The following is a 283,935-nucleotide window of genomic DNA, read 5'->3' as shown; positions in this document are numbered from 1 at the left end:
AGGAGGAAAGTTACTTCTCCCATTGCTGTGTCCCCAGAGCTACCTTGCAAGCGATGACAGTAAAATCTTCCTCTTTAAAAGGGTCATTTGGCAAAGCATTACAAAGAGCCTGCTGGTCACATTATTGGTATTTAAAAGCAGTTATGCCTGGTACTAAATGGGGCTTCGTAAGCAAGAAGCAGGTCCCTGCAGCAAGGAGCTTCCAGTATATCAATCATTTTCACTGCTGTGGGAGGCAACAGAGGAAGGAAAGGGAGAGGTGATCCCAGTCTCTCCTGTCCCCTCCAGTTTCTGAGCAAGGAACCCACCAAGGAAACCATGAAGACCCGAACTGAGCTGTGGGGACCCCAAGGGCTCTGGAACACCCAAAGGCACACTTTTAAAAGAGGGCCTGAAATATAGCAAGGCAACAATTATCCCGAAACTCTCAGGACTCTTCCCGGTGGTAACAGTGACACTGAATAACCAGGGCGATACTCTACCGGGGTAAAGCGAATTCAGCAAATTCAGGTGGCAAGAGTTATTACGGATGACGAATATTCATAGAGCAAGTTAGATTGCGCAGGCTAGCTAACAACCACGGAAGCAGCCCAGTCGAAGGTGGGGAGCTGCCTGCCAGTTTAAGGGTTAAACAAGCCTTTTAAAAACCAGCAGGAAGGAGATTGCGGGGCCCAGAAAGAAGGCTTTATAAACACAGAACCTTGAAAGGAAACGGTGGGGTGGGAGAGGTGTGTGTGTGGGGGGGAAGGTCTGCCGACCCATTAGCACAATCCAGCTTTTTAAAGCACACCCTTGTGCCCCCCCCCCGCCCTAAAACATGTGCGTGTTCCGACTGGGAGACAGAAAGCAACACAGGCATAGAGAAGGCAGTGGGTGTCTCCCCACCCCCCGCTTTGCTCACCCCACCATCCCTTTGCTGGGGGGGGGGCTGGCTCTTCCTAATCTCCCCCCACCCCCAAGCAGGGCAACCCCTCTAGAGAGGGCAACCCCCACCCACAAAACACGACTGCAGCAACCAGGAGAGAGGAAGGGCTGCGTCGTGTGTGGGGGGGGGCGGCAGAAGGAGAGAGGAGGAAGAGGCGAGCCCGCCCCCCCTGCCCCCCCCCGTGCTGCAGGTTGCCAGACGGGGGGGGATGACACGGCACGGCTCGCCCCTGCAGCAGAGGCGCGGGGGGGGGGCGAGAGGCTCCTCGCCGCCGCCTTCCAACCCAGGCACCCCCCCCGGCGCCCCCCCCAACCCACAGACTACACCGGGGGGGGCGTCACAGCTGCAGCCCCCTCCTCACCCCTCCCAGCCCCACGGAAGAATTTTTTTGGGGGGGGGTTAGTCTGTGCCCTTCCTGTTCCCTCCCCCTCCCCTGACCTTTGACCCCTCCCTGCCCCCCCCGCTCACCCTGAGGGCGGAGAGGTCGATGTCGTCGAGGCTGCGGGCGGGGGCCGGGTCGGCCATGGCGGGCGGCGGCTGCTGGTCCCCCCCCCCCGCTCAGTGCTGCTGCTGCTGCCGCGGCCCCATCTTCTTCTTCCTCTTCCTCTTCCTCGCTCTCGCTCTTCCCCCTCACAGAGCGACGGACGGACTGACAGGCGCCAGGGAGGGAAAAGCAGCGCCGCACTGCGCAGGCGCGGGGGGCCGAGTGGGCGGAGGCTCTCCCGCTCCGCGCAGGCGCGCTGAGGGCGGCGGCCCGCGCGAGGCGAGGCGCAGGCGCGGCGGCGGGGAGAGGCGGCTCCCGCGCAGGCGCCTGGAGGGCGCGGAAGAGGCGGGGAGCGGCGGAAGTCACGACGCGGAGAGGGCCTGGGCGGCGCAGGCGCGGAAGGCGAAGGGTGGCGGAAGGGACGTGCGAGCACGTACGGGAGGCGGGGACTTGCACGTGGTCGAATACTGTGTAGTGTATGCTGGAGGGAAGTGTGGCGGAAGTCGGAGGGGCGACGCTAGTGCTCCGAGGCGCATGCTCCGTGGAGCGGCGCGGGGAGCCGGCTTTTCCCGCCTTTTTCTGACGGCGGTTTTCCGTGAGGTGAAAAAAGCCCCACAGATTCGTCGTGTGAGGAAACTCGAGGGCCAAAAACACCTCATGTGCTCAGACATTGTCCCTGTCGAGATCTCCGTTTCCACAGAAAACACCTTCTAACGCTGCCTAAAACAATTAAAGCTGCCGCTCTCGTTTTAATGCATCATTACTTCGTGTAATCTTAACCCTCCCGCTTCACGGGCAGCTTCAGAAATAACCACACGCCGTCGCAAACAACACGGCCCAAAAGAAAGATTGTATTTACTGTGATTTTGCTTCGTAAAATGAATACGCCGCTTTGTTACTGCTATTTATTAAATTGGATTGTTTTTTCAAAAACAAACCCGAAAGAGGTTTGCCAAGAGGACAATAAAATCATTAATCAAAATAAAAAAGGTGCAGCAGCATTTTGGATATCTTGTTTAAACTTTAAATAAAGATGGGCCCCTGTTACTGCTCTGAGGGAGACGGAGCAGATTCAGCGCCTGGACATATTTATGTTTTAAATATCCGACCGTTTGTCCATGCTTTTGAATCTAGAGAGCCAAACGAAGACCTGGAAGAGATCAGGGTTCGAATCCCCCCATGAAGGACCCATGAAGCTCCTCTCAGGTCTGAGAGCGGCAACAGGACGTTGTGTTGTGTTGTTTAGAGGCAAAATTTGCTACAGATCTTCTCCCTCCTCAAACGTAGGCGATGCAAATGATCCGGATCAGCCCCATCATCGGTCTTAGAGGGTTGCCATATTTTGAAGAGCAAAGACGACGACGCGACGGCAGCCGTTCCAAGCAAATAAATGCAATTTGTCTCCGATTTTACCCCTGAAAATGAGGACCCGTCCTGGGAAAAGAGGACACATGGCCACCCTGCCACTGGACTATGGGGCGAAGAGCCCCCCATCTGCCTTGTTATCATAGGAACGGCCAGATCCATTTCCCCTCCTTCCCCCTAATATGATTTTTTATTTGATTTCCAATTTTTTTTACAAACAACTTCCAGTTCAACAGTTCCACCTCCACCGTGTTTCCCTTCCAAGCTGCGTTATATGCCAATTTCTCGCCTTTACTGAGCACAGTTGCACCAGATTTGAAACGGGCCAAGATGTTGGCAGCCGTCTCCGGATCCCACTGGGAGAAATGGCGACAGAAAGTCTCAGGACTAATGGAATCTTTATTATTGCTTTAAAATGGAGTTTCTTCTTAAGGCACCGAGGAAGCAGCATTGTTCGTTTCTTGCTGCAACGGAGTAATGTTTTGCACAGTTCCTGCTGTTTCCGCTGCAGCCGAACCGGTTTCACAACCAATTTATGGTGCTGGATTTAAACGGAAAGTGGTTCCGAAACAAGGGAGGTTGAGAGAAACTATGGGGTGCAAAAACTGGTGGGGTGCTCCGTTCCAACCTCCTGGAAGCTTTAGGATTTTTGGGAAATGAGACAGGACCTTCCTCACTTAGGAATACAAAATTAGTGCCGGTGGAAGAGAAGTGTTTTGTGGCTTTAAACCAGGTTGGCGAAAGCCCTTAAACTAATTCGCAATGGCGGAAGTTACCCCAGAGGGTGGTGTCCCGTCACCCAGCTCTGGCCAAAGACAAGAGTCGTTCCTTGCTGAAAATTCCAGACAAGCCGGAGCTGCAAATGGGGGAGAGAGGCTCACGGGTCGCGTGCAGAGTGTAAATGCTCTCTGCGTGCCTCCTCCTGTTTTCCCCTCGGGGCTCCCCCTGCCTGCTGCGTCAAGTCCACACCTCCACGGGGATCATGCCCTCCTTGCTGTTGCGAGGGGGCAGGAGATACTCCTCGGCCAGGAACTCCAGAGGAAACTGGACCAGGTGGCCTTTCACCTTCTGAAGGTGGTCCCGGGCCAGGATGGGGCTCTCGGAGGCCAGGCTCTTCTTGCTGATGTGATCTTGCAGGTCCCTCCGGGACTTGACGGTGTCGGTGGGGAGGCAGGAGAAGACCTGGCGGAGAGGAGGAATTGCGGGGAGAAAGAGAACAAAATGCCCAACATTAATAATAATAATAATTTTTTATTTATACTCTGCCCTTTCCGGTTCAGAAAACCGGGCTCAGGGCAGCTAACAACAAATTTAAAACACTTAATTGATGCAACAGAAAAACAGCATAAAATACAGTATAAAACGTGAATAACAATTCAGAATTCAAAAATCAATTTAGGGGTTGGGGAATCCATCCAATAAACATTAGATGATCACCAGGGCTAGCTGGCTGAATGAGTCCTGTTTGGGCCAGCGAGGAGACCAGGGGAGAATTAGCTGTGGGATCCCAAAGCGGGTAATCTTCATAAAAAGGGGAGAGGGAGGGAAGGAAGAGGAATAAAAGATCAGGCAGAGTAGCTCTGTCTTACAGGCCCTGCGGAAGGAGGTTAAATCCTGCAGGGCCCTGGTCTCATGGGACAGAGCATTCCACCAGGTCGGAGCCACCACTGAGAAGGCCCTGGCCCTGGTGGAGGATAATCTGACTTCCTTAGGGCCCGGGACCTCTAAACTATGCTTATTCGTGGACCTTAAGCTCCTCTGCGGGGCAGACCAGGAGAGGCAGTAAATAAGAGGACCCTAAGCCATTAAGGCGCAGTCCCTGTTGTTGAAGGAGGTACAAACACCTGTTGGAGTCGGGGTGCTGTCCCCAAGCAAGATCCTGCTCCAAGGGAAAGCTATGGGGCAGCAATGGGGAACCTAAGACCCTCCTTCCCGGCAGGATTTTAAGCAGAGGTCGGGTGGGTGGCTGCCTCTTCAGGGCGCTTCCGTCGCGATTCCCACACTGCAGCGGGCTGGGCTGGATGACCCCTGGGGGTCCGCTACACACCTTGTCGTAGATGCTGGTGTTGGACGAAGCTGTGGCTTGCCAGACGTCCCAGAAGAAGCGGTCGCTGAGCGGGTCTTGAATGTCCAGGTCAGAAGCCACCCCCAAAACGCACCTGCCGGCAGGGTAGGAAAAAGAGGGTTTGCCCAGGTCAGCGACGCACAAAGCCGCTTCAGCCCCAGGCAGACTATTTGTTCTGGAGGGTTTAATTTAGAGAAGAGGCGACACGACAGCAGCCGATAAAGAGAGGCAAGGCAGGGAGAAACTGGAGATAGGAGAGTTTTGCTCCCTCTGTCAAAATAGCAGCGGACGTTGTGGGCAACTAAAGAGGGTGGACGTTGGGAGATGCAGAAAGATAAAGGCCTTCTTCACACAGCCCCTCGTTGAACTGTGGAACTCACCGCCGTAGGAGGCAGCAAAGGCCACTGACCAGGCTGGCTTTCAAAGAAGATGGGGACCCCAAGTTCCTTCTCACCTGCACTGCTGAGACTCCCACAGTGGGGTGGGGGGGGGGTCTCTAGGCCCCATGATCCCTGACTCGGTTCCTCCCTTACCCCTAGAAGACAACCCTGTGCTAAAGAGCATATGAAAAAACGGAGTAAGCCTATCGGTATGTAATGAACGATGCTTTGCAGGGTTAAAGAAAGAGAAAAATGGTGTGAAAAGTATAAAGACAATGTACGTTAGACACAACAACTTTGAAAGAGTAAAAATTTTGAGGTCTTAGAACAAAGGAAGGAAGGCAATATGTATGTATGTATGTAATGACTAGATTAGAATGATGATATGGTTTTATTTGTAGATTTTTGTTGTTGTTGTTTGTTTTTTCTCTTGTTTGCACTGTTTTATTTTGGATTTAATGTTTCTAATTTTTGTTGTAATTTTGCATTGAAAATAAAAAAGAAGAAGACGAAGACAACCCTGCTGGCACCCACCTGAAGCAGTCGAGTCGCAGGCTCAGGGCAAACTTCCCCGCCTGGTACTCCTGCCCACCCATGATGGACGGCACCAGATCCGTGTCCTCAACCAGGACGGCCAGCTCACTATCCCTCTTCCCCAGGAGACTCCGGTCGTTGATGTTGGCTGAGCCTTGGGGCAGGAGACAGCAAGGAAGCCATTAAGGGAAATTGGGGGGGGCAGCCCACGCTGGATGCTACAAGTGGCCTCCTGCGGGGAGAGGCGTTCCCAGGGCCCCCCCCCTCACCGATGATGACGCGCCGGTCGTCCGCAATGAGCATCTTGCTGTGGATGTAGACCAGCTCCGTCAGGAGTTTCTCCCGCAGCTCCCCGTGGGTCCTCAGCCCGCAGAAGGAGATGTAGCTCTTCCAGTCGTCCCCCACTTTTCGAGGAAAGAGGGAGAGAGGTGGGGGTTAGCGGGATAGCGTTGCGCCCGGCCTGTGGGGGCTTCCCTTTCCGGTTCCAGGGGGTAAACTCTGGAGCTTGCTAAGAGCGTGGAAACAGGGGCACTTTAGAGCATGTGTAAAGTGCCTTTCCCCTCTGTAGGAGTGCAGATATCCACAGTGTGGGGCTCAGGTGGGATTGCTGTGAGGAATTATGAAATACAGTGGTACCTCGGGTTACATAACCTTCAGGTTACAGACTCTGCTAACCCAGAAATAGTACTTCAGGTTAAGAACTTTGCTGAGAACAGAAATCACGCGGCGGCAGAGGGAGGCCCCATTAACTAAAGTGGTGTTTCAGGTTAAGAACGGACCTCCGGAACGAATTAAGTACTTAACCCGAGGCACCACTGTAGTTAAAAGAATTTCTTCTTATTTGACTTTGTCCCATGTGGGTTTTTTTGAAATCCTCAGAGGAAATCTGATTGGTTCTTACGAACACAATGTAAAAAGTTCTTTTGTGAATAAAACGACCTGGGCCGAGGGGTGGAGAGGAAATTATGATTGGCACCTCCTCCCTGAGCCTCGTGTGTATTCTATTAATCAGAGTCCAATCCTTCCTTGCTTTGGGAACGCTACACCCCTCGGCACTGTGGAAGCTGGTTCTTGAATTGCACGGGGTCGGAATAGATGGCCCTCGGGTGCCACCACAATTCTATGACTTAGCCCCGACAGTACCTGGGATTGTAGGAGAGGGATTTTTAGCTAGGGGCAGCATGGCACAGCGCCACAGCAGAACCACAAGGAGTCCTTCTTCTGACTAGGGTTGGCAGAGAGACACCCTGCCCCATGCAGTCTCAGACGAAGAGTTCTGAGGTTTTCCCAGTATGTTTGGGGCTGGGAGGGGGCACACACCCTCTCCCCACTTACTGACACTCCCCATACCTTGCCACACACCCCTCCCCACTTACTGACTGCCTTGAGCCGGCTGACGATGGATGCCTCCCCGCGGCAGAGTGTCCTGGGAAAGAGGATGGGGGGGGAATTAGACAGTGGAGTCACTTAGGGTGTCCCCCCCATGCACCTCCTTCCCCACCACCCTGTTGCCCCCCCCCCCAGCTCTAGATATCAGCCCAAAGCACCCTGCTGAGAATGGGGGATGTGGACAGACCCTCCCAGCCTGTCTTGGGGACCCTCCTTGACACCTTGAGATAGGGTGGGGTGCAAAGCAAAAACCTTGTGAAACAACAACTTAGGGGAATGGCAGAGGCGGGGGGGGGATAATCTAAAATGCAATCGCATCTTGCACAGGGGTTTCCTTCCAAGGATTCCGAAAATCCTGGACACCCACATCCTTGGAGCTGCCCCATGGCTAGGGGGTGAGAGAGGTTTGTGGGGGACCAGAGAGGTTTGTGGGGGACCCGATACTCTCCCAACCTAGTGTTGAGCTAGCCTTGCCCCCAAGCAAGGTGGAGAGAGAGCTGAAAAAAAAAAGAGTTCTTAAGCTCTCTTCCTTTCTTGGGGGGGGGGCAGTGTGCTGGGTCTGGGAAGCTCTGAAAGATCTGGTGGGGATCTGTGATGCTTGCACGAAATCTCTTGGGAATCTGAGAAGATGGTGTGAGATCCCACAGGGGTCCGGGAAGCTTGCACAAGATTCGGGGGGGATCTTGCTCCTTGAGGAAAACTGACAGCTTAAAGACGCTTTGTGTGCCAGGCACCCCCAAAGGGATGTGGTCCCAAAGTGCTTTTTCAAGCCCTCCGCCTTGCTCTGGTTTATAGAGGGTGCAAAAATGCGGTTGTCAAAAAAGCACACAACGCAAAACTGGTAAATGATCACGTGATCCTGCACCCCTCGCAGCCAGCCTCCCTGCCTTTGCCCCCAGCCCCATTGCTGTGTCCTGCACCTGCTCCCACCCCCCCAGCCCCACTTTCCAAACTCACCTGTAGGTAAAGTGCAGAATGGCCTGGATGGAGTTTCCTCCGCCCTGGGCGATGTCTCCCTCAAACCCAGGCAGCAGCGGGAGCAGGACAAAGACCCGGAAGGGCTTCTTCTCGCTGCAAGTGCGGGGAAAACCCCACCGTGGTTAGTGGCTGTGGCCCCCGGAAGTACTTCCTGGCCCCCGAAGTCCCCTGCCTCTGGAATTGCTTGGTTTCCCCCATTTTTAAAATTGTTCCCCCCCCATACCAAAACTGTTGTTACAGAAGTAAATATCAATTAGAGAAAAAGAGGAAACCAGCAAGAACAGTCCTTTTACAAACACCAATAAAACCAGCAATACTTTGAAACATGTAAAGGTTCAAGTACTGAATGCTGGTTAAAATTCACACTGGTTTTCTAAGCATCCAGGACAGGTTTGTTGAAGCAAGAATGTTTTTAAATTCAGTATACAGCTGAAGGCTGACATCAATCGGCAGGGAGTTCCAGAGTGTAGGGGCTGCCACACTATAAGCACAAATTACCGTATTTTTCGCCCTATAGGACGCACCGGCACATAGGACGCACCTAGTTTTTTTTTGGGGGGGGGGAAATCAAGGGAAAAATTTTTATTCCCCCACCCCCTAGGTTTGCACAGCCATCCCCAAGCTAGGAGAGGGAGACGGAGCGCTCCGTCTCCCTCTTCTGCCTTCAGGGACAGCCTCTCTAGCCCCCGCGGGGCAGCGGCTTGCCCCGCTGTCCCCCGAGTTTGTGGGGCTGGCGGGGGAGAGAAGCAAGCTTGCTTCTCCCCCCCCCCCCGTCAGCCTCCAGATCAGGTCAGGGAATAGCGGGGTGGCGGCGCTGCACCTCCCCGCTGTCCCTCGAGCTTTTGGGCTGCAGGCTGCTGCCCGCAAGCCTTGCGAGCCCGCGGGACCTCCCGCGGGCTCCCCAGGCTTGTGGATAGCTTCCTGAAGCCTGGAGAGCGAGAGATGTTGGTGCCCACCGACCCCTCTCGCTCTCCAGGCTTCAGCGAAAGCCTGCATTCGCCCCATAGGACGCACACACAGTGGTACCTTTGTTCTCAAACACCTTCGTTCGCAAACACCGAAAACCCGGAAGTAAGTGTTCCGGTTTTCGAACATTTTTCCGAAGCCGAAGTCCGATGCGGGTGTCGGCTGCTGTTTCCGGCAAGCCTGCACCAATCAGAAGCTGCGCCCTGGTTTTTGAACATTTCGGAAATCAAACTGACTTCCGGAATGGATTAAGTTTGGTGCTTTTATTTTTGCTATTTATTTTGCGTTTTTTGAGGCTTTTTCAGTTAATTTGTTTTTGTGACTGTGTGGAATTTGTTTTTGTGATTGTGTTCACAAAAACTGTGTTCAGCTACTGATTGATTGACTGATTGTGTGACTGTGGAGATTGGTAAAAGCCCCCCACCCAAACAATGACTATCATCACTGCAGATATGAAGAAAAATTCTATTTAATTTTTATCATCTACAATGCTGTCTTATTTATTTTATAGTACAGTACGTTGATTATTGCTTTCATTTTATGGATAAATGGTCTTGTTAGATAGTAAAATTCATGTTCAATTGCTGTTTTAGGGGTTGTTTTTAAAAGTCTGGAACAGATTAACCTGTTTTGCATTGCTTTCTATGGGAACGCACGTCTTGTTTTCGAATGGACTTCCGGAAAGGATTAAGTTTAAGAGCCAAGGTGCCACTGTAATCAAAACAAAGGGCTCCAATAATTAGATCCACTTCATTTTTCTTAATTCATTTAACCCTTCTCCAGCTGATCCTATTTTTCCTTTTTTAAAAAAAGCCAAACAATGTTATAGCTAGTTGGAACCGATCTATCAGATCTCTAGCCATTTATAAAAGGAATAATGAATGCACATGTTTTTTTTGCCAGGCTGGCATTCGTGTTTTGATTTTATGGGAGCGGCCCTGAGCCGAGTTAGGGAAGGGGGCAAGTTGAACCCGGAGGCCTGGAGTGTGCAATGCAGCCCTGGAAAGGGAAGAGTTGTGTCCCACTGAGCATGCGCAGAGTGCTTACCCCACCCCCTGCTAATGAGGCATTGCAGCCAATCTCAGTTTGGGCCAAAACAGTGGCTGATGGGACAGACCTGTGGGCAAGCAGCACTCGGTCAACAATGGCGTCTCCCACGGTGTTGATCACCGAACGCCCATCTGCGCAGCTTATGAAGAACTGGTTCTAGAGCAGGAAGAAAAGAGGGTGCATTGGTGAGGGAGCAGAGAGAGAGAGAGAGAGAGAGAGAGAGAGAGAGAGAGGTCTCTATGCTGCAAAAGACAAACAGAAACCCCCTGCCTTTCCCTCCCCAAACCGGGGCTCCTCTTAGCTGCCTGGGGACATGTGTTGCATTAAAAAAAAGCTGCACTCTGCCCTTCCTCAGAGACCCGCTTGCTCATCAGTTATGTACAGGGGGATACTGTAGATAGTTTCCACTCAGGTCCACATATGCAAATGAGGAATTGAAAGTGACGTTCAGTGATTGGGTAGTTACAGAAAATGGTTCCTGTTGCATTGTAGTTGAGCTCTATATAAGCAGGTTGGCTGAACCCTTCAGCCCAGTTCTGTTCTGGGCCTGTGAATAAACAAGAGCTGTTTGAAGAATCGCTGTGGCGTCTGATATGTTCACCCACAACTTAACAGCATCTCTATGGTTCCAAGGTGGGTTGCCACCTTCAAAGCAGTTCAAAGCGGAGAGAGTTCCTGGGTTGCATGTAGAATGAATAAGGCAAGGCGATGTGCATGTCAAAATCACATCTCAGAAAGCAATGTGGTGTTGAGAAGCTTCCCAAGAAGCTGTTTTAAAATCTGTAAACGCTGGTTGAGAGTGTGTAGGCAACGCTTGCTGAAGGTTTAGCAGCTTCTGGAGAACCAGCTAAGAAGAATTTCTAGGAGCTAAAAGCATGACTTCCTTTGCCCTGCAAAGTGCCAACAAATATACAAAACAGCCCACATGGTGCAAAATATGTGAAAATTAGCAAATCCGCACAATTTGGATTCGTCAGAGAATTCTACTTTTCTGGGCTTCCCACTATTTAGCGGGAAGAAATTCCAATGGAAATCCTCGTTATTACATATTTTTGCATGGCAGTTTATTTGTATATATTTTATATATGGATGTTTTATGATGGCCCATATTTGTAATGCCTGATAAAGGTTTGCCAAAGTAAAATAAAATATGATAAAATAAAAGCAGCTCAAAGCAACTTACAATCACGGAAATAATGACACACTCCTCTACTGCCCCACCCACAAATTTGACTTTTCCCCCTGACTTCCATTTCCCCCATCCTTCTCCTTTGGGCCCAAAGGAAGAGGAAGATGAAGAGGTCTCAGTCTCTCCCCCCTCCCTCTCACCTGTCCCGAGACCTACCTCAATGTACAGGTAATGCTGGCTCTCCTTGATGACGCTCAGGTAGGCGTTGTAGATCGAGTGTTCGTGGAGGCCGGCCGACCAGCGGTCCACAGAGCGCAACACCTGCAGGAAATGGAGGGAGGCCAAAAAAAGCTCTTTTTTTACCATTTCCTCTCCTACAGCCACAGAACAACAGCCCTGCGAAGCAGGAGAAGGTGAAAGAGAGCCTGGCCCGGCTGGCCTGGGGCCCTTCCTGTTTGCCCTCACCTTTCCACGCACCCCTCGCAATTCCCAGACATTCTGTGTCTGAAAACCCAAAACAGGTCTTGCCCGGGTTGGACTAAATGACCTGGAGGATCCCTTCCAACTCTATGAAAAACCAAGCTCAAAATCCTATAGGGCTGCGAGAATATCTTGCTGGAGCATGTCAAAGGGGCGCCCATCTGAGCATCCTGTCCCTGCGGTTGCCAGGAAATGGGCAGGTGTGGGGGACTCCCTGGTCCTGAATGGGGCAACTGTGCCCCTGAAGGACCAGGTGCGCAGCCTGGGAGTCGTTCTGGACTCGCTGTCCATGGAGGCACAGGTCAAATCTGTGTCCAGGGCAGCTGTCTGCCAGCTCCATCTGGTACACAGGCTGAGACCCCACCTGCCTGCGGACTGTCTGGCCAGAGTGGTGCATGCTCTAGTTATCTCCCGCTTGGACTACTGCAATGCGCTCTACGCGGGGCTACCTTTGAAGGTGACCTGGAAACTACAACTAATCCAGAATGCGGCAGCTAGACTGGGGACTGGGAGACCACATAACACCAGTCCTGAAAGACCTACATTGGCTTCCAGTACGTTTCCGAGCACAATTCAAAGTGTTGGTACTGAACTTTAAAGCCCTAAACGGCCTTGGTCCAGAATTCCTGAAGGAGCGTCTCCACCCCCATCGTTCTGCTCGGACACTGAGGTCCAGCTCTGAGGGCCTTCTGGCGGTTCCCTCCCTGCGAAAAGTGAGGTTACAGGGAACCAGGCAGAGGGCCTTCTCGGTGGTGGCACCCGCCCTGTGGAACGCCCTCCCACCAGATGTCAAGGAGAACAACAACTACCAGACTTTTAGAAGACATCTGAAGGCAGCCCTGTTCAGGGAAGCTTTTAATGTTTAATAGGTTATTGTATTTTAGTGTTGTTTATTATTATTATTATTATTATTGCCAACCAGGTGCCCATGATGGTGGGAAATCTGCCCACACAGAGAGCGCCACCCAGCCTCTCACCTGAACGTTGGCGGTCTGAGCCCCAGGCACGACGAACGGGACCTGCAGGGGTGTTGCTCGATGGGACTTGGGGAGCAGGTGGGGGTAGTCTGGCCCTTTGTACTTGGGCTTCACGGTCTGGAGGGGGAGAAAAGCAGAAGGAGGGTTTGCCACAACAGCTGCGAGAAAATTACGAGCGAAGAATTGTAAGAAACAAGATCTACCAACTATCAAAGAATGGCAGATGAAGATGACGGACTATATGGAACTTGCCGAACTGACCATGAGACTCCTAGACCAGAGAGAAGAGACGGTGGAAGAAGAAGTTTAAAGAATATTTTTTAAAAATATGTTAATATTTAAATCTTAGAATAGCTTTGGAAGCGGATATACGCTGTAGGGTTAAAAGTAGAAGACAGTGTATTTTAAAAGTGTATTATTTGTAAGTGATATAATGTGAAGATCTTTATGGTAAAAGTAAGCGGGATAAAAAATATGGTTAAAAATTATGATATATGTAAACTGCTAAAGATGAGGTGAAAATTAGATAGGGGGGACTTGGGAAGCCCACCTAACAATGTTTAGAAAAAATAAGGATAAGACAAGAATTGGTTTGTATTGTTTGTTTTTTTCTGTTTGTGTTGCTTAGTTGTGTTATAAAATGAATAAAAAAAATTGAAAAAAGAAAGGAAAAGAAAGGAAAATCAGGAGGGGGGGGGACACCCCCAGAAGCATCTTTGCCCAGCAGAGGTGGCCGTGGAGTCCCAGATCTGCTGCACTCAGACAGTCTTAACCCTGGAATTGTATTTATTTGCAAGGGGGGGTTATTGGCTGGGGGGGGGGCAGAAGAGATATTTGTTGTCTCTGCTGGCAGATCTGGGGGTGGGGGTGCTGTTCAGCCCCACCATCTCTACACCCCCTTCCCCTCAACATGCACCACTGAAGGGCTGCCCCACGGAAGACGGAGCAAGCTACCGTATTTTTCGCTCCATAAGACACACTTTTTTCCTCCTAAAAAGGACGGGGAGACGTCTGTGTGTCTTATGGAGCAAATGTGTGGTCAGTCGCTGGCTCCCTTTCCGCCCCCTTGCCCAGGCCTCCATTGTTGAATGTTCTGCAGACAGAGGCTGTTTGTTTCCCCAGTGATATGTGACTTATTATCTGTCTGGAAACTGTAGAAACAGCTCCCTTTTCTTTCCTAAAGAAGCTGCAGAACTGTGAGTTGAACCCCATAAAAACAGGATTTTTTCCCTTTGCAAAAGAAGCTGCACAACTGTGAGCTGATCCTCAAAAACTGGGGCTTTCCCCCTTTCCTCCTCTGAAAACTAGGTGCCTCTTATGGTCAGGTGCGTCTTATGAAGCGAAAAATACGGTAGTTTCGGAGGGCAGGAGCCAAACTGCAAGAAGGGAGATTCCAACTGAGCCGCAGGGGGGAATTTCGGAGAGGAAGAGTTGCTGCGCAGCGGAATGGGCTCCCTTGGACGGGGAAGATGGACTCTCCTTCCTTGGAGGTTTCCCAATGGACGAGGGACGTTCACCTGCCAGGAATTCTTACATCGCAATGTGGTTGGGCTGGATGACCCTGGGGGCAGGTTGTGGGGGTCAGGTGGGATTGCTATGAGGAATTACGAAAATTTGGAGCAAGCCATTGCGTCCACGATGAAAAAATGGCGTTGACTGGTCTTGATTCATTGACAATAATTCCTGATCGAATCCCACAAGCCTCTGCATCTCTGCCCATCTTCTCTACTGTCCATTTTCTTTCTGTCTGCCTGACCGTCACGTAGAGCATTTGACACAGGCCAGTTGCTTCACCAAGCATTTTGGGCCATAAGGATAGAAGACAGCTTTGATGTAGCTTTTGTTGACATCACCTTGCCGACAAAGGTCCGTATAGTTAAAGCTCTGGTTTTCCCAGTAGTGATGTATGGAAGTGAGAGCTGGACCATCAAGAAGGCTGATCGCCGAAGAATGGATGCTTTTGAATTCTGGTGCTGGAGGAGACTCTGGAGAGTCCCATGGACTGCAAGAAGATCCAACCTCTCCATTCTGAAGGAAATCAGCCCTGAGTGCTCACTGGAAGGACAGATCCTGAAGCTGAGGCTCCAAGACTTTGGCCACCTCCTGAGAAGAGAAGACTCCCTGGAGAAGACCCTGATGTTGGGAAAGATGGAGGGCACAAGGAGAAGGGGATGACAGAGGACGAGATGGTGGGACAGTGTTCTCGAAGCTACAAACATGAGTTTGACCAAACGGCGGGAGGCAGTGGAAGACAGGAGGGCCTGGCGTGCTCTGCTCCAGGGGGTCACGAAGAGGCGGACATGACTAAACAACAACAGCTTTTGTTAGTTTTGTTAATCTTTAGGTAGATCTTAAGGGCCAGGAAAAGAATTCACAAGGAGATGGTAAATACCACCTGTCCGTCCTTTCCTGTTTATGACCTCCGGGATTTGCTAAATGCATTCCGCATTCCTCCTTGATTCCTATTTTATTTACTCTGAACTATGCATGCATGCTCAAGTAGGAAATAGTTTCTTTGTAGGTAAAAGGATTTCTCTGATCTAACTTTGTCCCATGTTTTTGAAATGACTGGTTCTTACAAGAGCTGTGTTATATGTTCTTTTGTGAATAAAACGACCTGGGCCGAGGGGTGGAGAGGAATTATTATTCGCACCTCCTCCCAGAGTCTTTCTGGCCAAGCCTCCTGTGTATTTTATTAATCAGGGTCCAATCCTTCCTTTGCCTTTGGAATGCAACAGGGAGTCATAGCTGTCAACTTACAGATTTGAAAATAAGGGACCAGTAGCCTTGAAAATAAAGGATCAGCAGCCAAAATAAGGAATTTTCAAAGCATGGGTATGTTCAACTTCTGAGCCCCTCCAAGCCAAAGGCAGAAAGCCCGGCCAGCAGCCAAACGAAGCCTCAAGCGGTGGTTCCCACAGCGCAGCAACCCGGCAAAGGGGATGCAGCAAGGAAAACCACCGTCCCCTCTCTGCTGGGAAGCGCTGAGCAAAGGCGAGTCCCCAGGCGACGCAGCCAATTTGATTGGCACAAGGCATGCAAGCTCCACCCCCCAGTCGTTCTCAGACTCCTTATTGGGTGAGCAACGCAGCCAAGCAACACAGTTGGAGCCTCCCGCCTCCCTGGCCGGCAGGGAGGGAGGGAGGGAGGGAGAGGAGCTGCTTCCTTTGAAACCCGGGAAATTTAAGGGACATCATCAATAAGGGACAGCAGAGGGACACGGCGCTAGGATAAGGGACTGTCCCGCCAAATAAGGGACAGTTGACAGCTATGCAGGGTGTCCCTCCCCGCCCGACAATTCTGTGATTCTCTGCCGTTCTGCGATTCTGCGACTCACCTTGGTGAAGTTCCATCGCTGGATGAAGTGCCGTGCAACGTCCCGCGCGGCCAGGCCATGAACGGCCACGCCAACGTCCCTCCATGGCATCCGTGGAGTCTGGCACCTGTCAATGAAATCTGACCCACACCTGCTGTTAGCCCCCAGGCAGCAGGATCAGGGAGGGGTTGGGACCCTGGAAGCCCCCACCATCAGGCCCCTTTGGGCCCGATCCAGCAGCCAGGCTTAAGGGGCATTGCAAAGCGGAGACATTGCAGAGGCTGGCAGAATCGCCTCCTCCATCCTTACACCTGGGGGCTTCCCCACACACCAGACCCAGTGATGGACCATCGGGCTTTGTTTTGGGGGAACGGGAATATGCACGGCGTAGTAGGATAGAGACAAAGTTTTCTTCCCTCTCTCCTAACACTGTCCTTGAGTTTGTTTAAAATCATTTCAGGTTTATGATTTCTCTATTTCCTTCTGAGGAAGCTGAACAGTTCAGTGAAACGAGGTTTGTAGCAGGCATCCCGTTAAGGCTTGGTTCGATTCTAGGTTTTCCTTAAACTTTTATTTGGTTTAATTCTATACGATAATATTTCCAGCCGATTCCTTCTCGTTTTGGGGATTTCCCACGGTATTTCATTTGTTTTGTGTAAGTTCTCGGTTCTGCGACTGTCTTTTTTCTACTGCAATGGACCCCCGTGGCAGCTCCCAGTTTGGTGTGGGGCGGGAAGGGAAACGTGGTTTTGGGGCACCCCCGCTTTACCCGGGTTTGACCCCCTCCCCACCAGCCCCTCACCCACCTTCGAAGGGCCTGTCCAGCTGCACCCAGTCCTTGGCAATGAGGTTGCTGTAGTCCTTGCCGAGCCAGAGGCGCTGGTTGCTGGCCAGGTCAACGGGGGCTTCGTCCCCCCCTGGAAGGGCAGCCCCTCCGCCCTGAGAGAGAGAGGGGGTCAGCGGGAGGAGCAGGCGGCTACCAGTGTCCCTGTGGGGAGGGAGGGGGAGAAAGAGGGAGAGGGAAAGCAAGAGGAGGAGGAGGAGAAGAGGAGGAACGGAGTCAGAAACAGATGAGAAGGAGAAAGAGGAAAGCAAAAAGAGGGTGTTCCTGGGCTTGGCGGCCACTAGGTGGCGCCCATGTGCCTGCTCTGAACCCACTTGCCTGCCAGCCATTGGCCGAGCGTGGCTGTGATGTCACGGAATGTAGACGAATCAGAACAGAATTGCAGAGGGAAAAGAGTGGCGGAACTCGAAAGAGGAAAGCAAAAAGAGGGCGATGGAAGCGTTCCTGGGCTTGGCGACCACTAGGTGGTGCCCATTCGCGTGCTCTGAACACGCTTGCCAGCCAGCCATTGGCCAAGCATGGCTGTGACGTCACGGAATGCAGACGAATCAGAACAGGAGTTCAGAGGAAAGCAAGAGGGAAAAGAGCGTAAGATAAAAGCAAAAAGAGGGGGATGGAAGCGTTCCTGGGCTTGGCAGCCACTAGGTGGCGCCCATGTGCCTGCTCTGAAACAGCTTGCAGCCATTGGCTGAGCGTGGCTGTGATGTCACAGAATGCAGACGAATCAGAACATCAGTTGCAGAGGAAAAAAAGCGGTGGAACTCAAAGGAGGAAAGCAAAAGAGGGAGATGGAAGCGTTCCTGGGCTTGTTGGCCACTAGATGGCGCCCATGTGCCTGCTCTGAACCCGCTTGCCAGCCATTGGCCGAGCATGGCTGTGATGTCACGGAATGTAGACGAATCGGAACAGCAGTTGCAGAGGAAAAAGAGCGGCGGAACTCGCACCCAGCTCATGAGCCAAGGGGATAATCCTTATGGCACACAGGGAAGACTGCAGACAATTTGGTGCTGGGCCAACGCGTTTGGGGGCTCAGAGAGACCCAAGAGAGGAGAGGAAGTCATTGAGAGGGGGGAAACGAGACTGGGTGTGTGCGGAAAAAGGGGGCAGCAAGGAGAGGGACCCCCCAACCCCCCAATGCTACCTTGGGGGCCGGGCAGTCGTTGCCCTCCAGGTCCGCCAGGCGGTACTCGTGGGTGTCCCAGCGCCCGTAGGCCAGATCCAGGCCGCCCAGGAAGGCCACGGTCTGGTCCACCACCACCAGTTTCTCATGGTGGGCCCACAGGAAGATGATGGAGGAGACGTGGTCCGGGTGGCGCATCACCTGCGGTGGGGGGCAGAGAGACATTTTGGGGTGGCTCAGTCCTGTGTGGGGGTCTGGGATGCCCACCCAGCCACCCTCTTGCCCCCAGGCAGTGTGGTGTAGTGGTTAGAGGGTTGGACCTGGGAGACACCAGGGTTCAAATCCCACCCCCTCAGCCACGAAGCTTTCTGGGGGAGGCCAGTCCCTGCCCCTCAAACTTCACAGGGTTAGAATAATAGAATAATTTGGTAACATATAGACAGATTTAAGGATCTTTACAATTTTATAATATGCGGAGAATAACATGTGCTGAAAAACCAGGGAGAGGAGCTGAGGGGAGTCTGGGAGGGGGTGGGAGGGTGGGCTTTTCTTGGGGAGGGGGAGAGGGAAAAATAGGGGGTGGGGGAATGAGGATGATATAATAATAATAATAATAATAATAATAATAATAATAATAATAATAATATATTATTTATACCCCGCCCATCTGGCTGAGTTTCCCCAACCACTCTTTGATATGTCTTTGATAAATTGCTATGCTGAAATTCTTAATAAAAGAATTAATCAAAATAAATAAATAAACATCCATAAAATTAACTCTTAAGTTACAAACTGAATGATCCCTGCTGTTGCAATTAAAAGATTTCCCATTGTGGTGTCATGCAAAAATAAAAAGAATAATAGAATAATAGAATTGTAGAGTTGGAGGGGACTCCAGGGGTCATCTAGTCCAACCCCCTGCCATGCAGGAATCTCAGCCAGACTTCTGCTTAAAAATCTCCAAGTTGTAACTTGAAGCCATGGGTTCAAGTCCTGCCCTCTGGAGCAGCTTGCTCCATCTTCCATGCCCTTGAGATACCTGAAGATGGCTCTCATATCTGAAGATATCTGAAGGCAGCCCTCTTTAGGGAAGCTTTTAATATTTGATACATTACTGTATTTTAATATTTTGTTGGAAGCTGCCCAGAGTGCCTGGGGAAGCCCAGCCAGATGGGTGGGGGTATAAATAATTTTATTATTATTATTATTATTATTATTATTATTACTCCTCTCAGTCTCCTCTTCTCCAGGCTAAACATCCCCAGCTCCTTCAACCGTTCCTCATCAGGCTTGGTTCCCAGATCATCTTCACTGCTGTGTTGAGGACTAGGAACTTGCAGCGACCAGGGTTCAAGTCTGACCTTGGAGGCCTGCCAGTTTGGCACGAATGGGTCTGTGGGGCTACGTCCATTTGGGAGACACAGAGAGAGAACAGCGGGAAGAGGGCAGAAACCCCGGTGCGAATTTGCACGGGCCGGTTGTGCAAAAGTGTGTGTGGGGGGGGCTCCCCTTACCTTGATGTTGGGGTGCAGCAGCATGAGGGCCCGTTTGCTGTAGTCGCTGTTGATGCCCAAGGCCAAGCCCACCTCCTTGAAGAGCAGCACACAGATGCGCACCCCCTGCTCCTGAAAGGACGGCAGAAGTTGAAAGGGGGACACCCAGCGGTCATCCAGCCCAACCCCGCGGCGTAGCAAGGAAGAACAGCTCAAGAGGGAAGGGGAAAAGATGGAGGGGTGCAGGAAGACATCAGGCAGTCGCGATGCGGGGGGGGGGAGAAGGAAGGAATAAAGGTGCCCCACCCAACCCCAAACCTCAGGTAGCGGGGGGGGGGGCTGCTCACCGCTTTGTGTTTCAAAAGGAGGTCCAGCCTCCACTCGTCCGACTGGGCCGGGCGCTTCATGTAGATCTCCGGGCTGAGCCTGCGAATCACAGAATAATCGTGGCCTTGGAAGGGACCCCCGGAGCTCATCTAGTCCAGCCTGCTGCAACGCAGGGAGCAGAAAGAGTGGGGCTGGGGGCTCCGTCCCGCATTTAGCATGGCCGCACTGGCTGCATTTAAGAGCAAGAGGCCCCACTCCACCCCGGATCATTTGAACTGATTTTATAACGAATTGCTTTTAGAATGCTGTTATTGTTTTACTGTTGTTAGCCGCTCTGAGCCCGGCTTCGGCTGGGGAGGGCGGGATATAAATCTATTATTATTATTATTATTATTATTATTATTATTATTATTATTTGCCCCCGTTGCCTATTCAATTGGGATTAGCATCGAAGCTGCGTTGTGAGTTGTCCTGTGAGCTGAAGGGTGGAATATAGATTTAATAAATAATAATATTAGATGCTGCCCTCTGGCTGGGCACAGAAACCTCACACCCAGGTCTCCCGCAGGCCGGCCTTGCGGAGAGGAGAGCAGGGAGGGGATCACGGCGTCCATTTCTGCCCCCCCCCCTATTATGGGACCAGGAATATCTTTTTTTCCAAAAAAAGGGGAGAACATATTTATTACGATGATTAATTACATTTGTATACCACCCATAGATCTCCGTTGGCGGGCAGTTCCACCACTTCAAAAATACGGAGATTGAGGGGGGGACACTTTGGGAAGCTAGGCACCACCCCACTTCTGAGGCCAGGCGGCCCCAAACCCAAGAACCCCCCCCCGGCACTGACCACCAGTCCGTGATGAAGATCTCCTCTTTCGCCTGCGTCACGGCGTCAGCCACTGCCGCGAAATACCCGGCACCGTTCACAAACCTAAAAGTGGAGAAAAAGAGAAAAGAGAGGGTGTTGAAAAGCTTCTGGGAAATGATATATAATGAGATGAAAAAAAATGTTGAAATATACATTCTTAAAGAAACCAGAAGCATTTTTACTGGGCATGGTAGGTAGGAAGCGATATAAACAGAAAAGAATGTAAGCTGTTTTTATATGCAACGACGGCAGCAAGAATATTATTAGCCCAAAAATGGAAGCAAGAAGAATTACCGACGAAAGAAGAATGGAGGATGAAATTGATGGGACTATGCAGAATTAGATAAACTAACAGGAAGTATTTGAAATCTGCGGGACCAGAAATTCACAGAAGACTGGTGTAAATTTACAGACTATTTGAAAAGTAATAGTGATGATCAAACTAGGTTTGTAGGTTTGCAAGAAGTTTTGTGAGGTGAATTATTGCAAAAATGGATAAATGGGAGGATGATTAGTTAAGATAAATAAAGGCAATATGAATTTAAGAAATGCATAAGAAGTGGTCAAAACGGGGAATCATCAGAGGTGCTGATGGGAGTCCATAAAAAGATTGTATAAGTGGTGAAGTTTTGGGGTATGTATTATAATTCATATGTTAAAATTAATAAAAATTATTATTTAAAAGAAAGAGAAAGAGAGGGTGAGGGGGGGAGAGAGAGAGACCTTGGGGGCTGAGGACCCACCCGCCCAGCCCAGGACCTCCAGGGCTCACCAGCGGGCAGGGGTCTCCTTGCGAGGGGGCACAAAGCCCTGGTGGCGATGGAGCCGCAGGAAATCTCTGCCCTTGCCCTCGGCCAGTTCGGTGATCTCCTGGCACCACCAGCAGGCCTGGCGGTAGCTGCTGCACTTCAGGATGAGAGACCTGGGTTGGGGAGAAAAAGTATCATAATATAATATTTATACCCAGCCCACCTGGCTGGGTTTCCCCAACCGCTCTGGCGAGAGCAGCGTATGAGTCCGGCGGCCGGTCAGGACCCAGGAAGACCAGCATCCGGTCCCCACGGGGACCCCTGATCTCCGAATCGAGATAGACTATCTCTGGACCTGGAGGTTCCATAAGAGGAGACTGGGAGAGATAGGAGAGCCATCTTCAAAGGGCTTAAGGGCTGCCACATGGAAGACGGAGCAAGCAAGGTAGGACTCGAACCCACGGCTTCAAGTTGTGAGAAAGGTGATCCCGGCTAAATATTATAAAGAACTTTCTGACAGTAAGAGCTGCGCAACTGTGGAACAGACTCCCTCAAAAGGTGATAAGACTTTTTAAATGAGTTTTTAAAGCGGAGGTTGGGTGGCAGTCTGTCATGGATGCTTTAGCTAATATATTATTATTATTATTATTATTATTATTATTATTATTATTATTATTATTATTATAAAAGTTTTTATTGTTAAAATAATTCAGCATTAATACACACATATTACGAATATACACACATACAAACATACATTTCATACAATCCTTAAGAATATTCAAACATACCTACATTCAGTCCCACAGATAATTCCTTTTCCCATCGCCATCCACCACCCCTCACCCCACCTTTGTGTTAGACTTCCAACTCAATTGCAAAGCTAAGATATTATTATTATTATTATTCTGTTGGGAGCCACCCAGAGTGGCTGGGGAAAGCCAGCCGGATTGAACTTGAAATTGAAATACTTTATTGTCACTTGTACAACTTGTATACAGTGAGATTACACACAAAAACCCTATTTTTCTTGCGAGCCCGATGTTTACCAGTTTTGTGTGTGGGTAGGTAAAGTATTGGGAGCTTAGAGCCATAGCGTATGAACGTGCCGCCATCTTGTAACGGGGCATATATAATAATAATAATAATAATAATAATAATAATAATAATAATTCTGTTGGGAGCCACCCAGAGTGGCTGGGGAAACACACCCAGATGGGCAGGGTATATAAAATATAAAATATATTATTATCATTATTCCTGCATTGCAGGGGGTTGGGCTAGATGACCCATGGGGTCCCTTCAAACTATGATCCTGAGATTCTCCCATTCTCCTTCTGCTCATTCCTGGGAGGGGCAGGGCAGAAAACGCTCTTCTCCCTGGAGACTCTTGAGCCGAGAGGCAGGTAAACAGCCAAGCCCTTCTGCTCCCTTGAGCGATTTCTTCATCTTGGCTCGGATCCTGCCTCTCTCGGACGGGACTCCCGCCCTCCCCGATCTGCCCCGGCCGCGGGACCCAGGCGTCCTGACCTGCAGGTGTTGTCGATGCGCACGCCGTGCTTGGTCTCGGTGGGCTTCTTGCCCACCTGGATGTTGAAGCCGGTGTCGAAGAGGAGCACGAAGGAGATGACGCCCGACTCGGGCTTCAGGTAGAGCAGAAAGGAGTCTTTCACCACCAACCACCTGGAACGAGAGAGAGAAATTAATAATAATAATAATAATAATAATAATAATAATAATAATAATAAATTATTTGTACCCTGCCCATCTGGCTGGGTTTCCCCAGCCACTCTGGGAGGCTTCCAACAAAGATTAAAAATACACACCCTTGGAAGACTCACCTCTTTGACCAGCGATAGCAGAACTGATGGCGCCCAGCGCAGTTGAGGCCCTGCAAGCGGTGGCCCCCAGACCGTTTCAGGATCATGCCCTCCCTGGAGAAAGAGAGGGAGGGGACGCAGAGAGAGTTACAGAGCAGGCATTTGTCCACAGACAGATTTCCAGGTCAGGTGACCAGCATGACCAAACCACTGCTGGTGCGCGGAGACCGTGGTGAGTGCCAGAGCGCATGGAAACACCATTTACCTTCCCGCTGCAGTGGTACCTATTTATCTACTCGTACTGGTGTGCTTTCGAACTGCTAGGTTGGCAGGAGCAGGGAACAAGGGATGTGAGCTCACTGCGTCGCAGGGATTCAAACTGCCGACCTTCTGATCAGCAAGTCTAAGAGGCTCAGTGGTTTAGACCAGGGGTCAGCAGGGGGCCAGTCTATTGTCCCTGAGACTTTGTGGGGGGCCAGACTATATTTTTTTGGGGGGGGGGAATGAACAAATTCTTATGCCCCACAAATAACCCAGAGATGCATTTTAAATAAAAGGACATATTCTACTCATGTAAAAACACGCTGATTCCCAGACCATCCACAGGCTGGATTTAGAAGGTGATTGGGCCGGATCCAGCCCATGGGCCTTAGGCTGCCTACCCATGGTTTGACCACAGCGCCACCCGCTCACAAACAGCTGGGATGAACGCCAGAGGTGCCCCCAAACCTCCTTCAGTGTCCTTGCAGGCACTAAAGGAAAGCTCTCTTCCTCCTCGCAGGATCATGCCCAGGGGACAGGCAGCAACACACACAGACCCATAACCAGGACCCCACTTCACTCACAGGCCTTTCGGTCCCAGGTCCGGGATGAAGGAGAGCGAACTCACATCCAGGAACTCTGCCTGCCCGAGAGAAGGAAATTGAAAAAAGCCTCTGTCAGCGCCAGGACTCACATTTCAGGGGGTTGGGCTGGATGACCAGCAGGACCCTTCCGCCTGCGTATCGGGTGAATGTGCAGCTCCGGGAGCCGAGCAGAGGGAAAGGGAGAGCCCAGGGGAAGGGCCCCTCTGCCCCCCAGGAGAAAAGAGGGCACCCTCCCTTCTGGCACGGGCGGGTGGCAGAGAAAAGGGGCATCACCATGGCATGGTAGTCGCGGTAGACGCTCATCTCCAGCAAAGTGTTGAGGTAATTCTCCAGCTGCTTCTGCAAGGGACAAGCAAGAAAACACATTGCCTTGGGTTGTTTGGGATATCGCAACCCCAGCTCACCCCCTTAGCAGCCACGGCGGCGCTTTCCTCCTCTTCCTTCCCGCTGTTTGCAAACTAAGGGCCTTGGAGTTAATTGGAAAGCTCTCAAGTGCACTGAAGGGCATTGTGCAGCGAATCCCGGAGCTGGCAAGCAGGTGGCGCTGCTGCTTTGCTTTCCTGCTCCACTGAACATACTTCTTTCTCTCCGCTCCTCCTTCGATACGATATGATACGATACTCTTTATTGTCATTGTCCCATACAGAACAACGAAATTGAAAAAAATCTACATCAGACATTCAAAAACCAACAAGCCTGCTATCCCAGCCTGGTTAGCCCCCTAAAAACTCTGATACCCCATAATTAAATACAATATACTCCTATAGAGACTACCTTAAAAGTAAAGGGACCCCTGACTGTTAGGTCCAGTCGCGGACGACTCTGGGGTTGCGGCGCTCATTTTGCTTTACTGGCCGAGGGAGCGGGCGTACAGCTTCCGGGTTATGTGGCCAGCATGACTAAGCCGCCTCTGGCGAACCAGAGCAGCGCACGGAAATGCCATTTACCTTCCCGCCGGAGTGATACCTATTTATCTACTTGCACTTTGATGTGCTTTCGAACTGCTAGGTTGACAGGGGCAGGGACCGAGTAAGGGGAGCTCACCCCGTTGTGGGAATTCGAACCGCTGACCTTCTGATCGGCAAGTCCTGGGCTCAGTGGTTTAACCCACAGGCCATCCGCGTCCAGAGAGTACCTTACACTGCGTTTAAAACCAGAATCGCATTTGGGTAGAAACTGTTTCTCAGGCGGCTAGTCCTGGTCTTTATAACCCTGGACCTTCTTCCAGAAGGCAGAAGCTGAAAGAGATCGTTTCCGGGGTGCGCACTATCCTGCGCTATCTCTGCAGCTTTCTTATGGCACCCGGAAGCATAGATTTCATCCAAGGTGGGAAGAGGGCACCCAGTTATTCTCTCCGCAGTCTTTACAACCCTGGACAGCATTGCTTTTCCCCTGGCCGTGCAGCTCCCAAACCACACACACAGACCATAAGTTAATACAGTGGTGCCTCGCAAGACGAAATTAATTCGTTCCGCAAGTTTTTTCGTCTTGCGAGTTTTTCGTCTTGCGAAGCACGGTTTCCCATAGGAATGCATTAAAAATCAATTAATGCGTTCCTATGGAGACCACTTGCCAGGCTGGCGGTGCGGAGAAGGGCTTTTCTCCCCACCGCAAGCCTTCAGCACAGGTCCGAGAACAGAGGGGAAGGCGCGCAGCGCTTCTCCTCTGTTCCCGGGACTTGCGGTGGGAGGAGGGTTTTTCCTCCCCACCGCCAACTTTCAGAACAGCATTCTGAATGTTGGCGGTGGGGAGGAAAGCCCTCCTCCCACCGCAAGCCTTCGGAGGAGGCTGGCGATGGGGCGGAGAGCTCTCCGCCCCATCGCCAGGCTTCGGAGGAGGTCCGAGGACAGTGGGGAAGACGCGCTGCACTTCCCCGCTGTCCCTGGAGATTTCCCTATGGGCTTTCGTCTTGCGAAGGAAGCCCATAGGGAAATTCGTTTTGCGAAGCGCCTCCAAAACGGAAAACCCTTTCGTCTAGCGGGTTTTTCGTCTTGCGAGGCGTTCGTCTTGCGGGGCACCACTGTACACTCTCAGCAGTACAATGGTAAAATGCCATCAACAGGTCCTTTGAGAGATTGTGCTCTCTTCATCAGGTCTTTGCTGTTTTCTCCCCAGGTTAGGTCATCTCTCAACTCCATTCCCAGAAATCGAAACACCGAGACCTGTTCCACGCACTTCCCCTCAATAATAAGTAGCTGAATATTCAATTTACGTTTCCTAAAGTCCACAATAATCTCTTTTGTTTTCTTTAGGTTAAGGAGTAAGTTGTTTTTAATGCACCACTCCCCCCGCAACTGCTCAACTTCCTTCCTATAGGCCGCCTCCCCCTCTCCAGCCCCACATGCACCCAGACCCACGGCGTGGCCACAAACCTGCTTGCTGGACGGGCGCCGGGACACTTCCCCGCCGTGGGGCAGAGAGGGCAGCCCCAGGACGGTTCCGTCGGACCGAGAACCCAGGGCGGCAAACCTGGGCAAGAGAGAGAGAGAGGAGACAAATGTGGGAAACCGGTAATCAGGATTCGAACACAAGACCTGCTCTCCAGCAGTTGGGATTCAGCAAGATTTGCAGCTGTGGCAGAGCGTAGCCCCGGGGGATGGCAGCCATTGCTAGCCTTCTCCTCCTCCTCCTCCCGGAATCTGCCTCAAATCTTGGAAGCCATCCAAGTTGGAGACCTTCCTGTGGCAGGGAGTTCCACAGTCTAACTCAGCTCAACCTTCTCCGCTGGCTGACAAAGGACTCTGGGGCTGCCGGAGGGAGGTGGCCACTGCTCAGCATCCCCTCGGGTCTCCTTGGAAGAAGGAAAGCCCCTCTGGCAAGGGGGAATTTTGCTTATCGTAGAATAATAATAATAATTAATAATGATTTATTATTTATACCCTGCCCAACTGGCTGGGTTTCCCCAGCCACTCTGGGCGGCTTCCAACTGACTATTAAAAACAATGCAGCGTCAGACATTAAAAACTTCCCTAAACGGGGCCGCCTTCAGGTGTCTTTTAAAAGTAAATAATAATAATAATAATAATAGTAATAGTAGTAGTAGTAATAATAATAATAATAATAATAATAATAATAATAATAAGGTCCAGTCCTTTTTGAAAGCCATCCTGTTTGAGGGCCAACTCTGCCTCCTGCACGATTCCTTCCTTCCTTCCTTCCTTCCTTCCTTCCTTCCTTCCTTCCTTCCTTCCTGTTATGTTTGCACTTTGGTTTGCAAATTAATAGCAGTAATAAAAATTTATGCGTGCAATTAAACAACCACAACTGTGGAATCCACCGCAGGTTAAAACCGTTTTGACACGCCCATCACCCGAGACAAATCCTGAGCTCGAGTCTCTCACATCCTTTTCCTGCGACTGAATAGCTTTGCTGAAAAAACACCTGTGACCTGGCTACTCAGAAAGATCACTAGGCTACCAAGTCCAGCCACAACAGACTTGGACACACAAACAGAGACAGCAGATCCACTAAGCCTGTTACCAACTGCGGTTACTGGACAGGGAAAGCTCGGTTCCTAAAATCCAAACTTTGTAGAGTTAAGGAACCCAAGGGTCATCTAGTCCAACTTCCTGAAATGTGTTGGTGACTTCAAGGCTGCACTACTGCAATGCACTCTCTGTGGGGCTTCCCTTGCTCTTGCTGACCCCACCGGTCAGAATTGGCACTATATAAATTCAATAAATAAATATACAGGTGCCACACAATACCCGTTCCGCCTTTCTAAGAACCTGTGTGGCAGCGCCTGAGCTTTGGAACTCCCTGCCACTTGAGACCCAGCCCTGTTCTGTTTCCCCCGCGCCTGCTAAAAACATCCCTTGTTGACACAACGCCTGCCCAGACACGCAGGCTGCCAGGGTACATTTTAATCTGCTTTTTCCTTTATTGCTGATTTTATCTTTTGAATGCTGCTGTTACTGATAACATTATCGTTTTGTAAACTGTTCCGATGGTTTGGGGCGGGGAACAACGAGCGAGCGAGCGAGCGCAGTGTGTGATTTATGGAATAAGTAGATAAATGAAATTAAAAACCCCTCGACTGTGCAGGTTCTCTCCTCACCGTGTCAGAGGCAGGAAACTCATCAGGATCCGGTGCCTCATGAGATCCCTGTGTAATTCCTGGAAGTGCTTGAATTTTTTCTTCATTGTCCAGGTGAACTCGCCGTGCGTCAGGCGCAAGGAGTACACGGTGTTTGGCCGCACCTGCCCAGGTGAGAGAAGCCAACAGAAAGAAGACACTCACGGAACTGAGAAATTGCACAAAATAAACGAAATACCATGAAAATCCCTGAAACGAGAAGGAATCGACTAGAAATATTACCTTGTGGAAATCAACTACTGTATTTTTCGTCCCATAGGATGCTCCGTCCCATAGGACGCACCTACTTTTTTTGGGGGGAAATAAAGGGGGGGAAAATCCCTTTATTTCCCCCCCAAAACCAGGTCGGGAAACAGTGGGATGGCGGCGCCGCGCCTCCCCGCTGTCCCCCGAGCTTGTGGGGCTGGCCGATGTCTGCCCGGCGCTAGGGGCGCTCTGCTTCAGGGCACCCCGCGCGCCGGGCGGCAGGCTGCTATCCGCAGTGTGGGGAGCCCTGCAGGGAACTCCTGCAGGGCTCCCCACGCTGCGGATGTCTGTCCGGCGTGCGCGGCGCTCTGCTTCAGGGCGCCCCGCCCACTGGGCGGCAGGCTGCGGACACCTGCGCCAAACATGGGGCGTCCTCCGGAGGGCGCCCCGTGCTCCGCGCTGCAGTCTGCCGCCCGCAAGCCTTGCACGCCCAGGGGGAGTTCCCCCTGGTGCGCAAGGCTTGCCGACACCTGCGCGAAAGGGCGCCCCGTGCTCTGCGCTGCCGGCTGCCGCCCGCAAGCTGTGCGCGCCCGGGGGTTCCCCGGGCATGCAAGGCTTGCGGATAGCTTCCTGGAGCCTGGAGAGCGAGAGATGTCGGTGCCCACCGACCCCTCTCGCTCTCCAGGCTTCAGCGAAAGCCTGCATTCGCCCCATAGGACGCACACACATTTCCCCTTCATTTTTGGAGGGGGAAAAGTGCGTCCTATAGGGCAAAAAATACAGTAAATCATAAAAATCAAAAAACTTAAGGAAAAGAATTAGAAAAACCTAAAATAGAACAAAGACTTAACAGGATGCTGGCTACAAACCTCGTTTCACTGAACTATTCAGTTTCCTCAGAAAGAAATAGAAAAATCATAAACTTTAAAATTCAAACAAGGGTAGAACCCTAAAAATTCTGACGTATTACAATCCTAGCTCGACCGAGGTAAAGCAAAGTTTTAAAACTTGTTATTTAGGTTTCCAAAACTTTTTTTTGCAAATTCAGTATTTTTGAGTCCTCAATCCTTTTTTACTGCACTTTGCTTTGTGCAGTTTTTCAGGAGAGAGAAGCCGGCCGCTGAAATCACCACAATGATCTCTTTGCGGGGGCCAGAAAAACTCTTCTCCCCCCCCTCCAACCCTGCATTGAAGGGAGTTGGACTAGATGGCCGCTGGAGGGCCCGTTCCAACTCTGGGCAATTGTGATATGAAAGTCCCCCTTTGCAGGGCAGCTGTGAATCCGATATCAGGTGCAAAGCTGTCTTGGAAAAGGCACAAGATATAGGACATAACATTATGTTGGAAGATTGGGAAAGGTTAGGGAAAATTGATTTAAAATTTACAGATTGTTCTTTGCTGAAAGAATTTTTTTTTTAAAAAGATATTTATTGAAGTTTCCAAAAAGTTATATAAAAATTAAAAAAAACAAAAATACAAACAAAACACATACCACAACAAGTATAATTTCAATCCCTTATTTTATTATACCTTACTTTCCCGACCTCCCCATACCTCCCCTTTCTGTATTCCAGTTTCTAATTAATTAATCTCAGCAAATCCCTCCCATAATTTCTATTGATTTTCAACTTTTCTTTTCTTCTTTATATAATCATTACAGCTAGAAACCACTTAATTTCTAAACCAACATCGTTCTAACATTCATTTATTTTGCAGTATTTCTTAAGATAGTCTTTAAATTTCTTCCAATCTTCTTCCGCTGTCTCTCTCCCCTGGTCTCGGATTCTGCCAGTCATTTTTGCCAGTCCCATGTAGTCTATCACCTTCATCTGCCATTCTTCCAAGGTGGGAAGATCTTGTGTCTTCCAATACTTTGCGATGAGTATTCTTGCTGCTGTTGTGGCGTACATTAAAAAAGTTCTATCCTTTGGCACCAATTGGCCGACTATGCCCAGGAGAAAGGCCTCTGGTTTCTTCAGGAAGGTATATTTAAATACCTTTTTCAGTTCATTATAAATCATTTCCCAGAACGCCTTAATCTTTGGGCACGTCCACCAAAGATGAAAGAACGTACCTTCATTTCCTTTACATTTCCAACATTTATTATCAGTGGTAAATTTTAGCAAGCTTGACTGGGGTCATGTACCACCTATAAATCATTTTCATAATATTCTCTCTTAGGGCATTACATGCCGTAAATCTCATACCGGTGGTCCACAACTTTTCCCAGTCAGCAAACATAATGTTATGACCAATATCTTGTGCCCACTTGATCATAGCTGATTTGACCGTTTCATCCTGTGTATTCCATTTCAACAGCAAGTTATACATTTTTGACAAATTTTTTGTATTGGGTTCAAGCAATTCTGTTTCCAGTTTTGATCTTTCCACCTGGAAGCCAATTTTCCTGTCTATCTTGTAAATCTCCATTATTTGATAATAATGGAGCCAATCTCGCACTTTATCTTTTAATTTCTTATAACTCTGCAATTTCAGTTTATCCCCTTCTTGTTCCAAAATTTCCCAGTATCTCGGCCATTTTGATTCCATATTAAGTTTTTTTTACAGCCTTTTTTGCTGATGGAAGAACGAGGAAACGCCGACTAAAGAACTGTGGCAAGAGAAATCGATGGACTATGCAGAACTGGCAGAATTGACACATAAACTATGGGACAAGGATAACTGTGATTTTAAAGATGAATGGGAACCTTTTACAAAGTACTTAAAGAAACAACAAAGTGAATTGGACTCCTTGGCAGGTTTTGAATAAACACTCACAAACTCTTTATTGACAATAAACAGATAAATTAAGGATCTATACAGTTTTGTAATATGCAGAGAATAGCATTTGTAGAGAAACCAGAGATTGGAACTGAGGGAAGTCGGGGGGGCAGGGAGGGGGGTTATTTTATGGGGAGGGGGGGAAATGGGGGCAGGAATCAAGGATGATATGTTTTAAGATAATATGTTTCATTTAAATTCTTAATAACAAATATTTTTTAAAAAAGGAAAAGGAACAGACTGGAAGAAAATGTTTAAAATGACATTTGTAAAAAAACAACAACACCATAAGCAACAAAGAAAGATGTTAAGTGACTAAGTTAATTTTATGAGAAAATTGGTTTGGGAAAACTGTTAGAATGATATACACTGAAATTCAGCCAGGGGGATTTGAGGAAGTCATTTAACAATGTTACTAAGATTGGATCAAGTACAATTAAGATGCATGTATGTATGTTTGTTTAAATTTTTTGGAAAATCAATTAAAAAAATTTGAAAGAAAAAAAAGAGAGAGAGAATGATGGGTGGCTGCTGTAAGGTTACGGAGGAATTGCAAAACGCCAGAGAGGATGTCTTGGCCACCGGGCTCAGGGCACCTTGAGAAAAAGCGGATATTGAGCTGCAAGACTTCTTATGAAATCGGGGGATTACAGTCTTCAGAGAAAAGACTGGGAGGGACACAGAAAAGGTGCTCAGCGAGACTAAGAGTAAAAAGAAAAAGAGAAAGTGCCAAAGAAAATGGCAATTCTCTCTCAAGAACCATCACCCAATGAAGCTGAACAGCGGGAGATTCGGGACATGCAAAAATAAAACCCTTCTCTCGGATAACCTGTGGAACTCCCTGCCACAGGAGGCCAACTTGGGGAGCTTGAGAAATGTATGGGAGAAATGGATGGAGGAGGAAAGGGCTCTCCGCAGACGGAGGCAGCGATGCTTCTGAATGCTGGGTTGCAGGAAACCACAGGAAGGGAGAGCCATCCTCTCGCACTCAGGTCCCGGGATGGCCATCTGGCTGGCCCCCGTGAGAACAGCAGGCGGCTGGACTAGGGGGGTCCCCATTGGCCTCCTGGGGGCTTCGCTGGGGGCAAAAAACTGGCCAGCCCACCCCCCAACTATGCCACTTGGGACCCTTCCCGTTTGCCGTCCCCTTTCCACGCCTCCCCCCATTTCCGAGACGGTCTGTGTTCGGAAACCAAAAACAGGTTGCAGTGATGGGGTTGGACTAAATGACCTTTGGAGGGCCCCTCTGGCGCCACGATTCTACGAAAAACCAAGCTTGAAGGTGTATGAGAATATCTTGCTGGATCCGGCCATGGAGGTGAACCTGCAAGCGGGACACAAGCCCCATAGCCGCTCTCCCCTCAAATCTGCACGGAGCAGAAAGGGGGCTTCCTTCTCACCCACCCCCACCCCTAAAAAGGTTCAGTTTCTCCTTCCCCTTCCCCTTGCAATCCTCTTTTATTTCGTGGTGCATTCAGAGCCGGCCGGTTTGTTGTCTGCAAAACAAGCTGCCTCTGCTCAGTGTCAAGAGGAGCCAGAAAAGGAGGAAGAGGAAGAGGTTTTAAATTAAGTGTTTTAAATTTGTTGTTAGCCGCCCTGAGCCCGGTTTTCTGAACCGGGAAGGGTGGGGTATAAATAAATTTTTTTTTTATTATTATTATTATTATTATTATTATTATTATTAGAGACCTCCCTCGCCCTCCTCAAAGGGGACCCAGCGGCCTGGCGGAGAGGCAGAGCCCGCTTGCAAAGGGCACCCGCGGAACTCCCTGCCACTTGAGGAGCCGGAGAGCAGCTTGAGCTTAGGAAGGGAGAAGCAAAAGCGATCGATATCAGGGTTTACATACAGTAATTCAAACATATGTGATATGAGACAGCTAAGAAAAAAGGAGGAAACAAACAAATATCAGGAAAGGGTGGGTGGGAGGGCCAGAAGAAACTATGTATAGAGTATATATTTTATATACTGTATATATAAAACCCTGTGTGTGTGTGTGTGTGTGTGTGTATAAATTTATTTATTTATATCTCGCCCTCCCCAGCCAAGGCCGGGCTCAGGGCGGCTAACAGCAGGTATAGAAACAATTGATCGAAATACAACTTAAAAACAAGATGAAAACACAACATTAAAATGCAGCCTCATTTCGGTAGATACGATGACAAACACAATAAAAATCACATTTTGAAAAATAATAATGGGAGAAGCAACGGCTGGTGGCAGCAGGAGCAGAAGGGGAGGCGTTGGGGAAAAGGTCTGGGTGCAGGATCAGGCCAGAGATCTGGGCAAAGCGCCCCACAATGGCCCAGATCCACAGCAGGCAAAGGATTTTGACATGGTAGGGTTTTGGGGGACTCTTTCTGTTTTGCTGAGAGACAACTGATCTGCAAGCATCGGAAGAGCCTTGCAGGATCCGGCCCCGTGGCCCCTCTTGGCCAGCGCTCTCACAGGGGCCAGCCAAGGGCCCATAGTGGGGAACCGGCAAGCAGACCTGGGGTTCCCAGAAAGTGGCGTTGAGAAGCCTCTCTGCCTCCAGTGGGAGAGAGTTCCACAGTCTAACTGCACACCGAAGAAGTCCTTTAATTTCTCCCTCTGCCCCGAATCCCTCCAACATTCAACTGAGTCTCTCGGTGTTGACTGATTAAGAAATCCGTGCAGCGCTTTCGGTTTTGTTGAGAAACAGCTTGTCAACAAAAGCCACACCTCATTTGCGTAACGGACGTGGAGGGGGGAACCTATTTGCATACTATTTGCATACTGTTGCCAGCCAAAAGGAGATGCCCAGGCTCAGCCTGGCAGAGGCAAATTCTGCCCTCCAGATGTTCTGGGACTACAACTCCCATCATCCCTGACCGCTGGACCTGTTAGCTAGGGATGATGGGAGTTGTAGTCCCAAAACATCTGGAGGGCTGGAGTTTGCCTATGCCAGGCTCAGCCACACAACACCTGCTTTGGAAACATAGCATTGTAGAGTTGACAGGGACCCCCAGAGGTCATCCATACCAACCCCTGCGACAAAGGAATCTCAGCTAAAGCATCCATGACTGAGGATCACCCAAACTCTGCTTAAAAACCTCCAAGGAAGGGGAGTTTTCTGCCACCGTTTACACAGAGGGGAGTGTAATTTGAGGACCTGGGAGAGAGCCGGGTTCAGATCCCGCGACTTGACCACAAAGCTCTCACTGGACTCACCGCTCAGCCTGGCCCACCTCGCAGGGCTGTTGCTGGGATTCCTTGAGGACTAGGACCTTGGAGTGAGGTCCCACCGGGTGTGAGCTTGGGGGCCAGTCCCTGTCTCTCAGCCTAAGCTAACTGGGAGTTAAATTAGCTCCTAGGATTCCTAAAAAGGATTGGGGGCTGGAGCAACAGTGTGGGGTAGTGGTTAGAGTGTCGGACGAGTTCCTGGGAGAGAACAGGGTTCGAATCCCTGCACTCAGCCACGAAGCCTCCTGGGTCCCCATATCCCTGGGTATAGACCACCATGAGCTCCGGGTAGGAAAATTTGGGATATCAATACCATAAGCAAGCAAAGAGATAAAATAAAGGCACATGGCTCAGTGGCCAGGGAACATTTCACAGAACCGTATAAATGTAGAGTTGGACCAGGGACCCCAAGGGGTCATCCATACCAACGCAAGAATACTGTTTGCGCTTGAATCCTGTTCACGGGTTTCACGGGGTGAGGGGCTAGCTGGGCACCCCACCCTTGGGCCTGATTCTGCTGCTGCTGCTGCTCTCTCACTGCTTGAGAAAGGTCTCTCTTTTTTGCTAACTGAATTTGCAAAGAGAGCTTCTTCCCTCCCTCTCCGTGTTCTCTTTGTCTCTTTGTAACCTGAGACTCTGAGGACACCAAAGCCCGGCTCTGACTTGCCTGCTCAAAGCTGCAGGATCCTCCCCGGAGCAGAACCGAGAGGGGGAGGGGAGGCAGCGGCGCGCCCCCCCTTCCCTAAAAGCAAAGGTTGCCCGGCTGGCAAAACCCCTACCTACTGTCCTGTTTTTCATTCCCAAGGGAAAAAATTAAAATAAAAGGTCTATGCAACTCTGATGCGCTGAATGAGGAAGTCCAACTTGCCTTCGGAAAATAATATCTATCATTTGACTCTGTGGATTTAATTGCTGTGGTTCCCGCATCGCTTGGGGGCGGGCTAGATGCGCCTTGGGTGCCCCTTCGATTTCCGCCCCCCAAGCACCACCCCACTTCTCCCTTAGGCGCCCCCTTACCTTGGAACCGCTGGCATATCTCTCTGCGCTCTCCACGCGCGCAGTGACGGGGACCCCCCTAAGGAAAAGGGGTCCCTGAGACCGGAGGGGCTTCCGCTCGTAGACGGCCAGGAAGGGGCTGAGGTCACCTGGGGAGGGAGAGAGGCAGGACCGGTTAGGGGACCCCCAACTCCTGCCCCTAATTAACCCACAACCCACAAAAAGGTGGGGTGTCCCTGCGTCAACTGACCTGGCGCCTCGTCCCGGCGGAGACCATCTCTCTCGTCCTCCGCTTCCAGGTCCGAGTCGTCCGGGGTCTCCCCGCCGGGGTGGGGTCTCTCCAAGCTCAGCATGGGGCCGTCCTGCTGGGGTGCGGGAGGAGGAGGAGGAGCAAAAAGAACCCAGGAGTCCGAGCCCGCATGCCAGGGCCGGAGAGCTCCAAAAACTTCGGCACAGGAAATTCTTTCTCTCTCTCTTTCCCCGATTCCGCTGGAAATTTTTACGCACAGGCAGCAGCCGGTCTCTCCAGGCAGCCAGTTCCTGCCCCACCCTGCCTGGTCCGCCTGACTCACGCGCCGGGAAAGGGGGGGCATCCCTCCCTCCAACCCCCCCCCCCGCTGGTCCCAGGCGGGTCTGGATGCCGGACAGACGTGTTGGGCAGGAAGGGCAAGCTGGCCTCGCCCAGGGCGTCCGAGGATCCCCGCGGGGCGAGGCCAAAGGGGGTCTCCAGCTCTTGGTCCAGCCCCCCCCCCAGCGGGTAATGTCCCCAAGGACCTAGCGAGCGAGGTAGACTCTCTCTGCGCCAGGAGGCTCGATTAAGGACGCCAGAAGGGTGGGCAAGAGGTGTGGGACATAATATAATGTTTGAAGATTGGGAGAGACTGAGGGGAAAAGGGGTCAAGTTCACCGCATGTACGGTTTTAAAGGAAAATATTATGAAAATGATGTCTAGGTGGGACGCGGGTGGCGCTGCGGGTTAAACCACGGAGCCTAGGACTTGCCGATAGGAAGGTCGGCGGTTTGAATCCCCGCAATGACGGGGTGAGCTCCCGTTGCTCAGTCCCTGCTCCTGCCCACCTAGCAGTTCGAAAGCACGTCCAAGTGCAAGTAGATAAAGAGGTACCGCTCCAGCAGGAAGGTAAACGGCGTTTCTGTGCGCTGCTCTGGTTCACCAGAAGCGGCTCAGCCATGCTGGCCACATGACCTGGAAGCTGTACGCCGGCTCCCTCGGCCAATAAAGCGAGATGAGCGCCACAACCCCAGAGTCGGCCATGACTGGACCTAATGGTCAGGGGTCCCTTGACCTTTACTAACCCCAGTAAAATTCGCAAAGATTTATCACAACAGTGATAATCTATGCTGGAAATGCAAAGAAATAGAAGGTACCTTTTATCATATGTGGTGGACCTGCCCCAAGGTGAAAGACCTCTGGGAGAAGATTTAGAATGAATTGGAAAAAATGTTGAAATATAGATTTATTAAGAAACCAGAGGCCTTTCTTCTTGGAATAACAGGTTTGGAATTGCCCCCAAAAGATGTTAAATTATTTTTGTATGCTACAAATTATTTTTGTATGCTAGAATTCTTATTAGCTAAGAATTAGAAAACACAAGAAGTACCAACAGTGGAAGACTGGCAGATGAAGATGATGGACTTTTCAGAGCTAGACGAAGCTTACCGGAAGAGTCCGCGACCAGAAGGAGGAGGAGTACCAGGAGGAATGGAAGACATTCAAAGACGGTTTAGTTAAATATGTTAAATTAAATTAATTGGACTGCCTGCAAGTACCAGATAGGCTTAGGATTTAAATGTGTCATGTGATGAATTAATATGTTCAAAGTTGACATGTAAAGAAAGAAAGATGTTAAGTGAGTAAGTCAATTTTTAAAGAACTTCGGTTTTGGAAAACCGTTAAAATGATATACAGTGAAATCTAACCAGAGGAATGCGAGGAAGTCACTTAACAATGCTATGAAGTTTGGTTTAAATACGGTTGAGATGTATGTATGTCTGTTTGTCTTTATGTTTGTTTGTTTAATTTATTTATTTTTGAAAACTAATAATTTTTTTTGAAGAAATAAAAAAGGACAGCGGAAGGGGCGTGCCGCTGGAAGAGGCCAAAGGGGGTCCTCAACTTAGCCCGGCATCGTGGAATACGCCCAAGGGAAGCCCCCCCCCGGCAGAATCCGGGTGCAAGAGGAATGCTCTCCCCTCTGGCGTTCAGTAGCATTCCCTGCTTCCCCCTCCAGGAATTTCTCCCGTCCTCTTTTAAAGCGATCCAGGTGAGTGGCTGGGAGTTCCGCAGGTTAACTCAGCGCCGTGCCAGGGACCCCGGAGCGCTGCTACCTGCCTGTGCAGACATTATGGGGCGAAATGGGCCAGAGGACTCTGCAAATCAGTGGGTGGGATACTTCCTCTAGCATCCCACCCACCGATTTGCTGAGTCCTCTCACATCTGAGAGAGCCGCCTTGTTGCACCGTATCTGCGTAATATTTGGACAGCCTTTGCTCTGTGGGGCTGGAGGAGGGGCACATGTGGGGCTGCCTTGGAGCAGTGGGGGGTGAGCTCCAGCGGTTTGCCAGCTCCTAGACAAGGTTCACCAAGTCATGTCCTGCTAACCTTCTGGCTAGACTACTGCAAGGCACTGTGCATGGGGCTACCCTTGAAGATGGTCCCGTGAGAGTGCAAGGAAATCGAACACCAGTCTTTCAGGATTCGCACTGGCTGCCTAAGACAAGGTGCTGGTGTGAGTGCATAAACCTCTATATGACAGAGGCAGAGCGGTGTAGTGGTTAGTGTCAGGCTAGGACCGGGGAGAGACGAGGGTTCAAATCCCCCCACTGGGCAGCGATGAAGCTCCCTAGCTGTGAGTTTGGGGGCGAGGCCCTGTTGTAGGGGGGCTGTTGTAGGGGGTCACCGGAGATGGGGGGTGGAGAAGGAAGGTGGGATAATGCAATTAAATGAATGAATGAAGACTAGGGACCCAAATCTACAATCTCCCAATGATCAGCCCACTTGGCCCCCCAAAATCCTCTTGGAAAAGGCCAAGTAATATGCCCCAAATCCTTTCGCTGCAGTAAAGTGGTTTGCTTTAAGAGCAACCTAACAGTTTGGGTCTTTTGCAGGAAGATTTTGGGGTTTGGTTTTGCTAAACTCCCACTGCCCAGGAATTCTATGGGGTGAAGGGCAGCCGGGAGGGGCAGCCCTCAGAGGGGGAAAGAGGAAGGCCAGGGGAGAGGGTCTCAACTCTGCATGGCGTCTGCTCTCACCCTCTCTATAAGGGTCACAGAATTTTGCATTGGGACCCCGCAGGGTCATCCAGTCCAACCCCCTTTAATGCATTGAACCTAGATTGATCTTCTGGCCCTCTCCACCCCCAAATTGGGAGCTCAGCCGGGCAACCTCAGGAGAATGCAAGCCCAGCCGGAACACCACTTGCCTGCACCCTTAGTCGGCACTGCGCCCTCCAAGCGCCACTTCCCCACACCGGAAGGTCAAAAGAGGATTTCCCCCCTCCTGACCAGAACTGAAACTGGGAATCCCAGAATTACAGCAGCCCCAGGCAGGGCTTCCTCTTTTGCAGGGGTCAGCAAACTTTTCCACCAGGGGGCCGGTCCACTGTCCCTCAGACCTTGTGGGGGCCGGACTATATTTTGAAGAAGAAAATAAATGAACCAATTCCTATGCCCCACAAATAACCCAGAGATGCATTTTAAATAAAAGGGCACATTCTACTCATGTAAAAACATGCTGATTCCTGGACCACCCGAAGGCTGGATTGAGAAGGCGATTGGGCTGGATCCGGCCCCCGGGCCTTAGTTTGCCTACCCTTGCTCTTTTGTCTCCGGGCCTTGCTTGGAGGATGTGGGTCTCTTCCAGGCCCAGAGAAGGGGGGAACTGGAGATTCCTGCATTTCAGGGAGGGTTGGACTAGATGACCGCTAGGGGTCCCCCTTCCAGCTCTACCATTCGAAGACTCGGAAGGGGATGGGCTTTCTTTTTCGTTGGAGGTTTTTAAAGAGAGTTCAGGTGGGATTCTTTTGCTGAGATCGTCCAGTGATCTATTGGTAGATCACTGGATGCTGTGGTAGATCACTGGTAGATCACTGCCCTCCAAAGAAGCTCACCAAGTTTGGCTCCCCCCCAATTTTTGTCCTGCACCCCCAAAAATGTGATTTCCCCCCTAAAAACCCCCCACACTCAATAACTTTGACCTGAACCCAAAAAAAAGGGGAGTAGATCACTGCAGTTTTTAACTCTGTGAGTAGATCACAGTCTCTTGGGAGTTGGCCAACCCTAGATGAACCCTGGGAGTCCCTGCCAGAGAGTGCAAAGCCACCTGCCTCTCCCCAAAACTTGAACCACTCTGGATCGTAGGCCCCCAAATGCAGGAAACCGAAAGGGATCTCTTAGGCTCGTTGGGGGATCCCCAAGCCCCGACTCTGCAAGTCCAGCTGTGAAACTTCATTAAGGTCCAACAGAACTGCTGAAAGCCCAAAAGGAGCCCAGGACTTCCTAAACCTCAGCTGTTTCTATCCTATTTGCAGGCGGGTTGGGCTAGATGACCGCTGGAGGGTCCCTTCTCTCTCTACAGTTCTACGATTCCTGCAATAATGACTCAGAGCGATGCTCTCGGTCTACTCGGAAGTAGGCAGCGAGGGTGGTCTGCTTCTAGCTCCAAGAGCAGCTCAGGTAGCCGCCCTGGGGCTCCGACTAGAGAGGCAGCGTGGTGCAGTGGTTAGAGCTAGCCTCTGAGAGAGTCCAGGGCACCAATCCCCACTTGGCAGCCATGATGCTCCGGGGGGGGGGGTGTTTGGGGGCCACTCCCTGCCTCTTTCAATCTAACCTTCCTTGCACGAGGGGAGGGGGCAAAATGGGCAAGAGATCAGCGGTCAGCAAACTTTTTCAGCAGGGGGCCGGTCCACCCTCCCTCAGACCTTGTGGGGGCCGGACTATATTTTTTTGGGGGGAATGAACAAATTCCTATGCCCAGAGATGCATTTTAAATACAAAGCACACATTCTACTCATGTGAAAACACGCTGATTCCTGGGCCGTCCGCGGGCCGGATGGAGAAGGCGATTGGGACGCATCCGGCCCCTGGGTCCTTAGGTTGCTGACCCCCGCAAGAGATCAATAAATGACTAGCACTTTCCGGAGCTACCAGAGACTCCAGCCCAGGAGTCCAGGGATGGATCAAAAGACTCAGGAACCCCCCCCCCGAAAAAAGCAGCCCCCAGTTAGACACGTGTCTCTGAGCGGCGTGGGGACGCCCCAAAGCCCTGCAAAGGGGGCCAAACCAGACCCGTCCCGTCCCTTCCTCCCCCGGCCCCTATCCGCTCGCCCACATTCCTGGGGCGCAGAGAGAGAGAGAGGTGAGACGCCCCCACCTCGCTCCTCCCCAGAAAAAGAACCCAGGCGTCCGGGCCCCTGCCCCACCATGCACGGTGCTCCCCCCCCCCCAAACCCGGCCCCAGTTTCAGAGGAGGAGGAGAAGGAAGTACCGCCCCCCCCCCCAGCTTGCCAAATTCCTCTCCGAGTAGCGGAGATTTTGAGTCATAAGGACGGGGGGGGGGCAAGAGAAAGGGGCGGGACCTCGGGATTTTCCTGGGTGGGGAAGGGGGGTCTTTCCGAAGCTGGAGCCCTTCTGATCTGCAAGGGGGGGGGGCGATCCTGGGATTTTCCGTGGGGAGGGAAGGAGGAGCGCAGGACCTGGTGGAAATTTACAGATGGGGAGGGAGGCCAGTTTTGGGGGGGGGGTCTCACCTGCAGGGTCCGGGGGGGGCGAGCAGGGCGCCGTCGCTGCTGCTGCAGCTGCTGGAGAACCGGCGGAGGGGGGGGGGAAGGAAGGAGGGCCGTCCCAGCCCCGCCCAGAGGGCCCCGAGCCATGTGCAGAGCGCCGCCGGCGCCGCCCCTGCCCTTCCGCCCAATCCCCGGGCCAGGCAGGATGAGGCCCCCCCCACTTCCCTCGCCCCAAAAAGGGGTGCTGGCGCCGAGGCATCTCTCGAGCATGCACAGAGCGCCTTGGCTTCCCGGGGCGCGCTTTTCTGCTCTGGGGACCCCGCAGGGTCATCTAGCGCAACCCCGGCCAGCGGGGGGGGGGGGGTTCAAGGGGCCACTTTTGATTTTGGAATCCCACCCACCCCCATCAAAAAAGGGGGGCCCGATTTGTTTTAGGCGCTTACCACCCCCACGCCTGTTCCTCCCCGAGTTTGGGGCAGAACTGGAGAGTTGGAAGGGCCCCCCCGAGGCCATCCAGCCCGACCCCGCGCAATGCAACGGGCGGCGTCCCACGTTTTGCCCAGATGCTGGATCCTTTGCCCCCCGGAAAACAGTGCACAGAGGGGGGTGTCTCGCGCCTTTGGGGGGCTCCCAGGTGCCTGGGGGTGCTGGAGACGAGCAGGTATATTTGGGGTGCTTTCCCCCCCCCCGCAGGTTCCCGCTGGCCGGAGGGAGGGAGGGAGTTGGGGAGGCGGCGCCGGGCGCTGTTTGCCAGAGGAGGCGGGAGGGGGGCGTCTCCCCTGGCCTGGCCCACCCAGGGCGTGGGGGGGGGCGGGGAACTCCCCGTCTTGACACTCCGGGAGCCCCGGGAGACGGAGAGAGGCGCGGGCAGGTGAGCAGCGACCCAGGGCAGACCCCACTCCGGGGCCAAAGGGAAGGAAACGCGGGGGGGGTCTCTACTTTGGGGTGGGGGAGTGGGGAGAAGCAGGCTAGCGGGGGGGGGGGCAGAGCCCTGAAGGCAGAACCCCGCCCTTTGCAAATGTGAAAGGGGTTTTTTTTGGGGGGGGAGACAAGAGATCAGCCATGCTTTGAGGTTCTCTGGGCTCCCCCGGCCAAGCCCCCTACCTGATTCTCCTCTGTTTGCAGGGGGGTGACAATGGGGGGCAGGGAGAGACCCCCCATTCCACATGTCCCCCCTTCACATCTCTCTTTCTGCCTCAGGATCTGACAAGATGGGGTCAAAGTTTCCCAGCTGCTTCCCCCGGGGAAGGCGCTCCCGGCGCCACAGCAAGACGGAGCAGAAGGAGCCCCCCGCAGGTAAGGAGAGCCCCCAAGTCCCTCGCACTCCCCTTGGGCGACTTCTCCCTGCCCTAGATGCAGCCCACCCCCCAGGGCAGGGGCATGGGGATCCCTTGCCCTTTTGCCAGAGAGCTGACCCGGCCCCTCCATGCCAGGTTCCCTCCCTTGGGTGCCTTTTGGGAGAATCACCACATTGTAGAGTTGGGACCCCAGGCGGTCATCCAGACCAACCCCCTGGAGAGCTGGGGTTGCAAACACTTTTTGAGCCTCTCCTCTTCCTCCTCCACCTGCAGCAGCCGCTTCCTCCTCTTCCTCGGACGCCCCCGAAGCCGCAGCGCCGCGGACACGCTCCACGCCGTCCACCAGCAGCGAGACGGACTCCCAGAGTGGAAGGGCCTACTTCAGCGGAAAGGCCAGGGTCTCCTTCCGCCACCAGCTGGACTCCGAGAGGGAAGTGACTAGCTGAGCTCCCCCAGAGGAACACTCTCCCCCCCCCCAGCAGGTGCCCCTGGAGCAGGAAGACTGAGCTTGGGCCCCACAGGAGACTCCCGGCAATATAGGGTGGGGGGGTCAGTGCAAGCCCCCCACTCCCCCCCCAGCAAACTCGTTGACAGCGAGCGCAGCCTGCGTGTTGGAAAGCTACTGGGATGAGAAGAGGGGCGTGGCTGCTTCCCAGCCCCCCCCCAATGATCCGAGGTCAAATAAGCGAGGGGTCAGACCCAAGCAGAGCCGTGTGAAAAGCCAGGATTTGGGCAGCGACCCCAAACTGGAGCGGACTAGTTGTGGGGCTCAGACGGGCAGATAAGTTTGCAGGCTTGGGTCCCGAGCAGCGGATATGGAGCAATAAAAGGTGTTACTCCCCCCATCCTCATTTCAGATGTGTGTTTTTTTGAGTCGGGGTTGGGCTGGATGACCTTTGGTGGGCCCTTCCAAGGCCCCAGCCGCTTCGGAAACCAGGCCCAGCGCACAAGGGGCAGGTGGGTCTCCAAAGAGAGGGGAGGGGGGCCGGCCCCAATCCTTTTTGCCACGTTGAGCTGCTGGGCGGGGGGCCCGGCCAGTGTTGTGAGCTGCTTGCGTGTCAACGCCTCTCCGCTGGCGCTGGGCCTGGCCCGCCCGGTCCAAGCAGAAGGCAGGCTGGAGCAGGAAAGAGGGAAGGGCCGAGTGCGAAACCAAACACCCCACCCACCAAAACAGGCAGGCGGAGGAGAAGAAAACACGTCGGGCCGTTAAAAGTGAAAATTAAAGGACGGCGGGCCCAGAAATTGTGGTTTGAGGGTCCTTGTTTTCTGCATGGCGCCTCCTCCGCCCCCCCAAAAGTGGAGTTTTGGGAGAGGGTGGCCAGGGCAGGCCTGCGGGGGCACCTTCTTCCTCCTCCTCCTTGGCTGGGCGTAACCCCTTATCTCACCAGGGTAATCACAGCCTGGGAACAATTGCGGCAGGATGGAGAAACCTCAATCGGGATTAGAGGGAGGCAGAAATGCGGAGTCAGCCCCCCCCTCGCAGGGGACAGGAGGCACCAGCGCCCCCTGCTGGCACCTGGGGGCACAGGGAGAAGAGCAAGGCGCTGGGCTCTTAAGCAGTTCCTGGTCCAGGAGCCTCAAAGGGACAGAGAAGGGTCACACCCCTCCCTTTCCAGGAAGCCGTGAGACAGGGATCAGGCCCATCGAGTCCAACACCCTGTTCTCACAGAGCCGTCCTGTGGGAGGGAGTTCCGCAGTGTCCCGCAATACCTAGCCAGGGCAGATCAAACCTGAGAGTCAGTGTGGTGCGGAAGGGAGGGCTGGACAAGGTCCAGGGTTCATATCCGGCACCCCAGTCAGATGGATGGGGCATAAATAATAAAATTATTATTAATCCTCCCCACGGGACCCTGAAGTGCCTGGGTCACAAGGCCTCTCAGCCCTACCTACCTCTCAGGCTCGTCGTGGGGGTGGTTATATATTCCTTGCTACCCTGCCTTTCCCCCTGACAAGACTCGAGGCGGCTTGCAGAGGAAAACGCTGAAAATACAGAAGACGTGTGAGTTACTGAAGGAGCAGAGAGAGAACCGCATACGGTACCTTGAAATAACACAAAACAAATGAAATACCGTGAAAATCCCTGAAACGAGAAGGAATCGACTAGAAATATTACCTTGTGGAAATAAACTAAATAATAAAAATCAAAAAGCTTAAGGAAAATAATTAGAAAAACCTAAAATAGAACAAGGCCTTAACGGGATGCTGGCTACAAACCTGCTGTCACTGAACTATTCAGTTTCCTCAGAAGGAAATAAAATCATAAATCTTAAATGACCAAAATTCAAAAAAGGGGGGTAAAACCCCCCCAAAATTCTGAAGTATTGTAATCCTCCACCTAGGTCGGGCTATAAAACTTTTTGATTTTTATTATTTAGTTTATTTCTATAAGATAATATTTCTAGTTGATTACTTCTTGTTCCAGGGATTTTCACGGTATTTCATTTGTTTTGTGTAATTTCTCGGTTCCGTGACTGTCTTTTTTCTACTGTGTTCGCTACCTTGAGCTCCTTGCAGGGAAAAAGGGGGATATAAACGCAATGGTAATTCTGCCCCCCCCCCCATTCCGTCCCAACAAAACCCGGGCGTTTGAGAGGAACCGTCAAAGGCGCTTTGTTTCCGACTCCCACATTTTAATGCAGCATCAAACCTATCTGACAGCAGAACAAAAATACGGACTCCCCGAACCCCTCCGCTTCCTGCCCGAGGGCCCCCCCAACCCGCCGCTTTTCAGAGGGTGGAGAAGCGGGGCAGGTCGTTTCCCAGGATGACCTTGCGCTCCACCCCGTCCTTGGTGATGGCCGCCAGGCGGATGACCCCCCCGCTGGAGCCGTCACGGTCCATGGCCAGGGCGAGGGCTGGAAGAGAGGAGGGGAGTGAATGAGATGAAAAAAATGTTGAAAATATACATTTATAAAGAAACCAGAAGCATTTTTACTGGGCATTGTTGGGAGTGATATAAACAGAAAGGAATGTAAGCTCTTTTTATACGCAATAACAGCAGCAAGAATATGACTGGCCCAAAAATGGAAGGAAGAAGAATTACCGACGACTGAAGAATGGAGGATGAAGTTAATGGACTATGCAGAACTAGATAAACTAACAGGAAGGATTCGAAACCGGCGGGACCGGAAATTCACAGAAGACTGGAGTAAATTTACAGACTATTTGAAAAGTATTTGTGAAGATCAGACGTTTGTAGGTTTCCAAGAAGTTTTGTGAGGAGTATTATTGGAATTATTGCAAAAATGGACAAGGGGGAGGAAGATTTGTTAAGAGATGTAAAGGCAATATAAAGTTAAGAAATGCCTAAGAAGTGGTTAAAACGGTGGATCATCAGAGGTGCTGATGGAAGTCTAAAAAGACTGTATAAGTGATATGTTTTGAGGTACATTTTATAATTTATATGTTAAAATCAATAAAAAATATTTTTTTAAAAAAAGGAAGAGAGGAGAGTGAGGCAGGACACCCCCAGGAGGACTGGGAGACAGCCCCACCCCAATTTGAGGGGGCCCCATTCTGCATCCTTACCGTTGGCCGCGAAGCTGAGACACTCCTCCTTGCTCATCCCCGGCTTGTACGTGGCGTCAACGAAGCCGTAGATGTAGGAGCTGCCGGAGCCCCCGATGGAGAAGGGCTGGCGGACCATCATGCCCCCCATGGGGACAGAGTACACCTGGGAAGGGGGGGGGGAGACACAGTTATGAGCCAGTCCAGAGGATATACAGCCCCTGCCCTGCATCAGCGCTCAGAGAGTCAAGCATGGGGTGCCCGTGCTGGGGATCCAGGTCTGGCCCTGTGGGTGGGTAGGTGCCCGGCCAGCCTGCTTTGTTTTGGGGGCAGCCCCCCATCTCACCTGTCCCCCTTTGCGCTTGTCCCAGCCGGCCACGAGGATCCCAGCCGTGAGGTCCTCTCGGTAGCGGTAGCACATCTCCTTGAAGAGGCTGGCGGCTGTGTGCACCAATGGGCGCTCGTCCAGTTCAATGCTGCACAGTATTTTTTGGGTAGGGGGGGAGAGAAGAGAAACGGGTCACACACAGAGCAAGCAGGGGGGAGACTGGCAGCCACAGGGGGCTGTGGACATCCACGCAGGACCCACACCACCAACTCTAGAGTTCCCCAGAAATCTTTCTCGTATCTACGGGACTGCCTCTCCTGGTCTGCCCCGCAGAGGACCTTAAGGTCCATGAAGAACCATAGTTTAGAGGTCCCAGGCCCCAAGGAAGTCAAATTATCCTCCGCCAGGGCCTTCTCAGTGATGGCTCCGACCTGGTGGAATGCTCTGTCCCATGAGACCAGGGCCCTGCAGGATTTAACTTCCTTCTGCAGGGCCTGTAAGACAGAGCTATTCCGCCTGGCTTTCAACTTGAGCTTAGCCTGATCTTAGCCCTCCCACTCCCCTTTTTATGAAGATCACCCGCTCTGGGATCCCACAGCTAATTCTCCCCTGGTCTCCTCGCTGGCCCAAATACGACTAATTTAGACAGCTAGCCCTGGTAATCATCTAATGTTTATTGGATGGATTTCCCCCCCTAAATTGATTTTTTTAATTCTGAATTTATTGTTGTTCATGTTTTATACTGTATTTTATGCTGTTTTGTTGTTGCAATAATTCAGTGTTTTAAATTTGTTGTTAGCTGCCCTGAGCCCGGTCTTCTGAACCGGGAAGGGTGGAGTATAAATAAAAATGTATTATTATTATTATTCTCCTGCAGCCTTCGTGCATAAGCACAGCCCTTCCAGTGACACCTGCGTAGCAGGGGGCTGGACTAGATGGCCCTTGGGGGCCCCTTCCCGCTCTACGGTTCTATGATTCGCCAAAGTTAAAGCATTAGATCCATGTCTCTGGATTCTTCAAGCCCTGCCCCATGTGAACTCCTGACTTGGCAGAATCTCCAGCTGGGAAGAACATTCCCCAAGAACAGCAAGGGAATACGTTAACAGGCCTCTCCTTCTTCCAGAGCTGAGTTCTGTCACCAGGTGGAAAAGAGGGTGGTTCTGTGGAGCCCCAGCAGGTCTGCAGGCTCGGGGGGGGGGGGCAGAAATGCACCCCCCACCTACCTCCCCTGCCCCCAGCGCCCCCACCCTCCATACCTGTGGAAGCCCAGCTGGTACGTAACGGCGTCCGCAATGGCCTGGGTGTCGGCAGCGGAGCCCGAACGGCAGCAGAAAATGTGGTCGTGGATCTGTGTCAGCTTGTCTGTGACGCGGTTGGCGATGTACGAACTGCAAGAGGGAGGCGGGGGGGGGGGACATCAGCATTGGGAGTTCACGGCCCACAAAGGATTTCAGGGCGGCTGTGTCCGAGGGGCCCAGAAGCCGCCCATAACCTCCCAAACCGGAAGAGGAAGTCACACATTTTTACGAAGTTGGAAGCTGCCTTATTACAGTGTCTCGCGCCCCTCCTCATGACCCACCTCACTCAGCCAGCGTCCCCCCTGACCTGGCTCTTAAGGGTCTCAAGCAAGGGGTCTCCCTCCCAGCCCTGCATGCAATGAAGGGGCTCTGATGCCCCCTCCCTCCAATTCAGAGCAAGATTCCGGTCCTCGTGGCTCTGGAGAAAGGGCAGAAGCGAAAAGGGCTCAAGGAAGCAGCTTCACGTTAACTCAGACCTCACTGGCCGGCACCAATGGCTCACTGCATTGCTGATTTGTTTAAGAGCAATGAGCTGCTTTGTATCTTGCAGTGTTTATTATGTAACTAGGCTAAGGCTAAAAGGGATGCAGGTGGTGCTGTGGGTTAAACCCCAGAGCCTAGGACTTGCTGATCGGAAGGTCGACGGTTTGAATCCCTGCGATGGGGTGAGCTCCCGTTGCTCGGTCTCTGCTGCTGCCAACCTAGCAGTTCGAAAGCACCTCAAAGTGCAAGTAGATCAATAGGTACCGCTCTGGTGGGAAGGTAAACGGTGTTTCCGTGCGCTGCTCTGGTTCGCCAGACCCGGAAGCTGTACGCCGGCTCCCTTGGCCAATAAAGCGAGATGAGTGCTGCAACCCCAGAGTCGGCCACGACTGGACCCAATGGTCAGGGGTCCCTTTACCTTTAGGCTAAAGGATGCTTGCAGTAAAGCTTTGAAACTCTCTTTTTTTATTTAAGCAATGGATTTCCAGGGTTTCAGGCAAGGTGACATTCCCAGCCCTACCCATGAAGCTAAGGCCTTCTACATGCAGGACAGGTGCTCGACTGCTGAGCTACGGCCCTTCACAAAATAGCGCCAGCTTCCTGCTCTTGCAGTTCCTCTTATTATTCTTCCCGGGATGACATTCTGCTCCAAGCCACCTGAGAATAGAGGGGAATGCCTCCCAGGAAAAGCAATGTGGAGTTGGGTCTCTGAGAGGGTGTTGGGAGTCCCCCTTCCCCACTCACCCCGTGGTGGTCCTGGAGTCAGCACCGATGACGACTCCACCGTCAAACTCCACAGCCATGATGGTCGTCTGAGGAAGGGGAGGAAGAGGGTGAGGAACAAGCAAGGACCGTGGGGCCAAGCCCAGATCTCAAGGGCTTTCTGGAATCATAGATTTGCAGAGCTGCAGGGGCTCCAGAGGGTCATCTAGCCCAACCTCCTGCAATGCAGGAAGGGAGGAGGAAATCCCACCAGCTGCAGCTTCTTCCATTGCTGCCGCCTGGGTTGGGAAAAGAAAGGGCGACGTCACGCATAGCTTTAAAAAAGGATTGGGTGAATTAATGGTGGAAAAGAGGGCTCTTGAGGTTGGAGGCATCAATATTGTGAATAACAGAGTTATTGTGCTCAGATTCTGCCTGCTGGTTTCCAAGAGGCTGGGGTTTTTTATGTGGCAGAGTGCAAAGCTCTGATTATTATTTTCACAGTGTGATTTATTTTATTTTGCTTTACACATCTTGCTTTGTGATGGCTTCGGGTATACACAAACCAACCAAGACTATTCTCGCCCTCCCCTTTTAATTGTGACAGCATTTAGTTGCAAATAGGTTCGGCTGTTAAGCTGCTTTGGGCTGCTCTGGGCAAGGAAAAGGGGCTAAGAAATTCAACAGGTAAACGATGACAGCCACAGGGGCAGTGATGGAGCAGGGCCTCTGGGAGAGACCAGGGTTCGACTCCTGCACCCTGCCATGAATCTCACTTGTGGGTCTCTCTCTCTCTCTCAGCCCAACCTACACAGCAAAACTGTTGTGATGATAAAATAGAAAACGGCAGCAGTGAGAACCATGTGCATGTGCTGCTTTGAGGTCTTTGGAGAAAAAAAGGGCAGGATATAGAACGCAGCGAAGGGGCCTTCTTTACATACCTTTAGGGCAGGCACCCCCAAACTTGGTCCTCCAGCTTGGAGGGCCGAGTTTGGGGATGCCTGCTTTAGGGGGTGAAAACATTCCTCTTCAACCAGGCCTTGGGCTGACTACCATCCTATGTACTTTTAAATGTGTTTTTTGGGGAGAGCATTGTTTTGTTCTGTTCTTATTTTTATTATGTATTTTACATTTTCATCTTGTACACACATGCAGCATACAAATTTAATAAATAACAATAAGACAGTAATATAAATAACCGATAAGTTGCCCTCTGTGTGTGCCTACCAGGGAGCAAGCCTGCCTGTGTGGGGTGGAGAGAGAGGGCTGCCACCTTTGTTCTGGCAAAATACAGTGGGTGGGTGTGCTTTTTATTCTGAATCTAGTTCTGAAGGGACTTCAAAGCAATCCATTACAATCTACTGCAGCCTCTGGGATCTGTCTCCCTCTATCGCACACGCAGGCACAAGAATTTGTGAATCTGGCTACGCAGAGCTCAGACACGGGCATTGGGGGGGGGGTGTCCCTAAATGGCCATCGAGAGGGAGATTAGAGACCGGGAAATGCGGGACGAAGCTGCTCCAAGGTAGCATGACGAAGCCTTTTAATAATAATAATACAGTGGTACCTCAGGTTAAGTACTTAATTCGTTCCGGAGGTCCGTTCTTAAACTGAAACTGTTCTTAACCTGAAGCACCACTTTAGCTAATGGCCGCTGTGCCGCCAGAGCACGATTTCTGTTCTTATCCTGAAGCAAAGTTCTCAACCCGAGGTAATATTTATGGGTTAGCGGAGTCTGTAACCTGAAGCGTATGTAACCCGAGGTACCACTGTAATAAATTTTACCCGTCCTCCCCGGGCTCAGGGCGGCTAACACCAGTAAAATTACAGTAAAAACATGATTTGGGGGGGGGGGGAATAATTTAAAATACAGGTTAAAATGCACTTTATTTTAGCCTCGTTTTAAAAGTAGCCCACAGATCCAAACCATAAGGGGGGGGGGAGAAACATGAGGGTCAGAGTGAGTCCAAACCAAAGGCCTCTTCTGCATCGAAAGGGGGGGGGGATTATCCTGGATTACACAGGGCAGGGGGCCACCCTGGTGGGGGGGGGGCACACGAGGATCTGACTCCCAGGCCAGCACAGAGGGGGGGCAGCCTCTTCGGGGCAGGGACCTGAGCCCCCTGACCCCCTCCTTCTGCCCCCCCCCACGAGAAAGGGAGGTAGGACCTCCTTCCCCCCCCCCGCCCCCAGGCCTGGGCCTCCCTGGCGGGGTTGTTGTGGGGCGGGGGCGGCGGAGGCGAGCCCCCCTGTCTCCCCCCCAGTTCCCCCCCCTCCCTGGCTCACCCCGGTGGTGACGGCCTGCTGGGTCCAGTCCGGACACCGCGCCTCCATCCCGACGCTCGGCCTCAGCATCGCCGGCGCCGCCATCTTGGATCTGAGCCACGACACTGTCGCGAAACTGCCTCGCCACGGCGCGCGGCGCGCTTTGCGGCGCAGGAGGGGGAGCCGAGCACGTAGAGCTGCGAGCGGCAGAAGAGGAGAGGCGGCATCTGCGGCCAGTTTCCGGGTCCCGGAGGATGGGGAGTTGTCGCGCTGCAGAGCTACAAATAGTAGAAGGGAGGCCTGCGCCGGTTTCCCGGGTTTCGTTTCTTCTCCCGCTTTATTTTAATTTTTACAAAAAGTTTCCAATGAGCATCACATTTTCTTATCTTATACAATATTTTGGGCTTCCATCAACCACATCTGAAGACCACGGTCCTGAAAGACCTCCATTGGCTCCCAGGAAGTTTCCGAGCACAATTCAAAGTGTTGGTGCTGACCTTGAAAGCCCTAAATGGCCTCAAAGGCCCAGTAGACCTGGAGGAATGTCTCCACCCCGGACACTGAGGTCCAGCTCCAAGGGCCTTCTGGCAGTTCCCTCCCTGCAAGAAGCCAAGCTACAGGGAACCAGGCAGAGGGCCTTCTCGGTGGTGGCACCCGCCCTGTGGAACACCCTGCCACCAGATTTCAAAGAGAAAAATAACTACCTGACATTCAGAAGACATCTTAAGGCAGCCCTGTTCAGGGAAGCTTTTAATGTGTGACATTTTAGTGTGTTTTTGTGTGGAAGCTGCCCAGAGTGGCTGGGGAAACCCAGCCAGATGGGCGGGGTACAAATAATAAATTATATTATTATTATTATTATTATTATTATTATTATATCTTTAACACTTAATCTGCATTTCATTAATTTCACTATTGCTTTTAACAGTCCTTCACTAATAATTCCCTTTATTCTTTTCTCTGCCATATTTCACATAGTCCTCAGGAACTGCGTACTATGGCCAGGCTCCCCAGGGTATCCAATCAAGTGAGCATTAACAGGTAACCTGCCAGACAGGAGATAAACAACGCATTCAGATTTCTGCTGTAGACCGCCCTTTCTGCGATGTAGGCATGATGTTTCTGGGGGTGGTCCTGGACTCCAGGGCGGCCAATTTAAAATGTCTATATAAAGACGGGCACACCTTGGTTCGGGGTCCTCCTCCTTTTCTGCGTGTCAAGGGGGCACCCTGTTGCAACAGTTCAATAAAGATCAGGCTTACTAGCTGCTTTGCTTCTCAATATTCTCTGTTCTTTTTCTCCTCCCGATGGAGAACCTGCAAAGGACTCTCTAAGGGCTCTTGTGTCCCCCAAAGGGGAAGAAGGGCAGATTTTCGTTTATTACACTGCTTAGCTCTGCAAATGTGCCAGCAGTTTTATTGCTCTATTGGGGGTGGAGGTGCAGGACCATTAAGCCTTTGATTTTAAACCCTGCTTTAAAATGGAGGGGTGGGATTCATCCCTCCACCCCTGTCCCTTACCCTTTTCGCCAGGGGCTGTAGACCCTCCAACATCCTGGGGACCAAAATCCCCTGAGTTTTTGTGTGAAGGGGGGGGGGGAGATGCTCGTTTTTCCGGCGCTCTGAAGCAACCCACCAAACTCCCGCCAGAGCACTAGACTGAAAAAGGAGCGTGTTTCGGTCCAGCGTTCTGGCATAAGCCAGAGTGCCAGACCAAGAACGCTGGACGTTCTGACATCGCTTGAGAAGCCGGGTTTGGCTTCTGTAATTCCAGAATGTCCCACTTAAAACGGGGCAGTTGAGTGGTAGTCAGAATCTCCTTCCTTGCAATTTGAAGCCATGTGAGTCCTGCCCTCCAGAGCAGGGAAAACAAGCCTGTTCCTGTAGTGATCAGGTGGGATTACTTAGAGCAGGGGTCTGCAACCAACCCGTGGCTCCGGAGCCGCATGTGGCTCTTTTACAGTGCTGTACTGGCTGTGACGTCGCATGGGGTCAGTGCGTGCGTTAGTCATGCACCGTCCCGACGTCACCTTCCCGCCCGCTACATTGTAAGGGGCATGTACGCTGCTCACTGTTTTGAAGGGGAGTGAAGAACACACACACACACAAAGGTAACTTGTTAATTTAACGTTTTATTTCTATGCGGAGGAGTAATTCTGAGGGGTCAAACAAATAAATAATAAAAAAGTGACATAAAAGTTATTTTTATAATGACGAGTTTTGAGGCTCCCAGTTTTTTTTTTCTCTTCGGAAACAGGTCCAAGTGGCTCTTTTTGTCTTAAAGGTTGCAGACCCCTGACTTAGAGGAATTATGAAAATATGGAGCAAGCCATTTGTGTCAGCAATGAAAGCATTGTGCTGACTGGGTTTGATTCATTGACCATCATTTCTGATCAAATCCCACCATCCTCTGCCCCTCTGCCATTTGCTCTTTCTCTGCCTGACAGGCAAGGATCAGCATTCTGAAACACAGGCCACTTGTCCACCAGGCATCCTGGACCATAAGGATCTCTGATGTACCTTGGTTTTGTTAATCTTAGGGCCAGGAAATAGGTATCTTTATCACCTCCTATGTGAAACTATCTTTCCTTGCCATCCTTCCTCTCATGTTTACCTGCTTGTTTATGACCTCCAGGGTTGCTGAATGCATTCCTCCTTTTAGTCCTGTTTTATTTACCCCAGAATGTATGCATGCTCAAATCAGCTCTTTGTAGTATTCATTCAGTTTGTACAAACTTCACACACACTCACACTCACACACTACATACGCTGCGCTTCTGTTATAAATTCATAGAAAATCAACCATACATCGGATTTGCACTGTTCCACTTTTACTTCATGAAGGAAGGACTACAAAATGGGGAAGGTTTGATACAGGGCAGCCATAATCCCTTGAGCATACCAGTACATACACAGGAGCCCTGCCCAGTTGCTATGCCAACCCTGATGGTCCCAGACAGAAGACCATCAAGATCACAAAGAACTTGCATATGGGAGTGGATTCAGCATGGACTGGAACAAAGGACAATGATCAGATCTTCCCTCTGGGGGCAGGAAACTGCAAACTCCCCTTCGTCTCCTGGAAGTGACTCATGGGGAGGGGGAAAGGGGGAACCAGCCAGGTGACAAGACACTCAGGTTACCACCACAACTCCTCCCTCAAGCCCTCCTTTCTGTGATGTATGTATCTGAGGGGTGGTCTTAGGTTACACCCCTTCTGTGATGTATGTATGATGTTTCTGGGGGTGGGCCTGACCTAGAGGAGGGGAATTTCAAAAGTTTTTATAAGACCTTGCACACTATTCTTCTGGGTCTTTCCTCTCTCCTGCAAGTGAGGGGAGCACCCTGTTGCAAGAGTTCAATAAAGGCCAAGCCTACAGGCTGCTGTTTTGCTCCAAGTTATCCTGGTTGGTGTCTTTGTTTTTGTCCAAGGGAGCCCTCGGATTTTTCCGGTAACAAGTCCAACCCCGCTCCCCTCCCCAAACCAGGTGCACATGAACATAAGTTCAACCCCCTATACATAGACAGGCGCATTCACAACATTGTGCCAAAATAAGGCGAGAAACCTTCATTTCCCTTGTAACCTGAAAACTGACCAATCAGGCGCCACTTCGTTTGACAGCCGCCCAATCAGAAACAGCGCTGGCAGCCCATTAAACTTCAAATCCCCTTAATGGACAATGGCCTTTATAAGAAGAGCTGCGTAAACAGCAGGCAAACCCTCTGCAAAGAGCAGGTCAACATCTCACCCATCAAACAGCAGGGCTTAAAACGGAACCATGAAATCATAGAACTGTAGATGTGGAGGGGACCACGAGGGTCATCTAATAATAATAATAATAATAATAATAATAATAATAATAATAATTTATTATTTATACCCCGCCCATCTGGCTGGGCCTCCCCAGCGACTCTGGGCGGCTTCCATAAAAACCAAAAATACAGTAAAATATCAGACGTTAAAAACTTCCCTGAACAGGACTGCCTTAAGATGTCTTCTGAATGTCAGGTAGTTGTTCTAGCTTTGACATCTGGTGGGAGGGCGTTCCGCAGGGTGGGCGCCACTACCGAGAAGGCCCTCTGCCTAGTTCCCTGTAGCTTTGCTTCTCGCAATGAGGGAACCGCCAGAAGGCCCTCGGAGCTGGACCTCAGCGTCCGGGCAGAATGGTGGGGGTGGAGACGCTCCTTCAGGTATATTGGACTGAGGCCGTTTAGGGCTTTAAAGGTCAGCACCAACACTTTGATTTGTGCTCGGAAACATACTGGGAGCCAATGTAGGTCTTTCAAGACCGGTGTTATATGGTCTCGGTGGCCGCTCCCAGTCACCAGTCTAGCTGCCGCATTCTGGATTAGTTGTAGTTTCCGAGTCACCTTCAAAGGTAGCCCCACGTAGAGTGCATTGGGTCTCAGCTGGTACACAGGTACACATAGGGTCTCAGCTGGTACACAGCTGCCCTGGACACAGATTTGACCTGTGCCTCCATGGACAGCTGTGAGTCCAAAATGACTCCCAGGCTGCGCACCTGGTCCTTCAGGGGCACAGTTACCCCATTCAGGACCAGGGAATCCTCCACACCTGCCCGCCTCCTGTCCCCCAGAAACAGTACTTCTGTCTTGTCAGGATTCAACCTCAATCTGTTAGCCACCATCCATCCTCCAACCGCCTCCAGACAATCACACAGGACCTTCACCGCCTTCACTGGTTCTGATTTAAAAGAGAGGTAGAGCTGGGTATCATCTGCATACTGATGAACACCCAGCCCAAACCTCCTGATGATCTCTCCCAGTGGCTGCATGTAGATGTTGAAAAGCATGGGGGAGAGGACAGAACCCTGAGGCACCCCACAAGTGAGAGCCCAGGGGTCTGAACACTCATCCCCCCCACCACTTTCTGAACACGGCCCAGGAGGAAGGAGCAGAACCACTGTAGGACAGTGCCCCCAGCTCCCAGTCCCTCAAGACGGTCCAGAAGGATGTTATGGTCGATGGTATCAAATGCCGCTGAGAGATCCAGCAGAACTAGGAAACAGCTCTCACCTTTGTCCCTAGCCCGCCGGAGATCATCAACCAGTGCGACCAAGGCAGTTTCAGTCCAGTGTTCTTCAACCTTGGCTTCCTAGAAGCAGTTGGACTACAACTCCCATCATCCCCAGCCAGCTTAGCCAATGGCTACAGGTGATGGGAGTTGTAGTCCAGAATCATCTGGGAGCCTAAGGTTGAAAAATGCTGATCTAGTCCAACCCGGTGCAACACGGGAATCTTTTGGTTTACAGAAAAGCTCAAGATACACGTTAATCTACCCACACTGAGTTGTTAGCTCTGAGAAACGTAGAAAATAACAGGATATATTTACATGAATTCTTCAAACTTAGGCGACCCTTTAAAAATTAGCTGATGAAGGTGAATACATTGAAAGAGGGTCCTGTCCTGGTCTCTGATCCATAATTGTCTTCTGACTTCTGCTCAGTGATTGAAACTAAGATCTTCACGTCAAATCTGACTATGGACTAACGTGAACCTTTCTCTACTCATGAACTCTTATCTCTAATACTGTAACGAATCGTTGTATTATACATATCCTTATGAATTTGTAATCTTTGTTTCAGTTTGTAATCTCTATTTGAGTTTGTAGTCCTTCTCAGAATACTTACTTTTGTTTTTTTTTTTAATATAATTTTTATTAAGATTTTCCAAATTAAAAACAAATTAGATCCAATTCATACACTTTCTTCCAAAACCAAAGCCAGGACTTCCCCTTCCCGCCCCCAATTGCGTTCCAAATCTTCCGAATAAGCAATTAAATTCAACAAGTTTTTATCCCATGACTCACTTAACATCAATAACCCAATTTTTCCAAATTCCCATCCCCTAAGATCGATTTTTTCCCTTCCACGAGTTCGCCCTTTCAAAATTTTATAAAAAAAGAAAAAAAGATATAAAGATAAAAAAATAATTTTACAACCTTTGGATTCCAAATTTCCCTCCCCCCTTTCTCTGTTGTGTTCCTTCTATCCCTTCATCCTAATGTCTTCCTGAAGTTCCTACCCGCTTAATCCATGTCCCTCTAGTAGTTTGCCAGCCATATTTAATTACAAATGTCCAATCTTGGAAGGAGTCTGTCTCAAAAAGGGGCCCATTTTTTCTATCCAGATTTTTATATCCAGGAGTAAAAAACTCCCATTTAATTTCCATAAGCTTGTCAAATCTGGATGTCCCAAATGTTCCCAATTCTGTCCAGTTCATGATGTTTCCATATTCTTGTCATTCTCTCTCCTCCTTCTGTTTCCCTGTTTTCCCGCAAAAATGTTCTTTTTCCATGACCTTCTTATTTTCTGCAGAGGCTTGTTATTCAGAAGCAAAACATTATGTCATGTCCCTTTCGTTTTCCAACTAAAGAATCCATTGTTTCCTGTAGTTTGTAGCCCTCTGTAGACAAAACAATGTTCCATTTCTGCAGTTCCCAAGAGATTAAAAGTTACAACTGTTCAGGTTTCCTGAGAAAAACACATGCAATGTCGCTCAGCTCCTCTAGGTGGATCGCAGTAACTATGTTCCCTTCCAGATCGAATCCATTAGTCCAAATAGTTTGTAAATCCTTATTTGAAACAATTTGTATACAATTTAAAACAAATGTAACCGGCAAAGTCCTCAAAGCAACGTCCCTGCTTTATTCTTCCGTTTTGACAGCCTTTGACAGCTGTCAAAACTCCCGATGCTCTTCCCCAGGTAGTTTCGCGGATCACTCCAGGGATTCCGGGGGGGGGGGGTTGTTTTTTTAATACAAATTCCACTTTTCTCCTCCAGCACAGTCTTATAATTTTCCCTCGCGAAGTTGCTAATTCATGAAGATAGAGATACGCTCGATCTTAGTCGTTAAGTCCTTTGTTTTGGCCCTTCTACAATTAAGGGGTAGGCTGACTTCCTTTTTTCCACCTCCCCCGTTCGCTCCAGATTTTAAAAATTTATCCCTCTTTTTTAATCCATAGTCCAATTACTCACGGGTTCTTCTTTTAGGTCCAAATTTTCAATAGAAGAAGTCAGCGCTCTCCGCCGGATGGCATGCGGCTGCGCTCGGCAGGGATAGCAGAGAACTCAAAGCACCACGCTTCTCCCCGGCGCCCGATCCGTAGCCTTTAAAAAGGCTCCTTCACGAGCCGGGAGGGCGCTAACGGTGCCAGCCGAGTCTCCATGTCCACGGCCTCACTCTGGCCGTGGTTTTTGAGGGTCCCCGCATCGCCGGTGCGGTAGGACCCAGCCCCTGCCGAGCAGGCTCCCTCCGGAGCTCGGAGGGAGCCCGCCATTCGGCGATGGCGCCGACCCGGAAGTCTCAGAATACTTACTTTTGAATGGATTTAGTTTTTGTTACAATTGACTATTGATTTGCGAGTAGGGACCACTCTCACTACTGAAACTTATACTGGCCAGAGTTCTTGGTGTGTTTTTTTCTTGGTATATTTAATAACAAGGACTCCAACTTATTTAACGTCGTTCTCTACTGACTGAGTCTTCCCAAGTTTGTGGAAATCATTACTTAAGTCAATAAAACCCTGTTGTATGAATGGAAAGCAATGGAAAAACACTGTAAATATCCAAACAAACTGTTTTATTTTGTACAGGAGGGTAAAACAAGAAATACATGAGCATAAATAAAGTGTTTCTGAGCCGCAGTGCTGGGCAGAGCAGGGGTGGCCATGATCCCAGAAGCAGAAGAGCACCAAGTCGGACCTTTCCCCCTCAGTTGTCAGTGGGCCACCTGACCTGATAAAGGACAGACAGAAAAATAATACTGTATACTCACCAGATGTTAGGAAATCATTTAGCCTAGTCAGAGGAATGTGCCACTCTCCAGGCACCCGGCTGATTTCCTTGTTGACCTCCCCGTCTGCGACTCCCGGCAGGATACAGGCGAGGTCCTCCTCAAACGTGAGAAGAACACACCACTCCTCCCTCCCCCCTGCCTTTCCCAGGGAGGGGAAAGAGACAGACAGAAATGTATTTACATGCTTTTATTTCTGTCTTTGCAGCAGTACAGAGAAACACGTCTGCACTCTCCATACACCAACAGCAGAGAGAGAGACTCCACCCCTGTACTTCCAGTACAGGTCAGATGTCACTCTGAGCTAACATCCCGTGCTCAGTACAGTGAATAGACTGCCCCTTCGTTCCCACGGTACAGTCCCAAACATCAACATCCTGTTTGGCTTTCCACCAGCTGCAGCTCGCTGCTGCCTTGCTCCTTTTTCGTAACATACTCCCCCAAAAGAATCAATGCGTGTTGTGAGCGAAGCGTGATCCAGAGAAGAAAACAAACAGTTGTTACACATATAACATTCCCCTGTTGTTTCAGTTCCACCCTCGGAACTCCCCGCCACTGGTTTCCCCAGTGTACCTCTCTGGTTGTGTGGCTTCCAAGGAATGAGTGCATCTGCATAAACTTGGCTAGCTACTCTCTGTTGTGCCTTTGTCTCTGACTTGGACACAGCTTCAACCTGTCCTCGGTTGTGTACAACAGCAACACATGCAACAGCTAAGTTGGCAAACTCTTTTGAATACCTCTTGGGTGGTACACCCTTTGTAACTCTCTCAGACCTACGTATGAGGTGCTGATCCTCTCTGCTCACTGGTTCTGCCTCCGGACTCTTTGGAGCACCAGTACCAATGGTAAACAGTGGTTCGTCCTCCGCCTGTGAGGGTCTAGCCATTATGTGAGATTTCCTCTCAATGACTGTGTCAACTGAGCTCCCTGAGCTACTACTGTCATCATCAGTACCACTGTAATCAGTAAAATCATCTTCATCATCTGAATTGTCCTCAATGGGAAATGTGTGAACAACCACTCTCTAGATATTTTGTGAGAATCACCTGACCAGATTCAGACAAAATTACTCTGTAGAGACCCTTTTCATTTCCCACAAAAATGCCTCTGGCATTCTTTACTCCACCTGGAGCTTCTGTCCTCACATGAGACCCAAAAACCTTGAAATGGGCAACAGAAGGTTTTCTATGGAACAGTTTCTCAAAAGGAGAACTTCCCAACTCTTTTGAAACCTTTCTCAACCACGTGTAACAATACGACATTAACGACTCCGCCCAGAACTCATGTGGCAGATGTGAACTAAGCAATTGCGCTAGCATCCCCTTTTGCAATTCTTTGTTCACCCGTACACAGACACCCCTGTTCCACGCTTCCGCTGAAACAGCAACCTTGTGCTTTATCCCTTTCTTCTGCAGGAACTCCTGAAAATCCTGTAAAAGAAAAATTGGCTTCTCATCTGTGAAAAGACAATCAATATTAGCATCATGCACATTTTTAACCTTGTCACAAAACTCTTTAAACCTTTCTAAGGCTTCTTGTGGTTTCTCTAACACAAAAACCCAGACATAATGAGAGAAACAATCCACACACACAAGGTAAAATCTTGCATTGCCTCTAGATGGTTCTAGAGCAGTGTTTCCCAACCTTGTGCCTCCAGCTGTTTTTGAACTACAACTCCCATCATCCCTGACTAGCAAGACCAGTGGCAAGGGATGATGGGAAATGTAGTCCAAAAACAGCTGGAGGCACAAGGTTGGGAAACACTGTTCTAGAGGACCAATCACATCAGCATACACCCGCTGAAATGCTTTGTCGACTCTGGTGGTCTTCCGGACCTCCTTCCTGGCGTCCTTTGCCACACCTGTGAGAGAAATCATGTTAGAATCAGATGAATTATATTGCATGTAATCACTTTGATCAAAAGTCAAAAAAGTCTCTCTGGCAGAAAGATACAACTCTCCAGTGAAAAGACTGCCCCTTCGTTCCCACGGTACAGTCCCAAACATCAACATCGTTTGGCTTTCCAGCCAGCTGCAGCCGCTGCTGCATTGCTCCTTTTTCGTAACACCATATTGGCACAAGAGACTGGATGAGCAGAACTGAGCTGACATAACTGTAATGCCAAAAGGAACGTAAAATATTTGCTCTGAGAGGAAAAGGCAGGCAATACACTGACAGCTTGACTGACAGCTGACAGGTCATGGATTCAAAGGTCTGTCTGTCACTCCACCTGTTTTATGGCAGGGCATGAAGTTTGAATGATGCTTCTCTGAAATGAATTGTGGAGGGGAAATGTAACTTCTAAAAGGAGTTACATGCCTTTGTTTGGGGCTTATTATTTCCTGGCTTAGAGGTTGAAAGCTTATCGCAAGAATAAAGACAAGGCTTAATAGCTGCTACTCGCTTTCCTATACCTGGCTGCGGTCTCTTGATTTATCCTGACTGGGGAAAGGACCTCGCGGGGTGCACTGCAACCAGGGGTACCCAGATTTCAAGTCACCTTGGCAACCAGGAAAGGACGATGGGGCTGAACAGCTGCTTTTTGCTGACATTTATTTCTCTGACCTGCACGAGGACCTCGGGGGATAACTTGTCCACTGCAACCAGCAATGCCCAGATTTCCATTCCAATAGGAATCAAAGCTATTCTTCAGCAGGGTGCAAGCTGGGGGTTGCTTTGGGGCATGCACAGAGTGCACACGATGGGTGGGCAAAGGGGAATGGTGAACCGCAGGCACTCTCTCCCATCCCCCTTTGGCCTGAGACTCCTGGCACCCCCTGCCCTGCCTCCACCCAACCCAGGCATGTCCTGAGTTGCTCCGGCAGTCAGAAAAGGGTCCTCGAGCCCCTTGGGAAAACTGATCCCCAAGCCCAGCTTAAAGGTAAAGGGACCCCTGATCCTTAGGTCCAGTTGTGGCCGATTCTGGGGTTGCGGCGCTCATCTCGCTTTACTGGCCGAGGGAGCCGACGTACAGCTTCCGGGTCATGTGGCCAGCAGGACTAAGCCGCTTCTGGTGAACCAGAGCAGCGCACAGAAACGCCATTTACCTTCCCACCAGAGTGGTACCTATTTATCTACTTGCACTTTGACGTGCTTTCGAACTGCTAGGTTGGCAGTAAGCCCAGCTTACCCTCCCTCTTTTTCCTGGCCAAAGAGCAGGGCCCCTGTTAAGGAAAAATCTGGGTGCGAGGCTGCTCAGTCCCCCAGCTGGTCGGGCAGAGCCCGCGGGTCCCTGCGGAATAAAGGAAGGAGTCCAACCAACCGGAGCAAATAGCTGTAGACCAAAGTTTATTGCGCAGTAGGTTCAAAGATCAAATTTTGAACCCCGAGGATGGGGTGACAAAGACTTTAAAAACTTTCCCACCATATCCCAGAATACAGTTCGTACAGCACCACTGACATGTCACCAAAGGGGAGGGGTTAGCCTTGGCAAAGATGTCCAGACAAGTCCTTGGTACAAGATTAGCATAAGCAGACATTGTCAGCATCGCCCTTGAGCCAGTGTACCAACTGGACTCATGCACTACAGCCCCGACTGGGCTAGGCGAGCTGGGTAGCACTGCCAGAGACCTCCTTTCCCACAGGAACTGGTCACAGTGCTGTGGACTCACAGCTTGGAGCTGAGAGCACCGGATTCACTGTCTCAATAATGCAGTCGTTGCGCAGCAGCGTTTTGCAGAGCCTTGCAGAGTATAAACCACTCGGAGAGCAGCTCTGTAAAGTATCTTCTTTTATTCTATAACTACAGCTATAATACAAACTATATACAGAGCTGAATATTCTGAGCATACATCAATGCTACTCTGAGTGCCTGCAGCTGCTCTTAGCAGCAATCTTATCTCTAAATACTATCTCTTGCACTCACTCTCCGACAAACTGACTGACTCTCTCTCTCACACACAGAGTCTCACTCACTTGACTAATTAAGTAGAGAGCAGTACATTGCTCCTCCTCTCTGTAGAGTCAGCAGAGACCTCAGGAGATGATCAGGAGATTCTTGGGTATGGGAGGGGTGAAATCTCCTCATCCTCCCCCATTTCATCCGACCATTCAAGAATCTTTAACATAACTGCAATTTGCACACACATTCCAAAAGTTGTTTTCTGCTTACAACCTTGGTAACATATCTGCAGGTATCTCTCTCCCCCCTTATCTAAGACACTTTATCACATCATTAAACAGTTACTACAATCTTTCTGTGTCTATTAGGAAAGAGTTAAAACATAAACCTCAACCTGTAGTATACACAAAATACACATTGTGAATACACAAATGAATAAGCAGCTTCTGGAAAAATCTTCGCACACATTTCTTCCTTTCAAATACAAATTGACATTTCTAATTAGGCAGATTTGAACAAACCATTTTAAACACATGCTTTCTCCTTCAATCCTGATCCTTCAAATGTCAGGTAAGGAAATAAATGCAGCGTTTTGTGCCACTACTCTCAGCATACTTCATGCTAGGTTTAAAAACCCCACCAGAGTTGCATGTGACCGCAGCCTTTGCAAACTCTTCAGAAAACCTTTTCGGTGGTATCCCCTTGGTTGTTCTCTTGGATCTGCGCAAAACTCTTTGATCCTCTTGTTCTGGTGCTTCCTCCTCTTCGGGAGAATGGGGAGCTAAAGTATATGAAGCTGCTAAGTCTGAATCAGCGTCAGACTCATCTGAGGCTTTTGGGCTCTGATAATCTGTGCCATCATCTGGATCTACATTGGCATCAGAATTATCAATCACATCAGAACTTGCCTCCCTTTTAACTTTCTTCGCCCCTTTTGCACCATCATCACAAATGGGATGGCACTGAAAAACGCCAACTTTGTCCCATTGTGGATTGTTGTCAATGCTCCTGGTCAGCCTTATGGTTTTCGTGTCTGTGATCAGGACACGATAAGACCCTTTCTCATATCCTAGGAAAATACCATGTTCTCCACGCTTACTCAGTTTGTCACCCTGTGAGGTGTGCACCCAAACTTCCGAACCAAAAATTTTAAAGTGCTTCACACATGGCTTCCTTCCATGAAGCATCTCATATGGGGTGCAATTTACACTAGACTGGTACCTCCTGTTATACACGTAACAGAAAAATGAAAGAGCTTCTGCCCAAAAAGGATTGGGCAGCCCCGAATCATGTAACAGTGTTCTGATTCCTTGCTGCAGGGTCTGGTTCAATCTCTCACATAAACCATTCTGCCAGGGCGATCTGGGCGTGGCGGTCCTATGCTCAATGCCCTGTTCAGAAAGAAAAGCCTCAAACTCTTCTGAACAAAACTCTCCACCCCTGTCAGTGAAAAGACAATGTACATTCTCATTATGTACATTCCTGAGCCATTTACAAAACTGACGAAACTTAGTAAAGGCTTCAGACTTTTTCTGCAGCACATAGACCCATGCATATTTAGAGTAGGAGTCTATCAAAACCATGAAAAACCTTGAATTGCCTCTAGAGAGCGCTAGAGGCCCCACTAAGTCTGCATGAATGACTTCGTATGGTTTCTTGGCCTCTCTCCCAGACTCTGTACCTTTGGGAGCTTGCCTTGCCTTACTCTCAGCACAAGAAACACATTTCATGTGGTAGGGACATTCTTTCAGCTTCATACCCTGAACCATATCAGGCATTTTTGCCACAGCCTGGAAATTCAAATGACCATAAACACGGTGGTAATAATGAATACATTGGTCATGCATCTTCTCATTCTTATCAACAGACAAATTGCAACACTCTTTCTCAGTTGCTTCTGCAGTTCCTGTACCTGAAACAAAAGGCAATTGATACAGACCATTTACACATTTTGCATATAGAATGAGCTTGCCATCTCGACGAATTTCACAGCGAGATTTAGCAAACACCACCTTAAAACCCTGATGATCAAGCTGGGAAACGCTCAACAAATTGTCCTGAATATGAGGCGCATACAGGACATTCTTAATTGTTGCATTCAGGCTCTTTAAGAACACAGTTCCCTTAGCCTCACTCGTGAGAACTGTCCCATCTGCTTGATGAATTTCTTTCTCTTGCTTCTCAAGCTGAACAAAGAGATCATTATCTTTGGCTACGTGGTTGGTACAGCCAGAGTCGATCACGAAGAAACTCCGCCCACGTTGATTGCAGCAGCGAGAGAGCAAAACCTTTGAAGTAGCAGGTGCTTGGGGATTTCGTCCTCCTCCCCCTCTGCCTCTGAAGTTTCCCTTCTTCTTTGAAGATTTCTTGCAGCACTGAAAACTCAAATGGCCTTGTGCTCCACATGAAAAGCACCGCTTCAACTTTAGTGCTTTAACAGCAGCAGTTTCACTTTCACTTTCCCCTGCTGAAGACTCAGGCACATTTTCAGGCACATTTTTAACAGCACCACTGTCCCGGCTTTCTCTAACAGCCTGTCTGCGATCCCACTCATTCAGGAGCACGCTAGACACATAATCTTCTGTTAGCCGGTCAGAAGGCAGTGTAGAAATCTGGGCAGCTACTCCATCATAAGACTCATCTAGGCTATTTATCATCAGCATTGCAAACACGGCCTCTGAAATAGCCAGGTCTCGCTGAACAAGGTCCTGTCTGAGACGCTTTAACTGAGATAGATGGCTAGGCAAATCACCACCTTTCTGCAACTGCAACCTGCACAGCTTCTTGAAGAAAATCACACTGGAACCAGCATTTTGTCTCAGATGCATATCTCTCAACTTATGCCAAACAGCTTGTGCAGTCTCTTGACCCTCTAAGTTCACCAGCAAGTGGTCTGAAACACTCAAAACAATTGTCCCTCGGGCTTTCATATCTGCAGCATGCCACTCAGCCCAATCATCATCATCTTTATCTGGAGGGTCATCTTCTATGGTGTGAAATAGCTTTTCCCTCTGTAAAAGCGCTTTCATCTTAACTTGCCAAACTGCGTAGTTTTCAGGCGTGAGGAGGGGAAAGGACATAGCCATCTGGCCAGAATGTGCACAGGCCATGTCTGCTATTACTTAGAGCAAGACACTTCCCTCGTGCAAACACAGATAAAGCCTTGGGCTTCTTCAGCCACTCTCTTTCCCACTCAGAGCGCAATTAACAGGCAAACAGGGATGCTATCTTCTTTCTTTGGCAGTCAGCAACATACCTCAAGCAGCAGCAACAGCAACAGCGGCAGCTTGAGCACTCTGCTCCAACACAGCTCTGCTTCTAGGCACCACAAATCAGTCCAGCATGCAGCCTCCGTTCCGCCGTCCAGCGATCAGCAACAGACACCTCTGGCGACTGGGATGACTGGGATGACTGGAACAACGACTGGTCAAACGACTGGGCCCATAACCGATGTCAGCATCGCCCTTGAGCCAGTGTACCAACTGGACTCATGCACTACAGCCCCGACTGGGCTAGGCGAGCTGGGTAGCACTGCCGGAGACCTCCTTTCCCACAGGAACTGGTCACAGTGCTGTGGACTCACAGCTTGGAGCTGAGAGCACCGGATTCACTGTCTCAATAATGCAGTCGTTGCGCAGCAGCGTTTTGCAGAGCCTTGCAGAGTATAAACCACTCGGAGAGCAGCTCTGTAAAGTATATTCTTTTATTCTATAACTACAGCTATAATACAAACTATATACAGAGCTGAATATTCTGAGCATACATCAATGCTACTCTGAGTGCCTGCAGCTGCTCTTAGCAGCAATCTTATCTCTAAATACTATCTCTTGCACTCACTCTCCGACAAACTGACTGACTCTCTCTCTCACACACAGAGACTCACTCACTTGACTAATTAAGTAGAGAGCAGTACATTGCTCCTCCTCTCTGTAGAGTCAGCAGAGACCTCAGGAGATGATCAGGAGATTCTTGGGTATGGGAGGGGTGAAATCTCCTCATCCTCCCCCATTTCATCCGACCATTCAAGAATCTTTAACATAACTGCAATTTGCACACACATTCCAAAAGTTGTTTTCTGCTTACAACCTTGGTAACATATCTGCAGGTTTCTCTCTCCCCCCTTATCTAAGACACTTTATCACATCATTAAACAGTTACTACAACCTTTCAAGAAAACAAGACAATATTGAAATATAAGATAACGGAACAGGAGATTGAAGGTGCCATCCAGAACATGCAATTGGGCAAGTCTCCAGGGCCGGATGGGTTAACCTCCAAGTATTATAAGACTTTGAAAGACTATTTAATTCAACCATTAAAGGAGGTGTGCAACGAGATTATGGAGGGGAAGAAGGCACCGGAGTCGTGGAAAGAAGCTTTCATCACACTTATACCAAAATCTGAAGTCAAAAAGACACAACTTAAGAACTACCGTCCCATATCCCTCTTAAATGTGGATTACAAAATTTTTGCAGATATCTTAGCTAATAGATTAAAAAGAGTGTTAAATGAAGTGATACATAAAGATCAGGCAGGCTTTCTTCCAGGCAGACATTTGTCTGACAACACAAGGAACATTATCGACATTTTGGAGTTATTGCAAATGAACACTAATACAAAAGCAGTTTTAATTTTTATTGATGCGGAGAAGGCCTTTGATAATATTTCTTGGAATTTTATGAAGAAAAATCTTAAGGGAATGGGAGTGGGACGGGGATTTGAAAATAGCATAGAAGCAATCTACTCAGAACAAAAGGCAAAATTGATAGGTAACAATGTGGTGTCAGAAGAGTTTAAAATTGAAAAGGGAACACGACAGGGTTGCCCTATCTCTCCATTGCTATTTATCTCGGTCCTGGAGGTGCTCTTGAACATGATTAGGAGGGACCAGTTGATTAAAGGAATTCAGGTCGGAGCTAAACAATATAAACTTAAGGCTTTTGCAGATGACCTGGTTTTGACACTACAGGAGCCAGAATCTAGTATGAAAAGAGTTTTAGAACTGATTCAGGAATTTGGTCAAGTGGCAGGATTTAAATTAAATAAGCAAAAAACTAAGGTTTTGGAGAAAAATTTGACAATAATGGAAAAAGAAAGGTTTCAGAAGGAGACAGATTTAAATGTGGTGAAGAAAGTGAAATACCTAGGGATAAATATGACAGCCAAAAATTTGAATTTATGTAAAGATAATTATGAAAAATGTTGGTCAGAGGTTAAAAAAGATTTAGAAATCTGGTCAAAATTGAAGCTCTCCTTGCTGGGTCGAATTGCTGCTATAAAGATGAATGTATTGCCAAAAATGTTGTTTTTGTTTCAAACTTTGCAGATTGTGGACAGGATGGACTGTTTCAAGAGGTGGCAGAGAGACATTTCTAAGTTTGTCTGGCAGGGCAAAAAGCCCAGAATAAAATTTAAAATATTGACTGATGCTAAAGAAAGAGGGGGGTTTGCCCTGCCAGACATGAAGCTATATTATGAATCAGCAGCATTCTGCTGGATGAAAGACTGGCTACTTCTTGAGAACACTGACATTTTAGATTTGGAAGGGTTTAACAATGCGTTTGGGTGGCATGCATATTTGTGGTACGACAAGGTTAGAGCTCATAAAGCATTTAAGAACCATATTGTCAGGAAAGCAGTATTTAATGCCTGGACAAGATACAAAGATTTATTAGAAAACAAGACCCCAATGTGGTTGTCACCTATGGAAGCTAAGGCTCTGAAAAGACTCAATATGGAAGCCAAATGGCCGAAATATTGGGAGATATTAGAACAAAACGGAGACACATGGAGATTGCAGAGTTTTGAGAAACTAAAAGATAAAGTGCGAGACTGGTTACATTATTATCAAATTAGAGAGGTTTTTAATATGAATAAAAAAATAGGTTTCCAGGTGGAAAAATCGAAATTAGAAACAGAATTGTTAGAACCTAAAACTAAGGTACTTTCAAGAATGTACAACTTGCTGTTAAGGTGGAATACTCAGGATGAAATGGTCAAATCAGCTATGATTAAGTGGGCACAAGACATTGGTCATAATATTATGTTCGCTGACTGGGAATGGTTATGGACCACTGGTGTAAAATTCACGGCATGTAATGCCTTAAAAGAAAATATTATGAAAATGATATATAGGTGGTACATGACACCAGTCAAGCTTGCAAAAATATATCATTTGCCTGATAATAAAGGTTGGAAATGTAAGGAAACTGAGGGAACATTCTTTCACCTGTGGTGGACGTGCCCAAAGGTCAAGGCTTTCTGGGAAATGATCTATAATGAACTGAAAAAGGTATTTAAATATACCTTTCTGAAGAAACCAGAGGCCTTTCTCCTGGGCATGGTCGGCCAATTGGTGCCAAAGAAGGATAGAACTTTCTTTATGTACGCAACAACAGCAGCAAGAATACTCATCGCAAAGTACTGGAAGACACAAGATTTGCCCACTCTGGAAGAATGGCAGATGCAACTGATAGACTACATGGAATTGGCAGAAATGACTGGCAGAATCCGAGACTTGGGAGAAGAGCAAACGGAAGAGGATTGGAAGAAATTTAAGGACTATCTACAAAAACATTGCAAAATATTTGAATGTTAAAGTGATGCAGGATATAAGGACAATATGGCATTAGTGACATAGTTGAAGGGAATATGTAAAAATGTTTTATGAGAAATAAGGTTGAAAAGTTAGAATATCATTATGTCAAACTTAAGTAAGAGGTTATAAGGGGAAAAATTGGAGACATAATAGATGAAAGGTACAATACAGAATAAGATCTAAAAAAAGGTTAGGCATTGCTGAATATGATTGTGTAAAAAGGGAACACAGAAAAAGGAGATGTGAGGAAGTCAGGAAAGAAGGATATGAAAATAATGGGTAAGAAACTGGATATATATGAATTTTTTTTAGCTCTATTTTTCCCATTTTTTATGTTTCGTGTTGCATTTTTCTGTTTTTGCTTGATTGACTGATTGTGATGGTGTTTCCCCCCCTTTATTTTAGTCCTTTTTTAATTTTGGCTTTGAGTGTGAGGTTTGTTGTATTGTTTGAAAATCGTAATAAATATCTTTAAAAAAACAACAACAACAAACATACACCGTCGTGTAAAAGACAACAATCCCATGACGGCAGTCATGGAGCAGGTATTCTAACAGGGCCACGGCCTGCTTCTCTGGCTGCCGGGCCCTGCAGACCTCGTCTTAATAATGCACGTGTGAATGAGACAACCAGCGTTGGGCTCCGCAGGCGAGCACAAAAAGGGGGGTTCGGACACCAAGGACCCAAGATCAGACATCAGGCATGGCGCCTTTTATTGGAAATGGTGTGTACAGACAGGGATGGGAGGAACAAAGTCTCCCGCGTGTCTCCCCCCATCACAACCCTGTGTCCCCTGATGCTGCTTCGGGTCAAGTCTGGGTCCCTCTAGGTGACGAGGAGCTGCTGGGAGGCCGGAAGGCCGCAGGATTCTTTATGGGCGTCAAAGAGCTCCTTCAGGGCCTCGACGTAGAGAGCGTGGAAGCTGTTCACCTCATCCTCAGTGGGGCGCGGGCGGAGCGGGACCGGGATAGGCTTCCCCACTGCAGGAAGGAGAAGAAGCATGGGTGGTTGGGGGGTCTGCTCTGCCCCTCGCCCCCACCCCATGGCAGCCAGGGCCTCCCCACCCTGGCAGCTTTGCACCCTGGCCTTGGGTTTCAGGGGTGGCTTAAGTGCAGGAATGGATGGGACCCCAAGGGTCATTTAGCCCAACCCCTTGATTAATGGCCAACCAACCTCTGCTTAGAAACCTCCAAGGAAGGGGAGAAGGAAGTCGGTGTGTGTGTGCACGCACACACGCAATCGCAGCTCCCTCCATAGCAAGCTCCAGAAAACGAGGCGGCTCGTTTGATTTCTGCATTGCAGAGGGGTTGGGCTAGATGACCCTTGGGGGTCCCATTCAACTCCACAGGTCTCCGATTCAGTTCGAAGAGAGGGCGAAATGGAGATGCACCAGAACTTGCTGTTTTGTACGATGCTGAAGAGTTTATGTCTCTTTGCAAGCAGGTTGGTGAGTTGGGGGGGATTTTGGGGTGCAGGGCGAAGGCTAAGGAAGGAACGAGGAGCCTTGTGGGTCCTTACCCACCACCGTGAGGGGGGCAGCCATGGGCTGGATCCCCCAGGAGCTGCTGGAGAAGAGGCCCCTCCCGCTGAAGAGACAAGGGGCGAAGCCGATCAGCTGCTTGAAACCGAGCTGGAGGCGGCGAACGAAGCTGCCCTCGGGGAACCGGATCTGTCGGTAAATGTCATTCTCCCCAAAGGTGTAAACGGGCACCAGGTCAGCCCTGCGAGGAGGAAGAGGAGGAAGAATTTACTTTCTGTTTTGAGAGAGGGAGAGACAGAATGTCGCTGCACTCTCCCGGGTCGTTGATTTATTTTGGTGCTGTACAATAAATCGCTTCTTAGATTAGAACGAGCTGTGTATGAGGGTTTCTCTGCATGCCTCTGATTCCTACACACACACTTGCTATCTGTTATGCTCTGCTGAAGCCAGGAGGAGCAGAGCGGCGTATCGGAAGAGTGCTGGATGCCAAAGCACTTCAGCTGTTCACAGTCTAAACAGACATTCAACAGAAAAAGTTATGGCTCATAACTCACAGGTTATGGAGTCAGCCGCCCAGGTGATTTGGCAGGCTCTTGAGAGGGTCCATCACAGAACCACAGCAGGAGCCAAGATCCGTGTCCCCAAAAGTTTGTTTATAAAACAAGGAGGTCTGTAATGAAATTTTGGAGGGGAAAAAAGCGCCAGAGTCGTGGAAGCTTATACCGAAAAATGAGTCTGAAAAGACACAACTTAAGAAGTACCGCCCCATATCCCTGCTCAACGTGGATTACAAAATATTTGCTGATATTTTGGCTAACAGATTAAAAAAAGTATTAGTGGATGAGATACATAAAGACCAAGCTGGCTTTCTCCCAGGTAGACACTTGTCTGATAATACAAGGAATAAAATTAACATTTTGGAGAAGTTGCAAGTGAACATCAATACTAAAGCAGTTCTAATTTTCGTGGATGCGGAGAAAGCCTTTGACAACATTTCTTGGAATTTTATGAAGAAAAATCTTCAGGGGATGGGAGTTGGTCAAGGGTTTGAAAATGGTATAAGTGCAATCTATTCAGAACAAAAGGCTAAATTGATAGTTAATAATGTGGTGACAGAGGAATTTGAGATAGAGAAAGGGACACGACAAGGCTGCCCAATTTCCCCATTGCTTTTTATTTCGGTCCTGGAGGTTTTGCTGAACATGATTAGAAGGGACCGTTTGATTAAAGGTATACAGGTCGGAGCCAAACAATACAAATTGAAAGCCTTTGTAGATGACTTAGTTTTGACGTTACAGGAGCCAGAATCTAGTACGAAAAGAGTATTAAAACTGATTCAAGAATTTGGTCATGTGGCTGGATTTAAGTTGAACAAGTCAAAAACTAAAGTTCTTGAGAAAAATTTAACACCGATTGAGAAAGAGAGGTTTCAGAAGGAGACAGGCTTAACATTAGTTAAGAAAGTGAAATATCTGGGTGTCAGGGAACTGACATCAGAGCGAGAGGTGGAGGCAAGGCTCCAAAGCGATGCAGGAGAGGGGACCAGCAGGGGGGAAGGAATTCAGCGTAACACCAGTAGAGAAGGGAGATGGAGGATTCGGAGAGAGGTCTCCAAGACTCTTCACCCGAGACAAGTGGAGAGAGCACGGGCATGCCTCTCCGCGCAGGGAGAGTAGGAGGAAACTTGGCATCAAACAGCTCTTATGCTGGAAGAGGTTCAAGAAATGCCCACTGACGGATTCTGCAAGCGACTGAACGGCCACGGAGTGAGGGCTGTCAGCCAAGGCATGGTTAGCCAGGCACTCTAGCCAAAAGTAACGGCAACTTACGCACAAGTAACCCCTTATAACCATTACACTGGGGGTTAATATGACTGCTAAGAACTTAGATCTATTTAAAGATAACTATGAGAAATGTTGGACAGATGTGAAAAAAGACTTAGAAATATGGTCAAATTTGAAGCTTTCCTTGTTGGGTCGAATTGCAGCTATAAAGATGAATGTATTGCCAAGAATGTTATTTTTGTTTCAATCACTGCAAATTCTGGACAAAATGGACTGTTTCAAGAAGTGGCAGAGAGACATTTCTAGATTTGTCTGGCAGGGCAAGAAGCCCAGAATAAAATTTAAAATATTAACTGACGCAAAGGAAAGAGCCGGATTTGCCCTGCCAGACCTAAAACTTTATTATGAGTCAGCAGCATTCTGCTGGCTGAAGGATTGGCTGCTCCTTGAGAAAACAGACATTTTGGACTTAGAAGGTTTCAATAATGTATTTGGGTGGCATGCATATTTGTGGTACGACAAGGTTAAAGCACATAAAGCATTTAAAAACCATATTGTCAGGAAAGCATTGTTTAATGTCTGGATAAGATATAAAGACCTACTTGAAAATAAAACTCCAAGGTGGTTGTCACCAATGGAGGCAAAGGCTCAGAAAAAGCTCAATATGGAGGCCAAATGGCCGAAATATTGGGAAATTTTGGAACAAGAAGGAGACAAATTGAAATTGCAGAGTTTTGAGAAATTAAAAGACAAAGTGTGAGACTGGCTTCACTATTATCAAATAAGAGAGGCCTATAATTTGGACAAAAAAATTGGCTTCCAGGTGGAAAAATCAAAATTGGAAACAGAATTGTTAGATCCCAAAACTAAGATACTTTCAAGAATGTATAACTTGCTGTTAAAATGGAATACGCAGGATGAAACGGTTAAATCAGCTATGATTAAATGGGCACAAGATTTTGGATATAACATTATGTTTGCCGACTGGGAACAGTTGTGGACCACCGGTATGAAATTTACGGCATGCAATGCCCTAAGAGAGAATATTATGAAAATAATATACATGTGGTACATGACACCAGTCAAGCTTGCAAAAATATATTATCTGCCCGACAATAAATGTTGGAAATGTAAAGAAAATGAAGGTACATTTTTTCACCTTTGGTGGATGTGCCCAAAGATTAAGGCTTTCTGGGAAATGATCTATAATGAAATGAAAAAGGTATTTAAATATACCTTTCTGAAGAAACCAGAGGCCTTTCTCCTGGGCATAGTCGGCCAATTGGTGTCAAAGAAGGATAGAACTTTCTTTATGTATGCAACAACAGCAGCAAGAATACTTATCGCGAAGTATTGGAAGACACAAGATTTACCCACCCTGGAAGAGTGGCAGATGAAGGTGATGGACTATATGGAATTAGCGGAAATGACTGGCAGAATACGAGACCTGGGAGAAGAGCTGGTGGAAGAAGATTGGAATAAATTTAAAGGCTATCTGCAGAAATATTGTAAAATTAATATCTGTTAGAAGGATGTTGGAATAATATTATATGATTTTAGCAGGAATAATATAAAGGATTTGGGAATAACTGACTGTTAATTGGTGAAAGGAGGAAAAGTAAAGTTATATTAATGAATGTTAAAATGATGTTGGATTGAAAATAAGTGGCATTAGCAACAAAGTTAACAAGAATACGCAAAAATGGATTGATAACATATGAAAATATATAATAATATGTTAAGATTTAGAGTTAAGATAAATGAAAGAGGGCAAGGATTTGCTGATTTGATTATGTAAATGGGAATACAAAAAGGGGAGGTGTGAGGAGGTCAACGAAACAAGCAAATGAGTTCAAAGATGCTTAAAAATGGATTTCTTTTTAATTTTTAATTTTTCTTTTTATCTTGTAATCTTTATTTCTTAATTTTTGCATTTTTCTTTTTCTTATTTTTTCTTTCTTACATGCTTTTTTTATTTCATTCTGTAAACTTTTGTTTTTTGTAAAATCTCAATAAATATTTTAAAAAACAAAACAAAAGTTTGTTTGAGCTGAGGCTACGTTTGGGGGACAGCATCAGAGAACATGTGACAAAAATGGTGGCTGTGTTATACTGACTGAGACAGTTAAACGTGAATTTTCCAGAAGATTTGAATTTTCCAGAAGATTCTGAGCTTACTAGACAAGAGTTATGACAATTTGTGCCAAACTCTAGAAGCCATGCTAACATTGCAGTTTGTCTCGGGTCGCCTATCCGATGAGGAGGAACATCAGCAGAGAGAGGGGCACGCGCTGGCCCAGGCAGTCCTGCTTCCAAGAGTGGGGGGGGGGGCAGTGAAAGAGGACACCGTAAAGGCTTTTGCTACAACACGTTATCGTTGGGCTCAGAAACCTAACTGCGTAAACAGTCCCAAGGAAGCTGCACAGAATGCCTCCAAGGCCATTGCCCCAGGCAACCAGATTAGGGGAACGGCCCGGCATGGGAACGCAAGGAAAGGTCCCAGGGGAACTGAGAGAGATGCAACGTCATGTCATTTGGCAGTTTCCATAGCAACAGTGAAGGACAGCGACCAGAGCAACGTACAGCACTGGGTAATTGACAGCGGAGCCAGACATCATCTGCTGCCATCTGGTGGCCAAATGCAGAACTGCAGAGCTGTTTCAAAAGGAAAAACAGTCACGCTTGCCGATGGTTCCAAGAGACAGCTGACAACTGTTGGCTCTGCTTTTGTTCCTTTTTTGCAGGCTGAACTGGAAGCATTTGTGGTCCCAGGGATGAAATGCTGTCTAATGTCTGTGTCTTCTTTAGTTAGAGATGGGTTTAAGGTTTGCTTTGAGAATAATGCATGCTCTATTTCCAGGGGCGGGACTGGAACACTGAACAACATTCAGTGTTGAATGTCAGGCTATTCTGGAAACATCTCAAGCAGGTAAGGGTAATACTGGGTCAGAACAGGCACAGTGTGCAAATGTTCCCACTCACTATATGTGTCATTATTTGTGGCACAGGAGGATGTCCCACTGCAATTGGGGATATGTGAGAAAAATACCAGGGTGCACTGAGGGGTGCAAAATGAAGTCATGTGCTAAGTTCCTGGATTGCAGAGCATGCAAGAAGGCAAAGGTAAAAACGTGCAGTTACCCTAGGTCTGACAGGGTAACCAAGAAACCTTTTGAGTTGATTCATGCAGATATTTTGGCCTTATGCCTTTTTGCAAGTCTGGGTGCGGCTAAATAGGTTTTAACCTTGACAGATGATTACTCCAGAAACAGCTGGGTGATACCTCTGAAGGACAAGGGTGAAGCTGCCACCATGCTGAGGGAGTGGGTCACTGCAGTGGAACTCCAATTCTCACTGAGGGTTTCCAGTTTCCAATCAGACCACAGTGGGGCGTTCACTGCGTTGCAGAATTACTTTCGCCAGAAAGGGATACGTCACAGGTTGATGGTTCTGCACCCACCACAGGAAAACGGGGTGGCAGAAAGGCGGAACAGAACGCTCCAGGAAGCGGTGGAAGCGATGCTTTTTGACTCAGGCTTACCACAACGCTTCTGGGCAGAAGCTTTCACTCTGAATTGTTCCTACAACTCTGTTGTAAGGGGGGGGGCGCACCCTATTTTCTCTTGCATAGTAAGACACCAAAGGTACATTTCTTTCGTGTGTTTGGGTGTGAGGCTTTGGTTCTTGTGCCAAAAGCTAATGCAGGAAGGGTGGCCCCAGGTCCCAGAAAATGATCTTTTGTGGGAATGAGCCAGGGACAAAGGGGTGGAGATTCGCTTATCCAGAGGGCAACCAGTCACAGGTTCTCGTCAGCAGGAGTGCTGAGTTTTGTGAGCAAAGTGGGTGGACAGGCATCCATGGGAATCCTGACATTCTCTCAGAGTTTGCTTGACTCTGCTGAAGAGGGAGAGTTAGTAACTGAACCTGCTGAGGATCAGGTCTCTGACCAGGAGCAGGAGAGGAATGGCCATCTCCAGTTCCTACCAGTCCAGCTAAGTTCAGAAGATGCAGTAAGTCAGAGGGGGAGTCTGCTGAGGACAAGGACACACATGCTGGTCCCAGTACCTCAGGGTGAGAGGGGGCATCTGACGTAGTGCCAAGGTGTTCTACACACACTATGAAAGGGAAGCCGCCCAAAAGGTTCTCAGTCACTAGCGTGTGGGTTGGTTTGGCTCAATGTGAACCAGAAAGTTTTGAGGAAGTGTAACAGTTGCCTCAGGCAGAAGCCAGGAAATGGCATGAGGCAATGGAGAACGAGTTGAACTCAATGAAGTCTCAAGGTGTGTTCTCCACCACAACGCTGCCAGCAGGTAAACAGGCCATGCCATGCGCTGTCATTGGGTTTACAGAATTAAACCCATAGCGACAGGAGCACCACAGTACAAAGCTAGGCTAGTAGCTAGAGGTTTCATTAAGAGAAAAGGGCTGCATTACACTGAAGTGTATGCTCCAACTTCTAGGAGTGAAACTCTGTGCTTGCTACTAGCAGTTGCTGCCCAGAGGGGTTGCCAGGTACATCATTTTGATGTGGATGTTGCTTATTTGAACTCGGATCTGAAGGAGGATCTGTACATGCTACCTCCTCCAGGGTTTGAGGGCAATAAGCCAGATGTAGTGCAGAAGTTACACAAATTCATCTATGGCCTCAAGCAATCGGCCAGAAACTGGAATTTGTGTCTGAATGAAACTTTGGAAAGTATGAGTTTCCGGAAGAGTCTTGCAGATAGCTGCCTGTACCTGAAGGGGTATTGGGAGAAAAGCAATAACAAACCTAGACAGCATCTTAAGAAGCAGAGACATCACCTTGCCAACAAAGGTCCGTATTGTTAAAGCTATTATTTTCCCAGTAGTGATGTATGGAAGTGAGAGCTGGACCATAAAGAAGGCTGATGGCCAAAGAATTGATGCTTTTGAAGTATGGTGCTGGAGGAGACTCTTGAGAGTCCCATGGACTGCAAGCAGATCAAACATCTCCATTCTGAAGGAAATCAGCCCTGAGTGCTCACTGGAAGAACAGATCCTGAAGCTGAGGCTCCAAGACCTTGGCCACCTCAGGAGAAGAGAAGACTCCCTGGAAAAGACCCTGATGTTGGGAAAGATGGAGGGCACAAGGAGAAGGGGACGACCGAGGACGAGATGGTGGGACAGTGTTCTGGAAGCTACCAGCATGAGTTTGACCAAACTGCGGGAGGCAGTGGAAGACAGGAGTGCCTGGCGTGCTCTGGTCCAGGGGGTCACAAAGAGTCGGACACGACTAAACGACTAAACAACAACAACAACCTGAAGGGTTCAGGAGAGACAGAGGAGCTAGTGTTGGTGTTTCTTGATGACACCATACATGTGGCTAAGACTGGTAAACAGGTGCAAGGTTTTGCCAAAGAACTTGAAAAGCATTTTAAACTCAAGAACCTAGGGCCGGTAAAGGTGTACCTAGGCGTCCAGGTAGATAGAACCGAGCACGAAAGTTTCTTTCTCAGTCAGAAACGCAAGATTGAGCAGTTGCTTGAGAAGTTCAAGATGGCTGAGTGTGCAGGGGTCAGAACACTCATGGAAATGAGCTACGTCAAAGACAGCTCGGGGAACGTTCTGAGTTCAAGAACGCTGAGATCTTTCAGTCAGCTCTAGGGAGTTTCCCAATGGAGCAGACCAGACATAGCATTTGCTACAAATCTGCTCAGCAGGGAAGCTACAAAGCCAGTGTGACTGCCTGGAATGGCATCAAGAGAGTGCTGTGGTATCTGCAGGATGCCAAAGATTTCTGCCTCAAACTGTCAGCTGAGGGTGACACACAGCTCACATGCTGAACTGACAGTGATTGGGCAAATCTTGGGGACAGGAAATCAGGGTCTCGGTTGGTAGTGAAGTTTGGAGAACCTCTAGTTGGGTGGAAGTCCCGAAAGCAAAGTCTCATTGCGCTTTCCTCTACAGAAGCTGAATTCAGCGTGTTGTCAGAGCTTTGTAGGGAACTGCAGCTCTACAAGTGTTTGGTCCAAGAGATCTGTGGGGAGTGTTGCTTGCCCATCACCGTTTGGTAAGACGATCAACCCTGTTTGACGTTGGCAGAGTCTGGACAGTTCAAGTCCAGAACTAAACATTTAGACATACATTTCCAAAATGTATGTCAGAGTGTCCAGACAGGCTTAGTAAAGCTGAAAATGGAGGGAAAATGTAATAAAAAATTACACAGCAAGGAAGGGCAGGGATCTTCAGTCCTCGCAATTGCTCATTGGGGCAAAATCCACTGGGAAGCACAGCCATGCTCACGAGGCCCAAGATATTGCTGACCTGCACCCAACACGCCCCCCAGACCCCCGCTTGCCCCCTTGGTGCCCCTACCCGTGTTGCAATGCCAGGCGCACGAAGCCCTTCCTCCCGTGTAGGAGGACGCACTGCTCTCCGGGGGCGGTGTCCAGCATCTCGGACGTGCCCCCCACCACAATGACCACCGCGTGCCCGGGGGGGCCACTCAGCAGGAAGTCCAGGGACCTTTTGTTGACTGGGACAATCCCTGGAAGTGGGAGAAAGCAAAGGTGCTTGTGGGTGTGAAACATCTCCAAGGGTTCCCTGCTTTGCAGAGGGTTGGACTAGAGGACCCTCGCGATTCTCCTCCAACTCTGAAATTCTGCGAGTCTATTCAAGGACAAAAGGGTCACTGGCAAAGGATCAGCGTGTCTGGAAGTGGTTGGAGGAGAGATGGTGGCTAACCGATTGAGGTTGAATCCTGACAAGACAGAAATACTGTTTCGGGGGACGGGAGACGGGCGGGTGTGGGGGACTCCCTGGTCCTGAATGGGACAACTGTGGCCCCGAAGGACCAGGTGCGCAACCTGGGAGCCATTCTGGACTCACAGCTGTCCATGGAGGCGCAGGTCGGTTCTGTGTATTATTTGCGCAACCAAACGCCCCTTTTCATTTGCACAGGAGCAAAGAATGGCAGGAAAAACAGACATTCTTGCTGGGGAATTCTATTCCCAGGGGCGCTAGAAGGGCATTCCTGAGAGTGGGGTGGTTCCTCCATTGGATGGGCCAGGCAGGGTTCTTGAAGATGGTCCTTAGGTGAGGGGCCACCCCACTCCCCCCCGCAACCATTCCTCTCTCTGTTGGCCTCACCAAAGCTCATCAGGTAGTCCCGGAAGACGGGTATGTGGAACAGCCCTGCAAGGGCAGCCAGGCTGGGGCGGAGGCCAGGGAAGGTGCGGGAAAAGCCCGTGGCCTCGGTGCCGAAGGCGGAAAAGGCCCCCGCGCAGCCGATCCCATGGGGGTGGGAGCCCAGGATGTAGTTCCGCGTTGGGGGCAGCTCGGCCGTCTTCACCAGCTGCAAGGCAAGAGGGGCGAAGCCTTTGGCATTTGGACCCCCACCCGAATGTCAGTGCCCAGATTCCATGGCCAGCAGCCTTTGAGGGCCGCCACCTCCTCCTTCTCCGTGATCTGGTCTCCGGGGGTTCCAGAGACCCTGCCAGCCCCCTTCTCATACCTTGATGGGGAAATAATCCCGGTGGAGCTCCCAGACTCTCCAGCGCCTCACCCAGTCACTGCGGCGCCCACCTGCGAAGGGAAGGGTTCAGGCAGGGGACGGAGTCAGAGAACTGTGGGGTTGGAAGGAGACCCCCAGGGGTCATCCAGACCAACCCCCTGCATTGCAGGAATCACAACTGAGGAATCCCTTGCAGGTGACCACCCGACCTCTGCTTAAAAATTCATATAATTAGTTATGACTCACTGATGCTTAATTTTAGTGTTTATTATTGAATTCCAATGGATTATTGCATATTGCTTTACTTGGTGTAAGTTATTTCAAAGTTATTGTGACTTTTTATGTAGGATCTGATTGTTACTATTAATACTTGATGTTTTATTATTAGTGTGTGTGTGTGTGTGTGTGTGTGTGTGTGTGTGTGTGTGTGTGTGTGTTGGAAACCGCCCAGAGTGGCTGGGGCAGCCCAGCCAGATGGGCAGGGTATAAATAAAATTATAATCAATCAATCAATCAATCAATCAATCAATCAATAATGAGGAGCAAGATGCTCCTTGGGGTCCCTTCCAACTCTGATTCCATGTTATTATTATTTTTGGGGGGGTCTTTTGATTCCTGTCAATTACAGGATTTTGTGTGTGTTTTTATAGCAATATTTAATAAATAATGATAAATACATAAATAAATGCAGCTGATTTTTCTGCCCTCCATACAGAGAGAGAGAGAGAGAGAGAGAAATGAAATGCCTTCTGCCGTTGTGTCATTTATTGGAAGCTGTTTTGGAAAATAGACAACAGTCAATAGCAGTGAGGAAAACAGGTTTGGGATGGTCGCACGCTGCCCCAGGGGAAGGGGGTGAGCTGGAGGAGGAGGGGCAGGGCGAGGCAGCAGCTCCAGCTGTGTGGGTCTGGGTGTGGGGCTCAGCACCCTTCTCAGACAAGGAGAGGCACCTTTTACCTGACCTCCGGGTGGGGTTGGGGGCAGTGCCGGATTTACCTATAAGCTAAACATTCTATAGTTTAGGGCCCCACAAAAATTTAAAGGAAGAAAACCTGGATCTACATTTCCGAAATATAAGATAAAAAACAAATAAAATAAAACCTACCTACAGGAACAGTGTTTTGTGTTGTTTAGGCTCCTGTGATGTAAGTCATGGGCCCCGCCTGCTAGCCTGTTCCCTTAATTTTCCCTGGTTTGCTCATTTCTATATATAGGGTACCTACGATCTGCATCTGGGACGCGGGTGGCGCTGGGGGTTAAACCACAGAGCCTAGGACTTGCCGATCAGAAGGTCAGTGGTTCGAATCCCTGCGACGGGGTAAGCTCCCGTTGCTCAGTACCTGCTCCTGCCCACCTAGCAGTTCGAAAGCACGTCAAAGGGCAAGTAGATAAATAGGTACCACTCTGGCGGGAAGGTAAACGGCATTTCTGTGCGCTTCTCTGGTTCGCCAGAAGTGGCTTAGTTCTGCTGGGCACATGACCCAGAAGCTGTATGCCGGCTCCCTCGGACAATAAAGCGAGATGAGCGCCGCAACCCCAGAGTCGGCCACGACTGGACCTAAGGATCAGGGGTCCCTTGACCTTTACCTTACGATCTGCATGGACCGGTTGCATGGCTTGAGATACCTATGAGGTCCATCAATTACGTTATAGCATATATTCAACACAAAAAACAGCAACAATTTGTTGTGGACAAAGGAGAGCTGGACATATAAAGGGCCCCATCACCTCCAGTAGCTTAGGGCCTCATCAAACCCCAATCCGGCCCTGGTTGGGGAGAATCGAACTCACCTCTCTGTGGCGTATACCAGTCGTAGACCCACCAGGCGAAATACAGAACGCTGATAGGCCAGAAGGAGGTGAAGGGCAGGTAGACCAGGAGAACGGAGAAGAAGGCACCTGGGGGGGGGGAGGAGATTCTGTGGAATCTTGTTTTTATGTTGTATGCTGCATATGTGATTGCCAAATTCTGATTTGAAAAACCAAATAAATAAATATGAAACCAATATCACAATGTGGACATAAAACTGGTTGTGGATGATATATCAATATATCGCCCAACACTACCCACAAGCAGCGCTGGGATTCAGAGCCCTGCCTGGGACCCCAACCCCAATTTCACGGGACCCGCGAGAATGTGATCTGAAGCCCCCCCCAAACCCAGAAGAACATTTTAGGTTGGAAGGGGCACCCCAGGGTCATCTAGCCCAACCCCCTGCGGTGCTGACTCCCGTCCAGACTCACCTGGCCCAAATCTGCTTTGGAAAGAAGAGGGGGTTTGGCTTTTGGGGGAGGGGGGTGAAATAAAAAATTTAAGGTGTTTTATATATATAATACATGTTCATAAATGTACCAAGCAAACACGTACATAAATATATAAACCACATGTCTGAAGCAGCACAGGAAAACAGCCCTGAAACCATTTTGACCCCCAAACTGACCAAATGATTTCTCTGCAAGTTCAACGGAAAATGGAAAAGCCTCCCCATTCTCTTTTCCTTCACAAATCCTGTGTTAAGGGTATGTCTGTGTGTGAATAGGGTGAGCCTGTGGCCTGGCTCAGGAACTAAGTATTTATCATTACGAAAGACTGGCCAGGCTCCCCAGGGTATCCAATCAAGTGAGAGTTAACAGGTATCCTGCCAGACAGGAGGTAAACAACGCACTCAGATTTCTGCTGTAGACCGCCCTTTCTGCGATGTGGGCATGATGTATCTGGGGGGTGGTCTTGAGCTACACCCCTTCTGTGATGTAGGTATGAAGTTTCTGGGGGTGGTCTTGGACTCCAGGGCGGCCAATTTAAAATGTCTATATAAAGACGGGCACACCTTGGTTCGGGGCCCTCCTCCTTTCCTGTGTGTGAGGGGAGCACCTTGTTGCAACAGTTCAATAAAGATCAGACTAGCTGCTTTGCTTCTCAATATTCTCTGCTTGGCCTCTGTTCTTTTCTCCTCCCGATGGAGAACCTGCAAAGGACTCTCTAAGGGCTCTTGTGTCCCCCATAAGGGAATAAGGGCAGATTTCCTTTTATTACAGGGGCCTGGCCTGCCAGAGGACCTCCCAAGGGCCAAGCTGCCCCTCTTCCCTGAGCACCCCCTGCCCCTCCCTCCCTCCCACCCAGCTCCCAACTTACCAAAGAAGAGGAAGGTGAGGACCAACTGGAAGACGCTAAGAGCCTCCAGGTGCTTCTGCAGAGCCATCTTCTGACCCTGGGTCTCAGGAAGAGATCCTGGGGAGAAAATCCACACGAGGGGGGGAGTTGGGGGGGATGTGCAGCAGGACTCCAGCCAGGAGGGGCCCCTGCCTTGGCAGAAGGGAGAGCGTGAAGACGCAGGTGTGTTCAGCACAGGTGGCCTCTGACCTGCATCCCAAAGCCCAGCTGCTCCCCTTCAGCCGTGCCCTCAGGAAGGGGGCAGCATGTGGGGCAGGAGGAGGAGGAGGAGGAAAGAGGCTCACTTGTCCAGAAGAATATGTTGTCTTGCCCGTGGCTGCAATGCACCCGTCTGTCTCTCTGCCACCTGCACTTTGGTAGCCAGGTGAGTTGGCAATAGGGATGCCGCTGTCACCCAGGTGAGGCAAAGGGGACCTGGCTGAGCTCTCCTCCTCCTCTGAAAGGAGACAAGGCATGTCAGATTCGTTTCTTTTGACTCCCAGCCCTGCCTGGCACCTGCCTTGCTGGCCCTCGGCTCCCTCCCCTTGGCCCTCATCCCAGGGCCGCCCCGCCCTCTTGGCCCACAAGACAAAGGTTGGGTTGCCAGGATCCATTGCCCCATCTGCCTGCCTCCCTTCTCCAAACCACAAAGAATGGAGGAAGCTGCTCTCGAGGAGATAATGATAATAATAATCAAATTTTATTTATATCCCGCCCTCCCCAGCCAAAGCTGGGCTCAGAGCAGCATAAAATGCAATAAAAAGCAGGGAAGAACCGTTTTCAAAACAACAGATGCGTTTCAAAATCAGTGGGACTTACGGCAGAACCATAAAGCGGTATAGTTGGAAGGGACCCTCAGGGGTCATCCAGCCCAACCCCTTGCAAGGCAGGAATCGCAGCTTTGGTGGCACTGTAGCTCTAGGGAAGAAAGAGTGCCTCTGAGCAGGTGCAGAGTGCTCTGAGGATCCGCAGCTGCAGCTGCCTCCCTTTCAAAGGGACCAAGCACAGCTCCTCCTGATGGCCTTTAGGTGCCCCTGGAAGAAAGACAGGGTGAGGAGTCCCCAGGGTTTCTGAAGTGGGTGGGGGTGTTCAAAGGTTGCCCCCTCCTCCGTCTCCTGCCAGGCAGGGCAGTGAGGTCCAAGCTGACCTGACCCTGGGGGGGGGGGGGAGGTGGAAATTACGCAAACCTTTCTTGGCAAGGACATTGCTTCCTGCCTCAGGGCAGGGCAGCCTCTCTGCAAATTAGCATTTATATATCCCAATACTTTCCTCCAGAAATCTGTAAGCATCAGACATTGCATAAGGAGACGCTTCAAAGAGGCTTATTCTTGTTTTGGCACCTCCAGCAACACGTCCTTGTAGATCATCCCTTTCTATACTGATGTATGGGAGCCCAATGTTATTTTTCGTTGTATAAGTCGTAGTTTATAATCTAATGGCACATTAGCCACAGAAGGTAAAACACTGGTTCACAAAATATATATATCAAAAAATCAAAACAATCCTATGAAAACATGAACACCCACAATTAAAATTCACAAATAAACATCAGAAGCCTGGAGGGCCTTCGGAATTCTGGGACTGTCCCTGGAAAATCAGGACACTTGGAGGGTATGGCAGGAAACTCTTAATCTCAAGGTCGCGGGTTCGAGCCCATGCTGGGCCAAAGGTTCCTCTTTTTCATTTTCAATTTTACAAAGAATCAAAATACAAACATCATATTTCTTTGACTCCCCCCCCTTTGTGGATCCTTAGGTTACAATTTTTGTTCTGCATCTCCTCCCTGACTCCAGTTATTATAAGTCCTTACTCCAATCCATGATTCGAATTTTTACTACACGTTTTCTGTCAAACTTACAAAGGATTGTAGTTGTTTACAATAATTTTTTTCCAAATGCATTTTAAACTCTCCCCATTCTTTATTGAAATTTGATTCTTCCTGGCTCCTGATTCTTCCGACGAATCCTGCATTGTGGGGGGGGGGTTGGACTAGATGACCCCCCGGGTTCCCTTCCAGCTCTACAATCCTATCAGTGTTTTTAAGTTGCCCATATATACAATAATAGAATAGCAGAGCTGGAAGGGGAGGGTCGTTGGTCTACCCCCCCCGTGAAATGCAGGAATATTTGGCCCAGCGTGGGGCCGAACCCATAACCCAGGAATGGGGAGGTGGGTTGGCTGGGGGTGGGGAGAGAGAGAGGAAAGAGACCCAGCCAGGAAGAGCAGGGTTTTTAAGGAAGAGGGAGGAAGAGGTGAGGGGGGAGACTGATTTGCACTTACCGTATTTTTCGCTCCATAAGACACACTTTTTTCTTCCTAAAAAGTAAGGGGAAATGTCTGTGCGTCTTACGGAGCGAATGCGTCGTCCCTGGAGCCGAATTGCCCAGGGGATAAAGCAGATCATGCTTCTTTTTTTGAAAGAGGGAAGGGGGTGTTGAAACAAATCTGCTGATCGGCAAGCGATCGGGAGCGAGATAAGGGAGGCTAGATATAAAGGAGGCTGCCTGGGAGGGGGGGAGGTAAAAGCCCATGGATCCTCAGGAATTTTACATTGGCTCACCCCAAATTCACCACCAGATCACACAGCATGTCCATGGCTACAGCCTGCACCAAACAAATCACGCACCCACTGTTTTGTGGGGCCGCAATGCGGCAAAAACCTGGTTACAAAGCACAGTTCCACATGGATCCTCAGGATTTTTGCATTGGGTTGTAGCCTTTGAGGCCTTTCCCACGGGTCGGGTGTGCATTGATCCCGTCAGCGAGCCAAGAAAGTTGCGAGAAGGCTGATCAGCTGGATGCGCTGCTGGCGGCTAGGTCATCTTTTCCTGAGAAGAGGAGAAAGCTTTGTTCCTTTCAGCTACTTTGTGTTATGCTTTGTGTTATACAGCAGAGCTAATGCATTTTAGGTTTGCATCCCCAGAGAAAGAATTTGGGAAGTCTTGAGGCCTAGTTGGGGTGACTGCACACTAATTGGGGTGACCACACAGTCAGGATTTGGGTATCCTGTCCCTTCATTCCCCCCCTCGTCCAGCTCGTCCCAAGGAGGCACTGGCTGATATTCTTGGGCTAGTGCTATAGTCTGGGGCCGAACCATTCGTGACACCATTTTATGCATCATATTTTGCAAGCACTGCAATAAGCAAGGTACACAGGGGCAGAAAAGAAGCAAAATTATCAATGGGCCTAGTGACATCATCAAAAGTCCTCTAGGTTTGGAAGCCAATCAGTCCACCAGGACATGTCCCATCCGTTCCAAGTAGGGACAGGGACATGGGCCACTTGTTCAATTTCTGCTGCCAAATTTCGAATAGCTTCGCCATGGTCAGAGATGTTAAAGCAACAGGCCCCTCCCTCCTGTCACATTTAACGCAACATAAAACCCGCCCTGTCGTGCCAGGAGAAAGTCCAGCCCTAAGCGGAGCTGAAGGACTGGGTGGCGTCTGCTGGCTGAAGGATTGGCTGCTCCTTGAGAACACAGACATTTTGGACTTAGAAGGTTTTAACAATGCTTTTGGATGGCATGCATATTTATGGTATGACATAAAGCATTTAAAAATCATATTGTCAGGAAAGCATTGTTTAATGTTTGGATAAGATATAGGGACTTGTTGGAAAATAAAACCCCAAGGTGGTTGTCACCAATGGAAGCAAAAGCTCAGAAAAAGCTCAATATGGAGGCCAAATGGCCGAAATATTGGGAAATTTTGGAACAAGGAGGAGATAGATTGAAACTGCAGTTTTGAGAAATTAAAAAACAAAGTGCGAGATTGGCTTCATTATTACCAGATAATGGAGGCATATAATTTGGACAAGAAAATTGGCTTCCAGGTGGAAAAATCAAAATTAGAAACAGAGCTGTTAGAACCTAGAACTAAGATTTTGTCAAAGATGTATAACTTGCTGTTGAAATGGAACACCCAGGATGAAATGGTGAAATCTGCTATGATCAAATGGGCACAAGATGTTGGACATAACATTATGTTTGCTGACTGGGAACAGTTATGGACCACAGGTATGAAATTCACGGCATGTAATGCCTTAAGAGAGAATATTATGAAAATGATTTACAGGTGGTACATGACCCCAGTCAAGCTGGCAAAAATTTATCATCTGCCCGATAATAAATGTCGGAAATGCAAAGAAAATGAAGGTACATTCTTTCACCTTTGGTGGACGTTCCCAAGGATTAAGGCTTTCTGGGAAATGATTTACAATGAAATGAAAAAGGTATTTAAATATACCTTCCTGAAAAAAACAGAGGCCTTTCTCCTGGGCATGGTCGGCCAACTAGTGCCAAAGAAGGATAGAACTTTCTTTATGTATTCATTGCAAAGTACTGGAAGACACAGGAGTTACCCACTCTGGAAGAATGGCAGATGAAGGTGATAGACTATAAGGGATTGGCGAAAATGACTGGCAGAATCTGAGACCAGGGAGAAGAGTCAGCGGAGGAAGATTGGAATAAATTTAAAGACTATTTACAGAAATATTGCAAAATTAATGAATGTTAGAACGATTTCGGATAGAAATTAAGTGGTTTCCCGCTGTAATGTTTTAAGACAATATAGGGGGAAAAAAGGTTTAGAAGCAGGTTAAAATTTATTGACAAGGATTTGCTGAACTAATAATTTGAATTGGAATACACAAAAGGGAGGTATGAGGAGGTCTGGGAAATAAGTTAATGGAAAATAAGTAATGGAAACTGTGTGTGTTTTTAATTATTTTTATTCTTGTATTTTTGTTATTTTTTCTTTTTCCTTTTTGATTTTTATTGTATTAATACTGAAAACTTTAATAAATATCTTATAAAAAAATAATAATGAAGGACTGGGTGGCGATTAACTGGAGGGCTGTGGCCGTGGCATTGGCGACAATCTCTACTACCGCTTGGAGTCTTATTATGCGGTTTAGATTATAAATTGGCCCCCTTGCCCCTGTGATTTTTTCTTCCTGATTCCATGAGGCCGGATCGTAATGGGCCACTATCCTTTCTGGAGGCCACTGATCCTTGCCCCAATTTTGGGAGCTGCCTCCTGCAACTGCTACTAGGTCAACCGAGCGTCTCCTCCGACGGGGTGCAGTGGCAATCGGCTCATAAATCCACATGGGAGGAATTAAAGAGGCTGGGAAGCACACTCCATACCATCTGTTTGGGAGGATATGATAAGCCATCTTTCCACACACCCAATACACATCATGTCCTTGAGCAGAGACACCACCTCCCCCTTGCCAAGTGTGTTAGGCACCTAGTTAGATTACAGCCAGAAAGAGTTCCTAGTGTGGACTCAGTCACGGTTGTCTGGGCTGGGAAGGTGCGATTACAACGGGAGGCCCCCACATATGTCAGATTGTTACTGGCGCCCTCAGACTGGTTCACACAGAGCCATCCAGTAATCCGGTGAACCTGGAAAGGGATAGAATGGTTCCATCAAAAAGAATTGTTTCCCAGAGGGCGGAAGCCAAAAATTGGGGCCGTAACTGAGGACTCATTCCAAGGCACAGGGAGGAGGGGCATTCCTTCCAAAGCATTTGTAGGTCCCAGAGTGCAGACCGTGCAATTGGTTCGGTTTGCAGAATAAGCCCCCATTTCAGCCATTTGCAGCCGTTTATTATTCGTGTTGTGGGCACCCCACTCCCGCATTAGCTGCTTGGTCACCCCAAGGGGTGTGGGCACGCTGACGGCCAGAGGCAGTAAAAATACCACCATGGCCAAAGCCATGGTCACCCACAGCCCTATCCTCACCACCTGGGCTCAGGGATCTATTTATCTATTACCTAGTAGGTTCTTTGGGCCAGGGGGAGGCTTTAAGTAATTCCTGGAGACTCCGGGTGGAGCTCTACCAGGTGGCAAGATGAGGAATCGGGCTGGGGCGTAATTCCCTGATTGAATGTCCCACACAAATACCCTCCCCTGAAAGAGTGGCGCAAGTCTCGTTCTTGCAGGAGCAACTGGGTGTTCCATTGTGTGGCAAGGTTTCAAAATCTCATGTTGGAGCAGCTTTTTGATGTGAGCTTGCCGCGTCCCTTCCAGAGTGAAACAGCACCTGGAAAAAAACCCTTTGACAAAGTTCCCAGGAAACTTGCTTTTTTTTAAGAAGTTACTCTTGAGGTCCTTGCTTAGAGCAGGGGGAGGGTAAACTTTGGCCTTCTGGGTTTATGTTGTTGGGCTGTAGCTCCTAATTAGCCCCAGGCAGTATGACCAGCAGTTCAGGAAGATGACATAGCAGCCAAGAGATAAGCATGCAAAACTGATGTCCTACTACTTGCATGAATCTGTATTGCCCTTAGATACAAGCCACGCTGTGCTGTTGCTGCAGCAGCCTTTAACAAGAACAAATGAGAATGAATCATTTGTAGAACAACCATTGAACAACCATTGTTGGATCAGGGCCATAGTCTTCCCACACAAAATTATTACTTGAGACAAAGTATTGCCAACCATTCAGCAAAGGATTATCCAGTTTCTGGGGCAGTGGGGGTACACTGTGTTTGTTTGTTAACTGATACGGAAAGGGGGGGTGCCTCCCTTCCTTTACCCTTCCACCGGTCACCAGAGGGTCCGAGGCGATGACCTCAAGGGCACCCAGCCCTACCTAGACCCCTCAGCCCCCACACCGTTGCATAAACACCACACTATACCCAAGCCCCATAAATAAAGTGCCTTTCCCTTTCTCTATACGGGCGAAATAAGCCCCTCTTTTCCTTAAGCCCCCTCTCGCTCCATCTTTACTGTGGGTTGACCGTATCAAGCTGTATCCTCCATTCACTACAATGGCTGCGTTCTACCCAATCAGAACCATGCATTCGCTTTGCAGAGCTAGCTCAGCGAGCTCCTGCACGCCTCATTTGATCTCTTGACAAGCTGCTGATGGTTCCCCGCTGGGAGAACAATGGAACCGAAACTCGTGAACCCATAAAAGTGTCAAATCTCGCAACAATGTATCTATTTTATTTCCGACTTCAATTATCAATATAAGAGTGGACTGAAACGGACTAAAACCTTCTAAAATTCGTATAAAATCAACAGCAACTCCGATTTCCGTGATCTTGGTGTCGATCGACTCAGTTTCTTCAGGACTTCATGACACCTCCTCTGTCTCCGTACTCAGGAAGACCCTAATCAGGTCAAATCACTCTGCCCAACCTTTCCTCCGGGCAATACCAGGTGCCAGACTTTACATATTTGGACTATTGTCCTCTCATCACCGATACTCAGGAAGCGCTTATCCGCGCATTTCTCCAGCTCTGCATATTCCCCCCTCCCTCCTTGGTATGTTAATCTCTGTAACCCAACCTCTCTTTAATGTATTCATGATGTAACCATGATGTATTTTGCACTGTATTCTGGGACATGGAGGGAGGTTTCAAAAACTCATGTCACCCCTTTCTCGCTGTTCAATCTCGCCTTGAACCTGTTGCACAATAAAATTGGATCTTCTGCAGCTTGCTCCTGTCTCCGGCTGAGCTCATTTTCCTCCACAGGGACCCGCGGACTTAGTCCGACGAACTGGGTGGCAGAGCAGCCTCGCACCCAGATTTTACCGTAACATTAACGAATGGGAAAGCAAAGAAGAATCTGGAAGTTTGTCCCTGAGTTCCAAAGTGCTTGCTCCAGGATTCTTCATTGAAAGGTACTGACTCTCCTGCCTTCTTCAGCCGCCGCACGAAATTCTCTGCTGAGATAAGACTTAGGGCGTTGGAAGCGCACTGGACGTTTACTTAACATTAAATTAATTAAAGTTTAATGGACAGGTTATGGGAGTTTGTACGTCAAGAAGGAGATAAGGAGTGCAGTTCAGAGCGATTTATGAAAGGACTGGAGTGAAGACAGAAGCGGTTCCGACAATGAAAGCCTTCAAAGCAGCTTGAGTCCTGCAAAGTGCCTAGAAAAAGTTTTAAACAGGCACTGCACAGTTTGTACTCGCTGGAAGACATCTTATTTCTCAAGGAGCCAACTCAGATGCTGGGAGACGGTCTACAGGTGTGTGAGTATTGTTCCTAAGCCCCAGGGAGGATGGCAGAGTCCCAGGAAAGTTTTGCTGTCCCGTTTACGCGACTCAATGGGAAAAATTGGCAAGATTGGAAGGCTAGAGTAAGGGTATGGTTACAAGCAAAAGAGTTGTGGAGTTGCACTGAAGCACCGCCTTTACAGGCAGCTGCAGACACGTCTGCAGAAGACAAAGCAGCAACAGCAGCTTCACAGCAACGCGACAAGAAAGCCCAAGGTCTATTAGTTTTGGCAGTGGGACCAGAGCAAATGCCTTACGTTTCTGAGTTAAAGAACACGCATGAGGTCTGGACGGTTCTGCAGCGGCTTGCAGATGAACAGGATAAAAGGCAAAGAGAAAGAGGTTTGTCATCAAAGGGGAGTTGCGCTGTGCCTAAGAGTGGGGATGCTGAGTTTGAGAAAACAGTAAATGCTTTTGCAGCTAGACACTGTTTTCCTCTTCCCACTGTGGTTCCTCTTCCCATTTAATCAGGAACTGCACACGTGAACCTGGTCAAGACAGCACCAAGGCCGTTACCCCGTTACCCCTCTATCTGTTGATGGACGGCCACCCGGACTCGGCCCCAGACACACTGATCAGATGCTTGGAGGCTGTGGCTGGATGGTTTCATGGGAGCCGGTTGAAGTTAAATCCTTCGAAGACAGAGGTCCTCTGGCTGGGACGGGACGACTTGGGACTGAGGGGGCAACTCCCATCTCTTGCGGGGGTGCAATTAGTGCCAGCACCGTCCGTTAAGAGTTTGGGTGTAATCTTCGATACCTCCCTCTCTATGGAGGCGCAGATTGCAGCTATAACAAAGGCGGCATTTTTTCATCTCCGCCAAGCTAAGCAGTTGGCTCCTTACCTCTCTCGCCCTGACCTAGCCACTGTGATCCACGCGACGGTCACCTCCAGACTGGATTATTGTAACTCGCTCTACGTGGGGCTGCCCTTGAGACTGACCCAGAAACTCCAGCGGGTGCAGGATGCCGCAGCGAGACTCCTTACGGGGTCTTCGCTTAGAGATCACATTCATCCGGTGCTATACAAGCTGCACTGGCTCCCGGTGGAGTACAGGATCAGGTTTAAGGTGCTGGTTTTAACCTTCAAAGCCCTATACGGCCTAGGGCCCTCGTACCTACGGGACCGCCTCTCCTGGTATGCCCCACAGAGGAACTTACGGTCTTCAAATAAAAACACCTTGAAGGTCCCAAGCCACAGAGAGGTTAGGCTGGCCTCAACCAGAGCCAGGGCTTTTTCGGCTGCGGCTCCAACCTGGTGGAACGCTCTGTCACAAGAGACAAGGGCCCTGCAGGACTTGACATCTTTCCGCAGGGCCTGCAAGACAGAGCTGTTCCACCTGGCCTTTGGTCAGGGCGCAGCCTGACTCCCTCCTTTGGCAATCTTTACAAGACTTTAGTTTATGGTTGCCATTAATCTTGATTTTAACTCATTTTTATAATGTTTTATAATGTTGTATTGTTTTAGTGTTGTTAGCCGCCCTGAGCCCGGCTTCGGCTGGGGAGGGCGGGATATAAATAAAATTTATTATTATTATTATTATTACCAGACAAGGAGTTCCAGGGGACGTCAGAGAAGAGGAGGAGGTCGTGGCTACTCACACAGCACATGGCTTCAGCAATGGCGTTGATGCAAGGGCGTGGCCAAGGCAGCAATCTACGCTGGTTGATCGACAGTGGTGCATCTCACCACCTGGTACTAAAGGGTTAAGAGGTAACAAGTCGCTCTAATCACTGAGCAGCTGGAAGTCATTAAGCATCCAGGAATGTGAGTTAGTTTGTATAAAGAGTCAGTTCACCCGTGTTTCTCTCTCTTCTTCCCCCCTTGACCTGACTCGCAGACTCAGTTTGTGGCCATGGGCATGTTTGCTGATATGAGTTCAGTTTAGAGTAAAGTTTTCTTTATGCCGGAGATAAAAGCATGTGTGCTTTATCGCCAGGGTTTTTCTTTTGTGAGTAAAGTTTTTCCCTGAGTTCCAAAGTGCTTGCTCCAGGATTCTTCATTGAAAGGTACTGACTCTCCTGCCTTCTTCAGCCGCCGCACGAAATTCTCTGCTGAGATAAGACTTATGGCGTTGGAAGCGCACTGGACGTTTACTTAACATTAAACTAATTAAAGTTTAATGGACAGGTTATGGGAGTTTGTACGTCAAGAAGGAGATAAGGAGTGCAGTTCAGAGCGATTTATGAAAGGACTGGAGCGGTTGCCGACAACGAAAGCCTTCAAAGCAGCTTGAGTCCTGCAACGTGCCTAGAAAAAGTTTTAAACAGGCACTGCACAGTTTGTAGTCGCTGGAAGACGTCTTATTTCTCAAGGAGCCAACTCAGATGCTGGGAGACGGTCTACAGGTGTGTGAGTATTGTTCCTAAGCCCCAGGGAGGATGGCAGAGTCCCAGGAAAGTTTTGCTGTCCCGTTTACGCGACTCAATGGGAAAAATTGGCAAGATTGGAAGGCTAGAGTAAGGGTATGGTTACAAGCAAAAGAGTTGTGGAGTTGCACTGAAGCACCGCCTTTACAGGCAGCTGCAAACGCGTCTGCAGAAGACAAAGCAGCAACAGCAGCTTCACAGCAACGCGACAGGAAAGCCCAAGGTCTATTAGTTTTGGCAGTGGGACCAGAGCAAATGCCTTACGTTTCTGAGTTAAAGAACACGCATGAGGTCTGGACGGTTCTGCAGCGGCTTGCAGATGAACAGGATAAAAGGCAAAGAGAAAGAGGTTTGTCATCAAAGGGGAGTTGCGCTGTGCCTAAGAGTGGGGATGCTGAGTTTGAGAAAACAGTAAATGCTTTTGCAGCTAGACACTGTTTTCCTCTTCCCACTGTGGTTCCTCTTCCCATTTAATCAGGAAATGCACACGTGAACCTGGTCAAGACAGCACCAAGGCCGTTACCCCTAGTTACCAGACAAGGAGTTCCAGGGGACGTCAGAGAAGAGGAGGAGGTCGTGGCTACTCACACAGCACACAGCACATGGCTTCAGCAATGGCGTTGATGCAAGGGCGTGGCCAAGGCAGCAATCTACGCTGGTTGATCGACAGTGGTGCATCTCACCACCTGGTGGCGCCATCTAGTGTCCGTTTGCAGAATTGCAGGCATTTGCAAACCCTTAAAGTTGTGACATTTGCAAACCCTTAAAGTGGTGCTTCAGGTTAAGAACAGTTTCAGGTTAAGAACGGACCTCTGGAACAAATTAAGTACTTAACCCGAGGTACCAATGTACACTGAATAGCAACAGCTGTCTGGTTGTATTTCCTAAACATAAAACATAAAACAAGCATTTCATTAATAAATGAAGTGGTCTGTTGTGAATTACTCATACCAAAAAGTAGCTTAGAGCATCTAATATAGGATTTCAATCAGTGGGCTCCCTTTATGGAATTTTGCTGGCAAGCTCTGCATTTCGCTGGGGAAAGAGAAGGGCCCTGAGCAAAATGCTCTCTGCATGTATTGAAAAGTTTTACAAAGCAGAGTCCCTCTCAGCACGCCCAGAGGCCTTTGCCACACGCCCTGAGAGGAGCGAAGTCAAAGACCTAAAGCCAAACTGACCCTGTTTATGTGTAATCGGGCTCAATCTCAAGGACCGGCTCCATCTGGGACGCAGGATGAGACCCTCCCTGCTTGGACTACTGCAATGCGCTGTACGTGGGGCTACCTTTGAAGGTGACCCGGAAACTACAACTAATGCAGAAAGCGGCAGCTGGACTAATGACTGGGAGACCACATAACACCGGTCCTGAAAGACCTCCATTGGCTCCCAGGACATTTCCGAGCATGTTGGTTCCAACCATGAAAGCCCTAAATGGCCTGAAAGGTCCAGTAGACTTGGAGGAGCATCTTCACCCCCATCGTCCAGCCCAGACACTGAGGCCTTCTGGTGGTTCCCTCATTGCGAGAAGCAAAGCTACAGGGAAGCAGGCAGAGGGCCTTCTCGGTGGTGGTGCCCGCGCTGTGGAACGCCCTCCCAGCAGATGTCAAGGAAACAAACAGCTGCCTAATTTTTAGAAGACATCTGAAGGCAGCCCTGCTTAGGGAAGCTTTTAATGGTTAATAGATTATTGTATTTTAATATTTTGTTGGAGACCACCCAGAGTGGCTGGGGAGGCCCAGCCAGATCGGCGGGGTACAAATAAATAATAATTTATTATTATTATTATTACTACTACTGCTACTACTATTACTACTACTACACAAGATCCAGTGTAACCAGTAGTTCTATAACATCACATAGCAACTTGTTTGCCCCGTCTATACCTAAGCTATTTCGTTTTCTTGATTTAGGAGGGTCGAGGGCAAAGAAACTCAAGGCACAGTTTGGTGTGTTTCCTGCACATCTGCAGGAACTGAAGCCCTTCATCCTCTGTGGCCCAGGCAGGGAATCTGCCTAAATCACCAAATAAACAGAAAATGACAACATGTGATCCTTAACCCTTCCAGGTGTTGTGCAGCGGGGGAGCGGAATCTAACCCGCAGCATCCCCACGTGCATCTTGCCGCGCTCCTCTGCCCTGCTAGCTCTAGGGTCCAGCAACCCTTTGAATGACAGCAGCGCCAAGAGGAAGGAAGGGGGGAGAAGCACAGTTGGTACATTCCACGTCCTCCTGTTCGACAAGGGACCCGAGTGCGCCTTCGGTATCTATGCCAGGCCTTTGAAGCCTGTCTGGGGGGCTACGACGGTTTCCTGAAGAAATCAAGGAATGGCGCGGTCTGGCCTGGTCTTCTCTCTTTCTCTCTCCCTCTCCCCCCCCCCGCTCCAGCAAGCAATGGTTTGGCCCGGAGCGGAGGCCTATAAGAAGCGGCCGGAAGCGGAAGGACGTGTCCCTTTTATCCGCGCGCGAGGGAAGTGGGTTGAGGTAGACGCTGAGGGCAGAAAAGCGCGGGAAGAGCGGCGGGGGCTGGAGCGAACCAAGTGAGTAATTCTGGGGGGGGGGGGGAGAGAGAGATGGGGCTGATATGTGAGGCGGTTGGCCGGGGAGGCGGGAAGCAGAAGGCCGAGGGGAGGCGCGGGCCTGGAGGGGCAGCGAAGGGAGCCGGAGTCCCTCTCCCTCGGAAGAATCCCGGGCTTTATCCCCCCCTCCCGCGGAGATGGTATGTCCCGGCTTTTAAAGGCCCCGCTGAGGGGGGGGGAGAGAAAAAGCGCTTCCTTCGAAGGCCTCTGCCGGCGGGAGGGGCGGAGGCTCCGCGCGGCTCAGCGCAGTCACGCCGAGGGATGGGGAATGGCGAAGCCCGGCGGGGGGGAGAAGTCCAGGCCCCGCCGCGCGCCGCCCTTGTCACTGAGCCCGGCGGGCGCGTGAGAGGCCGGAGCCCGAACTCTCGCGAGAACGGGCCTCTTTTTCCCGCCTGGTCCCGGCAGTGGCAGCGCAGCCCCACCAGGGGGCGCTGTGGGCTGGGCTGCACCGGGAAGGCAGGCGGGGGGGGGGGGATGTTCTGCAACAGGGCGCAGGAGCTCTTCTCCCCCTTCTTTTCCCCCCTAGAGAGGGAAGGGTAATAATAATAATAATAATAATAATAATAATAATAATAATAATAATAATAATAATAATAATAATTTATTATTTATAGCCCGCCCATCTGGCTGGGTTTCCCCAGCCACTCTGGGCGGCTTTCAACAGAACACTAAAACACAATAACCAATTAAACATTAAAAAGCTTCCCTGAACTGGGCTGCCTTCAGAGGTCTTCTAAAAGTCAGATAGTTGTTTATTTCCTTGACATCTGATGGGAGGGCGCCACCACCGAGAAGGCCCTCTGCCTGCTTCTCTGTCACTTGGCTTCTCGCAGGGAGGGAACCCCCAGAAGGCCCTCGGAGCTGGACCTCCGTGTCCGGGCAGAAGGATGGGGGTGGAGACGCTCCTTCAGGTATTCAGTGGTACCTCAGATTAAGTTCCGGAGGTCCGTTCTTAACCTGAAACTGTTCTATATATATATATATATGCAGGTTTTGGTGTCCTCGGGTGTCTTCCCGTGTAAAAGTTGGGGTGTCTAGGCGACGTTTCGACGAGGTCTCACTCGTCATCTTCAGGCTGGTGCTTTCGGCTTCTTGTTACTGGAACAGAGCAGGATCTCAGTGTTTGAGTTCCTATAAATACTGTTGAGGGGGTGTGGTGTATAGCCTCCAATGTTCTGGGCAGAGAGGAAGTTCCCAGGCTAGTGTGCCTTTTCTTCTTTTGTTCCTTAATTACTTGAGGGATATCTTGAGTGATTTCTTGAGTGATATCCTGAGTACCACTTAGGTGGGTCATTAGGTGTGGATTAGTTGCTAAAGTCTTTGTGTCTTGACCTCTTGAACTTTGTGAAGAGTTTTTCTGAGAAGATGGCTGTACTGCACTTAGTTGTGCTCTGGCTTGGCTTCGTGTATAGGGGCGAGCTGTGGTTTTGTGGCCTGTGTCAGCCAGATCTGTGTAGGGATTGCAGGGGGGTGCAGCATCCGGAGGTGCCACCATGGTTTGGCTACTGGATGGTGTCTGTAATTTATCTGTGGAGAGGGTCTGGGTTTGGGTCTGGTGTGGTTGATTGGTGATGGCGTTCTGTGTGCCTCTGGATCTGGTGTCAGTTTTTGTGGGGAGGGCTAATTTCCAGATGTCTGGCAAGCGGGATGTGTCGTCACGCTTGTTCATGTTGTGAGGGTGTTTCTCTATCTCGATGGCTTCCATGATTATTCTCTTGTGGTGATGTTCCATGTTAAAGAGCAATTTGGAATCTGCAAAATTAATTTCGTGTCCTGTTTCTTTCATGTGTTGGAAAAGAGAGGAAGTTTTTTCTTCTTTTTTGACGGCATTCTTGTGTTCTGCGATACGTGCATTTATTCGTCTGTTTGTTTGTCCAATGTACGTGGCTGGGCAGACTTTGCAGGGTATTTCATAGACCCCTTGGTTTTCCAACTGGATTTTATCCTTGGGGTTTCTGAGGATATTGGCTATTTTTTGGTTGGTGCAAAAGGCTGTTTTGATATTGTGTTTATGGAGGATTTTGCTAATTTTATCTGTAGTGCCCTTGATATAAGGAAGGAGGGCCATGCCATTGTTTTCTTCTGTGTCTTGGTTTTTGGGGGGTGTTTCTTTTTGGATTAGCTTCGTAACCCTGTTTTGCTGGTATCCATTGGCAATTAACACCTAGACACCCCAACTTTTACACGGGAAGACACCCGAGGACACCAAAACCTGCATTCCTGTACCCGTGAAAATCTACGAAAGCAAATATATATATATATATATATGTGATCTCTTGTTCCTACGCAACTGCCGAACAAAAGAAGAAAAGGCACACTAGCCTGGGAACTTCCTCTCTGCCCAGAACATTGGAGGCTATACACCACACCCCCTCAACAGTATTTATAGGAACTCAAACACTGAGATCCTGCTCTGTTCCAGTAACAAGAAGCCGAAAGCACCAGCCTGAAGATGACGAGTGAGACCTCGTCGAAACGTCGCCTAGACACCCCAACTTTTACACGGGAAGACACCCGAGGACACCAAAACCTGCATTCCTGTACCCGTGAAAATCTACGAAAGCAAATATCTCACCTCTACGGGGAGGAAACCTTCCAGCTGACAAGAACCTACGAGAAACTAGAAGTCCGAAGAGCCACCATCTTATGTGATCTCTTGTTCCTACGCAACTGCCGAACAAAAGAAGAAAAGGCACACTAGCCTGGGAACTTCCTCTCTGCCCAGAACATTGGAGGCTATACACCACACCCCCTCAACAGTATTTATAGGAACTCAAACACTGAGATCCTGCTCTGTTCCAGTAACAAGAAGCCGAAAGCACCAGCCTGAAGATGACGAGTGAGACCTCGTCGAAACGTCGCCTAGACACCCCAACTTTTACACGGGAAGACACCCGAGGACACCAAAACCTGCATTCCTGTACCCGTGAAAATCTACGAAAGCAAATATCTCACCTCTACGGGGAGGAAACCTTCCAGCTGACAAGAACCTACGAGAAACTAGAAGTCCGAAGAGCCACCATCTTATGTGATCTCTTGTTCCTACGCAACTGCCGAACAAAAGAAGAAAAGGCACACTAGCCTGGGAACTTCCTCTCTGCCCAGAACATTGGAGGCTATACACCACACCCCCTCAACAGTATTTATAGGAACTCAAACACTGAGATCCTGCTCTGTTCCAGTAACAAGAAGCCGAAAGCACCAGCCTGAAGATGACGAGTGAGACCTCGTCGAAACGTCGCCTAGACACCCCAACTTTTACACGGGAAGACACCCGAGGACACCAAAACCTGCATTCCTGTACCCGTGAAAATCTACGAAAGCATATATATATATATATATATTATTTTTCAATACAATTATACAATCTTCCCAAAATTTTCACAAAATTTCAGCTGTTGGCTGGGCTGGTCCGGGCAGGCGGGGAGCGGGGATGCTTGTTAAATGTTCCTAAGTGTACCAACCAAGCACGTACATAGATCAGCACAGGAAGACCGACCTGGAACCATTAAGATTCCTCAAACTGAGCAAATGTTTTCTCTGCAAGGTCAAAGTGGGAAACCTCCCCATTGTCTTTTTCCTTCACAAATCCTGTCTTAAGGGTATGTCTGTGTATGAATAGGGTGTGAGCCTGTGACCTGGCTCAGGAACTAAGTATTTATCATTACAAAAGACTGGCCAGGCTCCCCGGGGTATCCAATCAAGTGACCATTAAACAGGTAACCTGGCAGACAGGAGGTCAACAAGGCACTCAGATTTCTGCTGTAGACCGTCCTTTCTGTGATGTGCCTGGGGTGATGGTCTTGAGCTACGCCCCTTCTGTGATGTATTATGATATTTCCCGGGGTGGTCTTGATCTACAGGGTGGCAATTTCAAAAGTCTTTATAAGGGTTTGCGCGTCATTGTTCGGGGTTCCTCCTCCCTCCTGCGTGTGGGGAGTGAGGACCCTGTTGCAACAGATCAATAAGGATCAGGCTTACTAGCTGCTTTGCTTCTCAATATTCTCTGCTTGGCCTCTGTTATTCTCTCCTACCAATAAGGAGCCTATGTAAGGACACTATATGGGCTCTTGGATACCCCATAAGGGAAAACGGTGATTTTTGTTTACAACAGTAGAAGAAGATGATGACGATGATGATAATGATAATAATTTGTTATTTATACCCCACTCATCTGGCTAGGTTTCCCCAGCCACTCTGGGTGACTCGCAATTGAGTGTTAAAAACAATACAGCATTAAATATTAAAAACTTCCCTAAACAGGGCTGCCTTCAGATGTCTTTTAAAGATAAGGACGTCAGCGAGCTGGTGGAGGAGCACGACCAGGAGCTGGTCGAACTGCAGGCAGAGGCTGCGCAGGAGCAGGCCTTGCTGGAAGAGGAACGGCTGTCCTCCAAAGAACTGAGGGACATTTGCCAGAAGTGGAAAGATGTGCAGGCTTTTGCACAGCGGCACCACCCTGACAAGGACCTGACACGTGACCTTGCGAACACTTTTGATACGAGGGTCATGTCGCCTTTCAGGGAGGTGCTGAAAAGGCGGATGAAGCAGCAGACCATGGACAGGTTCTTCAGCAAGAAGCAAAGAGTGGAAGAGGAACCTTCTTTGAGTTGTCCCCCAGAGTCTTAGAAAATGTACTGTACACTTTGTTGATTTTTAAATGTTTTTCTGTCATGTTTAGAAACTTAATTTATTGTTCCTTCAATTTTTGAAATGCTCTTTACAGTATGTGTGACTTTAAAGAGCACTTAATAAACCCTTTTTGTACCAAATTTGGCTTTGTTTGGACTTTTTTTGACCATAGGAACGCATTAATTGATTTTCAATGCATTCCTATGGGAATCCGTGCTTCGCAAGACGAAAAAATCGCAAGACGAAAAAACTCGCGGAACGAATTAATTTCGTCTTGCACCTCGCAAGGCGAAAATAATTCGTTCCGCAAGTTTTTTCGTCTTGCGATTTTTTTGTCTTGCGAAGCACGGCCATTAGCGGCTTAGCACTATTAGCGGCTATTAACAGCTTAGCGACTTAGAAAAGGGGGGGAGGGGGAAAAAGTCGGAAAAACTAGCCCATAGGCCCATAGGGAAATTCGTCTTGCGAAGCACCTCCAAAATGGAAAACCCTTTCGTCTAGTGGGTTTTTCGTCTTGCAAGGCATTCGTCTTGCGGGGCACCACTGTAATTGATTTTTACCCCTCCCATCTGGCTGACCTTCCCCAGCCACTCTGGGCGGCTTCTAACAAAATATTAAAATACAGTAATGGATCAAACATTAACAGCTTCCCTAAACAGGGCTGCCTTCAGAGGTCTTCCAAAAGTCTGGTAGTTGTTGTTCTCTTTGACATCTGGTGGGAGGGTGTTCCACAGGGCGGGTGCCACCACCGAGAAGGCCCTCTGCCTGGTTCCCTGTCACTTGACTTCTCGCAGGGAGGGAACCGCCAGAAGGCCCTCAGCGCTGGACCTCTGTGTCCAGGCAGAATGATGGGGGTGGAGATGCTCCTTCAGGTATTCAGTGGTACCTCAGGTTAAGTACTTAATTCGTTCCGGTGGTCCGTTCTTAACCTGAAACTGTTCTTACCCTGAAGCACCACTTTAGCTAATGGGGCCTCCTGCTGCTGCCGCACCGCTGGAGCACGATTTCTGTTCTCATCCTGAATCAAAGTTCTTAACCTGAAGCACTGTTTCTGGGTTAATAGAGTCTGTAACCTGAAGCGTATGTAACCCGAGGTACCACTGTACGGGATGAGGTATGGCGAGAAAGAAGCCATAGAGCAGGCCCCTTACAAACAGCCAGGCTTATTAAAATGCAGTACGCTGAGCTGCAGGAAATGCTAGTTCCTGTGGGGTCTGGGTAAAAGGCGGATCTACACAGATCCTCATGGATCCTCCACTTTTTTATAAATAACTCCAATAAATGCAGTGTCAAATCACACCTGGAAGGCACGCCTATAAAAAACATGGATCCAACACTTTGCCGCGCTGCAGCACCACAAAAACATGGATCCGGGGTATGGATCCTCATGAATTCATATGATTTTTATATTGAAACAAAATAAAAACACCATGATACTGTAGACCACTTCTTAGTCTGTAGGCAGAACCAACAAAATCACTGTTTTGTGGTGATGCAGTGGCGCAAAAACATGGTTAAAAAACACGGATCCTCATGATTTTTGCACTAGATCAGCCCAAAGTCACCATTAGATCAAATATCATGGCCATGGGCACAGTTTCCCCAGCCACTCTGGGTGGCTTCCAAAAAAAAAATGAAATAAAAAAAATAAAAAAGCCACACATTAAAAACGTCCCTAAACATGGCTGCCTTCAGATGTCTTCTAAATGTCAGGTAGTTGTTTATCTCTTTGACATCTGATGGGAGGACATTGCACCGGGCAGGCGCCACTACCGAGAAGGCCCTCTGCCTGGTTCCCTGTAGCTTTGCTTCTCGCAATGAGGGAACCGCCAGAAGGCCCTCGGCGCTGGACCTCAGTGTCCAGGCAGAACGATGGAGGTGGAGACGCTCCTTCAGGTCTACTGGGCCTTTGAGGCCGTTTAGGGCTTTCAAGGTCAGCACCAACACTTTGAATTGTGCTCAAAAACGTATTGGGAGCCAATGTAGGTCTTTCAGGACATGTGTTATATAGTCTCGGTGGCCACTCCTAGTCACCAGTCTAGCTGCCGCAATCTGGATTAGTTGTAGTTTCCTTTTAAAAACAATAAATAAATAATATTTATTAAAGTTTTGAAAGTTACAGAAAGAAAAAAGAAAAAGAATTAAACATAACAAAACCATACAATACAACCCAAAAACAAAAATATTACATATACATAACAAAAATAAAACAAAAACAGTTAAAAAAGAAGAAAAAAGAAGCACAACCAATACTTTCAATGTTATTAACTTTCTTTTGCTTGTTTCAGCGACCTCCTCACACCTCCCTTTTTTGTATTCCACTTCGATTATTTGTTTCAGCAAATCCTTTCCATCTTCCTCAAACTTCTGTCCTATCATTTAACTTAACAAATTCTAACATTATTTTTCCCTTTAATCCAACTACAATCTATTATACTTAATTCTTTATAACATTTCTGGTAAAGCCATGTAAATTCATTCCAACATCTTTCTAACATTCCTTAATTTTACAATATTTCTGTAAATAATCTTTAAATTTCTTCCAATCTTCTTCCACTAACTCTTCTCCCTGGTCTTGGATTCTGCCAGTCATTTCCGCCAGTTCCATGTAGTCCATCACCTTCATCTGCCATTCTTCCCGGGTGGGTAAATCTTGTGTCTTCCAGTACTTTGCAATAAGTATTCTTGCTGCTGTTGTTGCATACATAAAGAAAGTTCTATCCTTCTTTGGCACCGATTGGCCGACCATGCCCAGGAGAAAGGCCTCTGGTTTCTTCAAAAAAGTATATTTAAATACCTTTTTCATTTCAGGCAGTTTCAGTCCCATGATGATGCCTGAATCCCGACTGGAAGGGATCCAAATGGTTTGCTTCTTCCAGGCGTGCCTGGAGTTGTTCAGCAACCACCCGCTCAATCACCTTGCCCAAGAATGGAAGATTTGAGGCTGGGCGATAGTTGGCCATACTGGCCGGGTCTAAAGATGTTTTTTTAATGACCGCCTCTTTCAGCAGGTCTGGGAATGCCCCCTCACCACCCAGCAGAGCCCATCGCCCAGCCCTTCCCGGCTTGCTTTTATAAGCCAGGATGGGCAAGGATCAGGGAGACAGGTGGTTGGTTTCACGCGTCCAAGCAGCCTGTCCACATCCTCGGGGGTAACGGATTGAAATTCGTTCCATGCAACTTGACCAGACAGGGCTCTAGCACTCTCCTGCCCCGACCCTGCTACCTCCTTCCGAATATTAGCAACTTTATCTGCATAGAAATTTGAAAAATCGTTGCAGGAGATCTTGGGGTCTTTACAAGGCCCCAGTGGTAAAGGTGGTTCCGTTAAATTGCAAACCACCTGAAAGAGTCTCCTGCTACTATTTTCTACAGATGCAATAGAGGCAGTGAAGAAAGTCTTCGCCGTCGCTATCGCTACTTGGTAGGCTCAACGTTGAGCTCTAACCTGTGTCCGGTCAGATTCGGAGTGAGTTTTCTGCCACCGATACTCTAGCCGTCTCAGCGATTGAAAACCACGGGGCTGTCCGGGCTCCATGCAATCGGAGATGGCGCTTCGGAGCCAAACAGTCAATAGCCCTGGGTAACTCCACATTCCAGCGGGCCACCAGGGAATCAGCTGAAAGGCCATCAACATGGGATAAAGCATCCCCTACTACTCTCTGGAAACCATTTGGATCCATTAAGTGGCGGGGGCGGACCATCTGAATTGGTCCCACCTCCCTGCAGAGGGGAAGGGTCACGGAGAAGTCCAGTTGCACCAGGAAGTGATCTGACCATGGCACTTCTTTTGTTTCACTTTTACTTAGTGTCAGATCACCCACGTCACTAGAGGGGAACACCAGGTCTAAGGCACGTCCGTGACTATGAGTTGGGCCAGACTTATTCAGGGACAGCCCCATGGAGGCCATGCTTTGCACGAAGTCCCAAGCGGCCCTTGTAAGGTCGTATTGGCATGGATGTTAAAATCCCCTAGAACAACCAAACTAGGTGTCTCCAGGAGAACATCCGCCATGATCTGAAGCAGCTTGGGCAAGGAATCCTTGGTGCAGCGGGGAGGTCAGTACATCAAAAGGAATCCTGTACTGCCCCTATTCCCCAACTTCCAGAACATGCACTCAGAGAACTGGGTCTTCCCAGTAGGACGCCTGATGCAAGCTAGTGACTTCCTAAAAATCACTGCAACCCCCCGCCCACATGACCTGGGTTGCTGTGTGTAAGAGAAACCGGGTGGACAAGCAGCAGCTAGGACAGGACCATCTGCTTCATCCAACCAAGTCTCTGTTACACATGCCAGGTCAAGTCCTTCATCCACGATCAAGTCATGGATGGCAGTGGTCTTATGAATCATTGACCTAGCATTGCACAGCAACACCTTCAGGTCATGTGGGTTTCCCTTGTTGAGTGGAAATATAACATTGAATCACAATGGTACAAAATAACTCAGCAAGCTGACATTTATCAAGACTTAAACAAAGGTTAGTGTACTAAATATTATTTCCAATTCTAGGTAGTTTGCTATTGGAGAAATACCATATATGATTATGAAAATCTAAAGCAAGAATTGACTATGGGGAGCCCAAATGTGAAAAGAGTGAGGATCCGTGCTTTGAAACCACATTTTTGGGCCATTGAGTGGCCAGATAACCGTGGATCCGTGATTTTTGTGGTGCAGGTTGTGCTGGCTATGACGCGTGATGTGACAGTGAGTTTGGGGTGGCCCAATGCAAAAAGCGTGTGTATCCATGAGGATCTGTGCTTTGAAACCATGTTTTTGGGCCACGGTATGGCAAGGAAGCCATGGATCCGAGTTTTTTGTGGTGTAGGCTGTGCCTATGATGTGTGATTTGACGGTGACTTTGGACTGATCTAGTGCAAAAATCATGAGGATCCATTCTTCAAAAATACGTTTTTGGGACACAGGGTCGCCAGGAAGCTGTGGATCCGAGTTTTTTGTGGTGCAGGCTGTGCCCCTGGCTATGATGTGTGATTTGACAGTGACTTTGGGCTGATCTAATGCAAAAAGCATGAGGATCCGTGCTTCAAAACCATGTTTTTGGGCCACGGTATGGCCAGGCAGGCGTGGATCCAAGTTTTTTGTGGTGCAGGCTGTGCCCCTGGCCATCATGATTGATCTGATGGTGACTTTGGGCTGATTAAGTGCAAAAATCATGAGGATCCGTGCTTCGAAACCACGTTTTTGGGCCACGGTATGGCCAGGCAGGAGTGGATCCGAGTTTTTTGTGGTGCAGGCTGTGCCCCTGGACATGATGTGTGATTTGACGGTGAGTTTTGGTTGGCCCAATGCGAAAAGCGTGAGGATCCATGAGGATCTGTGGTTTGGAACCACGTTTTTCGGCCATGGTATGACCAGGAAGCCGTGGATCTGAGTTTTTTTGCGGTGCAGGCTGTGCCCCTGGCTATGATGTGTGATTTGACAGTGACTGTGGGCTGATTTAGTGCAAAAAGTGTGAGGATCCATGAGGATCCATGCTTCGAAACCACGTTTCTGGACCACGGTATGGCCAGGAAGCCATGGACCCATGATTTTTGTGGTGGATGTTGTGCCCCTGGACATGATGTGTAATTTGACGGTGAGTTTGGGCTGATCTAATGCAAAAATCATGAGGATCCATGAGGATCCGTGATTTTTAACCATGTTTTTGCGCCATTGCAGCACCACAAAACAGTGATTTTTTTGGTTCTGCCTACAGACTAAGAAGTGGTCTACAGTATCATGGTGTTTTTATTTTGTTTCAATATAAAAAGCATATGAATTCATGAGGATCCATGCCTCGGATCCATGTTTTTGTGGTGCTGCAACGTGGCAAAGTGTTGGATCCACGTTTTTTATAGTCCAGTTTGTAGGCGTGCCTTCCAGGTGTGATTTGACACTGCATTTGTTGGAGTTATTTATAAAAAAGTGGAGGATCCATGAGGATCCGTGTAGATCTGCCTTTTACCCAGACCAGATTGGTCTCAACTAGGGCCAGGGCCTTTTCAGTACTGATCCCGATCTGGTGGAACGCTCTGCACAAGAGACCAGGGCCCTGCAGGACTTGACATCTTTCCGCAGGGCCTGCAAGAGGGAGCTGTTCCACCAGGCCTTTGGCCAAGGCACAGTCTGGCCCTTATGTTTTCCCTCCCCTTATGGTTTTGATCTATGAGCTGCTTTTAAAATGAGACTGCATCTTAAATTGCATTTTAACCTGGGTTTTAAATTGGTTTCCCCTACCCTGTTATGTTTTTACTGTAATTTTACTGGTGTTAGCCGCCCTGAGCCTGGCTCTGGCTGGGGAGGTGGGGTATAAATAAAATTTATTCTTATTGTTATTATTAAGGTGCAAGCTCGGAAGGTGATTGCTTCGGGGCATGCACAGAGTGCACACGACGTGCATGGATGGGTAAAATGAACCACAGACCGGCTTCACCATGTCCTTTCGGCTCCTGGCACACTCCTCACCCCGTTGCCCACCCATATTTACATCCCCACCAACGCAGAGCTTTTTCCCTTGCAAGACTTGACCTCACGCCACCCGTGACCCTGCAAAGAATATTCCCACAAACTCCACACCCGGAAAGGCTTTGTTTTAGTTGTGGCACAAAGGCAGGTGGAAACCAGGGTTCCATGTGCTTTATTACCCTACACCTTTCACACGGCAAATATCTAAACCCCGCGCAGAAAGGAAAAGGACAAATTGCTCTGACTTCTCCGGGGTTTCCTTTCTACGGAACAGCCTTAGGTGAAAGTATAAAGGTAGCAGAATTTCTGAGAGATGCTATGAAACTACCTACGTCGCTATAAAGACACTGTTTAACCTTATTGCCTTAGAATATCGTTTTATAAGCAGACTCCAGTTTTATGCCTTGACTTATATACTTTTGTGGACTCTCTGCATGCCAGTTAAGTAGATTGATTGATTGATTATTGGAAATGGTGTGTACAGACAGGGATGGGGGGAACAAAGACTCCCGCGTGTCACCCCCCAACCACAACCTTGCGTCTCCTGATGCTGCTTCGGTCAAGTCTGGGTCCCTCTAGGTGACTGGGAGGCCGGGAGGCCACAGGATTCTTTATGGGCGTCAAAGAGCTCCTTCAGGGCTTCGACGTAGAGAGCATGGAAGCTGTTCACCTCGTCCTCAGTGGGGCGCGGGCGGAGCGGGACCGGGATAGGCTTCCCCACTACAAGAGGGAGAAGCATGGACGGTTGGGGGGGCCTGCTCTGCCCCTCGCCCCCACCCCATGGCAGCCAGGGCCTCCCCACCCCAGCAGCTGTGCACCCTGGCTTGGGATTCAGGGGTGGGTTAAGTGCAGGAACCCAAGGGACCCCTGAGGGTCATCCAGCCCAACCCTCTGTAATGCAGGAATCCCTGAATGGTGGCTAACCAACCTTTGCTTAGAAACCTCCAAGGATGAGGAGAAGGAAGTGTGTGTGTGTGTGTGTGTGTGTGCAATCTCTGCTCCCTCCATAGCAAGCCTCATAAAACGAGCCTGCTCATTTGATTCCTGCAGAGGGGTTGGGCTCAATGACTCTTGGGGTTCCCATTCAACTCCACAGGTCTCTGATTCAGTTCTAGGAGGGGGCGAAAGCACCACAACCTGCCGTTTTGTACGATGCAGAAGAGTTTGTGGCTCTTTGCAAGCAGGTTGGTGAGTTGGGATTTTGGGGTGCAGGGAGAAAGCTAAGGAAGGGATGGGGAGCCTGCTTGGTCCTTACCCACCACCGTGAGGGGGGCAGCGATGGGCAGGAGCCCCCAAGAGTGGCTGGAGAAGAGGCCCCTCCCGCTGAAGAGGCAAGGGACCAAGCGGGTCAGCTGCTTGAAACCGAGCTGGAAGCGGCGAGCGAAGCTGCCCTCGGGGAACCGGATCTGTTGGAAAATGTCATTCTCCCCGGAGGTGTAAACGGGCACCAGGTCAGCCCTGCAAGGAGGAAGAGAAGGAAGAAGGTGTGAGGAGACCCAGAGCTTATAGGGTTAATAGTGTGGGAAGTTAAGTCCTATCACTAGGGGGGTGTTCAAATACGGGGTTTACACTTTGTTAAGTGAGCTGATTTACTTTCTGTTTTGAGACAGGGAGAGACAGCATGTCACCGTGCTATCCGGGGCGTTGATTAATTTTGCTGCTGTACAGTAAATCGCTTCTTAGATTAGAACGAGCTGTGTATGAGGGTTTCTCTGCATGCCTCTGATTCCTACACACACACTTGCTATCTGTTATGCTCTGCTGAAACCAGGAGGAGCAGAGCGACGTATCAGAAGAGTGCTGGACGCCAAAGCACTTCAGCTGTTCACAGTCTAAACAGACATTCAACAGAAAAAGTTATGGCTCATAACTCACAGGTTATGGAGTCAGCCGCCCAGGTGATTTGGCAGGCTCTTGAGAGGGTCCATCACAGAACCACAGCATGAGCCAAAATCAATGTCGCCAGAAGTTTGTTTGAGCTGAGGCTACATCCAGGGGACAGCATCAGAGAACACGTGACAAAAATGGTGGCTGTGTTTAACTGACTGAGACAGTTAAATGTGAATTTTCCAGAAGATTTGAATGTTCACATTCTTCTGAGCTCACTAGACAAGAGTTATGACAATTTGTGCCTAAATCTAGAAGCCATGCCCCCTGCCGACCTAACATTGCAGTTTGTCTCGGGTCGCCTATGTGATGAGGAGGAACATCGGCAGAGAGAGGGGCATGCGCTGGCCCAGGCAGTCCTGCTTCCAAGAGTGGGGGGGGGGGCAGTGAAAGAGTACACTGTGAAGGCTTTTGCTACGAGACGTTATCGTTGGGCTCAGAAACCCACCTGCGTAAACAGTCCCAAGGAAGCTGCACAGAATGCCTCCAAGGCCATTGCCCTGGGCAACCAGATTAGGGGAATGGCCCGGTGTGGGAACGCAAGGAAAGGTCCCAGAGGAACTGACAGAGACGCAACGTCACATCATTTGGCAGTTTCCATAGCAACAGTGAAGGACAGCGACCAGAGCAATGTACAGCGCTGGGTAATTGACAGCGGAGCCAGTCATTATCTGCTGCCATCTGGTGGCCAAATGCGGAACTGCAGAGCTGTTTCTGAAGGAAAAACAGTCACGTTTGTTGATGGTTCCAAGAGACAGCTGACAACTATTGACTCTGTTTTTGTTCCTTTTTTCAGGCTGAACTGGAAGCATTTGTGGTCCCAGGGATGAAATGCTGTCTATGCTCTGTGTCTTCTTTAGTTAGAGATGGGTTTAAGGTTTGCTTTGAGAATAATGCATGCTCTATTTCCAGGGGCAGGACTGGAACACTGAACAACATTCAGTGTTGAATGTCAGGCTATTCTGGAAACATCTCAAGCAGGTAAGGGTAACACTGGGTCAGCACAGGCACAGGGTGCAAATGTTCCCACTCACTAGATGTGTCATTATTTGTCCCACTGCAATTGGGGATATGTGAGAAAAATACCAGGGTGCACTGAGGGATGCAAAATGAAGTCATGTGCCAAGTTCCTGGATTGCAGAGCAAGCAAGAAGGCAAAGGTAAAAACGTGCAGTTATCCTAGGTCTGACAGGGTAACCAAGAAACTGTCAGGGAACTGACATTGGAGCGAGAGGTGGAGGCAAGGCTCCAGAGTGATGCAGGAGAGGGGACCAGCAGAGGGGAAGGAATTCAGCGCAACACCAGTAGAGAAGAGGGAGGGAGATGGAGGATTCGGAGAGGGGTCTCCAAGACTCTTTGCCCGAAAGTAGTGGAGAGAGCACGGGCACGCCTCTGCCCACTCCTTCCCTGCGCAGAAGGGTTCAGCGGAGGGAGAGTAGGCGGAGACTGGGCGTCAAACAGCTTCTTTGCTGGAAGAGGTTCAAGAAACGCCCACTGACGGATTCTGCAAGCGACTGAACGGCCACGGAGTGAAGGGCTGTCAGCCAAGGCATGGTTAGCCAAGCAATGTAGCGGCAACTTACGCACAAGTAACCCCTTATAACCATTACAGCAATCCGTCAGTCACTGATGTTACTTGTGCACAGGCAGGAGACCATGAGTCAGACTGGAGGTGCCAGCGGCGCAGAGCAAGCTGCTGGAGTGCAAAATCTGGTGGAGAGGAACTGAGATTTGGAACAGCGTGTGGCTCTGCTGACGGCGCGGCTGGATGAAAGGCGAGCTCAGGATGTGCAGGTCAGACCCACCCCCGTGGCAAGGAAGGTGCCAGGACTGGTACACAAGTTTGGGGGGAAGCCCCAGGACTATAACGCGTTCCGAACGGAAATAGAGTACGCTTTGGATGCGGAGAGGGTGGCATATATCGTGGGGCATCTGCAGGATGGGGCGCGTGAATGGGTCAGGCCCCTAATGGCTACGCAGAATGCTGCCTTGAAGGACCTTCGGAAGTTCTTTCAGGCTTTGGACGCAATGTATTCCAGCCAAGTGGAACAGAGTGTGACCAGACGGGAACTGATGGGGTGCAAGCAGGGGAACCTATCAGTTAGAGACTATTGGTCCCGCTTTGCGATGTTAATACACCGGCTGGAGTGGGACCTAGATTCTCCACCCATACAAATGCTGTTTGAGGAGGGGTTGTCCCCAACCGTGAAGGACGAGCTTTCCCGCGCGCCCTGCCCGCAATTGATGGACGAATTGACGAAAGTTCTGCTTGCGATAGGAGTGAGACAGGAAGCGCATGCTTTGGAGAAGCGGGAGGGGAGAGGAGAGCGTTGCCTTGACTACCGCATTCCTGAGATGCCAAGGCAGACTTCCCAGCCCGTTGAGCCAATGGTAATCAATGGAGCACGCGCGCGAGAGGTTTCAAACTCCAGTGAAGGACGCAAGAGGGAGGGAAAGGATTGGAAAGGCACCAAGAAGTGTTTCCTCTGCCAACGGCCAGGACACTTTGCCAGGGCTTGTCCACAAAGAAAGGCTTGGCAAGGGATGGTGGGAGCCGCAGGTGGTGAGGAGGAGGGAGCAGAGGAGAAGGTGCAGGGAAACGCCAACGCTTGGCTGCCCATCGGGGAGCACAGCAGCCAGGCCAGCAACTAATGGAAGTGCCCCAGCCAGACCCCCCCAAGGCGTCAATAGCCATAGAGGTGGTGCTAGAACTCCCAAATTGACACCCAGTCAGGGTGAAGGGACTGCTGGATTCAGGCAGCTCCTGCAATTTCTTCAGCGAGGACTTCGCTCTAGAGCACCAACTCCACCTACTGCCCCTTGATTTCCCCCTCCAAGTGACAATGATAGATGGCAGGGAACTGCTGGGAGGGGAGGTGACGCATCAGACCCCACCAATGAGAATGAGGGTTTCCAGGCACACGGAAACCATTGCCTTTCATGTGGCCACACTGGCGGGACCCCCAATAATATTAGGCATGAGCTGGCTAGCACTACATGATCCAGTAGTGGCTTGGCATGAGCGGATGCTCACTGTTTGGAACACTGTCTGGGGGGGGGGGAGCCAAGGATGACGGTGGCCAGGGTGGCAGGGATGACGGTGGAGCCGAGAGGAGAGGTGCCACCACAGTATGCTGACCTGCAGGAGGTCTTCAGCGAGAAGGAGGCGGACAGGCTGCCACCACATAGGCCCTTTGACTGCCAAATCAACTTACTCCCAGGGGCTCAGCTGCCGGTGGGTAAGCTGTATGCCATGTCGGACAGGGAGATGCAGGAGTTGCGGGACTTTATCGACAAGAACCTGAAAAGAGATTTCATAAGAGAATCAAAGGCTGTGGGGGGCAGTCCGGTGTTCTTTGTGGACAAAAAGAACACTAATAAGCCCAGATTGGTCGTAGATTATAGGGCGTTGAACCTTGTATCAGAACCCGTGACCTTCCCAATGCCCAGAATTGACGACATTTTAACACGGGTGAGGAAGGGGAAAATCTTCACCAAGCTGGACCTCAGACCCTAACCCTCAGAGGAGCGTACAATTTGATTAGGATGAGGGAGGGGGACGAATGGAAAACCACCATGTTCACCCCCCTGGGGGCCTTTGAGTACATAGTTATGCCATTTGGATTACAGTCAGGCTCCGCCTGTTTTCAAGCCTTCATGCACCACGAGTTGGGTTCCCTGCTGTACAAGAACTGCGTAGCATTTCTGGACGACGTCCTAATCTATTCTGACAATGAGAAACAGCATGTCAAGGATGTCAGGGAAGTGCTAAAGAGACTGCAGAAGCACCAGTTGTGGGTCAAGCTGGAGAAGTGCCAATTTCACGCCAAAGAAGTTGAATTTCTGGTGTACAAGTTGTCAGACAGGGGCCTAGCTATGGACCTCAGCAAGGTGCAGGCGGTGCTGGAATGGAAGACCCCCAAAACATGGAAGGATGTGCAGAGGTTCCTCGGGTTCAGCAACTTCTACCGGAAGTTCATCAAAAACCGAGCCCACTTGACCGCACCCATCACGGATTGTCTCAGTAGCAAAAGGAAGTTTGTCTGGACAGAAAGTGCCCAACAATCCTTCGAAAGACTGAAGAAGGCGTTCGCGTCGGAGGAGCAACTCCTGCACGTGGATCTGCAGAAGCCAATGAGGCTGGAGACTGATGCATCAGATCGGGCCATCAGAGCAGTGTTGTTGCAGCCAGGGGGGGTCCAGCAAAGCTGGAGACCGTGCGCCTTTTTTCCGCGGAAGCTGAATAAGTCGGAACAAAACTACACGGTGTATGATCGCGAACTGCTTGCAATTTATGCAGCCTTTCGGCAATGGAGACATCTGCTAATAGGGGCCCAGCACAAGATCCAGGTGTGCACGGATCACAAGAACTTGGAATACTGGCGAACAGCTCGAGTTCTCAACCAGAGACAGATTCGATGGGCACAGGAGTTCTCCAAGTTCTTTGAGATCCGGTACGTGCCAGGAGAGGAGAACGTAAGAGCAGACGCGCTGTCCTGGAAGCCGGAGTACACGGAAGGAGAGGGACCGCCGGAAGTCAGACACATATTCCCAGAGGAACGATGAGTGTGTGGGGGAGCGTTGGTTGGGAAACTAGAACTAACTGAGCTGATTCGCCACGACGAATTCGCTCAAACTAGAATCAGGGAACTCCGGGAAGCGAGGGAAAACCAGGGAGGCTTTGAGGAAAGGGAAGGGCTACTGTACTACAAGGGGGCGATATACGTACCAGGGGAGACCTTGAGGGAAAGGGTGCTCAAACAGCTTCATGACAACCCAACGGTGGGGCACTTTGGTCAACACAAAACCATGTTTCTGGTTACCAGGCAGTTCAGGTGGCCAAGGGTAAGGGAAGATGTACGAGAGTATGTACGTGGGTGCGACCGCTGCCAATGGGCTAAAGGGGAGAGGGCTGCCCCCGCAGGGTTGCTGGAACCCTTACCTACGCCGGGAAGACCCTGGGAGGTGGTATCCATCGATTTTATGACAGATTTGCCCAAGTCTAGAGAGAAGACAGCAGTCATGGTAGTAGTGGATCTGTTAAGCAAAATGTGCCATTTCATAGCTTGCTCGCATGAAGTAACGGCGGAGGAAACAGCCAGGTTGTTTGTAGATCACATCTTCTGGCTGCATGGGACTCCCTTCAGGGTCATCTCGGATCGCGGGAAACAATTTACCTCGCGGTTCTGGAGGAAGCTCATGAACTTGTTGCAGGTGGAGGTGGGGTTCTCGACGGCGAGACACCTGGAAACCAATGGGCAAGCAGAGAGAGCGAACAGTATTTTACAGCAATACCTACGCTGCTACGTCAACGAGAGACAGAACGATTGGGTAGAGAGACTAGCGCTGGCTGAATTTGCGTACAATTACGCTGAGCATGTGTCCACGGGAATGAGCCCGTTCATGGCCAATTATGGGTGTCACCCCAGGGCCTTCCCGGGGAGGGGGGAGGAAGGGTGGAGCGTGCCTGCGGCAGAACAGTTTGTGGAAGAAATGGAGGCCCTGCACCAGCAACTTAAGATGAACTTGGAAAGGGCCAAGGAAATTTACAAGAGGCAAGCAGACAAGCGCCGCCGGGAAGGAGAGACCATAAGGGTGGGAGACCGGGTGTGGTTGTCCACCCAAGGGCTACCCTTTAAGGGAGGGTGCAAGAAGCTAAGGCCAAAGTGGCTGGGATATTTGAGGTAACACAGCAAGTGAACCCTGTGGCATTCAGGCTCAAGTTGCCAGACAGCATGAAAATCCACCCGGCGTTTCATAGGTCCCTACTCTCACCATACAGGGGGGAACGGGAGTTCCGGGGGGGAGAGGGAGAAGTCACCACACACCCGCAGGTAGAGGAGAGGGAATACCACAACCAAGCGATGGAAATCCTAGATTTACGATGGCGGGGGCGGCAGGTGGAGTACCTGGTAGCTTGGGAGGGAGAACCCGAGTCAGAAAACATGTGGGTTCCCGCGGGGGCAATCGATGATGGATATCTTGTGGAGGAGTTCCATGACAGGTATCCGAGTAAACCCAAACCAATAGAGAGATTCTGGGAGGAGCAATTTGGGACCACAGACGAGGAAGAGGATTTTGTGGGTTTTCCTGCTTCTGAAGAGGAAGGGGGAGAAGCGTCAGAGGAGGAGGAATCGGACTGGGAAGCCCGTCCCGCATGAAGAGATCGGAGCGGGTGGGAAGCGGTGTTTGAGTCCTCGGGGGACGACGGCAGCTCCTTCTGGGGATTCCCTGCATCGTCGTCTGAAGAGGGAGATGAAGTTACGTCACAGGGTCGGGCTGGGGGTGGAGGGGGTCCTGGGAGGGAGGTGGATGTCAGGGAACTGACATCGGAGCGAGAGGTGGAGGCAAGGCTCCAGAGCGATGCAGGAGAGGGAACCAGCAGAGGGGAAGGAATTCAGCGCAACACCAGTAGAGAAGGGAGGGAGATGGAGGATTCGGAGAGGGGTCTCCAAGACTCTTTGCCCGAAACTAGTGGAGAGAGCACGGGCACGCCTCTGCCCACTCCTTCCCTGCGCCGAAGGGTTCAGCGGAGGGAGAGTAGGCGGAGACTGGGCGTAAAACAGCTTCTTTGCTGGAAGAGGTTCAAGAAACGCCCACTGACGGATTCTGCAAGTGACTGAAAGGCCACGGAGTGAAGGGCTGTCAGCCAAGGCATGGTTAGCCAAGCAATGTAGCGGCAACTTACGCACAAGTAACCCCTTATAACCATTACAGCAATCCGTCAGTCACTGATGTTACTTGTGCACAGGCAGGAGACCATGAGAAACCTTTTGAGTTGGTTCATGCAGATATTTTGGCCTTATGCCTTTTTGCAAGTCTGGGTGCGGCTAAATAGGTTTTAACCTTGACGGATGATTACTCCAGAAACAGCTGGACGATACCTCTGAAGGACAAGGGTGAAGTTGCCACCATGCTGAGGGAGTGGGTCACTGCAGTGGAACTCCAATTCTCACTGAGGGTTTCCAGTTTCCAATCAGACCACAGTGGGGAGTTCACTGCGTTGCAGAATTACTTTCGCCAGAAAGGGATACGTCACAGTTTGACGGTTCTGCACCCACCACAGGAAAACGGGGTGGCAGAAAGGCGGAACAGAACGCTCCAGGAAGCGGCGGAAGTGATGCTTTTTGACTCCGGCTTACCACAACGCTTCTGGGCGGAAGCTTGGGAAATGGCAAATTTCACTCTGAATCGTTCCTACAACTGTTTCCTACACACACGCTATCTGTTATAGTCTGCTGAAGCCGGGAGGAGCAGAGTGGCACATCAGAAGAGTGCCGGATGCCAAAGCACTCAGCTGTTCACAGTCGAAACAGACGTTCAGCAGAACAGGTTCTGGCTCATAACTCACAGAAGGAATGTCAGGTCAGGGAGAGCACTTAATCCAACCAAGAACCTTGCAAGGTAGGCTAGGCTGTGGGAAGTCAGGGACCTTAGCATATGGAATTCATGGCCTGTTATACATTAAGAGAAAACTTAATTGGGAAAAAGCGAAGGTCCCAGCGAAGGAGGAGTGGCTTTTGAAAGACGTGGACTAGGCAGAAATAGCAAAGCTCACAGCAAAATTAAGAGATCAGAATGATTAACTTTTTACAGAAGGGTGGAGGCCATTTGTGGATTACTTAAAAAATATTACAGTCAAATGAAATCAGGGACAGAATTCAAGATAAAAGCAGCAGAAGAAAAATGACAAAATAATTGTACTAATTTTTTTGTAATAGATGAAGATACAGCACAGCAGAAAAGGTTTGAGTAAAAACACGGTGTAGGTGGGAAGTCCACTTATGGAACAGTGGAATTATTTGTTAGGAAGGTTATTGTGAAAACGTAAAAAAAATGTAATAAAAAGTTATACAACAAGGAAGGGCAGGGACCTTCCGTTCTCGCAATTGCCTCATTGGGGCAAAATCCACCAGGAAGCACAGCCATGCTCACACAGCCCAAGATATTGCTGACCTGCACCCAACACGCCCCCGGACCCCCGCTTGCCCCCTTGGTGCCCCTACCCGTGTTGCAGCGTCAGGCGCACGAAGCCCTTCCTCCCGTGAAGGCGGATGCGATGCTCTCCGGGGACACTGTCCAGCGACTCGGACGCGCCCCCCACCACGATGGCCACCGCGTGCCCGGGGGGGGGGCCACTCAGGAGGAAATCCAGGGAACTTTTGTTGACCGGGACCATCCCTGGAAGTGGGAGAAAGCAAAGGTGCTTGTGGATGTGAAACATCTCCAGGGGTTCCCTGCTTTGCAGAGGGTTGGACTAGAGGACCCTCGCGATTCTCCTCCAACTCTGAAATTCTGCGAGTCTATTCAAGGGCAAAAGGGTCACTGGCAAAGGATCAGCGTGTCTGGAAGTGGTTGGAGGAGAGACGGTGGCCAACAGATTGAGATTGAATCATGACAAGACGGAAGTATTGCTTTGGGGGGCAAAGGGGGTGGGCAGGTGTGGTCCTGAATGGGACAACTGTGGCCCCGAAGGACCAGGTGCACAACCTGGGAGTCATTTTGGACTCACAGCTGTCCCTGGAGGCGCAGGTCAATTCTGTGTCCAGGGCGGCTTTCTACCAGCTCCATCTGGGATGCAGGATGAGACCCTCCCTGCCCCTGGACTGTCTGGCCAGAGTGGTGCATGCTTTGTTTATCTCCCGCTTGGACTACTGCAATGTGCTCTGTGTGGGGCTACCTTTGAAAGTGACCTGGAAACGACAACTAATGCAGAATGCGGCAGCTGGACTAATGACTGGGAGACCACATAAAACTGATCCTGAAAGACCTACATTGGCTCCCAGTATTTTTCTGAGCACAATTCAAAGTGTTGGTGCTGACCTTGAAAGCCCTAAACGGCCTCAAAGGCCCAGGAGACCTGAAGGAGCGTCTCCACCCCCATCGTTCAGCCTGGATACTGAGGTCAAGAGCCAAGGGCCTTCTGGCGGTTCCCTCCCTACGAGAAGTGAAGCTACAGGGCAAAAGGCCTTCTCAGTAGTGGTGCCCGCCCTGTGGAACGACCTCCCATCAGATGTCAAAGAGGAAAACAATTACTGTAGATTACGGTGTATTAGGCGACTGGGCAGCTGCCAATTCGGGGGGTTGACTTATAGGCCCCGTCTTATACGGGGCAGCTTTGCTGAGCAGCAACAGTGGGCGGTGGGCTCCACTCCACACCAGGAGGAAGCCCCCCAGCAAAGCCGGCTTAGCATCGCTGGGCAGCTTCCTCCCGGCGTAGAGCCTGCCACCCACTGCCTCTGCCCAGCGAACCCATACCCAGCGTATAAGACGACCTCTGACTTTTTAGAGACTTTTCTGGTGTTAAAAAGTCATCTTATATGCCAGAATCTACGGTATCTGATTTTAGGAGACATCTGAAGGTTTAGGGAAGTTTTTCATAGAATCATAGAATCATAGAGTTGGAAGAGACCACAAGGGCCATCGAGTCCAACCCCCTGCCAAGCAGGAAACACCATCAGAGCACTCCTGACATTTTTAATGTTTGGTGTTTTATCATGTTTTTAATATTCTGTTGGAAGCCACCCAAAGTGGCTGGGAAAACTCAGCCAGATCGGCGGGTATAAATAAGAATAATTATCATTATCATTTGCACAAACAAATGCCCCTTTTCATTTGCACAGGAGCAAAGAATGGCAGGAAAAACAGGAATTCTTGCTGGGGAATTCTATTCCCAGAGACTCTGGGAGGGCATTCCTGAGAGTGGGGTGGTTCCTCCATTGGATGGGCCAGGCAGGGTTCTTGAAGATGGTCCTTAGGTGACGGGCCACTCCACTTCCCCACCCCCACCATTCCTTGCCCTGTTGGCCTTACCTGAGCTCATCAGGTAGTCCCGGTAGACGGGTATGCGGAACACCCCTGCGAGGGCGGCCAGGCTGGGGCGGAGGCCAGGGAAGGTGCGGGAAAAGCCGGTGGCCTCGGTGCAGAAGGCGGAAAAGGCCCCCGCGCAGAGGATTCCATGGGGGTGGGAGCCCAGGACGTAGTTCCGCGTTGGGGGCAGCTCGGCCGTCTTCACCAGCTGCAAGGCAAGAGGGGCGAGGCATTGGCATTTGGACCCCCACCCGAATGTCAGTGCCCAGATTCCATGGCCAGCAGCCTTTGACGGCCGCCACCTCCTCCTTCTCTGTGATCTGGTCTCCGGGGGTTCCAGAGACCCTGGGCATCCTTTGGAGGAGGCAGATCCTCCGTCGCCCTGCCAGCCCCCTTCTCACACCTGAATGTCACATTCAGAGGCGTGCCCCGCTTTCCATTGGTGGGCATGCACAGATTCCATGGCCAGCAGCCTTTGACGGCCGCCACCTCCTCCTCTGTGATCTGGTCTCCAGGGGTTCCAGAGACCCTGCCAGCCCCCTCCTCATACCTTGATGGGGAAATAATCCCGGTGGAGCTCCCAGACTCTCCAGCGCCTCACCCAGTCGCTGCGGCGCCCACCTGCGAAGACAAGGGTTCAGGCAGGGGACGGAGTCAGAGAACTGTGAGGTTGGAAGGGGACCCCCAGTGATCATCCAGCCCAACCCCCTGCAATGCAGGAATCACAGCTGAGGAATCCCTGGCAGATGACCACCCGACCTCTGATGGGAAGTTTTGCTTCTGCACACAACTGGCAAACCGCTCTAAGCTGAAGCGTTCCTTCCTCACCAATCCGAGAATGTTTAGTTCACATTGAGTTCATGAAAGATCGTACCCTGACCTGTTCTCAATGCATGGTTAACCACGTCTACGGAATGCGATAGTTATGTTCTTTTAAGTCTTGCTATATCAATCACTAGTAATAGTTTAATAAGGAGGTTTTCATGCCTGTCCAATTCTGTGTTCCCTTTCCAGCCTTTGGTCTATTGATGATTAATGCCTACATGCAACCCTTGCATTGTATTTGTGTTAACCAATCAGCAACGAGCACATATGAGGCAATGCTGTAATATTCAATAAAAGGAACTCCCCGAGACATGCTCGAGAGATGCCTCCCATATGACACTTGTCATTCGTTTGTTGTTTATTTCAACCCAACAGACCTCTGCTTAAAAATTCATTTAATTATGACGTGCTGATGTTTAATTTTAGTGTTTATTATTGGATTCCAATGGATTATTGCATATTGCTTTACTTGGTATAAATTATTTTAAAATTATTGTGACTTTTTATGTAGGATCTGATTGTTACTATTAATACTTGATGTTTTATTATTAGTGTGTGTGTGTGTGTGTGTGTGTGTGTGTGTGTGTGTGTGTGTTGGAAGCCGCCCAGAGTGGCTGGGGCAGCCCAGCCAGATGGGCAGGGTATAAATAAAATTATAATCAATCAATCAATCAATCAATCAATCAATCAATAATGAGGAGCAAGATGATCCTTGGGGTCCCTTCCAGCTCTGATTCTATGTTATATTTTTTTGGGGGGGGGTCTTTTGATTTGTGTCAATTGCAGGATTTTGTGTGTATTTTTATAGCAAAATTTAATAAATAATGATAAATACATAAATAAATGCGGCTGATTTTTCTGCCCTCCATACAGAGAGAGATATGAAATGCCTTCTGCCGTTGTGTCATTTATTGGAAGCTGTCTTGGAAAATAGATAACAGTAAATAGCAGAGACGGAAACAGGTTTGGGATGGTCGCACGCTGCCCCAGGGGAAGGGGGTGAGCTGGAGGAGGAGGGGCAGGGCGAGGCAGCAGCTCCAGCTGTGTGGGTCTGGGTGTGGGGCTCAGCACCCTTCTCAGACAAGGAGAGGCGCCTTTCACCTGACCTCCAGGTAGGGTTGGGGGCAGTGCCGGATTTACCTATAAGCTAAACAGGCTATAGTTTAGGGCCCCAGTCCCTTGGGGGCTCCAAAAAAATTTAAAGGGAAAAAACCTGGATGTACATTTCTGAAATATAAGATAAAAAATAATAAAATAAAACCTACCTACAGCAACAGTGTTTTGTGTTGTGTAGGCTCCTGTGATGTAAGTCATGGGCCCCGCCTGCTAACCTGTTCCCTTAATTATCCCTGGTTTGCTCATTTCTATATATAGGGTACCTACGATCTGCATCTGGGACGCGGGTGGCGCTGGGGGTTAAACCACAGAGCCTAGGACTTGCCGATCAGAAGGTCGGCGGTTTGAATCCCTGTGACGGGTTGAGCTCCCGTTGCTCGGTCCCTGCTCCTGCCAACCTAGCAGTTCGAAAGCACGTCAAAGGGCAAGTAGATAAATACGTAGGTGCCGCTCCAGCGGGAAGGTAAATGGCGTTTCTGTGAGCTGCTCTGGTTCGCCAGAAGCGGCTTAGTCCTGCTGGCCACATGACCCGGTAGCTGCACGCCGGCTCCCTCGGCCAGTAAAGCGAGATGAGCGCCGCAACCCCAGGGTCGGCCACGACTGGACCTAAAGGTCAGGGGTCCCTTTACCCTACGATCTGCATGGACTGGTTGCATGGCATGAGATACCTATGAGGTCCATCAATTACCTTATAGCATATATTCAACTCAAAAAACAGCAACAATTTGTTGTGGACAAAGGACAGCTGGACATATAAAGGGCCCCATCACCTTCAGTAGCTTAGGGCCTCATCAAACCCCAATCCGGCCCTGGTTGGGGAGAATCGAACTCACCTCTCTGTGGCGAATCCCAGTCGTAGATCCACCAGGCGAAATACAGGACGCTGATAGGCCAGAAGGAGGTGAAGAGCAGGTAGACCAGGAGAACGAAGAAGAAGGCACCTGAGGGGGGGGGAGATTCTGTGGAATCTTGTTTTTATGTTGTATGCTGGATATGTGATTGCCAAATTCTGATTTGAAAAACCAAATTATTTTTTTTAAACAAAAAATGTGAAACCAATATCTCAATGTGGACATCAAACTGGTTTTGGATGATATATCAATATCTTGTGTCCCCCATAAGGGAATAAGGGCAGATTTCCTTTTATTACAGGGGCCTGGCCTGCCAGAGGACCTCCCAAGGGCCGTGGCCCCAGGAAGAGGGGGAGGCCAAGCTGCCCCTCTTCCCTGAGCACCCCCTGCCCCTCCCTCCCACCCACCCAGCTCCCAACTTACCAAAGAAGAAGAAGGTGAGGACCCACTGGAAGACGCTAAGAGCCTCCAGGTGCTTCTGCAGAGCCATCTTCTGACCCTGGGTCTCAGAAAGAGATCCTGGGGAGAAAATCCACAAGGGGGGGAATTGGGGGGGATCTGCAGCAGGACTCTAGCCAGGAGGGGCCCCTGCCTTGGCAGAAGGGAGAGCGTGAAGACGCAGGTGTGTTCAGCACAGGTGGCCTCTGACCTGCATCCCAAAGCCCAGCTGCTCCCCTTCAGCCGTGCCCTCAGGAAGGGGGCAGCATGTGGGGCAGGAGGAGGAGGAGGAAAGAGGCTCACTTGTCCAGGAGAAGATGTTGTCTTGCCCGTGGCTGCAATGCACAAGTCTCTCTCTCTCTGCCACCTGCACTTTGGTAGGCAGGTGAGTTGGCAATAGGGATGCCGCTGTCACCCAGGTGAGGCAAAGGGGACCTGGCTGAGCTCTCCTCCTGCGAAAGGAGACAAGGCATGTCAGATTTGTTTCTTTTGACTCCCAGCCCTGCCTGGCACCTGCCTTGCTGGCCCTCGGCTCCCTCCCCTTGGCCCTCATCCCAGGGCCGCCCCGCCCTCTTGGCCCACAAGACAAAGGTTGGGTTGCCAGGATCCATTGCCCCATCTGCCTGCCTCCCTTCTCCAAACCACAAAGAATGGAGGAAGCTGCTCTCGAGGAGATAATGATAATAATAATCAAATTTTATTTATATCCCGCCCTCCCCAGCCAAAGCTGGGCTCAGAGCAGCATAAAATGCAATAAAAAGCAGGGAAGAACCGTTTTCAAAACAACAGATGCGTTTCAAAATCAGTGGGACTTACGGCAGAACCATAAAGCGGTATAGTTGGAAGGGACCCTCAGGGGTCATCCAGCCCAACCCCTTGCAAGGCAGGAATCGCAGCTTTGGTGGCACTGTAGCTCTAGGGAAGAAAGAGTGCCTCTGAGCAGGTGCAGAGTGCTCTGAGGATCCGCAGCTGCAGCTGCCTCCCTTTCAAAGGGACCAAGCACAGCTCCTCCTGATGGCCTTTAGGTGCCCCTGGAAGAAAGACAGGGTGAGGAGTCACCAGGGTTTCTGAAGTGGGTGGGGGTGTTCAAAGGTTGCCCCCTCCTCCGTCTCCTGCCAGGCAGGGCAGTGAGGTCCAAGCTGACCTGACCCTGGGGGGGGGGGGAGGTGGAAATTACGCAAACCTTTCCTGGCAAGGACATTGCTTCCTGCCTCAGGGCAGGGCAGCCTCTCTGCAAATTAGCATTTATATATCCCAATACTTTCCTCCAGAAATCTGTAAGCATCAGACATTGCATAAGGAGACGCTTCAAAGAGGCGTATTCTCGTTTTGGCACCTCCAGCAACACGTCCTTGTAGATCATCCCTTTCTATACTGATGTATTGGAGCCCAATATTATTTTTCGTTGTATAAGTCGTAGTTTATAATCTAATGGCACATTAGCCACAGAAGGTAAAACACTGGTTCACAAAATATATATATCAAAAAATCAAAACAATCCTATGAAAACATGAACACCCACAATTAAAATTCACAAATAAACATCAGAAGCCTGGAGGGCCTTCGGAATTCTGGGACTGTCCCTGGAAAATCAGGACACTTGGAGGGTATGGCAGGAAACTCTTAATCTCAAGGTCGCGGGTTCGAGCCCATGCTGGGCCAAAGGTTCCTCTTTTTCATTTTCAATTTTACAAAGAATCAAAATACAAACATCATATTTCTTTGACTCCCCACCCCCTTTGTGGATCCTTAGGTTACAATTTTTGTTCTGCATCTCCTCCCTGACTCCAGTTATTATAAGTCCTTACTCCAATCCATGATTCGAATTTTTACTACACGTTTTCTGTCAAACCTACAAAGGATTGTAGTTGTTTACAATAATTTTTTTCCAAATGCATTTTAAACTCTCCCCATTCTTTATTGAAATTTGATTCTTCCTGGCTCCTGATTCTTCCGACGAATCCTGCATTGTGGGGGGGGGGGGTTTGGACTAGATGACCCCCCGGGTTCCCTTCCAGCTCTACAATCCTATCAGTGTTTTTAAGTTGCCCATATATACAATAATAGAATAGCAGAGCTGGAAGGGGAGGGTCGTTGGTCTACCCCCCCCCCCCGTGAAATGCAGGAATATTTGGCCCAGCGTGGGGCCGAACCCATAACCCAGGAATGGGGAGGTGGGTTGGCTGGGGGTGGGGAGAGAGAGAGGAAAGAGACCCAGCCAGGAAGAGCAGGGTTTTTAAGGAAGAGGGAGGAAGAGGTGAGGGGGGAGACTGATTTGCACTTACCGTATTTTTCGCTCCATAAGACACACTTTTTTCTTCCTAAAAAGTAAGGGGAAATGTCTGTGCGTCTTACGGAGCGAATGCGTCGTCCCTGGAGCCGAATTGCCCAGGGGATAAAGCAGATCATGCTTCTTTTTTTGAAAGAGGGAAGGGGGTGTTGAAACAAATCTGCTGATCGGCAAGCGATCGGGAGCGAGATAAGGGAGGCTAGATATAAAGGAGGCTGCCTGGGAGGGGGGGAGGTAAAAGCCCATGGATCCTCAGGAATTTTACATTGGCTCACCCCAAATTCACCACCAGATCACACAGCATGTCCATGGCTACAGCCTGCACCAAACAAATCACGCACCCACTGTTTTGTGGGGCCGCAATGCGGCAAAAACCTGGTTACAAAGCACAGTTCCACATGGATCCTCAGGATTTTTGCATTGGGTTGTAGCCTTTGAGGCCTTTCCCACGGGTCGGGTGTGCATTGATCCCGTCAGCGAGCCAAGAAAGTTGCGAGAAGGCTGATCAGCTGGATGCGCTGCTGGCGGCTAGGTCATCTTTTCCTGAGAAGAGGAGAAAGCTTTGTTCCTTTCAGCTACTTTGTGTTATGCTTTGTGTTATACAGCAGAGCTAATGCATTTTAGGTTTGCATCCCCAGAGAAAGAATTTGGGAAGTCTTGAGGCCTAGTTGGGGTGACTGCACACTAATTGGGGTGACCACACAGTCAGGATTTGGGTATCCTGTCCCTTCATTCCCCCCCTCGTCCAGCTCGTCCCAAGGAGGCACTGGCTGATATTCTTGGGCTAGTGCTATAGTCTGGGGCCGAACCATTCGTGACACCATTTTATGCATCATATTTTGCAAGCACTGCAATAAGCAAGGTACACAGGGGCAGAAAAGAAGCAAAATTATCAATGGGCCTAGTGACATCATCAAAAGTCCTCTAGGTTTGGAAGCCAATCAGTCCACCAGGACATGTCCCATCCGTTCCAAGTAGGGACAGGGACATGGGCCACTTGTTCAATTTCTGCTGCCAAATTTCGAATAGCTTCGCCATGGTCAGAGATGTTAAAGCAACAGGCCCCTCCCTCCTGTCACATTTAACGCAACATAAAACCCGCCCTGTCGTGCCAGGAGAAAGTCCAGCCCTAAGCGGAGCTGAAGGACTGGGTGGCGTCTGCTGGCTGAAGGATTGGCTGCTCCTTGAGAACACAGACATTTTGGACTTAGAAGGTTTTAACAATGCTTTTGGATGGCATGCATATTTATGGTATGACATAAAGCATTTAAAAATCATATTGTCAGGAAAGCATTGTTTAATGTTTGGATAAGATATAGGGACTTGTTGGAAAATAAAACCCCAAGGTGGTTGTCACCAATGGAAGCAAAAGCTCAGAAAAAGCTCAATATGGAGGCCAAATGGCCGAAATATTGGGAAATTTTGGAACAAGGAGGAGATAGATTGAAACTGCAGTTTTGAGAAATTAAAAAACAAAGTGCGAGATTGGCTTCATTATTACCAGATAATGGAGGCATATAATTTGGACAAGAAAATTGGCTTCCAGGTGGAAAAATCAAAATTAGAAACAGAGCTGTTAGAACCTAGAACTAAGATTTTGTCAAAGATGTATAACTTGCTGTTGAAATGGAACACCCAGGATGAAATGGTGAAATCTGCTATGATCAAATGGGCACAAGATGTTGGACATAACATTATGTTTGCTGACTGGGAACAGTTATGGACCACAGGTATGAAATTCACGGCATGTAATGCCTTAAGAGAGAATATTATGAAAATGATTTACAGGTGGTACATGACCCCAGTCAAGCTGGCAAAAATTTATCATCTGCCCGATAATAAATGTCGGAAATGCAAAGAAAATGAAGGTACATTCTTTCACCTTTGGTGGACGTTCCCAAGGATTAAGGCTTTCTGGGAAATGATTTACAATGAAATGAAAAAGGTATTTAAATATACCTTCCTGAAAAAAACAGAGGCCTTTCTCCTGGGCATGGTCGGCCAACTAGTGCCAAAGAAGAATAGAACTTTCTTTATGTATTCATTGCAAAGTACTGGAAGACACAGGAGTTACCCACTCTGGAAGAATGGCAGATGAAGGTGATAGACTATAAGGGATTGGCGAAAATGACTGGCAGAATCTGAGACCAGGGAGAAGAGTCAGCGGAGGAAGATTGGAATAAATTTAAAGACTATTTACAGAAATATTGCAAAATTAATGAATGTTAGAACGATTTCGGATAGAAATTAAGTGGTTTCCCGCTGTAATGTTTTAAGACAATATAGGGGGGAAAAAGGTTTAGAAGCAGGTTAAAATTTATTGACAAGGATTTGCTGAACTAATAATTTGAATTGGAATACACAAAAGGGAGGTATGAGGAGGTCTGGGAAATAAGTTAATGGAAAATAAGTAATGGAAACTGTGTGTGTTTTTAATTATTTTTATTCTTGTATTTTTGTTATTTTTTCTTTTTCCTTTTTGATTTTTATTGTATTAATACTGAAAACTTTAATAAATATCTTATAAAAAAATAATAATGAAGGACTGGGTGGCGATTAACTGGAGGGCTGTGGCCGTGGCATTGGCGACAATCTCTACTACCGCTTGGAGTCTTATTATGCGGTTTAGATTATAAATTGGCCCCCTTGCCCCTGTGATTTTTTCTTCCTGATTCCATGAGGCCGGATCGTAATGGGCCACTATCCTTTCTGGAGGCCACTGATCCTTGCCCCAATTTTGGGAGCTGCCTCCTGCAACTGCTACTAGGTCAACCGAGCGTCTCCTCTGACGGGGTGCAGTGGCAATCGGCTCATAAATCCACATGGGAGGAATTAAAGAGGCTGGGAAGCACACTCCATACCATCTGTTTGGGAGGATATGATAAGCCATCTTTCCACACACCCAATACACATCATGTCCTTGAGCAGAGACACCACCTCCCCCTTGCCAAGTGTGTTAGGCATGCAGTTAGATTACAGCCAGAAAGAGTTCCTAGTGTGGACTCAGTCACGGTTGTCTGGGCTGGGAAGGTGCGATTACAACGGGAGGCCCCCACATATGTCAGATTGTTACTGGCGCCCTCAGACTGGTTCACACAGAGCCATCCAGTAATCCGGTGAACCTGGAAAGGGATAGAATGGTTCCATCAAAAAGAATTGTTTCCCAGAGGGCGGAAGCCAAAAATTGGGGCCGTAACTGAGGACTCATTCCAAGGCACAGGGAGGAGGGGCATTCCTTCCAAAGCATTTGTAGGTCCCAGAGTGCAGACCGTGCAATTGGTTCGGTTTGCAGAATAAGCCCCCATTTCAGCCATTTGCAGCCGTTTATTATTCGTGTTGTGGGCACCCCACTCCCGCATTAGCTGCTTGGTCACCCCAAGGGGTGTGGGCACGCTGACGGCCAGAGGCAGTAAAAATACCACCCTGGCCAAAGCCATGGTCACCCACAGCCCTATCCTCACCACCTGGGCTCAGGGATCTATTTATCTATTACCTAGTAGGTTCTTTGGGCCAGGGGGAGGCTTTAAGTAATTCCTGGAGACTCCGGGTGGAGCTCTACCAGGTGGCAAGATGAGGAATCGGGCTGGGGCGTAATTCCCTGATTGAATGTCCCACACAAATACCCTCCCCTGAAAGAGTGGCGCAAGTCTCGTTCTTGCAGGAGCAACTGGGTGTTCCATTGTGTGGCAAGGTTTCAAAATCTCATGTTGGAGCAGCTTTTTGATGTGAGCTTGCCGCGTCCCTTCCAGAGTGAAACAGCACCTGGAAAAAAACCCTTTGACAAAGTTCCCAGGAAACTTGCTTTTTTTTAAGAAGTTACTCTTGAGGTCCTTGCTTAGAGCAGGGGGAGGGTAAACTTTGGCCTTCTGGGTTTATGTTGTTGGGCTGTAGCTCCTAATTAGCCCCAGGCAGTATGACCAGCAGTTCAGGAAGATGACATAGCAGCCAAGAGATAAGCATGCAAAACTGATGTCCTACTACTTGCATGAATCTGTATTGCCCTTAGATACAAGCCACGCTGTGCTGTTGCTGCAGCAGCCTTTAACAAGAACAAATGAGAATGAATCATTTGTAGAACAACCATTGAACAACCATTGTTGGATCAGGGCCATAGTCTTCCCACACAAAATTATTACTTGAGACAAAGTATTGCCAACCATTCAGCAAAGGATTATCCAGTTTCTGGGGCAGTGGGGGTACACTGTGTTTGTTTGTTAACTGATACGGAAAGGGGGGGTGCCTCCCTTCCTTTACCCTTCCACCGGTCACCAGAGGGTCCGAGGCGATGACCTCAAGGGCACCCAGCCCTACCTAGACCCCTCAGCCCCCACACCGTTGCATAAACACCACACTATACCCAAGCCCCATAAATAAAGTGCCTTTCCCTTTCTCTATACGGGCGAAATAAGCCCCTCTTTTCCTTAAGCCCCCTCTCGCTCCATCTTTACTGTGGGTTGACCGTATCAAGCTGTATCCTCCATTCACTACAATGGCTGCGTTCTACCCAATCAGAACCATGCATTCGCTTTGCAGAGCTAGCTCAGCGAGCTCCTGCACGCCTCATTTGATCTCTTGACAAGCTGCTGATGGTTCCCCGCTGGGAGAACAATGGAACCGAAACTCGTGAACCCATAAAAGTGTCAAATCTCGCAACAATGTATCTATTTTATTTCCGACTTCAATTATCAATATAAGAGTGGACTGAAACGGACTAAAACCTTCTAAAATTCGTATAAAATCAACAGCAACTCCGATTTCCGTGATCTTGGTGTCGATCGACTCAGTTTCTTCAGGACTTCATGACACCTCCTCTGTCTCCGTACTCAGGAAGACCCTAATCAGGTCAAATCACTCTGCCCAACCTTTCCTCCGGGCAATACCAGGTGCCAGACTTTACATATTTGGACTATTGTCCTCTCATCACCGATACTCAGGAAGCGCTTATCCGCGCATTTCTCCAGCTCTGCATATTCCCCCCTCCCTCCTTGGTATGTTAATCTCTGTAACCCAACCTCTCTTTAATGTATTCATGATGTAACCATGATGTATTTTGCACTGTATTCTGGGACATGGAGGGAGGTTTCAAAAACTCATGTCACCCCTTTCTCGCTGTTCAATCTCGCCTTGAACCTGTTGCACAATAAAATTGGATCTTCTGCAGCTTGCTCCTGTCTCCGGCTGAGCTCATTTTCCTCCACAGGGACCCGCGGACTTAGTCCGACGAACTGGGTGGCAGAGCAGCCTCGCACCCAGATTTTACCGTAACATTAACGAATGGGAAAGCAAAGAAGAATCTGGAAGTTTGTCCCTGAGTTCCAAAGTGCTTGCTCCAGGATTCTTCATTGAAAGGTACTGACTCTCCTGCCTTCTTCAGCCGCCGCACGAAATTCTCTGCTGAGATAAGACTTAGGGCGTTGGAAGCGCACTGGACGTTTACTTAACATTAAATTAATTAAAGTTTAATGGACAGGTTATGGGAGTTTGTACGTCAAGAAGGAGATAAGGAGTGCAGTTCAGAGCGATTTATGAAAGGACTGGAGTGAAGACAGAAGCGGTTCCGACAATGAAAGCCTTCAAAGCAGCTTGAGTCCTGCAACGTGCCTAGAAAAAGTTTTAAACAGGCACTGCACAGTTTGTACTCGCTGGAAGACATCTTATTTCTCAAGGAGCCAACTCAGATGCTGGGAGACGGTCTACAGGTGTGTGAGTATTGTTCCTAAGCCCCAGGGAGGATGGCAGAGTCCCAGGAAAGTTTTGCTGTCCCGTTTACGCGACTCAATGGGAAAAATTGGCAAGATTGGAAGGCTAGAGTAAGGGTATGGTTACAAGCAAAAGAGTTGTGGAGTTGCACTGAAGCACCGCCTTTACAGGCAGCTGCAGACACGTCTGCAGAAGACAAAGCAGCAACAGCAGCTTCACAGCAACGCGACAAGAAAGCCCAAGGTCTATTAGTTTTGGCAGTGGGACCAGAGCAAATGCCTTACGTTTCTGAGTTAAAGAACACGCATGAGGTCTGGACGGTTCTGCAGCGGCTTGCAGATGAACAGGATAAAAGGCAAAGAGAAAGAGGTTTGTCATCAAAGGGGAGTTGCGCTGTGCCTAAGAGTGGGGATGCTGAGTTTGAGAAAACAGTAAATGCTTTTGCAGCTAGACACTGTTTTCCTCTTCCCACTGTGGTTCCTCTTCCCATTTAATCAGGAACTGCACACGTGAACCTGGTCAAGACAGCACCAAGGCCGTTACCCCGTTACCCCTCTATCTGTTGATGGACGGCCACCCGGACTCGGCCCCAGACACACTGATCAGATGCTTGGAGGCTGTGGCTGGATGGTTTCATGGGAGCCGGTTGAAGTTAAATCCTTCGAAGACAGAGGTCCTCTGGCTGGGACGGGACGACTTGGGACTGAGGGGGCAACTCCCATCTCTTGCGGGGGTGCAATTAGTGCCAGCACCGTCCGTTAAGAGTTTGGGTGTAATCTTCGATACCTCCCTCTCTATGGAGGCGCAGATTGCAGCTATAACAAAGGCGGCATTTTTTCATCTCCGCCAAGCTAAGCAGTTGGCTCCTTACCTCTCTCGCCCTGACCTAGCCACTGTGATCCACGCGACGGTCACCTCCAGACTGGATTATTGTAACTCGCTCTACGTGGGGCTGCCCTTGAGACTGACCCAGAAACTCCAGCGGGTGCAGGATGCCGCAGCGAGACTCCTTACGGGGTCTTCGCTTAGAGATCACATTCATCCGGTGCTATACAAGCTGCACTGGCTCCCGGTGGAGTACAGGATCAGGTTTAAGGTGCTGGTTTTAACCTTCAAAGCCCTATACGGCCTAGGGCCCTCGTACCTACGGGACCGCCTCTCCTGGTATGCCCCACAGAGGAACTTACGGTCTTCAAATAAAAACACCTTGAAGGTCCCAAGCCACAGAGAGGTTAGGCTGGCCTCAACCAGAGCCAGGGCTTTTTCGGCTGCGGCTCCAACCTGGTGGAACGCTCTGTCACAAGAGACAAGGGCCCTGCAGGACTTGACATCTTTCCGCAGGGCCTGCAAGACAGAGCTGTTCCACCTGGCCTTTGGTCAGGGCGCAGCCTGACTCCCTCCTTTGGCAATCTTTACAAGACTTTAGTTTATGGTTGCCATTAATCTTGATTTTAACTCATTTTTATAATGTTTTATAATGTTGTATTGTTTTAGTGTTGTTAGCCGCCCTGAGCCCGGCTTCGGCTGGGGAGGGCGGGATATAAATAAAATTTATTATTATTATTATTATTACCAGACAAGGAGTTCCAGGGGACGTCAGAGAAGAGGAGGAGGTCGTGGCTACTCACACAGCACATGGCTTCAGCAATGGCGTTGATGCAAGGGCGTGGCCAAGGCAGCAATCTACGCTGGTTGATCGACAGTGGTGCATCTCACCACCTGGTACTAAAGGGTTAAGAGGTAACAAGTCGCTCTAATCACTGAGCAGCTGGAAGTCATTAAGCATCCAGGAATGTGAGTTAGTTTGTATAAAGAGTCAGTTCACCCGTGTTTCTCTCTCTTCTTCCCCCCTTGACCTGACTCGCAGACTCAGTTTGTGGCCATGGGCATGTTTGCTGATATGAGTTCAGTTTAGAGTAAAGTTTTCTTTATGCCGGAGATAAAAGCATGTGTGCTTTATCGCCAGGGTTTTTCTTTTGTGAGTAAAGTTTTTCCCTGAGTTCCAAAGTGCTTGCTCCAGGATTCTTCATTGAAAGGTACTGACTCTCCTGCCTTCTTCAGCCGCCGCACGAAATTCTCTGCTGAGATAAGACTTATGGCGTTGGAAGCGCACTGGACGTTTACTTAACATTAAACTAATTAAAGTTTAATGGACAGGTTATGGGAGTTTGTACGTCAAGAAGGAGATAAGGAGTGCAGTTCAGAGCGATTTATGAAAGGACTGGAGCGGTTGCCGACAACGAAAGCCTTCAAAGCAGCTTGAGTCCTGCAACGTGCCTAGAAAAAGTTTTAAACAGGCACTGCACAGTTTGTAGTCGCTGGAAGACGTCTTATTTCTCAAGGAGCCAACTCAGATGCTGGGAGACGGTCTACAGGTGTGTGAGTATTGTTCCTAAGCCCCAGGGAGGATGGCAGAGTCCCAGGAAAGTTTTGCTGTCCCGTTTACGCGACTCAATGGGAAAAATTGGCAAGATTGGAAGGCTAGAGTAAGGGTATGGTTACAAGCAAAAGAGTTGTGGAGTTGCACTGAAGCACCGCCTTTACAGGCAGCTGCAAACGCGTCTGCAGAAGACAAAGCAGCAACAGCAGCTTCACAGCAACGCGACAGGAAAGCCCAAGGTCTATTAGTTTTGGCAGTGGGACCAGAGCAAATGCCTTACGTTTCTGAGTTAAAGAACACGCATGAGGTCTGGACGGTTCTGCAGCGGCTTGCAGATGAACAGGATAAAAGGCAAAGAGAAAGAGGTTTGTCATCAAAGGGGAGTTGCGCTGTGCCTAAGAGTGGGGATGCTGAGTTTGAGAAAACAGTAAATGCTTTTGCAGCTAGACACTGTTTTCCTCTTCCCACTGTGGTTCCTCTTCCCATTTAATCAGGAAATGCACACGTGAACCTGGTCAAGACAGCACCAAGGCCGTTACCCCTAGTTACCAGACAAGGAGTTCCAGGGGACGTCAGAGAAGAGGAGGAGGTCGTGGCTACTCACACAGCACACAGCACATGGCTTCAGCAATGGCGTTGATGCAAGGGCGTGGCCAAGGCAGCAATCTACGCTGGTTGATCGACAGTGGTGCATCTCACCACCTGGTGGCGCCATCTAGTGTCCGTTTGCAGAATTGCAGGCATTTGCAAACCCTTAAAGTTGTGACATTTGCAAACCCTTAAAGTGGTGCTTCAGGTTAAGAACAGTTTCAGGTTAAGAACGGACCTCTGGAACAAATTAAGTACTTAACCCGAGGTACCAATGTACACTGAATAGCAACAGCTGTCTGGTTGTATTTCCTAAACATAAAACATAAAACAAGCATTTCATTAATAAATGAAGTGGTCTGTTGTGAATTACTCATACCAAAAAGTAGCTTAGAGCATCTAATATAGGATTTCAATCAGTGGGCTCCCTTTATGGAATTTTGCTGGCAAGCTCTGCATTTCGCTGGGGAAAGAGAAGGGCCCTGAGCAAAATGCTCTCTGCATGTATTGAAAAGTTTTACAAAGCAGAGTCCCTCTCAGCACGCCCAGAGGCCTTTGCCACACGCCCTGAGAGGAGCGAAGTCAAAGACCTAAAGCCAAACTGACCCTGTTTATGTGTAATCGGGCTCAATCTCAAGGACCGGCTCCATCTGGGACGCAGGATGAGACCCTCCCTGCTTGGACTACTGCAATGCGCTGTACGTGGGGCTACCTTTGAAGGTGACCCGGAAACTACAACTAATGCAGAAAGCGGCAGCTGGACTAATGACTGGGAGACCACATAACACCGGTCCTGAAAGACCTCCATTGGCTCCCAGGACATTTCCGAGCATGTTGGTTCCAACCATGAAAGCCCTAAATGGCCTGAAAGGTCCAGTAGACTTGGAGGAGCATCTTCACCCCCATCGTCCAGCCCAGACACTGAGGCCTTCTGGTGGTTCCCTCATTGCGAGAAGCAAAGCTACAGGGAAGCAGGCAGAGGGCCTTCTCGGTGGTGGTGCCCGCGCTGTGGAACGCCCTCCCAGCAGATGTCAAGGAAACAAACAGCTGCCTAATTTTTAGAAGACATCTGAAGGCAGCCCTGCTTAGGGAAGCTTTTAATGGTTAATAGATTATTGTATTTTAATATTTTGTTGGAGACCACCCAGAGTGGCTGGGGAGGCCCAGCCAGATCGGCGGGGTACAAATAAATAATAATTTATTATTATTATTATTACTACTACTGCTACTACTATTACTACTACTACACAAGATCCAGTGTAACCAGTAGTTCTATAACATCACATAGCAACTTGTTTGCCCCGTCTATACCTAAGCTATTTCGTTTTCTTGATTTAGGAGGGTCGAGGGCAAAGAAACTCAAGGCACAGTTTGGTGTGTTTCCTGCACATCTGCGGGAACTGAAGCCCTTCATCCTCTGTGGCCCAGGCAGGGAATCTGCCTAAATCACCAAATAAACAGAAACTGACAACATGTGATCCTTAACCCTTCCAGGTGTTGTGCAGCGGGGGAGCGGAATCTAACCCGCAGCATCCCCACGTGCATCTCGCCGCGCTCCTCTGCCCTGCTAGCTCTAGGGTCCAGCAACCCTTTGAATGAGAGCAGCGCGAAGAGGAAGGAAGGGGGGAGAAGCACAGTTGGTACATTCCGCGTCCTCCTGTTTCGACAAGGGACCCGAGTGCGCCTTCGGTATCTATGCCAGGCCTCTGAAGCCTGTCTGGGGGGCTACGACGGTTTCCTGAAGAAATCAAGGAATGGCGCGGTCTGGCCTGGTCTTCTCTCTTTCTCTCTCCCTCTCCCCCCCCCGCTCCAGCAAGCAATGGTTTGGCCCGGAGCGGAGGCCTATAAGAAGCGGCCGGAAGCGGAAGGACGTCACTTTTATCCGCTCTCGGCGGTTGAGAGGCTGAGGGCCGAAAAGCGCGGGAAGAGCGGCGGGGGCTGGAGCGAACCAAGTGAGTAATTCTGGGGGGGGGGAGAGAGAGATGGGGCTGATATGTGAGGCGGTTGGCCGGGGAGGCGGGAAGCAGAAGGCCGAGGGGAGGCGCGGGCCTGGAGGGGCAGCGAAGGGAGCCGGAGTCCCTCTCCCTCGGAAGAATCCCGGGCTTTATCCCCCCCTCCCGCGGAGATGGTATGTCCCGGCTTTTAAAGGCCCCGCTGAGGGGGGGGGGGGAGAGAAAAAGCGCTTCCTTCGAAGGCCTCTGCCGGCGGGAGGGGCGGAGGCTCCGCGCGGCTCAGCGCAGTCACGCCGAGGGATGGGGAATGGCGAAGCCCGGCGGGGGGGAGAAGTCCAGGCCCCGCCGCGCGCCGCCCTTGTCACTGAGCCCGGCGGGCGCGTGAGAGGCCGGAGCCCGAACTCTCGCGAGAACGGGCCTCTTTTTCCCGCCTGGTCCCGGCAGTGGCAGCGCAGCCCCACCAGGGGGCGCTGTGGGCTGGGCTGCACCGGGAAGGCAGGCGGGGGGGGGGGGGAATGTTCTGCAACAGGACGCAGGAGCTCTTCTCCCCCTTCTTTTCCCCCCTAGAGAGGGAAGGGTAATAATAATAATAATAATAATAATAATAATAATAATAATAATAATAATAATTTATTATTTATAGCCCGCCCATCTGGCTGGGTTTCCCCAGCCACTCTGGGCGGCTTTCAACAGAACACTAAAACACAATAACCAATTAAACATTAAAAAGCTTCCCTGAACTGGGCTGCCTTCAGAGGTCTTCTAAAAGTCAGATAGTTGTTTATTTCCTTGACATCTGATGGGAGGGCGCCACCACCGAGAAGGCCCTCTGCCTGCTTCTCTGTCACTTGGCTTCTCGCAGGGAGGGAACCCCCAGAAGGCCCTCGGAGCTGGACCTCCGTGTCCGGGCAGAAGGATGGGGGTGGAGACGCTCCTTCAGGTATTCAGTGGTACCTCAGATTAAGTTCCGGAGGTCCGTTCTTAACCTGAAACTGTTCTATATATATATATATATGCAGGTTTTGGTGTCCTCGGGTGTCTTCCCGTGTAAAAGTTGGGGTGTCTAGGCGACGTTTCGACGAGGTCTCACTCGTCATCTTCAGGCTGGTGCTTTCGGCTTCTTGTTACTGGAACAGAGCAGGATCTCAGTGTTTGAGTTCCTATAAATACTGTTGAGGGGGTGTGGTGTATAGCCTCCAATGTTCTGGGCAGAGAGGAAGTTCCCAGGCTAGTGTGCCTTTTCTTCTTTTGTTCCTTAATTACTTGAGGGATATCTTGAGTGATTTCTTGAGTGATATCCTGAGTACCATTTAGGTGGGTCATTAGGTGTGGATTAGTTGCTAAAGTCTTTGTGTCTTGACCTCTTGAACTTTGTGAAGAGTTTTTCTGAGAAGATGGCTGTACTGCACTTAGTTGTGCTCTGGCTTGGCTTCGTGTATAGGGGCGAGCTGTGGTTTTGTGGCCTGTGTCAGCCAGATCTGTGTAGGGATTGCAGGGGGGTGCAGCATCCGGAGGTGCCACCATGGTTTGGCTACTGGATGGTGTCTGTAATTTATCTGTGGAGAGGGTCTGGGTTTGGGTCTGGTGTGGTAATGACCCACCTAAGTGGTACTGGCTCTGTTCCAGTAACAAGAAGCCGAAAGCACCAGCCTGAAGATGACGAGTGAGACCTCGTCGAAACGTCGCCTAGACACCCCAACTTTTACACGGGAAGACACCCGAGGACACCAAAACATATATATATATATATATATATTATTATTTTTCAATACAATTATACAATCTTCCCAAAATTTTCACAAAATTTCAGCTGTTGGCTGGGCTGGTCCGGGCAGGCGGGGAGCGGGGATGCTTGTTAAATGTTCCTAAGTGTACCAACCAAGCACGTACATAGATCAGCACAGGAAGACCGACCTGGAACCATTAAGATTCCTCAAACTGAGCAAATGTTTTCTCTGCAAGGTCAAAGTGGGAAACCTCCCCATTGTCTTTTTCCTTCACAAATCCTGTCTTAAGGGTATGTCTGTGTATGAATAGGGTGTGAGCCTGTGACCTGGCTCAGGAACTAAGTATTTATCATTACAAAAGACTGGCCAGGCTCCCCGGGGTATCCAATCAAGTGACCATTAAACAGGTAACCTGCCAGACAGGAGGTAAACAAGGCACTCAGATTTCTGCTGTAGACCGTCCTTTCTGTGATGTGCCTGGGGTGGTGGTCTTGAGCTACGCCCCTTCTGTGATGTATTATGATATTTCCCGGGGTGGTCTTGATCTACAGGGTGGCAATTTCAAAAGTCTTTATAAGGCTTTGCGCGTCATTGTTCGGGGTTCCTCCTCCCTCCTGCGTGTGGGGAGTGAGGACCCTGTTGCAACAGATCAATAAGGATCAGGCTTACTAGCTGCTTTGCTTCTCAATATTCTCTGCTTGGCCTCTGTTATTCTCTCCTACCAATAAGGAGCCTATGTAAGGACACTATATGGGCTCTTGGATACCCCATAAGGGAAAACGGTGATTTTTGTTTACAACAGTAGAAGAAGAAGATGATGATGATGATAATGATAATAATTTGTTATTTATACCCCACTCATCTGGCTAGGTTTCCCCAGCCACTCTGGGTGACTCGCAATTGAGTGTTAAAAACAATACAGCATTAAATATTAAAAACTTCCCTAAACAGGGCTGCCTTCAGATGTCTTTTAAAGATAAGGACGTCAGCGAGCTGGTGGAGGAGCACGACCAGGAGCTGGTCGAACTGCAGGCAGAGGCTGCGCAGGAGCAGGCCTTGCTGGAAGAGGAACGGCTGTCCTCCAAAGAACTGAGGGACATTTGCCAGAAGTGGAAAGATGTGCAGGCTTTTGCACAGCGGCACCACCCTGACAAGGACCTGACACGTGACCTTGCGAACACTTTTGATACGAGGGTCATGTCGCCTTTCAGGGAGGTGCTGAAAAGGCGGATGAAGCAGCAGACCATGGACAGGTTCTTCAGCAAGAAGCAAAGAGTGGAAGAGGAACCTTCTTTGAGTTGTCCCCCAGAGTCTTAGAAAATGTACTGTACACTTTGTTGATTTTTAAATGTTTTTCTGTCATGTTTAGAAACTTAATTTATTGTTCCTTCAATTTTTGAAATGCTCTTTACAGTATGTGTGACTTTAAAGAGCACTTAATAAACCCTTTTTGTACCAAATTTGGCTTTGTTTGGACTTTTTTTGACCATAGGAACGCATTAATTGATTTTCAATGCATTCCTATGGGAATCCGTGCTTCGCAAGACGAAAAAATCGCAAGACGAAAAAACTCGCGGAACGAATTAATTTCGTCTTGCACCTCGCAAGGCGAAAATAATTCGTTCCGCAAGTTTTTTCGTCTTGCGATTTTTTTGTCTTGCGAAGCACGGCCATTAGCGGCTTAGCACTATTAGCGGCTATTAACAGCTTAGCGACTTAGAAAAGGGGGGGAGGGGGAAAAAGTCGGAAAAACTAGCCCATAGGCCCATAGGGAAATTCGTCTTGCGAAGCACCTCCAAAATGGAAAACCCTTTCGTCTAGTGGGTTTTTCGTCTTGCAAGGCATTCGTCTTGCGGGGCACCACTGTAATTGATTTTTACCCCTCCCATCTGGCTGACCTTCCCCAGCCACTCTGGGCGGCTTCTAACAAAATATTAAAATACAGTAATGGATCAAACATTAACAGCTTCCCTAAACAGGGCTGCCTTCAGAGGTCTTCCAAAAGTCTGGTAGTTGTTGTTCTCTTTGACATCTGGTGGGAGGGTGTTCCACAGGGCGGGTGCCACCACCGAGAAGGCCCTCTGCCTGGTTCCCTGTCACTTGACTTCTCGCAGGGAGGGAACCGCCAGAAGGCCCTCAGCGCTGGACCTCTGTGTCCAGGCAGAATGATGGGGGTGGAGATGCTCCTTCAGGTATTCAGTGGTACCTCAGGTTAAGTACTTAATTCGTTCCGGTGGTCCGTTCTTAACCTGAAACTGTTCTTACCCTGAAGCACCACTTTAGCTAATGGGGCCTCCTGCTGCTGCCGCACCGCTGGAGCACGATTTCTGTTCTCATCCTGAATCAAAGTTCTTAACCTGAAGCACTGTTTCTGGGTTAATAGAGTCTGTAACCTGAAGCGTATGTAACCCGAGGTACCACTGTACGGGATGAGGTATGGCGAGAAAGAAGCCATAGAGCAGGCCCCTTACAAACAGCCAGGCTTATTAAAATGCAGTACGCTGAGCTGCAGGAAATGCTAGTTCCTGTGGGGTCTGGGTAAAAGGCGGATCTACACAGATCCTCATGGATCCTCCACTTTTTTATAAATAACTCCAATAAATGCAGTGTCAAATCACACCTGGACGCACGCCTATAAAAAACATGGATCCAACACTTTGCCGCGCTGCAGCACCACAAAAACATGGATCCGGGGTATGGATCCTCATGAATTCATATGATTTTTATATTGAAACAAAATAAAAACACCATGATACTGTAGACCACTTCTTAGTCTGTAGGCAGAACCAACAAAATCACTGTTTTGTGGTGATGCAGTGGCGCAAAAACATGGTTAAAAAACACGGATCCTCATGATTTTTGCACTAGATCAGCCCAAAGTCACCATTAGATCAAATATCATGGCCATGGGCACAGTTTCCCCAGCCACTCTGGGTGGCTTCCAAAAAAAAAATGAAATAAAAAAAATAAAAAAGCCACACATTAAAAACGTCCCTAAACATGGCTGCCTTCAGATGTCTTCTAAATGTCAGGTAGTTGTTTATCTCTTTGACATCTGATGGGAGGACATTGCACCGGGCAGGCGCCACTACCGAGAAGGCCCTCTGCCTGGTTCCCTGTAGCTTTGCTTCTCGCAATGAGGGAACCGCCAGAAGGCCCTCGGCGCTGGACCTCAGTGTCCAGGCAGAACGATGGAGGTGGAGACGCTCCTTCAGGTCTACTGGGCCTTTGAGGCCGTTTAGGGCTTTCAAGGTCAGCACCAACACTTTGAATTGTGCTCAAAAACGTATTGGGAGCCAATGTAGGTCTTTCAGGACATGTGTTATATAGTCTCGGTGGCCACTCCTAGTCACCAGTCTAGCTGCCGCAATCTGGATTAGTTGTAGTTTCCTTTTAAAAACAATAAATAAATAATATTTATTAAAGTTTTGAAAGTTACAGAAAGAAAAAAGAAAAAGAATTAAACATAACAAAACCATACAATACAACCCAAAAACAAAAATATTACATATACATAACAAAAATAAAACAAAAACAGTTAAAAAAGAAGAAAAAAGAAGCACAACCAATACTTTCAATGTTATTAACTTTCTTTTGCTTGTTTCAGCGACCTCCTCACACCTCCCTTTTTTGTATTCCACTTCGATTATTTGTTTCAGCAAATCCTTTCCATCTTCCTCAAACTTCTGTCCTATCATTTAACTTAACAAATTCTAACATTATTTTTCCCTTTAATCCAACTACAATCTATTATACTTAATTCTTTATAACATTTCTGGTAAAGCCATGTAAATTCATTCCAACATCTTTCTAACATTCCTTAATTTTACAATATTTCTGTAAATAATCTTTAAATTTCTTCCAATCTTCTTCCACTAACTCTTCTCCCTGGTCTTGGATTCTGCCAGTCATTTCCGCCAGTTCCATGTAGTCCATCACCTTCATCTGCCATTCTTCCCGGGTGGGTAAATCTTGTGTCTTCCAGTACTTTGCAATAAGTATTCTTGCTGCTGTTGTTGCATACATAAAGAAAGTTCTATCCTTCTTTGGCACCGATTGGCCGACCATGCCCAGGAGAAAGGCCTCTGGTTTCTTCAAAAAAGTATATTTAAATACCTTTTTCATTTCAGGCAGTTTCAGTCCCATGATGATGCCTGAATCCCGACTGGAAGGGATCCAAATGGTTTGCTTCTTCCAGGCGTGCCTGGAGTTGTTCAGCAACCACCCGCTCAATCACCTTGCCCAAGAATGGAAGATTTGAGGCTGGGCGATAGTTGGCCATACTGGCCGGGTCTAAAGATGTTTTTTTAATGACCGCCTCTTTCAGCAGGTCTGGGAATGCCCCCTCACCACCCAGCAGAGCCCATCGCCCAGCCCTTCCCGGCTTGCTTTTATAAGCCAGGATGGGCAAGGATCAGGGAGACAGGTGGTTGGTTTCACGCGTCCAAGCAGCCTGTCCACATCCTCGGGGGTAACGGATTGAAATTCGTTCCATGCAACTTGACCAGACAGGGCTCTAGCACTCTCCTGCCCCGACCCTGCTACCTCCTTCCGAATATTAGCAACTTTATCTGCATAGAAATTTGAAAAATCGTTGCAGGAGATCTTGGGGTCTTTACAAGGCCCCAGTGGTAAAGGTGGTTCCGTTAAATTGCAAACCACCTGAAAGAGTCTCCTGCTACTATTTTCTACAGATGCAATAGAGGCAGTGAAGAAAGTCTTCGCCGTCGCTATCGCTACTTGGTAGGCTCAACGTTGAGCTCTAACCTGTGTCCGGTCAGATTCGGAGTGAGTTTTCTGCCACCGATACTCTAGCCGTCTCAGCGATTGAAAACCACGGGGCTGTCCGGGCTCCATGCAATCGGAGATGGCGCTTCGGAGCCAAACAGTCAATAGCCCTGGGTAACTCCGCATTCCAGCGGGCCACCAGGGAATCAGCTGAAAGGCCATCAACATGGGATAAAGCATCCCCTACTACTCTCTGGAAACCATTTGGATCCATTAAGTGGCGGGGGCGGACCATCTGAATTGGTCCCACCTCCCTGCAGAGGGGAAGGGTCACGGAGAAGTCCAGTTGCACCAGGAAGTGATCTGACCATGGCACTTCTTTTGTTTCACTTTTACTTAGTGTCAGATCACCCACGTCACTAGAGGGGAACACCAGGTCTAAGGCACGTCCGTGACTATGAGTTGGGCCAGACTTATTCAGGGACAGCCCCATGGAGGCCATGCTTTGCACGAAGTCCCAAGCGGCCCTTGTAAGGTCGTATTGGCATGGATGTTAAAATCCCCTAGAACAACCAAACTAGGTGTCTCCAGGAGAACATCCGCCATGATCTGAAGCAGCTTGGGCAAGGAATCCTTGGTGCAGCGGGGAGGTCAGTACATCAAAAGGAATCCTGTACTGCCCCTATTCCCCAACTTCCAGAACATGCACTCAGAGAACTGGGTCTTCCCAGTAGGACGCCTGATGCAAGCTAGTGACTTCCTAAAAATCACTGCAACCCCCCGCCCACATGACCTGGGTTGCTGTGTGTAAGAGAAACCGGGTGGACAAGCAGCAGCTAGGACAGGACCATCTGCTTCATCCAACCAAGTCTCTGTTACACATGCCAGGTCAAGTCCTTCATCCACGATCAAGTCATGGATGGCAGTGGTCTTATGAATCATTGACCTAGCATTGCACAGCAACACCTTCAGGTCATGTGGGTTTCCCTTGTTGAGTGGAAATATAACATTGAATCACAATGGTACAAAATAACTCAGCAAGCTGACATTTATCAAGACTTAAACAAAGGTTAGTGTACTAAATATTATTTCCAATTCTAGGTAGTTTGCTATTGGAGAAATACCATATATGATTATGAAAATCTAAAGCAAGAATTGACTATGGGGAGCCCAAATGTGAAAAGAGTGAGGATCCGTGCTTTGAAACCACATTTTTGGGCCATTGAGTGGCCAGATAACCGTGGATCCGTGATTTTTGTGGTGCAGGTTGTGCTGGCTATGACGCGTGATGTGACAGTGAGTTTGGGGTGGCCCAATGCAAAAAGCGTGTGTATCCATGAGGATCTGTGCTTTGAAACCATGTTTTTGGGCCACGGTATGGCAAGGAAGCCATGGATCCGAGTTTTTTGTGGTGTAGGCTGTGCCTATGATGTGTGATTTGACGGTGACTTTGGACTGATCTAGTGCAAAAATCATGAGGATCCATTCTTCAAAAATACGTTTTTGGGACACAGGGTCGCCAGGAAGCTGTGGATCCGAGTTTTTTGTGGTGCAGGCTGTGCCCCTGGCTATGATGTGTGATTTGACAGTGACTTTGGGCTGATCTAATGCAAAAAGCATGAGGATCCGTGCTTCAAAACCATGTTTTTGGGCCACGGTATGGCCAGGCAGGCGTGGATCCAAGTTTTTTGTGGTGCAGGCTGTGCCCCTGGCCATCATGATTGATCTGATGGTGACTTTGGGCTGATTAAGTGCAAAAATCATGAGGATCCGTGCTTCGAAACCACGTTTTTGGGCCACGGTATGGCCAGGCAGGAGTGGATCCGAGTTTTTTGTGGTGCAGGCTGTGCCCCTGGACATGATGTGTGATTTGACGGTGAGTTTTGGTTGGCCCAATGCGAAAAGCGTGAGGATCCATGAGGATCTGTGGTTTGGAACCACGTTTTTCGGCCATGGTATGACCAGGAAGCCGTGGATCTGAGTTTTTTTGCGGTGCAGGCTGTGCCCCTGGCTATGATGTGTGATTTGACAGTGACTGTGGGCTGATTTAGTGCAAAAAGTGTGAGGATCCATGAGGATCCATGCTTCGAAACCACGTTTCTGGACCACGGTATGGCCAGGAAGCCATGGACCCATGATTTTTGTGGTGGATGTTGTGCCCCTGGACATGATGTGTAATTTGACGGTGAGTTTGGGCTGATCTAATGCAAAAATCATGAGGATCCATGAGGATCCGTGATTTTTAACCATGTTTTTGCGCCATTGCAGCACCACAAAACAGTGATTTTTTTGGTTCTGCCTACAGACTAAGAAGTGGTCTACAGTATCATGGTGTTTTTATTTTGTTTCAATATAAAAAGCATATGAATTCATGAGGATCCATGCCTCGGATCCATGTTTTTGTGGTGCTGCAACGTGGCAAAGTGTTGGATCCACGTTTTTTATAGTCCAGTTTGTAGGCGTGCCTTCCAGGTGTGATTTGACACTGCATTTGTTGGAGTTATTTATAAAAAAGTGGAGGATCCATGAGGATCCGTGTAGATCTGCCTTTTACCCAGACCAGATTGGTCTCAACTAGGGCCAGGGCCTTTTCAGTACTGATCCCGATCTGGTGGAACGCTCTGCACAAGAGACCAGGGCCCTGCAGGACTTGACATCTTTCCGCAGGGCCTGCAAGAGGGAGCTGTTCCACCAGGCCTTTGGCCAAGGCACAGTCTGGCCCTTATGTTTTCCCTCCCCTTATGGTTTTGATCTATGAGCTGCTTTTAAAATGAGACTGCATCTTAAATTGCATTTTAACCTGGGTTTTAAATTGGTTTCCCCTACCCTGTTATGTTTTTACTGTAATTTTACTGGTGTTAGCCGCCCTGAGCCTGGCTCTGGCTGGGGAGGTGGGGTATAAATAAAATTTATTCTTATTGTTATTATTAAGGTGCAAGCTCGGAAGGTGATTGCTTCGGGGCATGCACAGAGTGCACACGACGTGCATGGATGGGTAAAATGAACCACAGACCGGCTTCACCATGTCCTTTCGGCTCCTGGCACACTCCTCACCCCGTTGCCCACCCATATTTACATCCCCACCAACGCAGAGCTTTTTCCCTTGCAAGACTTGACCTCACGCCACCCGTGACCCTGCAAAGAATATTCCCACAAACTCCACACCCGGAAAGGCTTTGTTTTAGTTGTGGCACAAAGGCAGGTGGAAACCAGGGTTCCATGTGCTTTATTACCCTACACCTTTCACACGGCAAATATCTAAACCCCGCGCAGAAAGGAAAAGGACAAATTGCTCTGACTTCTCCGGGGTTTCCTTTCTACGGAACAGCCTTAGGTGAAAGTATAAAGGTAGCAGAATTTCTGAGAGATGCTATGAAACTACCTACGTCGCTATAAAGACACTGTTTAACCTTATTGCCTTAGAATATCGTTTTATAAGCAGACTCCAGTTTTATGCCTTGACTTATATACTTTTGTGGACTCTCTGCATGCCAGTTAAGTAGATTGATTGATTGATTATTGGAAATGGTGTGTACAGACAGGGATGGGGGGAACAAAGACTCCCGCGTGTCACCCCCCAACCACAACCTTGCGTCTCCTGATGCTGCTTCGGTCAAGTCTGGGTCCCTCTAGGTGACTGGGAGGCCGGGAGGCCGCAGGATTCTTTATGGGCGTCAAAGAGCTCCTTCAGGGCTTCGACGTAGAGAGCATGGAAGCTGTTCACCTCGTCCTCAGTGGGGCGCGGGCGGAGCGGGACCGGGATAGGCTTCCCCACTACAAGAGGGAGAAGCATGGACGGTTGGGGGGGCCTGCTCTGCCCCTCGCCCCCACCCCATGGCAGCCAGGGCCTCCCCACCCCAGCAGCTGTGCACCCTGGCTTGGGATTCAGGGGTGGGTTAAGTGCAGGAACCCAAGGGACCCCTGAGGGTCATCCAGCCCAACCCTCTGTAATGCAGGAATCCCTGAATGGTGGCTAACCAACCTTTGCTTAGAAACCTCCAAGGATGAGGAGAAGGAAGTGTGTGTGTGTGTGTGTGTGTGTGTGTGTGTGTGCAATCTCTGCTCCCTCCATAGCAAGCCTCATAAAACGAGCCTGCTCATTTGATTCCTGCAGAGGGGTTGGGCTCAATGACTCTTGGGGTTCCCATTCAACTCCACAGGTCTCTGATTCAGTTCTAGGAGGGGGCGAAAGCACCACAACCTGCCGTTTTGTACGATGCAGAAGAGTTTGTGGCTCTTTGCAAGCAGGTTGGTGAGTTGGGATTTTGGGGTGCAGGGAGAAAGCTAAGGAAGGGATGGGGAGCCTGCTTGGTCCTTACCCACCACCGTGAGGGGGGCAGCGATGGGCAGGAGCCCCCAAGAGTGGCTGGAGAAGAGGCCCCTCCCGCTGAAGAGGCAAGGGACCAAGCGGGTCAGCTGCTTGAAACCGAGCTGGAAGCGGCGAGCGAAGCTGCCCTCGGGGAACCGGATCTGTTGGAAAATGTCATTCTCCCCGGAGGTGTAAACGGGCACCAGGTCAGCCCTGCAAGGAGGAAGAGAAGGAAGAAGGTGTGAGGAGACCCAGAGCTTATAGGGTTAATAGTGTGGGAAGTTAAGTCCTATCACTAGGGGGGTGTTCAAATACGGGGTTTACACTTTGTTAAGTGAGCTGATTTACTTTCTGTTTTGAGACAGGGAGAGACAGCATGTCACCGTGCTATCCGGGGCGTTGATTAATTTTGCTGCTGTACAGTAAATCGCTTCTTAGATTAGAACGAGCTGTGTATGAGGGTTTCTCTGCATGCCTCTGATTCCTACACACACACTTGCTATCTGTTATGCTCTGCTGAAACCAGGAGGAGCAGAGCGACGTATCAGAAGAGTGCTGGACGCCAAAGCACTTCAGCTGTTCACAGTCTAAACAGACATTCAACAGAAAAAGTTATGGCTCATAACTCACAGGTTATGGAGTCAGCCGCCCAGGTGATTTGGCAGGCTCTTGAGAGGGTCCATCACAGAACCACAGCATGAGCCAAAATCAATGTCGCCAGAAGTTTGTTTGAGCTGAGGCTACATCCAGGGGACAGCATCAGAGAACATGTGACAAAAATGGTGGCTGTGTTTAACTGACTGAGACAGTTAAATGTGAATTTTCCAGAAGATTTGAATGTTCACATTCTTCTGAGCTCACTAGACAAGAGTTATGACAATTTGTGCCTAAATCTAGAAGCCATGCCCCCTGCCGACCTAACATTGCAGTTTGTCTCGGGTCGCCTATGTGATGAGGAGGAACATCGGCAGAGAGAGGGGCATGCGCTGGCCCAGGCAGTCCTGCTTCCAAGAGTGGGGGGGGGGCAGTGAAAGAGTACACTGTGAAGGCTTTTGCTACGAGACGTTATCGTTGGGCTCAGAAACCCACCTGCGTAAACAGTCCCAAGGAAGCTGCACAGAATGCCTCCAAGGCCATTGCCCTGGGCAACCAGATTAGGGGAATGGCCCGGTGTGGGAACGCAAGGAAAGGTCCCAGAGGAACTGACAGAGACGCAACGTCACATCATTTGGCAGTTTCCATAGCAACAGTGAAGGACAGCGACCAGAGCAATGTACAGCGCTGGGTAATTGACAGCGGAGCCAGTCATTATCTGCTGCCATCTGGTGGCCAAATGCGGAACTGCAGAGCTGTTTCTGAAGGAAAAACAGTCACGTTTGTTGATGGTTCCAAGAGACAGCTGACAACTATTGACTCTGTTTTTGTTCCTTTTTTCAGGCTGAACTGGAAGCATTTGTGGTCCCAGGGATGAAAAGCTGTCTATGCTCTGTGTCTTCTTTAGTTAGAGATGGGTTTAAGGTTTGCTTTGAGAATAATGCATGCTCTATTTCCAGGGGCAGGACTGGAACACTGAACAACATTCAGTGTTGAATGTCAGGCTATTCTGGAAACATCTCAAGCAGGTAAGGGTAACACTGGGTCAGCACAGGCACAGGGTGCAAATGTTCCCACTCACTAGATGTGTCATTATTTGTCCCACTGCAATTGGGGATATGTGAGAAAAATACCAGGGTGCACTGAGGGATGCAAAATGAAGTCATGTGCCAAGTTCCTGGATTGCAGAGCAAGCAAGAAGGCAAAGGTAAAAACGTGCAGTTATCCTAGGTCTGACAGGGTAACCAAGAAACTGTCAGGGAACTGACATTGGAGCGAGAGGTGGAGGCAAGGCTCCAGAGTGATGCAGGAGAGGGGACCAGCAGAGGGGAAGGAATTCAGCGCAACACCAGTAGAGAAGAGGGAGGGAGATGGAGGATTCGGAGAGGGGTCTCCAAGACTCTTTGCCCGAAAGTAGTGGAGAGAGCACGGGCACGCCTCTGCCCACTCCTTCCCTGCGCAGAAGGGTTCAGCGGAGGGAGAGTAGGCGGAGACTGGGCGTCAAACAGCTTCTTTGCTGGAAGAGGTTCAAGAAACGCCCACTGACGGATTCTGCAAGCGACTGAACGGCCACGGAGTGAAGGGCTGTCAGCCAAGGCATGGTTAGCCAAGCAATGTAGCGGCAACTTACGCACAAGTAACCCCTTATAACCATTACAGCAATCCGTCAGTCACTGATGTTACTTGTGCACAGGCAGGAGACCATGAGTCAGACTGGAGGTGCCAGCGGCGCAGAGCAAGCTGCTGGAGTGCAAAATCTGGTGGAGAGGAACTGAGATTTGGAACAGCGTGTGGCTCTGCTGACGGCGCGGCTGGATGAAAGGCGAGCTCAGGATGTGCAGGTCAGACCCACCCCCGTGGCAAGGAAGGTGCCAGGACTGGTACACAAGTTTGGGGGGAAGCCCCAGGACTATAACGCGTTCCGAACGGAAATAGAGTACGCTTTGGATGCGGAGAGGGTGGCATATATCGTGGGGCATCTGCAGGATGGGGCGCGTGAATGGGTCAGGCCCCTAATGGCTACGCAGAATGCTGCCTTGAAGGACCTTCGGAAGTTCTTTCAGGCTTTGGACGCAATGTATTCCAGCCAAGTGGAACAGAGTGTGACCAGACGGGAACTGATGGGGTGCAAGCAGGGGAACCTATCAGTTAGAGACTATTGGTCCCGCTTTGCGATGTTAATACACCGGCTGGAGTGGGACCTAGATTCTCCACCCATACAAATGCTGTTTGAGGAGGGGTTGTCCCCAACCGTGAAGGACGAGCTTTCCCGCGCGCCCTGCCCGCAATTGATGGACGAATTGACGAAAGTTCTGCTTGCGATAGGAGTGAGACAGGAAGCGCATGCTTTGGAGAAGCGGGAGGGGAGAGGAGAGCGTTGCCTTGACTACCGCATTCCTGAGATGCCAAGGCAGACTTCCCAGCCCGTTGAGCCAATGGTAATCGATGGAGCACGCGCGCGAGAGGTTTCAAACTCCAGTGAAGGACGCAAGAGGGAGGGAAAGGATTGGAAAGGCACCAAGAAGTGTTTCCTCTGCCAACGGCCAGGACACTTTGCCAGGGCTTGTCCACAAAGAAAGGCTTGGCAAGGGATGGTGGGAGCCGCAGGTGGTGAGGAGGAGGGAGCAGAGGAGAAGGTGCATGGAAACGCCAACGCTTGGCTGCCCATCGGGGAGCACAGCAGCCAGGCCAGCAACTAATGGAAGTGCCCCAGCCAGACCCCCCCAAGGCGTCAATAGCCATAGAGGTGGTGCTAGAACTCCCAAATTGACACCCAGTCAGGGTGAAGGGACTGCTGGATTCAGGCAGCTCCTGCAATTTCTTCAGCGAGGACTTCGCTCTAGAGCACCAACTCCACCTACTGCCCCTTGATTTCCCCCTCCAAGTGACAATGATAGATGGCAGGGAACTGCTGGGAGGGGAGGTGACGCATCAGACCCCACCAATGAGAATGAGGGTTTCCAGGCACACGGAAACCATTGCCTTTCATGTGGCCACACTGGCGGGACCCCCAATAATATTAGGCATGAGCTGGCTAGCACTACATGATCCAGTAGTGGCTTGGCATGAGCGGATGCTCACTGTTTGGAACACTGTCTGGGGGGGGGGAGCCAAGGATGACGGTGGCCAGGGTGGCAGGGATGACGGTGGAGCCGAGAGGAGAGGTGCCACCACAGTATGCTGACCTGCAGGAGGTCTTCAGCGAGAAGGAGGCGGACAGGCTGCCACCACATAGGCCCTTTGACTGCCAAATCAACTTACTCCCAGGGGCTCAGCTGCCGGTGGGTAAGCTGTATGCCATGTCGGACAGGGAGATGCAGGAGTTGCGGGACTTTATCGACAAGAACCTGAAAAGAGATTTCATAAGAGAATCAAAGGCTGTGGGGGGCAGCCCGGTGTTCTTTGTGGACAAAAAGAACACTAATCAGCCCAGATTGGTCGTAGATTATAGGGCGTTGAACCTTGTATCAGAACCCGTGACCTTCCCAATGCCCAGAATTGACGACATTTTAACACGGGTGAGGAAGGGGAAAATCTTCACCAAGCTGGACCTCAGACCCTAACCCTCAGAGGAGCGTACAATTTGATTAGGATGAGGGAGGGGGACGAATGGAAAACCACCATGTTCACCCCCCTGGGGGCCTTTGAGTACATAGTTATGCCATTTGGATTACAGTCAGGCTCCGCCTGTTTTCAAGCCTTCATGCACCACGAGTTGGGTTCCCTGCTGTACAAGAACTGCGTAGCATTTCTGGACGACGTCCTAATCTATTCTGACAATGAGAAACAGCATGTCAAGGATGTCAGGGAAGTGCTAAAGAGACTGCAGAAGCACCAGTTGTGGGTCAAGCTGGAGAAGTGCCAATTTCACGCCAAAGAAGTTGAATTTCTGGTGTACAAGTTGTCAGACAGGGGCCTAGCTATGGACCTCAGCAAGGTGCAGGCGGTGCTGGAATGGAAGACCCCCAAAACATGGAAGGATGTGCAGAGGTTCCTCGGGTTCAGCAACTTCTACCGGAAGTTCATCAAAAACCGAGCCCACTTGACCGCACCCATCACGGATTGTCTCAGTAGCAAAAGGAAGTTTGTCTGGACAGAAAGTGCCCAACAATCCTTCGAAAGACTGAAGAAGGCGTTCGCGTCGGAGGAGCAACTCCTGCACGTGGATCTGCAGAAGCCAATGAGGCTGGAGACTGATGCATCAGATCGGGCCATCAGAGCAGTGTTGTTGCAGCCAGGGGGGGTCCAGCAAAGCTGGAGACCGTGCGCCTTTTTTCCGCGGAAGCTGAATAAGTCGGAACAAAACTACACGGTGTATGATCGCGAACTGCTTGCAATTTATGCAGCCTTTCGGCAATGGAGACATCTGCTAATAGGGGCCCAGCACAAGATCCAGGTGTGCACGGATCACAAGAACTTGGAATACTGGCGAACAGCTCGAGTTCTCAACCAGAGACAGATTCGATGGGCACAGGAGTTTTCCAAGTTCTTTGAGATCCGGTACGTGCCAGGAGAGGAGAACGTAAGAGCAGACGCGCTGTCCTGGAAGCCGGAGTACACGGAAGGAGAGGGACCGCCGGAAGTCAGACACATATTCCCAGAGGAACGATGAGTGTGTGGGGGAGCGTTGGTTGGGAAACTAGAACTAACTGAGCTGATTCGCCACGACGAATTCGCTCAAACTAGAATCAGGGAACTCCGGGAAGCGAGGGAAAACCAGGGAGGCTTTGAGGAAAGGGAAGGGCTACTGTACTACAAGGGGGCGATATACGTACCAGGGGAGACCTTGAGGGAAAGGGTGCTCAAACAGCTTCATGACAACCCAACGGTGGGGCACTTTGGTCAACACAAAACCATGTTTCTGGTTACCAGGCAGTTCAGGTGGCCAAGGGTAAGGGAAGATGTACGAGAGTATGTACGTGGGTGCGACCGCTGCCAATGGGCTAAAGGGGAGAGGGCTGCCCCCGCAGGGTTGCTGGAACCCTTACCTACGCCGGGAAGACCCTGGGAGGTGGTATCCATCGATTTTATGACAGATTTGCCCAAGTCTAGAGAGAAGACAGCAGTCATGGTAGTAGTGGATCTGTTAAGCAAAATGTGCCATTTCATAGCTTGCTCGCATGAAGTAACGGCGGAGGAAACAGCCAGGTTGTTTGTAGATCACATCTTCTGGCTGCATAGGACTCCCTTCAGGGTCATCTCGGATCGCGGGAAACAATTTACCTCGCGGTTCTGGAGGAAGCTCATGAACTTGTTGCAGGTGGAGGTGGGGTTCTCGACGGCGAGACACCTGGAAACCAATGGGCAAGCAGAGAGAGCGAACAGTATTTTACAGCAATACCTACGCTGCTACGTCAACGAGAGACAGAACGATTGGGTAGAGAGACTAGCGCTGGCTGAATTTGCGTACAATTACGCTGAGCATGTGTCCACGGGAATGAGCCCGTTCATGGCCAATTATGGGTGTCACCCCAGGGCCTTCCCGGGGAGGGGGGAGGAAGGGTGGAGCGTGCCTGCGGCAGAACAGTTTGTGGAAGAAATGGAGGCCCTGCACCAGCAACTTAAGATGAACTTGGAAAGGGCCAAGGAAATTTACAAGAGGCAAGCAGACAAGCGCCGCCGGGAAGGAGAGACCATAAGGGTGGGAGACCGGGTGTGGTTGTCCACCCAAGGGCTACCCTTTAAGGGAGGGTGCAAGAAGCTAAGGCCAAAGTGGCTGGGACCCTTTGAGGTAACACAGCAAGTGAACCCTGTGGCATTCAGGCTCAAGTTGCCAGACAGCATGAAAATCCACCCGGCGTTTCATAGGTCCCTACTCTCACCATACAGGGGGGAACGGGAGTTCCGGGGGGGAGAGGGAGAAGTCACCACACACCCGCAGGTAGAGGAGAGGGAATACCACAACCAAGCGATGGAAATCCTAGATTTACGATGGCGGGGGCGGCAGGTGGAGTACCTGGTAGCTTGGGAGGGAGAACCCGAGTCAGAAAACATGTGGGTTCCCGCGGGGGCAATCGATGATGGATATCTTGTGGAGGAGTTCCATGACAGGTATCCGAGTAAACCCAAACCAATAGAGAGATTCTGGGAGGAGCAATTTGGGACCACAGACGAGGAAGAGGATTTTGTGGGTTTTCCTGCTTCTGAAGAGGAAGGGGGAGAAGCGTCAGAGGAGGAGGAATCGGACTGGGAAGCCCGTCCCGCATGAAGAGATCGGAGCGGGTGGGAAGCGGTGTTTGAGTCCTCGGGGGACGACGGCAGCTCCTTCTGGGGATTCCCTGCATCGTCGTCTGAAGAGGGAGATGAAGTTACGTCACAGGGTCGGGCTGGGGGTGGAGGGGGTCCTGGGAGGGAGGTGGATGTCAGGGAACTGACATCGGAGCGAGAGGTGGAGGCAAGGCTCCAGAGCGATGCAGGAGAGGGAACCAGCAGAGGGGAAGGAATTCAGCGCAACACCAGTAGAGAAGGGAGGGAGATGGAGGATTCGGAGAGGGGTCTCCAAGACTCTTTGCCCGAAACTAGTGGAGAGAGCACGGGCACGCCTCTGCCCACTCCTTCCCTGCGCCGAAGGGTTCAGCGGAGGGAGAGTAGGCGGAGACTGGGCGTAAAACAGCTTCTTTGCTGGAAGAGGTTCAAGAAACGCCCACTGACGGATTCTGCAAGTGACTGAAAGGCCACGGAGTGAAGGGCTGTCAGCCAAGGCATGGTTAGCCAAGCAATGTAGCGGCAACTTACGCACAAGTAACCCCTTATAACCATTACAGCAATCCGTCAGTCACTGATGTTACTTGTGCACAGGCAGGAGACCATGAGAAACCTTTTGAGTTGGTTCATGCAGATATTTTGGCCTTATGCCTTTTTGCAAGTCTGGGTGCGGCTAAATAGGTTTTAACCTTGACGGATGATTACTCCAGAAACAGCTGGACGATACCTCTGAAGGACAAGGGTGAAGTTGCCACCATGCTGAGGGAGTGGGTCACTGCAGTGGAACTCCAATTCTCACTGAGGGTTTCCAGTTTCCAATCAGACCACAGTGGGGCGTTCACTGCGTTGCAGAATTACTTTCGCCAGAAAGGGATACGTCACAGTTTGATGGTTCTGCACTCACCACAGGAAAACGGGGTGGCAGAAAGGCGGAACAGAACGCTCCAGGAAGCGGTGGAAGCAATGCTTTTTGACTCAGGCTTACCACAACGCTTCTGGGCGGAAGCTTGGGAAATGGCAAATTTCACTCTGAATCGTTCCTACAACTGTTTCCTACACACACGCTATCTGTTATAGTCTGCTGAAGCCGGGAGGAGCAGAGTGGCACATCAGAAGAGTGCCGGATGCCAAAGCACTCAGCTGTTCACAGTCGAAACAAACGTTCAGCAGAACAGGTTCTGGCTCATAACTCACAGAAGGAATGTCAGGTCAGGGAGAGCACTTAATCCAACCAAGAACCTTGCAAGATAGGCTAGGCTGTGGGAAGTCAGGGACCTTAGCATATGGAATTCACGGCCTGTTATACATTAAGAGAAAACTTAATTGGGAAAAAGCGAAGGTCCCAACGAAGGAGGAGTGGCTTTTGAAAGACGTGGACAAGGCAGAAATAGCAAAGCTCACAGCAAAATTAAGAGATCAGAATGATTAACTTTTTACAGAAGGGTGGAGGTCATTTGTGGATTACTTAAAAAATATTACAGTCAAATGAAATCAGGGACAGAATTCAAGATAAAAGCAGCAGAAGAAAAATGACAAAATAATTGTACTAATTTTTTTGTAATAGATGAAGATACAGCACAGCAGAAAAGGTTTGAGTAAAAACACGGTGTAGGTGGGAAGTCCACTTATGGAACAGTGGAATTATTTGTTAGGAAGGTTATTGTGAAAACGTAAAAAAAATGTAATAAAAAGTTATACAACAAGGAAGGGCAGGGACCTTCCGTTCTCGCAATTGCCTCATTGGGGCAAAATCCACCAGGAAGCACAGCCATGCTCACACAGCCCAAGATATTGCTGACCTGCACCCAACACGCCCCCGGACCCCCGCTTGCCCCCTTGGTGCCCCTACCCGTGTTGCAGCGTCAGGCGCACGAAGCCCTTCCTCCCGTGAAGGCGGATGCGATGCTCTCCGGGGGCGCTGTCCAGCGACTCGGACGCGCCCCCCACCACGATGGCCACCGCGTGCCCGGGGGGGGGGCACTCAGGAGGAAATCCAGGGAACTTTTGTTGACCGGGACCATCCCTGGAAGTGGGAGAAAGCAAAGGTGCTTGTGGATGTGAAACATCTCCAGGGGTTCCCTGCTTTGCAGAGGGTTGGACTAGAGGACCCTCGCGATTCTCCTCCAACTCTGAAATTCTGCGAGTCTATTCAAGGGCAAAAGGGTCACTGGCAAAGGATCAGCGTGTCTGGAAGTGGTTGGAGGAGAGGCGGTGGCTAACAGATTGACGTTGAATCATGACAAGACGGAAGTATTGCTTTGGGGGGAAAAGGGGACGGGCAGGTGTGGTCCTGAATGGGACAACTGTGGCCCCGAAGGACCAGGTGCACAACCTGGGAGTCATTTTGGACTCACAGCTGTCCCTGGAGGCGCAGGTCAATTCTGTGTCCAGGGCGGCTTTCTACCAGCTCCATCTGGGATGCAGGATGAGACCCTCCCTGCCCCTGGACTGTCTGGCCAGAGTGGTGCATGCTTTGTTTATCTCCCGCTTGGACTACTGCAATGTGCTCTGTGTGGGGCTACCTTTGAAAGTGACCTGGAAACGACAACTAATGCAGAATGCGGCAGCTGGACTAATGACTGGGAGACCACATAAAACTGATCCTGAAAGACCTACATTGGCTCCCAGTATTTTTCTGAGCACAATTCAAAGTGTTGGTGCTGACCTTGAAAGCCCTAAACGGCCTCAAAGGCCCAGGAGACCTGAAGGAGCGTCTCCACCCCCATCGTTCAGCCTGGATACTGAGGTCAAGAGCCAAGGGCCTTCTGGCAGTTCCCTCCCTACGAGAAGTGAAGCTACAGGGCAAAAGGCCTTCTCAGTAGTGGTGCCCGCCCTGTGGAACGACCTCCCATCAGATGTCAAAGAGGAAAACAATTACTGTAGATTACGGTGTATTAGGCGACTGGGCAGCTGCCAATTCGGGGGGTTGACTTATAGGCCCCGTCTTATACGGGGCAGCTTTGCTGAGCAGCAACAGTGGGCGGTGGGCTCCACTCCACACCAGGAGGAAGCCCCCCAGCAAAGCCGGCTTAGCATCGCTGGGCAGCTTCCTCCCGGCGTAGAGCCTGCCACCCACTGCCTCTGCCCAGCGAACCCATACCCAGCGTATAAGACGACCTTTTTAGAGACTTTTCTGGTGTTAAAAAGTCATCTTATATGCCAGAATCTACGGTATCTGATTTTAGGAGACATCTGAAGGTTTAGGGAAGTTTTTCATAGAATCATAGAATCATAGAGTTGGAAGAGACCACAAGGGCCATCGAGTCCAACCCCCTGCCAAGCAGGAAACACCATCAGAGCACTCCTGACATTTTTAATGTTTGGTGTTTTATCATGTTTTTAATATTCTGTTGGAAGCCACCCAAAGTGGCTGGGAAAACTCAGCCAGATCGGCGGGTATAAATAAGAATAATTATCATTATCATTTGCACAAACAAATGCCCCTTTTCATTTGCACAGGAGCAAAGAATGGCAGGAAAAACAGGAATTCTTGCTGGGGAATTCTATTCCCAGAGACTCTGGGAGGGCATTCCTGAGAGTGGGGTGGTTCCTCCATTGGATGGGCCAGGCAGGGTTCTTGAAGATGGTCCTTAGGTGACGGGCCACTCCACTTCCCCACCCCCACCATTCCTTGCCCTGTTGGCCTTACCTGAGCTCATCAGGTAGTCCCGGTAGACGGGTATGCGGAACACCCCTGCGAGGGCGGCCAGGCTGGGGCGGAGGCCAGGGAAGGTGCGGGAAAAGCCGGTGGCCTCGGTGCAGAAGGCGGAAAAGGCCCCCGCGCAGAGGATTCCATGGGGGTGGGAGCCCAGGACGTAGTTCCGCGTTGGGGGCAGCTCGGCCGTCTTCACCAGCTGCAAGGCAAGAGGGGCGAGGCATTGGCATTTGGACCCCCACCCGAATGTCAGTGCCCAGATTCCATGGCCAGCAGCCTTTGACGGCCGCCACCTCCTCCTTCTCTGTGATCTGGTCTCCGGGGGTTCCAGAGACCCTGGGCATCCTTTGGAGGAGGCAGATCCTCCGTCGCCCTGCCAGCCCCCTTCTCACACCTGAATGTCACATTCAGAGGCGTGCCCCGCTTTCCATTGGTGGGCATGCACAGATTCCATGGCCAGCAGCCTTTGACGGCCGCCACCTCCTCCTCTGTGATCTGGTCTCCGGGGGTTCCAGAGACCCTGCCAGCCCCCTCCTCATACCTTGATGGGGAAATAATCCCGGTGGAGCTCCCAGACTCTCCAGCGCCTCACCCAGTCGCTGCGGCGCCCACCTGCGAAGACAAGGGTTCAGGCAGGGGACGGAGTCAGAGAACTGTGAGGTTGGAAGGGGACCCCCAGTGATCATCCAGCCCAACCCCCTGCAATGCAGGAATCACAGCTGAGGAATCCCTGGCAGATGACCACCCGACCTCTGATGGGAAGTTTTGCTTCTGCACACGACTGGCAAACCGCTCTAAGCTGAAGCGTTCCTTCCTCACCAATCCGAGAATGTTTAGTTCACATTGAGTTCATGAAAGATCGTACCCTGACCTGTTCTCAATGCATGGTTAACCACGTCTACGGAATGCGATAGTTATGTTCTTTTAAGTCTTGCTATATCAATCACTAGTAATAGTTTAATAAGGAGGTTTTCATGCCTGTCCAATTCTGTGTTCCCTTTCCAGCCTTTGGTCTATTGATGATTAATGCCTATATGCAACCCTTGCATTGTATTTGTGTTAACCAATCAGCAACGAGCACATATGAGGCAATGCTGTAATATTCAATAAAAGGAACTCCCCGAGACATGCTCGAGAGATGCCTCCCATATGACACTTGTCATTCGTTTGTTGTTTATTTCAACCCAACAGACCTCTGCTTAAAAATTCATTTAATTATGACGTGCTGATGTTTAATTTTAGTGTTTATTATTGGATTCCAATGGATTATTGCATATTGCTTTACTTGGTATAAATTATTTTAAAATTATTGTGACTTTTTATGTAGGATCTGATTGTTACTATTAATACTTGATGTTTTATTATTAGTGTGTGTGTGTGTGTGTGTGTGTGTGTGTGTGTGTGTGTTGGAAGCCGCCCAGAGTGGCTGGGGCAGCCCAGCCAGATGGGCAGGGTATAAATAAAATTATAATCAATCAATCAATCAATCAATCAATCAATCAATCAATCAATCAATAATGAGGAGCAAGATGATCCTTGGGGTCCCTTCCAGCTCTGATTCTATGTTATATTTTTTTTGGGGGGGGGTCTTTTGATTTGTGTCAATTGCAGGATTTTGTGTGTATTTTTATAGCAAAATTTAATAAATAATGATAAATACATAAATAAATGCGGCTGATTTTTCTGCCCTCCATACAGAGAGAGATATGAAATGCCTTCTGCCGTTGTGTCATTTATTGGAAGCTGTCTTGGAAAATAGATAACAGTAAATAGCAGAGACGGAAACAGGTTTGGGATGGTCGCACGCTGCCCCAGGGGAAGGGGGTGAGCTGGAGGAGGAGGGGCAGGGCGAGGCAGCAGCTCCAGCTGTGTGGGTCTGGGTGTGGGGCTCAGCACCCTTCTCAGACAAGGAGAGGCGCCTTTCACCTGACCTCCAGGTAGGGTTGGGGGCAGTGCCGGATTTACCTATAAGCTAAACAGGCTATAGTTTAGGGCCCCAGTCCCTTGGGGGCTCCAAAAAAATTTAAAGGGAAAAAACCTGGATGTACATTTCTGAAATATAAGATAAAAAATAATAAAATAAAACCTACCTACAGCAACAGTGTTTTGTGTTGTGTAGGCTCCTGTGATGTAAGTCATGGGCCCCGCCTGCTAACCTGTTCCCTTAATTATCCCTGGTTTGCTCATTTCTATATATAGGGTACCTACGATCTGCATCTGGGACGCGGGTGGCGCTGGGGGTTAAACCACAGAGCCTAGGACTTGCCGATCAGAAGGTCGGCGGTTTGAATCCCTGTGACGGGTTGAGCTCCCGTTGCTCGGTCCCTGCTCCTGCCAACCTAGCAGTTCGAAAGCACGTCAAAGGGCAAGTAGATAAATACGTAGGTGCCGCTCCAGCGGGAAGGTAAATGGCGTTTCTGTGAGCTGCTCTGGTTCGCCAGAAGCGGCTTAGTCCTGCTGGCCACATGACCCGGTAGCTGCACGCCGGCTCCCTCGGCCAGTAAAGCGAGATGAGCGCCGCAACCCCAGGGTCGGCCACGACTGGACCTAAAGGTCAGGGGTCCCTTTACCCTACGATCTGCATGGACTGGTTGCATGGCATGAGATACCTATGAGGTCCATCAATTACCTTATAGCATATATTCAACTCAAAAAACAGCAACAATTTGTTGTGGACAAAGGAGAGCTGGACATATAAAGGGCCCCATCACCTTCAGTAGCTTAGGGCCTCATCAAACCCCAATCCGGCCCTGGTTGGGGAGAATCGAACTCACCTCTCTGTGGCGAATCCCAGTCGTAGATCCACCAGGCGAAATACAGGACGCTGATAGGCCAGAAGGAGGTGAAGAGCAGGTAGACCAGGAGAACGAAGAAGAAGGCACCTGAGGGGGGGGGAGATTCTGTGGAATCTTGTTTTTATGTTGTATGCTGGATATGTGATTGCCAAATTCTGATTTGAAAAACCAAATTATTTTTTTTAAACAAAAAATGTGAAACCAATATCTCAATGTGGACATCAAACTGGTTTTGGATGATATATCAATATCTTGTGTCCCCCATAATGGGAAAAGGGCAGATTTCCTTTTATTGCAGGGGCCTGGCCTGCCAGAGGACCTCCCAAGGGCCATGGCCCCAGGAAGAGGGGGAGGCCAAGCTGCCCCTCTTCCCTGAGCACCCCCTGCCCCTCCCTCCCACCCACCCAGCTCCCAACTTACCAAAGAAGAGGAAGGTGAGGACCCACTGGAAGACGCTAAGAGCCTCCAGGTGCTTCTGCAGAGCCATCTTCTGACCCTGGGTCGCAGGAAGAGATCCTGGGGAGAAAATCCACAAGGGGGGGAATTGGGGGGGATCTGCAGCAGGACTCTAGCCAGGAGGGGCCCCTGCCTTGGCAGAAGGGAGAGCGTGAAGACGCAGGTGTGTTCAGCACAGGTGGCCTCTGACCTGCATCCCAAAGCCCAGCTGCTCCCCTTCAGCCGTGCCCTCAGGAAGGGGGCAGCATGTGGGGCAGGAGGAGGAGGAGGAAAGAGGCTCACTTGTCCAGGAGAAGATGTTGTCTTGCCCGTGGCTGCAATGCACAAGTCTCTCTCTCTCTGCCACCTGCACTTTGGTAGCCAGGTGAGTTGGCAATAGGGATGCCGCTGTCACCCAGGTGAGGCAAAGGGGACCTGGCTGAGCTCTCCTCCTCCTCCGAAAGGAGACAAGGCGTGTCAGATTCTTTTATTTTGACACCCGGCCGCCCCGCCCTCTTGGCCCACAAGACAAAGGTTGGGTTGCCAGGATCGATTGCCCCATCTGCCTGCCTCTCTTCTCCAAACCTCGAAGAATGGAGGAAGCTGCTCTCGAGGAGTAATAATAATAATAATAATAATAATAATAATAAAAAAAATTATATTTATATTCCACCCTCCCCAGCCAAAGCCGGGCTCAGAGCAGCATAAAATGCAATAAAAAGCAGGGAACATTTCAAAAACAGTGGGACTTATGGTGGAACCATAAAGCGGTATAGTTGGAAGGGACCCCCAGGGGTCATCCAGCCCAACCCTTTGCAAGGCAGGAATTGCAGCTTTGGTGGCACTGTAGCTCTAGGGAAGAAAGAGTGCCTCTGAGCAGGTGAAGAGTGCTCTGAGGATCCGCAGCTGCAGCTGCCTCCCTTTCAAAGGGACCAAGCACAGCTCCTCCTGATGGCCTTTAGGTGCCCCTGGAAGAAAGACAGGGTGAGGAGTCACCAGGGTTTCTGAAGTGGTTGGGGGTGTCTCCTGCCAGGCAGGGCAGTGAGGTCCAAGCTGACCTGACCCGGGGGGGGGGGGGGAAGGTGGAAATTACGCAAACCTTTCCTGGTAATGACATTGCTTCCTGCCTCAGGGCAGGGCAGCCTCTCTGCAAATTAGCATTTATATATCCCAATACTTTCCTCCATAAATCTGTAAGCATCAGATATTGCATAAGGAGACGCTTCAAAGAGGCTTATTATCAAATAAACATCAGAAGCCTGGAGGGCCTTCGAAATTCTGGGACTGTCCCTGGAAAATCAGGACACTTGGAGGGTATGGCAGGAAACTCTTAATCTCAAGGTCGCGGGTTCGAGCCCATGCTGGGCCAAAGGTTCCTCTTTTTCATTTTCAATTTTACAAAGAATCAAAATACAAACATCATATTTCTTTGACTCCCCCCCCCTTGTGGATCCTTAGGTTACAATTTTTGTTCTGCATCTCCTCCCTGACTCCAGTTATTATAAGTCCTCACTCCAATCCATGATTCGAATTTTTACTACACGTTTTCTGTCAAACCTACGAGGGATTTACAATAATTTTTTCCAAATGCATTTTAAATTCTCCCCATTCTTTATTGAAATTTGATTCTTCCTGGCTCCCGATTCTTCCGACGAATCCTGCATTGCGGGGGGTGGGTGGGGGGTGGACTAGATGACCCCCTGGGTTCCCTTCCAGCTCTACAATCCTATCAGTGTTTTTAAGTTGCCCATATATACAATAATAGAATAGCAGAGCTGGAAGGGGAGGGTCACAAGTCTAACCCCCCCCCCCCGTGCAATGCAGGAATATTTGGCCCAGCGTGGGGCCGAACCCATAACCCAGGAATGGGGAGGTGGGTTGGCTGGGGGTGGGGAGAGAGAGGAAAGAGACCCAGCCAGGAAGAGCAGGGTTTTTAAGGAAGAGGGAGGAGGAGGAGAGGGGGAAGACTGAATTCCACTTACCGCATTTTTCGCTCCATAAGACACACTTTTTTCTTCCTAAAAAGTAAGGGGAAATGTCTGTGCGTCTTACGGAGCGAATGTGTGGTCCCTGGAGCCGAATTGCCCAGGGGAAAAAGCAGATCATGCTTCTTTTTTTGAAAGAGGGAAGGGGGTGTTGAAACAAAGCCGCTGATTGGCAAGTGATCGGAAGCGAGATAAGGGACGCTAGCAGAGGCTGCCTGGGAGGGGGGGGGAGGTAAAAGCCCATGGATAATCAGGAATTTTACATTGGGTCACCCCAAATTCACCACCAGATCACATAGCATGTCCATGGCTACAGCCTGCACCCAAAAAATCACGCACCCACGGTTTATTATTCATGTTGTGGGCATTAGCTGCTTGGTCACCTGAAGGGGTGTGGGCACGCTGACGGCCAGAGGCAGTAAAAATACCACCCTGGCCAAAGCCATAGTCACCCACAGCCCTATCTGCACCACTTGGGCTCAGGGATCTATTTATTGATTACCTAGTAGCTTCTTACCTAGCAGGTGCTTAAGCAGTATGTGGACCAAGAACTCCCAGAAGTGCAAGCTGGATTTCGAAGGGGCAGAGGAACCAGAGACCAAATTGCAAACATGTGCTGGATTATGGAGAAAGCTAGAGAGTTCCAGAAAGACATCTACTTCTGCTTCATTGACTATGCAAAAGCCTTTGACTGTGTCGACCACAGCAAACTATGGCAAGTTCTTAAAGAAATGGGAGTGCCTGGACAGGGTGGACTGTTTCAAGAAGTGGCAGAGAGATATTTCTAGATTTGTCTGGCAGGGCAAGAAGCCTCGAATTAAATTTAAGATTTTAACTGATGCTAAAGAAAGAGGGGGATTCGCCCTGCCAGACCTTAAACTTTATTATGAATCAGCCGCATTTTGCTGGCTGAAAGAATGGCTGCTTCTGGAAAACACAGATATTTTGGATTTAGAAGGTTTCAATAATGTATTTGGGTGGCATGCATATCTGTGGTATGACAAGGTCAAAGCACACAAAGCGTTTAAAAACCATATTGTCAGGAAAGCACTGTTTAATGTTTGGATAAGATATAAGGACTTGCTTGAAAATAAAACGCCAAGGTGGCTGGCACCAATGGAAGCCAAGGCTCTGAAAAAACCTAATATGGAGGCAAATTGGCCGAAATATTGGGAAATTTTGGAACAAGAAGGAGATAGATTAAAACTGCAGAGTTTTGATAAATTAAAAAACAAAGTATGAGACTGGCTTCATTATTATCAAATTAGGGAGACTTATAATTTGGATAAGAAAATTGGCTTTCAGGTAGAAAAATCAAAATTGGAAACAGAACTTTTACATCCTAAAACTAAGAATTTGTCAAGAATGTATAACTTGCTGTTGAAATGGAATACACAGGATGAAATGGTTAAATCTGTTATGATTAAATGGGCACAAGATGTTGGACATAACATTATGATGGCTGACTGGGAACAGTTATGGACCACAGGTATGAAGTTTACGGCATGTAATGCCTTAAGAGAGAATATAATGAAAATGATTTACAGGTGGTACGTGACACCAGCAAAAATTTATCATTTGCCTGACAATAAATGTTGGAAATGTAATGAGGTTGAAGGTACATTCTTTCACCTTTGGTGGACATGCCCAAAGATTAAGACCTTTTGGGAGATGATATATAATGAAATGAAAAAGGTATTTAAATATACCTTCCTAAATCTCAACACAGGAACAAACTTAGAAGTAGTATGGGACACCAGTAAGGCGGTTCTAAGAGGTTTCTTCATCCAACAAAATAGGTACAAGAAAAAAATAAGACAGCAAAAGAAAGAGGAAATACTCATACAGTTAAATGAGCTTGAAAAAAAATTAACAGAGAACCCAAAAGATGAACAAAGTATACAAACAATAAAAATATTACAAACACAATTCTCGATGTTAACGGACCAGGAAGTTGAATGGAAAATCAAGTTAATGAGGCAAATATATTTCGAGTCAGCAAATAAAACTGGAAAATTATTGGCTTGGCAAATGAGGAAAAGACAAAAGCAAAATGTGATAAACAAAATAAAAGTGGAGGAAGAATTGATAGAAGACCCAAAAGAGATACAAAAAAATTTTCTCAAGTTTTACGAGAAGTTATATAAAAAAGGAGAGGAAGATCCAACCCAAATAGAAAGATACCTTGAGAATTGTAAAGGTAAGACGGTAACCGAAGAAGAAAGAATTCAATTAAATAGACCTATAAGAATAGAGGAGATCCAGAATGCAATTAAAAGAATGAAACCGGGGAAGGCTCCAGGACCGGATGGTTTGTCCGCGAAATATTATAAAGTCCTGGGAAACCAACTAGCACCAGTACTTTGTGAGACCATGAATAACATTCTAAGAGGAGGAAAAATACCGGAGTCCTGGAGGGAGGCATCCATAACGTTAATTCCAAAATTGGATACAGATAAAATGAACATTAAGAATTATAGGCCAATATCCCTACTTAATAACGATTATAAAATATACGCAGATATTATGGCAAATAGATTGAAAAAATGTTTAATGAGTCTAATCCACAAAGACCAGGCGGGTTTTCTGCCGAACAGGTTTTTAAAAGATAATGTGAGACATGTCATAAATATAATTGAATATTTGGAGATTAATAATGATGTACCGGCGGTACTGATGTTTATAGATGCCGAAAAGGCATTTGATAATGTCTTGTGGTTGTTCTTAATAAAATCTATGGAGAAGGTAGGGATAGAGGGCGAATTTTTGAAAGGCATACAGGCAATATACTCAGCACAATCTGCAAAACTGGTAATAAACAATAATCTCACAAAGATATTTAAAATAGAGAAAGGAACAAGGCAGGGATGCCCCCTCTCCCCGCTCCTATTTATCATGGTACTAGAAGTATTGATGAATAAATTAAGATCGACACCAGAAATACAAGGAATCAAAATAGGTCTGAAGGAGTACAAACTGAAAGCCTACGCGGACGACCTGATGTTGTCTCTGGAAGAGCCGCAAGGGAGTATTGGTAAAGCGCTGGAGATCCTAGAAGAATATGGTAAACTATCCGGTTTTAAATTGAATAAATTGAAGACAAAAATGTTGACAAAAAACCTGGGAAATGATGAAAAAGAAAAATTAGAGAGAAGATATGGAATAAAGGTGGCAAAAAAAGTGAAATATTTAGGAATATGGCTCACATCAAAAAACATAAATTTAATTGAAGATAACTACTCGGCAACATGGAAAGAAATTAAAAAAGATTTGGACGTTTGGAATAGGATCAATCTCTCATGGATGGGCAGGATGGAGGCAATAAAGATGAATGTTCTTCCAAGGATGTTGTTTCTATTCCAGAATATTCCGGTAATTAGGGGGTCTAAACTATTCAAAGAATGGCAGAAAATTCTTGCAAGATTCATATGGCAGGGAAGGAGGCCAAGGATCAAATTTAAATTGCTCACGGACCGAAAGGAGAGAGGGGGATTTGCAGTCCCTAATCTAAAACTATATTACGAGGCCTCCTGCCTTTGCTGGGTTAAAGACTGGATAACCTTGGAAAATACTGACCTATTGGATTTGGAAGGGGCAGACAACAGGTTTGGCTGGCACGCCTACCTGTGGTCAAATAAAGAGAAAGCCCATAAAGGTTTTTCAAGTCACATCATTAGGGGCCCCCTGTATGAAGCCTGGGAAAAAAACAAAAAACTGCTGGAATGGAGAACACCCTGGTGGCTATCCCCAACAAACATCTTAACAACTAAAAAAATAAATATGGAGGAGCAAAAATTGACATATGAAGATTTATTGATAAGATCGGAGGACCGTTGGAATCTAAGACCATATGAGGAGCTGAAGGGAAAGTTGACAAGTTGGCTACAGTACCATCAAATTAACGCACTATGGTTGGAGGATAAAAAAATTGGAATGAATGAAAAGAAATCGAAATACCAGATTGAAATAATTGAAAGTAAATCTAAATTATTATCTAAAATGTACAATATATTATTGGAGTGGGACACAAAAGACGAAGAAATTAAGGAAGTCATGGTTAAATGGGCGGTAGATCTGGGGCACAATATAGAATATGAAAAATGGTCAAAACTGTGGAATGAGGGAATAAAGTTCACGGCGAGTGTTGCAATTAGAGAAAACCTAGAAAAGATGATAAATAGATGGTACATAACACCAGAAAAACTAAACAGAATGTATAAGACTGGAAATAAGGCCTGCTGGAAATGTAAAACAAAAGAAGGTAATTTCATACATATGTGGTGGGCATGTGAGGAAATTAAAAAATTTTGGGACATAATATATAATGAATTAAAAAAAATATTTAGATACACATTCCCCAAAAGACCAGAGGCCTTTCTATTAGGCATTATCGGAGAAGAAATTAAGAAAGAAGATAGAACTTTGTTCCAATATTCAACAGCAGCGGCCAGAATGCTAATTGCCCAAAATTGGAAAAGCACAAATATACCAACGGTGAGGGAATGGCAAACGAAAGTATACGACTTCGTTGAATTGGCAAAAATGACTCAGAGAATTAGGAACCAAAAGAATACAAGGTTAAGGGATGACTGGACCAAATTCATGGTATATATTGAAGGAAACTATGGAAACCTACCAACTATAGCAGGTTTGTTATAAAACTTACGATGTATAAATCAATAACCAATAACAGCTGGAAAAATGGAATTTTTAAAATTAGGAGTCTGAAATCAGGAGGGAAGGAAGTCAGATTGTGGCATCTGAATATAGACTGCATTTTTAATCAAGACTTATATTGGCTTATATCTTGATCAGGTTCCTAAATTAAATGGGCTTAGATTTTCAAAGGTTTCATGCCAGGCAGAAAAAAACCTTGGCAAGAGGTTTTCTCCTAAGACAAGAGGGCCCCATTGATTTATAGTAGAAAAACAATTCTCAAAGTTATATAAAAAAAAGGGGAAATTACATATGCTGCCCCAAGGCTGAAAAAACACTATTAAGAATGGGTAAATAGTAAAATAATACCAATGTGCCTCCCAGTAAAATGAGCCATATCTTCTTCCTAAGGTTGAAAGGCCAAGAGCAGTGAAAAAGACAACTGACTTGGCTGGAGAAGAAGCTTCTTTTTACTTTATTTTTAGGCTGGAAAGGGGGGTGAAAGGAGGAGTGTAAACTAAAGAGGCTTCTTTTAAAAGCTGTTTTTTACTGAGTTCCTTCCTTTTTACTTTGAGAAGCTTTATTCTTTTAAAAGGCTACCTATGATAATGTATGAAATATAATAGCTTAAATATATTGGCTTAAATGTAATTATGCAAAGGATTTAAGAAATGCTAGATTCATAGAGTCATATTGCAATAGGAGACCAGAGGGGCAAATGAGCCTAGCCCCCCCTTGCCAGACAGGAGACGCCATCGAACACTTCTGATATATAGTTGTCAGGCATTTGTTTAAAAGACCCTCAAATGAAGGAGATCTTTCAATGATGATTAACTCAAGATCCTTGAAGATAAAAATGTAAGATTAACCATTTGTTTTAGAAGGCAATAGGGCAAGAGGTGAGCTGGTAATTAAGATTCCATGTAAGATATATTATTACTTATATGTCATATATATAGCTCTTTGTCTCCCTTATAAGGATAGAAGGAAATGGGTGTATCTTTTTGTGATTAGTTATAGCAATCAGCCAATAGGAAATCCAACCAGGCTGATTGAACAGAGGCAGCCCAAGGAGGAGCAAAGGGGGCTGGATTAAGGGAATATAAGTGCTGGCCATAATGGCAGGAGGCAGGCCAGAGCTTGGTAACCATATACCACTGAGCCTCTCATTTATTTGTCTGACAAATAAATTATTATTTTAATTTCTCTGTTGCTGCGTTGAATATTTCATTCCAGCTAAGCGTTAACCACAAGCAGGGTGCTACATTTTATGGTGCCTGCGACTCGGATAAGTGGTCTGCTGGAACGCAGCCCCTTCGCCCTATTGGACAGGGTACAAGAGAGAGGATCTCTAAACTGCTTCCCAGCGCGCACTGGTAAATTTTTCCAGGGGGAACGCAGAAGTCTCGTCTGTCTGATACCCTGCCCACTGACGGCGACGGACCGGGGGGGACCAGAGAAATAAACAGGCAACCAGCTAAGGGTAAGTGCACTAAGGGGTTTTGGCCCTCCAATTAATTGGGAGGAAGAGAAGTCCTGATCAAACTTCTGCGTCTCAGTAAAGGGGAACTGAGTACGCTAGGTGGCTGGGTACATCAGATGGTGATCTGGTGTAGGGCAAAGGGAAGATTGGGAGGTAGAGTGTGGTTGAAGTATCTAGTGCATTGCATGTGTGAGAAAGTACAATGTGTAGCTGACCTAAGTGTGGAGTGAGTACTACTTCGTTTCCCAGTAAGGCGTGTGTGTGAGTGACTGAGTGGATACTTCACAGGGCCATACAATGGGAGTTGGGGGTTCAAAGGGGGAAATACACCTCTTGAATGTATGTTAAATAATTTTAAGAAAGCCTTCTCAGGGGCATATGGAGTCAAAATGACGCCAGAGCGCTTGAGAACGTTATGTGAATTAGGGTAGCCAAAACAAAGTACTGGATGGCCATCCCAGGGAACCTTTGATATAAATTTAGTAAGCAAACTTTGGTCTAACATCACCAAAGAAACTGGAGGGTGCCCAGAACAATTTTCATATATAGATTCCTGGCTGAGCACATTAAATAAAAAAAAATAATCCTCCATGGATAAGGGAATGCAAAGTCCAACGATGCAAATTATTGGCTGTAAAAGCCGAAGCTAGGAAAGGAATCTTGCCAAATAAACTTAAACCCATTTTTGAGGGACCAGAGGAAGAGGTGCTTCCACCTCCCCCCTATGCTCCACATCGAAGGGAGCCTAATCCAAACACTCCACCAGTTGTAACCCCAAGGCAAGAAACTGGAATGAATAATGGGAGTGGAGTCACAGAGCTTGATTCCTTGATAGATTATGATAAATATCTTCAGGAGGCATTGGAGTCCTATAATGAAGCCCAAGCAGAAGTGGTTATTCCACCTGTGAGTCCCAGTAGAACTCCATCTACAGTCTCTTTTAGTGGAACAACTGATTGCCTACCCCAAACCCCTGTACATCCAAGTCCTAGAGAATTATTACAGAAGTTACAGGGAGACCTTAATCGGTCAGCAAGCAATACAGCCAGGCGTATAAAGCTGCTAAAAGAACGCCTTGGGACAAATACCATCCCCTATGATTTGAGGCCCCTAGAGCAAAGTGAAGAAAAAGGTCACGTAGTAGCCCCTCTTAGAAGAGTATTTGATGCACTTGAGGAGCCTGTGCTGGTTAATGGGCAACCTGGACCACGGCCACCTCGAACTTCGACCCTGCAATGTATTCCATTCACAACTACAGATCTGATGAATTGGAAAACACCCCATCTTTCGCAGAAAAACCTCAGGCTATGATGGACTTGGTGACCTCAATAGTAATAGTCCTATTTGGACAGATTGTCACCAGCTCCTGAATACTCTTTTTCACCACTGAGGAAAGGAGAGACATAATTGAAAAGGCACAGATATATTTGCGTGAGCAGGCCAGAGTGGGAAATATTTATAATATTGACCATCATCTCCAGGACAACTTTCCCTTGGAAGATCCTAATTGGGATCCAAACAATGCAATTCACCTGGCCAGGCTTACTACCTACCGCCAGACGCTTGTGCAAGGCATCTGCAGGGCATGCCAGAAGCCCACTAATATGTCTAAAGCAGGGGTGTCAAACTCAAATTCATCGGGGGGCCGCATCAACAGTTTGGTCACCCTCAAAGGGTCGGTTGTATCTGTAGGACTATGTGTCCACTCTTTATTTGTATGGTGCATGTATGGGGACATATTTATACTACTGCTGGCATTATATCACTCCGTTTCTCCTCTCTTCTACAATGGGAATAACCATGGCCTACCTCCTAGGATTGTTGTGAGATCACATTAAGTGTGTGCAGTCGGGTACTGCTGCTGCAAGGCTGAAAACAAGAAACCAGCTCCCTAAAATACAAGCTGGCAATAGCCCATTATGTGGGTCAGAGGCGGCTCTGGTGCAAGTTCAGCTTTTCTGCGGAGCTCAGAGAGGCATTTGCCACCCTAACCCACCACGCTCCGTTGGCCCCAGTGTCTGTTGCGTGTGCCCCCGGGGGGGGGGGATGATTGCCACGAGGCTTCCGGCAGGTGCTTCACCCAGGAGGGAGAGGGCCCAGCCTGCCTCCATCTCTTACGGCCCTGCACCCCAGGGACCAGGCCGGGCTGTGTCAAGCCTGCAAAGGAAAAGCACAGGCTGCTTTAATATCCCCATGTGCTTGCTGACCCATAACACTGTTTCGTGTTCGGTGCGCACCCACAAAAAGACTTAAGTTGTCACCTTTTGAGCTCCTGTATGGGAGGCCGCCCTCCTTTGTTCAGGATATTCCAACTGACCTCAAACAAATAGGAGACCATGTGACACAGGGACAAGTGCAATCTCTCCCGTGTTTTTGTCTCTCTCCCGTGTTTGTTTGTTTTTTTTTTATCTTAACAGGTGGGCCCTCAAGCACACGCCGTGCAGCATTGCCAAGCCGATTCATCAGCTCCAGGCTGGCATAGCATATGGGTGAAAGAGTGGAAACGTGATCCACTTGCACCTAAGTGGCGTGGACCTTACACCGTCCTGCTCTCTATTCTAACAGCGGTGAAGGTAGCTGAGGTGACCCCCTGGATTCATCACTCTCGTTTGAAAGAAGTCTGAAGGCAGTTGGACATGCAAAGGTGACCCCTCTAATCCTTTAAAACTGACTCTCTCCAAAAACCCCTGTATCTAGCCCTACCGGGAGCGGGTTAGGTCACGGGCAACATTTGACGACCGGCCTGCTGCAGCCACAACCTGGAAGCTGGCTGACCTGCGCACGCCTGAAGCTTGAGGAGCGTCTAAACCAGCAATTGTGAACGGGAAGATTCTCTTATACAATTGATTGACTGCCCCCTTGTGGAACAATTATAAGTGATATTACTCATTGGGGATCCTCGGGATATGTGTTTTGGTCTTGGTGGTTCCCCATTTCTGTCACTGGGGGAATTATATTGGGACTAATAATTATTTGCTATCACAATAAGGTAATCTTTTGTGGAAGGAATGCATATGCTAGACATCAACATGATTTTATTATTAATCCTGATCCCTTGGGAAGGGGAAGGGTCCATGAATCTGACCAAATTTGCTAAATATGGATTCCGCCATGACCACAATATGTGGGTAGGCTTAGCTGAGATGATAGCCAATGTTGCAAATAGGACTAATTGCCTTGTTTGCTCTCTTGGGCCAGATGATTCAGAGGGAGGTATGCCCTTATTACCAATACCATTAAGTGCCATTGGTATGGTAAGCGAAATGCCACACCAAACAGAAGTACAGAATTTCCCCGGATGGAACTCAACTAAACCAATACGAGTTATACCTGTGCAAGGGGAAATCTGTGTGCATAAATCATCAGATGCAGCTGATCCTACCATGATAGGCTCTTCTCATTGCCACTATACTTGGGATTATATTAAGAATAGTCAAACCTGGGCAAACGGTACTACGTATCGAACTCGGAATACCTTGCCCTGTGCACCTCCTTTTATTTATGCATGGAAAGTGGTGTGGAACATAACTGTGACAGAAAAAGGCAATCTAACATACTGCACTGTGAACTCTCTACCTCTTTTGATATTTTCGCCTTCTGTACTCCACGTACCAAAAACCTCAGACCCGATGGTTGTGGTGGATATGTGGAGAATGGGCATACAAGAAACTCCCTTCCAAATGGAGTGGGACTTGTTTCCTGGGATGGGTATTACCACCAATGTGGATTATGCCCACTAGTTCAGCTAAGCGAACACGAAGGAATGCTGATATTTCTCGTATAGCAGGAGGAAGTACCCAAAGTTGGAGCGGTACTGATGATTGGCCGCCAGAGCGCATTATAGCCTATTATGATCCTGCCTCCTGGAATCCTGGTGAGCTCATACAAGGGGCACGGGATCCTATTTATAATCTAAACAGAATAATTCGATTGCAAGCAGTAGTGGAACTTGTAACCAATGCAACGGCCCAGAGTTTGAGACTTATTGCACAACAGTTGGATGAAAGTAGAGCCGCCATTTTGCAGCTGAAAATGGGAATGGATTATGTACTTGCCAGGCAGGGAGGCCTATGTGGAGTCTTGAACTTGACAGGGAATGCCTGTTGCTTTAACATTTCTGATAATGGTGAGGCAATCCGTGTGTTGGCTACAAAGATGGAGAATATAGCAGATGTCCAAGTATAAACATGGGAAGGATGGGATATGGGATGGCTCACCAATTGGTTACCTAATGTTGCGGGACTCAAAGGGATATTATTGTCTTGCTTGTTTTTCTTGACGGTAGTAATAATGGTTTTATGTATGGTGCCATGTATCATCTCATGTTTTAGAAGTACAATTAGCAAGATGATTTCGAATGAAACTCTACCTCATATCATGGCCCTATACAGAGCTTTACCTCAGGAATATGATGAAGATCAAGCTATCAAGGACGCTTGGTAAGCAAGGTCCTTGAGCTTGAAAGGGGGGAATGTGGCATCTGAATATAGACTGCATTTTTAATCAAGACTTATATTGGCTTATATCTTGATCAGGTTCCTAAATTAAATGGGCTTAGATTTTCAAAGGTTTCATGCCAGGCAGAAAAAAACCTTGGCAAGAGGTTTTCTCCTAAGACAAGAGGGCCCCATTGATTTATAGTAGAAAAACAATTCTCAAAGTTATATAAAAAAAAGGGGAAATTACATATGCTGCCCCAAGGCTGAAAAAACACTATTAAGAATGGGTAAATAGTAAAATAATACCAATGTGCCTCCCAGTAAAATGAGCCATATCTTCTTCCTAAGGTTGAAAGGCCAAGAGCAGTGAAAAAGACAACTGACTTGGCTGGAGAAGAAGCTTCTTTTTACTTTATTTTTAGGCTGGAAAGGGGGGTGAAAGGAGGAGTGTAAACTAAAGAGGCTTCTTTTAAAAGCTGTTTTTTACTGAGTTCCTTCCTTTTTACTTTGAGAAGCTTTATTCTTTTAAAAGGCTACCTATGATAATGTATGAAATATAATAGCTTAAATATATTGGCTTAAATGTAATTATGCAAAGGATTTAAGAAATGCTAGATTCATAGAGTCATATTGCAATAGGAGACCAGAGGGGCAAATGAGCCTAGCCCCCCCTTGCCAGACAGGAGACGCCATCGAACACTTCTGATATATAGTTGTCAGGCATTTGTTTAAAAGACCCTCAAATGAAGGAGATCTTTCAATGATGATTAACTCAAGATCCTTGAAGATAAAAATGTAAGATTAACCATTTGTTTTAGAAGGCAATAGGGCAAGAGGTGAGCTGGTAATTAAGATTCCATGTAAGATATATTATTACTTATATGTCATATATATAGCTCTTTGTCTCCCTTATAAGGATAGAAGGAAATGGGTGTATCTTTTTGTGATTAGTTATAGCAATCAGCCAATAGGAAATCCAACCAGGCTGATTGAACAGAGGCAGCCCCAGGAGGAGCAAAGGGGGCTGGATTAAGGGAATATAAGTGCTGGCCATAATGGCAGGAGGCAGGCCAGAGCTTGGTAACCATATACCACTGAGCCTCTCATTTATTTGTCTGACAAATAAATTATTATTTTAATTTCTCTGTTGCTGCGTTGAATATTTCATTCCAGCTAAGCGTTAACCACAAGCAGGGTGCTACAAGATAGTGTTTGTTGTGTATTAGTCTAATTGTATTTTTTCCGGGGTTTTTTTGTTCTCTTCCTTTTCTGCTTTTTCTTAATATTTCTCTTTTCTTGCTCTTTTTTTTCCTTTTTGTTTTTGATGCCTTTAATGTGTTTGTTTTACGTTGTGTGTATGTGAGAAATGAAGCTCAATAAAAAGACCTTTTTTAAAAAAAAAAAAGAAGTGGCAGAGAGATATTTCTAGATTTGTCTGGCAGGCCAAGAAGCCTCAAATTAAATTTAAGATTTTAACTGATGCTAAAGAAAGAGGGGGTTCGCCCTGCCAGACCTTAAACTTTATTATGAATCAGCCGCATTTTGCTGGCTGAAAGAATGGCTGCTTCTGGAAAACACAGATATTTTGGATTTAGAAGGTTTCAATAATGTATTTGGGTGGCATGCATATCTGTGGTATGACAAGGTCAAAGCACACAAAGCGTTTAAAAACCATTTTGTCTGGAAAGCACTGTTTAATGTTTGGATAAGATATAAGGACTTGCTTGAAAATAAAACGCCAAGGTGGCTGTCACCAATGGAAGCCAAGGCTCTGAAAAAACCTAATATGGAGGCAAATTGGCCGAAATATTGGGAAATTTTGGAACAAGAAGGAGATAGATTAAAACTGCAGAGTTTTGATAAATTAAAAAACAAAGTACGAGACTGGCTTCATTATTATCAAATTAGGGAGACTTATAATTTGGATAAGAAAATTGGCTTTCAGGTGGAAAAATCAAAATTGGAAACAGAACTTTTAGATCCTAAAACTAAGAATTTGTCAAGAATGTATAACTTGCTGTTGAAATGGAATACACAGGATGAAATGGTTAAATCTGTTATGATTAAATGGGCACAAGATGTTGGACATAACATTATGATGGCTGACTGGGAACAGTTATGGACCACAGGTATGAAGTTTACGGCATGTAATGCCTTAAGAGAGAATATAATGAAAATGATCTACAGGTGGTACGTGGCACCAGCAAAAATTTATCATTTGCCTGACAATAAATGTTGGAAATGTAAAGAGGTTGAAGGTACATTCTTTCACCTTTGGTGGACATGCCCAAAGATTAAGACCTTTTGGGAGATGATATATAATGAAATGAAAAAGGTATTTAAATATACCTTCCTGAAGAAACCAGAGGCCTTTCTCCTGGGCATGGTCGGCCAATTGGTGCGAAAGGAGGATAGAACTTTTTTTATGTACGCCACAACAGCAGCAAGAATACTCATCGCAAAGTATTGGAAAACACAAGATTTACCCACCCGGGAAGAATGGCTGATGAAGCTGATGGACTATATGGAACTGGCTGAGATGATAAAAACAAAGTTGGAAGGATTTGCTGGATTATTTAATTGAATTAGAATACAAAAACGGGAGGCATGAGGAGGTCACGGAAATAAGTAAATGAAAGACAGGACATGGAAAGATTGAAATGTTTTTAATTGTTTTTTTTTCCCCTTCTGTCTTTTTTTCATATTTGTAATTTTGTTGAAACCTCAATAAATAGTATTTTAAAAAGAAAAAGAAAGGGGAGTGCCTGATCACCTCATCTGTCTCCTGAGAAATCTCTATGCAAGGCATTTGACAAGGTGCCCCATGATATTCTTGTAAAGAAGCTGGTAAAATGCGGTCTTGACTATGCTACCACTCAGTGGATTTGTAACTGGCTGACTGACCGAACCCAAAGGGTGCTCATCAATGGTTCCTCTTCATCCTGGAGAAGAGTGACTAGTGGGGTGCCACAGGGTTCTGTCTTGGGCCCGGTCTTATTCAACATCTTTATCAACGACTTGGATGATGGACTCAAGGGCATCCTGATCAAATTTGCAGATGACACCAAACTGGGAGGGGTGGCTAACACCCCAGAGGACAGGATCACACTTCAAAACGACCTTGACAGATTAGAGAACTGGGCCAAAACAAACAAGATGAATTTTAACAGGGAGAAATGTAAAGTATTGCACTTGGGCAAAAAAAATGAGAGGCACAAATACAAGATGGGTGACACCTGGCTTGAGAGCAGTACATGTGAAAAGGATCTAGGAGTCTTGGTTGACCACAAACTTGACATGAGCCAACAGTGTGACGCGGCAGCTAAAAAAGCCAATGCAATTCTGGGCTGCATCAATAGGAGTATAGCATCTAGATCAAGGGAAGTAATAGTGCCACTGTATTCTGCTCTGGTCAGACCTCACCTGGAGTACTGTGTCCAGTTCTGGGCACCACAGTTCAAGAAGGATACTGACAAACTGGAACGTGTCCAGAGGAGGGCAACCAAAATGGTCAAAGGCCTGGAAACGATGCCTTATGAGGAACGGCTAAGGGAGCTGGGCATGTTTAGCCTGGAGAAGAGGAGGTTAAGGGGTGATATGATAGCCATGTTCAAATATATCAAAGGATGTCACCTAGAGGAGGGAGAAAGGTTGTTTTCTGCTGCTCCAGAGAAGCGGACACGGAGCAATGGATCCAAACTACAAGAAAGAAGATTCCACCTGAACATTAGGAAGAACTTCCTGACAGTAAGAGCTGTTCGACAGTGGAATTTGCTGCCCAGGAGTGTGGTGGAGTCTCCTTCTTTGGAGGTCTTTAAGCAGAGGCTTGACAACCATATGTCAGGAGTGCGCTTGGCAGGGGGTTCGACTCGATGGCCCTTGTGGTCTCTTCCAACTCTATGATTCTATGATTCTAAGAATCTACAGTTTGAACTGGATATGGAACAACTGACTGGTTCAAAATTGGGAAAGGAGTACGGCAAGGCTGTATATTGTCTCCCTGCTTATGTAACTTATATGCAGAATTCATCATGCGAAAGGCTGGGCTGGATGAATCCCAAGCCGGAATTAAGATCGCCAGAAGAAATATCAACAACCTCAGATATGCAGATGACACAACCTTAATGGCAGAAAGTGAGGAGGAATTAAAGAACCTTTTAATGAGGGTGAAAGAGGAGAGCGCAAAATATGGTCTGAAGCTCAACATCAAAAAAACGAAGATAATGGCCACTGGTCCCATCACCTCCTGGACAATAGAAGGGGAAGAAGAAATGGAGGCAGTGAGAGATTTGACTTTCTTGGGCTCCATGATCACTGCAGATGGTGACAGAAGCCACGGAATTAAAAGACGCCTGCTCCTTGGGAGAAAGGCGATGGCAAACCTAGACAGCATATTAAAAAGCAGAGACATCACCTTGCCAGCAAAGGTCCGTATAGTTAAAGCTCTGGTTTTCCCAGTAGTGATGTATGGAAGTGAGAGCTGGACCATCAAGAAGGCTGATCGCCGAAGAATGGATGCTTTTGAATTCTGGTGCTGGAGGAGACTCTTGAGAGTCCCATGGACTGCAAGAAGATCCAACCTCTCCATTCTTAAGGACATTAGCCCTGAGTGCTCACTGGAAGGACAGATCCTGAAGCTGAGGCTCCAAGACTTTGGCCACCTCATGAGAAGAGAAGACTCCCTGGAAAAGACCCTGATGTTGGGAAAGATGGAGGGCACAAGGAGAAGGGGACGACAGAGGACGAGATGGTTGGACAGTGTTCTCGAAGGGACCAGCATGAGTCTGACCAAACTGTGGGAGGCAGTGGAAGACAGGAGGGCCTGGCGTGCTCTGGTCCAGGGGGTCATGAAGAGGCGGACACGACTAAACGACTAAACTATTGTTGTTGTTGTTGTTGTTGTTGTTGTTGTTGTTATTATTATTATTATTATTATTATTATTATTATTATTAAACAACAAGTAGGTTCTTTGGGCCAGGGGGAGGCTTTAGGTAATTCCTGGAGGCTCCGGGTGGAGCTCTACTAGGTGGCAAGATAACGAATCGGGCTGGGGCTTAATTCCCTGATTGAATGTCCCACACAAAAACCCTCCCCTGAAAGAGTGGCGCAAGTCTCGTTCTTGCAGGAGCAACTGGGTGTTCCATTGTGACTGGCAAGGTTTCAAAATCTCATGTTGGAGCAGCTTTTTGATGTGAGCTTGCCGCGTCCCTTCCAGAGTGAAACAGCACCTGAAAAAAACCCTTTGACAAAGTTCCCAGGAACCTTGCTTTTTTTAAAGAAGTTACTCTTGAGGTCCTTGCTTAGAGCAGGGGGGGTAAACTTTGGCCTTCTGGGTTTATGTTGTTGGGCTGTAGCTCCTAATTAGCCCCAGGCAGTATGATCAGCAGTTCAGGATGATGACATGGCAGCCAAGAGATAAGCATGCAAAACTGATGTCCTACTACTTGCATGAACTGAGAAACAGTCTGTATTGCCTTTTGATCCAAGCCGTGCTGTGCTGTTGCTGCAACAGCCTTTAGCAAGAACAGATGAGAAGGAATCATTTGGAGAAACCTTATTCCGTATGATGCATTGTTGCATCAGGGCCATAGTCTTCCCACACAAAATTATTACCAACCATTCAGCAAAGGATGATCCAGTTTCTGGGACAGTGGGGGTGCACTGTGTTTGTTTGTTAATGAAGGGGAAAGCAAAGAAGAATCTGGAACCAGACCCCTTCTGGGATACTGTCTAGCAGCTACGGGATTAGCAGATGGTCATGGGGGGTATATTTCTAGCCATGCCCGGGGGTTATCTTCAGCCCATACCTCAGGATTCATGAGGCGCCAGTGTTCCCTGTTGCAATGTTGACCTCATGGGAACCTGCTTTTGTTGGGCCCGGTCTATCCTAGCAAGTCTCTTCCTCCCCTCTCAGGGCCATTGCCCCATATGCTCCCGGCTGGCGAGGTGGGGTCCAGGCAGGTCCCCCGGGGGGTGGGGGTGTGCCATGGGTGCTGGTCATAAAATGGCTGCCATGGAGGGGGGTCGGTTGTAGGAGCGGCTGAGCGGGGGGGGGAACAGCCTCCTGCCCCTTTTAGGGTTTCAAGGTGAGCGTATTGTTGTAAGAATTCTAAGGTCTCAAATATAAATTAAATGCGCATAAACGTACAAGGCAAAGACCTACATCAGTATATAAACCAATTGTGTGAAATAGTACAGGAGAGCAATCCTGAAGCCATTTGGACTCTCCCAAATTGACCTCAAATATTCCTCGCAAGGAGGAAGGAAATGGGGAAAGCCCAAAGGGAATATCTTGTGTGTCTGCTCTGTTTAACCAAAGTCAGCCAAACAGGCTTATTTTTCACATCCGCTGATACCAACATGCTGTTACGGTAAAATCTGGGTGCGAGGCTGCTCTGCCACCCAGCTCGTCGGACTAAGTGTCCGCGGGTCCCTGCGGAGGAAAATGAGCTCAGCCGGAGACAGGAGCAAACTGCAGAAGATCCAAGTTTATTGCGCAACAGGTTCAAGGCGAGATTGAACAGCGAGAAAGGGGTGACATGAACTTTTGAAACTTCCCTCCATGTCCCAGAATACAGTGCAAAATACATCCCAGTTACATCATGAATACATTAAAGAGCGGTTGGGTTACACCGGATTAACATATGGAGGAGGGAGGGGGAATGTGCAGAGCTGGAGATATGCACAGATAAGCACTTCCTGAGTACCAGTGATGAGAAGACAATGGTCCATGTACTGGCATTGCCCGGAGGAAAGGCTTGGCAGAGTGCTTTGACAGGATTAGGGTCTTGACACCTTGCTTGAGGGATTATGGAGGACAGGGAAGGTGTCATGGAGTCCTAGAGAAATTGAGCAAATTGGCACGTTGATTTTCTATGAATTTTATAGATTCTAGTCCCTTTTGACATTGACAATTTGAAATAAATGGATATATTGTAGCGAAGAAGAAGGTGAAGAAGAGATCCCCCCTCCCATATCAATGCTTTCTCTATTTTCTTCCTGCACCTTAGTAAGAAGAACGATACCGTGCTTCAGGTTACATGTGCTTCAAGTTATAGATGCTTCAGATTACACACTCTGCTAACCCAGAAATAGTGCTTCAGGTTAAGAACTTTGCTTCAGGATGAGAACAGAAATCGTGCAGCAATGGCGCAGCAGGAGGCCCCATTAGCTAAAGTGGTGCTTCAGGTTAAGAACAGTTTCAGGTTAAGAACGGACCTCCGGAACGAATTAAGTACTTAACCCGAGGTACCACTGTACACTGAATAGCGACAGCTGTCCGGTTCTATTTCCTAAACATAAAACAAACATTTCACTAATAAATGAAGTGGTCTGTTGTGAATTACTCATACCAAAAAGTAGCTTAGAGCATCTAATATAGGAATTCGGTCAGTGGGCTCCCTTTATGGAGTTTTGCTGGCAAGCTCTGCATTTCGCTGGGGAAAGAGAAGGGTCCTGAGCAAAATGCTCTCCGCATGTATTGAAAAGTTCTTAAAAGCAGAGTCCCTCTCAGCACGCCCAGAGGCCTTTGCCACACACCCTGAGAGGAGCGAAGTCAAAGACCTAAAGCCAAACTGACCCCCTTTAAGTGTAATTGGGCTTGAACTCAAGGACCAGCTCCACCTGGGACGCAGGATGAGACCCTCCCTGCCCCTGGACTGTCTGGCCAGAGTGGTGCATGCTCTGGTTATCTCCTGCTTGGACTACTGCAATACGCTCTGTGTGGGGCTACCTTTGAAGGTGACCTGGAAACTACAACTAATCCAGAATGCGGCAGCTAGACTGGGGACTGGGGGCGGCTGCCGAGAACATATAACACCGGTCCTGAAATATCTGCATTGGCTCCCAGTACGTTTCCAAGCACAATTCAAAGTGCTGGTGTTGACCTTGAAAGCCCTAAACAGCCTCAAAGGCCCAGTAGACCTGAAGGAGCATCTCCACCCTGTCGCAGGAACCCCCCCCCCCATCATTCAGTTTGTACAAACTTCACACACGCTCACACTCACACACTACATACGCTACGCTTCTGTTATAAATTCATAGAAAATCAACTATACATCGGATTTGCACTGTTCCACTTTTATTTTACTCCATGAAGGAAGGACTACAAAATGGAGAAGGTTTGATACAGGGCAGCCATAATCCCTTGAGCATACCAGTACATCCACAGGAGCCCTGCCCAGTTGCTATGCCAACCCTGATGGTCCCAGACAGAAGACCATCAAGATCACAAAGAACGTGCATACGGGAGTGGATTCTGTTATGTACTGAAGTTCTCACCCTGGGCCAGCAGGGGGATACTGTAGATAGTTATGCAAATGAAGGATCGAAAGTGACGTTCAGTGATTGGATAGTTTTAGAAAGTTGTTACAGTAACAAGGTACTGGAGCTCTATATAAGCAGGCTGACTGAGGCCTTCAGTTCTGTTCTAGCTTACAAATAAAGAGCTGCTTTGGAAGAATCGCTGTGTCGTCTGATATGTTCACCCCCAACTTAACATGGCGACGAGGATGGGATTGATGGACATCAGAGCACAGCCAGATGCGGCCATCCTCTGAACTGAGCTGAATCACTGAGCTGAATCAATGAGTGAAATCACTGAACAGAACCAATTCAGAGCTGGATTTACGGCATGTAATGCCTTGAAAGAAAACATTATGAAAATGATATACAGGTGGTACATGACCCCAGTCAAGCTTGCAAAGATATACCATTTGTCTGATAATAAATGCTGGAAGTGTAAAGAAGCTGAAGGAACATTCTTTCACCTCTGGTGGACTTGCTCTAGAGTGAAGGCTTTCTGGGAAATGATATATAATGAGCTGAAAAGGGTATTTAAGTATACCTTCCCTAAGAAACCAGAGGCCTTTCTTCTGGGCATTGTCGACCAGAGGGTGCAAAAGAAGGACCAAACCTTTTTTAGGTATGCTACACACAGCAGCAAGGATACTCATCGCTAAATGCTGGAAAACTCAAGATTTGCCCACACTGGAAGAATGGCAGATGCAACTGATGGACTATATGGAACTGGCGGAAATGACTGGCAGAATCCGAGACCTGGGAGAAGAACTGGTGGAGGAGGACTGGAAGAAATTTAAGGACTATCTACAAAAACATTGTAAATTGTATGAATGTTAAGAAAGATGTAAGATTAGTAATAACATGGTTCCAACAAATTAGTTATAAGGAATATAAATCTAAATGCAATTGAGAGAAAAGACAAATTTTGGATAAATAGTATGTTAAAATTAAGTCTCCAAAAGAGTGATCTAAATTTTCTAAAATTTGAGATCTAATATTGGATAATTTTATTACATGAATTGAAACAAGTTAATAATTTGCTGACAAAATTTATGAGTTTGGAATGCAGGAACAAGAGTTGTGAGGAAGTCCAATGATGAGAATGAAATGTGGATATTGGAAAATACTATGTTACTATGTATGTCTTTTATTGCTTAAACAAAATTTTAATAAATATTATTACAAAAAAAAAAGAACCAATTCAGAGCTGACTGTTCTGGCTAGAGCACGGTGTTCCATCCATCGCCCTTCTCTCCGGCATCGGAACCATGGCTTCACTCGTGCCTCTACCTCCGTTTGCCCCAGCCTCTGAATCATGGGACTCCTACCTCGCTCGGTTTGACTGCTACCTCCAAGCCAACGAGCTGACGCACGTATCACAGGAGCGTAAGCGGGGCCTATTCCTCAGCCTTTGTGGGCCTGAAATGTTTGAGACGGCCTGAGCATTGGTTGCGCCTGAAGCAGTCCAGGCAACACCGTGGGACATGATCCAAGAGAAGCTCCGCAACCACTACGCACCAAAGCCGTCCAAGATTGCTGCCCGCCATGCATTCTACCACCGGAACCAGACAGAGGGGGAGTCAATCAACAACTACACCGCCGCCCTCCGACAGGCTGCAATGCACTGTGAGTTCCGAGACTTAGACGATGCCCTGATGGATCGAATCGTCTGCGGGATCCGGGACATCCATCTGCAACGGTGTCTCCTTGCCAAGCCAGACCTCACGCTACAGAAAGCCATTGAGGAGGCCGTGGCCTCGGAAGCTGCCGAACGCTCCGCCCAGGAGGTCTGCAAGGCCAGCAGCCCGCGTCCTGCTAGGAAGCCAGTTCCAGTGCATCATGAAGTGGCCGGCAGTGATGAGGCATCCTCCAGTGATCCAGCAGGCCCCCATCCCAAAGAACAAGACGGAGTTGCAGGCGTTCCTGGGGCTGCTGAACTTTTATAACATGTTCCTGCCCCACAAAGCCACAGTGGCTGAGCCTCTTCACCGACTCCTCAGCACAAAGACGCCTTGGTCCTGGGGTCATCGGGAGACGGCCGCCTCCAACGCGGTCAAGGCTCTCCTTTCATCGGACCGTGTGCTGGTACAGTACAGTGAATCCAGGCCGCTGGTCCTTGCCTGCGACACCTCACCTTTTGGTATCGGCGCTGTCCTTAGTCACCGTTTTCCAGACGGAAGAGAAGCACCGCTCGCCTACTTTTCCAGGACGCTATCTCTGACTGAACGGAATTACAGCCAGCTCGACAAGGAGGCACTGGCATCTGTGGCTGGAGTGAAGAGGTTCCATGAATACCTCTATGGCAGGACTTTTGACCTCATCACTGACCACAAACCACTCCTGGGCCTCCTCGCCAGTGATGGTCCAACTCCACCGGTTCTCTCACCGCGCATGCTGCGATGGACTGTTTTCCTGGCTGCCTACCACTACCGGCTCGTCCATCGCCCGGGGAAATCGATGGGCCATGCCGACGCCCTCAGCCGTTGCCCTCTTCCAGCGTTTGTGGAAAACCCGGCTCCTGCTTCATTGCTCCTCCTGATTGAGGATATTCCGGCAGCGCCTGTATCGGCTGCCACTGTGGCCTCCGCATCTGCCCAGGATCGCACCATCAGCTGTGTGCTCAACTGGGTGTGGAGGGGGTGGCCACAAGGGCCTTTTGCATCAGATTTCCAGCCCTTCGCAACCAGACAACATGAACTCTCGGCTCATCGCAGCTGTCTGCTGTGGGGAGACCGCGTTGTGATTCCCCAAAGACTCCGTCAACGCGTCCTGGAGGCTCTGCACATTGGCCACCCGGGAATTGTCAAAATGAAGGCGTTGGCTCGGTGTTACGTCTGGTGGCCTAACATGGACGGTGCCATCACTGCCTGGGTTTCCGCCTGTCAAGCGTGCCAAGAATCGAGGCCTGCACCACCGGGAGCGAAGGGACACACCTGGGAGATTCCCAAAACACCCTGGTTGAGGGTGCACATCAATCTGGCTGGCCCCTTTCATGGCCGGACCTTTATGGTAGTGGTGAACGCCTATTCCAAATAGCTGGAGGTGGCCCTGATGCCCACTACCGAGGCCGTCATCTGGGTGCTGCGAGGCCTCTTTGCGATGCATGGATGTCCTGATGTCCTTGTCTCCGACAACGGACCGCAGTTCACGTCAGGCACTTTTGAGCGGTATCTTTTGGGACTGGGCATCTGCCATGCCCTAACGGCACCCTTTCATCCATCCAGCAACGGGCAAGCGGAGAGAATGGTGCGCTCGGCAAAAGAGGCACTGGCGCGCCTGGACCGGGGAGACTGGCACGAGCGGGTCGCCCAATACTTGTTCGTGCAACACATCACCCCTCATGCGGCCACAGGGTGGCATCCTGCCGAACTGCTTATGGGCCGCCGCCTCAGGTCCCCGCTCGACCGGCTGCACCCGGACTTTGCCGTGGCCGAACCCCCAGGCTGTGCCAACGCGCCACTGTCATTTGTTCCAGGAAACCAGGTCTTTGCCCGGAACTTTGTGGGGGACATTCCTTGGGTGCCAGCCACAATAGTGGGAGTCACTGGACTCCACTCGTACCAGGTGGCATTTGAAGACGGACGCTTGTGGTGCTGGCACATAGACCAGCTTAGGTGCAGGGTTGGGGACTTGGACACTACTGTGGTGCTCCCAACTGCGCTCGTGGCTCCGGAACAGACACTTACAGATGGCGAGGCTCCACCTACACCTCTCTCGCAAACTGCCAGCGTGGAGCCGAACCAAGCCACTTCAGAGGGTCTGCCAGACTTACCACAGACTCAGACCACTCCACTTGCGGAGGCTCCACCCACAGCAGCGGATCCAGGGGACTTGGTTTCAACGCCACCTAGGGTCGCACCACAGCCTCAGCAAGAATTGTGTGGCCCCCCGGTCTTGGCTACCAGTCCCCGGTGGACTGGCAGAGTTTCCAACGCCCAACTTATTTAAAGGACTATGTTGTTGGACATGTAACACTGTTGGTCTAAGTATGGGAAATGTAACCAATATGCTTTTGTGCCTAATTGAACCATTACGTGTAGTGCTGTATATAAGGAAACCATTACGATTGTAACTAACGCCTTATCTCGGTGTGGAGGGTGTTATGTACTGAAGTTCTCACCCTGGGCCAGCAGAGGGATACTGTAGATACTTATGCAAATGAAGGATCGAAAGTGACATTCAGTGATTGGATGGATACTGTAGATAGTTCTGCAAATGAAGGATCGAAAGTGACGTTCAGTGATTGGATGGATACTGTAGATAGTTATGCTAATGAAGGATCGAAAGTGACGTTCAGTGATTGGATAGTTTGTATGCAAATGAAGGATCGAAAAGTGACGTTCAGTGATTGGATAGTTTTAGAAAATGGCAACAGTTACATTGTTCTGGAGCTCTATATAAGCAGGCTGACTGAGGCCTTCAGTTCTGTTCTGTTCCAGCTTACAAATAAAGAGCTGCTTTGGAAGAATCGCTGTGTCGTCTGATACGTTCGCCCCCAACTTAACAGATTCAGCACGGACTGGAACAAAGGACAATGATCAGCTCTTCCCTCTGGGGGCAGGAAACTGCCAACTCCCCTCTGTCACCTGGAAAGTACTCATGGGGAGGGGGAGAGGGGGAACCAGCCAGGTGACAGGACACTCAGGTTGCCACCACAACTCCTCCCTCAAGCCCTCCTTTTCTGTGATGTATGCATGATGTTTCTAGGGGTGGGCTTGATCTACAGAGTGGGAATTTCAAAAGTCTTTATAAGGTCTTGCACACCATTTTTCTGGGTCTTTCCTCTCTCCTGCAAGTGAGGGGAGCACTCTGTTGCAACAGATCAATAAAGGCCAAGCCTACAGGCTGCTGTTTTGCTCCAAGTTATCCTGGTTGGTGTCTTTGTTTTTGTCCAAGGGAGCCCTCGGATTTTTCCGGTAACAAGTCCAACCCTGCTCCCCTCCCCAAACCAGGTGCACACGAACATAAGTTCAACCCCCTACACAAACACAAAGGCATTCACAACATTGTGCCAAAATAAGGCGAGAAACCTCCATTTCCCTTGTAACCTGAAAACTGACCAATCAGGCGCCACTTCGTTTGACAGCCGCCCAATCAGAAACAGCGTTGGCAGCCCCTTAAACTTCAAATCCCCTTAATGGACAATGGCCTTTATAAGAAGAGCTGCGTAAATAGCAGGCAAACGCTGCAGCGCTCTGAAAAACCCTCTGCAAAGGGTTTTTCAGCTGACAGCTGACAGGTCATGGACTCAAAGGTCTGTCTGTCCCTCCACCTGTTTTATGGCAGGGCATGAAGTTTGAATGAAATGAATTGTGGAGGGGAAATGTAACTTCTAAAAGGAGTTACATGCCTTTGTTTGGGGCTTATTCTTTCCTGGCTTAGAGGTTGAAAGCTTATCGCAAGACTAAAGACAAGGCTTAATAGCTGCTTCTCGCTTTCCTATACCTGGTTGCGGTCTCTTGATTTATCCTGACTGGGGAAAGGGCCTCGCGGGGTGCCCTGCAACCAGGGGTACCCAGATTTCAAGTCACCTTGGCAACCAGGAAAGGACGATGGGGCTGAACAGCCGCTTTTTGCTGGCATTTATTTCTCTGACCTGCACGAGGACCTTGGGGGATAACAGTACCCAGATTTCCACTCAAAACCAGGGTGCAAACTGGGAGTTGCTTCGGGGCATGCACAGAGTGCACACAATGGGTGGGCAAAGTGGGGTGCTGAACCACAGGCACTCCCTCCCACCCCCCTTTGGCCTGAGACTCCTGGCACCCCCCCGCCCTGCCTCCACCCGACCCAAGCATGTCCTGCGTTGCTCCTGCAGTCAGAGGAGGGTCCTTGAGCCCCTTGGGAAAACTGACCCCAAGCCCAGCTCAAAGGTAAAGGGACCCCTGACCATTAGGTCAAGTCGTGACCGACTCTGGGGTTGCGGTGCTCATCTTGCTTATAGGTCGAGGGAGCCGGCGTACAACTTCCGGGTCATGTGGCCAGCAGGACTAAGCCACTTCTGGCAAACCAGAGCAGCGAACGGAAACGCCGTTTACCTTCCCGCCAGAGTGGTACCTATTTATCTACTTGCACTTTGACGTGCTTTCAAACTATTAGGTTGGCAGTAAGCCCAGCTTACCCTCCCTCTTTTTCCTGGCCAAAGAGCAGGGCCCCTGTTAAGGAAAAATCTGGGTGCGAGGCTGCTCAGTCCCCCAGCTGGTGGGGCAGAGCCCGCGGGTCCCTGCGGAATAAAGGAAGGAGTCCAGCCAACCGGAGCAAATAGCTGTAGACCAAAGTTTATTGCGCAGTAGGTTCAAAGATCAAATTTTGAACCCCCAGGATGGGGTGACAAAGACTTTTAAAACTTTCCCACCATATCCCAGAATACAGTTCGTACAGCATCATTGCTACATCACTGACATGTCACCAAAGGGGAGGGGTTAACCTTGGCAAACATGCCCAGACAAGTCCTTGGTACAAGATTAGCATAAGCAGACGTGCCAGGGCAAGACTCAGGTATAAGATGAGCATAGACAGATATGTCTTAAGTACCCACCACCCAAAAGTACAATAGAAGTTCCTTTGCATGTCTGGAGCGGGAGGCGAGTCAGGGGATGAGATTTGGCTTCCTTTGGCTAACAATGAGCCCAGCAATTGTCACCTCTGGGAACTTCCTGGAGTCTTCCGTGTAAGAGCTAGGCCTGCTTGTCCAAATGATCTTTCCTCTTGCAGACAGGCAAGCTCCTAGCTGCTCACCCGGCGGGCATGTGGGCAGCTCCCTCAAGCCAGCGCCATGGATCCAGGGCCTGTCAGGAGCTCGGCCTACACCCGAGTAAGACCCTGGCAGAGAAACATGCCCGACTGGCATGTTCTCTCCCTCCTGATCGATCGTTTGGGAGCTTCAAAAGCTTTCTTCAGCCCGGACCGATGCCAACCGACACCGGCACACTTAGGGATCTGCAGAGTATGCACATCATGCGTAACAGAACTCAGCATTTTGGCTAATCTACTTTATTTACATATAAACACACACGGAGCACTGCAACATGGCTCCCTCTCTTTCTAGGATCAGACAGCAAAGAGGAAGAACAAAGGACAATAGTCCCACTTCACGGAACACAAACATCCTGTCTCCGTCACTTCCCACTCTGTGGAGTCAAAACATACACCGTCATGTAAAAGACAACAATCCCATGACGGTAGTCATGGAGCAGATATTCTAACAGGGCCACGGCCTGCTTTTCTCGCTGCTGGGCTCTGCAAACCTCAGGTTAATAATGCACGTGTGAATGAGACAACCAGCCTTGGGCTCCGCAGGCGAGCACAAAAAGGGGGTTCGGGCACCAAGGACCCAAAATCAGACATCAGGCGCGGCGCCTTTTATTGGAAACGGTGTATACAGACAGGGATGGGAGTGACAAAGTCTCCCGCGTCTCTCCCCCCATCACAACCCTGTGTCCCCTGATGCTGCTTCGGGTCAAGTCTGGGTCCCTCTAGGTGACGAGGAGCTGCTGGGAGGCCGGGAGGCCGCAGGATTCTTTATGGGCGTCAAAGAGCTCCTTCAGGGCCTCAACGTAGAGAGCGTGGAAGCTGTTCACCTCGTCCTCAGTGGGGCGCGGGCGGAGCGGGACCGGGATAGGCTTCCCCACTGCAGGAAGGAGAAGAAGCATGGGTGGTTGGGGGGTCTGCTCTGCCCCTCGCCCCCACCCCATGGCAGCCAGGGCCTCCCCACCCCGGCAGCTTTGCACCCTGGCCTTGGATTTCAGGGGTGGCTTAGGTGCAGGAATGGAGGGTCATTTAGCCCAACCCCTTGATTAATGGCCAACCAACCTCTGCTTAGAAACCTCCAAGGAAGGGGAGAAGGAAGTCGGTGTGTGCGCACACACACACACGCAATCGCAGCTCCCTCCATAGCAAGCTCCAGAAAACGAGGCGGCTCGTTTGATTTCTGCATTGCAGAGGGGTTGGGCTAGATGACCCTTGGGGGTCCCATTCAACTCCACAGGTCTCCGATTCAGTTCGAAGAGAGGGCAAAAGGGAGATGCACCAGAACATGCTGTTTTGTACGATGCTGAAGAGTTTATGGCTCTTTGCAAGCAGGTTAGTGAGTTGGGGGGATTTTGGGGTGCAGGGCGAAGGCTAAGGAAGGAACGAGGAGCCTTGTGGGTCCTTACCCACCACCGTGAGGGGGGCAGCCATGGGCTGGATCCCCCAGGAGCTGCTGGAGAAGAGGCCCCTCCCGCTGAAGGGACAAGGGGCGAAGCCGATCAGCTGCTTGAAACCGAGCTGGAGGTGGCGAACGAAGCTGCCCTCGGGGAAGCGGATCTGTCGGTAAATGTCATTCTCCCCAAAGGTGTAAACGGGCACCAGGTCAGCCCTGCGAGGAGGAAGAGGAGGAAGAATTTACTTTCTGTTTTGAGAGAGGGAGAGACAGAATGTCGCTGCACTCTCCCGGGTCGTTGATTTATTTTGGTGCTGTACAATAAATCGCTTCTTAGATTAGAAGGAGCTGCGTACCAGGGTTTCTCTGCATGCCTCTGATTCCTACACACACACTTGCTATCTGTTATGCTCTGCTGAAGCCAGGAGGAGCAGAGCGGCGCATCGGAAGAGTGCTGGATGCCAAAGCACTTCAGCTGTTTGCAGTCGAAACAGACATTCAACAGAAAAAGTTATGGCTCATAACTCACAGGTTATGGAGTCAGCCGCCCAGGTGATTTGGCAGGCTCTTGAGAGGGTCCATCACAGAACCAAAGCAGGAGCCAAGATCTATGTCACCAAAAGTTTGTTTGAGCTGAGGCTACATCCGGGGGACAGCATCAGAGAACATGTGACAAAAATGGTGGCTGTGTTATACTGACTGAGACAGTTAAACGTGAATTTTCCAGAAGATTTGAATGTTCACATTCTTCTGAGCTTACTAGACAAGAGTTATGATAATTTGTGCCTAACTCTAGAAGCCATGCCCCCTGCCTACCTAACGTTGCAGTTTGTCTCGGGTCGCCTATGCGATGAGGAGGAACATCGGCAGAGAGAGGGGCATGCGCTGGCCCAGGCAGTCCTGCTTCCAAGAGTGGGGGGGCAGTGAAAGAGGACACCATGAAGGCTTTTGCTACGAGACGTTATTGTTGTGGCTCGGAAACCCACCTGCGTAAACAGTCCCAAGGAAGCTGCACAGAATGCCTCCAAGGCCATTGCCCTGGGCAACCAGATTAGTGGAACGGACCGGCGTGGGAACATAAGAAAAGGTCCCAGGGTAACTCAGAGATGCAACATCAGTTTCCATAGCAACAGTGAAGGACAGCGACCAGAGCAACGTACAGCGCTGGGTAATTGACAGCGGAGCCAGTCATCATCCGCTGCCATCTGGTGGCCAAATGTGGAACTGCAGAGCTGTTTCTGACGGAAAAACAGTCAGGCTTGCTGATGGATCCAAGAGACAGCTGACAACTGTTGGCTCTGTTTTTCTTTTTTTGCAGGCTGAACTGGAAGCATTTGTGGTCCCAGGGATGAAATGCTGTCTATTGTCTGTGTCTTCTTTAGTTAGAGATGGGTTTAAGGTTTGCTTTGAGAATAATGCATGCTCTATTTCCAGGGGCGGGACTGGAACACTGAATAACATTCAGTGTCAGGCTATTCTGGAAACATCTCAAGCAGGTAAGGGTAACACTGGGTCAGCACAGGCACAGTGTGCAAATGTTCCCACTCACTATATGTGTCATCATTTGTGGAACAGGAGGATGTCCCACTGCAATTGGGGATATGTGAGAAAAATACCAGGGTGCACTGAGGGATGCAAAATGAAGTCATGTGCTAAGTTCCTGGATTGCAGAGCATGCAAGAAGGCAAAGGTAAAAACGAGCAGTTATCCTAGGTCTGACAGCGTAACCAAGAAACCTTTTGAGTTGGTTCATGCAGATATTTTGGCCTTATGCCTTTTTAACCTTGACAGATGATTACTCCAGAAACAGCTGGGTGATACCTCTGAAGGACAAGGGTGAAGCTGCCACCATGCTGAGGGAGTGGGTCACTGCAGTGGAACTCCAATTCTCACTGAGGGTTTTCCAGTTTCTAATCAGACCACAGAGGGAAGTTCACTGCGTTGCAGAATTACTTTCACCAGAAAGGGATACGTCACAGGTTGATGGTTCTGCACTCACTACAGGAAAACGGGGTGGCAGAAAGGCGGAACAGAACACTCCAGGAAGCGGTGGAAGCGATGCTTTTTGATTCAGGCTTACCACAACGCTTCTGGGCAGAAGCTTTGAAAACGGAGAAATTCACTCTGAATTGTTCCTACAACTCTGTTGTAAGGGGGCGCACCCTATTTTCTCTTGCATAGTAAGACACCAAAGGTACATTTCTTTTGTGTGTTTAGGTGTGAGGCTTTGGTTCTTGTGCCGAAAGCTAATGCAGAAAGGGTGGCCCCAGGTCCCAGAAAATGATCTTTTGTGGGAATGAGCCAGGGACAAAGGGGTGGAGATTCGCTTATCCAGAGGGCAACCAGTCACAGGTTCTCGTCAGCAGGAGTGCTGAGTTTTGTGAGGAAAGTGGGTGGACAGGCATCCATGGGAATCCTGACATTCTCTCAGAGTTTGCTTGACTCTGCTGAAGAGGGAGAGTTAGTAACTGAACCTGCTGAGGATCAGGTCCCTGACCAGGAGCAGGAAAGGAATGGCCATCTCCAGTTCCTACCAGTCCAGCTAAGTTCAGAAGACACAGTCAGTCAGAGGGGGAGTCTGCTGAGGACAAGGACACACATGCTGGTCCCAGCACCTCAGGGTGAGAGGGGGCATCTGACGTAGTGCCAAGGCGTTCTGCACACACTACGAAAGGGAAGCCACCCAAAAGGTTCTCAGTCACTAGCGTGTGGGTTGGTTTGGCTCAATGTGAACCAGAAAGTTTTGAGGAAGTGCAACAGTTGCCTCAGGCAGAAGCCAGGAAATGGCATGAGGCAATGGAGAACGAGTTGAACTCAATGAAGTCTCTAGGTGTGTTCTCCACCACAACACTGCCGGCAGGCAAACAGGTCGTGAGCTGTCATTGGGTTTACAGAATTAAACCCATAGCGACAGGAGCACCACAGTACAAAGCTAGGCTAGTAGCTAGAGGTTTCACACAGAGAAAAAGGCTGCATTACACTGAAGTGTATGCTCCAACTTCTAGGAGTGAAACTCTACACTTGCTACTAGCAGTTGCTGCCCAGAGGGGTTGCCAGGTACATTATTTTGATGTGGATGTTGCTTATTTGAACTCGGATCTGAAGGAGGATCTGTACATGCTACCTCCTCCAGGGTTCGAGGGCAATAAGCCAGATGTAGTGCGGAAGTTACACAAATCCATCTATGTCCTCAAGCAATCGGCCAGAAACTGGAATTTGTATCTGAATGAAACTTTGGAAAGTATGACTTCCGGAAGCGGCGCCAACGGCAATGGCGGTCTCCTTCTAACTCGGAGGGGAGGCTCCGTGGAAACCGGGTCTGTCCGCTACGGCGAAGCGAAGACCCTTGCAAAAATCACAGGCAGAAGAAGCCTGTAACCGTGGGACTCAGCGGGCACTGGTAGCGCCCCCCGGACCAGCGAAGGGACCCCGTAAGGGGCTCCGGAGCGCTACGGGAGTCTGGTGCGGTGCTGAGAGTCGATCGCTATTTCCGTGGGGTGAAGCCGCACAGCTGTTGCCGGAGAGCGCTGTCCTTTTTCCTGTGACAATTCGGCTGCAAAACAACTACCCGTGAGTAGGTGAAGTTAAAAATTGACATTTAAAGGAAGAAAAAAAGGATAAATTTGGCACTGACGCGGGAAGGTGTAAACAGGAAGTCCGCCTTCCGTTTCTGTATACAGTTCAAAGCAAAGACTCTTTAAGCTAAAATCTGGAGAGCGGTGTTTTGAAAGCTTCAAATCTGAACATCAAAGGAAAAGAACTCCCCCCCCAGGCTACAGGAGAGGGTGGGAAGAGGGAAAAGTGACTCTTTCATCTGTGGATAAATTAGAGACAATTACTTAACTCCTGGGAACGGACTGCCAGGTTGACTAGAACTGTTGCACTGAGAGTTGCACTACTTATAGACATTGTAACTTTTTAAAGGCTAACTCTGCAAAGGTGATACTTGTTGAAGGTCTTCTCTGGATTTGAAACTGTTGCTTGTTTTTTGGAGGGGGACTTTGGAAAATAGGAAAAGACTTTTTACTTTAACTTTAATGACTGCTACAGTGTCCCCCTAGAGGAACATTGAAATTGTACACCCAGATGGGGGATTTTTCCATTCTTGACTTTGGGGATTTTCCACGGCAAGACTTAACCGTGGGACCGAACTTGACTCGTAGACAAAAGTGTGATGACTGAAAGGATAACAACATCGGGCAAGGCTAGAGTGCAGCAGCCCAGTGCAGTTTCCCAGCAACGTAGATCATCTGTTCCCTGCCCTCCTGTGACACAAGGGGAAGATTTTGCACAAGCTGGGCCAAAGGAAATGGCTTCAGAAGGGGATTTTACTTCAGTGTTAAATAAAATTTATGAAAAATTGGAAGGCTTAAGCAAACAAGTCACTGAACAATCGACTAAAATAGACCGGAACACGGCTAGCATCAGAAAGTGAATTCCAATACAGAATCTATTGAAAAATTGCTGGAAGAATCTGTGTCTAATCGAAAGATAGATGAGGAAGCAAAAGAAAAAGCACTGGCTTTAGAGGAAGAAATAAAACCGATGCGCAAGCAGATTGGGGACCACCAGTCACTTCTGTCTATGATTGAACTGAGGGAGAAACAGACTAATCTGAGGATCAGGGCAGTACCAGAACTTGAAAAAGATAACCTAAGTGACTACCTTACGCAGGAATTTGGGAAATTTTGGAATTTGGAGGTGGAGCAAGACTTTAAGATAGTAAGTGCATTTAGACTCGGAAGAGGAGGGAGAAAAAACAGGGTGAGAGACTGTTTGGTGACCCTTCGAACGAAAGAAGAGAGAGACAAAATATTGAGTGCGCACTTTCAGAAGACTTTGGAAATTAACGATTCGAGAGTCGAGATTTTTAAGGATATTCCGAAACATCTACTGGATCTCAGAACCAACTACGGAGATCTGGTGGCCCTACTGAGAAGAAACGGAATTGCTTTTAGGTGGGAATTCCCTCAGGGACTATCTTTTACCTTTAAAGGGAAGAAGTTTAAAATAAGATCAGTGGAAGACAAGGAAAAATTTCTGAGAGACCACGAAGAAGACCTGAAAAAAGAAATTCTAGAAGAGCTAAGAGGCTTAAGATCAAGAGTACTAGACATAGTACCAACACCTTTGGGACTGGACAAACAAAAAAAAGTGATACCACCATCAGAAAAAGAAGAACTTTTGGGAGCAGTTGGAGGAGAATAGAATAACCACACCATGTCTCTGCAATTTTTAAGTTGGAACATTCGTGGACTTAACTCCCCGGAGAAGAGGAAGAAAGTCTTTCATTTATTGAAAAAGGAACAATTGGACTTAATTTGTTTACAGGAAACACATGTGATAAGGCTACACAGGAAAGTACTGATTAATAAAAGATTGGGTCAAGAGTTTATCTCATCGGACAAGGTTAAAAAGGGAGGAGTTGTTATCTATGCCAAAGAGAGCCTATCACCAAAATTTGTTTTTAAAGATGAACAAGGAAGATTTGTGGCAATTGAGATTCAATCACAAGGAGAAAAATTTTTGATTGTAGGAATTTATGCACCAAATGAGGGGAAATCTGAATTCTTCAAGAAATTGCATGAGACATTGTTGGACTATATGGACTACAACAACATTATTATGATGGGAGATATGAATGGAGTGGTATCTACAAACATGGACAAGTCGCAGAGACAGGTTGTAACTAAAGATGGCAGACTACCAAAAACCTTTTTTGAATTGACTGACAATATGGACTTGATTGATATCTGGAGAACTAGGAACCCCCTTGGAAGAGAGGGAACTTTCTTCTCTGAAGCCAAAATGACATGGACAAGAATTGACCAAATATGGATAACTAGAGGACTGGCACCTAAGACTCGAAAAGTGGAAATTTGCCCAAAAACTTGCTCCGACCATAATGCGGTGAAGATGGAGATGAAACTAACACCAATCGGTTCTTTCAGATGGAGGATGAATGACACCTTATTTAGAGATCAAGAGGTTACTAAGAAGGCCCAAAAAATCTTGAGAGACTATTTTGAGATAAATTTGAATACTACGGTTGAAAAAAGAGTAATCTGAGACGCAAGTAAAGCGGTCATGAGAGGGTTTCTGATTCAACAGAGCGCAATAAAGAAGAGAATTCAAAATGAGAAAAAAGATAAAATTCTGGAAAAAATAAAAGAAGGAGAGAAGAAGTTAAGAGCGAAACCAAAGTCGCAAGAGATTCTGAGAGAAATAAAGTTACATCAAGTACAATATATGAAAATGATAAATCAGGAAGTAGAATGGAAAATTAAGCAGATGAGACAAAAGACATTTGAATCGGCTAATAAATGTGGGAAACTGCTAGCTTGGCAGATGAAAAAAAGACAAAAATTAAACACTATTACAAATTTGGATGTGGAAGGAAAGAACATACAGAATCCATTGGAGATCAGAAAGTGCTTCCAGAGATATTTTAAACAACTATATACACAAGGGCCACAGAAAGAGACTGAATTAGACCAATTTTTAAGAACAAATGGATTACAAATGATCTCTCAAGAAAATAAGATAATGTTGAACCACAAAATTACAGAACAGGAGGTGGAAGGTGCCATTCAGAACATGCAGTTGGGTAAATCTCCAGGGCCGGATGGCCTAACCTCTAAATATTACAGATCCTTGAAAGATTGGTTAATTCAGCCACTAAAGGAGGTCTGCAATGAAATTATGGAGGGGGAAAAGGCGCCAGTGTCGTGGAAAGAAGCTTACATTACACTTATACCGAAAACTGAGTCTGAAAAGACACAACTTAAGAACTACCGTCCCATATCCCTGCTTAATGTGGATTACAAAATTTTTGCTGATATTTTGGCTAATAGACTAAAAAAGGTATTAGTTGAAGAGATACATAAAGACCAAGCTGGCTTTCTCCCAGGTAGGCATTTGTCTGACAATACGAGGAATTTAATTAACATTTTGGAGAAGCTGCAAGTGAACATCAATACCAAAGCAGTTTTAATTTTTATAGATGCGGAAAAAGCCTTTGATAATATTTCTTGGAATTTTATGATGGAAAAATCTTCAGGGAATGGGGGTAGGCCAAGGGTTTGAAAATGGCATAAGTGCAATTTACTCAGAACAAAAGGCTAAATTAATAGTTAATAATGTGATGACAGAGGAATTTAAGATAGAGAAAGGTACACGACAAGGCTGCCCAATTTCTCCATTGCTCTTTATTTCGGTCCTGGAGGTTTTGCTAAATATGATTAGAAGGGACCGTTTGATCAAAGGTATTCAGGTCGGAGCCAAACAATATAAATTGAAAGCTTTTGCAGATGACCTAGTTTTGACGTTACAGGAGCCAGAATCTAGCCCGAAAAGAGTATTAGAACTGATTCAAGAATTTGGTCATGTGGCAGGATTTAAGCTGAACAAGTCAAAAACTAAAGTTCTTGAGAAAAATTTAACACCAATTGAGAAAGAGAGGTTTCAGAAGGAGACAGGTTTATCATTAGTTAAGAAAGTGAAATATCTGGGGGTTAATATGACCGCTAAGAATCTAAACTTATTTAAAGATAACTATGAGAAATATTGGACAGAAGTGAAAAAAGATTTGGAAATATGGTCAAACTTGAAGCTTTCCTTGTTGGGTCGAATTGCAGCTATAAAGATGAATGTATTGCCAAAAATGTTATTTCTGTTTCAGTCATTGCAAATTTTGGACAAGATGGACTGTTTCAAGAAGTGGCAGAAAGACATTTCTAGATTTGTCTGGCAGGGCAAGAAGTCTAGAATAAAATTGAAAATACTAACTGATGCAAAGGAAAGAGGTGGATTTGCCCTGCCAGACCTCAAACTTTACTATGAATCAGCAGCATTCTGCTGGTTGAAAGATTGGCTGCTTCTTGAGAACACAGACATTTTGGACCTAGAAGGTTTCAATAATGTTTTTGGGTGGCATGCATATTTGTGGTACGACAAGGTTAAAGCACATAAAGCATTTAAAAACCATATTGTCAGGAAAGCATTGTTTAATGTCTGGATAAGATACAAAGACTTACTGGAAAATAAAACCCCAAGGTGGTTGTCACCAATGGAAGCAAAGGCTCAGAAAAAGCTCAATATGGAGGCCAAATGGCCGAAATATTGGGAAATATTGGAACAAGAAGGAGACAAATTGAAATTGCAGAGTTTTGAGAAATTAAAAGATAAAGTGCGAGACTGGCTTCATTATTATCAAATAAGAGAGGCCTATAATTTGGACAAAAAAATTGGCTTCCAGGTGGAAAAATCAAAATTGGAAACAGAACTGTTAGATCCCAAAACTAAGATACTTTCAAGAATGTATAACTTGCTGTTAAAATGGAATACGCAGGATGAAACGGTTAAATCAGCTATGATTAAATGGGCACAAGACATTGGTCATAACATTATGTTTGCTGACTAGGAACAGTTGTGGACCACCGGTATGAAATTTATGGCATGTAATGCCCTAAGAGAGAATATTATGAAAATGATTTATAGGTGGTACATGACACCGGTCAAGCTTGCAAAAATATATCATTTGCCCGACAATAAATGTTGGAAATGTAAAGAAAATGAAGGTACATTCTTTCACCTTTGGTGGATGTGCCCAAAGATTAAGGCTTTCTGGGAAATGATCTATAATGAAATGAAAAAGGTATTTAAGTATACCTTTCTGAAGAAACCAGAGGCCTTTCTCCTGGGCATGGTCGGCCAATTGGTGCTAAAGAAGGATAGAACTTTTTTTATGTATGCTACAACAGCAGCAAGAATACTTATCGCAAAGTATTGGAAGACACAAGATCTACCCACCTGGGAAGAATGGCAGATGAAGGTGATGGACTATATGGAATTGGCGGAAATGACTGGCAGAATCTGAGACCTGGGAGAAGACTTGGTGGAAGAAGACTGGAAGAAATTTAAAGACTATTTGCAGAAACACTGTAAAATTAATGAATGTTAAAATGTTGGATTGAAAATAAGTGGTATTAGCAACAAAGCTATTAAGAATATGCAAAAATGAATCGATAATGGATGGAAATATAGAGTTATAATATGTTAAGAATAGAGTTAAGATAAATGAAAGAGGGTAAGGATTTGCTGATTTGATTATGTAAATGGGAATACAAGAAGGGGAGGTGTGAGGAGGTCAAAGAAACAAGCAAATGAGTTTAAAGTTATGAAAAACGGATTTTAAAAAAATTTAAATTTTTTTTTGTCTTTTGTATGTTGTATTTTCATTTTCTTTTTTCATGTAGTTTTGTGTTCTTGTTTTTGTAAAGCTTTAATAAATATTAGAGGTAAAAAGAAAAAATAAACTTTGGAAAGTATGAGTTTCCGGAAGAGTCTTGCAGATAGCTGCCTGTACCTGAAGGGGTATTGGGAGAAAAGCAATAACAAACCTAGACAGCATCTTAAAAAGCAGAGACATCCCACCCAAGTACTAACCAGGCCTGACCCTGCTTAGCTTCCGAGATCAGACGAGATCGGGCGTGTTCAGGGTAGTATGGGAGTGGGACGGGGGTTCGAAAACGGGATTGATGCAATATATTCCGAACAAAAGGCTAAACTGATAGTTAACAATGTGGTTACAGAAGAGTTTAAAATTGAAAAAGGAACACGACAAGGTTGCCCGATTTCCCCGCTGTTATTTATTTCAGTCCTGGAGGTGCTCCTGAATATGATTAGAGGAGATCGGTTGGTGGAAGGGATTCAGGTCGGAGCGAAACAATATAAACTTAAAGCTTTTGCAGATGACCTAGTACTGACATTGCAGGAGCCAGAATCTAGTACGAAAAAAGTGTTACAACTGATTCAAGATTTTGGTCGGGTGGCGGGATTTAAATTAAATAAACAAAAAACTAAGGTGTTGGGGAAAAACTTGACAGACATAGAGTCGCAACGGTTTCAGAGAGAGACAGAATTAATTGTGGTTAAGAAAGTGAAATACCTAGGGGTAAACATAACAGCAAAAAATCTGAGTTTATTTAAGGATAACTATGAAAAATGTTGGTCGGAAATTAAGAGAGACTTGGAGAGTTGGTCAAAGTTAAAACTTTCATTGCTAGGCCGTATAGCTGCCATTAAGATGAATGTATTGCCAAAAATGTTGTTTTTGTTTCAAACATTACAAATTGTAGACAAAACGGAGTGCTTCCGGAAGTGGCAGAAAGATATTTCTAAATTTGTCTGGCAGGGCAAAAAGCCCATAATTAAGTTTAAGATATTAACGGATGCGAAAGAAAGAGGGGGCTTTGCCCTGCCAGACTTAAAGCTATATTATGAAGCCGCAGCTTTCTGCTGGCTAAAAGACTGGCTACTTCTAGAAGACACGGACGTACTGGATTTGGAAGGTTTTAACAATGCATTTGGATGGCATGCATATCTATGGTACGACAAGGTTAAGATTAATAAGGCCTTCAAGAACCATATTGTCAGAAAAGCAGTATTTAATGTCTGGACAAAATATAAAGACTTATTGGAAAATAAAACTCCGAGGTGGCTGTCACCCCTGGAGGCCAAGGCCCGAAAAAGACCCAATATGGAGGCCAATTGGCCAAAGTATTGGGAAATATTAGAAAGAGACGGAGACAATTGGAAATTGCAGAGTTTAGAGAAAATGAAAGATAAAGTGCGAGACTGGTTACACTATGCTCAGATTAAAGAAGTGTTTAAGAATGACAAAAAGATAGGATTCCAGGTGGAGAAATCGAAGTTGGAAACAGAACTGTTAGAACCTAAAACCAAAGTACTTTCAAAAATGTATAATTTGCTGCTGAAATGGAATACACAAGACGAAATGGTTAAATCGGCTATGATAAAGTGGGCTCAGGATATTGGGCATAATATCATGTTTGAAGATTGGGAAAGGTTGTGGACCACTGGGCTGAACTTCACTGCATGTAATGCTTTGAAGGAAAATGTAATGAAAATGATATATAGATGGTACATGACCCCAGTTAAATTAGCCAAAATATACCATTCGTCTGATAATAAATGTTGGAAATGTAAGGAAAATGAAGGAACATTCTTTCACCTCTAGTGGACCTGCCCTAGAGTGAAGGTCTTCTGGGAAATGATTTATAATGAGCTGAAAAAGGTGTTTAAGTATACCTTTACCAAGAAACCAGAGGCCTTCCTTTTGGGCATGGTCGGCCAGAATGTGTTAAAGAAGGACAGAACATTTTTTATGTATGCAACAACGGCAGCAAGGATACTCATCGCTAAGAACTGGAAAACTCAAGATCTACCCACACTGGAAGAATGGCAGATGCAGCTGATGGACTATATGCAACTAGCTGAGATGACCGGCAGAATCCGAGACCTGGGAGAGGAGAGGGTTGAAGAAGACTGGAAGAAATTCAAGATTTATCTACAAAAGTATTGTAATTTGGCTGAATGTTAACAAGGATGTCAGAGCAGAAATAATTGTCTACCATTAAATTAGATTGGAGTTTAATTTAAATGAATGGATTTAAGATTGTAAACAAAATGATAATTTGCTTGGAAATAATTTTATAACGATGCAAGTGGAAGCGGGAGACGTGAGGGAGTCCATTGTAGTAATGAAAGGATGTTAAAAAATCAATGTTGTGTATCAAATATGCATTTGTATTAAAAAACCTTAATAAAAATTTATATATATATATAAAAAGCAGAGACATCACCTTGCCAACAAAGGTCCGTATAGTTAAAGCCATGGTTTTCCCAGTAGTGATGTATGGAAGTGAGAGCTGGACCATAAAGAAGGCTGATGGCCGAAGAATGGATGCTTTTGAATTCTGGTCTGGAGGAGACTCTTGAGAGTCCCATGGACTGCAAGAAGATCAAACCTCTCCATTCTGAAGGAAATCAGCCCTGAGTGCTCACTAGAAGGACAGATCCTGAAGCTGAGGCTCCAAGACTTTGGCCACCTCATGAGAAGAGAAGACTCCCTGGAAAAGACCCTGATTTGGGATAAGATGGAGGGCACAAGGAGAAGGGGACAATGGAGGACGAGATGGTGGGACAGTGTTCTGGAAGCTACCAGCATGAGTTTGACCAAACTGCGGGAAGCAGTTGAAGACAGGAGGGCCTGGCGTGCTCTGGTCCAGGGGGTCACAAAGAGTCGGACACGACTAAACGACTAAACAACAACAACAACCTGAAGGGTTCAGGAGAGACAGAGGAACTAGTGTTGGTGTTTGTTGATGACACCATACATGTGGCTAAGACTGGTAAACAGGTGCAAGGTTTTGCCAAAGAACTTGAAAAGTATTTTAAACTCAAGAACCTAGGACCGGTAAAGGTGTACCTAGGCGCCCAGGTAGATAGAACCGAACACGAAAGTTTCTTTCTCAGTCAGAAACGCAAGATTGAGCAGTTGCTTGAGAAGTTCAAGATGGCTGAGTGTGCAGGGGTCAGAACACCCATGGAAACGAGCTATGTGAAAGACAGTCACCCATGGAAACGAGCTATGTGAAAGACATGGAAACGAGCTATGTGAAATGTTCTGAGTTCGAAAACGCTGAGATATTTCAGTCAGCTCAAGGGGAATGTTCTAGAGTTCGAAAACGCTGAGATCTTTCAGTCAGCTCTAGCGAGTTTCCCAATGGAGCAGACCAGACATAGCATTTGCTCCAAATCTGCTCAGCAGGGAAGCTACAAAGCCAGTGTGATTGCCTGGAATGACAACAAGAGAGTGCTGTGGTATCTGCAGGATACCAAAGATTTCTGCCTCAAACTGTCAGCTGAGGGTGACACACAGCTCACATCCTGAACTGACAGTGATTGGGCAAATCTTGGGGATAGGAAATCAGGGTCTGGGTTAGGGTTAGGGTTAGGGTTAGGGTTTGGAGAAGTTTGGAGAATCTCTAGTTGGGTGGAAGTCCCGAAAGCAAAGTCTCATTGCGCTTTCCTCTACAGAAGCTGAATTCAGCGCGTTGTCAGAGCTTTGTAGGGAACTGCAGCTCTACAAGTGTTTGGTCCAAGAGATCTGTGGGGAGTGTTGCTTGCCCATCACCGTTTGGGAAGACAATCAACCCTGTTTGACGTTGGCAGAGTCTGGACAGTTCAAGTCCAGAACTAAACATTTAGACATACGTTTCCAAAATGTATGTCAGAGTGTCCAGACAGGCTTAGTAAAGCTGAAAACGGAGGGAAAATGTAATAAAAAATTACACAGCAAGGAAGGGCAGAGATCTTCAGCCCTCGCAATTGCTCATTGGGGCAAAATCCACTGGGAAGCACAGCCATGCTCACAAGGCCCGAGATATTGGTGATCTGCACCCAACACGCCCCCGGACACCCCCTTGCCCCCTCGGTGCCCCTACCCGTGTTGCAGCGCCAGGCGCACAAAGCCCTTCCTCCCGTGAAGGCGGATGCGATGCTCTCCGGGGGCGGTGTCCAGCATCTCGGACGTGCCCCCCACCACGATGGCCACCGCGTGCCCGGGGGGGCCACTCAGGAGGAAGTCCAGGGACCTTTTGTTGACCGGAACCATCCCTGGAAGTGGGAGAAAGCAAAGGTGCTTGTGGGTGTGAAACATCTCCAGGGGTTCCCTGCTTTGCAGAGGGTTGGACTAGAGGACCCTCGCGATTCTCCTCCAACTCTGAAATTCTGTGAGTCGGTTAAAGGGCAACAGGGTCACTGGCAAAGGATCAGCGTGTCTGGAAGTGGTTGGAGGAGAGACGGTGGCTAACCAATTGAGGCTGAATCCTGACAAGACAGAAGTACTGTTTCGGGGGACGGGAGACGGGCGGGTGTGGGGGGACTCCCTGGTCCTGAATAGGACAACTGTGGCCCCAAAGGAGCAGGTGTGCAGCGTGGGAGTCATTTTGGACTCACAGCTGTCCATGGAGGCGCAGGTCAGTTCTGTCTCCAGGGCGGCTTTCTACCAGCTCCATCTGGGATGCAGGATGAGACCCTCCCTGCCCACAGACTGTCTCACCAGAGTGGCGCATGCTCTGGTTATTTCCCACCAGGACTACTGCAATGTGCTGTATGTGGGGCTACCTTTGAAGGTGACCCGGAAACTACAACTAATGCAGAATGCAGCAGCCAGACTGGTGACTGGGAGACCACATAAAACTGGTCCTGAAAGACCTATATTGGCTCACAGTATTTTTCTGAGCACAATTCAAAGTGTTGGTGCTGACCTTGAAAGCCCTAAACGGCCTCAAAGGCCCAGTAGACCTGAAGGAGCGTCTCCATCCCCATCGTTCAGCCTGGATACTGAGGTCCAGAGCCAAGGGCCTTCTGGTGGTTCTCTCCCTGTGAGAAGTGAGGGTACAGGGAACCAGGCAGAGGGCCTTCTCAGTAGTGGTGCCCACCCTGTGGAACACCCTCCCACCAGATGTCAAAGAGAAAAACAATTACTGTTGATTACGGTGTATTAGGCGACTGGGCAGCTGCCAATTTGGGGGGGTTGACTTATATGGCCAGTCTTATACGCGGCAGCTTTGCTGGGCAGCAACAGTGGGCGGTGGGCTCCACTCCACACCAGGAGGAAGCCCCCCAGCAAAGCCGGCTTAGCAGCGCAGGGCAGCTTCCTCCCGGCGCAGAGCCCGCTGCCCGCTGCCCAGCAAACCCATACCCAGCATATAAGACGACCTCTGACTTTTTAGGGAATTTTCCAGGATTAAAAAGTCGTCTTATATGTTAGAATCTACGGTATCTGACTTTTCGGAGACATCTGAAGGGTGCCCTGTTTAGGGAAGTTTTTAATGTTTGGTGTTTTATCGTGTCTTTAATATTCTGTTGGAAGCCACCCAGAGTGGCTGGGAAAACTCAGCCAGATGAGTGGGGTATAAATAAGAATAATTATCATCATCATCATCATTTGCACAAACAAATGCCCCTTTTCATTTGCACAGGAGCAAAGAATGGCAGGAAAAACAGGCATTCTTGCTGAGGAATTCTATTCCCAGAGACTCTGGGAGGGCATTCCTGAGAGTGGGGTGGTTCCTCCATTGGATGGGCCAGGCAGGGTTCTTGAAGATGGTCCTTAGGGGAGGGACTGTTAGGGTGTGAAACCTAAGACGCTGGCAAGTTAGCAATGTCATGTGACTTTAAGTAGTCAAGCTCGTTAAGTTGTTAAGTTGCTCAGTATATAAAGAGTGTTTGTTTTCTCTGCCTGTGGGGCGTGAAGCAAAAATGTCTGAAAGCGCCGGAGGTGTTTCTGTTATCTTTCTGCAGTAAACCTGTCTTTGGAAAGACAGGCTTCCCTGTGTCGTTATTTCTTTGCTGCTGAGACTCTGAAGCTTGTACTGCAACAAAAATCTCTGCACTGGACTTAATTAATGCTCTGCTAAGAGAACTGTTGCTGGTTGCGCAGTGGAAGCGTTTACTGGACCAGTACACAGACTCTCTTAGGTTATGGATCCTTCTACGTTTCTACAGTTGTATTGTGTGCAGAGAAAGTGAAAGCAGCTTTCGGATGAGAGAAGACCGGCTTGGTCGTAAATCCAGCTCTTAAAGGAACTGAGAGGCTGCAGAAAGTTGAGAGAGCTGCGTAAGTGAAGATTTACAGCTTCATTAGCTGCAAAAGGCTAGCTTGACCTCCCGTTGTGTTTTTGTTTTGTTAATAAAAACAGAGGACGGTGGTAGGTTGCCAGTGAAGAGACGGAGGGAAAAAGTTTAAAAGGCTTCAGAGGAGGCTGGAGGCGTCTGAAAAGTGAGTAAAACAAATCCCAAGGGGAAAGAGAAGCAAGGGCACACAGAGGGAGTAGCAGCAGACCCCAAGAATGGCAGTGGAAAATTTCCAGGTCCCCTTTACAAAGTTGAACTCTGCTAATTACGTGCAGTGGTCTAAGAGGGCTCAAGTCTGGTTGGAAGCCAAAGAAGTGTGGGCTGACTATGTCCAGAGGCGAAAGCCGTTTGTGGCTGTTGCAGCAGATGCCACAGCTGAGCAACAGGCTGCTGCACATGCTCAGAACAGGGAACATGATAAAAGGGACACTAAAGCTAGATGCATGTTGATGGTATCGATAGACGATTCCCAATTACCTCATGTGGAAAATTTAAGGTCTGCATTTGAAATTTGGGAAGCTCTTAGGCGAATTCACCATAGAGCCACACCCGGAGAGAAGGTGAACATTATACGTGCTTTGTATGAGTTGAAACTGAAGCCAGGGGATAGTGTGGTTGAACACACGTCACAGATGACTGAGTATTTCAACCAACTGTCATCTCTAGGTGTGAATTTTCCTGAAAATATTAAAGTTTATACTCTGCTTAGCAGCCTGCATGCAGGGTTTGAAAACTTAGTACTAACTTTACAAGTTTTGCCAGAGGACCAGCTGAATATGAATTATGTGACTGGTAGATTGTGTGAGCAAGAATATCAACATCATCGAAAACGTATTGATAATTCAAATACCCCAAGGGTTGGATGTTCAGATAATTCCCAGCGTGGGGGAACTAGCAGGCAGAGCTGTAAGGAAGCCCCACAAGTGTCTGCTATGGCCAGCAAGTCATGTTTTCGATGTGGCAGCAGGTTTCATTTGATAGCAAAGTGTCCAGAAAAGCAACAGGATTTTCAACAGTCCAAGGCCAGTTTCCGGAGCTACAGGGGAAGACGACGTGAGAACTACAAGATTCAACGATCCAGAGGGGGAGCAGGTGCTGATAAGGGACTATCTGCAATGGCAGCACAACAGAGTCCTAAAAGGAGCCAACAAACCTTGAAGTGGATAATTGACAGTGGAGCAAGTCACAGTTTAGTTCCAGCGACATCTAGTGGTAGCTTGATGAACTGCAAGACATTGCCAGTTGCAAAAACTGTGACTATAGCAGACAATAGTAAACGAGAAATGAACCTTAAAGGCACAATTTATGTTAATTGTTTGCAAACTAACCTTCCTGTTTTTGTTTTTCCAGGAATGAAGAATGGGCTTTTGAGTGTGTCATGCCTGGTAAAAAGTGGTTTTAAGGTTGAGTTTGAAAATGATGTGTGCACCATTTCGAAACAGGGGAAGGAGCTAGTTAAAATTCCCTGTGAGGATGGGCTTTTTGTTTTGGATGAAGAGCAGTTAGCAGCAGGTAGATGTTCAACAGGTGAAGCGCAAGCTAAGTGTGTGAATAAGGCTCCTCATACAGGTTGTGCACATCTACTACACAAAAGGTTAGCTCATATATGCTTTAAGTATGTAAGCAAGATGCCAGATTTAGCTGAGGAGTGTAACATTAAACCCTGTCCAAATTTTCTGGATTGTTGTGCTTGTAAACATGCTAAGGTTAAGACATGTAACTATCCTAGATCTGATAGAGTAAGCAAGAAACCCTTTGAACTTGTGCACACAGACGTGTGTGGCCCTATGCCAGTCAAATCGCTTGGAGGTGCAAGATTTATGCAAATTTTGGTGGATGATTTTTCAAGGGCTAGTTGGGTTTTCCTTCTGAAAGAAAAATCACAAGCAGCTTCCATCCTGATGGAGTGGATTGAAGAAGTCGAATGTAAATTTGACACCAGGGTGCGTATAATACAATCAGATCGTGGTGGGGAATATGTGAACCACACGCTGGAGACGTGGTTAAAAAGGAAAGGTATAGTTCATAGACTTACCAATCCCTATTCACCACAGGAGAATGCAGTTGCCGAAAGAAAATTTCGAACATTACAGGAAGCCATTGCTGCTTTGCTGTTTGATTCTGGACTTCCACAGCATTTTTGGGCTGAGGCTGCACTGTATGCGAATTATACTTTTAACAGAGTGTACAATAGCACAGTAGGCAACACTCCTTCCTTCATGCTATTTGGGAAAAAACCAAAAATTGATCATCTAAGAGTTTTTGGATGTCGTGCTTATGTGCTGGTGCCTAGGGCACAACGTAGGAAAGGCGATCCTAGATCTAAAGAAATGTTTTTCTGTGGTTATCAAGCAAACACAAAAGGTTGGAGATTTGTGAATGTAGAAGGCAATCAAACGAAAATCACAATCAGCAGAAGTGCGGAATTTTGTGAACAGGATGGTTGGAATAAAATTCATGGAAATCCTGACATACTATTTGATGTGGTGAACAGTAACAATGAAACTCAGGCCCCAGGGCAGGTATTAGTTCCAGAACAGGCTGAGGAATTTGAGTCTGAGGACAAGGGTGAGAAATCGTCTAGTTCACCCAAGTCTGTAAAGTCAGAATCTTCTAGCTCTAAAAGTTCACCTGTACAGCAAGAGAGACCTGTAAAGTCAGAATCTTCTAGCTCTAAAAGTTCACCTGTACAGCAAAAGAGACGTGTAAAGTCAGAATCAGAAAGTTCTTCAACTACTAGTGACAAACAGGTGACGACTAGTGATTCTGGGTCAGAGGGGGAAACTGAAGGAACATCGCAGGAACTGTTAAGGCGTTCCAAGCGTACCAACAAAGGTAAACCTCCTGAAAGGTACCAAGCTATTAGTGTTTGGGCTGGTTTGGCAAATTGCGAACCTGAAAGTTTTGAGGAGGTTGAGCAATTACCCCAGGAGGAGGCCAGTAGGTGGCGTGAGGCCATGCAAAAAGAGTTGAATTCTATGAAAGAACTGGGTGTGTTTTCCATCACCAAACTACCAGAAGGTACCAAGGCAGTAAGTTGTAGGTGGGTGTACAGGATAAAGACAACAGCGATGGGGAAACCAGAGTACAAAGCAAGGCTTGTAGCTCGAGGTTTTACGCAAAGAAAGGGGTTACATTATTCCGAAGTCTATGCACCCACTTCAAGGAGTGAAACCCTACGGGCACTATTAGCAGTTGCTGCTCAGAAAAGGTTCAAAGTGAATCAATTTGATGTCTCTACAGCTTATCTTCATTCAGACTTGGCTGAAGAGCTCTAGATGGAGCTACCGCCAGGATTGAAAGTTGGTAAATCAAATCAGGTATGGAAACTACATAAGTCTATTTATGGACTCAAGCAATCTGCTCATAATTGGAATGAGTGTTTGAATGACGTTTTGGTAGGCATTGGTTTTAACAGGAGCAAGGCTGACAATTGCTTATATTTCAGAGGTTCAGGAGATGCTCAAGAATCTTTGCTTGTTTATGTAGATGACCTGATTTATACTTCAAAGACACAAGAATAAGTAAAAAAACTAGGCAAAGAGTTAAATAAACACTTCAAAGTTAAGAATCTTGGTGATGTGAAGGTCTATCTTGGCGTTCAGATAGATAGGACCAAAAATGGCACTTTTCTACTGAATCAATAAGGCAAGATATTGCAAATGTTGAAAAAGTTTGGCATGACGGAGTGTGCAGGTGTTAGAACACCAATGGAAATGGGTTTTGTAAAAGACAATGAGTTCAAGGATAGTGCTGAATTCAAGCGTGCTGAAATCTTTCAGTCAGCACTGGGAAGCTTACTTCATCTTTCGCAATGGAGTAGACCAGATATTTCTTACGCTGTTAACTTACTCAGCAGAGAAGCTTCAAAACCTAGTGTAAATGCATGGAAAGGAATTCAAAGAGTGTTAAGATATTTACAATACACCAAAGATTTTTGCCTTGAATTATCTTCTGAAGGACAAGCACAGATTACTTGTTGGACAGATAGTGATTGGGCAAATTTAAAGGATAGAAAATCAGTGTCTGGCTGTGTAATAAAATTTGGTAACTCTCTGATTGGGTGGAGATCCAAAAAACAGAACCTGATTGCTTTGTCATCAACAGAAGCTGAGTTCTGTGCCTTATCTGAGTTATGTAGAGATCTAGAATTTTACAAAAGCTTGGCACAAGAGATGTATGAAAAGGCCATCACTCCAATCACTGTATGGGGTGATAATCAACCGTGTCTTAAGTTAGCACAAAATGGGCAGTTTAAAGGTCGTACAAAACATTTGGATATCCGCTTTCAAAATGTTTGTCAAACAGTAAAAGCAGGAATTGTTAAATTAAATTACTGTCCCAGTCATGAAAATCAAGCTGATGGTTTTACAAAACCGCTTGGGTTTCAGCGGCATGAAAACTTTTGTGAAGAAATGGGTCTGAAGTAATTTTGTTTTTGTATTGCCAGCGAGAGGGGGTGTTAGGGTGTGAAACCTAAGGCGCTGGCAAGTTAGCAATGTCATGTGACTTTAAGTAGTCAAGCTCGTTAAGTTGTTAAGTTGCTCAGTATATAAAGAGTGTTTGTTTTCTCTGCCTGTGGGGCATGAAGCAAAAATGTCTGAAAGCTCCGGAGGTGTTTTTGTTATCTTTCTGCAATAAACCTGTCTTTGGAAAGACAGGCTTCCCTGTGTCGTTATTTCTTTGCTGCTGAGACTCTGAAGTTTGTACTGCAACAAAAATCTCTGCACTGGACTTAATTAATGCTCTGCTAAGAGAACTGTTGCTGGTTGCGCAGCGGAAGCGTTTACTGGACCAGTACACAGACTCTCTTAGGAACCACCCAACTTCCCCACCCCCCAACCATTCCTCTCTCTGTTGGCCTCACCTAAGCTCATCAGGTAGTCCCGGAAGACGGGTATGCGAAACAGCCCTGCGAGGACGGCCAGGCTGGGGCGGAGGCCAGGGAAGGCGCGGGGGAAGCCGGTGGCCTCGGTGCAGAAGGCGGAAAAGGCCCCCGCGCAGCCGATCCCGTGGGGGTGGGAGCCCAGGACGTAGTTCCGCATTGGGGGCAGCTCGGCCGTCTTCACCAGCTGCAAGGCAAGAGGGGCGAGGCCTTTGGCATTTGGACCCCACCTGAATGTCACATTCAGAGGCCAGCAGCCTTTGATGGCCGCCACCTCCTCCTTCTCCGTGATCTGGTCTCCAGGGGTTCCAGAGACCCTGGGCATCCTTCGGAGGAAGGCAGACCCTCCTTCGCCCTGCCAGCCCCCTCCTCATACCTTGATGGGGAAATAATCCCGGTGGAGCTCCCAGACTCTCCAGCACCTCATCCAGTCGCTGCGGCGCCCACCTGCGAAGGGAAGGGTTCAGGCAGGGGACGGAGTCAGAGAACTGTGGGGTTGGAAGGGGACCCCCAGGGGTCATCCAGCCCAACCCCCTGCATTGCAGGAATCACAACTGAGGAATCCCTGGCAGGTGACCACTCAACCTCTGATTAAAAATTCATTTATTTAGTTATGACTCACTGATGCTTAATTTTAGTGTTTATTATTGGATTCCAATGGATTATTGCATATTGCTTTACTTGGTGTAAGTTATTTCAAAGTTATTGTGACTTTTTATGTAGGATCTGATTGTTACTATTAATACTTGATGTTTTATTATTATTGTGTGTGTGTGTGTTGGAAACCGCCCAGAGTGGCTGGGGCAGCCCAGCCAGATGGGCAAGGTATAAATAAAATTATAATCAATCAATCAATCAATCAATCAATCAATAATGAGGAGCAAGATGCTCCTTGGGGTCCCTTCCAACTCTGATTCCATGTTATATTGGGGGGGGGGGTATTTTTATTCCTGTCAATTACAGGATTTTGTGTGTGTTTTTTTAAACAAAATTTAATAAATAATGATAAATACATGAATAAATACAGCTGATTTTTCTGCCCTCCATACAGAGAGAGAGAGAGAAATGAAATGCCTTCTGCCGTTGTGTCATTTATTGGAAGCTGTCTTGGAAAATAGACAACAGTAAATAGCAGTGAGGAAAACAGGTTTGGGATGGTCGCACGCTGCCCCAGGGGAAGGGGGTGAGCTGGAGGAGGAGGGGCAGGGCGAGGCAGCAGCTCCAGCTGTGTGGGTCTGGGTGTGGGGCTCAGCACCCTTCTCAGACAAGGAGAGGCGCCTTTCACCTGACCTCCAGGTAGGGTTGGGGGCAGTGCCGGATTTACCTATAAGCTAAACAGGCTATAGTTTAGGGCCCCAGTCCCTTGGGGGCCCCCAAAAAAATTAAAGGAAAAAAACCTGGATGCAGATATCCGAAATATAAGATAAAAAACAAATAAAATAAAACCTACCTACAGCAACAGTGTTTTGTGTTGTGTAGGCTCCTGTGATGTAAGTCATGGGCCCGCCTGCTAGCCTGTTCCCTTAATTATCCCTGGTTTGCTCATTTCTATATATAGGGTACCTACGATCTGCATCTGGGACGCAGGTGGCGCTGGGGGTTAAACCACTGAACCTTGGGCTTACCCCACGACGGGGTGAGCTCCCGTTGCTCAGTCCCTGCTCCTGCCCACCAGCAGTTCAAAAGCACGTCAAGGTACCGCTCCAGCAGGAAGGTAAACGGCATTTCTGTTTGCTGCTCTGGTTCACCAGAAGAGACTTAGTTATGCTGGCCACATGACCCGGAAGCTGTATGCCGGCTCTCTCAGCCAATAAAGTGAGATGATCGCTGCAACACCAGAGTTGGCCACACCTGGACCTAAGGATCAGGTGTCCCTTTACCTTTACCTTACGATCTGCATGGACTGGTTGCATGGCTTGAGATTCCTATGAGGTCCGTCAATTACCATAAAGCATATATTCAACTCAAAAAACAGCAACAATTTGTTGTGGACAAAGGACAGCTGGACATATAAAGGGCCCCATCACCTTCAGTAGCTTAGGGCCTCATCAAACCCCAATCCGGCCCTGGTTGGGGAGAATCGAACTCACCTCTCTCTGGCGTATCCCAGTCGAAGATCCACCAGGCGAAATACAGGACGCTGATAGGCCAGAAGGAGGTGAAGAGCAGGTAGACCAGGAGAACGGAGAAGAAGGCACCTGGGGGGGGGGGAGGAGATTCTGTGGAATCTTGTTTTTATGTTGTATGCTGGATATGTGATTGCCAAATTCTGATTTGAAAAACCAAATAAATAAATTTCTTTTTTTAAAAAAACCAATATTACAAAGCCCTGCCTGGGACCACAACCCCAATTTCACGGGACCCCCAAGAATGTGATCTGAAGCCCCCCTAAACCCAGAAGGACATTTTAGGTTGGAAGGGGCACCCCAGGGTCATCTAGCCCAACCCCCTGCAGTCCTGACTCCCTAGTCCAGACTCACCTGGCCCAAATCTGCTTTGGAAAGAAGAGGGGGGTTGGCTTTTGGGGGATGGATGTGAAATAATAAAAAATAGGTCTTTTATATATATATAATACATGTTCATAAATGTACCATGCAAACACGTACATAGATATATAAACCACATGTCTGAAGCTGCACAGGAAAACAGCCCTGAAACCATTTTGACCCCCAAACTGACCAAACGATTTCTCTGCAAGGTCGAAGGAAAATGGAAAAGCCTCCCCATTGTCTTTTCCTTCACAAATCCTGTCTTAAGGGTATGTCTGTGTGTGAATAGGGTGAGCCTGTGACCTGGCTCAGGAACTGAGTATTTGCCATTACAAAAGACTGGCCAGGCTCCCCAGGGTATCCAATCAAGTGAGCATTAACAGGTATCCTGCCAGACAGGAGATAAACAACGCACTCAGATTTCTGCTGTAGACCGCCCTTTCTGCGATGTAGGTATGAAGTTTCTGGGGGTGGTCCTGGACTCCAGGGCGGCCAATTTAAAATGTCTATATAAAGGCAGGCACACCTTTGTTCAGGGTCCTCCTCCTCCTCCTGCGTGTGAAGGGGGCACCCTGTTGCAACAGTTCAATAAAGATCAGACTAGCTGCTTTGCTTCTCAATATTCTCTGCTTGGCCTCTGTTCTTTCCTCCTCCCGATGGAGAACCTGCAAAGGACTCTCTAAGGGCTCTTGTGTCCCCCATAAGGGAATAAGGGCAGATTTCCTTTTATTACAGGGGCCTGGCCTGCCAGAGGACCTCCGAAGGCCCATGGCCCCAGGAAGAGGGGGAGGCCAAGCTGCCCCTCTTCCCTGAGCACCCCCTGCCCCTCCCTCCCACCCACCCAGCTCCCAACTTACCAAAGAAGAGGAAGGTGAGGACCAACTGGAAGACGCTAAGAGCCTCCAGGTGCTTCTGCAGAGCCATCTTCTGACCCTGGGTCTCAGAAAGAGATCCTGGGGAGAAAATCCACAAGGGGGTGAGTTGGGGGGGGATCTGCATCAGGACTCCAGCCAGGAGGGGCCCCTGCCTTGGCAGAAGGGAGAGCGTGAAGACGCAGGTGTGTTCAGCACAGGTGGCCTCTGACCTGCATCCCAAAGCCCAGCTGCTCCCCTTCAGCCGTGCCCTTAGGAAGGGGGCAGCATGTGGGGCAGGAGGAGGAGGAGGAGGAAAGAGGCTCACTTGTCCAGGAGAAGATGTTGTCTTGCCCGTGGCTGCAATGCACCCGTCTGTCTCTCTGCCACCTGCACTTTGGTAGGCAGGTGAGTTGGCAATAAGGATGCTCCTGTCACCCAGGTGAGGCAAAGGGGACCTGGCTGAGCTCTCCTCCTCCGAAAGGAGACAAGGCATGTCAGATTCGTTTCTTTTGACTCCCAGCCCTGCCTGGCACCTGCCTTGCTGGCCCTCGGCTCCCTCCCCTTGGCCCTCATCCCAGGGCCGCCCCGCCCTCTTGGCCCACAAGACAAAGGTTGGGTTGCCAGGATCGATTGCCCCATCTGCCCGCCTCCCTTCTCCAAACCACAAAGAACGGAGGAAGCTGCAGGGCAGCCTCTCTAGAAATTAGCATTTATATATCCCAATACTTTCCTCCATAAATCTGTAAGCATCAGATATTGCATAAGGAGACGCTTCAAAGAGGCTTATTATCAAATAAACATCAGAAGCCTGGAGGGCCTTCGAAATTCTGGGACTGTCCCTGGAAAATCAAGACACTTGGAGGGTATGGCAGGAAACTCTTAATCTCAAGGTCGCGGGTTCGAGCCCATGCTGGGCCAAAGGTTCCTCTTTTTCATTTTCAATTTTACAAAGAATCAAAATACAAACATCATATTTCTTTGACTCCCCCCCCTTTGTGGATCCTTAGGTTACAATTTTTGTTCTGCATCTCCTCCCTGACTCCAGTTATTATAAGTCCTCACTCCAATCCATGATTCGAATTTTTACTACACGTTTTCTGTCAAACCTACGAGGGATTTACAATAATTTTTTCCAAATGCATTTTAAATTCTCCCCATTCTTTATTGAAATTTGATTCTTCCTGGCTCCCGATTCTTCCGACGAATCCTGCATTGCGAGGGGTGGGGTGGGGGGTGGACTAGATGACCCCCCGGGTTCCCTTCCAGCTCTACAATCCTATCAGTGTTTTTATGTTGCCCATATATACAATAATAGAATAACAGAGCTGGAAGGGGAGGGTCATTAGTCTACCCCTCCCCCCGTGCAATGCAGGAATATTTGGCCCAGCGTGGGGCCGAACCCATAACCCAGGAATGGGGAGGTGGGTTGGCTGGGGGTGGGGAGAGAGAGGAAAAAGACCCAGCCAGGAAGAGCAGGGTTTTTAAGGAAGGGGGGGGAGGAGAGGGGGAAGACTGAATTCCACTTACCGCATTTTTCGCTCCATAAGACGCACTTTTTTCTTCCTAAAAAGTAAGGGGAAATGTCTGTGCGTCTTACGGAGCGAATGCGTGGTCCCTGGAGCCGAATTGCCCAGGGGATAAAGCAGATCATGCTTCTTTTTTTGAAAGAGGGAAGGGGGTGTTGAAACAAATCTGCTGACCGGCAAGCGATCGGGAGCGAGATGAGGGAGGCTAGATATAAAGGAGGCTGCCTGGGAGGGGGGAGGTAAAAGCCCATGGATCCTCAGGAATTTTACATTGGGTCACCCCAAATTCACCACCAGATCACATAGCATGTCCATGGCTACAGCCTGCACCCAAAAAATCACGCACCCACTGTTTTGTGGGGCCGCAATGGCGCAAAAACGTGGTTACAAAGCACAGTTCCACATGGATCCTCAGGATTTTTGCATTGGGTTGTAGCCTTTGAGGCCTTTCCCACGGGTCGGGTGTGCATTGCTCCCGTCAGCGAGCCAAGAAAGTTGCCAGAAGGCTGATCAGCTGGATGCGCTGCTGGCGGCTAGGTCATCTTTTCCTGAGAAGAGGAGAAATCTTTGTTCCTTTCAGCTACTTTGTGTTATGCTTTGTGTTATACAGCAGAGCTAATGCATTTTAGGTTTGCATCCCCAAAGAAAGAATTTGGGAAGTCTTGAGGCCTAGTTGGGGTGACTACACACTAATTGGGGTGACCACACAGTCAGGATTTGGGTATCCTGTCCCTTCATTCCCCCCCTTTTATTTTGGACAGCTTTCTGTCCCAAGGAGGGACTGGCTGATATTCTTGGGCTAGTGCTATAGTCTGGGGCCGAACCATTCGTGACACCATTTTATGCATCATATTTTGCAAGCATTGCAATAAGCAAGGTACACAGGGGCAGAAAAGAAGCAAAATTATCAATGGGCCTAGTGACATCATCAAAAGTCCTCTAGGTTTGGAAGCCAATCAGTCCACCAGGACATGTCCCATCCGTTCCAAGTAGGGACAGGGACATGGCCACTTTTTCAATTTCTGCTGCCAAATTTCGAATAGCTTCGCCATGGTCAGAGATGTTAAAGCAACAGGCCCCTCCCTCCTGTCACATTTAATGCAACACAAAACCCGCCCTGTCGCGCCAGGAGAAAGTCCAGCCCTAAACGGAGCTGAAGGACTGCTGTGTGCGTCTCATCTAATTGGGTAGCGATTAACCGGAGGGCTGTGGCCGTGGCATTGGCGACAATCTCTACTACCGCTTGGAGTCCTATTATGCGATTTAAATTATAAGTTGGCCCCCTTGCCCCTGTAATTTTTTTCTCCCCGTTTCCATGAGGCCGGGTCGTAATGGGCCACTATCCTTTCTGGAGGCCACTGATCCTTGCCCCAATTTTGGGAGCTGCCTCCTGCAACTGCTACTAGGTCAACCGAGCGTCTCCTCCGACGGTTGCAGTGGCAATCGGCTCATAAATCCACATGGGAGGAATTAAAGAGGCTGGGAAGCACACTCCATACCATCCCTTTGGGAGGATATGATAAGCCAGCTTTCCACACACCCAATACACATCATGTCCTTGAGCAGAGACACCACCTCCCCCTTGCCAAGTGCGTTAGGCACCTAGTTAGATTACAGCCAAAAAGAGTTCCCAGTGCGGACTCAGTCACGGTTGTCTGGGCTGGGAAGGTGCGGTTACAACGGGAGGCCCCCACATACGTCAGATTGTTACTGGCGCCCTCAGACTGGTTCACACAGAGCCATCCAGTAATCCGGTGAACCTGGAAAGGGATAGAATGGTTCCATCAAAAAGAATTGTTTCCCAGAGGGCGGAAGCCAAAAATTGGGGCCGTAACTGAGGACTCATTCCAAGGCACAGGGAGGAGGGGCATTCCTCCCAAAGCATCTGTAGGTCCCAGAGTGCAGACCGTGCAATTGGTTCGGTTTGCAGAATAAGCCCCCATTTCAGCCATTTGCAGCCGTTTATTATTCATGTTGTGAGCATTAGCTGCTTGGTCACCTGAAGGGGTGTGGGCACGCTGACGGCCAGAGGCAGTAAAAATACCCTCATGGCCAAAGCCATAGTCACCCACAGCCCTATCTGCACCACTTGGGCTCAGGGATCTACTTATCGATTACCTAGTAGGTTCTTACCTAGCAGGTGCTTAAGCAGTATGTGGACCAAGAACTCCCAGAAGTGCAAGCTGGATTTCGAAGGGGCAGAGGAACCAGAGACCAAATTGCCAACATGCACTGGATTATGGAGAAAGCTAGAGAGTTCCAGAAAGACATCTACTTCTGCTTCATTGACTATGCAAAAGCCTTTGACTGTGTCGACCACAGCAAACTATGGGAAGTTCTTAAAGAAATGGGAGTGCCTGGACAGGGTGGACTGTTTCAAGAAGTGGCAGAGAGATATTTCTAGATTTGTCTGGCAGGCCAAGAAGCCTCAAATTAAATTTAAGATTTTAGCTGATGCTAAAGAAAGAGGGGGATTCGCCCTGCCAGACCTTAAACTTTATTATGAATCAGCCGCATTTTGCTGGCTGAAAGAATGGCTGCTTCTGGAAAACACAGATATTTTGGATTTAGAAGGTTTCAATAATGTATTTGGGTGGCATGCATATCTGTGGTATGACAAGGTCAAAGCACACAAAGCGTTTAAAAACCATATTGTCAGGAAAGCACTGTTTAATGTTTGGATAAGATATAAGGACTTGCTTGAAAATAAAACGCCAAGGTGGCTGTCACCAATGGAAGCCAAGGCTCTGAAAAAACCTAATATGGAGGCAAATTGGCCGAAATATTGGGAAATTTTGGAACAAGAAGGAGATAGATTAAAACTGCAGAGTTTTGATAAATTAAAAAACAAAGTACGAGACTGGCTTCATTACTATCAAATTAGGGAGACTTATAATTTGGATAAGAAAATTGGCTTTCAGGTGGAAAAATCAAAATTGGAAACAGAACTTTTAGATCCTAAAACTAAGAATTTGTCAAGAATGTATAACTTGCTGTTGAAATGGAATACACAGGATGAAATGGTTAAATCTGTTATGATTAAATGGGCACAAGATGTTGGACATAACATTATGATGGCTGACTGGGAACAGTTATGGACCACAGGTATGAAGTTTACGGCATGTAATGCCTTAAGAGAGAATATAATGAAAATGATTTACAGGTGGTACGTGGCACCAGCAAAAATTTATCATTTGCCTGACAATAAATGTTGGAAATGTAAAGAGGTTGAAGGTACATTCTTTCACCTTTGGTGGACATGCCCAAAGATTAAGACCTTTTGGGAGATGATATATAATGAAATGAAAAAGGTATTTAAATATACCTTCCTGAAGAAACCAGAGGCCTTTCTCCTGGGCATGGTCGGCCAATTGGTGCGAAAGGAGGATAGAACTTTTTTTATGTACGCCACAACAGCAGCAAGAATACTCATCGCAAAGTATTGGAAAACACAAGATTTACCCACCCGGGAAGAATGGCTGATGAAGCTGATGGACTATATGGAACTGGCTGAGATGATAAAAACAAAGTTGGAAGGATTTGCTGGATTATTTAATTGAATTAGAATACAAAAACGGGAGGCATGAGGAGGTCACGGAAATAAGTAAATGAAAGACAGGACATGGAAAGATTGAAATGTTTTTAATTGTTTTTTTTTCCCCTTCTGTCTTTTTTTCATATTTGTAATTTTGTTGAAACCTCAATAAATAGTATTTTAAAAAGAAAAAGAAAGGGGAGTGCCTGATCACCTCATCTGTCTCCTGAGAAATCTCTATGCAAGGCATGATATTCTTGTAAAGAAGCTGGTAAAATGCGGTCTTGACTATGCTACCACTCAGTGGATTTGTAACTGGCTGACTGACCGAACCCAAAGGGTGCTCATCAATGGTTCCTCTTCATCCTGGAGAAGAGTGACTAGTGGGGTGCCACAGGGTTCTGTCTTGGGCCCGGTCTTATTCAACATCTTTATCAATGACTTGGATGATGGACTCAAGGGCATCCTGATCAAATTTGCAGATGACACCAAACTGGGAGGGGTGGCTAACACCCCAGAGGACAGGATCACACTTCAAAACGACCTTGACAGATTAGAGAACTGGGCCAAAACAAACAAGATGAATTTTAACAGGGAGAAATGTAAAGTATTGCACTTGGGCAAAAAAAATGAGAGGCACAAATACAAGATGGGTGACACCTGGCTTGAGAGCAGTACATGTGAGAAGGATCTAGGAGTCTTGGTTGACCACAAACTTGATATGAGCCAACAGTGTGACGCGGCAGCTAAAAAAGCCAATGCAATTCTGGGCTGCATTAATAGGAGTATAGCATCTAGATCAAGGGAAGTAATAGTGCCACTGTATTCTGCTCTGGTCAGACCTCACCTGGAGTACTGTGTCCAGTTCTGGGCACCACAGTTCAAGAAGGACACTGACAAACTGGAACGTGTCCAGAGGAGGGCAACCCAAATGGTCAAAGACCTGGAAACGATGCCTTGGGAGGAACGGCTAAGGGAGCTGGGCATGTTTAGCCTGGAGAAGAGGAGGTTAAGGGGTGATATGATAGCCATGTTCAAATATATAAAAGGATGTCACAGAGAGGAGGGAGAAAGGTTGTTTTCTGCTGCTCCAGAGAAGCGGACACGGAGCAATGGATCCAAACTACAAGAAAGAAGATTCCACCTAAACATTAGGAAGAACTTCCTGACAGTAAGAGCTGTTTGACAGTGGAATTTGCTGCCCAGGAGTGTGGTGGAGTCTCCTTCTTTGGAGGTCTTTAAGCAGAGGCTTGACAACCATATGTCAGGAGTGCTCTGATGGTGTTTCCTGCTTGGCAGGGGGTTGGACTCGGTGGCCCTTGTGGTCTCTTCCAACTCTATGATTCTATGATTCTAAGAATCTACAGTTTGAACTGGATATGGAACAACTGACTGGTTCAAAATTGGGAAAGGAGTACGGCAAGGCTGTATATTGTCTCCCTGCTTATGTAACTTATATGCAGAATTCATCATGCGAAAGGCTGAGCTGGATGAATCCCAAGCCGGAATTAAGATCGCCAGAAGAAATATCAACAACCTCAGATATGCAGATGACACAACCTTAATGGCAGAAAGTGAGGAGGAATTAAAGAACCTTTTAATGAGGGTGAAAAAGGAGAGTGCAAAATATGGTCTGAACCTCAAGATCAAAAAAACGAAGATCATGGCCACTGGTCCCATCACCTCCTGGCAAATAGAAGGGGAAGAAATGGAGGCGGTGAGAGATTTTACTTTCTTGGGCTCCATGATCACTGCAGATGGTGACAGCAGCCACGAAATTAAAAGACGCCTGCTTCTTGGGAGGAAGGCGATGGCAAACCTAGACAGCATATTAAAAAGCAGAGACATCACCTTGCCAGCAAAGGTCCGTATAGTTAAAGCTCTGGTTTTCCCAGTAGTGATGTATGGAAGTGAGAGCTGGACCATCAAGAAGGCTGATCGCCGAAGAATGGATGCTTTTGAATTCTGGTGCTGGAGGAGACTCTTGAGAGTCCCATGGACTGCAAGAAGATCCAACCTCTCCATTCTTAAGGACATTAGCCCTGAGTGCTCACTGGAAGGACAGATCCTGAAGCTGAGGCTCCAAGACTTTGGCCACCTCATGAGAAGAGAAGACTCCCTGGAAAAGACCCTGATGTTGGGAAAGATGAAGGGCACAAGGAGAAGGGGACGATGTATGACGAGATGGTGGGACAGTGTTCTCGAAGGGACCAGCATGAGTCTGACCAAACTGTGGGAGGCAGTGGAAGACAGGAGTGCCTGGCGTGCTCTGGTCCAGGGGGTCATGAAGAGGCGGACACGACTAAACGACTAAACTATTATTATTATTATTATTATTATTATTATTATTATTATTATTAAACAACAAGTAGGTTCTTTGGGCCGGGGGAGGCTTTAGGTAATTCCTGGAGGCTCCGGGTGGAGCTCTACTAGGTGGCAAGATAACGAATCGGGCTGGGGCTTAATTCCCTGATTGAATGTCCCACACAAAAACCCTCCCCTGAAAGAGTGGCGCAAGTCTCGTTCTTGCAGGAGCAACATTGTGTGGCAAGGTTTCAAAATCTCATGCTGGAGCAGCTTTTTGATGTGAGCTTGCCGCGTCCCTTCCAGAGTGAAACAGCACCTGAAAAAAACAACTTTGACAAAGTTCCAAAGTTTTTTAAAGAAGTTACTCTTGAGGTCCTTGCTTAGAGCAGGGGGAGGGTAAACTTTGGCCTTCTGGGTTTATGTTGTTCGGCTGTAGCTCCTAATTAGCTCCAGGCAGTATGACCAGCAGTTCAGGATGATGACATAGCAGCCAAGAGATAAGCATGCAAAACTGATGTCCTACTACTTGCATGAACTGAGAAACAGTCTGTATTGCCTTTTGATCCAAGCCGTGCTGTGCTGTTGCTGCAACAGCCTTTAGCAAGAACAGATGAGAAGGAATCATTTGGAGAAACCTTATTCCGTATGATGCATTGTTGCATCAGGGCCATAGTCTTCCCACACAAAATTATTACCAACCATTCAGCAAAGGATGATCCAGTTTCTGGGACAGTGGGGGTGCACTGTGTTTGTTTGTTAACGAAGGGGAAAGCAAAGAAGAATCTGGAACCCGACCCCTTCGGGCGCTAGGCGTGGGATGGGATACTGTCTAGCAGCTACGGGATTAGGAGATGGCCATGGGGGGTATATTTCTAGCCATGCCCGGGGGGTTATCTTCAGCCCATAACTCAAGATTCATGAGGCGCCAGTGTTCCCTGTTGCAATGTTGACCTCATGGGAACCTGCTTTTGTTGGGCCCGGTCTATCCTAGCAAGTCTCTTCCTCCCCTCTCAGGGCCATTGCCCCATATGCTCCCGGCTGGCGAGGTGGGGTCCAGGGAGGTTCCCCGGGGGGTGGGGGGGTGCCATGGGTGCCGGTCACAAAATGGCTGCCATGGAGGGGGGGCGGTTGTAGGAGAGGGTGAGCGGGGGGGGGAACAGCCTCCTGCCCCTTTTAGGGTTTCAAGGCGAGGGTATTGTTGTAAGAATTCTATGGTCTCAAATATAAATTAAATGCGCATAAACGTACAAGGCAAAGACCTACATAAGTATATAAACCAATTGTGTGAAATAGTACAGGAGAGCAATCCTGAAGCCATTTCGACTCTCCCAAATTGACCTCAAATATTCCTCACAAGGAGGAAGGAAATGGGGAAAGCCCAAAGGGAATATCTTGTATGTCTGCTCTGTTTAACCAAAGTCAGCCAAACTGGCTTATTTTTCACATCCGCTGATACCAACATGCTGTTACGGTAAAATCTGGGTGCGAGGCTGCTCTGCCACCCAGCTCGTCGGACTAAGTCCGCAGGTCCCTGCGGAGGAAAATGAGCTCAGCCGGAGACAGGAGCAAGCTGCAGAAGATCCAAGTTTATTGCGCAACAGGTTCAAGGCGAGATTGAACAGCGAGAAAGGGGTGACATGAACTTTTGAAACTTCCCTCCATGTCCCAGAATACAGTGCAAAATACATCCCAGTTACATCATGAATACATTAAAGAGAGGTTGGGTTACACAGATTACATCATGAATACATTAAAGAGCGGTTGGGTTACACCGGATTAACATACAGAGGAGGGAGGGGGAATGTGCAGAGCTGGAGATATGCGCAGATAAGCACTTCCTGAGTACCAGTGATGAGAAGACAATGGTCCATGTACTGGCATTGCCTGGAGGAATGGCTTGGCAGAGTGATTTGACAGGATTAGGGTCTTGACACCTTGCTTGAGGGATTATGGAGGACAGGGAAGGTGTCATGGAGTCCTAGAGAAATTGAGCAAATTGGCACGTTGATTTTCTATGAATTTTATAGATTCTAGTCCCTTTTGACATTGACAATTTGAAATAAATGGATATATTGTAGCGAAGAAGAAGGTGAAGAAGACATGCCCCCCTCCCATATCAATGCTTTCTCTATTTTCTTCCTGCACCTTAGTAAGAAGAACGATACCATGCTTCAGGTTACATGTGCTTCGGGTTATAGATGCTTCAGATTACACACTCGCAAGAGGCCCCATTAGCTAAAGTGGTGCTTCAGGTTAAGAACAGTTTCAGGTTAAGAACGGACCTCCGGAACGAATTAAGTACTTAACCCGAGGTACCACTGTACACTGAATAGCGACAGCTGTCTGGTTCTATTTCCTAAACGTAAAACAAACATTTCACTAATAAATGAAGTGGTCTGTTGTGAATTACTCATACCAAAAAGTAGCTTAGAGCATCTAATATAGGAATTCAGTCAGTGGGCTCCCTTTATGGAGTTTTGCTGGCATGCTCTGCATTTCGCTGGGGAAAGAGAAGGGTCCTGAGCAAAGTGCTCTCCGCATGTATTGAAAAGTTCTTAAAAGCAGAGTCCCTCTCAGCATGCCCAGAGGCCTTTGCCACACGCCCTGAGAGGAGCGAAGTCAAAGACCTAAAGCCAAACTGACCCCCTTTAAGTGTAATCGGGCTTGTACTCAAGGACCAGCTCCACCTGGGACGCAGGATGAGACCCTCCCTGCCCCTGGACTGTCTGGCCAGAGTGGTGCATGCTCTGGTTATCTCCTGCTTGGACTACTGCAATGCGCTCTATGTGGGGCTACCTTTGAAGGTGACCTGGAAACTACAACTAATCCAGAATGCGGCAGCCAGACTGGGGACTGGGAGCGGCTGCCGAGAACATATAACACCGGTCCTGAAATATCTGCATTGGCTCCCAGTACGTTTCCGAGCACAATTCAAAATGCTGGTGTTGACCTTGAAAGCCCTAAACAGCCTCAAAGGCCCAGTAGACCTGAAGGAGCATCTCCACCCTGTCGCAGGAAACCCCCCCCATCATTCAGTTTGTACAAACTTCACACACGCTCACACTCACACACTACATACGCTACGCTTCTGTTATAAATTCATAGAAAATCAACTATACATGGGATTTTCCCTGTTCCACTTTTATTTTACTCCATGAAGGAAGGACTACAAAATGGGGAAGGTTTGATACAGGGCAGCCATAATCCCTTGAGCATACCAGTACATCCACAGGAGCCCTGCCCAGTTGGCATGCCGACCCTGATGGTCCCAGACAGAAGACCATCAAGATCACAAAGAACTTCCATATGGCAGTGGATTCTGTGATGTCCTGAAGTTCTCACCCTGGGCCAGCAGGGGGATACTGTAGATAGTTATGCAAATGAAGGATCGAAAGTGACGTTCAGTGATTGGATAGTTTTAGAAAGTTGTTACAGTAACAAGGTACTGGCGCTCTATATAAGCAGGCTGACTGAGGCCTTCAGTTCTGTTCTAGCTTACAAATAAAGAGCTGCTTTGGAAGAATCGCTGTGTCGTCTGATATGTTCGCCCCCCAACTTAACATGGCGACGAGGATGGGATTGATGGACATCAGAGCACAGCCAGATGCGGACATCCTCTGAACTGAGCTGAATCACTGAGCTGAATCACTGAGCTGAATCACTGGACAGAATCAATTCAGAGCTGACTGTTCTGGCTAGAGCACGGTGTTCCATCCATCGCCCTTCTCTCCGGCATCGGAATCATGGCTTCACTCGTGCCTCTACCACCGTTTGCCCCAGCCTCTGAATCATGGGACTCCTACCTCGCTCGGTTTGACTGCTACCTCCAAGCCAACGAGCTGACGCAAGTATCACAGGAGCGTAAGCGGGGCCTATTCCTCAGCCTTTGTGGGCCTGAAGTGTTTGAGATGGCCCGAGCATTGGTTGCGCCTGAAGCAGTCCAGGCAACACCGTGGGACACGATCCAAGAGAAGCTCCGCAACCACTACGCACCAAAGCCGTCCAAGATTGCTGCCCGCCATGCGTTCTACCACCGGAACCAGGCAGAGGAGGAGTCAATCAACAACTACACCACCGCCCTGCGACAGGCTGCAATGCACTGTGAGTTCCGAGACTTAGACGATGCCCTGATGGATCAAATCGTCTGCGGGGTCCGGGACATCCATCTGCAACGGCGTCTCCTCGCCAAGCCAGACCTCATGCTGCAGAAAGCCATTGAGGAGGCCGTGGCCTCAGAAGCTGCTGAACGCTCCGCCCAGGAGGTCTGCAAGGCCAGCAGCCCGCGTCTTGCTAGGGAGCCAGTTCCGGTGCATCACGAAGAGGCCAGCAGTGATGAGGCATCCTCCAGTGAAGACGATGGCGTGTACCAGACAAAGCGGGAGCGCAGGAAGTTCCAACAGAAGTCCAAGGGCCAACCGGAATGTGCCGGCTGCGGAGGCAACCATTCCCGTGCCAAGTGTCGAGTCAGAGATGCCATCTGTCGGACGTGTTCCAGAAGGGGCCACATCGCTAAGGTCTGCCGATCGGCTCCGTCTGACACCCCCCCTTCACCGACTTGCAAGTCCAAGTCTTCACTCCAGTCTGCCAAGGAAAGCTGTTTCGCTCTCACCAACTGCCGCTGCCCGTCTGGAACCACGATTGGCCAAACCGACTCGCCTACGCGACGCAAGCTGAACGTCACGGTGCTCATTGAAGGAGCTCCATGTGACATGGAGATCGACACCGGGTCTGCCCTGTCCATCGTGTCATGGAGCACCATCAAAAGACTGGTACCCAGAGTGTCCAAGAGGCAACTCGACTCTCACCGCGTACACCTGAGAGACTACCAGGGAAACGACATTCCCGTGGTAGGCGTTGGCCGGTTCCGGATCGCCTTCAAGGATTTTTCGGGCCTGCTCCGACTAGTGGTGGTTGAAGGTCAGCGGCCAAGCCTCCTAGGGCTAGACTGGTTTGATGCCCTCAGCCTGGAAGTCACCGGCAACTGCATCTCTAACGCAGAGACTGAGGGTCTGGTCAAATACTTTGCCGAGGTTTTTGACGGCACTTTGGTGCAATATACAGGTGCGCCCATCTCCTTTAGCCTTGATCCACAAGTCGCCCCCATCAAGCTAAAGCCACGCCCAGTTCCCTTTGCACTCAAGGCTAAGGTGGACGAACAACTGGACAAGCTGATCGCCCAAGGAGTTTTGGAGCCGTTTGACCACGCCAAGTGGGAAACCCCCATCATCACGCCTGTCAAGCCAGACGGGTTGGTGAGAATCTGCGCTGACTACAAGTGCACGATCAACAAGGCACTTCAGCAGCACGCTTATCCGGTTCCTGTAGTCCAACACCTGCTGCATTCCCTGGGTGAGGGTAATGTCTTCACTAAGCTGGACCTTGCCCAAGCCTATCAACAACTGCCCGTCGATGATGCCACTGCTGAAGCCCAGACGATCGTCACCCACCGAGGGGCATTCCGTTGCCGCCGGTTGCAGTTTGGGGTGAGTGTGGCTCCTGGCATCTTCCAAAGCCTTATGGAGCGTCTCCTGCAAGGGCTTCCAGGCGTGGTACCATATTTTGATGACGTCTTGGTGTCCGCAGACTCACACCAGCAGCTGTTCGAGTGCCTCTGTGCCGTGCTGACCAGGTTCCAGGAGGCCGGGCTCAAGGTAAAGAGGGAGAAGTGCCAGATCGCTGTTCCACAGGTGGAGTTCTTGGGCTATCTTATCGACGCCTCCGGCCTTCACCCGACCACATCCAAGGTCCGTACTATCCAGCAGGCCCCATCCCAAAGAACAAGACGGAGTTGCAGGCGTTCCTGGGGCTGCTGAACTTTTATAACATGTTCCTGCCCCACAAAGCCACGGTGGCTGAGCCTCTTCGCCGACTCCTCAGGACAAAAACGCTGTGATGGCCTGGGATTCCGATTCTGAGAGTGAACAGGAGGAATCCCAGCCGGCACAGGAGTCCCCGCCTCCAGGGCCAGCTGAACTGGGGCAAGGCCTGGATTCTGAGGAGCCTGCACCTGTGCCAGATCCTCAGGAGCAGGCACCAGGTGAATCTATTCTGGCCCCAGAGGTGCTTGAGGACTCAGTGTCTACAGGTGAGTCTCCCCCGGGGCCCAGTAACCCTTCAGCCTCTCCTGAACTGCAGAGGCTCAGGGCAGAGAGGCAAAGGGAACTGGTTTCTCCCAGGAGGAGTGCTCGCCTTAAGGTCAGGAGAGGCGGGGCTCCTGGGGGCCGGGACCGCCCCTGGCCTTAGAGAAGATAAAGGTCAGTCAGCCCGGTCCCAGGTTGCAGGAGCAACGTTGTTGTTGAGTACCTGCTCTTACCCGGACCTAGACCTGACGTTCCAGTGTTCCTGTTCCTCGCCCGGCTTCCTGCTTCTGACCTTCCAGCGTTCCTGTTCCCCGCCTGGCTTCCTGCTTCTGATCTTCGAGTGTTCCTGTCCCCGCCTGGCTCCCTGTTTCGGACCTTGCCTCACATCTTGTGAACTACTACCAGGCTAGTGACTCAGGACTGAACTTTGACTACAGTAACAGTACCTTCCCCCCGGGACCAGCACAGTTTGCTCCCGCCCCACCCGCACTCGCTCTTTGTTGGGGTGTGTTCGGGAAGAGCCAGAAGCCATGGCCGACCAAGCGGCTACGCTGTTGGCAATAGCCCAGGAGAACCAGGCCTTGACTCACACCGTGCAGCAGCTCAGCAACGTGGTTACGGAACTTCAGCAGCGGTTGGATGCCCTACCGGCTCCTGGGGCTGACGCCCCGGCTCCTGGCAAGTAGCCAGTGGCCTTGCCTGAGAAATTTGATGGGGCCCCGGCCAGCTTTCCCATGTTCCTTGCCCAGGCCAAGTTGCATATTCAGGGGCGAGCTCGGAACTTCCCTGACGACCGCACCAAGGTGCACTTTTTGATTAGTTTGTTAAAGGACCAGGCGGCCAAGTGGGCGTTGCCACTGCTCAGGCAAGACTCCCCCTTGCTGGCAGACTATATGGGGTTTTGCAATCTTTTGGAGGCCACGTTCGGCAACCCCCAGAAGGGGAGTCAAGCCAACCGGGCGATTCGGCGGTTGAAACAGGGCAAGTCCACGGTGGCCGCATAAACCACGGAATTTCGGCTGTTGGCACAGGACTTGACCTGGAATGACTCTGCTCTTCGGGACCAGTATCTCGAGGGGCTTTCGGACGAGATACTGGACCAGCTGGCCACAATGGAACGCCCCACCTCGCTAGACACTCTCATTCAACGGAGTCTACAGATAGACGATCGGCTGGAGGACCGTCGTCAGGCCCGGGGCCGCCGGCACTTCCAGTTCTCGGCGCCAGTTTCTACCGGCAGCTCCACAGCCACAGCCGAGTCATCGGAAGAGCCTATGCAGCTCGGGGAAGTGCGGCCACGCCTCTCCCCCGCGGAGAAGACGCGGCGTTGGGAGGGGAATCTATGTCTCTACTGTGGCGGAAGTGGACACTACGCTCGGTCCTGTCCTGAGAAACGCCAGCCACAGGGAAACCGCCAACCCCAGTAGCTGATGGCCCTGGCTACCGGGGGTCCCAAACAGCGCAGAATGGGCCCGCACCAATGGATTTGCAACACCTTATGGTTCTGGTATGTCTACACCCTCCAGGTGGGCCCTGGATTCTTACCCATGCTTTGGTAGATTCAGGGGCAACCCGTTCCTATATGGACGCTGCTTTTGCTGCCCATCATCAGGTGCCACTTCGGAACAAGCCAGAACTGGTACAGGTGGAAGCAATTGACTGACAGCTTCTGCGTTCAGGTGCCGTTACTCAGGAGACCCAGCCCCTGGTCCTGTGTCTCCAGCAGCACCGGGAGATGCAAACTTTGGACATTGCCTCCATGCCCCGTTTCCCCCTGGTGCTCAGATGGACTGGCTGGAGGCTCACAACGTTCAGATTGACTGGGTCAAACGGACTGTGCACTTCCCAGACCCATGTTCCCATGCTCAGTCCGAGATGCTAGCGGCCGAACCCACGGAGGAGGCAGCACCCACGCTCCCAGCCGAGTACCGGGACTACCAAGACGTGTTCGAGGAACGGGGGGGGGGCAGACCAGCTGCCGCCGTATCGGTCTTTTGACTGCGGCATAGACCTCCAGCCCAGAGCGCCCCTGCCGGTGAGTCGCTTATACTCTCTAACAGAGCCAGAGCGCGAAGCTTTGCAGGACTTCCTGCGCAAGAACCTGGAGCGTGGGTTCATTAGGCCTTCTACCTCGCCCACCGCTGCTCCAGTGCTCTTCGTTAAGAAGAAATGTGGGGAGCTTCGCCTTTGCCATGATTACCGGGCCCTGAACAAAATTACCATCCCGGACCGGTATCCCTTGCCCCTTATTTCGGAGTTGCTGGAGCGGGTGCAAGGGGCGCAGGTGTTCACCAAGCTTGACCTCCGGGGGGCCTACAATTTAATTAGGATCCAAGCCGGGGATGAGTGGAAGACAGCATTTGGGACCCGGTACGGGCAGTTCGAATACCTGGTTATGCCCTTTGGATTGTGCAACGCACCCGCTGTGTTCCAACGGTACATTAACCACGTGTTCCAGGACTTGCTAGACAAGTACGTGGTGGTGTACTTGGATGACATTTTGGTTTTCTCCCGTGACCCGGCTCGCCACGAGGGTCATGTCCGGACCGTGCTGCAGCGCTTGCGCGAGCACCGCCTGTATGCGAAGCTCAGCAAGTGCGAGTTTCATCAGCAGACAGTGGACTTTCTTGGTCACCGACTCTCTCCAGACGGGGTGCAGATGGATCCTGGGAAGGTGGCAGCGGTTTGGGAAGGGGCGGCACCTCGGAACCGCAAGGACCTACAGCGTTTCCTGGGGTTCGCCAACTATTACCGGACCTTCATTGCAGGTTATGCTCATCGCACAACCCCATTGACCCGGCTACTGCACCCCAAGACGCCGTTTTCCTGGGACAGGGAGGCAGAGGAGGCGTTTCAGGGGTTGAAGGCCTGTTTCCAGAGAGCGCCGATCTTGCAACATCCCGACCCCTCTCGACCCTTTGTGGTAGAGACCGACGCCTCCAGTACGGCTCTCGGTGCCGTCTTGTCTCAGCAGTACGGACCTGCTGCACCACTCCTACCCTGCGCCTTTTATTCCCGCCAGCTCCTGCCAGCGGAGCGTAACTATACTGTATGGGAGCGGGAACTGCTGGCCATCAAGGTGGCCTTTGAGGTCTGGCGCCACCATCTGGAGGGGGCACGACACCCGGTGGAGGTGAGAACTGACCACTGGAACCTGGAGTACCTCCAGACCACCCGCAAGCTGAACCAAAGGCAGATCCAGTGGGCATTGTTCTTTTCCCGGTTCCAGTTCCGGATCCGCTACATCCCTAGCTCCCAAAACCAGAAGGCGGATGCCCTGTCCCGGAAATCTGAAGACAATGCAGACACGGTACAGCAAGCAGTACCCACCACGATCCTACCGCCGGCTGTATTCATGGCCACCCAGGAGGCTGAGCCACTGCAGGCTCGGGTGCGGGAATAGCAGCGGGTCGACGCTTGGGCCCAGGAACGACTCCGGGAGCTGGCTGGAGGGTCCAGCCCTCAGTATCCGGGGCTGGTCTTGCATCAGGGCCTTCTGCTGCACCACGGTCGCCTGTACATCCCGCCAGGGCCACTGTGGGCTGAGGTTCTCCGGATGACCCATGATGCCCCAGCAGCGGGGCACTTTGGGCGGTATCGGACCACCCATCTGGTAAGCCGTGAGTTTTGGTGGCCCTGCCTGAAGGCTGACGTGGCTCGCTACGTCGCTGGTTGTGATGTCTGCCGGCGGGCCAAGGGCCCTACCGGACGACCCCCTGGCCTACTTCAGCCATTGCCAGTTCCACCACGTCCTTGGCACACGGTTTCGCTGGACTTTGTAGTGGACTTACCCCCGTCTCGTGGCTGTACCTGCCTTTTGGTTTTCTCTGACCATTTCACTAACATGGTGCACTGTGCCCCCTGCCCATCCATACCCACAGCTAAGGAAACTGCTCAGCTGTACCTTCAGCATGTCTTCTGCCTGCATGGCCTACCTGAGCGTGTGGTGTCCGACCGGGGCGTTCAGTTCACATCCTGGTTCTGGCAAGCAATGCACCAGACCCTCGGGACAGAGGTCTGTCTCTCATCAGCCTACCACCCACAGACCGATGGCCAGACAGAACGGACGAACGCGGTGCTGGAGCAGTACCTTTGGTGTTACTGCAGCTACCAGCAGGATGACTGGGTCGACCACCTAGCATTGGCAGAGTTCGCCTACAACAACGCGGTGAATGCGTCCACCCAGCAGACCCCGTTCCAGGCCAGTTACGGGTATCATCCACGGCTGTTTCCGGATGTGCTGCCGGCATCCGCGGTTCCTGCGGTGACGGAGTGGCTTCAGGAGCTCCAGTCCCAGCAACAGCTATTGATGGAGCAACTGCGCCAGGCCAAGGAGGCGTACAAGGCCTAGGCCGACCGCCACCGCCAGGTGGGGCCGGAACTCCATGTCGGTGACCTGGTATGGCTCTCCACTCGCCACCTCCACCCCTCTCGACCTTTGCGGAAGCTGGACGCCCGTTTCACCGGCCCGTTTCCTATCGTGGACCAGGTCTCGCCTGTAGCATTCCGTCTCCAGTTGCCTGCAACTCTGAAGGTTCACCCAGTATTCCACAGGTCCCTTCTGAGTCCGGTGGCCCCACCCGACGAGTTCCACCCGAACCGTCCCAGACCGCAGCCAGTTTTAGTTCGGGGGGAACCTGAGTACGAGGTTGAACGCATTCTGGACTCTCGATTCCGCAAGGGAAAGCTGCAGTATCTCTCTCTCTCTTTTTATAATATTTATTAAAGATTTTCAAATATAACAGAAAAAGAAAAAGAAAAACATCCAAAATTAAAGCCTTATTTTCATTAGCATCTTTCCAGGACTTCCCCTCCCCTCCCCCTCTTGTATTCCAATTCTTTCACATAAATTCAACAAATTCTTACCCCAAGTTTTAAACTTATTATCATTGACCCAATTTAAAAAAATATTTTCCCATCCCCTAAAATCGACCTGATCCCTTCCACGAGTTCCCCTCTTTAATATGCAATACAGATTAGAATCAAAAAAGATAGAAAAAAGAATAAAATGTAATTTAACACCCTTTGGATTCCAAGTTTCCCTCCCCCCCTTTCCCGGTTGCGTTCCCAATGTCCATCAATGTCTACTGTCGTCCTGGAGCTCCCAGATCTAAACCATAGTTCTTCACCAGTCCGCTTTGCCGTCTTTTTAATAGTCTTTGCCGTCTTTTGGTCATCTTTAATATCAAATGTCCAATCTTGGAAGGAGTCTGACTCAAAAAGGTCCATTTTTTCCATTCAGATCTTTGTATTTAAGAGTAAAAACTCCATTTTTATTTCTTTAGACCTTTCAAATCTGGATGTCCCAAATGTTCCCACTTCCAACTTTGTCCAGTTCTTGTTATTCTTGTTGTTCTTGTTGATCTCTCTCCTCCTTTTTTCCCCTGCTCTCCTGCACAAATGTTCTAATTCCAAAAGCTTCTAATTCCTCTGCAGAGGCTTTGTTATTCAGGTACAAAACATTACGTCAAGTCCCTTCCATTCTTCAATAGATAAATCTATTGTCTCCTTTAGTGTATAGACCTCTGTAGACAAAATAGTGTTCCACTTCTGCAGTTTCCCAGGAGATAAAAAGTCCTATTCCAATTCCATGCCAGCAATACTTGTAGTGTCCCACAGCTCCTCTAGAGGGATTATAGTAACTCTGTTTCCTTCCAGATCACACCCAACAGTCAAAGTAACTTGTTATTCCTTGTTTTAAACAATTTATATCCAATTTATAACAAATGTAACCGGCAAAGTCCTCGTAACAAAGTTCTCTTTTTGTTCTTCCGCTTTGACAGCTCCTTTGACAGCTGTCAAAACCTCTCTTTCTCCTCTCCCGGCGCTCTCACGGATCGCTCCCGGGGTTCCCGGGGGGGGGGTTGCATTTTAATTCACATTCCACTTTTCTCCTCCAGCCCAGTCTTATAATTTTCCATCGCGAAATTTAATAACTTTATCAAAATAAGGTTGCACTCGGTCTTAGTTGTCAAATCCTTTGCTTTAACTCCTCTACAACAGGGGGGAGGCTGACTTCCATTTTGCACCTCCCCCGCTCGCTCCGAATTTTTTTTAAAAAAATTCTCCCTTTTTAATCCGAGTTCCAATTACTCACGGGTTATTCTTTTAAGTCCAAATTTTCAATGGAAGAAGTCAGCGCTCTCCGTTGAATGGTATGCGGCTTCGCTCGGCAGGGGAAGCGGAGGACTCATAGCACCCCCCCTGTCACCCGCTCCGCAGCCTTTAAAAAGGCTCCTTCGCGGGTCGGGGGGCGCAAACGGTGCCAGCCGAGTCACCATGCCCATGGGTTTCAGCGCCCATGGTTTTTGAGGGTCCCCGCGTCGCCGGCGCGGTAGAACCCAGCCCCTGCCGAGCAGGCTCCCTCCGGAGCTCGGAGGGAGTCCGCCATTCGGCGATGGCGCCAACCCGGAAGTCGGGAAAGCTGCAGTATCTCATAGACTGGAAGGGGTTTGGACCGGAGGACCGTTCCTGGGAACCAGCAGCCAACGTTCACGCCTTGATTCTGAGGAGCCTGCACCTGTGCCAGATCCTCAGGAGCAGGCACCAGGTGAATCCATTCTGGCCCCAGAGGTGCTTGAGGACTCAGTGTCTACAGGTGAGTCTCCCCCGGGGCCCAGTAACCCTTCAACCTCTCCTGAACTGCAGAGGCTTAGGGCAGAGAGGCAAAGGGAACTGGTTTCTCCCAGGAGGAGTGCTCGCCTTAAGGCCAGGAGAGGCGGGGCTCCTGGGGGCCGGGACCGCCCCTGGCCTTAGAGAAGATAAAGGTCAGTCAGCCCGGTCCCAGGTTGCGGGAGCAACGTCGTTGTTGAGTACCTGCTCTTACCCGGACCTAGACCTGACGTTCCAGTGTTCCTGTTCCTCGCCCGGCTTCCTGCTTCTGACCTTCCAGTGTTCCTGTTCCCTGCCCGGCTTCCTGCTTCTGACCTTCCAGCGTTCCTGTTCCCCGCCCGGCTTCCTGCTTCTGATCTTCGAGTGTTCCTGTCCCCGCCCGGCTCCCTGTTTCGGACCTTGCCTCACATCTTGTGAACTACTACCAGGCTAGTGACTCAGGACTGAACTTGGACTACGGTAACAGTACCTTCCCCCCGGGACCAGCACAGACGCCTTGGTCCTGGGGTCATCGGGAGACGGCCGCCTCCAACGCGGTCAAGGCTCTCCTTTCATCGGACAATGTGCTGGTACAGTACAGTGAAGCCAGGCCGCTGGTCCTTGCCTGCGACACCTCACCTTTTGGCATCGGCGCTGTCCTTAGTCACCGTTTTCCAGATGGAAGAGAAGCACCGCTCACCTACTTTTCCAGGACGCTATCTCTGACTGAACGGAATTACAGCCAGCTTGACAAGGAGGCACTGGCACCTGTGGCTGGAATGAAGAGGTTCCATGAATACCTCTATGGCAGGACTTTCGACCTCATCACAGACCACAAGCCGCTCCTGGGCCTCCTCGCCGGTGATCGACCAACTCCACCAGTCCTTTCGCTGCGCATGCTGCAATGGACTGTTTTCCTGGCTGCCTACCACTACCGGCTCATCCATCGCCTGGGGAAATCGATGGGCCATGCCGACGCCCTCAGCCATTGCCCTCTTCCAGCGTTTGTGGAAAACCCGGCTCCTGCTTCATCGCTCCTCCTGATTGAGGATATTCCGGCAGCGCCTGTATCGGCTGCCTCTGTGGCCTCCGCATCTGCCCAGGATCGCACCACCAGCCATGTGCTCAACTGGGTGTGGAGGGGGTGGCCACAAGGGCCTTTTGCATCGGAGTTCCAATCGTTCGCAACCAGACAACATGAACTCTCGGCTCATCGCGGCTGTCTGCTGTGGGGAGACCGCGCCGTGATTCCCCAGGGACTCCGTCAGCGCGTCCTGGAGTCTCTGCACATTGGACACCCGGGAATTGTCAAAATGAAGCCGTTGCCTCGGTGTTACGTCTGGTGGCCTAACATGGACGATGCCATCACTGCCAGGGTTTCCGCCTGTCAAGCGTGCCAAGAATCAAGGCCTGTGCCACCAGCAGCGAAGTGACACATCTGGGAGATTCCCAAAACACCCTGGTCGAGGGTGCACATCAATCTGGCCGGCCCCTTTCGCGGCTGGACCTTTATGGTAGTGGTGGACGCCTAATCCAAATAGCTGGAGGTGGCCCTGATGCCCTCCACCACTACCGAGGCCGTCATCCGGGTGCTGCGAGGCCTCTTTGCGATGCATGGGTGTCCTGATGTCCTTGTCTCCGACAACGGACCGCAGTTCACGTCAGGCACTTTTGAGCGGTATCTTTTGGGACTAGGCATCCGCCATGCCCTAATGGCACCCTTTCATCCATCCAGCAACGGGCAAGCGGAGAGAATGGTGCGCTCGGCAAAAGAGGCACTGGGGCGCCTGGACCGGGGAGACTGGCACGAGCGGATCGCCCCAAGGCTTGTTCGTGCAGCACATCACCCCTCATGCGGCCACAGGGCGGAGTCCTGCTGAACTGCTTATGGGCCGCCGCCTCAGGTCCCCGCTCTACCCACTGCACCCGGACTTTGCCGTGGCCGAACCCCCAGGCTGTGCCAACGCGCCACAGTCATTTATTCCAGGAAACCAGGTCTTTGCCCGGAACTTTGTGGGGGACATTCCTTGGGTGCCAGCCACAATAGTGGGAGTCACTGGACCTCACTCGTATCAGGTGACATTCGAAGACGGACGCTTGTGGTGCTGGCACATAGACCAGCTTAGGTGCAGGGTTGGGGACTTGGACACTACTGTGGTGCTCCCAACTGCGCTCGTGGCTCCGGAACAGACACTTACAGATGGCGAGGCTCCACCTACACCTCTCTCGCAAACTGCCAGCGTGGAGCCGAACCAAGCCACTTCAGAGGGTCTGCCAGACTTACCACAGACTCAGACCACTCCACTTGCGGAGGCTCCACCCACAGCAGCGGATCCAGGGGACTTGGTTTCAACGCCACCTAGGGTCGCACCACAGCCTCAGCAAGAATTGTGTGGCCCCCCGGTCTTGGCTACCAGTCCCCGGTGGACTGGCAGAGTTTCCAAGCGCCCAACCTATTTAAAGGACTATGTTGTTGGACATGTATCACTGTTGGTCTAAGTATGGGAAATGTAACCGATATGCTTTTGTGCCTAATTGAACCAATACCTGTAGTGCTGTATATAAGGAAACCATTACGATTGTAACTAACGCCTTATCTCGGTGGGGAGGGTGTTACGTACTGAAGTTCTCACCCTGGGCCAGCAGGGGGATACTGTAGATAGTTATGCAAATAAAGGATCGAAAGTGACGTTCAGTGATTGGATGGATACTGTAGATAGTTATGCTAATGAAGGATCGAAAGTGACGTTCAGTGATTGGATGGATACTGTAGATAGTTATGCTAATGAAGGATCGAAAGTGATGTTCAGTGATTGGATAGTTTGTATGCAAATGAAGGATCGAAAAGTGACGTTCAGTGATTGGATAGTTTTAGAAAATGGCAACAGTTACATTGTTCTGGAGCTCTATATAAGCAGGCTGACTGAGGCCTTCAGTTCTGTTCTGTTCCAGCTTACAAATAAAGAGCTGCTTTGGAAGAATCGCTGTGTCGTCTGATATGTTCGCCCCCAACTTAACAGATTCAGCACAGACTGGAACAAAGGACAATGATCAGCTCTTCCCTCTGGGGGCAGGAAACTACAAACTCCCCTTTGTCTCCTGGAAAGTACTCATGGGGAGGGGGAGAGGGGGAACCAGGCAGGTGACAGGACACTCAGGTTACCACCACAACTCCTCCCTCAAGCCCTCCTTTTCTGTGATGTATGCATGATGTTTCTAGGGGTGGGCTTGATCTACAGAGTGGGAATTTCAAAAGTCTTTATAAGGTCTTGCACACCATTTTTTCTGTGTCCTTCCTCTCTCCTGCAAGTGAGGGGAGCACTCTGTTGCAACAGATCAATAAAGGCCAAGCCTACAGGCTGCTGTTTTGCTCCAAGTTATCCTGGTTGGTGTCTTTGTTTTTGTCCAAGGGAGCCCTCGGATTTTTCCGGTAACAAGTCCAACCCCGCTCCCCTCCCCAAACCAGGTGCACACGAACATAAGTTCAACCCCCTATACATAGACAGGTGCATTCACAACATTGTGCCAAAATAAGGCGAGAAACCTCCATTTCCCTTGTAACCTGAAAACTGACCAATCAGGCGCCACTTTGTTTGACAGCCGCCCAATCAGAAACAGCGTTGGCAGCCCCTTAAACTTCAAATCCCCTTAATGGACAATGGCCTTTATAAGAAGAGCTGCGTAAACAGCAGGCAAACGCTGCAGGGCTCTGAAAAACCCTCTGCAAAGAGCAGGTCAACATCATAAAATCATAGAACTGTAGATGTGGAGGGGACCACGAGGGTCATCTAGTCCAGTGTTCTTCAACCTTGGTTTCCTAGAAGCAGTTGGACTACAACTCCCATCATCCCCAGCCAGCTTAGCCAATGGCTACAGGTGATGGGAGTTGTAGTCCAGAATCATCTGGGAGCCTAAGGTTGAAAAATGCTGATCTAGTCCAACCCGGTGCAACACGGGAATCTTTTGCTTTACAGAAAAGCTCAAGATACACGTTAATCTACCCACACTGAGTTGTTATCTCTGAGAAATGTAGAAAATGACAGGATATATTTACACGAATTCTTCAAACTTACACGACCCTTTAAAAATTAGCTGATGAAGGTGAATACGTCAAAACAGAGCCCTGTCCTGGTCTCTGATCCATAATTGTCTTCTGACTTCTGCTCAATGATTGAAACTCAGATCTTCACGTCAAATTTGACTATGGACTAACGTGAACCTTTCTCTACTCATGAACTCTTATCTCTAATACTGTAATGAATCGTTGTATTATACATATCCTTATGAATTTGTAATCTTTGTTTCAGTTTGTAATCTCTATTTGAGTTTGTAATCCTTCTCAGAATACTTACTTTTGAATGGATTAGTTTTGGTTACAATTGACTATTGATTTGCGAGTAGGGACCACTCTCACTACTGAAACTTATATCGGCCCGAGTTCTTGGTGTGCTTTTTACTTAGTATTTTTAATAACAAGAACTCCAACTTATTTAACGTCATTCTCTACTGACTGAGCCTTCCCAAGTTTGTGGAAATCATTACTTAAGTCAATAAAACCCTGTTGTATGAATGGAAAGCAATGGAAAAACACTGTAAATATCCAAACTGTTTTATTTTGTACAGGAGGGTAAAACAAGAAATACATGAGCATAAATAAAGTGTTTCTGAGCCGCAGTGCTGGGCAGAGCAGGGGTGGCCATGATCCCAGAAGCAGAAGAGCACCAAGTCGGACCTTTCCCCCTCAGTTGTCAGTGGGCCACCTGACCTGATAAAGGACAGACAGAAAAATAATACTGTATACTCACCATATTGGCACAAGAGACTGGATGAGCAGAACTGAGCTGACATAACTGTAATGCCAAAAGGAAGGTAAAATATTTGCTCCGAGAGGAAAAGGCAGGCAATACACTGACAGCTTGACTGACAGCTGACAGGTCATGGACTCAAAGGTCTGTCTGTCCCTCCACCTGTTTTATGGCAGGGCATGATGTTTGAATGATGCTTCTCTGAAATGAATTGTGGAGGGGAAATGTAACTTCTAAAATGAGTTACATGCCTTTGTTTGGGGCTTATTCTTTCCTGGTTTAGAGGTTGAAAGCTTATCGCAAGAATAAAGACAAGGCTTAATAGCTGCTTCTCGCTTTCCTATACCTGGCTGCGGTCTCTTGATTTATCCTGACTGGGGAAAGGGCCTCGCGGGGTGCACTGCAACCAGGGGTACCCAGATTTCAAGTCACCTTGGCAACCAGGAAAGGACGATGGGGCTGAACAGCCGCTTTTTGCTGGCATTTATTTCTCTGACCTGCACGAGGACTTCAGGGGATAACAATACCCAGATTTCCACTCAAAACCAGGGTGCAAACTGGGGGTTGCCTCGGGGCATGCACAGAGTGCACACGATGGGTGGGCAAAGGGGGATGCTGAACCGCAGGCACTCCCTCCCACCCCCCTTTGGCCTGAGACTCCTGGCACCCCCCCGCCCTGCCTCCACCCGACCCAGGCATGTCCTGCGTTGCTCCTGCAGTCAGAGGAGGGTCCTTGAGCCCCTTGGGAAAACTGACCCCAAGCCCAGCTTAAAGGTAAAGGGACCCCTGATCCTTAGGTCCAGTCGTGGACGACTCTGGGGTTGCAGCGCTCATCTCACTTTATTGGCCGAGGGAGCCGGTGTACAGCTTCCGGGTCATGTGGCCAGCATGACTAAGCCGCTTCTGGCGAACCAGAGCAGTGCACAGAAATGCCGTTTACCTTCCTGCCAGAGTGGTACCTATTTATCTACTTGCACTTTGAGGTGCTTTCAAACTGCTAGGTTGGCAGTAAGCCCAGCTTACCCTCCCTCTTTTTCCTGGCCAAAGAGCAGGGCCCCTGTTAAGGAAAAATCTGGGTGCGAGGCTGGGGTGACAAAGACTTTTAAAACTTTCCCACCATATCCCAGAATACAGTTCGTACAGCATCGTTGCTACATCACTGACATGTCACCAAAGGGGAGGGGTTAACCTTGGCAAACATGCCCAAACAAGGCCTTGGTACAAGATTAGCATAAGCAGACATGCCAGGGCAAGACTCAGGTATAAGATGAGCATAGACAAATATGTCTTAAGTACCCACCACCCAAAAGTACAATAGAAGTTCCTTTGCATGTCTGGAGCGGGAGGCAAGTCAGGTGATGAGATTTGGCTTCCTTTGGCTAACAATAAGTCTAGCAATTGTCACCTCTGGGAACTTCCTGGAGTCCTTTTTCAAGGGGAAAATAGCTTTGGAATGGAGGAAACTGGGAAAGGAGATGATTTTATATTATTTTAAAGCTAGGTAACTTCCCTGAGCTGTCACGTTGAAAGGATACATTCAGGCATAATATTTGTAATATTAAAGATGTGCCCCCCCCCGTAATTTCCGTAACAGCCCCCATTTTCCGAGTAAGAGCTAGGCCTGCATGTCCAAATGATATTTCTCTTGCAGACAGGCAAGCTCCTAGCTGCTCACCCGGAGGGCATGTGGGCAGCACCCTCAAGCCAGCGCCATGGATCCAGGGCCTGTCAGGAGCTCAGCCTACACCCGAGTAAGACCCTGGCAGAGAAACATGCCCGACTGGCATGTTCTCTCCCTCCTGATCGATCGTTCGGGAGCTTCAAAAGCTTTCTTCAGCCCGGACCAATGCCAACCGACACCGGCACACTCAGGGATCTGCAGAGTATGCACATCATGCGTAACAGAACTCAGCATTTTGGCTAATCTACTTTATTTACATATAAACACACACGGAGCACTGCAACATGGCTCCCTCTCTTTCTAGGATCAGACAGCAAAGAGGAAGAACAAAGGACAATAGTCCCACTTCACGGAACACAAACATCCTGTCTCCGTCACTTCCCACTCTGTGGAGTCAAAACATACACCGTCATGTAAAAGACAACAATCCCATGACGGTAGTCATGGAGCAGGTATTCTAACAGGGCCATGGCCTGCTTTTCTCGCTGCTGGGCTCTGCAAACCTCAGGTTAATAATGCACGTGTGAATGAGACAACCAGCCTTGGGCTCCGCAGGCGGGCACAAAAAGGGGGTTCGGGCACCAAGGATCCAAAATCAGACATCAGGCAGGGCGCCTTTTATTGGAAACGGTGTATACAGACAGGGATGGGAGTGACAAAGTCTCCCGCGTCTCTCCCCCCATCACAACCCTGTGTCCCCTGATGCTGCTTCGGGTCAAGTCTGGGTCCCTCTAGGTGACGAGGAGCTGCTGGGAGGCCGGGAGGCCACAGGATTCTTTATGGGCATCAAAGAGCTCCTTCAGGGCCTCGACGTAGAGAGCGTGGAAGCTGTTCACCTCGTCCTCAGTGGGGCGCGGGCGGCGCGGGACCGGGATAGGCTTCCCCACTGCAGGAAGGAGAAGAAGCATGGGTGGTTGGGGAGTCTGCTCTGCCCCTTGCCCCCACCCCATGGCAGCCAGGGCCTCCCCACCCTGGCAGCTTTGCACTCTGGCCTTGGGTTTCAGGGGTGGCTTAGGTGCAGGAATGGAGGGGACCCCAAGGGTCATTTAGCCCAACCCCTTGATTAATGGCCAACCAACCTCTGCTTAGAAACCTCCAAGGAAGGGGACAAGGAAGTTGGTGTGTGTGTGCACGCACACACGCAATCGCAGCTCCCTCCATAGCAAGCCCTATAAAACGAGGTGGCTCGTTTGATTTCTGCATTGCAGAGGGGTTGGGCTAGATGACCCTTGGGGGTCCCATTCAACTCCACAGGTCTCCGATTCAGTTCGAAGAGAGGGCAAAAGGGAGATGCACCAGAACATGCTGTTTTGTACGATGCTGAAGAGTTTATGGCTCTTTGCAATCAGGTTGGTGAGTTGGGGGGGATTTTGGGGTGTAGGGCGAAGGCTAAGGAAGGAACGAGGAGCCTTGTGGGTCCTTACCCACCACCGTGAGGGGGGCAGCCATGGGCTGGATCCCCCAGGAGCTGCTGGAGAAGAGGCCCCTCCCGCTGAAGAGACAAGGGGCGAAGCCGATCAGCTGCTTGAAACCGAGCTGGAAGCGGCGAGCGAAGCTGCCCTCGGGGAACCGGATCTGTCGGTAAATGTCATTCTCCCCAAAGGTGTAAACGGGCACTAGGTCAGCCCTGCGAGGAGGAAGAGAAGGAAGAATTTACTTTCTGTTTTGAGAGAGGGAGAGACAGAATGTCGCTGCACTCTCCCGGGTCGTTGATTTATTTTGGTGCTGTACAATAAATCGCTTCTTAGATTAGAAGGAGCTGCGTATGAGGGTTTCTCTGCATGCCTCTGATTCCTACACACACACTTGCTATCTGTTATGCTCTGCTGAAGCCAGGAGGAGCAGAGCGGCACATCGGAAGAGTGCTGGACCCCAAAGCACTTCAGTTGTTCGCAGTCGAAACAGACATTCAACAGAAAAAGTTATGGCTCATAACTCACATGTTATGGAGTCAGCCGCCCAGGTGATTTGGCAGGCTCTTGAGAGGGTCCATCACAGAACCACAGCAGGAGCCAAAATCAATGTCAACAAAAGTTTGTTTGAGCTGAGGCTACATCCGGGGGACAGCATCAGAGAACATGTGACAAAAATGGTGGCTGTGTTATACTGACTGAGACAGTTAAACGTGAATTTTCCAGAAGATTTGAATGTTCACATTCTTCTGAGCTTACTAGACAAGAGTTATGACAATTTGTGCCTAACTCTAGAAGCCATGCTCCCTGCCTACCTAACGTTGCAGTTTGTCTCGGGTCGCCTATGCAATGGGGAGGAACATCGGCAGAGAGAGGGGCATGCGCTGGCCCAGGCAGTCCTGCTTCCAAGAGGGGGGGCAGTGAAAGAGGACACCGTGAAGGCTTTTGCTACGAGACGTTATTGTTGTGGCTCGGAAACCCACCTGCGTAAACAGTCCCAAGGAAGCTGCACAGAATGCCTCCAAGGCCATTGCCCCGGGCAACCAGATTAGGGGAACAGACCGACATGGGAACATAAGAAAAGGTCCCAGGGGAACTGACAGAGATGCAACGTCTGTTTCCATAGCAACAGTGAAGGACAGCGACCAGAGCAACGTACAGCGCTGGGTAATTGACAGCAGAGCCAGTCATCATCCGCTGCCATCTGGTGGCCAAATGCAGAACTGCAGAGCTGTTTCCAAAGGAAAAACAGTCACGCTTGCCGATGGTTCCAAGAGACAGCTGACAACTGTTGGCTCTGTTTTTGTTCCTTTTTTTCAGGCTGAACTGGAAGCATTTGTGGTCCTAGGGATGAAATGCTGTCTATGGTCTGTGTCTTCTTTAGTTAGAGATGGGTTTAAGGTTTGCTTTGAGAATAATGCATGCTCTATTTCCAGGGGCGGGACTGGAACACTGAACAACATTCAGTGTTGAATGTCAGGCTATTCTGGAAACATCTCAAGCAGGTAAGGGTAACACTGGGTCGGCACAGGCACAGTGTGCAAATGTTCCCACTCACTATATGTGTCATCATTTGTGGAACAGGAGGATGTCCCACTGCAATTGGGGATATGTGAGAAAAATACCAGGGTGCACTGAGGGATGCAAAATGAAGTCATGTGCTAAGTTCCTGGATTGCAGAGCATGCAAGAAGGCAAAGGTAAAAACGAGCAGTTATCCTAGGTCTGACAGCGTAACCAAGAAACCTTTTGAGTTGGTTCATGCAGATATTTTGGCCTTATGCCTTTTTGCAAGTCTGGGTGGGGCTAAATAGGTTTTAACCTTGACAGATGATTACTCCAGAAACAGCTGGGTGATACCTCTGAAGGACAAGGGTGAAGCTGCCACCATGCTGAGGGAGTGGGTCACTGCAGTGGAACTCCAATTCTCACTGAGGGTTTCCAGTTTCCAATCAGACCACAGTGGGGAGTTCACTGCGTTGCAGAATTACTTTCACCAGAAAGGGATACGTCACAGGTTGATGGTTCTGCACTCACCACAGGAAAACAGGGTGGCAGAAAGGCGGAACAGAACGCTCCAGAAAGCGGTGGAAGCAATGCTTTTTGACTCAGGCTTACCACAATGCTTCAGGGCAGAAGCTTGGAAAACGGAGAATTTCACTCTGAATTGTTCCTACAACTCTGTTGTAAGGGGGCGCACCCTATTTTCTCTTGCATAGTAAGACACCAAAGGTACATTTCTTTCGTGTGTTGGGTGTGAGGCTTTGGTTCTTGTGCCGAAAGCTAATGCAGAAAGGGTGGCCCCAGGTCCCAGAAAATGATCTTTTGTGGGAATGAGCCAGGGACAAAGGGGTGGAGATTCGCTTATCCAGAGGGCAACCAGTCACAGGTTCTCGTCAGCAGGAGTGCTGAGTTTTGTGAGCAAAATGGGTGGACAGGCATCCATGGGAATCCTGACATTCTCTCAGAGTTTGCTTGACTCTGCTGAAGAAGGAGATTTAGTAACTGAACCTGCTGAGGATCAGGTCCCTGACCAGGAGCAGGAGAGGAATGGCCATCTCCAGTTCCTACCAGTCCAGCTAAGTTCAGAAGACGCAGTCAGTCAGAGGGGGAGTCTGCTGAGGACAAGGACACACATGCTGGTCCCAGTACCTCAGGGTGAGAGGGGGCATCTGACGTAGTGCCAAGGCGTTCTGCACGCACTACGAAAGGGAAGCCACCCAAAAGGTTCTCAGTCACTAGCGTGTGGGTTGGTTTGGCTCAATGTGAACCAGAAAGTTTTGAGGAAGTGCAACAGTTGCCTCAGGCAGAAGCCAGGAAATGGCATGAGGCAATGGAGAATGAGTTGAACTCAATGAAGTCTCTAGGTGTGTTCTCCACCACAACACTGCCGGCAGGCAAACAGGTCGTGAGCTGTCATTGGGTTTACAGAATTAAACCCATAGCGACAGGAGCACCACAGTACAAAGCTAGGCTAGTAGCTAGAGGTTTCACACAGAGAAAAAGGCTGCATTATACTGAAGTGTATGCTCCAACTTCTAGGAGTGAAACTCTACACTTGCTACTAGCAGTTGCTGCCCAGAGGGGTTGTCAGGTACATCATTTTGATGTGGATGTTGCTTATTTGAACTCGGATCTGAAGGAGGATCTGTACATGCTACCTCCTCCAGGGTTCGAGGGCAATAAGCCAGATGTAGTGCAGAAGTTACACAAATCCATCTATGGCCTCAAGCAATCGGCCAGAAACTGGAATTTGTGTCTGAATGAAACTTTGGAAAGTATGACTTCCGGAAGCGGCGCCAACGGCAATGGCGGTCTCCTTCTAACTCAGAGGGGGAAGCTCCGTGGAAACTGGGTCTGTCCGCTACGGCAAAGTGGAGACCCTTGCAAAAATCACAGGCAGAAGAAGCCTGTAACCGTGGGACTCAGCGGGCACCGGTAGCGCCCCCCGGACCAGCGAAGGGACCCCGTAAGGAGCTCCGGAGCGCTACGGGAGTCTGGTGCGGTGCTGAGAGTCGATCACTATTTCCGTGGGGTGAAGCCGCACAGCTGTTGCCGGAGAGCGCTGTCCTTTTTCCTGTGACAATTCGGCTGCAAAACAACTACCCGTGAGTAGGTGAAGTTAAAAATTGACATTTAAAGGAAGAAAAAAAAGGATAAATTTGGCACTGAAGCGGGAAGGTGTAAACAGGAAGTCCGCCTTCCGTTTCTGTATACAGTTCAAAGCAAAGACTCTTTAAGCTAAAATCTAGAGAGCGGTGTTTTAAAAGCTTCGAATCTGAACATCAAAGGAAAAGAACTCCCCCCCCCCAGGCTACAGGAGAGGGTGGGAAGAGGGAAAAGTGACTCTTTCATCTGTGGATAAATTAGAGACAATTACTTAACTCCTGGGAACGGACTGCCAGGTTGACTAGAACTGTTGCACTGAGAGTTGCACTACTTATAGACATTGTAACTTTTTAAAGGCTAACTCTGCAAAGGTGATACTTGTTGAAGGTCTTCTCTGGATTTGAAACTGTTGCTTGTTTTTTGGAGGGGGACTTTGGAAAGTAGGAAAATACTTTTTACTTTAACTTTAATGACTGCTACAGTGTCCCCCTAGAGGAACATTGAAATTGTACACCCAGATGGGGGATTTTTCCATTCTTGACTTTGGGGATTTTCCACGGCAAGACAACCGTGGGACCGACCTTGACTCATAGACAAAAGTGTGATGACTGAAAGGATAACAAGATCGGGCAAGGCTAGAGTGCAGCAGCCCAGTGCAGTTTCCCAGCAACGTAGATCATCTGTTCCCTGCCCTCCTGTGACACAGGGGGAAGATTTTGCACAAGCTGGGCCAAAGGAAATGGCTTCAGAAGGGGATTTTACTTCAGTGTTAAATAAAATTTATGAAAAATTGGAAGGCTTAAACAAGTCACTGAACAATCGACTAAAATAGACCGGAACACGGCTAGCATCAATAATCTGGGACAGAAAGTGAATTCCAATACAGAATCTATTGAAAAATTGCTGGAAGAATCTGTGTCTAATCGAAAGATAGTTGAGGAAGCAAAAGAAAAAGCAGTGGCTTTAGAGGAAGAAATAAAACCGATGCGCAAGCAGATTGGGGACCACCAGTCACTTCTGTCTATGATTGAACTGAGGGAGAAACAGACTAATCTGAGGATCAGGGCAGTACCAGAACTTGAAAAAGATAACTTAAGTGACTACCTTACGCAGGAATTTGGGAAATTTTGGAATTTGGAGGTGGAGCAAGACTTTAAGATAGTAAGTGCATTTAGACTCGGAAGAGGAGGGAGAAAAAACAGGGTGAGAGACTGTTTGGTGACCCTTCGAACGAAAGAAGAGAGAGACAAAATATTGAGTGCGCACTTTCAGAAGACTTTGGAAATTAACGATTCGAGAGTCGAGTTTTTTAAGGATATTCCGAAACATCTATTGGATCTCAGAACCAACTACGGAGATCTGGTGGCCCTACTGAGAAGAAACGGAATTGCTTTTAGGTGGGAATTCCCTCAGGGACAATCTTTTAACTTTAAAGGGAAGAAGTTTAAAATAAGATCAGTGGAAGACAAGCAATAATTTCTGAGAGACCACGAAGAAGACCTGAAAAAAGAAGTTCTAGAAGAGCTAAGAGCCTTAAGATCAGGAGTACTAGACATAGTACCAACACCTTTGGGACTGGACAAACAAAAAAAAGTGATACCACCGTCAGAAAAAGAAGAACTTTTGGGAGCAGTTGGAGGAGAATAGAATAACCACACCATGTCTCTGCAATTTTTAAGTTGGAACATTCGTGGACTTAACTCCCCGGAGAAGAGGAAGAAAGTCTTTCATTTATTGAAAAAGGAACAATTGGACTTAATTTGTTTACAGGAAACACATGTGATAAGGCTACACAGGAAAGTACTGATTAATAAAAGATTGGGTCAAGAGTTTATCTCATCGGACAAGGTTAAAAAGAGAGGAGTTGTTATCTATGCCAAAGAGAGCCTATCACCAAAATTTGTTTTTAAAGATGAACAAGGAAGATTTGTGGCAATTGAGATTCAATCACAAGGAGAAAAATTTTTGATTGTAGGAATTTATGCACCAAATGAGGGGAAATCTGAATTCTTCAAGAAATTGCATGAGACATTGTTGGACTATATGGACTACAATAACATTATTATGATGGGAGATATGAATGGAGTGGTATCTACAAACATGGACAAGTCGCAGAGACAGGTTGTAACTAAAGATGGCAGACTACCAAAAACCTTTTTTGAATTGACTGACAATATGGACTTGATTGATATCTGGAGAACTAGGAACCCCCTTGGAAGAGAGGGAACTTTCTTCTCTGAAGCCAAAATGACATGGACAAGAATTGACCAAATATGGATAACTAGAGGACTGGCACCTAAGACTCGAAAAGTGGAAATTTGCCCCAAAACTTGCTCCGACCATAATGCGGTGAAGATGGAGATGAAACTAACACCAATCGGTTCTTTCAGATGGAGGATGAATGACACCTTATTTAGAGATCAAGAGGTTACTAAGAAGGCCCAAAAAATCTTGAGAGACTATTTTGAGATAAATTTGAATACTACGGTTGAAAAAAGAGTAATCTGAGATGCAAGTAAAGCAGTTATGAGAGGGTTTCTGATTCAACAGAGCGCAATAAAGAAGAGAATTCAAAATGAGAAAAAAGATAAAATTCTGGAAAAAATAAAAGAAGGAGAGAAGAAATTAAGAGTGAAACCAAAGTCGCAAGAGATTCTGAGAGAAATAAAGTTACATCAAGTACAATATATGAAAATGATAAATCAGGAAGTAGAATGGAAAATTAAGCAGATGAGACAAAAGACATTTGAATCGGCTAATAAATGTAGGAAACTGCTAGCTTGGCAGGGGGAAAAGGCGCCAGTGTCGTGGAAAGAAGCTTACATTACACTTATACCGAAAACTGAGTCTGAAAAGACACAACTTAAGAACTACCGCCCCATTATCCCTGCTTAATGTGGATTACAAAATTTTTGCTGATATTTTGGCTAATAGACTAAAAAAGGTATTAGTTGAAGAGATACATAAAGACCAAGCTGGCTTTCTCCCAGGTAGGCATTTGTCTGACATACGAGGAATTTAATTAACATTTTGGAGAAGCTGCAAGTGAACCTCAATACCAAAGCAGTTTTAATTTTTATAGATGCGGAAAAAGCCTTTAATAATATTTCTTGGAATTTTATGAAGAAAAATCTTCAGGGAATGGGGGTAGGCCAAGGGTTTGAAAATGGTATACCGTATTTTTCGCTCTATAACACGCACCTGACCATAACACGCACATCGTTTTTAGAGGAGGAAAACAAGGGGAAAAACATTCTGAATGAAACAGTGGATGTATCATTTTTGTGCTTCATGCTGTGGCCACAGACATGTGATCTGATGGTGAATTTGGGGTGACCCAATGCAAAAATCCTGAGGATCCATGTGGATCCATGTTTTGTAACCACGTTTTTGCACCACTGCAGCCCCAGGCAACAGTAGGTGTGTGATTTTTGGGGGGCAGGCTGTAGCCATGGACATGCTATGTGCTCTGATGGTGAATTTGGGCTGACCCAATGCAAAGATCCTGAGGATCCATGTGGATCCATGTTTTGTAACCACATTTTTGCACCTTTGCAGCCCCAGGCAACAGTGGGTGCGTGATTTTGGGGGGCAGGCTGTAGCCATGGACATGCTATGTGATCTGATGGTGAATTTGGGGTTACCCAATGCAAAGATCCTGAGGATCCATGTGGATCCATGCTTTTTGACCACATTTTAAGTGGGGAGGGAAGGAAAAACACAGAATGGACAAGGAGCACGAGAGGGGTGTGCAGAGAAGCAGCTGGCTAAGAATGCAGGAGAGGGGTATAACGGCAGGGAGGAAAGGAAGGCAAAAGTTTTCCCTCACCTACCCACCCAAGCCAGCCAGCTCGCACGCTCTCTCTCTCGCTCTCTCTCTCTCTCCCCCTCCCTCCCTCCTGCATGTTTTCACTCTGCTTTCCCCTCTGCTTGCCTGGAGGGGAGGGGCTTTTCCTGCTCTTTGTTCCGTTTGAGCAAACACAGCAAGGAAACAGAGGCGGGTGGGCAGTAAGACCCTGAGGCAGAATGCAGGAAAGCAGCCGCTTCCTCTTTTCAGGTTTCCCTTCTCCGAGACGCGCAATTTGATTTTTGCCTGATTTTTTTTGCCATTTGGCTCCAGGGACCACACATTCGCTCAATAACACGCACAGACATTTCCCCTTCCTTTTTAGGAGAAAAAATATGCGTGTTATAGAGGGAAAAATACGGTAAGTGCAATTTACTCAGAACAAAAGGCTAAATTAATAGTTAATAATGTGATGACAGAGGAATTTAAGATAGAGAAAGGTACACGACAAGGCTCCATTGCTCTTTATTTCTCCATTGCTCTTTATTTCGGTTCTGGAGGTTTTGCTAAATATGATTAGAAGGGACCGTTTGATCAAAGGTATTCAGGTCGGAGCCAAACAATATAAATTGAAAGCTTTTGCAGATGACCTAGTTTTGACGTTACAGGAGCCAGAATCTAGCCCGAAAAGAGTATTAGAACTGATTCAAGAATTTGGTCATGTGGCAGGATTTAAGCTGAACAAGTCAAAAACTAAAGTTCTTGAGAAAAATTTAACACCAATTGAGAAAGAGAGGTTTCAGAAGGAGACAGGTTTATCATTAGTTAAGAAAGTGAAATATCTGGGGGTTAATATGACCGCTAAGAATCTAAACTTATTTAAAGATAACTATGAGAAATATTGGACAGAAGTGAAAAAAGATTTGGAAATATGGTCAAACTTGAAGCTTTCCTTGTTGGGTCGAATTGCAGCTATAAAGATGAATGTATTGCCAAAAATGTTATTTCTGTTTCAGTCATTGCAAATTTTGGACAAGATGGACTGTTTCAAGAAGTGGCAGAAAGACATTTCTAGATTTGTCTGGCAGGGCAAGAAGTCTAGAATAAAATTGAAAATACTAACTGATGCAAAGGAAAGAGGTGGATTTGCCCTGCCAGACCTCAAACTTTACTATGAATCAGCAGCATTCTGCTGGTTGAAAGATTGGCTGCTTCTTGAGAACACAGACATTTTGGACCTAGAAGGTTTCAATAATGTTTTTGGGTGGCATGCATATTTGTGGTACGACAAGGTTAAAGCACATAAAGCATTTAAAAACCATATTGTCAGGAAAGCATTGTTTAATGTCTGGATAAGATACAAAGACTTACTGGAAAATAAAACCCCAAGGTGGTTGTCACCAATGGAAGCAAAGGCTCAGAAAAAGCTCAATATGGAGGCCAAATGGCCGAAATATTGGGAAATATTGGAACAAGAAGGAGACAAATTGAAATTGCAGAGTTTTGAGAAATTAAAAGATAAAGTGCGAGACTGGCTTCATTATTATCAAATAAGAGAGGCCTATAATTTGGACAAAAAAATTGGCTTCCAGGTGGAAAAATCAAAATTGGAAACAGAACTGTTAGATCCCAAAACTAAGATACTTTCAAGAATGTATAACTTGCTGTTAAAATGGAATACGCAGGATGAAACGGTTAAATCAGCTATGATTAAATGGGCACAAGACATTGGTCATAACATTATGTTTGCTGACTAGGAACAGTTGTGGACCACCGGTATGAAATTTATGGCATGTAATGCCCTAAGAGAGAATATTATGAAAATGATTTATAGGTGGTACATGACACCAGTCAAGCTTGCAAAAATATATCATTTGCCCGACAATAAATGTTGGAAATGTAAAGAAAATGAAGGTACATTCTTTGACCTTTGGTGGACGTGCCCAAAGATTAAGGCTTTCTGGGAGATGATCTATAATGAAATGAAAAAGGTATTTAAGTATACCTTTCTGAAGAAACCAGAGGCCTTTCTCCTGGGCATGGTCGGCCAATTGGTGCTAAAGAAGGATAGAACTTTTTTTATGTATGCTACAACAGCAGCAAGAATACTTATCGCAAAGTATTGGAAGACACAAGATCTACCCACCTGGGAATAATGGCAGATGAAGGTGATGGACTATATGGAATTGGCGGAAATGACTGGCAGAATCTGAGACCTGGGAGAAGAGTTGGTGGAAGAAGACTGGAAGAAATTTAAAGACTATTTGCAGAAACACTGTAAAATTAATGAATGTTAAAATGTTGGATTGAAAATAAGTGGTATTAGCAACAAAGCTATTAAGAATATGCAAAAATGAATCGATAATGGATGGAAATATAGAGTTATAATATGTTAAGAATAGAGTTAAGATAAATGAAAGAGGGTAAGGATTTGCTGATTTGATTATGTAAATGGGAATACAAGAAGGGGAGGTGTGAGGAGGTCAAAGAAACAAGCAAATGAGTTTAAAGTTATGAAAAACGGATTTATAAAAAAATTTACATTTTTTTGTCTTTTGTATGTTGTATTTTTATTTTTATTTTCTTTTTTCATGTAGTTTTGTATTATTGTTTTTGTAAAACTTTAATAAATATTAGAGGTAAAAAGAAAAAAGAAACTTTGGAAAGTATGAGTTTCTGGAAGAGTCTTGCAGATAGCTGCCTGAACCTGAAGGGGTATTGGGAGACAAGCAATGACAAACCTAGACAGCATCTTAAAAAGTAGAGACATCACCTTCTCAACAAAGGTCTGTATAGTAAAAGCTATGGTTTTCCCAGTAGTAATGTATGGAAGTGAGAGCTGGACCATAAAGAGGGCTGATCGCCAAAGAATGAATGCTTTTGGATTCTGGTGCTGGAGGAGACTCTTGAGAGTCCCATGGACTGCAAGAAGATCAAACCTCTCCATTCTGAAGGAAATCAGCCCTGAGTGCTCACTGGAAGGACAGATCCTGAAGCTGAGGCTCCAAGACCTCATGAGAAGAGAAGACTCCCTGGAAAAGACCCTGATTTGGGATAAGATGGAGGGCACAAGGAGAAGGGGACAACAGAGGACGAGATGGTGGGACAGTGTTCTGGAAGCTACCAGCATGAGTTTGACCAAACTGCGGGAAGCAGTTGAAGACAGGAGGGCCTGGCATGCTCTGGTCCAGGGGGTCACAAAGAGTCGGACATGACTAAACGACTAAACAACAACAACAACCTGAAGGGGTCAGGAGAGACAGAGGAACTAGTGTTGGTGTTTGTTGATGACACCATACATGTGGCTAAGACTGGTAAACAGGTGCAAGGTTTTGCCAAAGAACTTGAAAAGCATTTTAAACTCAAGAACCTAGGACCGGTAAAGGTGTACCTAGGCGTCCAGGTAGATAGAACCGAGCACGAAAGTTTCTTTCTCAGTCAGAAACGCAAGATTGAGCAGTTGCTTGAGAAGTTTAGGATGGCTGAGTGTGCAGGGGTCAGAACACCCATGGAAACGAGCTATGTGAAAGACAGTCAGCTCGGGGAATGTTCTGAGTTCGAAAACGCTGAGATCTTTCAGTCAGCTCTAGGGAGTTTCCCAATGGAGCAGACCAGACATAGCATTTGCTCCAAATCTGCTCAGCAGGGAAGCTACAAAGCCAGGGTGACTGCCTGGAATGACAACAAGAGAGTGCTGTGGTATCTGCAGGATACCGAAGATTTCTGCCTCAAACTGTCAGCTGAGGGTGACACACAGCTCACATTCTGGACTGACAGTGATTGGGCAAATCTTGGGGATAGGAAATCAGGGTCTGGGTTGGTAGTGAAGCTTGGAGAATCTGTAGTTGGGTGGAAGTCCCGAAAGCAAAGTCTCATTGCGCTTTCCTCTACAGAAGCTGAATTCAGCGCGTTGTCAGAGCTTTGTAGGGAACTGCAGCTCTACAAGTGTTTGGTCCAAGAGATCTGTGGGGAGTGTTGCTTGCCCATCACCGTTTGGGAAGACAATCAACCCTGTTTGACGTTGGCAGAGTCTGGACAGTTCAAGTCCAGAACTAAACATTTAGACATACGTTTCCAAAATGTATGTCAGAGTGTCCAGACAGGCTTAGTAAAGCTGAAAACGGAGGGAAAATGTAATAAAAAATTACACAGCAAGGAAGGGCAGGGATCTTCAGCCCTCGCAATTGCTCATTGGGGCAAAATCCACTGGGAAGCACAGCCATGCTCACGAGGCCCAAGATATTGCTGACCTGCACCCAACACGCCCCCCCCAGACCCCCGCTTGCCCCCTTGGTGCCCCTACCCGTGTTGCAGCGCCAGGCGCACGAAGCCCTTCCTCCCGTGAAGGAGGACGCGATGCTCTCCGGGGGCGGTGTCCAGCATCTCGGACGTGCCCCCCACCACGATGGCCACCGCGTGCCCGGGTGGGCCACTCAGGAGGAAGTCCAGGGACCTTTTGTTGACCGGAACCATCCCTGGAAGTGGGAGAAAGCAAAGGTGCTTGTGGGTGTGAAACATCTCCAGGGGTTCCCTGCTTTGCAGAGGGTTGGACTAGAGGACCCTCGCGATTCTCCTCCAACTCTGAAATTCTGCGAGTCTATTCAAGGGCGAAAGGGTCACTGGCAAAGGATCAGAGTGTCTGGAAGTGGTTGGAGGAGAGACGGTGGCTAACCGATTGAGGCTGAATCCTGACAAGACAGAAGTACTGTTTCGGGGGACGGGAGATGGGCGGGTGTGGGGGGGACTCCCTGGTCCTGAATAGGACAACTGTGGCCCCAAAGGAACAGGTGTGCAGCCTGGGAGTCATTTTGGACTCACAGCTGTCCATGGAGGCGCAGGTCAGTTCTGTCTCCAGGGCGGCTTTCTACCAGCTCCATCTGGGACGCAGGATGAGACCCTCCCTGCCCACAGACTGTCTCACCAGAGTGGTGCATGCTCTGGTTATCTCCCACTTGGACTACTGCAATGTGCTCTATGTGGGGCTACCTTTGAAAGTGACCCGGAAACTACAACTAATGCAGAATGCGGCAGCCAGACTGGTGACTGGGAGACCACATAAAACTGGTCCTGAAAGACCTAAATTGGCTCACAGTATTTTTCTGAGCACAATTCAAAGTGTTGGTGCTGACCTTGAAAGCCCTAAACGGCCTCAAAGGCCCAGGAGACCTGAAGGAGCGTCTCCACCCCCATCGTTCAGCCTGGATACTGAAGTCCAGAGCCAAGGGCCTTCTGGCGGTTCCCTCTCTGTAAGAAGTGAGGTTACAGGGAACCAGGCAGAGGGCCTTCTCAGTAGTGGTGCCCACCCTGTGGAACACCCTCCCACCAGATGTCAAAGAGAAAAACAATTACTGTTGATTACGGTGTATTAGGCGACTGGGCAGCTGCCAATTTGGGGGGGTTGACTTATATGGCCAGTCTTATACGCGGCAGCTTTGCTGGGCAGCAACAGTGGGCGGTGGGCTCCACTCCACACCAGGAGGAAGCCCCCCAGCAAAGCCGGCTTAGCAGCGCAGGGCAGCTTCCTCCCGGCGCAGAGCCCGCTGCCCGCTGCCCAGCAAACCCATACCCAGCATATAAGACGACCTCTGACTTTTTAGGGAATTTTCCAGGATTAAAAAGTCGTCTTATATGTTAGAATCTACGGTATCTGACTTTTAGGAGACATCTGAAGGGTGCCCTGTTTAGGGAAGTTTTTAATGTTTGGTGTTTTATCGTGTCTTTAATATTCTGCTGGAAGCTGGGAAAACTCAGCCAGATCGGCGGGTATAAATAAGAATAATTATCATCATCATCATCATTTGCACAAACAAACGCCCCTTTTCTTTTGCACAGGAGCAAAGAATGGCAGGAAAAACAGGCATTCTTGCTGAGGAATTCTATTCCCAGAGACTCTGGGAGGGCATTCCTGAGAGTGGGGTGGTTCCTCCCATTTGAAGGGCCAGGCAGGGTTCTTGAAGATGGTCCTTAGGTGAGGGGCCGCCCAACTTCTCCACCCCCACCATTCCTTGCCCCGCTGGCCTCACCTAAGATCATCAGGTAGTCCCGGAAGACGGGTAGGCAAAACAGCCCTGCGAAGACGGCCAGGCTGGGACGGAGGCCAGGGAAGGTGCGGGAAAAGCCGGTGGCCTCGGTGCAGAAGGCGGAAAAGGCCCCAGCGCCGCAGATCCCGTGGGGGTGGTAGCCTAGGACGTAGTCCCGCGTTGGAGGCAGCTCAGCCGTCTTCACCAGCTGCAAGGCAAGAGGGGCGAGGCCTTTGGCATTTGGACCCCCACCCGAATGTCACATTCAGAGGCAGTGCGCAGATTCCATGGCCAGCAGCCTTTGACGGCCGCCACCTCCTCCTCCTCTGTGATCTGGTCTCCAGGGGTTCCAGAGACCCTGCCAGCCCCCTCCTCATACCTTGATGGGGAAATAATCCCGGTAGAGCTCCCAGACTCTCCAGCGACTCACCCAGTCGCTGCGGCGCCCACCTGCGAAGGCAAGAGTCAGAAAACTGTGGGGTTGGAAGGGGACCCCCAGGGGTCATCCAGCCCAACCCCCTGCCACGCAGGAATCACAGCTGAGGAATCCCTGGCAGGTGACCACCCGACCTCTGATTAAAAATTCATTTATTTAGTTATGACTTACTGATGCTTAAGTTTAGTGTTTATTATTGGATTCCAATGGATTATTGCATATTGCTTTACTTGGTGTAAGTTATTTTAAAGTTATTGTGACTTTTTATGTAGGATCTGTAGCAGGAACCCCCCCACCCCAATCATTCTGTTTGTATAAACTACACACTCACACACTACATACACCACATTTCTGTTATAAATTCATAGAAAATCAACCATACATCGGATTTGCACTGTTCCATTTTATTTTACTCCATATGACAAGAACTAACAAAGGGGGGTGACTTAGTCCTGGTCAGCCATAATCCCTTCACGTCTCAGCACATACACAGGAGCCCTGCCCATGCCAACCCTGATGATCCCAGACAGAAGACAATCAAGATCACAAAGAACTTGCATATGGGAGTGGATTCAGCATGGACTGAAACAAAGGACAATGATCAGATCTTCCCTCTGGGGGCAGGAAACTGCAAACTGCCCTTTGTCTCCTGGAAGTGACTCATGGGGAGGGGGAAAGGGGGAACCAGCCAGGTGACAGGACACTCAGGTTACCACCAACTCCTCCCACAACCCCTCCTTTCTGTAATGTATGCATGATGTTTCTGGGGGTGGGCTCGACCTAGAGGAGGGGAATTTCAAAAGTTTTTATAAGACCTTGCACACTATTCTTCTGGGTCTTTCCTCTCTCCTGCAGGTGAGGGGAGCACCCTGTTGCAACAGTTCAATAAAGGCCAAGCCTACAGGCTGCTGTTTTGCTCCAAGTTATCCTGGTTGGTGTCTTTGTTTTGTCCAAGGGAGTCCTTGGATTTTTCCTGTAACAGATCTGATTGTTACTATTAATACTTGATGTTTTTTTATTATTTTGTGTGTGTGTTGGAAACCGCCCAGAGTGGCCGGGGCAGCCCAGCCAGATGGACAGGGTATAAATAAAATTATAATCAATCAATCAATCAATCAATCAATCAATAATGAGGAGCAAGATGCTCCTTGGGGTCTCTTCCAACTCTGATTCCATGTTATATTTTTTGGGGGGGTTCTTTTGATTCCTGTCAATTACCGGATTTTGTGTGTGTTTTTTTAAACAAGATTTAATAAAGAATGATAAATACATGAATAAATGCAGCTGATTTTTCTGCCCTCCATACAGAGAGAGAGAGAGAGAGAAATGAAATGCCTTCTGCCATTGTGTCATTTATTGGAAGCTGTCTTGGAAAATAGACAACAGTAAATAGCAGAGACCGAAACAGGTTTGGGATGGTCGCACGCTGCCCCAGGGGAAGGGGGTGAGCTGGAGGAGGAGGGGCAGGGCGAGACAGCAGCTCCAGCTGCCAGATTTACCTATAAGCTAAACAGGCTATAGTTTAGGGCCCCAGTCCCTTGGGGGCCCCACAAAAATTTAAAGGAAGAAAACCTGGATGCACATATCCGAAATATAAGATAAAAAACAAATAAAATAAAACCTACATACAGGAACAGTGTTTTGTGTTGTGTAGGCTCCTGTGATGTAAGTCATGGGCCCCGCCTGCTAGCCTGTTCCCTTAATTATCCCTGGTTTGCTCATTTCTATATATAGGGTACCTACGATCTGCATCTGGGACGCAGGTGGCGCTGGGGGTTAAACCACAGAGCCTAGGACTTGCCAATCAGAAGGTCGGAGGTTTGAATCCCCACGACGGGGTGAGCTCCCGTTGCTCAGTCCCTGCTCCTGCCCACCAGCAGTTCAAAAGCACGTCAAGGTACCGCTCCAGCAGGAAGGTAAACGGCATTTCTGTTTGCTGCTCTGGTTCACCAGAAGAGACTTAGTCATGCTGGCCACATGACCCGGAAGCTGTATGCCGGCTCTCTCAGCCAATAAAGCGAGATGAGCGCCGCAACCCCAGAGTCGGCCACGACTGGACCTAAGGATCAGGGGTCCCTTGACCTTTACCTTACGATTTGCATGGACTGGTTGCATGGCTTGAGATACCTATGAGGTCCGTCAATTACCATAAAGCATATATTCAACTCAAAAAACAGCAACAATTTGTTGTGGACAAAGGAGAGCTGGACATATAAAGGGCCCCATCACCTTCAGTAGCTTAGGGCCTCATCAAACCCCAATCCGGCCCTGGTTGGGGAGAATCGAACTCACCTCTCTGTGGCGTATCCCAGTCGTAGATCCACCAGGCGAAATACAGGACGCTGATAGGCCAGAAGGAGGTGAAGAGCAGGTAGACCAGGAGAACGGAGAAGAAGGCACCTGGGGGGGGGAGGGAAGGAGATTCTGTGGAACCTTGTTTTTATGTTGTATGCTGGATATGTGATTGCCAAATTCTGATTTGAAAAACCAAATAAATAAATTTCTTTTTTTAAAAAAACCAATATTACAAAGCCCTGCCTGGGACCACAACCCCAATTTCACGGGACCCCCAAGAATGTGATCTGAAGCCCCCCTAAACCCAGAAGGACATTTTAGGTTGGAAGGGGCACCCCAGGGTCATCTAGCCCAACCCCCTGCGGTGCTGACTCCCTAGTCCAGACTCACCTGGCCCAAATCTGCTTTGGAAAGAAGAGGGGGGTTGGCTTTTGGGGGATGGATGTGAAATAATAAAAAATAGGTCTTTTATATATATATAATACATGTTCATAAATGTACCATGCAAACACGTACATAGATATATAAACCACATGTCTGAAGCTGCACAGGAAAACAGCCCGGAAACCATTTTACCCCCCCAAACTGACCAAACGATTTCTCTGCAAGGTCAAAGGAAAATGGAAAAGCCTCCCCATTGTCTTTTCCTTCACAAATCCTGTCTTAAGGGTATGTCTGTGTGTGAATAGGGTGAGCCTGTGACCTGGCTCAGGAACTAAGTGAGCGTTAACAGGTGACCTGCCAGACAGGAGGCAAACAAGGCACTCAGATTTCTGCTGTAGACCGCCCTTTCTGCTATGTAGGCATGATGTATTTGGGGGGTGGTCTTGAGCTACACCCCTTCTGTGATGTACGTATAAAGTTTCTGGGGGTGGTCTTGGCCTCCAGGGTGGCCAATTTAAAATGTCTATATGACGGTGGGCACACCTTGGTTCAGGGTCCTCCTCCTCTTTTCCTGTGTGTGAGGGGAGCAGCCTGTTGCAACAGTTCAATAAAGATCAGACTAGCTGCTTTGCTTCTCAATATTCTCTGCTTGGCCTCTGTTCTTTCCTCCGACTGATGGAGAACCTGCAAAGGACTCTCTAAGGGCTCTTGTGTCCCCCATAAGGGAATAAGGGCAGATTTCCTTTTATTACAGGGGCCTGGCCTGCCAGAGGACCTCCCAAGGGCCGTGGCCCCAGGAAGAGGGGGAGGCCAAGCTGCCCCTCTTCCCTGAGCACCCCCTGCCCCTCCCTCCCACCCACCCAGCTCCCAACTTACCAAAGAAGAGGAAGGTGAGGACCAACTGGAAGACGCTAAGAGCCTCCAGGTGCTTCTGCAGAGCCATCTTCTGACCCTGGGTCTCAGAAAGAGATCCTGGGGAGAAAATCCACAAGGGGGGAATTGGGGGGGGGGATGTGCAGCAGGACTGCAGCCAGGAGGGGCCCCTGCCTTGGCAGAAGGGAGAGCGTGAAGACGCAGGTGTGTTCAGCACAGGTGGCCTCTGACCTGCATCCCAAAGCCCAGCTGCTCCCCTTCAGCCGTGCCCTTAGGAAGGGGGCAGCATGTGGGGCAGGAGGAGGAGGAGGAGGAAAGAGGCTCACTTGTCCAGGAGAAGATGTTGTCTTGCCCGTGGCTGCAATGCACCCGTCTGTCTCTCTGCCACCTGCACTTTGGTAGGCAGGTGAGTTGGCAATAAGGATGCTCCTGTCACCCAGGTGAGGCAAAGGGGACCTGGCTGAGCTCTCCTCCTCCGAAAGGAGACAAGGCATGTCAGATTCGTTTCTTTTGACTCCCAGCCCTGCCTGGCACCTGCCTTGCTGGCCCTCGGCTCCCTCCCCTTGGTCCTCATCCCAGGGCCGCCCCGCCCTCTTGGCCCACAAGACAAAGGTTGGGTTGCCAGGATCCATTGCCCCATCTGCCCGCCTCCCTTCTCCAAACCACAAAGAACGGAGGAAGCTGCAGGGCAGCCTCTCTAGAAATGAGCATTTATATATCCCAATACTTTCCTCCATAAATCTGTAAGCATCAGATATTGCATAAGGAGACGCTTCAAAGAGGCTTATTATCAAATAAACATCAGAAGCCTGGAGGGCCTTCGAAATTCTGGGACTGTCCCTGGAAAATCAAGACACTTGGAGGGTATGGCAGGAAACTCTTAATCTCAAGGTCGCGGGTTCGAGCCCATGCTGGGCCAAAGGTTCCTCTTTTTCATTTTCAATTTTACAAAGAATCAAAATACAAACATCATATTTCTTTGACTCCCCCCCCCCTTTGTGGATCCTTAGGTTACAATTTTTGTTCTGCATCTCCTCCCTGACTCCAGTTATTATAAGTCCTCACTCCAATCCATGATTCGAATTTTTACTACACGTTTTCTGTCAAACCTACGAGGGATTTACAATAATTTTTTCCAAATGCATTTTAAATTCTCCCCATTCTTTATTGAAATTTGATTCTTCCTGGCTCCCGATTCTTCCGACGAATCCTGCATTGCGGGGGGTGGGGTGGGGGGTGGACTAGATGACCCCCCGGGTTCCCTTCCAGCTCTACAATCCTATCAGTGTTTTTAAGTTGCCCATATATACAATAATAGAATAGCAGAGCTGGAAGGGGAGGGTCATTAGTCTACCCCCCCCCCCGGTGCAATGCAGGAATATTTGGCCCAGCGTGGGGCCGAACCCATAACCCAGGAATGGGGAGGTGGGTTGGCTGGGGGTGGGGAGAGAGAGGAAAGAGACCCAGCCAGGAAGAGCAGGGTTTTTAAGGAAGAGGGAGGAGGAGGAGAGGGGGAAGACTGAATTCCACTTACCGCATTTTTCGCTCCATAAGACACACTTTTTTCTTCCTAAAATGTAAGGGGAAATGTCTGTGCGTCTTACGGAGCGAATGTGTGGTCCCTGGAGCCGAATTGCCCAGGGGAAAAAGCAGATCATGCTTCTTTTTTTGAAAGAGGGAAGGGGGTGTTGAAACAAATCTGCTGACCGGCAAGCGATCGGGAGCGAGATGAGGGAGGCTAGATATAAAGGAGGCTGCCTGGGAGGGGGGAGGTAAAAGCCCATGGATCCTCAGGAATTTTACATTGGGTCACCCCAAATTCACCACCAGATCACATAGCATGTCCATGGCTACAGCCTGCACCCAAAAAATCACGCACCCACGGTTTTGTGGGGCCGCAATGGCGCAAAAATGTGGTTACAAAGCACAGTTCCACATGGATCCTCAGGATTTTTGCATTGGGTTGCAGCCTTTGAGGCCTTTCCCACGGGTCGGGTGTGCATTGCTCCCGTCAGCGAGCCAAGAAAGTTGCCAGAAGGCTGATCAGCTGGATGCGCTGCTGGCGGCTAGGTCATCTTTTCCTGAGAAGAGGAGAAAGCTTTGTTCCTTTCAGCTACTTTGTGTTATGCTTTGTGTTATACAGCAGAGCTAATGCATTTTAGGTTTGCATCCCCAAAGAAAGAATTTGGGAAGTCTTGAGGCCTAGTTGGGGTGACTACACACTAATTGGGGTGACCACACAGTCATGATTTGTGTATCCTGTCCCTTCATTCCCCCCCCTTTTATTTTGGACAGCCTTCTGTCCCAAGGAGGGACTGGCTGATATTCTTGGGCTAGTGCTATAGTCTGGGGCCGAACCATTCGTGACACCATTTTATGCATCATATTTTGCAAGCACTGCAATAAGCAAGGTACACAGGGGCAGAAAAGAAGCAAAATTATCAATGGGCCTAGTGACATCATCAAAAGTCCTCTAGGTTTGGAAGCCAATCAGTCCACCAGGGCATGTCCATCCGTTCCAAGTAGGGACAGGGACATGGGCCACTTTTTCAATTTCTGCTGCCAAATTTCGAATAGCTTCAGCATGGTCAGAGATGTTAAAGCAACAGGCCCCTCCTGTCACATTTAACGCAACACAAAACCTGCCCTGTCGCGCCAGGAGAAAGTCCAGCCCTAAACGGAGCTGAAGGACTGCTGTGTGCGTCTCATCTAATTGGGTAGCGATTAACCGGAGGGCTGTGGCCGTGGCATTGGCGACAATCTCTACTACTGCTTGGAGTCTTATTATGCGGTTTAGATTATAAATTGGCCCCCTTGCCCCTGTAATTTTTCTCTCCCCGATTCCATGAGGCCGGGTCGTAATGGGCCACTATCCTTTCTGGAGGCCACTGATCCTTGCCCCAATTTTGGGAGCTGCCTCCTGCAACTGCTACTAGGTCAACCGAGCGTCTCCTCCGACGGTTGCAGTGGCAATCGGCTCATAAATCCACATGGGAGGAATTAAAGAGGCTGGGAAGCACACTCCATACCATCCCTTTGGGAGGATATGATAAGCCAGCTTTCCACACACCCAATACACATCATGTCCTTGAGCAGAGACACCACCTCCCCCTTGCCAAGTGTGTTAGGCATGCAGTTAGATTACAGCCAAAAAGAGTTCCCAGTGCGGACTCAGTCACGGTTGTCTGGGCTGGGAAGGTGTGGTTACAACGGGAGGCCCCCACATACGTCAGATTGTTACTGGCGCCCTCAGACTGGTTCACACAGAGCCATCCAGTAATCCGGTGAACCTGGAAAGGGATAGAATGGTTCCATCAAAAAGAATTGTTTCCCAGAGGGCGGAAGCCAAAAATTGGGGCCGTAACTGAGGACTCATTCCAAGGCACAGGGAGGAGGGGCATTCCTCCCAAAGCATCTGTAGGTCCCAGAGTGCAGACCGTGCAATTGGTTCGGTTTGCAGAATAAGCCCCCATTTCAGCCATTTGCAGCCATTTATTATTCGTGTTGTGGGCATTAGCTGCTTGGTCACCTGAAGGGGTGTGGGCACGCTGACGGCCAGAGGCAGTAAAAATACCACCCTGGCCAAAGCCATAGTCACCCACAGCCCTATCTGCACCACTTGGGCTCAGGGATCTACTTATCGATTACCTAGTAGGTTCTTACCTAGCAGGTGCTTAAGCAGTATGTGGACCAAGAACTCCCAGAAGTGCAAGCTGGATTTCGAAGGGGCAGAGGAACCAGAGACCAAATTGCCAACATGCACTGGATTATGGAGAAAGCTAGAGAGTTCCAGAAAGACATCTACTTCTGCTTCATTGACTATGCAAAAGCCTTTGACTGTGTCGACCACAGCAAACTATGGCAAGTTCTTAAAGAAATGGGAGTGCCTGGACAGGGTGGACTGTTTCAAGAAGTGGCAGAGAGATATTTCTAGATTTGTCTGGCAGGCCAAGAAGCCTCAAATTAAATTTAAGATTTTAACTGATGCTAAAGAAAGAGGGGGATTCGCCCTGCCAGACCTTAAACTTTATTATGAATCAGCCGCATTTTGCTGGCTGAAAGAATGGCTGCTTCTGGAAAACACAGATATTTTGGATTTAGAAGGTTTCAATAATGTATTTGGGTGGCATGCATATCTGTGGTATGACAAGGTCAAAGCACACAAAGCGTTTAAAAACCATATTGTCAGGAAAGCACTGTTTAATGTTTGGATAAGATATAAGGACTTGCTTGAAAATAAAACGCCAAGGTGGCTGGCACCAATGGAAGCCAAGGCTCTGAAAAAACCTAATATGGAGGCAAATTGGCCGAAATATTGGGAAATTTTGGAACAAGAAGGAGATAGATTAAAACTGCAGAGTTTTGATAAATTAAAAAACAAAGTATGAGACTGGCTTCATTATTATCAAATTAGGGAGACTTATAATTTGGATAAGAAAATTGGCTTTCAGGTGGAAAAATCAAAATTGGAAACAGAACTTTTAGATCCTAAAACTAAGAATTTGTCAAGAATGTATAACTTGCTGTTGAAATGGAATACACAGGATGAAATGGTTAAATCTGTTATGATTAAATGGGCACAAGATGTTGGACATAACATTATGATGGCTGACTGGGAACAGTTATGGACCACAGGTATGAAATTTACGGCATGTAATGCCTTAAGAGAGAATATAATGAAAATGATCTACAGGTGGTACATGACCCCAGTCAAGCTTGCAAAAATTTATCATTTGCCTGACAATAAATGTTGGAAATGTAAAGAGGTTGAAGGTACATTCTTTCACCTTTGGTGGACATGCCCAAAGATTAAGACCTTTTGGGAGATGATATATAATGAAATGAAAAAGGTATTTAAATATACCTTCCTGAAGAAACCAGAGGCCTTTCTCCTGGGCATGGTCGGCCAATTGGTGCGAAAGGAGGATAGAACTTTTTTTATGTACGCCACAACAGCAGCAAGAATACTCATCGCAAAGTATTGGAAAACACAAGATTTACCCACCCGGGAAGAATGGCTGATGAAGCTGATGGACTATATGGAACTGGCTGAGATGATAAAAACAAAGTTGGAAGGATTTGCTGGATTATTTAATTGAATTAGAATACAAAAACGGGAGGCATGAGGAGGTCACGGAAATAAGTAAATGAAAGACAGGACATGGAAAGATTGAAATGTTTTTAATTGTTTTTTTTTCCCCTTCTGTCTTTTTTTCATATTTGTAATTTTGTTGAAACCTCAATAAATAGTATTTTAAAAAGAAAAAGAAAGGGGAGTGCCTGATCACCTCATCTGTCTCCTGAGAAATCTCTATGCAAGGCATTTGACAAGGTGCCCCATGATATTCTTGTAAAGAAGCTGGTAAAATGCGGTCTTGACTATGCTACCACTCAGTGGATTTGTAACTGGCTGACTGACCGAACCCAAAGGGTGCTCATCAATGGTTCCTCTTCATCCTGGAGAAGAGTGACTAGTGGGGTGCCACAGGGTTCTGTCTTGGGCCCGGTCTTATTCAACATCTTTATCAACGACTTGGATGATGGACTCAAGGGCATCCTGATCAAATTTGCAGATGACACCAAACTGGGAGGGGTGGCTAACACCCCAGAGGACAGGATCACACTTCAAAACGACCTTGACAGATTAGAGAACTGGGCCAAAACAAACAAGATGAATTTTAACAGGGAGAAATGTAAAGTATTGCACTTGGGCAAAAAAAATGAGAGGCACAAATACAAGATGGGTGACACCTGGCTTGAGAGCAGTACATGTGAGAAGGATCTAGGAGTCTTGGTTGACCACAAACTTGACATGAGCCAACAGTGTGACGCGGCAGCTAAAAAAGCCAATGCAATTCTGGGCTGCATCAATAGGAGTATAGCATCTAGATCAAGGGAAGTAATAGTGCCACTGTATTCTGCTCTGGTCAGACCTCACCTGGAGTACTGTGTCCAGTTCTGGGCACCACAGTTCAAGAAGGACACTGACAAACTGGAACGTGTCCAGAGGAGGGCAACCCAAATGGTCAAAGGCCTGGAAACGATGCCTTATGAGGAACGGCTAAGGGAGCTGGGCATGTTTAGCCTGGAGAAGAGGAGGTTAAGGGGTGATATGATAGCCACGTTCAAATATATAAAAGGATGTCACAGAGAGGAGGGAGAAAGGTTGTTTTCTGCTGCTCCAGAGAAGCGGACACGGAGCAATGGATCCAAACTACAAGAAAGAAGATTCCACCTAAACATTAGGAAGAACTTCCTGACAGTAAGAGCTGTTTGACAGTGGAATTTGCTGCCAAGGAGTGTGGTGGAGTCTCCTTCTTTGGAGGTCTTTAAGCAGAGGCTTGACAACCATATGTCAGGAGTGCTCTGATGGGGTTTCCTGCTTGGCAGGGGGTTCGACTCGATGGCCCTTGTGGTCTCTTCCAACTCTATGATTCTATGATTCTAAGAATCTACAGTTTGAACTGGATATGGAACAACTGACTGGTTCAAAATTGGGAAAGGAGTACGGCAAGGCTGTATATTGTCTCCCTGCTTATTTAACTTATATGCAGAATTCATCATGCGAAAGGCTGGGCTGGATGAATCCCTAGCTGGAATTAAGATCGCCAGAAGAAATATCAATAACCTCAGATATGCAGATGACACAACCTTGATGGCAGAAAGTGAGGAGGAATTAAAGAACCTTTTAATGAGGGTGAAAGAGGAGAGCGCAAAATATGGTCTGAAGCTCAACATAAAAAAAACGAAGATCATGGCCACTGGGCCCATCACCTCCTGGCAAATAGAAGGGGAAGAAGAAATGGAGGCAGTGAGAGATTTTACTTTCTTGGGCTCCATGATCACTGCAGATGGTGACAGCAGCCACGAAATTAAAAGATGCCTGCTTCTTGGGAGAAAGGCGATGACAAACCTAAACAGCTTCTTAAAAAGCAGAGACATCACCTTGCCAACAAAGGTCCGTATAGTTCAAGCTCTGGTTTTCCCAGTAGTGATGTATGGAAGTGAGAGCTGGACCATCAAGAAGGCTGATCGCCAAAGAATGGATGCTTTTGAATTCTGGTGCTGGAGGAGACTGTGGAGAGTCCCATGGACTGCAAGAGGATCAAACCTCTCCATTCTGAAGGAAATCAGCCCTGAGTGCTCACTGGAAGGACAGATCCTGAAGCTGAGGCTCCAAGACTTTGGCCACCTCATGAGAAGAGAAGACTCCCTGGAAAAGACCCTGATGTTGGGAAAGATGGAGGACACAAGGAGAAGGGGACGACAGAGGACGAGATGGTGGGACAGTGTTATGGAAGAGACCAGCATGAGTCTGACCAAACTGTGGGAGGCAGTGGAAGAGAAGAGGGCCTGGCGTGCTCTGGTCCAGGGGGTCACGAAGAGGCGGACACGAGTAAATGAGTAAACGACTAAATGACTAAACGACTAAATAATTATTATTATTATTATTATTATTATTATTATTATTATTATTATTAAACAAGTAGGTTCTTTGGGCCAGGGGGAGGCTTTAGGTAATTCCTGGAGGCTCCGGCTGGAGCTCTACTAGGTGGCAAGATAACGAATCGGGCTGGGGCTTAATTCCCTGATTGAATTGCCACACAAATACCCTCCTCTGAAAGAGTGGCGCAAGTCTCGTTCTTGCAGGAGCAACTGGGCGTTCCATTGTGTTCCAAGGTTTCAAAATCTCATGTTGGAGCAGCTTTTTGATGTGAGCTTGCCGCGTCCCTTCCAGAGTGAAACAGCACCTGGGAAAAAACTCTTTGACAAAGTTCCCAGGAAACTTTCACTTGCTTTTTTTTTTTTAAAAAAAGAAGTTACTCTTGAGGTCCTTGCTTAGAGCAGGGGGTGGGTAAACTTTGGCCTTCTGGGTTTATGTTGTTGTTTCCCCCCCCCCCCAAGAATATTTATTAAGGTTTTCAATAATAATACAATAAAGATCAAAAAGTAAAAAGACAAAGAAAAAAAAAAGAAAAAATAACAAAAATACATAAACAATATAAAAATAATTAAAAAGACATAAGATTTCCATGGCTACTTTTTCATTAACTTATTTCCCAGACCTCCTCATACCTCCCTTTTTTGTATTCCAATTCAAATTATTAGTTCAGCAAATCCTTATTAATAAATTTTAGCCTATTTCTAAACCCTTTTCTTTCATTTTTTCCCCATATTCTCTTAAAGCATTACAGCAGGAAACCACTTAATTTCTATCCAACATCATTCTAACATTCATTAATTTTGCAGTATTTCTGTAGATAGTCTTTAAATTTCTTCCAATCTTCTTCCGCCGACTCTTCTCCCTGGTCTCAGATTCTGCCAGTCATTTCTGCCAATCCCATATAGTCTATCACCTTCATCTGCCATTCTTCCAAGGTGGGTAGATCTTGTGTCTTCCAATACTTTGCGATGAGTATTCTTGCTGCTGTTGTTGCATACATAAAGAATGTTCTGTCCTTCTTTGGCACCAATTGGCCGACCATGCCCAGGAGAAAGGCCTCTGGTTTCTTCAGGAAGGTATATTTAAATACCTTTTTCATTTCATTATAAATCATTTCCCAAAAAGCCTTAATCCTTGGGCACGTCCACCAAAGGTGAAAGAATGTACCTTCATTTTCTTTGCATTTCCAACATTTGTTATCGGGCAAATGGTAAATTTTTTCAAGCTTGACTGGGGTCATGTACCACCTGTAAATCATTTTCATAATATTCTCTCTTAAGGCATTACATGCCGTAAACTTAATACCTGTGGTCCATAACTGTTCCCAGTCATCAAACATAATATTATGTCCAACGTCTTGTGCCCATTTAATCATAGCAGATTTAACCGTTTCATCTTGAGTGTTCCATTTCAACAGCAAGTTATACATCTTTGACAAAATCTTAGTTTTAGGTTCTAACAGCTCTGTTTCCAATTTTGATTTTTCCACCTGGAAACCAACTTTCTTGTCCAAATTATATGCCTCCATTATCTGGTAATAATGAAGCCAATCTCGCACTTTGTTTTTTAGTTTCTCAAAACTCTTCAGTTTCAATCTATCTCCTTCTTGTTCCAAAATTTCCCAATATTTCGGCCATTTGGCCTCCATATTGAGCTTTTTCTAAGCTTTCGCTTCCATTGGGAACAACCACCTTGGGGTTTTATTTTCCAATAGATCTTTATATCTTATCCAAACATTTATGTTGTTGGGCTGTAGCTCCTAATTAGCCCCAGGCAGTATGACCAGCAGTTCAGGATGATGACATGGCAGCCAAGAGATAAGCATGCAAAACTGATGTCCTACTACTTGCATGAACTGAGAAACAGTCTGTATTGCCTTTTGATCCAAGCCGTGCTGTGCTGTTGCTGCAACAGCCTTTAGCAAGAACAGATGAGAAGGAATCATTTGGAGAAACCTTATTCCGTATGATGCATTGTTGCATCAGGGCCATAGTCTTCCCACACAAAATTATTACCAACCATTCAGCAAAGGATGATCCAGTTTCTGGGACAGTGGGGGTGCACTGTGTTTGTTTGTTAACGAAGGGGAAAGCAAAGAAGAATCTGGAACCCGACCCCTTCGGGCGCTAGGCGTGGGATGGGATACTGTCTAGCAGCTACGGGATTAGGAGATGGCCATGGGGGGTATATTTCTAGCCATGCCCGGGGGGTTATCTTCAGCCCATAACTCAAGATTCATGAGGCGCCAGTGTTCCCTGTTGCAATGTTGACCTCATGGGAACCTGCTTTTGTTGGGCCCGGTCTATCCTAGCAAGTCTCTTCCTCCCCTCTCAGGGCCATTGCCCCATATGCTCCCGGCTGGCGAGGTGGGGTCCAGGCAGGTCCCCCGGGGGGTGGGGGTGTGCCATGGGTGCTGGTCATAAAATGGCTGCCATGGAGGGGGGGGTGGTTGTAGGAGAGGGTGAGCGGGGGGGGGACAGCCTCCTGCCCCTTTTAGGGTTTCAAGGCGAGGGTATTGTTGTAAGAATTCTAAGGTCTCAAATATAAATTAAATGCTCATTGTTACGATAAAATCTGGGTGCGAGGCTGCTCTGCCGCCCAGCTCATCGGACTAAGTCCGTGGGTCCCTGCGGAGGAAAATGAGCTCAGCCGGACAGGAGCAAAATGCGGAGATCCAAGGTTTATTGCGCAACAGGTTCAAGGCGAGATTGAAGAACGAGAAAGGGGTGACATGAGTTTTTGAAACTTCCCTCTATGTCCCAGAATACATTGCAAAATACATCATAGTTGCGTCATGAATACATTAAAGAGAGGTTGGGTTACATGAATTACATCATGAATATTTTAAGGAGAGGTTGGGTTACACAGATTAACATATGGAGGAGGGAGGGGGAAATATGCAGAGTTGAAGATATGCGCGGATAAGCGCTTCCTGAGTACCGGTGATGGGAAGATAATAGTCGAAGTATGTAAAGTCTATCACTTGGCATTGCCCGGAGGAACGGTTGGGCAGAGTGATTTGACTGGATTAAGGTCTTCCTGTGTACGTGACTCTTTGCTCGAGGGATTATGGAGGCAGAGGAGGTGTCATAAAGTCCTGAGGAAACTGAGTCGATTGGCACCAAAACGAAGGAAATTGGGGCTATTGTTGATTTTATACGAATTTCAGAAGTTTTTAGTCCATTTCGGTCTAGTCTGATATTGATAATTGAAGTCGGAAACAAAATAGATACATTGTTGCGAGATTTGACGTTTTTAGGAGTTCACGAGTTTCGGTTCCATTGGGGAGCCGTCAGCAGCTTGTCAAGAGGTTAAATGAGGGGTGCAGGAGCTCCTGAGCCAGCTCTGCAAGACGAATGCATGGTTCTGATTGGGTAAAGCGCGGCCATTGTAGTGAATGGAGGACAGAATTCGATACTGTCAGGGGCTCAGGAGCAGAGGCACAGGAAAGGGAGGAAACGGAGAGCGAGGGGGAGGAATCCGAAGGAAACGTAAGCGATGACAGTGGTCCGAGGTCTCTGAGTCTTTCCAGCGAATCGGAAGACTCACAGAAAGGGGCTCCCAGGGTCAGGGCAAGGGGGACACCCCAGGAAGAAGGGGCCAGAGGGGACTCAGAGAGCAGCAGCTGGAAATCGGGACCAGCTTCCCCACCAAAGAGCAGTAGGGGGGAGGAGTCCCAGGTATCGGGATCAGGCTGCTCACCGCCAGCGGGAGGAGATGAGTCAGGATTGGCCACGCCTTCATCCGAGAGAGAGGAAATGGTCGAGAGGAAGGTCGGAAGCTGGGCGCGCGCGCCAAGTTCAAATGTACAGGCAAGCGGCACAGTGGGTAGCCCGGATAGGGAGCCAGGTCCTAAAGCCCGCCGAAAGGAGGGACAGGAGTCAGGGGGGTCAGCGTCAGAAGAGTCCAGGAAGGAGGAGACACCGGGGGGCAGAAGGACCCGGAGGAGAAAGGAGCAACGGAAAAGGTGGAGTAAGGCTAGAGTCTTAAACCGGTGTACAGGGGGTGGAGACTCAGACGGGGCTTCGCCGATCTAGCGTCTAGACGTAGGGCTGCACGCTGCGGCTTGTAAATGGAAACTGAACCTCAATAAAGACTTTTGCACATTACTACCGGCTAGCGTTGGTCCTCTGTGAGCTGGGACCTGGAGGCAGCTCTGACAGTAAGCCCTGTCTCCATTTTTCACCAAGAACCTCGCAAGTGAGTGGACGCAGCGAGGGGCGAAGATTGGTGCTTCGCGAGCTCACAAAAGCAAGGAAAGATGACTACCGAACAGCAAATGGCAGCCCTGCAAAATGCAGTGACGCGACTCAACCAGGAGATACTCGCATCTAGGAAGAGGGAAGACGAAGCAGCTGCTGCATGCAAGGATCTCCAAGCCAGGTTGGACGTGCTTACTAAGCAGGGGCACCCCCCCCCCAAACCAGAGGGGATTGGGCTGGGGAAGAGAGGAGCCAGCCTTGTGTCTCATTTTGATGGGAATTTGCAGCAGTACCCTAACTTCCGAGCAGACGTGATGTTTGCGCTGCAATTGCTGGATAAAGACTTTAGAGATGAGCAGGAGAGGGTGGGATTTATATTATCTCATTTGCATGGAGAAGCTAAAGCGTGGCTGCGCAATCTGTGGAGAGATAAGGATCCGGATCTCCGAAGTGCGGATGCCTTCATTAAAGCGATGGATTCGTGTTTTTTATCAACAATAGACATTGATATAGCCAGAAAAGAGATACATGGACTGAAACAAGGGAGAGCCACTGTAAGGCAGTATCATTCCCGCTTTTTTGCGTTGGTGAATGCGCTGGGATGGGAGAAAGATTCAGCTGCAGTCAGAGACCTTTTCTGGGAAGGGCTGAATGGAGCTGTGAAAGACGAGATTGCAAGGGGGGAGAGACCCCAAAGCACTCAGGAAGTTGTTCAGAGGGCACTGACGATTGGGGTGCTGCTGGAAGAGCGTCCCTGGGGCAAAGAAGAAGGGCGTTGGGGACGCACGCCAGCGAGAGCACCTCCCCTCTTTCCCAGGGATGCAGCGCGTACGCAATCCGCACCTCCGCAGGGAGGGGGAGAAGAACCAATGGAGATTGGAGGCGCCAGGGCTCAGTCAGCAACCAGAGCCCTAACACCGGGAGCAGTCAAAGCGAAGCCTCCTAGAGGGAACAGGAAGTGCTACATCTGCGACAGTGCTCAGCACATGGCGAAAGAGTGTCCCCAGAGGCTCCACAAGCACACTGCAGCCTCCGCAACAGTAACAGAAGCAGCTCAGCAGAGAGAACCACAGCAGGGAAACGACCAAGTCCGGCTGGAATCAGAGGCACTGGGGCCCAGCCAGACAAGTCAGTGAAGCAGTCCCCAGAAATTTTGCAGCCCACAGACCCTCTCCCGCCCAAACCAGTGGTGCAACTCACTGCATCGCTCCAGTTACCCAATGGACTCACAATGGAAGTGCCCATTACCATTGACTCTGGTAGTAACGCAGACTTTATAGGACTGGATTTCATTAAGCAACACAGCATAGCGCTCCTGCCAGCCACGCTGCCCCTGAAGGTTGTCACGGTGGATGGCAGGGAATTGCTGGGGGGGCAGGTGGTGAAGCAAACGCCGCCGATGGTGATGCAGATTGGCAATCACCGGGAAGTCATCAGCTTCAATGTCACCCAACTGTCGGACACGCCTGTAGTATTGGGCATGAGTTGGCTGCACAGGCACAGCCCAGCGTTGGCATGGTACCAACGCCAAATTGTTCATAGACCACGTGTTCAAGGTTCACGGTCTACCACGGTCTATCCTGTCCGACCGGGGGCGCCAGTTCATCTCGAACTTCTGGCAGAAGCTGATGGGCATCCTGAACGTCAAGATCAACCTAGCATCGGCGAGACACCCGCAGACCAACGGGCAAGCGGAGCGGGTCAACGCCATCATGCAGCAGTACCTAAGATGCTACGCGAACCAGCAGCCTGCGACATGGGTGGACTACCTGCCGCTCGCCGAGTTTGCATACAACAACACGAAGCACGTGTCCACGGGGGTGACACCGTTCTTCGCCAACAATGGGAGGCATCCCAGAACCTTCCCGGGATTAGAGAGAGTGGGGGAGGGGGAGCCACAGGCAGCGGACGCCTTCGCGTCAGAGTTGCAGGAGGTCCACGAACAGCTCCGAAGGCAGTTAGAACTAGCAAAGCACGCATACAAACTGCAGGCTGACAAACACAGAAGGGCAGGGGAAAACATACAGGTGGGAGACTGGGTTTGGTTAGCAGCTCAGGCAGTGCCGGCCAGATCGTTAGCGAAGAAGAAGCTCGGACATAAGCAGCTAGGGCCTTACCAAGTCGAGGCACAGGTCAATCCAGTGGCCTTCCGGTTGACACTTCCGGAGGGATCCAGAATGCACCCGGTCTTTCATAGATCAGTGCTCACGCCCTACAAGGCACCTCACAGATTTCAGGAGCCAAGGAAGGCACCAGACCCGCTCAGGGAAACGCCCACAGAAAGGGGGTCGCCAAGGGGGGAGCCCATCAACGAGGTCACAGAGATTTTAGACTCGAGATGGGGGGAAGAGGGGGTTGAGTATCTCCTCGCCAGGGAAGGTACCCCGGCAAGCGCCAACAGCTGGGTGCCGTACTATGAGGTGGAGGAGCACTACCTCAAGGACGAGTTCCACGCACTCTTCCCACACAGACCTATGCCGGCAGATTATTTCGACGAATATCTTTTCACACCCACACTTTCAGCCAGCACGTTCCAGGGGTTCTCCTCGGACGAGGAACTGGCAATAGACACAAGTTCCCCGGAGGGATCGCCCTCAGGATTTGCCTCAGACCGCTCTTATTGGTGGGACGGTCGACCGGAGGAGCAGTGGCGCAGGAAGTGGTTGGAGGGTCCCGGGCAGGCAACATCCCCCGAGGAGACCGGGGGAGAGACGGACATGGACGCGTTGGGAGAGGACCTTGGGTTCGAGCACGGAGGCAAAGAGATGGAAGCAGAGGAGATCGATGTCGACGAGAACATGGAGGACGATCTGGACTTATCCAGCTGGATGCACGCCACGGGAGACGAACTGTATCCGGCACTCACCCCCACAACGATGGAGCGCCCAGTACCCACACCTGAAGGAGGGGAGGGGGGAAGGGGGGCTTCGAGGGGGGGATGGATGTCAGGGGCTCAGGAGCAGAGGCACAGGAAAGGGAGGAAACGGAGAGCGAGGGGGAGGAATCCGAAGGAAACGTAAGCGATGACAGTGGTCCGAGGTCTCTGAGTCTTTCCAGCGAATCGGAAGACTCACAGAAAGGGGCTCCCAGGGTCAGGGCAAGGGGGACACCCCAGGAAGAAGGGGCCAGAGGGGACTCAGAGAGCAGCAGCTGGAAATCGGGACCAGCTTCCCCACCAAAGAGCAGTAGGGGGGAGGAGTCCCAGGTATCGGGATCAGGCTGCTCACCGCCAGCGGGAGGAGATGAGTCAGGATTGGCCACGCCTTCATCCGAGAGAGAGGAAATGGTCGAGAGGAAGGTCGGAAGCTGGGCGCGCGCGCCAAGTTCAAATGTACAGGCAAGCGGCACAGTGGGTAGCCCGGATAGGGAGCCAGGTCCTAAAGCCCGCCGAAAGGAGGGACAGGAGTCAGGGGGGTCAGCGTCAGAAGAGTCCAGGAAGGAGGAGACACCGGGGGGCAGAAGGACCCGGAGGAGAAAGGAGCAACGGAAAAGGTGGAGTAAGGCTAGAGTCTTAAACCGGTGTACAGGGGGTGGAGACTCAGACGGGGCTTCGCCGATCTAGCGTCTAGACGTAGGGCTGCACGCTGCGGCTTGTAAATGGAAACTGAACCTCAATAAAGACTTTTGTACATTACTACCGGCTAGCGTTGGTCCTCTGTGAGCTGGGACCTGGAGGCAGCTCTGACAGATACGGTCTACCCACGTTAGAAATGGAGCGAGAGGGAGGCTTAAGGAAAAGAGCAGGGCTTATTTCGCCCATATATATAGAGAGAAAACCACTTTATTTATGAGGCTAGGGGTAGAGTGTGGTGCTTGTGTAACAATGTGAGGGCTGAGGGGTGAGGGCAAAGCTGGGTGCCCTCAAGGTCATCGCCTCGGACCCTTTGGTGACCGGCGGAAGGATGAGGGAAGATACCCCCCCTCCTTCCGTATCACTCATAAACATACAAGGCAAAGACATGTTGTTGTTGTTGTTTAATCGCTTAGTCGTGTCCGACGCTTCGTGCCCCCCTGGACTAGAGCACGCCAGGCCCTCCTGTCTTCCACTGCCTCCCTCATGCTAGTCCCTTCGAGAACACTGTCCCACCATCTCGTCCTCCGTCGTCCCCTTCTCCTTCTGCCCTCAATCTTTCCCAACATCAGGGTCTTTTCCAGGGAGTCTTCTCTTCTCCTGAGGTGGCCAAAGTCTTGGAGTCTCAGCTTCAGGATCTGTCCTTCCAGGGAGCACTCAGGGCTGATTTCAGGCAAAGACATACATAAGTATATAAACCAATTGTGTGAAATAGTACAGGAGAGCAATCTTGAAGCCATTTCGACTCTCCCAAATTGACCTCAAATATTCCTCCGCAAGGAGGACGGAAATGGGGAAAGCCTAAAGGGAATATCTTGTGTGTATGCTCTGTTTAACCAAAGTCAGCCAAACAGGCTTATTTTTCACATCCACTGACACCAACATGCTTTCTCTATTTTCTTCCTGCACCTTAGTAATATTACAGGAAAAATCCGAGGGCTCCCTTGGACAAAACAAAGACACCAACCAGGATAACTTGGAGCAAAACAGCAGCCTGTAGGCTTGGCCTTTATTGAACTGTTGCAACAGGGTGTTCCCCTCATTTGCAAGAGAGAGGAAAGACCAAGAAGAATAGTGTGCAAGGTCTTATAAAAACTTTTGAAATTCCCCTCCTCTAGGTCTAGCCCACCCCCAGAAACATCATGCATACATTACAGAAAGGAGGGGTTGTGGGAGGAGTTGGTGGTAACCTGAGTGTCTTGTCACCTGGCTGGTTCCTCCCTTCCCCCTCCCCCTGAGTCACTTCCAGGAGACAAAGGGGAGTTTGCAGTTTCCTGCCCCCAGAGGGAAGATCTGATCAGTGTCCTTTGTTTCAGTCCATGCTGAATCCACTCCCATATGCAAGTTCTTTGTGATCTTGATTGTCTTCTGTCTGGGATCATCAGGGTTGGCATGGGCAGGGCTTCTGTGTATGTGCTGAGACAGTGAAGGGATAATGGCTGACCAGGACTAAGTCACCCCCCTTTGTTAGTTCTTGTCATATGGAGTAAAATAAAATGGAACAGTGCAAATCCGATGTATGGTTGATTTTCTATGAATTTATAACAGAAATGTGGCGTATGTAGTGTGTGAGTGTGAGTGTGTGTGAAGTTTGTACAAACTGAATGATTGGGGTGGGGGGGGGTTCCTGCTACAGTAAAAAGAATGATACATCGAATAGCGACAGCTGTCTGGTTGTATTTCCTAAACATAAAAGAAACATTTCACTAATAAATGAAGTGGTCTGTTGTGAATTACTCATACCTTATAGCATCTAATATAGGAATTCAGTCAGTGGGCTCCCTTTATGGAGTTTTGCTGGCAAGCTCTGCATTTCGCTGGGGAAAGAGAAGGGTCCTGAGCAAAATGCTCTCCGCATGTATTGAAAAGTTCTTAAAAGCAGAGTCCCTCTCAGCATGCCCAGAGGCCTTTGTCACACACCCTGAAAGGAGCGAAGCCAGAGACCTAAAGCCAAACTGACCCCCTTTAAGTGTAATCGGGCTTGTACTCAAGGACCAGCTCCACCTGGGACGCAGGATGAGACCCTCCCTGCCCCTGGACTGTCTGGCCAGAGTGGTGCATGCTCTGGTTATCTCCTGCTTGGACTACTGCAATGCGCTCTATGTGGGGCTACCTTTGAAGGGGACCTGGAAACTACAACTAATCCAGAATGCGGCAGCTAGACTGGGGACTGGGAGCGGCTGCCGAGAACATATAACACCGGTCCTGAAATATCTGCATTGGCTCCCAGTACGTTTCCAAGCACAATAGTTATGCAAATGAAGGATCGAAAGTGACGTTCAGTGATTGGATAGTTTGTATGCAAATGAAGGATCGAAAGTGACATTCAGTGATTGGATAGTTTGTATGCAAATGAAGGATCGAAAGGTGACGTTCAGTGATTGGATAGTTTTAGAAAATGGCAACAGTTACATTGTTCTGGAGCTCTATATAAGCAGGCTGACTGAGGCCTTCAGTTCTGTTCTGTTCCAGCTTACAAATAAAGAGCTGCTTTGGAAGAATCGCTGTGTCGTCTGATATGTTCGCCCCCAACTTAACAGATTCAGCACGGACTGGAACAAAGGACAATGATCAGCTCTTCCCTCTGGGGGCAGGAAACTGCCAACTCCCCTTTGTCTCCTGGAAAGTACTCATGGGGAGGGGGAGAGGGGGAACCAGCCAGGTGACAGGACCCTCAGGTTACCACCACCACCCCTCCCTTAAGCCCTCCTTTCTGTGATGTATGTATCTGAGGGGTGGTCTTAGGTTACACCCCTTCTGTGATGTATGTATGATGTTTCTGGGGGTGGGCTTGATCTACAGGGTGGCAATGTCAAAAGTTTTTATAAGACCTTGCACACTATTCTTCTGGGTCCCTCCTCTCTCCTGCAAGTGAGGGGAGCACCCTCTTGCAACAGTTCAATAAAGGCCAAGCCTTCAGGCTGCTGTTTTGCTCCAAGTTATCCTGGTTGGTGTCTTTGTTTTTGTCCAAGGGAGCCCTCGGATTTCTCCGTTAACAATGCTCAGAGGAAATCTGATTGTTTCTTATGAACACTGTAAAGGGTTCTTTTGTTAATAAAACAGCCTGGACGAGGGGCTGGCGATATGCACTTCCTCCCAGAGTCTTGCTGGTCAAGCCTCATGTGTATTTTATTAATCAGAGTCCAGTCCTTCCTTGCTTTTGGGAAGCAACATGTTCTCTCTTCCGTGGGACAGCCCTTGAGATATTTGAAGATGGCTCTCTGATCTCCTCTCAGTCTCTCCTCTTTTCCAGGCTAAATATCCCCAACTCCTTCAACCGTTCCTCATCAGGCTTGGCTTCCAGACCCTTGATCATCATCTCAGTCACCCTCCCATTCCAGCTTGTCAATCTCCTTAAACCGTGGCGTCCAGACCAGATTCTAGTTGGGGTCTGGCGCGAACCAGTCTGTAACCCCCCCTCTGAAAAACACACCTGTGCCATGGCTGCCTGCCTGGGTAGTTCCTGGAGTGGAGGGCATTGCTGAGCTGCCTTGGCCCCCTCCCTCCCCCAGAGGGCAAGAGAAGGAGGAAATTATGCAACGGCAGCTTTAATAGCAAAAAACGTACACCCCCAAAGAAAGACCCCCCCCCCCACCCCAAGGGCTGTCAAGGGCCCTGCCAGGTGCCACACCCCCCGCGCGGCCGGACGGCGTCGAAAATGAAGAGGCCCAGGAGGACGCAGAGGGCAAAGAGCAGCGCCACGGCCAGGACCACGTAGACGGCGGTGGTGACGGCGAAGGCAAAGAGGAAGACGGTGCGCTGGCAGAAGGCGGGGTGGCCGGCCGGGTCGTAGTTGGGGGGGTAGATGGTGTAGACCCACACGTTGCCTGTTGGGAGAACGGGGGGCAGGGTTAAAGTGGGGAGGGGGCAGGCTCAGACAGGCACCCGGCTCAAGGGCACAGGCCTCCATGCAAATCCCAGAATTGTAGAGGGACACCCAAGGGACATCTAGACCTACCCCCCTGGGAGATTTTGTTGGGGGGCAAACAAGGGACTTGGGTGGGGAGGAGTAGGGGTCCCGCCTCTGACCTGCAGCTCTTCCCGAGACGCTTTTCTGCAGTGCTGCCCCCCCCAGCCCAGGAATCTGCAAGTACGTTGGCACCAAGTCGATGCCCCTTGCTCCCCTTTCAGGCAGGGAAGCACCCGCCTGCCTGCCCATCCGAGGCAAACCCACAATTCATTTGCAGGAGTTCCATCGAACCTCCTTCTGAAGACCCCTGTTTTGAATGGTTCATGGAGTCAGAAGGGGCACCCAGAGGCCATCCAGCCCAACCCTCCAGGATGTGGGAATCGCAGCTTAGGCATCCCAGTGAGACCTCTGCTTAGAAACCTCCAGGGTAGGAGCAATGGAAAGCCTTGGGCTCCCTTTTATGGGTGAAATAAAAAAATTAAGGTGTTTTATATATATAATATATATATATCATAAGTGTACCAAGCAAACACGTACATAAATATACAAACCACATGTCTGAAGCAGCACAGAAAAAAGGCCTGAAACAATTTTGACCCCCAAACTGACCAAACGATTTCTCTGCAAGGTCGAAGGAAAATGGAAAAGCCTCCCCATTGCCTTTTCCTTCACAAATCCTGTCTTAAGGGCACATTTAAGATATGAATAGGGTGTGAGCCTGTGACCTGGCTCAGGAACTGAGTATTTGTCATGACAAAAGACTGGCCAGGCTCCCCAGGCAATCCAATCAAGTGAGCATAAACAGGTAACCTGCCAGACAGGAGGTAAACAACGCACTCAGATTTCTGTTGTAGACCACCTTTTCTGTGATGTAGGTATGATGTTTCCGGGGGTGGTCTTGGACTCCAGGGTGGGCAATTTAAAATGTCTATATAAGGGTGGGCACACCTTGGTTCGGGGTCCTCCTCCTTTCCTGCGTGAGAGGGGAGCACCCTGTTGCAACAGTTCAATAAAGATCAGGCTTACTAGCTGCTTTGCTTCTCAATATTCTCTGCTTGGCCTCTGTTCTTTCCTCCTCCCGATGGAGAACCTGCAAAGGACTCTCTAAGGGCCCTTGTGTCCCCCATAAGGGCAGATTTTCGTTTATTACAGCGGAAAAAGAGGGCGTTTCCCTGCCTCTCCCCCTCGAACCCTGGAGATTTTGTTGGGGGGTGAACAAGGGATGGGGAGGAGTCCCGTTGCTGACCTGCATCTCCTGCCTGCCCATCTGAGGCAAACTCACAATTCATTTGTGGGAGTTTCATTGAACCCCCTTCTGAACCCCAGTTCTGAGGACCCCTGTTTTGAATGGCTCGTGGGAGAAGGGGCACCCAAAGGCCATCCATCCCAACCCTCCAGGATGCGGGAATCGCAGCTTAGGCATCCCGGCAGACCTCTGCTTAGTGATGGAAAGCCCCGGGCACCCTTTTAGGGGGAAAGGGTAGGTTTCCGCCCGGAGGGGTGCCAGGCCAGCCCCCACACACCTCCTCCGACTTCCACCTCATAAACACCCCCTTCTGCCGGGCAGCAGTTCCCGCCAGGTGTGTGGGGAAGAGGCAGGTGGGGAGACTCACCTGCCAGGAACCAGACGCAAAGGAAGAGGCAGCAGGCGGCCCGGAAGCGCTGTGCCCAGGGGTTGGGTCGGTCTGTGCCATCTCCACAGGGCAGGCAGCTGAGCAGCAGCAGCAGGAGGACGACCGCACTCAGGACGATCAGGTAGATGGGGATGAGAGGCTGCTGGGGGCACTGGCCCAGGTAGACTGCTCCTGCAGGTGGAGGCACAGCGGGAGAGGCTCAGCACCCGGGAACCCCGGACTCTTCCCCCTACGGGACGGCCTCTCCTGGTCTGCCCCGCAGAGGACCTTAAGGTCCATGAAGAACCATAGTTTGGAGGGCCCTAAGGAAGTCAGACTGTCCTCCCCCAGGGCCAGGGCCTTCTCAGTGGTGGCTCCGACCTGGTGGAATGCTCTGTCCCAGGAGACAGGATTTAACCTCCTTCCGTCGGGCCTGTAAGACAGAGCTATTCCGTCTGGCCTCTAATTTGAATTCAGCCTGATTTTTTATTTCCCTTCCCTTCCCTCACCTGCTCTGAGACCCCACAGCTAATTCTCCCCTGGTCTCCTTGCTGGCCCAAGTAGGACCAATTCAACCAGCTGGCCCTGGGGATTATCTAATTAATTTTTGATTTTTGAATTTTATAGTTATTCATGTTTTTATACTGTATTTTATGCTGCTTTTATAATGAAGTGTTTTAAATTTGTTGTTAGCCACCCTGGGCCTGGGTTTTTGAACCGGGAAAGGCGGGGTATAAATAACAAATTATTATTATTATTATTTTTCCTCCTGGCCGCAGATGCGGACTCCCCCACTGCCACTGCTGTTTCCCAGTGCTCAAAGTTAGGAGACCCCCCACAGTGCAAGGAATCACAGCTGCTGACTGCCCTTCGGGTGCAGCCCATTGCCAGGGTGGGGAGCCAGAAGGAGGCGCCCTGCCCCAAACAGCAGCCCCAAGAGGCAGCGTGGCTTAGTGGTTGGAGCCCCTGACTAGGACCTGGGAGAGACCAGGGTTCGAATCTCTCTGCTCAATCACATAGCTCGCTTTGTGTGACATTGGGGTAGTGGTCGCAGGGTGGTTGTGGGGATTAAAAGAGGAGGGTAGAGAACCTCGTATCCCATCTTGAGCATAAATAAAGCAAATACAATCCTATCATGGCAGCAGCAGGAGGAGGAAGACTCGCACCCGGCTCCAGGATGTTTGCCAAATAATCAGAGTTGGGGGAGAGCTATGCAGGCCACACGCAAAACCCCAACCAACTAGCTGAACAGCCACCGATCAGGGATTTTTTCAGTTGGGATTCCTTTATTTCAGGGGGTTGGACTAGATGTCCACATGGGCTCCCTCCCTAGTCTGGCCACAAACCAGGCCTCAAGCCCAGGACAGCAAGTGTTTCTGGATGAGCCTCTTAACAACACCAGCCACTGCCCAGAGCTTCCCTGAGCTGGGCTGGAGCTGGGTGCGAAACACTTCCCTCGCTTTGAGCTCAAGGTTTTTCTGCTCTTATCGCTTTCAAGACTGCATTTCCTTATCGCATTTCCTTCGGTTGCATCTGTACTTGCAGTTCTGAGCTGTCACAGATTGCAAGATAGCTGCTGATTTCCTGACGAATTAGTTGCTGCACATCTGCGGCAGGGGAAGGTATGTGCATGTTGTGGAAAAAGAATACGAACCGTAGAAAGAACCCAGCATTAAACACTGGTAGAAATATCTCTACACCTGTGCACAAAATCTGTTTAAACAGATAATGACAATAAAAACAGCACAGCACCAGCCCTTTCTTTAAAAGCAGCCTGTTCCCCAAACAAGGAAATCTCCAAGCCTGGCTTCTCCAGGGAGAGAGTGGCCAAACCGTCGAACTGCAGAACTGGAAGGGAACCCAGGGGTCATCTAGCCCAACCTGCGCCTGCAATGCAGGAATCTTTTGCCCAAGGCAGGACTCAAACCCACGACCCCAGGACTGTGAGCAATTAGGTATAAACGCTTTGTGCTGCAAATTCCCTTGCCCTGCAATGCTCTCTTGCTGAATCGGATCGGGTTAATATCGCCTTCCTTTAGTGGGTCGTGCAAGCAGCTATTCTGAATGATGCTTTTGTGCGCATGGTTTGGGGATGTTGGGGTGAGTTTCTAGAACTAAGGGGAGGCAAGGACTCAAAAAAACCTTGGGGAATCATTGGTCTAGTCAGTAGCAATGCATTAGCAGGTTAATCCAGGTTAATGCATTTTAATGTTGTATTTTAATTTTGTTTTTAAAGCTGTGCTTCAATCAGTTGCTTTTATATCTGGTGTTAGCCGCCCTGAGCCTGGTCTTGCCTGGGGAGGGTGGGGTATAAATAAAATTATTTATTATTTATTATTATTAATCCACAGGCGCAGAGACTGACAGGCAGACAGAGATCGAGTCTCTGCGCAAGGAAAGCATTGCACATTATTTTTCCGGACTCACCTACAACGATCCCGGCAATGATCGGGGCAGCGAACAGGATCTTCACCAGAACTGAAAGGAAGAAAAAAAATCTGAAATAAGAGATTTAATGATGGATTGGTTGCAGTATCGCCAGGTAAACGATGTCTTTAGCAGCCAATCAAAGTTTGGGTTCTGTTTTGTTTGGGGCTTCCATCTTGTTCCACTTGGTGGCAGGTGGGAGTTGTGATAGGAATTCTGAGGTCTTAGGTATATGTTAAATGTTCATAAGTGTACCAACCAAGCACATACATAGATCAGCACAGGAAGACCGACCTGGAACCATTTTGATTCCCAAACTGAGCAAATGTTTTCTCTGCAAGGTCAAAGTGGAAAACCTCCCCATTGTCTCTTTCCTCACAAATCCTGTCTTAAGGGTATGTCTGTGTATGAATAGCGTGAGCCTGTGACCTGGCTCAGGAACTAAGTATTTATCATTGCAAAAGACTGGCCAGGCTCCCCGGGGTATCCAATCAAGTGAGCATTTAACAGGTAACCTGCCAGACAGGAGGTAAACAAGGCACTCAGATTTCTGCTGTAGACCGCCCCTTCTGCGATGTAGGCATGATGTTTCTGGGGGTGGTCTTGATCTACAGGGTGGCAATTTCAAAAGTCTTTATAAGGCCTTGCACGCCATTGTTCTGGGTTCCTCCTCCCTCCTGCATGTGGGGAGTGAGGACCCTGTTGCAACAGTTCAATAAAGATCCGGCTTACTAGCTGCTTTGCTTCTCAATATTCTCTGGTTGGCCTCTGTTATCTTCTACTACCAATAGAGAACCTACGTAAGGACTCTATATGGGCTCTTGGATACCCCATAAGGGGAAAAGGGCAGATTTTTGTTTACAACAGTATGGGGCTTCCATCTTGTTCCACCTGGTGGCAGGTGGGAGTCCTGTCTCGAGGGTCTTCAATCAAGACCAAGCCGACTGGCTGCTGTTTTGCTCTGGTATTCCTGGCTGGGGTCCTTGTTTTTTGTCCAAGGGGGCCCTCAGATTTCTCCGTTCACAGCGGGGAGCAGGGTCCAGGGAGAAGGACCTCGCATGATGGTCACTTCTCACAGACGCATCACAGGGGGTGGGCTGGATGACCGCTGGGGGGCCCTTCCAACTCGACAATTGGCAAATTTGGGAAGGGAAGAGGCAGCGACTCACCCATCAGGACAGAGTGGAGCGTGGACTCCTCTGTGGCCATCAAGAGGGCCGAACGGCTGCCCTCCAGCAGCGGTGTCTCCTCGGGCATGGTGCCAACGGAAGCTGTGAGCCTAGGAAATAAAACCAAGCAGGTGGAAGGAACAGGAGCATATCCCCCCTCCAAGCTTTAAGTAGCCTTTGCTTCTCTCTTAGGGGCTGCTGGGACCAGGTGTGGCCAGGCCCCACCTGCACCTGGGAAAGAGATGATTGTGCTCTTGTCCTTGCAGGATCAGGCCCCGACATCCTGCCTGCAGTCAAGGGAAGGGAGGGCAGGTGAGCCTGGCATTGCCAAGTGCCAGCCCTGGGGCCAAATGCGCGCCCCACCTTGGAGTGGGGCTCATGGGTGGTGGGGGGGCACACTTTGCACTGGAGCACTTCCGATGCACAGGCAGTGGGGCTTGGTCAGGGGCGAGGGGGGTACACTCTGCACATGCACAGATGGCACCCAGTCTTCCTAATGCACCCTAGGCATGCGCACCAGGCAATAATAATAATAATAGTAATTAATAATAATAATAATTTATTATTTATACACTACCCTTCTGGCTGGGTTTCCCCAGCCACTCTGGGCAGCTTCCAACAAAACACTAAAATACAATAATCTATTAAACATTAAAAGCTTCCCTAAGCAGGGCTGCCTTCAGATGTCTTCTAAAAGTCTGGTAAGTCTTGTTCTCTTTGACATCTGGTGGGAGGGTGTTCCACAGGGCGGGCGCCACCACCAAGAAGGCCCTCTGCCTGGTTCCCTGTAACCTCGCTTCTCACAATGAAGGAACCGCCAGAAGGCCCTTGGAGCTGGACCTCAGTGTCTGGCAGAACGATGGGGGTGGAGACGCTCCTTCAGATATACTGGACCGAGGCCGTTTAGGGCTTTAAAGGTCAGCACCAACACTTTGAATCGTGCTCGGAAACGTACTGGGAGCCAATGAAGGTCTTTCAGGACTGGTGTTATGTGGTCCCAGCGGCCGCCCCCAGGCACCAGTCCGGCTGCCATATTCAGGATTAGTTGTAGTTTCTGGGTCACCTTCAAAGGGAGCCCCAAGCTGGAGATAACTAGAGCATGCACCACTCTGGCCAGACAGACAGCAGGCAGGCAGGGTCTCATCCTGCGTACCAGATGGAGCTGGTAGAAAGCTGCCCTGGGCACAGATTTGACCTGTGCCTCCATGGACAGCTGTGAGTCCAAAACGACTCCCAGGCTGTGCACCTGGTCCTTCAAGGGCACAGTGACCCCATTCAGGACCAGGGAGTCCTCCACTTCTGCCTTGTCAGGATTCAACCTCAATCCGTTAGCCGCCATCCATCCTCCAACTGCCTCCAGACACTCACACAGGACCTTCACCGCCTTCACTGGTTCAGATTTGGAAGAGGTAGAACTGGGTATGATCTGTATATTGATGGACACCCAGCCCAAACCCCCTGATGATCTCTCCCAGCGGCTGCATGTGGATGTTGAAAAGCAGGGGGGAGTGGACAGGCTTCAAGGGAATGATACTCTTGGCATGCTCAGAGGAACTCCCGCCGTAATTATCCCTTCCTCAGTTGTGGCCGAGGCCTGCCGTTGTGCCCCCCACGCCCCCCTCCCTGGGCCCTGCTGGCACCCTGAGCTCAGCACCCAAGCTCTGTGGTGGGATTCAGGAAATCCTGTCTCTTTTCCTGCCCCAGTGCAAACTGGAGGAAGGAGCAAGCGGGGGAAAGATGGGGCAGGAAATCTGGGGGTAATTAATTTGTATTATTTTCTTTACATATTCTTTTATTACATTTCGTCAAGACACACCCATGACTCCCCTCCCTTCAGTTTGGTATCCCATATCCCATCCATTCGCCTATTTCATCTTTTCATTTCTATCCTCTACATTGCAGGAGTTCCTTCAGTCCTGCGGGTGCCTTTAGTTTTATACAGCTACCCTTTAAGCATACAGTAAATTTACTCCAATTTCCTTGGAATCTCCGATCGTCCTGATCCCGAATTCTTCCGGTCAGTTTG

General features: G+C 48.7%; 7 protein-coding genes, 2 long non-coding RNA genes and 2 pseudogenes across 26 annotated transcripts in view; 3 read left to right on the top strand and 8 right to left on the bottom strand.

The window, feature by feature from the left end:
- MINK1 (misshapen like kinase 1) overlaps nt 1–1,532 on the bottom strand; it is a 57,449-nt gene extending 55,917 nt beyond the window's left edge. For all 8 annotated transcript variants that reach the window (XM_081886692.1, XM_081886693.1, XM_081886695.1 and 5 more), the window contains exon 1: nt 1,394–1,532. In XM_081886692.1, coding sequence (XP_081742818.1) covers nt 1,394–1,450 — 57 coding nt within the window. In that variant the 5' untranslated portion in view covers nt 1,451–1,532. The remainder of the gene's footprint in view (nt 1–1,393) is intronic.
- Nucleotides 1,533–3,155: 1,623 nt separating this feature from the next.
- Nucleotides 3,156–35,997, bottom strand: PLD2 (phospholipase D2). The gene is made up of 24 exons (XM_081886747.1): nt 35,640–35,997; nt 35,411–35,538; nt 28,186–28,328; nt 26,501–26,597; nt 24,402–24,467; nt 24,108–24,166; nt 23,284–23,376; nt 22,973–23,125; nt 21,466–21,615; nt 20,673–20,756; nt 19,843–19,921; nt 19,517–19,627; nt 18,024–18,203; nt 16,845–16,977; nt 16,060–16,178; nt 12,723–12,839; nt 11,482–11,586; nt 10,204–10,292; nt 8,100–8,213; nt 7,130–7,179; nt 6,023–6,157; nt 5,754–5,907; nt 4,822–4,933; nt 3,156–3,956 (listed from the first exon to the last, which is right to left on the bottom strand). Exons 1-24 carry the CDS (start codon nt 35,980–35,982, stop codon nt 3,732–3,734), a joined length of 3,039 nt encoding a protein of 1,012 aa, XP_081742873.1. The 5' UTR covers nt 35,983–35,997; the 3' UTR covers nt 3,156–3,731.
- A 5,847-nt stretch (nt 35,998–41,844) lies between these two features.
- LOC309354596 (uncharacterized protein C17orf114 homolog) lies at nt 41,845–43,223 on the top strand. The gene is made up of 3 exons (XM_081884827.1): nt 41,845–42,001; nt 42,331–42,426; nt 42,702–43,223. The coding sequence occupies exons 2-3, from the start codon at nt 42,342–42,344 to the stop codon at nt 42,872–42,874; spliced, it is 258 nt and encodes an 85-aa protein (XP_081740953.1). The 5' UTR covers nt 41,845–42,001; nt 42,331–42,341; the 3' UTR covers nt 42,875–43,223.
- Nucleotides 43,224–45,037: 1,814 nt separating this feature from the next.
- PSMB6 (proteasome 20S subunit beta 6) lies at nt 45,038–51,176 on the bottom strand. Its single transcript, XM_081885382.1, has 6 exons — nt 51,033–51,176; nt 48,789–48,856; nt 47,520–47,651; nt 46,282–46,411; nt 45,957–46,101; nt 45,038–45,283 (listed from the first exon to the last, which is right to left on the bottom strand). Exons 1-6 carry the CDS (start codon nt 51,114–51,116, stop codon nt 45,156–45,158), a joined length of 687 nt encoding a protein of 228 aa, XP_081741508.1. The 5' UTR covers nt 51,117–51,176; the 3' UTR covers nt 45,038–45,155.
- Nucleotides 51,177–69,949: 18,773 nt separating this feature from the next.
- Nucleotides 69,950–123,197, bottom strand: LOC309355770 (2-acylglycerol O-acyltransferase 3-like). Of its 7 annotated transcripts, none has more exons than XM_081886892.1 (8): nt 122,950–123,197; nt 122,119–122,214; nt 121,678–121,785; nt 119,454–119,524; nt 118,907–119,111; nt 117,100–117,274; nt 70,784–70,986; nt 69,950–70,245 (listed from the first exon to the last, which is right to left on the bottom strand). In XM_081886892.1, exons 2-8 carry the CDS (start codon nt 122,183–122,185, stop codon nt 70,091–70,093), a joined length of 984 nt encoding a protein of 327 aa, XP_081743018.1. In that variant the 5' UTR covers nt 122,186–122,214; nt 122,950–123,197; the 3' UTR covers nt 69,950–70,090. The 7 variants fall into 7 exon arrangements, with proteins under 7 accessions (XP_081743018.1, XP_081743013.1, XP_081743014.1 ...); XM_081886887.1 differs by lacking the exon at nt 122,950–123,197 and adding an exon at nt 122,437–122,701; XM_081886888.1 differs by lacking the exons at nt 117,100–117,274; nt 122,950–123,197 and adding exons at nt 78,866–79,037; nt 122,437–122,701.
- On the top strand, nt 74,758–76,092 carry LOC309355941. The gene is made up of 2 exons (XR_014162652.1): nt 74,758–75,458; nt 75,995–76,092. It is a non-coding gene; the product is annotated as an uncharacterized lncRNA (long non-coding RNA).
- LOC309355935 lies at nt 96,010–237,420 on the top strand. Its single transcript, XR_014162646.1, has 2 exons — nt 96,010–96,072; nt 236,896–237,420. It is a non-coding gene; the product is annotated as an uncharacterized lncRNA (long non-coding RNA).
- On the bottom strand, nt 144,890–212,803 carry LOC309355811 (2-acylglycerol O-acyltransferase 3-like). Its single transcript, XM_081886985.1, has 9 exons — nt 212,559–212,803; nt 212,237–212,332; nt 210,981–211,088; nt 209,267–209,337; nt 208,873–209,077; nt 201,809–201,980; nt 188,512–188,714; nt 187,789–187,985; nt 144,890–145,086 (listed from the first exon to the last, which is right to left on the bottom strand). Exons 2-8 carry the CDS (start codon nt 212,301–212,303, stop codon nt 187,831–187,833), a joined length of 981 nt encoding a protein of 326 aa, XP_081743111.1. The 5' UTR covers nt 212,304–212,332; nt 212,559–212,803; the 3' UTR covers nt 144,890–145,086; nt 187,789–187,830.
- Nucleotides 145,112–159,972, bottom strand: LOC309355989 (2-acylglycerol O-acyltransferase 3-like; annotated as a pseudogene). Its single transcript, XR_014173363.1, has 8 exons — nt 159,794–159,972; nt 159,476–159,571; nt 159,035–159,142; nt 156,802–156,872; nt 156,255–156,459; nt 154,455–154,628; nt 145,818–146,020; nt 145,112–145,272 (listed from the first exon to the last, which is right to left on the bottom strand). The product of XR_014173363.1 is annotated as a 2-acylglycerol O-acyltransferase 3-like (transcript).
- Nucleotides 186,618–258,126, bottom strand: LOC309355813 (2-acylglycerol O-acyltransferase 3-like). Of its 3 annotated transcripts, none has more exons than XM_081886990.1 (9): nt 257,900–258,126; nt 257,577–257,672; nt 256,314–256,421; nt 253,965–254,035; nt 253,589–253,793; nt 251,869–252,040; nt 240,183–240,385; nt 238,172–239,644; nt 186,618–186,692 (listed from the first exon to the last, which is right to left on the bottom strand). In XM_081886990.1, exons 2-8 carry the CDS (start codon nt 257,641–257,643, stop codon nt 239,490–239,492), a joined length of 981 nt encoding a protein of 326 aa, XP_081743116.1. In that variant the 5' UTR covers nt 257,644–257,672; nt 257,900–258,126; the 3' UTR covers nt 186,618–186,692; nt 238,172–239,489. The 3 variants fall into 3 exon arrangements, with proteins under 3 accessions (XP_081743116.1, XP_081743115.1, XP_081743117.1); XM_081886989.1 differs by having other exon boundaries at nt 186,618–187,032; nt 238,374–239,644; XM_081886991.1 differs by having other exon boundaries at nt 186,618–187,000; nt 238,483–239,644.
- An 18,270-nt stretch (nt 258,127–276,396) lies between these two features.
- Nucleotides 276,397–282,244, bottom strand: LOC309355838 (annotated as a pseudogene). Its single transcript, XR_014173362.1, has 4 exons — nt 281,910–282,244; nt 280,741–280,791; nt 278,314–278,505; nt 276,397–276,617 (listed from the first exon to the last, which is right to left on the bottom strand). The product of XR_014173362.1 is annotated as an uncharacterized misc_RNA (transcript).
- Between the last annotated feature and the right edge of the window lie 1,691 nt (nt 282,245–283,935).

This window comes from Podarcis melisellensis (assembly GCF_964234715.1).
Source record: "Podarcis melisellensis genome assembly, chromosome: 13".
NCBI lineage: Eukaryota > Metazoa > Chordata > Lepidosauria > Squamata > Lacertidae > Podarcis > Podarcis melisellensis.
Note: the sequence above shows the minus strand (reverse complement) of the source record. Positions and strands in the feature narration are given on the sequence as shown.

Excerpts from the sequence above, each read along its gene's own strand:
- PLD2 (XM_081886747.1), bottom strand. The coding sequence starts at position 35,982 with ATGCCCCCCCTTTCCCGGCGCGTGAGTCAGGCGGACCAGGCAGGGTGG. Across the intron at positions 18,204-19,516 it reads TGCTGCACCCCAACATCAAG|GTGATGCGCCACCCGGACCA; the intron begins GTAAGGGGAGCC and ends CCCCCACCGCAG. Across the intron at positions 12,840-16,059 it reads AGCGATGGAACTTCACCAAG|ACCGTGAAGCCCAAGTACAA; the intron begins GTGAGTCGCAGA and ends CTCCCCCTCCAG.
- LOC309354596 (XM_081884827.1), top strand. The coding sequence starts at position 42,342 with ATGGGGTCAAAGTTTCCCAGCTGCTTCCCCCGGGGAAGGCGCTCCCGG. Across the intron at positions 42,427-42,701 it reads GCAGAAGGAGCCCCCCGCAG|CAGCCGCTTCCTCCTCTTCC; the intron begins GTAAGGAGAGCC and ends CTCCACCTGCAG.
- PSMB6 (XM_081885382.1), bottom strand. The coding sequence starts at position 51,116 with ATGGCGGCGCCGGCGATGCTGAGGCCGAGCGTCGGGATGGAGGCGCGG. Across the intron at positions 48,857-51,032 it reads AGCAGGCCGTCACCACCGGG|ACGACCATCATGGCTGTGGA; the intron begins GTGAGCCAGGGA and ends CCCCTTCCTCAG. Across the intron at positions 47,652-48,788 it reads GACTCCAGGACCACCACGGG|TTCGTACATCGCCAACCGCG; the intron begins GTGAGTGGGGAA and ends TCCCTCTTGCAG.
- LOC309355770 (XM_081886887.1), bottom strand. The coding sequence starts at position 122,686 with ATGAGGGCCAAGGGGAGGGAGCCGAGGGCCAGCAAGGCAGGTGCCAGG. Across the intron at positions 122,215-122,436 it reads CAACATCTTCTCCTGGACAA|GATCTCTTTCTGAGACCCAG; the intron begins GTGAGCCTCTTT and ends TTTTCTCCCCAG. Across the intron at positions 121,786-122,118 it reads CCTCACCTTCTTCTTCTTTG|GTGCCTTCTTCTTCGTTCTC; the intron begins GTAAGTTGGGAG and ends CCCCCCCCTCAG.
- LOC309355811 (XM_081886985.1), bottom strand. The coding sequence starts at position 212,303 with ATGGCTCTGCAGAAGCACCTGGAGGCTCTTAGCGTCTTCCAGTTGGTC. Across the intron at positions 209,338-210,980 it reads CTGGGATACGCCAGAGAGAG|GTGGGCGCCGCAGCGACTGG; the intron begins GTGAGTTCGATT and ends TTCCCTTCGCAG. Across the intron at positions 209,078-209,266 it reads GGGATTATTTCCCCATCAAG|CTGGTGAAGACGGCCGAGCT; the intron begins GTATGAGGAGGG and ends CTTGCCTTGCAG.
- LOC309355813 (XM_081886990.1), bottom strand. The coding sequence starts at position 257,643 with ATGGCTCTGCAGAAGCACCTGGAGGCTCTTAGCGTCTTCCAGTTGGTC. Across the intron at positions 256,422-257,576 it reads CCTCACCTTCCTCTTCTTTG|GTGCCTTCTTCTCCGTTCTC; the intron begins GTAAGTTGGGAG and ends TCCCCCCCCCAG. Across the intron at positions 239,645-240,182 it reads TGCCCCCCTCACGGTGGTGG|TGGGGAAGCCTATCCCGGTC; the intron begins GTAAGGACCCAC and ends TCCTTCCTGCAG.